Genomic DNA, 276539 nt, shown 5'->3' on the forward strand with positions numbered 1-276539 from the left:
TACCACATTTCTCAAGAACTATAGTCAGGTATTCAGATCCCAGAGCCACAGAATTGGTTGAAGACTCCATACCTTGCCATACAAATTCAGCTCAAGAATCCCAGTTTTTGGGGTGGGGGGTTGGGAGTCTAGCCCTGATGGTTGTGTTACAATAACCTTCCAATCACCCACTATGTAACTAATGCAGTTCTGTCTGCCTGAGTCTGCAGTCAGCCTGAAAGGCTGGCTCTGAGAGGGGTGAACGACCCATTCATCTCAAAGGGGTGTGAGGTTTGAAACTCAATGATGGCCGTTTCAGTGTCAACACTGTTAACTATTTAACTGCTGGTTATTGTAGCAGGCATATCTAGCTAATGTGCTAACCCCAAACTGCTTGCCACACTTCCCCATGTCAAATGCCAAAACCTCAGCTTGCCCCTTAACCAGCTGCCACTCCCTTCAGCTTCCCCCTGATAGCATCTACACTTATGTATTTTCAACACAATACTCTGAAGCACACTAGAAATTACACATTTGGGGGTAGTATCAAATTAATTAAATTTAATCTCAAACTAAATATCCCAAGGAGTATTGCACTGAGTGTATTATTTATTTTCATATCTCAATCAACATCAACCTCTAGTTCTTACTTTATCTGACCCTGCCACCAAATTGCCAGTCTGCTGAACAAGAGTGTGGCAGAATCCAGGGATTTTGCCACAGAGTTTAGCTCTGGCTTGCCACAGGGTATCTAGGGCCTTGGCTACAACTTTGTGTCCAAGAAAGACCCAGCATTAATGCAATGTTAAGGAAAATGGAGAAACCCGCCATTCAAAAATCTGAAAATACAATGTTGAGGGTGCAAGTTTAAAATGAATTCTGCTCTTTCATTTCATAGATTTTTAAGGGCAGATGGGATCATTAGCTCATCTAGTCTGACCTTCTGCATAACACAGGCCATTAAACTGCACCCCTATGTTAAGCTGAACAATTTTAGTTAGACCAAAGCAGTCCAGTCCTTAGGAAAATAAACTATGTGCCATAGGCAGAGAATAGGAGAGACCCAGGTGTCACTTGCAATGGCCAGTAATTAGTTAGGTGAGAGATGCCCGATGATACAAATTGGTGAACCATTCCCCATTCTGCAGAGGAAGGTGAAACCCCTCCCCTCCAAGATCTCTGCTTATCTGGCCTAGCAGAAAAATTCTTTCCCTGGCAGTAGAGTTGGAACAATGTGTGTAGTGGGGGCTCTGAAAGCCATTGAAGCAAACTGTAAACCCCATATGTGATGGAAACCACTTTAAGCCAGGGGTGCGGCAGCATCTCTAGTTCCACCACCCCTGTTCCTCACCCCACATCTGGAGACTGTGGACGTATGAACAAGGCACATCAGCCAGGCAAATAAAAAGAATTTTTTGTACCACCTCTTGTTCTTATGTGTTAAATTATTGTGAGAGGTAGCAGGGCTGGGGGAATAACCTGGGATTCTGGATGCCTAGGTTCTCATCTCGGCTCTGCCACTGGACTGCTGTGTGAACTTGGGCAAGTCATTTCACCTTGAGGTGCCCTAGATTCTCCTCAAAGCCATCCTCAGTCTTGTTTGTTTAGCTTTTAAGATCTTCAGGGTTAGGGTAACCTGTCTGTTACTGGTACAGCTGGTCAGAAAATGGATTTTCTCTCCTATGACAAATTTGGAGATTTTGAAAAAAAAAGTTGTCCCAAATTGAAGCAAAAAGCCAAAAATTCAAAAAGCACGGCAAAACCAAATAAAAAAATTATTTGGGGTAAATCAAAATATGTTGTTTCTAGAAATGTAAAACATTTCATTGCTAGGGGGATTTGTTTTTATTTGTATTATATAGATATATTTCTAAAATACAATGCAAGATGAAAAGGTTCTTTGCAATGAACCATCAAAACTTTGTAGTTCAAAAATGTCAAAATGGGATGTTCAACATTTTGAAAAGTATCAGAGGGGTAGCCGTGTTAGTCTGGATCTGTAAAAGCAGCAAAGAGTCTTGTGGCACCTTATAGACTAACAGATGTTTTGGAGCATGAGCTTTCGTGGGTGAATACCCACTTCGTCGGATGCATGTATTCACCCACGAAAGCTCATGCTCCAAAATGTCTGTTAGTCTATAAGGTGCCACATAACGTTTTGAAAATTGTTTTTCCATGTTTAAAAACACAATTCTCACCCAAATTGACACAATTTCATGAAACATCTCAACTAAGTTAAAATTTCATTTTCCAGGGGAAAACTGTTTCGAGGAACATTTGCTAATCCACTCTACTCTCGGTCTCGGACAATGGGACCCTGACATCTTTTGGAACGTCTAGGCACTACTGTAACACAACTAGTGGAAATATGCCTTGTCGTTGTACTATTATAAATGGTTGATAATCAAAATGTGATATAATTAAATGCAAATAATGCACATTTAAGATGGCTCTGAGAAGTACTCAAAAGCCAGGAAATGCTGGGGTTAAAGTTGCCTGTACAAATTTAAATGCCATCTTAAGTGTATGTAAACAACAGTCTTTAACTAAATGATCACAGATGACATCTCAAATGATATCTAATGTAACATATTATTAAGGAATGTAATGTAGATGTCATGGATAGACATGTTTAATATCTCGTAATATATTTGTATCTTAATTTTTTCTGAGTTCATTGTTACAGGATATCTGGACTGACTTGGGTTTTTGTTTGTTTGTTTGTTTTTCAAAGTATGACATTAAATAATGGTGTGAACCCTGTGCATCCAAAATCCAGTGATTTCCCTCTTTGGATGAAGATACATTTATGCATGATCAAATAATAACCTTCTCAGTCCTTCTAATAGCAGAATATATTATAATTTATTAAAATGTATCTTTAATATGAAGAGTTGGTCCAATATTTATTTCTCGAGCAGCCTAGACCCAAGTTCTTTAGCGAAATCCAAAATGTTTTGAGTACTTTGCAATACAAAATGAAATGATCATATTGCAAAACGGTTTCTTTAATGTCCTATAGCAGCTGAAAACATTTACACTGATAACTTTCGAGGCAGGGTGTATTTCCAATCAAGACGGTATTTCTAACCTGGCAAGGCACAAGCTGATTTTATTGTTTCATTGTCTGACATAAAATTATGTTTTCCCAAGAACTAATTATTTCCTTGTATTAAATAATTACAGTATATTTTCAAGACACTAAACCTTGCATGTTTTGGATACAGCTGCCCTTAAAATGAATGGGAGATGTACTTAGCTCCAGATCAGGCAAAACCTGAATTTAGACGTTAAAATTTGGCTCCGCTTTGCTTTCCTGCGAATGAAATATGTTGCCTAAGTACTTTCTCCTGGGTGCTTTCCCTATCGATGGTTATCAGGCACTGTTTGTACAGCTGAAGTAGGAATACAAAATGCTACACACGTCTAGTTAAGGGCTTTTTTTTAAATGTAAGATATACAATATTAGTTGAAGAATAGCAAGACCCCCAAATTAAAGGGTGAAATTCCGGCCCCACTGAAGTTAATGGGAGTTTGCCACTGATTTCAAGGGAGCTCGGGTTTCCGCCAAAGATTGTATCCTTGTGCATGCACTGGGATGCTAAGATTGCACATTCGACCTTAACTTGAGCATTTCCCGGCTGTGAGTGGTTAGGTGTACCACCCTAATATTGCATGGGTGTAGGGTCCCCCCCACTATTAAATATGCATGCGGCGTGGGTGCTTTACACGCCTTTACTGCACCCTGTGTCCTCGCTCTTCATTACAGAGCTGTGTTTGCAGAGACAGAGCGCAGCGCAGGCTGGCATGGAGAGAGAGAGGGTGCGGTGAGGCAGGAGAGTTGCAGATGGGGAGGAAACTTAGAGATGAGACTGGGAGGTACCAGAGTCAGGAACTGAGGCCAGCGCCCGCAGCAGGGAGAGAGCCAAGCCCCGAGCTCGCTTTCCCCCGGGTTAGCGCAGCGTAGGGCCCGAGGAGAACTGCTAGGGGAAGCCGCCTACCCGAGAGAGAAGCGGACATATGCCAGCAACTCCGGGCAACCGCCTCCCGCTCACCTGCAGTTCCCCACCCCGAGGAGCAAACGCAGCTGGCCCGGCCGCGTCCGCTTTGCAAAAGCGCAACCCCCGGGGAGAGCGTCCCGAGTCGGTCTCGGGGCAAGAGGGCTCTGCCGGCCCCTGGGAGCGAGGAGGAGGGCAAAGCGCTGCAGAAGAGCAGCCGGGGGGCTGCAGAGGGGGCTGCCGGCCCAGGGGAGGAACCGGCCTTTCCTCCAGGGCTCCCCAGACCCGTCTGCCCGCAGGAACCAGGGATTCCCCCTTTGCGGCTACTCTGCAGCTGTCCCCGCGCCGGCCAGGTAAGCGAGCTCTGCGGGGGGCTGGGCGCAAAGCGAGGGGCTTTGGGGGGCTCCCCAGCGGCTTTCCGATTGCCCAGGGTCCCTCTCGGAGCGGTGGTAGATGGATCCGCGCCTCGCCTGCAAAGGGGGGATGGAGCTGAAGCGGGGTCCGCTGTGAGGGGGCCAGTTGGGAAGATGCAGCCCCGGATCCCCGGAGGTGGAGGCCAGGGGAGTTCTTGCAACGAGCCAACCGGCCCAGGACAAAATCTGATCGAGTAGCCACCCCCACCACCCCGCCTTGTCCAGTTCGGCCCCAGCCCGGCTCCGGGGTGAGTCTAAACGCCGCGTGTGCATTGCTGTTTTGCAGCCGGGCTGACTCCCCTCTCGGTCCCTCACCATGTTAGACGGGTTGAAAATGGAAGAGAATTTGCAGAACGCGCTGGAGACCTCGGCCCCGTTCTCCTCCTTGCTGGGTAAGTTGCAAGAAACTTCCCGTGCTGATCTCGCCCCAGGGTTGAGGGGGCCGGGGGAGGGGGACCCCGCATCCCACCCATTGAACAGAGAAAAGAAAAGGCTGCTGCGTCTTGTGAGGGCGTGAGGCGCTGCGCAGCCCCTCTCTCCTTGCTACCCCGGTGAGAGACGAGGGGTTCGGCTCGGTTTCGGGCGCTCTCTGGGGCAATGGTTGATTTCAAGCCCCTGGTGAAATCTGACGCCCCTCTAGCGCCGCTGATCGAGCTTCCCCCTGAAATCAGGGTCCAGCCTAAAGCTGCGGTTAAATTGGGCCTTTTCTTCCCTGCCCTTCCCACACTCCACTACCGAATGCATGTGTGAACGTGCCGCTCACGTTCTCAGAGCGAGAAGGCAAGAAATCGGATTTAGCCAGAGCCTCAGCAAAAGTTTGCAGGATTTCACTCCGGTGAGCACGCGCCCTGGCTCCAGTGACCGAGAATAAACAGCCTAGTTAGGTGCATACATTACCCCCCTCCCCACCCCAGCTTAGAACTCATTTCCCACCTGTACGAAAGTTACAAATAAAATCAAGTGTAGAAGAACCAGGGATCGAAATCCGCAGCCTTTGTGCGTGGAATAGGCGGGGGATTCTGCTTTTTTCTTCACCCGGGATTGTCTTTTTGTTTTTGTTAAATAGGCCTTGAAAAATCAAAATAAAAACTATTTGAAAATTGCCTTCCAGAATATTGGGCTAGGATTCAGGAAAACGGGCGATTTTTCATTGAATCGTTTGTTTTTTAATTGTCTTCCCCGCTCTTAAAAGAAATGAAAAATATCCACCTAATTTACGGTTTTAGGGTTATAAAATGAATGGATTTTTAAAAAAAAGAACGAACCGCTTAGATGTCTCTCTCTTTGTTGCTTTGATTACTAATAATAAGAAACATAATAATTACTGTGTTGGAAATCACAGATTGGTGCAGATAGCATTGTGGAATTTATACCGATGGAATGTTTACAAATTTACCATCTCAGATACCATTCCTGTTATTCTATAGCGCGTTTCTCTATATTAGCTGCACTCATGTTTGTTTCTAACTATAGATCTATAACACATATAATGTGTGTATATATATAAAACATACATAAATACTCAGATATATACTGTGCACATATAAGATATATACATTACATATTTGTGGAATCTAAATCTATCTAGATTTGTTTAAGAGGAAAATACCCATATTTTGAAGAATGTTTAGCCCTTGTAAGAAATACCTTAATCCAGAATAGATGACTCAAAACTAAATTCGTCTTCAAGTACCACAGTTCAACTGCTGATAAAAATCTTAAAATTCAAATGAGTGAAATTTCTTCTTTTTATTAGCTGAAGTGTTTTCTTTTTCATCTTCATTTCACTTCTCTATTAGCATGAGGCACAAAATTTCCCCTTTGATCATATCTGCTCCTGGTTTTTGTTGATTTATAAATTCTCTCCTTATCTCGCGAGTCAAATGGGTTCCTTAAGGATTATTTCGACCCCAAACATTTCATTCCTTTAATGCCACTTTTTAAAAAATGTGTCATGGGTGGGGGCGCTTTCGTGAGCATAAACACGAACTTAAATAAGGAAGGTGAATTCTTTGAAAAACTAACCGCTTCCTATCGAGATGTTTATTTCCATAGTGGATTTCCTGCCGATCATCTTTTGCCATCTTTGGGAGGTCAAATATTTTTGTTATTTTCCTACAAATTCGTTTAGGAAAAAAACCCGACAAAATATTCTTTGAGACTCGAGTCTGACTCGCACCCGCTCAGTTGCGGAGGGGACACACCAGACAGCGGGCAGTGTATTTTCTCGCGTGTGTGTCCCTGCGCAATGTATATTTCTAAGGCGCGTGTGTGCAAATCCCACGGGTTTGTGTCAGGGCGGCCTGGGAATTCTTGCTCCGGTGAAATAAGTTCACTCGATCATTTCTCTGCCCAGAAAACATCCCCTGCCTTTGGGACGATCGTTTTGATTTGCTCCGGCCCCCAGCTCTTCCGAGAAGAGGCACAACAAGCCCAAGGAGCCTCTGGAAGTGGCTTGTGGCTCATTGGAGACCTGGGGTCCTGGGGAAGGGAGGCCTGAGGAAGGGTCCTCTGTGCTGCCCATGGTGCCACCCCTCCCCGTGTTTCTTTGGTCGCAGGCAGAGGCGTGAGCCCCAAGTCGGTGTGCGAGGGCTGCCAGAGGGTGATCTCGGACCGGTTTCTGCTGCGGCTCAATGACAGCCTTTGGCACGAGCAGTGCGTGCAGTGCGCCTCTTGCAAGGAGCCTCTGGAGACCACCTGCTTCTACCGCGACAAGAAGCTCTACTGCAAGCTCGACTATGAGAAGTAAGTTGAGCGCGATCGCCTCCGCCCCGGGCGGCAGGACGGACGGACAGACAGACCGGCCAGCCAGCCCCCAACCCCGGTCCTCTCAGAGCGCGACCTCTGCCCGGAGAAAGGCCTGTGCTGGGGGCCGCAGGTCCGGTTCTGCTCCGCGGGGAGAAGCGATCTGAGAACGGGGCTGCGGGGCCGGGGGCGCGAGGGCCGGTGCGTGGCGACCAGGTGCATCGCTTTGCTTTGCAATGCCCGCGGCTGGAGCGCAGCCCGGCCAAACGCGCACTCCCGCAGGCACGCGGCTGCCGAGACGGGCTAAGGGCTGTGCCCAGCAGCTGGCCAGGGCTGCGCGGGGCTCTTTCCCTCCGTCGCGTCTCACTCGGAAGCGCCCCTCGTGTCTGGCTGCGGCTCTGGGCTCGGGACACTCCGGGGGCGCAGCCGGACCCCCAGCGGGGGTTGTGTGGCGCTCACCGCCTTGCTAAGGCTAGAGGCCGGGGGAACAACTACACGTGTTGCAAGGGCTGAAGTGTCCGAAGGGCCCAGTGCACCCGGGAGCCCGTGGAAAGCCAGCGGGATTGGGGTTCCTGAAAGGCCTGAAGTGGCCCCTAGAGCGCGTGGGTTCTTCCCGGGCAGCCGGGCTGGATTTGCCGCGCAGAACTCTGCACACCCGGTATGTCCGAGCGGGATATCTGCTGCGCTATTCCACACCACTTCCCCAAGCCTCTATGTAGCTTTAAAAACGGGGAGTCCTGGTTTCTTTCACATGAGCTCAAATGCACTCACACAAAGTATTTTATCTAAGGAGCCTACCAGCCCCCCATCACTGCAGTGTCTGAGCACCTCCCGGTCTTCCGTGTGTTCACCCTTAAACCCCATTGCACAGATGGGGGAACTGAGGCACCCAGAGATTAATGGCAAAATTCTGGTCCCATTGGGCTCAATGGCAAAACTCCCATTCACTTCTGTGGGGGTAGGATTTCATTTTAGGTGACTTAGCCAAGCTCCCAGGGGGAACTGAACCCATATCTGCAGAGTCCCAGCCTTGGGACTAGCCCTGCAGGGCTGGAAAGGTGGGGAGAGGGGGCACCTTCTTGTTAAGACAGTGAGTGGGGCCTTGCTCCTGAAGTCTTCACCCAGGCAAGACTTCTCTTGACTTCAGCAGGAGTTTGACTTGGGTGAGAACCACAGGGTGTGGCTGTGGGGATGTTTGGAGAGCAAGGAGCTTTCTCCCCCAGCATAAGGGACGGATGCAGGAGTGGCCCTGGGACTGCTGCTTTCCCGCAGACACAGCACCCCATGGGCCCACCCTCCCCTCCAGACTGCATTGCACCAGGGACCTCTTGATGCCAATTGGGCAGAGGGGATGGATGGAGGTTTACAGGGATTCCCTGAATCGAGTATATACATAATAATTCACCAAAGGGCGGCAAGTAAGTTCTCTGCTGAGAACCAGTAGCTCATTGGTACCGTAATCATTGTGTGATGTATCTACAGATAATAGTTAAAAAGTTTCGTATCTACTCTGGAAATTATTCTCTTAAAAGCATTGACATTGAAGGCAGGTCAGCAGAGGTGACATTTCCCTCTCTCTCTCATTCCCTGGGTTGGGCTCCCTGTGACTGCTAGGGAGGGCTTGTGATTCCCTGCACAGCTCCTCCAGGCCTGCGTGCTGCCTTTTACTATGGGTGCTACCTACATGGCAGAGCTGGACCCCCAGGACGGCCTGCTTCAAAGCCTGTTTAAAGCCAATGGAAAGAATCCTACTGCTTTAAAGGGGTTTTGGATCAGGCCCTTGGCAAACCAGGAAAATGGGGCCAGATCCTGCTGCTGCTGAAGTCAGTAGCAGTTTTGCAAGTTTCTCAGTGTTTAATGCTGGGGCTCATTTTCCCAGGTTCTGCGAGTTGTATAGTTTGTGTCTTTGCAGAGGTGTGCTGGTGGGAGGCTGGCCGTTCGTCCCATGTTAAGACAGACAGTCCTCTTTTTTCCTATGGTTTTGTCCCCTGTGCTGTATGGACAACACCAAAGAGCTCACCACTCCATTCCAGGAGGTGTGGCTGCCAGCAGCTCTTCAAAATCTCATCCTCTGGGTGGCAGGGCGGGGTCACATTGGTGAGGGTGGGCCCATGCCCTTCCCAGAAGTACCATAATGTCCAGTATGCTGGAGATGCATCAGTGGCCACCCATGTTTGTGGGCCAGTGGGCTTGTTTAACAGGGCATTTCCCAGGAGTCAAAAGTTCAGACTTTTATGCATGAGAATACTACACATATTGACAAGCTCCATGATATTCATTCAGGAACATTGGAAATGTATCTGATTTATTAGAAAACTGAGTATACTGGCAAAGTTCTTCTCTCACTATGTTAATAAGGAGAGTGTATTCTAGGGCAAATCTGATATTTTGCTAAAGCGGCTTCTGTAACTTCCCTTTAAGGCCTGTGTAGAAGACATGAGTTTAATTACTGCAGCTACAAGTAAAGTTTGAAGTAGAATTTGTGAGAGTGGAAGCTTGGCGTTGTTTTCAAACGCTCAGGAAACAAGGAAAGAACTCTCTGAAGCTGAAATGAAAGGAAGAGGTTCAGCTAAAAAAATTAAAAACGGTTGTGGGTTTTTTGGTCTCATGACTTGGTATGTGTGTGTCATGTTAATCCATTGGTAAAAATATAGCTGCAAATTTTAGTACTTTGTGGGATTAAAAGCAATGTAATGTGTCCGCTTTAAAAAAAAATCAAAACGAGCCTTCAGAACATACTTCCTTGCTATTATGGTAGTGAAGGGAAAATATGATTAAATGTCACAATATAAACACCTGCCTAAGTTGCCGTACGCTTGGCTTTTGAGGTTGTGCCTTATATATGTCTGTTTTCATGGCTTCTGAACGTTTAGCTAGATAAGGGGCCCAATCCTGCTGCCTTTACTCATATGGATCTACCTTATTGAAATAAGACGTCACAGTGTAGTCACTGAGCCAGATTTGCAACTGGGGCACATTGCAATAGTTCTGTTGAAATGCACCGAGCAATGCTGATTTCCACCAAGTGGAGGGGATCTGGCTGACTAGGACTCTTTGCATGAGTAAGAACTACTTGGGAAAATGGTTCCAACCCAGAGATAGATAGATAGATAGATAGATACTCAGAAATGTATACAAATGAAAAGCCAATTTCTTGTGAATATACCCACTTGATCTAATTATTAGATGGCTTCATTTTATTACTAGCCTTTTACTAGAAATAAAAAAACCCAACCCTATGACAGTATAATTATCAATTAAATTAGTTGTTACCTAAGTATTAAGGGCTCAGTCCTGCATCATTGAAGTCAGTGGGAGTTTTGCCATTGAATTCTGTGGGAACAGGATCAGACCTTTAAGGAGGTGAAAAATAGAGAAGTTAAGGGAATACAGCAGAATGGAGACAGTATGAGTTACAATGGGTATGCAGATTGTTTTCATACAAGATAACCAGATCACTTTAATTAGTGTGACAGCATAGAGAAGACGGGGGAAAACCCCCAAAGATCTCTATACTCTTTCAGTTTCTTTTAGCTGTATTGAGATTCCCATACTTGTATGTTTTTAATAACTATTTTCCAAACATACTTATCCTCCTCTCATTCTGCTTATAGTTTGGTTTCTTCATGTGCCAGATTTAGTGACAATGCCACATAGAAATGCACACAAACAGGCCCACAGTCTTGATATGTATTGTATTGGCATTATTAGCACTAAATTAACGTGGAGAGAGCAGTTAATATTGGAAACATCTAATTATTCTAAACTGATCTATGATTCTGTAATGGTTAGTTATTATTGTAGGTGATTTATAAGTTAGTTCTGTTGGCTCAATTTCCAAAGGTAAGCCCCTAAATATTACATCCAAAATCTCACCCAGGGGTACTTAAATAAGAGTTTATGAATGTAAAATAGTTGTTTATTGGCCTAGACCTTCTTCCATACAAATCAATGGCAAAGCTCTAGTTGACTTCAGTGCCAGCAGGATTGGGCCCCATGATTAAATCTTGGTCGGTTGAAGTCAATGGGAGGTTTGCCATTTAACTCAATGGGGGCAGGATTTCACCTATGTGTCTAGATGCTGATTTAAAACAAAATTATGCAGATGAGGGATTTGGACAAACTTTATGGTGGCATTAAAAACATTTTACCTAAGATAAATAGTTACAATTCCCCAGTATGTGGAGCATTTCTTTCTGTTTGCAATGGGATTAAGATTTCATTCATAAAGCATTTAGAAATGAGTATTAGATGTTCTAGTATGTATTTATAGAAGGGTATAAGCACATCAGTAGAAAGCATTATGGCTGGTTCTAATAAGAGCAGGTTGGGGATTTTTCAACAAAATATTTTTCACCGAAAAACGCCAATTTGTGAAGCAGCCTCGGGTTCAGTGAAGCGTCCAACTTGAAAATTGGTTTAAAATAAAGTTTCCATTGCTTTGAGTCGAGGTGACTTTTCCAGATTGTGACTTTTCGGCCCAATTGAAGATGGGGAAAATTTTTCAAAATGTCCAAAATTTGCACAGGGCAAGAAAACCTTTCCTTCCCAGCCTGAGTTATGAGCAACTGATTTATTGGCTGTATAATAATTGATTAACCATTTCTTAAAACATCTATTAATCATTTATTACCCCTTTATAAAGCTTTCATGAATGGCACCTTAACATAAAGAGTGAAGGGGAATCCATTAACAATTGCAAATACTGAAGTTTCGTAAATCCAAATACTCACACAAGTATTAATCATGCCATTCAGTACACAGCACTAAGCCCTGGGTATCTTGATAGCAGAATCAGGGGGAATAATGAATGATTGACATTTAATACAGTAGTGCCTACTGACCAACCAAGATAGGGACCCCATTGTGGTAGGGCTGTAAAAACAGTGTACTAGACAGTTCCTGCCCTGAAGGGGCAGACTGACACAGGCTAGGGGGAAAGAGAACAAACAGAGGGATGATGGGAAACATTATGTTAGTTCTACAATTTTTATTTGTGGTAGTGTTTAGTTAGGAAGAGTTGAGCTGGGAATGCCCATCTTCCCCAAACTCTCCATGGCAGGGAATTGTGAAGCCATTAGAAGGCTGTGACTACAGCCCTGAGGCAGTGTGGGGAGGAGAGGAGAGCCTCCCTGGCTCACTTCATAGCCTTCTGCATTAAGCAGGGCTGATGCAGATACCATTTCCTTGGTGCAGAGGGGCTCCTGTGAAGCCACTTTGCCTGTAATACCCACTGCACTGCCCCTAGGCAGGGCCCCAAGTATTGCTCGCCTCATGGTGCAACCAAACAAACCAGTATTTTTTAGATATTCTTACCCCCTCTTCATTTGGCATAGCATCCTCTTACAAATGCCCCGAATCTCGCAGGAATTTGCAGAATTAATTTTAGTACCAAAGGAAGATATTTGTGGTGGGTGGGTGTGTATGTGACCCGGGTCACCTCTTTTTCTGTCCATGAACAGACCCCGATTTCCTCCAGTTGACCAGGTCATTAGAAATTATTTGCCCACTGATTTCTCCGAATAATGCCAGGTCTGCAGATGATTTGCAAGCCGTTCATTGCAAGCATGTGACATTTGAAACTGGTGTCCTTTGGAGTGGACACAGAGGTCAGCTGGCATTGTTTCTGTTCCCTGAGTGGATGAGGGTGAATCTTGGAATCAGGTCTGCACAGTGCATACTTGTGATTTCGGGGTCAAAATTCACTTTCTGGGTAAAATTTGCCCATGTGCATAGAGCCAGCCCCAGCTAATTAAGGTTCCATTTCTAAACAGCAACTCTGAAGCCTTATTTTGTGAACTAACACGTCTTAAATGGTGCATGGCACTTGTGCTGGCCATCAGGACAGTCCTGATATTTGGGGCTTTTTCTTATATAGGCTCCTATTACCCCCCACCCCCTGTCCCGATTTCTCACACTTGCTGTCTGGTCAGCCTATGTGGAATGGGCCCTGACTTGGAATCCAGGGCCTGTGTCTGTTGAAGTCCAGGGTGTTTTTGCTTTAATGGGAGCAGAATCTGGCCTCAAGTTTTCATTGTTACTTTCATGTGTTTGTGAATCAAGCCTAGACATTTCCGGGTGCAGGTGAAATTGATCATTACAGAGAGAGTTGGGGTCAGACATTTTAGGAGCAGTGTGGAATATTGGTGTCGGTATAACCGACTGCTGAGCATGTACTACCTGTCTTCCTTGTACCCACCCCACAGAAGACAGGAGTCTGTTATAGCCTCCACCCCAGGGGGTTGGCTCTTTAGCTCAACTGTAGCAGCTCAGGTTTCTGGTCTGGATGTCCCTGCTTCAGTCCCCAGTGTGTTATTGGCCAAGATAGCAACCATGACACTATGATCACCAGCCGTTCACACCAAATCAAACTGTGTGCAGCTCAGTAAATCTCAAGAGATTTTGGAAAACCTTTCCTTGGAAGAAATGACCTTGTTTAGAAAAGGAAGTAGGTTGAGAAAGTGAAGTCTGAATTTCTATATAGCCAACGATTGGCAAAATTATTAAAGGCCTGATCCAAAGCCCATTGATATCAATGAAATATCTTTGGATGAGGCCCTAAATTGGGGAGGGATACAAGATGCAACTGGGATGCATAGATGCCATCTTTATGAGTTGCTGAGGGATGCTCGACCCCCTGCTCCACCCCAGGCCCCGCCCCCACTCCATCCCTTCCCACAAGCCTCCACTCCCGCTCTGCCCTGTTCTGCCCCCTCCCCCAAGCACACCCCACCCTTGCTTCTCCTCCCCTCCCCAGCGCCTCTTGGGTGCCGCTAAACAGCTGATCCGTGGTGGGTGGGAGGTGCTGGGAGGGAATGGGGGAGCTGATCTGTGGGGCTGCCAGTGGGTACTGAGCTCCCACTATTTTTTTTTCCATGGGTGCTCCAGCCCCGGAGCACCCATGGGGTCGGCGCCTATGCTGGGAAGTTTTTCTGTATTAAAAACGGAGATGATAAACCTTCTGGATTTCATCATTGCTGTGGAGTTTGTGTTGGTATTTTTATTTATTTTTGGGGTACAAACACATTACTCACAGATCAAAACTACATCTGTAGTTGCTCATATAAAACTGCACTTGTGAAGCCAGTCACAGCCGTTTGCTTTGGCTTTTAGTTTTTATTTTTTTTGGCACTGCTGCTGGTAAAATGAAACAGAGGGGAAAAATAACACTCAGAAAAATAAAAACCATACATTGACAAGCATGTTCGTTTCTTGTGGCTCAGGGGCTGAAAATCAGAGCCCTTGAAAGTTTAATATATATCTAGGCCCAGCCCAGAATTAAACAATAACTGAAAACATTTCTTTTTCAGAATCTGCCCTCTCCCCCCAAATTTAATGAGCTGGGACACTGTTTGAGACCCTCCCTTTTTAAATGTAAACAGACTTTACAAGGTAAAAACATGAACATGATTTTATGTGGCAACATTAAAACAGCACACAATGGTTTTTATAGTGTGAGAACATGACTGAGGAGAAAGGATAGGCAACCAAGCAAGTGGGGGGCAGATTTTCCATTGACTTTCAGTGGGATTTGTGCTCCTAAATCCCTTAGTGAAATATTTATATTCTCCTTAATGAAAGGAAATGTTTCTTCTATTCGACATTGGTGAGGCCTCATCTGCAGTACTGTGTCCAGTTTTGGGCCCCACACTACAAGAAGGATGTGGAAAAATTGGAAAGAGTCCAGCGGAGGGCAACAAAAATGATTAGGGGGCTGGAGCACATGACTTATGCAGAGAGGCTGAGAGAATTGGGATTGTTTAGTCTGCAGAAGAGAAGAATGAGGGGGGATTTGATAGCTGCTTTCAACTACCTGAAAGGGGGTTCCAAAGAGGATGGATCTAGACTGTTCTCAGTGGTACCTGATGACAGAACAAGGAGTAATGGTCTCAAGTTGCAGTGGGGGAGGTTTAGGTTAGATATTAGGAAAAACTTTTTCACTCGGAGAGTGGTGAAGCACTGGAATGGGTTACCTAGGGAGGTGGTGGAATCTCCTTCCTTAGGGGTTTTTAAGGTCAGGCTTGACAAAGCCCTGGCTGGGATGATTTAGTTGGGTTTGGTCCTGCTTTGAGCAGGTAGTTGGACTAGATGACCTCCTGAGGTCCCTTCCCTGAGATTCTATGATTCTATTATTCTTATTTAGTCTCCGGCTAGCTTAGGTGTTTGTTTTTTCCTCACCTGCAAGGAACGGAAGCTCTGGGGAGAAAAAAGCCACCAGCTCCTGATGTTTCTCCATGATATCACTCTGGTTTGCATTTTAATACTAGTGTAAAGCAGAGCTGGGAGTGCCAAGTTGCCTCCTCCAAAGGGACAGCATGAAGTGCATGCTGCTCCGACACACCACGGCTTGTGGGAGGGGACTGTCCTTCCCAAAGCACAATCCCTCCTGCAGCTCCCCATGGGCCACCGCAGGCTGTGGCTTAATTCAACAAACTGGGCCTTATCCTCTTTGGGCTTCCTTTTCTGCATCTGTGTAATTGGGTTAATAATCCTGCCCCTCTTTCTAGGGGTTCAGTTAAGAATAATGTGCCGGATCCTCTGGTTCAATAATTCACCCCAGCTGGGGAGCTGGCCTAAAGTTTATAAAGCTCTAAGCATTATTACTGTTGTCATTTTTTCTGGGTACTAAGTAAATGGAAGATACTTCTCCAAAGGAACTCTATTCACAACCTGTTGCAGGGTACATTGTTGGGTTGCCAACTCTCATAGTGTAATCTCAAGTATCCCAATATTACATGTTTTATTTGAAGCGGCAGCTCCTGGAGTCATGTGATTGTGCAAGCATCTCAGCTTTTAAAAAAAAAATTAAAGTAAGTTTATAGCCTCCTGGTTGCAGAGAAAAGCTCAAAACAGTGACATGAGTGGTCCTAAAGGCTCAGAAGCCGGAAGACAAATAAGAACCTCAATATATTTGGCTTAAAAAGCCTGGGATTTAAAAAAAAACAAACAACTCATGATGTCAGGGGATCTGACTTGTGATTTTTGAACACTTGGGGTTGGCAATACATAGTGAGAGATTTAAGAAGCTCAATCTATCTAGTTTATCCAAGAGAAGCTTAAGAGGTGACTTGATTGTGGTCTGAAGGTACCACAGATTTCTGGAAGTAGATGGTTCTTTAATTTAGCAGAAAAAGACATAACAAGATCCAGTGTCTGGAAGCTGAAGCTAAACAAATTCAGACTAAAAATAAGGTGTACATTTTTGACATTGAGGGTATTTGACCATGGAACAATCTACCTAAGGGTGTGGTGGATACTCCATCACTTCAACTCTTCAAATCAAGAAGGGCTATCCTTCTAAAATACATACTGTAGCTCAAACAGAAGTTATGGGCTTGATGCAGAAATAACTGGGGGAGGTTTTAGACCTGGGTTATACAGGAGGTCAGACTAGATGATCACAATGGTCCCTTCTGGCCTTAACGTCTACGATGCTCTGAATAAATTAAATGAGAATCTGAGGCTGCTATTGCAGTGGATGAGAGGGGAAGTGGTTTAAACCATTGTCACTACTTATCTCATTTGTTACATTACAGAGTAGCAGACTTGCTGTGTATAATCAACAAACCTAATTGCACAATTAGCTGCAAATCACATAACTGCTTCCTCAGCCTACAACCTTTAGGAAAGGGATTCCACTAATACCTTCCAAAAATGTAATTATCAAGTACAGTAACACCAGTATTAAACAATTAGTTCACAATGACATTTCTTGTCAGGAACTTTATCTCAGCATAAATGGAAAGGAGAATTCGGAGCCTCAGCATGAGCTAATGATGCACTTCAGGATTTTTAAGGATGAAATCCTGATGCCATTGAAATCAAGGGGGTGGGGGGGTTGCCATTGACATCAGTGGAACCAGGATTTCACCTTAGCATTTTGTCTGGTGGTTCTGTTGTTCACATTCTGATGTTTAGGGTGGGCATGTGCTGAAAGCCTGGAGTGAGTCTGGGATCCAAGTTCACAGTTTAGAGATTTCTTTATAATGGGCCCAGCTTGATCACTCTGAACCTATTTCAGTCACACAAGTTATGGCTTTGATGCAGAAATTACTCAGGTATGTTCTTTGGTTTGTATCTGGCAGGTCATGTGAGATGATCATAATGGTCACGGGAATCTATAAGCAGACTAAGACCTGGGTTTCTACCCTCCAAGATTAGGAGTGTTTTGCTCCAGGATTCTGATTCTGGTCATTATAGATATTCTCCATTGCCCTGCAGCTGTGCAGAATGACTGCACAATGGATTCAGGGATGCAATTGGTGTTTTCCTAAGGAAGGGGCCCAGAGATCTCCCTCCCCTGTCCTGCATCCAGCCCCAAGTTGTCCCTATGTGCTCCACACTGCCTCTGCACCCAGCCACATGCTTTCCTCCGTGCACCCCAGTCTACACCCCTCCTCTCCTTTTGCCCCACACCCAGCCTCACGCTGTCCTCCGTGCAACCCAATCTACACCCACTCTTCTCCTTCTGCCCCACACTGAGCTCTGAGCTCTTCCCCTGCACCCAGCCCTACGGTCTCCCTGCCCCACACCCAGCCCCAAGCTCATACTCAATGAGGCAGTCAGGCTAAAGAGCACCATCCCCACCAGGGGTCAGGCAGTTCTGGGAGCCCTAGACCCCCTCCTTCTGCGTCCCTGCTTCCCCAGACAGCACCAAAAGCCTGGATCCAGTTCTCCACCCTTCTGGGGCCTGGGGATTCAAGACACCCCCTGCTTCACTTTTCCCTGGGGGTGGGGAGCTGGTACCCATGGGCACTGGAAGGATTACAAAAGTGTGGGAGGAGGCAAGCCGATGTGTGGAGTCGCAATGCCACTCAATTTTCCATCTGTGGTCAGGGGCCAACGGGTGGGTGGTCTGGGCCCCTTTTCCCCTCCTCCAATGATGCCCTCCAACTAATGTATTTTGTCTAGTGCCCAAAGCCTCTTGCATGGGGCAAAGGGGAGCATTGAACCATCTGCTTGGTTGTTAAAAGAGGGGACGTTCTCTGAGAAAGCAGAGTTTCACCCCCATTTGTAGGGCAGGGTAAGGGTTTATCTGACTGGGTTTCAATTATCTTTCCTCCAGGAATAAAACCTTGCTGACTGTTTTCAGCAGAACCGGGGTCCCGCTACACCACCTCACAGTCATTTCTTTCAGTGTGAATATTTAACAGTGAAACAAACCAGCTAAATGTCTTTTAAATACCGGGCCATTAAAAATGGCAACGACCCACATGCGTTGCCATTATTCTTAAGGAGAGGTTATTAAATTAATGAGTGCTAATTGCGGGAGGGTTTCATGCTCTTTTAGTTTATGGGGAGCATACTCTGGCAACTGTATGTCCGTGGGGTCTTTTCTACATGAATTGGAGTGAATAAAATGGGAAGTTGGATGGTAAAATCAGAGGCCCAGATTCTCAAAGGTATTTAGGTGCTTCGGTTGTGGAAGTTAAGTGCCTAAATACCTTTGAGGGTCTGAGCCCAAGCTGCCTGAGGCGTTAGAAATCAGTGCAATGCAATTCTGAGTCCCAGCCCGGAGAAAGCAGGCGGAGCGGGGGGCAGGGGGAGATATGCTAATGTGGGGCAACACTAGGAGGAATGACTCTATCTTGGAGTCCCTTGGCATGTGCACCTGTGGCTGCACCACTTTATTGGGTTCATGTAGCCCCCCCCCCAAAGGTAGTGTGGCTCCTGGGGTGACCTTTGATGCCAGTTATTTCATTGGCTAGCTTGCATGCCTATAGATAACTTGCATGTGATCCTAGCCATTCCTTTGCAAAGCCTCATGTGGATGTAGCACTGGTGAGAGGCATGGGGCTGAGGTCAGATATCACTCATGAGGTCCCACCCAGTGGTGGGAGCTAGCGTGAGGGAGCCAGCCCTTGTCCCTTTCTCCCCTCAAAGAGGAGTGCCTAGTGGGGAGCCAAAGGAGGCTTGTGGGGGGTGGCCAGGGCCCACAGAGGGTGTGTGGCTTCTGGGCAGGAGGGAACTGGGGTGCTGCTATAGGTTGGCATGAGCCCCATAAACTCACCTTCCCTCTATCTGCCCCTGTTCCCATCCTGTTCACCCTTTTCCACCAGTAGCTCCTGTCACCCCTTCCCTGTGTCCCCCACTTTCTCCTCCAGTGATTTCTGTCCCCCATTTTCCACTCTCACCAATCGCTCCTCATTCCATCCCCTTTCCTCCTAACGGCTGGCCTCCCCCCTTATTTCCCCTATCTCTTTATTCCCCCCACCCCCGCCCCTGATCCCCCCTCTCCATTCAGTGTACTCCCACTGTGCCCCAGGCCTGCCCTGGCCAGCATCACAGTTCTGACTGTTCCTTATGCCCTTCTGGAGCATCGCATGTCTCTGGGGTGGGTGGGCCTGGAACGTTCCCTGCGTCTCCTGAGCTCAAAGACTGCAGTTCTGCCAGGTTCTTAGGCAGCGCGAGGTCCAGTGCACCCTTTCCCAGTGTACTGTCAGGCAGAATTTGGCCCTGAATAAGGAAGAATACAAAAGGGAGGCCAGGTAATTCTATACTCTGCTGGTCTGTCTCACCTGCCTTTCTTGTTTGCATTACGGGGCAAATTCAGCTCTCAGAGTGAATCCAGATTCAGATTGTCACCTGTGTAGCTAAGAGCTGAATCTGGCCCTGATCTTGCCAAGGGAGCATTGATGGATACGGCAGTTGTTGTACCAGTTGAGGTACTGGGAATGGTATCTTTAAGTGGTTTAGCTTTGCAGACAGGAATTCTGGGGGAGGGCCATGGCGGAAACCCACATTCTGTTACGCAGGGGCAGCTGGAATTCGGACATGCCAGATCAAGAGAGTCTCTCTCAAATGTGTTAGGCCTGGCATGATTGCTGGACCCCACACCAGCCAGCCATTGTGTTGGGACAGGCCAGGGTTTGATGTGGCTGCTGTCAGGGCTCCTCTTATTAGCCGACCATAATGTGACGACAACTAAAAATACAAGGAGTGCTGCTTGCCGTTCCTAGCCTGTAACTCGAACCACGTGAAATGGCTCCTCTCATCCAGTGTTCTACTTTAAGTAGCCTATTTTAGAAAGGGAGCAAATAATAGACTTGGATTGTTGCCCCTTCACCCCACGCTTAATTAGATTTGTGCCTGACAATTATAATTTCATATAAAGGGCAGGGAGTGATGGATACTTGGCAGCCTTAGCCCTGGGCATCCTTGCCTGCAAATAAGACAGATAAATACATCATCTGTCCTTCATTGCCTGGGACATACCTCATCTTGGATCCTTCTTCCTCCAGTCTTCAGAGACCTGCTTTCACCTCCTTTTTATCACTGTAGAATTATGGACATGCGATAGGCTGAATTGTGAAACTAAGCTGACAGGGATTGTTATCAGTGCTGGTAAAGTGAGTCCAACATTGATTTAAGCTTTTTGTGCTACTAGCTTTCAACTGCCTCTTATTCTGGGACTGTTTTTTAAATTGTTGTACCCCAACAATTCACCCCCTTGTCTACCGGTAGGTGGGTTTGGGACAGGTTAGAGTTGGTTCAAAAAAATCAAATGGTGACAATATTTTTTTCATTGAAATTTCAGTGAAGAAACTAAATGGAAACCAAAATTGTAGGGAAAGTTTTAATGAAAATTTCAATTTTCAACCAGCTGTAACGATAGCATTTACTTGTGATATTGACTATCTATCATCTGTCTTCTAGCTAATCTGCTCTTCACCTGCTTTCAGGTTCTACTGGGATATGTGAATTTTTTAAATAGTATTTTTAACATAACATCAAGCTTTCAGTTGTGATATGAAATGCTTAATCAGAATTATGAGCTTTGCAGCATGTTCTAAAAGTAGCCAGACTCCAGATTACTCTGATCTCCTCTGGTAGCTTCCTCTACAGCCAGACCCTTTCAACTGATCAACGCTTTATTTTTGGCTTTCCTATACTCTCTCTGGGCTTTGTAAGTGGCATTATCTCAGAGGAGCTCAGCTGTCATGTTAGGTCATAGATGGAGATGTAGTTGCTGATGCAGAGGTGTCCTGACCCCACTGGTGGCCATGGAAAGTGGGATCAAGTCCTTGAATTGGACCGAGAGACAGGGGAGTAATCAGAACACAAGGATGATGTACTTATGGCTGCTTATCCTGACCCAGAGGAAGCCTCTACCTTGCTTCCAAGTTCAGCTTCAGACACAGTGGATTACAGTAAACCAGTAAGGAGGTGATGAATGTGGTCAGAGTTTCATCCAGGAGGAAGGAGTGAAGTCTCCTATACAATGAAGACAGAAGATGGCATTTATTGATGCTGTTGCTACCTGGTCATTCCAGGGTGATGAATCCAGAAGGACCCCAAGCCTTCATAGAATCATAGTAATGTAGGGTTGGAAGGGTCATCTAATTCACCCCCTGTGCTGAGGCAGTGGCATAGCACTGTGGTGAAATGGGGCTGATGTCTTTGTTGGGAGTGAGGGTCAGTGTCCTGGCTAATGCTACAAAGCATCTTCCCCTTCTGGCCAGTATCACTTTTGAAGTCTGAAACAGTTTCACTGTTATGTTATGGGCATTGGGCCATCTGTGCCGTGTCAATGGCCATGTGGGCAGAAGATGTCACCCAATCGGAGCAAAGTCCACTGGTCTTGCAGCCTCTGCAGGCGATCTCATATAGATATTGAAGAGGAGGAGAGGAACAGGTTAGATCCCTCTGGGGCTCCACAGTTGAGGGCTTCTGAGGAAGGAAACAAAGCCAAATAGAAGAGGAACAGAAATTAACAGGAGAGATGCAACATCATTGCTGTGTCACGAGAAAAATGCTGGGTATTTTTCTCTTGAAAAACCTCCTTGAAATTTCCCACACTCCCTTATTCTGTGACAATGATATTGCTTCTGGATGTAGAGTTACACAGCTTTATCTAGGGAGGCTGTTGACATACCAGCTCTTTTTATTTACTACCGACCAGATTTTGCCACCATTACTCACATTGACTATCGCCTTATTCTCCAAGTAATTCCATGGCAACTAGTGCGGTTACTAGCAGAGTAAGGTATAATTCCATGTGAATCAGGATGGCAGAATCGGGCTCTGAATAAATAAGAATTAATTAGAACTAAAATTAGAAGATTTGAAAGTGGAGCTGGTTGGAAAATTTCCAGTGAAATGGTTTTCAATCTTTTTGAAACAGAACATTTTGATTTTCTGTTCTGAAAGGACTTGTGTTTACAATTTTTTAAATTTTATATGGTATACTATAAAAATAAAAAAGACACAATGAGAATGAAATGTTTCAATTTCATTCCACAACTTTTTTTAGTTACATTTTATGGGAAAATTCAGGTTTTTTTGTTTTGTTTTGTTTTGTTACTTCCTTTTTGGAACAGATTTTTTTTGGCATTTCCAACCAAATTCAAATTCCGGCTCTCGCCTAGCTCTCTTTGAAAGTGGAAACTATAGTTGTCCTTTTTTTTTTATGGCTGACACTACAAAACTGCAAGCAAATTGATAAATACCCTACGGACAAAACAAGCCAGCCTTCTCCCTAATACATGGCACCACAGTTCTATCCTCATAGGAGAGATCTAAAACCAGACTGAACAATTAACTACAAAAGGCAGGGGACAATCTGACTCCCAACAAATGGACCGGAGGCCCAGTCTTTCAAGGGCTCCTGAAGTCAATGGTGTTCCATTCCACGGGGTTACTAAGATCACCAAACCCTAATTGACCTACAAGGGCTTTTCCATCGCTGGCTTTCCTGATTCTCCAAAAGCACAGGTTAGTTACCAGCCAAATCCTGCAGTTCTGATTCAGGCTTGATGGATCCTCAAAGATATGTAGGCTCCAAAATGCCACTGACATAATTTAGGAGCCAAAATACCTTTGCAGATCTGGGCCGAAGTCAACAGGAGTTTGGAGAGTGTTAGGACTTCAGGATTTGTCCCAGTATCACTAATTATTGCTGCACTGTTTTTCACTATCAGTTGGTTCTTCCGTGGGCTCGCTGATCATCTGTCTTGTTCAGAATCGCTTGATTAGTTAAGGGCTAGATTTTTCAATGTGCTGAGACCTGTCAGCTCTCATTGAAGAGCTTGCAGAGTTGGAACCTACTTTCTTTAGCTAGTGTTTGACTAATACAGGGATCGGCACCTTTCAGAAGTGCTGTGCCGAATCTTCATTTATTCACTCTCATTTAAGGTTTCGCGTGCCAGTAATACATTTTAATGTTTTTAGAAGGTCTCTTTCTATAAGTGTATAATATATAACTAAACTATTGTTGTATATAAAATAAATAAGGCTTTTAAAATGTTTAAGAAGCTTCATTTAAAATTAAATTAAAATGCAGAGCCCCCCCGGACTGGTGGCCAGGACCTGGGCAGTGTGAGTGCCACTGAAAATCAGCTGGCCTGCCGCCTTCGGCACTTGTGCCATAGGTTGCCTACCTCTGGACTAATACAACAATACTTGTCTACGTAGATCAAAATAAAGGGGTTGGAGTCATGTTATGTCTAATACAAGTGATTCCTTGCCTGATTTTTTTGATCAAATTTAACAGGGGACCTTAGTAATCAGTGATGAATGAAAAGTATTCTCTGTCCTTGTGGATCAGAAAAAAATTCTAGGATTCAAGGGAACTGGTGGTTCAATTCCTGGCTCTGTTGTCACAGACTTTGAGTGACCTTGGGCAAGTTCTTTAGCCCCTTCTGTGACCCAGTTTCTCCAACAGTACCATGGAGTTAATATCCCCAAAGGGGTGTTTGAAAGGTTCATTCAGGAGGGACTATATTTTTTGTTCTGTGTTTGTACAGCACCTAGCACAATGGGATTCTGGTACAGTAATACCAGTAATAAATAATAATACTTCACTCTGGGTTGAAAGTGTGCCTTGAGCACCACAGATGGAAGGTGCTATATAAGTGCACCCCCCTTATTTCCGATTCCCTATTTTTGCAAAGTGACCTAGTTTTAATATGGACAGAAATATTCCACCCCCACCCAAAATTGCCAGTTAACTCTCACCTAACTCACCACTCTGCTCCTTGAATTTTTAGCCCACTCCCATTTTCATAGACTCCTCCTGGCTTTATCTAGAGCTGCTTTTCCCTGCGATCCTGGGTTCTCCTCTAAAACTGTTAGGGAAACTACACCCGCCCCAGATCGGAGGTTTATTCTCAATGTTGTTGCCATGAGATGGTTTGCAGCCAGAGAGGACTGGCTCTGTACAGCAGGGACAGCCACAATGCTAACTTGTTTAGTGCTTTGACCTCTCAAGATGCAATGAGCTGAGCGGCAAGGCATTTGTGAGAGTCAGTTTAGTGTCTCTGCTCCTCTCCAGGGCATAAATACCTAGAGGAGCGTAGCATGTTTGTTGGGTATTCCTCAGACAGTAATTGTACTCTCTGAGCCCATCAGGGCTGCATGTATTGATTCTTCACAGCTGTCTCCCTGTCGCTGCTGTCTATACATTGTCTCCTTCTCTCCTCCCCTCCTGGGCTTCATTTCCTAATGCCGCTCTTAGGGAGATCTTTCTGTCGTTGACAGCGGAACAAATCCCTTTTAACACAACCATCACTCCCTTCTCCATTGTCCTCCCCCCTTCTCCTTCACCCCCACTGACACCGTGCAAATCTCCCAGTGGCGAATCTATTCCTCTGGAATGATTATAGCTCTGAGTCACGACGGGATGATGCGCCAGGGGCAGAACTCAATGAAAGAAAGAAACTTTTCCCCCACCTGAAGAAAGCAAAGTGCGAACGAAACACAGTGATGAGCATCTTATCCAGGAGATCACGGCAAAAAGTTTCATTGAATACCGTTGTAATTGTAGTCTGTCTCGCTGGCGCATGTCCCTTTACCTCATTTTTGTGACGTGGGGCTATTTGAATGAATCTGGAATTCTGTTTCTCAAGGGAATCTTCCTCCTCCAGCTGAATTCAGAGATGCAAATTATGAGTTTATTTACACTCTGTGAAATCCCGTCAAAGCCAACTGGGTTGCACCGGGAGAATTAGGCCTCGAATCTCCTGTTTGCAACTACGGCTCATTTGAAATGTTTGTAATGAAAAGCTTTTTTGGTAGGAAAAATGGCCTTTTTTTCAAATATAGTTTTTCACAAATCAAAGCTGTCAAATTTTTTTCTCCAAAAAAAACGTGGTGACATTTTTTAATTGATGTTTCTATTCAATTTTTGCTTTGGAAATGTTAATGAAGTTTGTCTTTTACTGGAAAACAGGTCTTTGGTAAATGAAAAATTTCAATGACATTTTCAATAAAAGTGTTGATTAAATTTTGAGGGGGTAGGGAACAAAGGAAAAATGGGACAGTTTTTTTGAACCCTGTGTATTTGAACTGTAAATTTCAAAATTTCTTGTGAAATTTGATTTTTGTCTGTATTGATGCCTTTACAAATGTCTCCACAGCAACTAATTTTGATTTAGTAGATTCATAGGGGGTTTTTTAAGACTGAAAGGTGGCAATTATCATCTCTAGCCTGAACCTCCTGTATACACAGGCCAGAGAATTCTACCCCTAATTCCTGCATTAAGCCCATATCTTGTGGATGAGCTAGAGGGTGTTTTGAAGAAAGACATCCAATCTTTTTTTTTTTTCTTCCAGTTTCAGAGAGGATTCTGGTTTATAGTTGGGACTAAGCAGCAGAAATAGATTACACATATTCAGACACACCTTCATAAGAAGCAAAATGATCCTTATTAATCATTACAGATACGTACTCATCTTTAGGATTCTAAGCTGAACGGGGAGGGCAGAAAGATCTCAGTTCACCTTGGCCTTCTCACTTCTACATTGAAGGACACTCCCCAAGCTGAAGGCAGGGAGGTAGCTTCTAGCATGAAGACAGGGGGAGAGGGGACCCCAGGTAGCAGAGAGCCAGGACCAATTGTTGCAGGCATCAGAAACTGCAACTGACACACCACGTGTCTTCTCTCCCTTCCGAGATTTATTTTGTGGAACCAAGATATGCAAGCAGCCCCTGAAAAGTCAGTCACTAAAAGGCACTGGTGGCCAATCAAAAGCAACCATGCAACTGAGTTTCTGAAAAGTAGTTAGAGAATATGGAATATAGGACATATTATGGGCACCAAATGCTTCTGCTTCCATTAACCCCGGTGACGTGAAGCCCAGTTGTGCCTATCCATAACATATTGCGATCAGGGGCGGCTCTAGACATTTCACTGCCCCAAGCACGGCGGCATGCCGCGGGGGGCGCTCTGCCAGTTGCCGGTCCCACGGCTCCGGTGGACCTCCTGCAGGCGTGCCTGCGGAGGGTCTGCTGGTCCCGCGGCACCACCAAAGCCACGGGACCAGCGGACTCTCCAAAGGCACGCCTGCGGGAGGTCCACCAGAGCCCTGCCTGCTGCCCTCCCGGTGACTGGCAGAGCGCCCCCCGCGGCATGCCTCCCCAAGCACGCGCTTGGCATGCTGGGGCCTGGAGCCGCCCCTGATGGCGATTGAGCAGGAATGAGAGTCACATTGTGCCCTAACCACACCCTCTTCTCCCCCAGCATCTCAGGACGAAGATGCGGCTTAGAGGTGCCTGGGCTGGATTGAATTTCTACTTTTCTGAGGCATGGTCTGGGTAGCACCATGCATTGCTCACTTTCTCCCTGGAGCCCCTGGTCTTTGCCCATCACACACACTGAAATTAAACAACCACCCTGCTCTGGAATGTAACAGTACCACACGTTACATAACTATTGGGTTACTGGAAAGCTAACCTGTGTAAACATGGGCTCCTTCCCTTTGCAGTGCAGTGCTCCCCAGACCGGACAAAGGGGCTACAAGTGTGCTAGGAGCTTGAGAGAGACAGATGAAATATTTAATTATGTATATCTTTTGACTTCTCCGCTGACAGTTAAAGAGCTGGAGCCATATTAAATGTATCCTTTTAAATGGCAACATGGCTGTGGTGCATTGGTAGGAAAGCCATTAGCGGTTGAATCTACTTAATATCTGCTCAGGTAAATGCTGCTCCACTGTTTTGCATCTATAATTATGAAAGGCTTAAAGGGAAACCTCAATGGACCAGCTTAAAAGTTTAATGACACTTAAAGTTTTATGGGTTGGACTATTAAGACCAAGCTTGTTTCAGCTCTGGCCCTGAGAATGTTGGTTAACCAGAAAGAAAGAGAGACTTTTTACTGCACACATTTCCTCTAGGATGTTAAAACCCACACTTATAAAGTTGTATTAGGAGAATGTAATGGGAGAGGACCATTACACACCATAGATGAGGCATGGGCTCTGTGTAGGAAAGTGGACCCAAAGGATGTAGACTTCCCTTATGGAGCAGGGAAGGACTCTTCCCATTCTGTGGTCTATGTAATGCCGGAGATTAGACTAGCCTTAGAATCTATGGCTCCAGGAGGGTGGATTACCAGCTCACTGCAGTTTAACGGTCTCTGATGAGGTGATTACCCCACATTGGCAGTGACAGGGTTAAGGGGAGCTGGCAAGCCTAATTAGCTCATTCTGTGGCATTTGGAGGGGAGTCAGGTAATTAACAATTAGACCCAGCTGGGGAGAAGCAGACTGGGTGGTTCCTATAGAGGAAGGACTGCACAGCAGTAGGGAGAGGAGGCACAGGACAGAGATGATTGGAAGTTTCTTCTCTCTGGGGAAGGAACCACAGAGGGGCCTGTAGGAAGGAGCTTGTACCCTGGGACTCCCTGAAGCGAGAAACTGCTGGGGAAAAGGAGACTTCTAAAGTTGGCCCAGGAGAAGAGAGACCCAAGGGTCAGTGGTTTGAGAGGATCTGGGCCTCCAGGCAGAAAGCCCTGGGATGCAGCCCTCTTTAATAGAGTGAGGAAGATCTCTGCGATGTCTGGGAGACAGGCCAAGAGCCTGTGGAGGACTGAGCCTGGGAAACGTGGTGGAGTCGCTGTTCCTTTGAGTTTGGACATTGTTACCCTAGAAGGGGTGAGACTTTCAGTGTGACATGGCTGGAGGGCCCAGACCACCAAAGTCTGGAGGAGGAGGGTTAGGCAGTGGGGCTGCAGTGCTGGGTCTCACCACAAGGAGTTGCTCTCGGATGGTGAGTCTGTGGCAGGGTCATTTTCATCTTTGTCTCTGAATTGTCCAATAAAATGTGCACTCCTTTGGGTCAGTTTCTCTCTGCAGTGAAACTGTCCAAGCTGTAAGGGATGCAAATGAGTCCTGACCATTTGGTGGTCTACATGAAATGATTTGGTGGCCTCAGTCCAGTTCCTATGGAAACAACTGTCCATATCATGGAAAGCACCATCAGGGAAGTTCTCTCTGCATGAGGACTGCAGGACTGAATCCCTGATTTGCATGCTTGCTGGCAATCTCAGAAATGACGCCCAGGTCTGAATGGACAACAGAGACTGATCTCTCCTCTCACAGCCAAGAACTGATCCTTTCTTCCATGGCAAGGTGAAGGCACCTTCATAGGATGGGGGCGGGGAGGAGGTTGGTTGAGGAGAAGCTGTTTCCTGGTGGACTTGTTTAGAATTCTTAACTTGATTGAATTTTCTACTAGTGACTGGAACTGAATGACATTTGGATGATGGTGGATTGTGAGGTCATAATGGTTATGGTGATTAAATACTCCCTGGATCTTTTTACAAGGGTCTAGATAATAGACCCGGTATCATCGCTGAACTGCAGCTTAGCTTATGCAGTATCATTCTTTTCCATAAATTGCCCTTGGAGTTTGAAATGAAGACTTGGGCCCAAATTTTTGAATTAGGATGCTTGAAGTCCAACACCTAAATCCATCCTTAGGCACCTTGGTACAATAAAAATGGCCTGATTTTCTGAGATGCTCAGCATCCAATTCTTCTGCTGACTTCAATAGCTGCTGAGGATGCTCAGCACCTGTGAAAAAGAGCCATTTGTTTTTGAGCCTGCCCTAAGACACCTTTGCAGAAAGTGCTGAGCACCCACCTTCTGAAAATCAATCCCCTTTAAGGCATCTCAGAATGGGCACCAAAAAACAGAGGGACTCAAACTGACCCGTCGTTCTTGAAAATCCTGGCCTAAGTGCCTAAGTTCAGGTACCCAATTTTCAAAACCCTTTATTCTCCACTTCCCTTCCCGAACTGGTAGAGACTGGCTGCTGTGTTTCACCGCAGAGGCAGACTAGATGACCCTTGCAGTCATTTCTTACCCTATGGTTCTATGAATGATTCTCATACAGCATGTTTTATTGGTGATAGGTGTTGGGCTCCTGCTGGGTGATAGATGCTGTATATAGACATATGCATTTATTATTATTATTTTTCATCTAATTCAAAAATTGTAGAAAAAAATTGAGTGACTGCACCGATTATAGAATCTGCATTTTTCCATAAGGATTAGTGTTCAAGAGCTGAGTTTTCTAGCTGACAAGCCTTTGGCACAGAAATAATTATAAGCTCTTTTTGCTTTGTGTTTGTTAAGCAGTTCTGAATGATTTTATCCCACTGGGCATTTTTTTTTAAAGTCCACAAAGAAACGTGCATTTCCTTGGTGCCCCTGAAAATATGTAAGACTTTTATTGAAACCTTTCATGTTTTAACTATAGTTTGTTTTTAAAAAACAGGGCTCATGACCTGGCATTTCCTGGCTAATGAAACCTCAGAAATGGATCTTAGAAATTATAGATGAAGATACTATTGGGTCATATCTAGCCCATCCCTGGAGTCCATTGCATGATTATTCTCCACAGCATATTCTCTAGTGCTTTTGTTCAATCGAGTGATAGAGCTTTAGGTTGTTTGTTCAGATCCACCTACAGTTTTTCAATGTTCAGTTGCATGAACTCCTCATTATTCCTTGATATGACTTACTAACCAATTGCACTTCCTCCATGGTGTTTACAGCGTTCATATATTTGTAGATGGTTATCATCCTCAAACATGATCACCGTCTGGCCAAGTTACATAGTTGACATTGGCACCAAAGCCTATTGAGGTCAATGGAAAGACTCTCATTTAGAGCTGGGTGAATTTTTTCAGATGAAACTTTTTTTTTTTTTCTAAAAAATGCAGATTTTGGGTGGACTGCAAAATTTCATGAATTCACATCAATTCACCCAGTTGTTTTGGTTGAAAAACAAAAAAAATTAGAAAAAACAAATGTTTGAACATTTTCAGAATAAAACATTTTTAATTTTTTTTGGTTTCCAAATGATTTTTTTAAATTTGACTTTAATTTTATTTTTTAAAAAACCCCTCAAACTCAAAACGGAAACATTTCCTTTTGGGTCAAACTCAACAATATGTTCAACCTTAAGCAAAATTTTTCAACTTTTTTGGCTCCCTCTCCCCGTCCTCCCCCACCCCCAAAAGTTTTGGATCAATCTTCACGAACAGGAGCTATTTCCCCCCATTGCCATTGATTTGGATGGAGGCTACTGTCCTAATTCCCTTTTGTGCCTCTGAAAATCTCCTTCTGAATTTTCAAATTTGAGTGCACAGAGATAGACATCTGGGCCAAGATTTTTAAAATGGCAACATAAAGTTTAGCTCATAGCATGGGGGTTTTCAACAGCACCTAAGTGCTTAAGGAGCATAAATCCCATTAACTTTTAACGGGACTCATGCACTTAAGTAACTTAGGCACTTTCAAAAATCCTGCCCGTAAACCTAGACGTTTATTTCTAAATAGGTGTCATGGTTTTCAAAACAGCTGAACAACCAGCAGCTCTGCTTGAGCTTTGGAGATTATGGCACTTATTGGGATATCCAAAGATGGGACTAACTTTAGGCACCTTGTCTTGAAAATTAGACCTTGTTTGAAAATGTGTCCTCAACTCACTTGCACACTTTGAAACTCAGCTTGAAAGTTCCCTTTCCTTCATAGCAACTCCTTCGGTGGGAGGTGTTTTGGGACAGCATCTTTGTGAGATGCTACATAACTCAGAGTTGAGCTCCAACCAAGACCCAAAGCCCCCTGAACTTCTCACCTGAGATTTTCAAAGTCACCTACGAGATGTGGGCGGCTAACTCCCTTTAATTTTAATGGAAACTGGGTGTCCAGATGCCAAAGGTAGCTTTGAATCTCTGTCCGAATAGGTGGATAATAATTCTGTGCATCATACTGTGTTGTTGTTTCCCCTGTGACCCTATGTCTTGCCCGCAGGGGTATTTAGATATTGAAATCGGTGGGAATAAGGTGTCTAAGTACCTCAGAGGATCAGAGCTGTGGTTCTTATGGGTTGCCATGAGAATACTATTGTCCTGTTATTTTTGGCTGTCTTTCTGCATTGGCTGCTGTAGATCAGAAGAGACAGACCCAACAAGGATCTGGACCAGTTGACCTTGGTCACTGATACCAGTAGAGATTCTGGGGAGGTGAAATGAATGTGCTGGTGAGTTCCTCATGTGGGATTACACAGTTGGAGCCTGGCTAATATTCCTGATGCTTATAGATATCCCTGAGTTATCTGGGAGGGGGAAGGGAGGAGAGCTGCCTGCCTGGAGGGTATTGAAAAATATGGAGTCTTAGAGATGATCATATTGAAATCTGAGCTAGTGGGCTTGCTGCTGACAGCTCAGGCATGACCCAAATCCCCCTCTATCCCTCCCTTTTAATCATTCTGTGCATCCCACCCCCACTGGAAAGGTCTGGGTTTGAGTGAACAGTGTGTAATATAAAAGGGCAGAGCCGGGCCTGGAGGGACCAGGGGCTGCATACACAGGCTGTGTTATTGCTTCCTCTAGCAGGCCAGCGCTGAGGGTCTCCACTGGGATTACTCACACAATATTACTGCCGTCAGTGGGGTGGGGAGGGGAGGGTCCCAGCCATGCTCTGATAATAATAACGCTGCTTCCCTCTTTTATTAAGTTGGGAAAGTCTCTGTTCATCATGGTAAATGCCCCAGGCTTGTCTGGGTTCCTCATTCCCAGGCTCTTGCAGAGAGAAGGGCGAGGGGCTGGCATTTGAAGTAATTAGAGAGACTCCATTGCAATGAAGCGCACAGGCCAGAGCCGGGGATTAGCCAGGCGAAGGAGGCGGCTCGCTTGTTTCCCAGCCATTGCCTCATGGCCAGGGCTGCTGCGATGCTGAGGGCCATGTTGGCTGCTCGCATGGGAGCCCAAGGGCTGTTCAGACCTTTGTGTAGATTCTCTCATGGCGTCCGCTCACTTCCCCAGCATTTGAGCAGAGATGGCTTCTCGGGTGAGCTCACCAGCTATAGAGCACTGCCGTTCTGTGCTCACCCCACCTGCCCAAGACCCAACTCCTGCTGTTCCTCAACTTTGTATTTCTCCGCACACACCGTACAGGGTCCTCTCTTCCCTCTCTTTTATTCTCACTCAGGATCTCCTACCACTCTTTCCCTCTGCTTCTGCCCTCTGCCAGAATCTCTCTCCTTCACTTGGGTCCCTGACTCCTTCCATCTCTTCAGTCCCTCTCTCCCCGTTTCCTCAAGCTTTCCCTTGTTCCGTCTTGTGATGTCCCAGGAGAGAGGAAGACCGCATGGGAATGAGACAGAGGGTTGATCCCTCTGCATAGGAGAGGGGGAGGGTGGTGGGGCCACTTCTCTTGCTGTCTGGCCTCCACCTCATGAGGCTCCCTTTACGTTCTCCAACACCCTGGTGAGCCAAAGGGGTGCGGGTAGGCACCTGATGCTGTGGCTAGAAAACTCCAGGCCTCCAGCAAGCTACACCTTAGCCTCTTCTCTCAATCTGCGGTGAGACAGGGACAGGCAACCTGGAGGCGGTGGAGCCAGGAGAAGGAAAGGATACTGCCCAGAAGGTCCCTTGCTTTTACTGAGCTCAGGCCTTTGCGCCTTTGGGACACTTGTCAGCTGCATGTGTCTGTGATGGCACTACCAGGCCAAATGTACCATGGAATACAGGGGAGCTGGCAAACCTGCCCTGCTATTGACTCAGGTGTAAGAGGGGCATGGTCAGATCCCAGGTGTTCTCCAGCTTGCTGCAATTCCATATGGATTGCGCTCAGCTGAACGTCTAGACATTTTGAATCCAGCTAAAACTTTTGAGCAGAGCAGGGATTACGCGATCAAGTTTCAGCCTGTGTTTAGAACTGGTGTAAACTTTCTGGCCTGAGTTGAACTGACATTTCATGGGAGATCACAGGGTATTAAGTGTAGGTTCTTGGAGATAAAAATAGCAGGCTTCCCAAGTGCCTTTTCTGTCTTATCATCTCTCGGGTCACGGGTGTGCCCCAGCTCTGTCGCCTCCATACTGGCTCCCCAAATCCAATCTTTCCTTAGTGCCAGAAACTTAGTACATGCAGTTATATGAGTCACACCTCCCTTCATGAAGTTGTAGCCAACACTGGCATCAGAGATTTCATTCCTTTCCTCCTGTCCTAATTTGCCCTCCAAATCTCTTGGTCAGACACTTTTTGGCTCTGCCTCCTGGCTGGCTGCTACCTCCCAGCAGTCTTTGCACATCTACGATTGAGAGGTCTGACTGGAAAGGCTCCTGGGATGCATGCACTAGTCAGTTGGCTGGCATGCCGGTAGGCTTTGCACCCACCAGCTGTGGTCTGTTGGGTTTGCCAGCATGCCAGGAGCCAGGGAGACTGCCAGATGAAGAGAAGAGAGCAAGGTGCAGCCCATAGCAGAATGTATTGCATCCTGGGGTGGCCAGGAATGCTCCCTGGATTGCTCACATCAGTACAAACCCCACACTAGGCAACAAGAGGTTAAGGAATTACTTTGGGTCCAGCCAGCCCCGCCCCACCACACCTGCGGCAAATGTGCCATCTGGTGGAGGACTTAAAAGACAGGGAAACAGCTCATTTGGGGGCAGACCTGGAAGAGAGCAGACCTGCAACCGGCAACCCCAGCAGTGCAGAGCAGAGGGAAGGCTGAAATCTCTAAGGTAACTGCCCCAAAGGGCCCTCCCTGAGGGAAGGGAGGACCCACCCCAGAAACAGTCAGAGAGGGAAGCATTGCCTTCTCCCTTGTATATGGACCCTGGACATTGGTAATCCCTTTTAATTCTCTTGGTTTGGACTACCCCAGCAGGGGAGAGCCTTGGACTGAGCTAGCCCAAAGGGGGAAGATAGGAAGTGACCCAGGGAGGGCAGCCTAAAGCAGCCTCAGTTACCAGATCACTGATTGCCCCAAAGGGCCCGGGTTGGAGCTCAGTGGAGTGGGAGGATCCAGGCTCCTGTACCAACAACGCCCAGCCAGTCATGGGGCATAGCCCTGACCACTAGACCATGCTTCCCGACCAACCCCCGAGAGAGGATGCTCATTAAGAGACATCTCAAAGAGGCCCGATCTTCAGAAAGTGCTGGGCATCCACCCTCTGAAAATCAGGGCCTTTTCATGTGTCTCAAATTTGGCACTCAAAATCTCCAGTCCCATTTGAAACTCTTGTTCCTAATGTTGTAAAATACCATTTCTCCTCCCCTCCCCCCACCCATGGTCCCTTGCACACACAGGGATTGTACTGATATCACCCTTGGCTGCTTTTTTTGTTCCCTGATCGCCAGATTCATCAACATATACACCTGCCGGGTACCATATGTCTTATTTGTCTCTCTCGGAGGTGGGGTGCTGTATATGTGAAGTTGAATAGATTCTATTATATCTAGTCTATTACGCTATTGGGTGACTACTGACTGACTGCCAGGAATTCTTCCTGCGCGCTCCAGAATACTGACACCTGAAATTTGTCCTCAGACTTCACACGCAGACCAGCGCAAGCATGGGTTGGGACTGCCCATCCCAGTAGTGGAAGAGCAGTATAGCTAAGGAGTTTGTGTCATTGGGGTGCCAGCCTGACAATGAATCCCACCATTCAGTGGGATGTTCAAAGCTTAGCTCCCTGGGATGGTGTGCATTAACCCCACAGAAGCCAGCAAAGGGTTAATGGGAGTCTGAGCCCCATTAGCCCACCTGGGTTGCACCTGGAGGGCATCAGGCTCAGTTCAGTATCAGACCCCACAGGGGAGGAGCTGGGTGGCTGCTGTAAAAGAAGGAGTTCAGAGCAGCAGGGGGAGGAGGCCCCGGGGTCAGAAGGTCTTGTGCTCTCTCCTGAGGCGAATGCCATGGGGAGAGGTGGGGTGGGACTCCTCTGCTGGGTGGGGAGGCTGAAGAAGGACCCATGGGTGTAAGAGAGGAATATGTTCTAGAAGCCAGTATTAGCTTGTGTGTGGAGCCCTTAGGGAGGGGGCAGGACTCGAGGGACATGGTTTTGTAGGTTGGTGTCCTGTCAGTGGGGTAGAGGACAAAGAAGAATTGGAAGAGAGGCTAAAATCTCAGACTTGTCTGGGATGGGCGGGCGTTGGTGCTATTGTTTTGTTTGACGTCCCTTGGTGAAGAGACTGGAAGGAGAGCCCAGGTGGTGCCAAAGACTTTTTGGTTTGCTACGAGTTTGAAGGACACTACTTAGGATGTTAAGGACACTGATTCCCTGGAAGGGACAGGACTCCAGAGGGACCTGGCCAGGTACCCCACTAGGTTAGACCCATCACAACACCACAGGGAGATACCCTGGGATGGTAACAATGCCATGAAGGGGCGCTCTGGGTCGGTGAGGTCTGATATTCTCCCACTGAAATTAGCTTAGGTGCTCTTGGAAACTCCACTGTTAATCTCTCTGTGCCCCAGTTCTCCATTTATAAAATGGGACTAATAATAACACTGCCCTGCCTCACAGGGGTGCTGAGAGGCAAAGGACGCTATACACTGTGAGCTGCTCAAATGGCGTAGTAATGTGGGCCATATAAGTACATCAGAGAGGCGGTGAATTCACTATCTGTGGTTTTCCTTAAGAGCTGACTGCGCGTGAGAGAGATTCAAAGCTAAAAATAATTGCAAGAAAATCAGCATGAAGTTATTAAAAACATGGCTGTGGTCCACACCTCACCTGAGTTTTGCTTTGAGGCAAGGGTTTGAATGAACCCAAAAATTCAAAGTCAAGGAGGTGAAACACAGGGATCTCCCCTGTGATTTGCACTTTGTAACTGTGAATTTTGCAGTTTGGACGTGAAACCATAAATTCAGCCCAGGTTCATTCTAAAGGCCCATGAACCTTAGTGGTCCTTTAGGTGAACTTGCACGGAAGCTATGTCTACAGTGTGCCGTAATGTGGACGATGGGGGTGTTAATTGCAGTGCGCACCAAAGTGCGGCACTGTAACTCCACTGTGTGGATGCTGCTAACTCGAACTAAAAGGTACCTAGTTTGCGTTAACGTTGCCCTTTTGATACAGGACTATGTGAACGTGAGCTAGGTACCTTTCAGTTCGCACCTGCAGCGTTCACACAGGGGAGCTACATGCTTCAAGTCACTCCTCCTCCCCCCGTTGTCTGAATTGCAGGGCCGTGTAGACAAGCCCTGATGGAGTTTGAGTTTGTAACAAAACCTGAAACTAGCAGAGTTCTCCCACTGTGGTTCCATGGTGTTACACCACTCCAGTCAAAAAGGGTTATAACAGGATCCTTGCTATATTCCTGTTCCTGCACTGGGATATCTGCGCCCATGCAGATCTCACTGGTGAGTATTAGTCTTTCCTCTTCTACTCGGGAAGCCCCCCCCCCACATTCCACTAAGGATCCCATTGTTGTATTAACTGGACTAGCTTGTTTACTTACCAGTGACCTACCTAACTTTCTAACCACTAAACCTGGCACTTGGGCATACTCCAGTAGCTTTCTGAAACTCCCTTTAGAAGGCTTACAGACTCAGAGCTTGTCAGTATTATATGTGCTTTGGAACATCCAGGCTTCCAGCACCTGACACCTTGGGATGTCTTTCAAGCTTCCTTGTGATGTGACAAATGGCCGAACCTGCCCGTCAGTTTGGGACTGAGTCAGTGGTTGGATCAAAGCAGGTTAATGCTACGTTCCCGTGTTCATAAGGGAAGGTCAGTGCTGGTGGAAGGTGCTGCCTAGCCATCCTTGCAGACTTTACTCATCTATTCATAGGAATGGGTGACAGGGGCTGGATCACTTGATGATTACCTCTTCTGTACATTCCCGCTGAAGCACCTGGCATTGGCCACAGACAGGATAGTGGGCTGGATGGACCGTTGGTCTGACCCAGTATAGCCGTTCTTATGTTCATTCATATGTGCAGAAAGGTCAACAACGATGCATGCTTCCTTCTCCCCTCATAACCTAGCCAACCCTGTCCAGGGCCACCCAGAGGATTCAGGGGGCCTGGGGCAGAGCCGGGTCTTCGGTGGCAATTCAGCGGCGTGTCCCTTTCGGAGGGAAAGACCCTCTGCTGAATTGCTGTCGAAGAACGAAGCAGCGGTGGTAGAGCAGCCTAAGTGCTGCCAATCACGGCTTTTTTTTTTTTTCCGCCGCTTGTGGTGCTTGTACTCACCAGCTCTCTGAGGCTTCGGCAGCACTTCAGCGGCAGGTCCTTCACTCGCTCTAAGTCTTCCGCTGCACTGAAGGACCCGTCGCCGAAGACCCGGAGCGAGTGAAGGGCCCGCCGCGGAAGTGCCGCTGAAAACCCGGAGTGGCTCGCGGGGCCCCTGAGGGGCCCGAGGCAAATTGCCCCACTTGCCCCCCCCACCTGGGCAGCCCTGACCCTGTCCCTGACCTGGAGGGACCAACTCCAGGGGAGGCCAGGAAATTCTTCTGTCATCCTTTTAACCTTTGGCCTCTTCTGAAACAGCCAACCTGGGGGCCAATTGTGGTGGTGGTTTTATTCAGTTACTGGGAAGGGGCCTGAAATCAGCCCAACTTCCCAGCTGGTGCTGCGCCTTGGAGACTCATCACATTAAAGAGCATAGTTTCTCGTCATTGAAGGAAAAGAATATGCTGAGAAACGACAACACCTGGCTCTTATTCAACATGCTCCATCTGCAGAGCTCAAAGCATGGGGCAGAGGAGAGTATGACCAGCCCCATTTTACCGAGGTGGAAACAGGCACAGAGCAGTGAAGTGACTGGCCTGGTCACTCAGCAAGTCGATAGCAGAGCTGGGGAACAGAGTCTGCACCTAGGGAGCAGAGGAGTAGGAGGAATGGTGAGAAGTTCAGCCTTGGAGAGACTGATTTGGAGGGGACAACTGGGTACTCAGGAGGAGATGTCATGGAGGCAGCTAGAAATGCTGGTGGCTGGGGTAGAGAGGGGGACTTAGGGATCATTAGTGTAGACATGGTTGCTGACATCACCCTGAGGGGGCATTCAGGGGAAAGCTGGGTGGAATGGACCTCAAAGAATGAGAGGAATAGGGAGGGTAGAGTTTCTTTGAGAAGCAGAAAAGGAGGAGGAGAATGGAGTGCACTGGATGCCTCTAGGGTCTGCGGGATTAGTGCTGGATGGGCGGGAAAGGAGGCCTGGGAAAGAGCACGAGGAGGAGAAGATGGGAATGGAGGATGGGGAGACACCGTTAGAGCAGAGGAGAAAAGGAGACTTGTGAGAGTAAGGAGAAGTGGGGCGAGGGGAGGGGGGATGGAGAAGACAGGCGGAGAAGCAGTGAAAGAAGGAGATTGGCCCCCGGGAGTATCCCTGCTTAGAACTGATTGGCCAGCTAAAGCAGCTGTTCTATGCAGCTCTATCTTGCAGCCTTCTTCTCCCATTAGAACTTATGGCAGGCGGCTCTAGTTCTAACTACTAGGGCTCTGTGAAAGGACGGTAGTAGCCTCCATGTGAATCTCTGGCCATGGCTACACTTGCAAATTTGCAGCGCTGCAGCAGGGTGTGAAAACACACCCTCTCCAGCGCTGCAAATTGCGGCGCTGCAAAGCGCCAGTGTGGTCAAAGCCCCAGCGCTGGGAGCGCGGCTCCCAGCGCTGTACGTTATTCCCCACAGGGAGGTGGAGTACGGACAGCGCTGGGAGAGCTCTCTCCCAGCGCTGGCGCTTTGACTACACTTAGCGCTTCAAAGCGCTGCTGCAGTAGTGCTGCCGCGGCAGCACTTTGAAGTGCAAGTGTAGCCATAGCCTCTGAGACTTAGGCTGCTCTGGAAGCAGCAATGCTCTTTGGCCATGCTGCTGTGAGATCTGGATGACCTTGAAAAGGCAGCGGGGATGCCAGGGAGTCACTAGAAATCTTTGAGATGGGGGATGATGTGGTCATGCTTCTTGGTGTAAGTGTGTACGTGTGAGCAGCCCAAGGCTGCTAGAGAGCAGTGAGGGAGGATCAGCATGGGAGTTGCTTCTCCGTCTGGTCTCGCTGCTGAAGGGGAATATGGGGCCAGCTTGTGACTGGGATACAGTACAGGAGCTACAGCCCTGCTGGTCACCTGCTTTGGCTGAGTCCTGTGGTAAAGTGTCATGGATCTGTAATCCCGCTGGAGCCCCCATGATCAACTTATATATGGTGGAATAGAGTCTGCTTATTGCTGGTTTCCAACAAAGTGACTTCACTGTTTATTTCTTTCCTCTGACTGCAAACCTCTTAAAGAAAAATAGTACCATCCCCAAAACAACCGGGAGAGTCTTATCGCATTCTTAATCAATAAATAGGCGGTTTAGGTCTATTACTGTACATAACAATTCCAAGTACCTTTAGGATGTCTTATTAAATCGGAATTAGTGAGGTTTAAAATATTAATGGACAATTGGCTCTCGCCAGCTCTTCTGTTACATGAAAATTTCATTTGTAATTTGGACAAGACTTGGAATGAGCTAGGAGACACTTGTAGTACAGCTGTACAGGAGGGATACTGGGTAGTTCTCTCAAGCCAAAAAATAATCGAGGCCAGGGGCTATCTAGAGATCATGCATGAGGGATTGGGGATGGAATATGCATGGTCTCTGTGAAGCTGGTTCGAGTCTAGGCCGGGATGATAGTGAATGAATATCACTACTGTCTGATGGCTGTTTGGTGCCCTGTGTGAACTGAGCTGGTCAGGTGTTTGTGTCATGAAACCAGAGAACTCAACTGGTGCTAGTAGGCGCTCTTGTTAGTGGTTTCAGCAGAAGAGCTGATGTTTTTCAGTGGGACATGGGAACTGAACCACCATCTCGTAGATGGTCCTTTGCGGTCACAGTTGAGCCATGTGGGTACAGAGTAGAGTAGAAGAAGCTTGTATTGTTGCTATCCATGAGATATACCCGTTCTGTGGCCAATAAGAGGACTTTGGCCAATATTTTCAAACATGAGAGCCTAAGGTTGCCTAATCATTGGCACCCAAGTTCAATTACATTGACCTAGGGCTGTCAGCCTGGCACATCATCAGTCAAGACATCTACATCATTCTTTTAGAAAGATGCTGGGTTGCCAACTCTACTATTTTTATTGGGAGACTGGTGATATCTGGTGTATTTCATTTTAAAGCCCCGTCCTTAGACATGTGATTGGATGAGAATCTCAGCTTTCATTTTGAGAAAAAGGAATTTCTGTCTCTGAGAGCTGTGGAGGAAAGCTGGAAAACGTGACCCAAATGCATCCTCAAGACTCAAAAGACAGAAGATAAATGTATCATTGGCTTAAAAATCATATTGAAGATGCCAACTGTTCCTTGAAATGTTCGACCACCACTTTGTGACTCAAAACTCCCATGAAACCAGAACCAAACTCCTGGTGGTGGTAGTGGGGAAATACCATCAGGTGTAATCATTGTTAGGATTTTCCAAGTGAATTTTAGGTTGATCAAAAGTTTCTGCTTGACAGCCCTGGACAGCAGCCGCCTCTGATGATTAGGGCTACAATTTTCTCATGGTGGTCATGGAAACCATTAATTTGATTAAAGTGTGTGAAATGCCCCCGAGCCCACTGTCGTTGTGACTTGGCACATGGTGTCGCAGTGCCACACAGGTTTGGCCCATCTGCCCCTCTGGCTCAGTTGACAGAGGGGTGGAGGTGCCAAGCCTGTGTGGTACTATGACCACGTGTTAGGTTGCAATGCCTGGACCGGGGAGCTGCGCCCAGGTCCACGAGGCAGGAGCTGCCACTGTGGGGAGAAGTGCAGAGGAACAGTAGCCCATCCTAACACAATATGTCTCTCTGTCTCCCTCCAGTGACTAGAGCACATATAAAAACTTATGAATCTGCTGCTGCCCCATGCTAACAGAGCTGGGCCTCTAGTTTAAGCAACTGCGGCTCCTGCTTCTACATCCAGAGTTCCCTGGCTCAATCCCTGCAGGCTACTCCTCCATGCAACACATCTGAACTTTGATCAGGAGGAACCAGCTCTAGAAATGATACAGAATTTCCACTGTCTGCTCAGAAGAGCAGCCTTGGGTGGAGATTGTGAACCAGGATGAAATGGAGCTAGAAGGACAATGGGTCTATTCTAGTGTGGCAGCTCCTGTGTTCAATCATTGCAGAGTTGTTATGCTGCCTGAAAATGATTGGAAAGAGAGGCAGGGAGTGGCATTCCCCTGTGATCACTGAGCCACCAGGTCTACCCATCCTCACTTTTGTGACCACTAAATTTAGGGAGATATGAGTTACCACACTGGGTCAGACCAGTGGTCTATCTAGTCAGTATTCTGCCTCCCACGGTGTCCCGTGCCAGCTGGTTCCAAAGGAGTGTACAAGAAACAATGTGGTTGTAGAATAAATCTGCCCAGAGGGAAATTAATAGGGCTTAAACCCTGATGTCTACAGATTTATAACTCTTCCAAACTTCTTGTTTTATTTCTAATTATAAAAATTAAAAGTGAAAGAAGAAGATACTGTGTTAGTCTACCAAGCTACTCTAAGATCTCTCTGCTTCTTATTTGACATGCTTCTTCATTCCGGAAGACCACAGCGATATTCCTCTTCTGTAAAATAAAGCAGGGCTGCATGGCCCTCAATCAAGAGAAGCACGTTGCTTTTGTGGCAACTATTAATTGCTTCCTGAATTTGAAAAGCATAAACACAAGAGCTTGCCAGGGAACGAGTTAGCCAGTGGATAAATGCGTTGCCATTAATGCATTGTTGACCCTGAGGATGAAGCGAGATCCATGAGAGCTCTTAAGAAATTTACCAGAAACCATTTCAGCGGAGGTCGTGTGTTGTAAATCCTTAACTAATGGAATGAAGGGAATGAGACTAGATAATAGTTTGCACAAACTGGCTGGGCATGAATCTCCATTGAGGATCTTTAGAGCATTATAAATATGATATTGTGATGCTGGGCCTTTGTGCACTGTTATCCCAGAAACTAACAAGTGCTTTTATACATCCTGAAAAACGAGATGATCCTAGGCATGTCTAGGGTTTGTTATACACACTGCAGTAACAAAGCCCAATATATTGCCCTTCTATGGAGCATTGCATCCAAAGCGCTAAAAGCCCATCACAAATAGTATTGTCTTGGATTTCAAATGGTCAGGCACCTGACTTCATGGCACTATTTGCAGAGGTGATGAGAATCCACTAGCTTACGCTGACTTCCACAGAAGTTGTAGGTGCTTGGTCCCTTTGAGATTTAGATAATAGGCCAGGAGTGGCCTAATTTACTGATCCTCTGAGCTGCATATGATAATCTTCAGAAGTTCGAGAGCCGAGCACACCTGCTCAGGGCTTCTTCCCTGTGGCAGGGTGGTGGGGCTCGGGCTTCAGCCCCATGGGAGATGCCTGCCAGGACTCAGGGCTTCAGCAAGAACAGGGCTGAAGCCCCTAGATCCCCTCCGCACTGGGCAGAAGCCCCTAGCCCCACCACCCAACTGCAGGGCAGAAGCCCTGAGCTCCCCTCCCCAGTCTGGTAGGTGGAGAATGGGGAGCTCTGTGAGCCGCACTTCAATTGTAAAAGAGCCGCATATGGCTCGCGAGCCGCAGTTTGACCACGCTGTAATAGACCCTTGTGAAGCAGTAGCCAAAACTTCAACTCAGTGAGCCAGGGAGTTTCCTAGATTTTCCCACTGGTACAGTATCAAAGCACCTCACAACATCCCAATTAGGTGAGGCAGCGTCATTATCTGAATATTACCAATGGGGTGACTGAGGCACAGAGAGACTAACGGGTTTGCCCACGGGGGTACTAAAGGGGGTGTGACCAGAGCTCCTGAGTGATGGCATCCATTGATTCCCAGAACACCTGGGACTTGCTAATACTGAGAACTGCGGGAAAAGAGGACTGGGCGAGACCTGGTCTCTTTGCCCTTCCTGAGGGACAAAAAGCAGTTTAATTTGTGAAGGCCTGAAACTCAAGATGGCCTCCCTTTCCTCTTGCCATCTATCTGTCTCTCCTGTCAATTGACAGCTTCTAGCAGGTCTGAGCTGGGCCCCCCATTGCCATCTCTCACCCCTGCCTGGGGATGCTGAGTTATTTCACAAGAGGGTGTTGGCGTGTGGAGAAGTTTGCTGCCTTCACCCCAGAAAGCATCTTCTGTTTGCTTGCTACCTTTGTCGGTTTGCTGCTACCACCCTATGTTTTCATTTTCTTTGGAAGGAGAGGGGAATGAGCTAGAAACACTGAGCATGTGCAAAAGGGTTATGTCCAAATTAGGTATCCACCCAAACAGGAACGCATTGTGCAAGGGGAAGAAGAAAATACTAGCGAGATAGGATGGCTTCCTGGACTGGTCATGGGCATGGGGTAGAGGTGAACAGACATGGGTTACAGAGTGTTTCATGTCTAAGTTACAAATTGAAATCCAGACCAAGTTGGTGTTGGGTGGGGCCAGCTACAGCCAGGTTTTTAAGTATATAGCTCTAGTGCTTGTTGGGAAGTAATTTATTTCCCCCCTCCCTGCCCATGAAAAGTTTTGACAAAAATTTTAGATGGTCAAAAAATTTCAGTAGCCAAAAACACACACTTTTAAAAAATGGAAACCTGATACTTTTCAGCAAAGCTGGTGTGTTTTTACAGGAAAATTTCCATTTAATCCAAAGGCCATTTTTGATTAAAAAATGAGAAGTTTTGATGGAAAGTTTTCATCTAACCCTACTTAGCACCCACATTTAGAGCAGATTTCCCAATATGATCCCAAGGCATTGATCTCTTTGGAAAATCTAGCCATGACCATCCATTCAGTGGCCTTTGAGTACAGGAATCTCATCTGAGTTGACTGGATTGGTGCCCACATCATGAAAGTAACCTACCATGAAACCACCAATCACAACTGACCCATGAGCGGCAGTCTCACCAGAGAGGCCTAAGGCTGAAAGGGTCACAACAATCAAACTCCCTTGGTGTCTCTCCAACGTTAAGGCCTGTTGATGAACAGTATGGGGCAAGTTGGCAGTGCCACAACTTGTGCTTGTACCTGTTTTGTAAATAGAAGACATTGGTCCCCATGGCTGTTAATCCAACACCTTTTACTTGGGGTATATGGAAAACTGTATTAAAACTGTAGAGCTATCACTTTAAATGCTATGGGGTTTCCTGGTCCTGACTGCAGATTAGGGGGCTCTATAAGGAGCAGCAATCTGGAAAGAAGCAGCCTAGAATAACTTGGGGTAACTTGTGCCTCTCTAACTTTTGGAGCAGTCTGATTTGTCTCTCTTTGTTTTTGGTGACTGTGTGATATCGTTCCAGATTCTAGGAATAAAAGTAGGGTTTCTTTGTAACCTTTCAGTATGATAAAAAACAGAAAATACTCTAATTTTTCTGTGTGAAAGCTGTGAGCGTAACATCACTAGTACTAACATGCTCTTTAAAAATGCAAAAGAATGAAGACTGTATTGTATTAGTGAAATAGTCTGGGGTGGTAATAAACAATGGCGCCTACTCATGCAAATTAGGAACTTTACATTCAAGTGTAATTTGCACACTTTGATGATTGACTATTGTATTTTACTAACAGCATGCGTTGACTTTCTGGACATGTACCCTGCCCCAAAGAGCTTACAGTCTAAGCAGACGGTGTTAGACCAATTTGCATCTAAAATGGGGACATGAGAGAGAAATTCTCCACAGGGGCAAAAAGCTATCACCAAACCCCATTAGCCATGTAACAGGCAACTACAAAGTGGGAATTGTATCTTGACTTAATGGAGCATGAATAAATGACAGAGTTCTAATTACAGCTTCGCTGATGATGTGCTGTTTGTCACAAGTGTTCAGATCAAAACTGGCAACGGATCTTGGGTCCCTTTTGAAAAAACCTGAGGAACAGATCTGTGCCTGGCTTGCACATCTTGGAAATGGGAAGTACTAGGATAAAGGGTAAGGTCCTAGGATTACTCCTCATGGACTAACATTGCTCCACTGACTTCAATGGGACTTCCCTGTTGAACCCCCACTACACACAGATTTTATGCCAGTGTAGCTATTTCAGTTGGGGGGAGGGGCTGACTTTCTACCAAAATAGTTAAACTGGCACAACCCCTAGTACAGATGCACTTTTATCAGTACAAAGTGCCTTATTTGATATAGTTTATTCCCTGTTCTCTAGGGGAACAGCTATACAGATATAAGGTATCTTTATACTAGTATAACTGCATCCACACTAGAGGAAGGGTGTTGAATCATTTCAACTCCAGCAGTATTGTTAAAGTAGTACAATTGCTGTGTAGGGCTTGAGAATTGGGCCTTAACTGGGACTATTATGCTATGTCTACACTACCTCCAGATTGACACTCCGGCGATCGATGCACTGGGGGTCGATTTAGCGGGTCTAGTGAAGACCCACCAAATCGACCCCAGATCGCTCTCTGGTCAACCCTGGTACTCCACCGGGAATGAGAAGAGTAAGATAAACTGCCGAGAGAGTGTCTCCCATCAATCCAGCGCCGTGTAAACACCTCAGTAAGTCGACCTAAGGTACATTGACTCCAGCTACGTTATTCACATAGCTGGAGTAGCATAATTTATGTCGACTTACTGTGGTAGTGTAGACAAGGCCTTAGAATCCATTGGTCAATGTCTGCATGGGCTGAGGCTGTTGATGTTGAGTGCTATATAAGTGGTTACTGTTATAATCCAAACAAGTAGGAGGAGGTCATCGTATGGTGAGGGGGGAAGGGGGATTCTGCTAAACATATGGGCCCTGATCCACACTCGGTGTAAATCAGCATAACTCCATTGGAGCTGCACTGATTCACCCCAGCTGAGCACCTGGCTCTCCATTCAGCTCCCTGCTGCTCAGCCAGCAGGATTTGCCTTTAAAGGAAACCTTTCATGTGGAAAACCCCACGGGGCTTGTTATAAAGGAACCTAAACCTGAACAGAACTCCAGGCCAAACAAGATCAAACAAAGAAGGCGTCAGAAGAGCCTTAAACCCCTCCAAGTATTTTGGAGACTCCACCCTGTCCCATCCCCTAACCTGCAATGGCAAAGGAGACTCAAAGAATTCCAGTGAAGGTGGGTGTGACAAAAGCAGTGAGTGACTTAAACTGCCTCCAGGAACGGCTGAGGTTTCCAAGGGCTCAGATGGCAGCTTTGAAAGTCAGCTTCGTTTATTTATTTAAACCCGTTGCTCCTGAGATACATATCTCATTTTGGCAAGGGTGCCAGGTGGCAGCAGCCGTATGGTATTACTCCAGCAAGAACTGTAAAACAGAGGGCATTCAGGCTAAACCAATTTATAAAATGCCTAAAACCCTCCCATTTTACAGATGGGAAAACAGGCACAGAGAGCTTAGAATCAACTTGTCCCAGGCCCCATAGTGAATATCTGTCAGAACCAGGATTAGAATCCTAGAATCCTACTCCTCTAACAGCTAGACAAGACTCAAGCACTGAGCGCTCACCATTGCTTTTCACTTTCACACCCTCACTTTACTCTCTAGATCATTAACTCCACAGGGCAGAGATTGCCTCCTCCTGTGTGTCTCTCTCTCCTGCACCCAGCATGTTCTGAGGCCTCTGTATTATAACTAATAATAAACTTGACAGTGACAAGCCTTTGTAAGATGATGACTGGGAAATTTCTCCAAGCCAGATGTCCTGGGTGCCTGTTTCAATGGGCCAAGTAGCCTGTTTCACCTTTCTCAGGTGGCATCCTCAAAAGCCTGCCTCCCTTTGCCAGCCATAAGCTATTGCAGGGAAGGGAAGAACATGATATGGGTTTGGATCCTATATACAAATCCCAATCTGCTTTTGATCTGTATTAACAGGGATCATAGTAAAAGTTCTCAGACACCGGCTGTGCAATGAGTGAGGCCATTTTTGTGTGGGGTTGTCCCATCTACAGCTCCTTTCCGCTAGATCTGAACTTAGAGATTCCAAGGCCAGAAGGGACCACGGTGATCATCTAGTCTGACCTCTTGCCTAACAGGCCAGAGACCTTCCCCCAAAATAATTCCTAGCACAGATCTGTTAGAAAAAATTCCATCTTGATTTAAAAGTTGTCAGTGATGGAGAATCCACCACAATCATTGATCAATTGTTCCAGTGGTCAGTTACTCTCAGTTAAATAATTACACCTTATTTTTAGTCCAAATTTGTCACCATTCATCTGTCTGCCGTTTGATCATGTTAGACCTTTCTCTGCTGGATTGAAGAGCCCACTATTAAATATTTGTTCCCCAGGTTGATACTTATAGACTGTGATCAAGTCACCTCTTAACCTCCTTTTTGTTAAGCTAAATAGATGGACACAAGGAGCTCAGTCACTATAAGGCAGGTTTGCTAATCCTTTAGTCATTCTCATGGATCTTCTCGGAACCCTCTCCAATTTATCACCATCTTTCTTGAATTGTGGGCACCAAAACTGGACACAGTATTCTAGTACCAGTCGGACTCACACCAGTGCCAAATACAGAGGTAAAACAGCCTCTCTCTTCCTACTTGAGAGTCCCCTGTTTATACATCCCAGGTTTGCATTAGCTCTGTTGGCAACAGAGCCACACTGGAAGCTCATGTTCAGCTGTTTATCCACCATGACCCCAAATCTGCAAACTGTCCTGCCGCCACTTCCTAGTGCCAGAAGCCCTCTCCTGCTGGTCAGGCTGTATCCTGCCATAGCATCCTTAGAGCTAGCACTTCCTTTCGCCTTCTCTTGTACCAAGATCCTTATCTTGCATTCATAGGCATCACCCTTTTCTGCTGCCAGCATGTCTCTCCTGCCTACCCTACCTTTGTATGTGCCTATCACTGGGGTATATAAGCAATGAGGGTGAAATCCCGGCCCCATTGATAGCAGTGACACAACTCCCATTGAGTCCCATGGAGTCAGACTGAGAGCTGTTGTTTGGTACGCAACCATTCTTAAAAAATTGGAATCATCCAATCCCTAGTTTTAAGCTGTAGATCCACTAATATGTGCTATTGGACTGTGGGCTCGATCCACTACCACCCAGCTTCAGTTCTACACTAGTGTAACCCCAGTGAAGTCAGGGTAAAATGTGGTGATGAATCGGGCCCTACCCAACTATAACTGCAGACAAATCTGGGTGGGCATTTCAGTCTTGTGCCAGGTATACACTAGAAACTTTTGCTGGATTAGCAATGTTGGTTTGATGTGAGGGAGGGAATATGTCAGTTCTATGCTGGCCAAAACCCTAGTGTAGACACAGTAATACTGGCAAAAAAAGTTATTTTGCTGGTATAGCTTATTTCGCTTTGGGGAACCAGTATAAGCTATAATAGCGTGAGCACTCTTGTGCATCTGCTCTCAGAAGGATTGCTGGTATAGCTGCAAATGCTTTCTAACGCAGACCTGGCCTAACTCATTCCTGAACTCGGTGTGCTAGCTGTTTGCTCCACTCCAGACAAGGCGAGAGCAGGGAACGGTTCACCCCCTCTCTTGGGCGAGTGGAGTAGGCCAGGTTCCCAGCCGCAGTGAGGTGACAGATGAGGTGCAGGGGAGACTGGGGTAGGGCTGAGGCTGTTGATGTGAGGGTGGCTGGAGTAGAAACAGTTCTTTACAGGGAGAAGCTACTTCACAAGTAATTATGAGTTCCAAAGCCAGCATTTATCACTTCAGTCTGTTTGCAGCCTTTTGTCATGCCCCTTACCCTGGGCGGGAGGGGGAAATTAACCTTTCCCTGACTGCCTTAAGAGACCCATGCACTTACCTACTTGGGTACGTCTGCACTGCAAAGAAAAACCTGTGGTGCTGAGTCTCAGAGCCCAGCTCAGTTGGCTCGGGCTGAGGGACTATAAAATTGCAGGGTGGGAAAACTTTTTGGCCTGAGGACTGCATCAGGTTTCATAAATTGTATGGATGGCTGGTAGGGGAGGGGGTCGTGGCCTGGCCCCCTCCTCCTATCTGCCCCCTCCCGGGACCCCTGCCCCATTCACACACCCCCATATCCTGATGCCCCCCCAAGACCCCTGCCCCATTCACACACCCCTGTTCCCTGTCCCCTGACCGCCCCTGGACCCCTGCCACCCCATCCAACCCCTCCTCTCTTTCCTGACGGCCCCCCCAGGACCTCTGCCCCATCCAACCACCCCTTCTCCCAGTCCCCTGGCTGCCCCCAGAACCCCTGCCCCAACTGCCCCTGCCGCCCCATCCAACTCCCCTCCTTCCTGACTGCCCCCAGGACTCCTGCCCCCATTCAATTCCCTGTGCCCCCCAGACTGCCCCAACCTCTATCCACACCCCCACACCCTGACCACCACTCCAAACTCCCCTGCCCTCTTGTAGTGGGGAGGCAGGCTAAATTACTCCTATGTCAGTAGTCCTCCAATGCCTTCCCACAATTCCCCCTGTGTGCCCAGAAAGACAGAAGTTCTCCCACAGTTCACTGGGAAGGAATCACAGGAGTGACTCAGCTTACTGTAGTGCAAAGAACCATGGGAAGTGCCCCCAGAAATCCTAGTGACATGCATGAGGGAGCACAGCACCCGCGAGAACACAATAACTCAGGAAGGGCTTTGCACTGTGGCTGTTACACCTGGGCAAGGCTAACTGGGGTGTTCAGAGTAGGGTTGCCAACTTTCTATTTGCAGAAAACCGAATACCCTTGCCCCACCCCCTGCCACACCCCTTCTCTGAGGCCATGTCCCCTGGTCACTCTGTCCCCTTTCCCTCCATCACTTGCTCTCCCCCACCCTCGCTCACTCACTCATTTTCACTGGGCTGGGGCAGGGTCCGAAAGGGGGTGAGGGCTCCGGCTGCAGGCTCTGGTGTGGGATGGGGGATGAGGGGTTTGGGGTGCAGGAGCGGGCTTCTGGCTGTTGCAGGGGGTTGGGGTGCAAGGGGGGATGAGGGCTCTGGCTGGGGGTGTTGGCTCTGCGGTGGGGCCAGAAATGAGGGGCTCAGGAAGTGGGAGGGGGATCTGGGCTGGGGCAGGGTGTGTGTGGGCTCTGGAGTGGGGCTGGGGGTTGGGGTGCAGGAGGGGATTTGGGGTGCATGCTCCAGGTGGCACTTACCTCAGGCAGCTCTCAGGAAGCAGTGACATCTCTCTCCGGCTCCTAGGCGGAGGCGCGACGTGGCTCTGCGCGCTGCCTATACCTGCAGGTGCCACCCCTCAGCTCCCATTGGCTGTGGTTCCTGGCCAATGGGAGCTGCTGCGCTGGTGCTGGGGGTGGGGGCAGTACGCAGAGCCCCCGTGGCTGTCCCTCTGCCTGGAGTCAGAGGGAGATGTTGCTGCTTCCTGGGAGTCGTGCAGAGCTGGGTAGGGAGCCTGCCTGCACTGCCAACCAGACTTTTAACAGCCCAGTCAGTGGTGCTGACCAGAGCTGCCAGGGTCCCTTTTCGACAGGGTGGTCCAGTTTTGAGTGTTTAGAAATGTCTTGCTGAGATCAATTTGGGGCAGAATCCATCAAATTCCAGGATGAGTCCAATTTTTTGTCTTGGTTAATGGACACGGGAGCATGATGCACATTTTAAGTCCATTGTGTAAATGTCTAGTGACTAGACTGCATGATCCTTCCCAAACTCCAGGCTGCTGGGTTCGTTTCTGGAGCTTTGACTAGGGTTCCTGGCTTCATCTTTTAATCCATAAGAAGCTGCCTAGATGCAACGTGCACCCGCCCTCCCCCCCCCCCACTGCCTATTTTTTGTTGTTTTACAAGGAGCAATGGGGTTTAAGGCCATTGTCTAGAAGCTGGACGATCAGGACTCAGGTTACATGGCAAGTCAGTGTTTGGACCAGGATTAGAGCCAACAGTGCATGCTCAGCATCACTGTTTGAGGGTTGCTCCTGCCATACAAAGCAGAGAAATTGCCAGAGCCATCTAACCCTGTTCCCTGGCTCTGACAGTGACTCACCCCAGATTCTTCAGAGGATGGTGCAAGAAACTCCATAATAGAGAACTATGGAATAACCAGCCTATAGAAGAAATTTATTTCTAACTTCTGTCAGTGAGAGGCTAGTTATTCTTTTTCTTCTTCCTGCAGTGTAACAAGGGGATGTTCCCATTACCCTCTAATCCTGTGTTAAACTCCTAATAGGTTCTTGACCCCAATACTATCTTGTGGCAGTGAGTCCCACAGGCTAATAATGAATTGTTTTAAAAAGTGTTCCCTGTCCACATTTCCTTCCGCAAAGCTGACCAAGTGGCCAAAACTTTCAAACGTATCTCCTTAAAGTTAGGCACTTAAACTCTATCTTTAAGGACCTGAATAAGGGCTCGAGCACCAGCAACTCCCTACAAAAATCAGGCTGTCGTGTATAGAGTACTCTCCCTTTAAATTCTTGGTGAGTCCACTAGTGGTACTCACTGTGTTCTGTATTTCAGAAGCCCTCAGAACCCAGTCAGAGCAGCAGTGTGTGTAGGTAGGTCTTGCATGTTTGTGTATAGTTAATAAACAACTGTGCCTATACGGTTTCTTCATACTGTTTTTGTTGTGTAAAGTGCTGTTTTTGATTTAAGCCCCTAACTATGGATTTTTGATGGATCACTTTTAGGTCTCCACAGTGTGAAAAATTAATATCTCAGAGGCTGTCGCCTCATCTGTAAAGTGGAAATAATGCTTCTTTATAAAGCTGCTTGGAAAACAAGGGGGAAAATTCATGAAAAGAAATTAAACAAAAATAGTTCCCTGTTGTCTTGGTGGCAGTTGGTAATAGTGCTTGGAGGTTGTGGTTGTTTTTTGTTTTCACTTTGGAACGCTTCAACTGGTTTTACTTATTTAACTATTTCACAGAGGCTGTGTCTTCGTTAGCAGCAAATAGGTGCTCAAATGAGCCAGCTGAGTTAACTCACTCAAGGTAGAATCCTAGTGAAGAAATAGCAGGCTGGAGTTTCCACACACACTAGCAGGTCACAGTCAAGTCTGCGGGGGAGCCTAGTTGATGTGTGTGGAAACTACAGCCTGTGATTTCTTGATTAGGATTTTTAGCTCAAGCAAATTAGCTCAAGTTAGCTAACCGGAGTGAAGAACACATCTTGATTTCCTAGCAAAGAGAAGGCTATAGTGATCAACGGCTCCATGTCTAGTTGGCAGCCGGTATCAAGTGGAGTGCCCCAAGGGTCGGTCCTGGGGCTGGTTTTGTTCAATATCTTCATTAATGATCTGGAGGATGGTGTGGACTGCACCCTTAGCAAGTTTGCAGATGACACTAAACTGGCAGGAGTGGTAGATACGCTGGAGGGTAGGGATAGGATACAGAGGGACCTAGACAAATTAGAGGATTGGGCCAAAAGAAACCTGATGAGGTTCAACAAGGACAAGTGCAGAGTCCTGCACTTAGGACGGAAGAATCCCGTGCACTGCTACAGACTAGGGACCGAATGGCTAGGCAGCAGTTCTGCAGAAAAGGACCTAGGGGTTACAGTGGACAAGAAACTGGATATGAGTCAACAGTGTGCCCTTGTTGCCAAGAAGGCTAATAGCATTTTGGGCTGTATAAGTAGGGGCATTGCCAGCAGATCGAGGGATGTGATCATTCCCCTCTATTTGACATTGGTGAGGCCTCATCTGCAGTACTGTGTCCAGTTTTGGGCCCCACACTACAAGAAGGATGTGGAAAAATTGGAAAGAGTCCAGCGGAAGGCAACAAAAATGGTTAGGGGGCTGGAGCACATGACTTATGAGGAGAGGCTGAGGGAACTGGGATTGTTTAGTCTGCAGAAGAGAAGAATGAGGGGGGATTTGATAGCTGATTTCAACTACCTGAAAGGGGGTTCCAAAGAGGATGGATCTAGACTGTTCTCAGTGGTAGAAGATGACAGAACAAGGAGTAATGGTCTCAAGTTGCAGTGGGGGAGGTTTAGGTTGGATATTAGGAAAAACTTTTTCACTAGGAGGGTGGTGAAGCACTGGAATGGGTTACCTTGGGAGGTGGTAGAATCTCCTTCCTTAGAGGTTTTTAAGGTTAGGCTTGACGACGCCCTGGCTGGGATGATTTAGTTGGGAATTGGTCCAGCTTTGAGCAGGGGGTTGGACTAGATGACCTCCTGAGGTCCCTTCCAACCCTGATATTCTATGATTCTAGGGGCTTGGAGGATTCGTCAGTGCTTTGAAAGCTGTAGCAGACTGTAGAAAAAGCACTGTGCATAGGTCACCCACTTATGTCAAGTGTTCCCAGGAATAACCCTATGCCAGTAAGGTTGTACAACCATAACTCCCTGGAGTCAAGGGCTGGTCTACACTGGATTTTTACATTCATTTCCCAGGGGTGTGAAAAATCCACATCTCTGAGAGATGTAGCTCTACCGACCTCAGCCCGGTGTAGACAGCGCTAAGTTGACAGAAGAATTTGACCGTTGACCTGGCTACCGCCTCTCAGGGAGGTGGATTACCTATGGTGATGGGTATTGGTAGTGTCTACACTGAGGGCAGGCCTACACTAAGAGCGGGGGTCGAACTAGGGTACGCAAGTTCAGCTACGTGAATAGCGTAGCTGAATTCGAAGTACCCTAGTTCGAACTACTCACCCGTCCAGACGCCGCGGAATCGAAGTCCGCGGCTCCAAGGTCGACTCCGCCACCGCCTTTTGCAGTGGTGGAGTACCGGAGTCGACCCCGGCGCTTCCGGAGTTCGAACTATCGCTTCCAGATTAGACGCGATAGTTCGAACTCCGAGAAGTCGAACTCACCGCGTCGACCCGGCTGGTAAGTGTAGACTAGCCCTGAAGCACTACGGCAATGCAGCTGCACTGCTGTAATATCTTAAGTATCAACAAGCCCTAAGGGTAGGTCCATCCTGGAGCTGTAATTTCCAGCTTGAGTAGAAATACCCGTGTTAGCTCTGCTCAAACTAGCTGCTAAAAATACAAGTGTAGCCACCCTGAGTCTGAGCCCATCTGAAACCTGTGCTCGGGCAGCTAGCCCCCTCCCCCAAAGCTTGCAGTGCCATGGCTACATCGATATTTTTAGCACTCTAACGTGTTCAGAGCTAGCGTGGGTCTGTCTATCCAAGCTGGAAATTACATCTCCAGTGGCTGTGTAGACATACCCTTCGTCCAATGCTTTCTAAGAAGAACAAGGAAGCAGGAGGCCGCTCATAAGTTGAGAAGCAATCGGAAGGGTTGTCAAGAAGGAAACTTGGCAGATGTGTCTTCCTGCAAAGAGAGAACATGATAAATGGTACAAAGAAAATAAGAGAGAAGGTACATGGACTCTCAGAGATTTAGCATGTGTGTTAGCATTGCACCGAGGAGACCTAGTCACAGACCAGCAGCCCCTTGTGCTAGGCGCTGCATAAACACAGTACAAAAAGACTCAAAGAGTTTACAATCTAAGGAAAGGGCTCAGCTTTGAGTGTCAGCTAGATGCTTTGGCTGAGGACCAGTGTGCTGTGTGGCAAGCTAGGCCTGCGTTCTGCAGCAGAGCTCCTGGTTTCTAAGGGGCTCCAAGGTTGAATAGCCTCTGGCCGATCTCAGTACATTCGAAAACGGAGCATTCTGGTGAATTAAGAATGCGCCATGGAAATGAGCAATACCATCAGCACCATAGTCTCTGTGGTGTTTATTCTAATGGTCAAGGTTGCTACATGTACTTTTGCTGCCTTCCTATTTTCAAATGTTGCTGTACTATGGGAATGTGTACTGAAGATGTAGAATTTCGTTGTGGAAGTTGCAGGGGAGGAAGCTAGAGTTTTGGCAGCTCGGCGAGGGATGCATGACAAGTGGGAGGTGCTTTTGAGTTTTGGTAGGCAGGAGGTAGTTAAGGCTCTTTGCACTGTGGGGAGGGTACATTTCCTTTTCCCTCCCTGGTGAGCAGGGCTTGGAGGTGACTTTACATTTTAGGAAGGAAGGCTTGAACTCTTCATTCCCCACCTCAGCAACCATGGACAGAATCAGCAGTGAAATAGTTAGCAGCATTGATATTTGTCATCATTAGGCTTCAGTGTTAACCTGCCATTGCTATGAATGGGGGCATTTTACACCCCTCTTGGAGCTATTGTTTCAGGCTGTCTGCAGACTCAGGAACATAACTCTGTTTTGATTTCCATTCTGTTCACAAGTATAATGGCAGAAAAATTAGGTTTTTGCTGCACAGCTCCCTGGTACGGTGCAGATTCTGCAGCAAATTTTAGGATGGCTCATGGAATACACAGGCTTAGTGGTCATAGTGGAATATGTAGTCTTCCTGGAGCTGCAGGTTCAAATCAAGGAAGGGTTGGCTCAGCACTTCAACCTCATGGGAGACTCTCCACATCTTTGAAACCGATGGAAGGCGTCCACAGAGTAGGGATCTGCATGTGGGGAGAGGGCAAGTTAGGGGTCAGGCCTCAGAAATCGGGCTTGGGGAATTGGTGTGCTGTATGCATCTCGCTTGACAACCACAGAAAAGGTAACCTATCTCTAGGTTGCTATGGAGACCACACAGGCAATGTACAGGTTCCAAAGGCTGAATTGCCGGGCTGCGTCCTGTGGATTTTCTCACAGGAGGGGGTAATCTGGCCCCATTTTCCCAGCCACCAGGAATCTTAAAGACAAGAGTTTCTATGGGACGTTGCAACCTTCCCCGCCTCAAACACATGAGCTCATAGTTTCCACAGTGAAGCAGAACACTCCCTACCCTCCAGTTCTCTCAAGGTCAGCTGAGTGGAGAACGTTGCTGAGCTGGGCTGCTAAGAGCATGGGATGTAGGCAGAAGAGTGATCTGACAGCATCCTTGGCTGGCTTGCTTCTGCCGCCATGAACCTTGGCAGCTTGGGGTATCTTGCACTGACAGCTTTGGGTAATTGATCCATGTGTTGGAAACTAGAGGGAAAGCCTTGCAATAAGCATCCAAGCAAGATTCCCAGCCCTCAGCCGCAGCGCATGCCAAAGGCTGTGCCTTGAGCTTACTGCTTATTGTCCCCATTAAACTCTTCACATCAGTCACTTTGTCAAGCTATTTTGGTGCTAATCGTTTCCAAATGGAGGTTGCGGTCACCAGCAACATGAGGAATGTCTTCACTTGGGATCTTTCTTTGGAAAGTGATTTTTTTATTTTAAACAGCTTATTTTTCCAAATAGGATTGGGAATAGCATTCAGGATGTCGGTGAGTATCAGTTAATGTCACCTCAAACAATAACCGCGTCTAACAAACACAAAGATGGTGGTTAAAGGATTGCTGGGGTGTATTTTATCCAAGCCAAGTTTTAGTTTTGGTTACTAGAGATGGTCCCGACCCCAAGGCCCAAATTCAAACACCTTTAAAACTGGGGAGGGAGGGATGGAATTTGAACCCTGATCTCAATTTTGCAGCTGGCGCCATCTCTGTGACATGCTCCAGATCCAAACGCTCCTGTACTTGAGGGGAAGGAGCAATTAGTGTCTAGCTCTAAATGTTGCAACTTGATGCCTTCTCTGATCATCCATATAATAAGATTGCAGGATTGTCAGCAGTCTGTGCTTCACACTGAAGCCTAGAATGGCTCTGGACTCAGTATGTGATGGAAACAACCACAAGCATGGTTCAGAATAGCACCAGGATCAATCAGTGGATTTTGCGGTCTGTTACCATCCCATTTTTAAGTTCTCAGCCATTTGGACTTTACAAATTACAACTGGATGGGGTACAGCTACAGTAAGGCATGTATTCTATGCCAATGCAAGAGTCCTAGACCATTGGGCTATCGGGTAACTCAACCAATCACCACCCTTACTCTGCAGCTAATTTGCATGCAGCAATTTCATTGGTTGTATGAGGGAGGCGGCACAGATGGTGGTTTACTTGGCCCAGCTGCCACCAGCAGAAATCAACACAAATCTCCTAAAAAGAACGAGAAGTCCTTGTGGCACCTCAGAGACTAACAAATTTATTTGGGCATAAGCTTTCGTGGGCTAAAACCCACTTCATCGGATGCATGCAGTGGAAAATACAGTAGGAAGATATATATATACACAGAGAACATGGAAAAAATGGGTGTTGCCATAACAACTATAACAAGACTAATCAATTAAGGTGGGCTATTATCAGAAGGAGGAAAAAAAAACGTTTGTAGTGATAATCAGAATGGCCCATTTCAAACAGTTGACAAGAAGGTGTGAGTAACAGCAGGGGAAACATTAGCATGGGGAAATAGTTTTTACTTTGTGTAATGACCCATCCACTCTCAGTCTTTATTCAAGCCTAATTTAATGGTGTCCAGTTTGCAAATTAAGTCCAGGTCTGCAGTTTCTTGTTGGAGTCTGTTTTTGAAGGTTTCTTTGTTGAAGAATTCTGACTTTTAGGTCTGTAATTGAGTGACCAGGGAGGTTGAAGTGTTCTGTCACAAATCTCCCAGTACAACTCCCTAGACACAAATCAATACAACCCTCCCAATACATATACACACACACACAAACTCCAAACATATAGCTTCTCACAGCAGCACACACCAACCTGCATAAATCAACACAGATCTCCCACCACAAAGCAAACCCCACCAATACAACCAGCACATCCAACGACACAACCAGCACACGCAAGATCCCCAGACATCACTTTGAAACCCAGGTCTGTGGAGTCAGTGTGAAGTGAAGGGATTAGCTACGAGAGTGACTGAGAGCTCTTTTTGCTCACAATATCACCAGATTCGATCATCAGTGGGATTTTTGGTCAGTTACCATCCAGTTCTTAAGTTCATTTTTGGCTTTTTTTTTCTTTAATACATACAACTTTACAAATTGCACCCATGTGACAGCACGGGCTTTCGGCTACTAGTTAATTAATAACTGACAGGCCCTGGCCAGGTGTAGAGACCTATTGATTTATTAGCCCCACTAAACTTTTATTGCTTTCTACTTCTACTGGTAGACTAGATCAAATACCACTTGTGGTAGAAAGGATGGCCTAGTAGATAGGGCACTAGACAGCATGTGTTGGGTTCAGTTCTTAGCTCAGACACAGTCTCCCTGTGTGACCTTGGTTGAAGCACTTAATGTACCAGGTTTTTCATCCGTAATATGAGGGTAACACTTCCCTATCTCATATTGATGTTGCAGGGCCGCCCAGAGGGGGGGGGGGCAAGAGGGGCAATTTGCCCCAGGCCCCGAGCCCCACAGGGGCCCCCACGAGAGTTTTTCGGGGCCCCTGGAGCAGGGTCCCTCACTCGCTCTGGGGGGCCCTGGAAAACTCTTGCGGGGCCGGGCCCAGGAGCTTCTTCGCTCCCGGTCTTCACTGGTGGGGGGTCCTTCCGCTCCAGGGCGGAAGGACCCCCCCACTGGCGAATTACTGCCGAAGACGGACCCGCCGCCGAAGCGCAGCCCGGTCTTCGGCGGTAATTCGGCGGCGGGGGGCCCTTCCGTTCCGGGACCCGCCGCCGAAGTGCCACGAAGACCCGCGGCGGGGCCTCCCCCGCCGCAGAATTACCGCCGAAGACCGGGCTGCGCTTCGGCGGCGGGTCCCGCTTCGGCGGTAATTCAGCGTCGGGGGGGCCCCCGCCGCGGGTCTTCGGGGCACTTCGGCGGCGGGTCCCGGAACGGAAGGGCCCCCCGCCGCCGAAGACCCCGGGCCCCCGGAATCCTCTGGGCGGCCCTGTGATGTTGGGAGGGGAAATCCCTGATTGTGAGATGCTCAGCTGCAGGTGGCTGCAAGGGACATATTAGATAGAATTGGTCAAAATTATTGTGCTTGTGTAAGCGTAAGATTATCTGCTCCATCTAAGAGGAGGGTGGGAGAGGGAAACTTGTGCTGCAGCTGCCCTTGTTGTCTCGGAGCAGGAGCTTGGAGACCGAGGTTCTGATCCTGGTTCTGCCAGTTCCATGCTACGTAACCTTGCATGTCTCACTTAGGCTAGAATTTTTAAATTTGGGCACATTGAGCTTCCAAATCCACGTTTAAGCTCCTAATTGAAAGTGGCCTGATTCTTCAGATTTGCCTAGCATCTGCAACTACCATTAAAATGAATGCAGTGGCATCCCATTTACTCCACCCCTGGTATAAGCAAAGTTTCTTAAACTAGAGATGGAGAAGAATATTTAGCTAAACCAGTCCCATCCCCCTGCCAGTTTAAGATTGTTCCTTAAGGTACATTTTTTCCCCTAGTGTTTTGTCCAGGCTGGCTAAAAAGGTTCCAAAGGTTGGGGCTTCCACCACATTCTTTGGGAGATTATCACACAGCCAAATATGTATCCATGTAAAGAAATCATTCATCTCCTCATTTCACACATACTCCCTTTGGATATATGCAAAGAGAGATCATAACTATAACCTTTGCTTAGCTAAGAGATACGCGGTTAGCGCTTTAATCCACCTTTGTAAGTTGTTTCCCATGTGCTGATCATTTTTGTTGCTCTTCTCCTGAATTCCCTCCCGTTTATCATTATCTGTGTGTTGCCAAGAGCTGAGTACAATATTCCAGGTGTAGTGACATCAGAGCCATGGAGACAGAGAGCGCTTATTACCTCCCTTCTCCATGGCATAATGCCTTTGCATCTACAGCCCTGTATTGCGCTGGCCTTTTTGCAGACGCGTCACACTGCAACCTTATGTCTGTGTTACTGTCCACTATCACCTCTGTCTCCTGCAACCTTCCTGTTTCCCAAATTTCCCCTCCTAGTGAGAATCTGGGCTCCAGATTATTTTCCCACAGATGTAATAGCTGCATTTTCCCAAGCTAAATTTCATTTGTGTTCTGTCCATATTTCTAATCTCTCTGGGTCCTTTCAGATAATTTTGCACTCCTGACTTGTGTGATTATCTTCAAATGTAATTAGTGTGCTATTTACACCTTAATATAGCTGGCTGATGATGTCAGATAAGACTGGTCCTAACTTTGATCTCTGTGGGATCCACTTCCCTCAATTATACATATTGCCATTTATCACTATTCTACCCTTTTTCTGCAGGGCTTTAGCAATTTTCAGTTTACAAATGAATGTTCCTATTGTATTGATCAGTGCAGCCAATACAGTGCCACCTACTGGTGGAGGTATCTTAGGGTTAAATAGGTATTGTCTTTGTCTTTGTTTGGGGTGGTGGGGAAGTGAAGTCCTGCCTGAATTTGCTGGAGTTGTTAGTTGCAGTGTCATAGTGAATCCTGTGATTTCTATAAGTGAGTATGATGATAGCCATCCAATTAGAATTAATCTTTCAGTAAAGATTTAGTGAGACATCAACTGCTTTATTAAAATCCAAGGGACATATCATCAGCTGGTATAAATTGGCATAGCTCCACTCAGGGGCGGCTCTACCGTTTTGGCCGCCCCAAGCAGTCATGCGCGGGAGGCGCCCTGGAGCCGCGGGAGCAGCGGACCTCCTGCGGGCATGACTGCTGGTCCCGCGTGGCTCGGGTGGACCCCCCGCGGCTGCGGACGGTTCGCGGGTCCGGCGGCTCCGCTTGAGCTGCCGCAGTCATGCCTGCGGGAGGTCCAGCCGAGCCGCGGGACGAGCGCCCTCTCCGCAGTCATGCCTGCGGCAGGTCCGGTCGTCCCGGGGCTCCGCCCGCAGGCATGACTGCGGCAGGTCCGGGGCCCCAGCCTTTTGCCGCCCCCTAGATTTGGCCGCCCTAGGCACCAGCTTGTTTTGCTGGTGCCTAGAGCCGCCCCTGGCTCCACTGCAGAACTATTCTGACTTACACCTGCTGAGTTTCTGGCTCAAAAAAACAGATTACACTGCACTTCTTTTGGTCCTTCTGTAAGGACTTGGAGGTGCATTGCCAACGTTAATGAACGCTCTCTCACAACTGCCCTATTAGGTAGGTAGGTATTTCCATTTCACAGATTGGGAAACTGAGGCAGGGTAAGTTGACTTAGCCTAGGTCACACAGTGAGCCTGTGGCACAGCCAGCAATACGATGCATTCCTGTATTGTAAGTTTCCTAGTAATAGCCAGGAGATGATCATATGCACTGGCTAATACAGTAACGAAAGTATTTAAGCATACTGTAGGGACAGAGGAATTTTCAGACCTGTGGCCCATTTAGCCCAGTGTCCTGTTTCTGACACCGGCCAGTGCTATGTGCTTCAGAGGGAGGTGCAACAACTGGGTCAGTTATAGAATAACGTTCCTATTGGTGACATTTCTTCCTTATCATAGTCGCTTATTAACAACCTACTTGTACCCTTATACAAGAATGTTAATATCCCTTCCCAACAGTTTTAAAATGAATCCTACTCTTGCTAATCCCTAGCTCTTACGTAGTGCTTTTCATCCGTTGGTCTTGAAGTGCTTTACAAAGCAGGTCAGTATCATTATACCCATTTTACAGATGGGGAAACTGAGGAACAAGGCAGGGAGGTGACTTGCTCATAGTCATAGAAACTGTCAATGTCCTCATTATCCATGTAAATGTCCAGTTCTTTTTTTGAGTGGTGCTAAATGCTTGGTCTCAGTGGTAGTGGCACTGAATTCCACAGGCTAACTGTGTGTTGAGGGGAAAATGTATTTCCTCTTTTTCGTTTTAAATTTGATCCCTCTCAGTTTCATTGTATGGCCTATTTATTATGAGACCGGTGCTCCTGTTTACCCTACCTACCTTCTCGCTATCATATATCACTATATCTTGCATACCTCTATCTCCTCTCAAAACTAAACAGCCCGAATGTCTTGCATCTTTCTGCATACAGAAGTCTCTCCTTTTCTCTAATTTTTGTCACTTGTTCAAATCACCGTAACTTTTTTACGACAGCTCCTCATCATCCAGTCAGGTAACAGAACAGATATCATGTGACTTATCTAAACACACATCTCAAATAGCAATTTGCTGATACTGAATATTCAAATCAAACGTGGCTTCTGACCAATTGCAGTTAAACTGCAGACTGAAATTTGAGTGATTACAAATAGTGGGGGTTGGGAAAACAACTGATAAATACAAACTCTTTGCAGGCCACATGCAAAGAGAATATGGGCTTTAATCCACCAAATAAATTATGCATTGTGACCTGTTCACCCAGCTGTTGTGATGACTCAGGAGAGGCCCTGAACCCGCAATGAACTAATAACCATATGGTTTGAGTGTGCTTTAACACACTGACCTTGAAGTGAGTGCAAGGTTAAATAGATCAGTAATATGGATCGAAAGGCTGATAACTGCATCCCAGTGTCTGTTTGGAGAAGAAAGGGGCAGATAGTGCTTCCTGAAGGGGAAGTTTGCACCACCACTGCCTATGCCCTATGCCAGGGGTTTGCAACCTTTCAGAAGTGGTGTGCTGAGTCTTCATTTATTCACTCTAATTTAAGGTTTCACGTGCCAGTAATACATTTTAATGTTTTTAGAAGGTCTCTTTCTAGAAGTCTATAATATGTAACTAAACTATTGTTGTATGTAAAGTAAATAAAGTTTTAAAAACATTTAAGAAGCTTCATTTAAAATTAAATTAAAATGCAGAGCCCCCCGGACCGGTACCAGGGACCCGGGCAGTGTGAGTGCCACTGAAAATCAGCTCGCATGCCATCTTTGACACACGTGCCATAGGTTGCCTACCCCTGCTGTATGCCATTCATGGATAATAGTATTTCCAAACCCAAGTGTTCACAAATCATGAGTCAAGCCTAAAAAATATCGTGAGATTGACTTAAAAATCACGAGATTTAAATAAATATTTGAGTTCATTTTATGTGCCTTTAAGGAATCACATTTTTAAGCTTTTCTCTGCAACCACATAGGCTAGAAACCTATTTTAAAGAAATAGAAAGCTGAGATTTTCACCTAATCGCTTGCCTCCAGGAGTTGGGGCTTGCAGGACTCAAGATTAAATCCCCAGACTTGGCAACAATGAGGCTGTCATCTTTCACCAGCTCAAAGCAGACATTTAGAATGAAGTGAAAGCAAGGTAGCGACCACTCTGTCTGACTTAATAAGTCTGTGGGGTGAGTGTACCCTCTTTAAATTGGAGATATGGGCCTGAACCCCAAACGTTCCCAAAGTTTAGAGGGGTATCTGCATTTTGAAACTGTCCCCTTCTTCTATAATGGATAATGCCTCTATCTGAACAGCCCTGTACTTAGGGAAAGTTCAGATCCTGAGTCAAGTGTGGTGTCTTTGACCCCCTCTCTGCTTCCAGTGAACTGCAGCATCATTTTGAGTAACAAACCTGGAAACAGCCAGGTTTCCCCAGGATTACGCGTTCATAGCCAACTCTGAAGACAGCCCAAACTGGGGGCTGTACGTCTCTAGAAATCAGCAAGTGTGATGCCCACAGCACTGCTTCTAATACAGCCTGTATTATTCAAACTAACAAGTTAACTTCCAGGGATCAGAACTTGAAAACAAGAACTCCTGAGTCATCATAAGCTGCCTTCCCCCTTCTACATTTGAGGACTAATTTAGCTGTAGATTTCTTTTTCAGTGCATCTTTGGCTTGGGCTGTGAGTTTTGACACTGCTGGTGCATATTTAGCAGTGAGTTCTGATTTCTTTTTTTTTGATGGTAAGCTGTCAGGTTGCAGGCTCCATAAGTGTGTGATCACAAAACATGCTGTCACATTTCTCTGAGTGTAGCATGAAACTGTATCATTTCACTGCAAATAACTCAGCATATTGCATTGTTCGACTATCCCTGAAACAACCCTGCAGTCACTGTGCAATCATTTCATATTCCTCTGTCACATCAGTTTTCATTTGCTGGTGTAGCAGCACAGTGGCTTAATCGTGAATTCAGAATATAAACCCAAGTGTTAAACTGAGATGTTAGACAGTAGCAGAAGTGCATTCAATTCAGATAAGAAATACCCAAAGTGTGGATTCTGAGTATAAAAACTGAAAGCAAATTTTATTTCTTAGCCTGCTGAATGAATCTCTGTTGCATTTTCACAAGAGCCGGTTGAAAAATGGGGGGTGGGAAATTGTTTAAACTTTCAAAGTTGTTTTTGGTTTGCAGGTTCAAAACGGAATAACGTTTTTAACTTCCTCAATTTTGGGAAAGTTCCCACTTGGCAAAATTTGAATGCTCCGTTTTTCCTTTTGCCACTCTAACTTTCCTAAAATTGAGACAATTTTTAGAAGTTACAGACTGGAAAAATGAACAAATAAAAAGTTAAATAAAAACCCAGACATTGTTCAGTTCATGGCAAAAAAGGTGTGAGGGGGAAAATATGAAAATTTGAAATAAATAAAAAAGGTTTTCGGAAGCCCAAAAATTAAATTAAAAAATCCCCAGAAAACTTTAATTTAATTTTGTTCAGAAATATTACACTGAAAAATAAACAATTAATTTTTAAAAATTGACCTTTTCTTCCAAAAATGATGTTTTTGACAAAATCCTGTTTTCACCAGGAAAAATGAAACCAGTAACAAAAAGTAACCAGCTATGTGTTCAGAGGAGAATGTGACTCTGGATGAATATACCCGCTACTTCTTGTTGTATTGGGAGCCAGTCCCCAGTGACCTGTAATGAACGGCACAGGAAACTAGTAACCATCCCAAATGGGCAGGACTGGGGGTAAACTGAGGCACCCAACTCCCACTGAATATCAGTTGGGTGCCTAATTCCTCTAGGTGCCTTTGAAAATCCAGCTCTTAAATCTCATCCCCAAAACCTTCTATGTCTGTCAAATTATTCCCAAAGTGCTGTGAAATGTTCACAGTGTGATCTACAACCAGACAACTGCCTGGCTTGGGCTTTCATTACAGAGCTAATTTGGATGTTCAGATTTTTTTTCCAAATAAGCTGCCAGACTGACTCAGACCAATGATCCATTTTGCCCAATGTCCTGTCTCCAATAGTGGCTTATACCAGAGCCTCAGGGGAGTGTACAGAGTAAGGCAGTTATGGAGTGTTCCATGTCTTCCCCTCCTGGCTTCTAGTAGTCAGAGGGTTAGGGTTGCCTTAAGCATGGGCTTGTGTCCTTGATCATCTTGGCTAATAGCCATTGATGGATCTATCCCCCATGGACTTCTTTTTGGAGCTCAGTTATACTTTTGACTATCACAACATCCCCTGGCAATGAGTTCCGCAGGTAAGTTGCGCATTGGGTGGAAAAATGCTTTCTCTTGTTTGTATTAAACCTGCTGCCTATTAATTTCATCAGATGAACTCTGTTTTTTGTATCATGTGAAAGGGTAAATAACATGTCTCTATTCACTTTCTCTAAATTATTCATGATTTTATAGACCTCTATCATATCCCCCCTTAGTACTCCCTTTTCTAAGTTGAACAGCCCTAATCCTTTTAGTCTCTCCTCATATGGAAACCATCTCATACCTCTGATTATCCTGGTTCCCCTTTCTTGGAACTTGTTCCAGTTCCACTATATCCTTTTTGAGATGGGATGACCAGAACTGGACACAGTGTTCCAGGTGTGGGCGTACCATGGATTTTTATAGTGCCCTTATGATATTTTCTGTAGATATTTGTGCACCTGGGATTGTTGGGCTAAGGTCACAGGGGGTATTGCCTGGCAAAGTCAGGCTAGGAAGACAAGCATCCCTACATACAGCTCTGCCAATGCACCTCCAAACCTGATATTCAGCACACTCTGCTGTTCCAGTCCTGAGCCTGATAGATCTCTGACAATCCTGACCTGCAGCCCTCTTACTCTTTCACTGCTGTTCGTTTCCTTAGCAGCCAGCCAAATATTCCAGCAGAGTCTCTCGAGCTAGCAGAATTCATTTCCCCTCTCTTAAAGGCCAGCCTCTAACATTTCAGTACCGAAGTGACTGCCACGTACATGTGGAGCAAACACACCCGTTTCATCTTTCCAAATACTGCTTGTCCATCATGATGACTTGCTCAAAAAATAGCTGAGTCCAGAGCAACTGCGTGCTCTGACAAAGGGGACATCTATCCCCTCCCATGCCGTGCATGTTACAGTCACCTATGCAAGCACCAGCTCCCCAGAACAATGTAGATCTCATTTCATACGTCAGAGACCCAAGGACGTTACCTTGGAGAGGGACAGTGCCTGTTCCGCCTCTGGAGGATCCCCCAGCAAATGCTGCACGTAGCGTGGTCAGCTTGCAGGACCTGGTGTGCAATATCCAAGCACCCAGGTTTTCTGCAGCAAGCTGGGTTGTGTTTATACAGTGCCGACCTCAATGGGGTCCTGGTCCATGATGAGGACTCCTAGGCGCTATGGAAATACAAATTCAATAATATTGTAAACCTCCAGAATGGCAGACTTCAGGTATATTCTAAAATGGAAGCTTGCAGCGAATTAAACATGAAACAGAATAACACAGTCCCTACAGGATCTCTTAAATTACTTATTTTGAGGTTAGCATCAGCTTACTCAGCCCCTACAGTTCCAGCATGCTGTGGATCTTTGTACTAACTGGCCTGTAAGGGTTGGCAAAGGGAAAGCTGAAGGTTTTAGCAGCTGCCCTAAGAAGAAATGGGGTTTCTCTCATCCCCATCCAGGTGTCAGGCCTTTGGAGATTATGGGATAGACACATTAACTGGATATTTCTGCTAAAATCTTCAGTGGAGAAACAGCTAACAAAATTGTCATTGTTAGGTTCCAGAGTTAACACCCAATTACTATGCATCAACCAGTTCACACCTCTCTGACTGATTGTTTCAGGCTCAGAGAGACAACACAGAATCAGTTTACACTAAATTAACCTTCAGCAGTTTACCAGAAGGGTTAGAAATGTACTTTTTAAAAAACACTAAGGCCACGTCTACACTAGCGGGCTTACAGCGGACAGCTGTACCAATGCAGCTGCGCTATTGTAAGAGTGCTTGTGTAGCTGATCTATACCGATGGGAGAGAGCTCCCACATCGACATAATAAAACCACCCCCACTAGCGGCGGTAGCTAGGTCGGCGGGAGAAGCTCCCCCATCAACATAGCACTGTCCATACTGGTGCTTAAGTCGGTGTAATTTATGTTGCTCAGCGGGGTGGCTTTTTCACAACTCTGAGCAACATAAGTTATACAATGTACGTGGTAGTGTAGACATAGCCTTAGACTGAAGTACCATTTTGCTGCACCAGGTGGATCCTGTGGCAAATGCTGCAGGTGTTGACGGTGGAACCCATGGGGCCTTGGTATTTTGTCTATGTATGGTGCCATCATACCTGTTTCAGCAAAGGTTTCTAATGGAAGGATGTTTCTGGGCAGCCCATCAGTCAAGTGGCAAGACCTTCCTTATATAATTAGAGCTTAATTGTTGCCATTAGGCTATACAGCTTTGTAACTCCCAGAGGGTTGCAGGAGATAGTGAATGCAAAAAGGGCAAAGTGTCAGGTTTTGTAGCTAATTAGGGCAGCAATTGTATTCCGTCATAATAGCATTTGTTCTTTATGACCATACTGTGTCAAGGGGTTAGTTTTGTAAGCCATGAAATCACTTTCTTCAGAACCTCTGGTCATCAGGACCTCTCTAGAACGTGAAAGGGAATGGATTCCTGAAACCTTCTCTGGTGTGATTCTGTGGACTTCGGTGGAGGTATATCCTGGGATGAATCTGGCCACGTGTTCTTAGCAAATTATATTTCCATCCCTTAGGGCATATTGGTTTGTTTTTATTGGGTCACCTGAGAATACTGGGCTTAACATGCTAGTTTGTTGCTGTCGGGTCTGGGAGTAGGGCCAGATATAGATGTCTTCAAAAGACTGGATTTGGATCCCCTTACCAATTGCTTCCTTGTCCCTTCTTCCGGTCTTCCCATCCACTCCCCTCCTTGCACCATTTCCTTCCTTCCTGAGCTATCTTTAATGTGCCCCCTTAGTCCACAGTCATGCCCCAGAATCCTTTGCCCTAGTTGCGGTAGGGCTTCAAAAGAAGTAAAACTCTGGTCACTGCAAGGGATTCTGGGAGGTGTCAGAACTGAAGGTGCCCCCACCCCCAACACCCAGTGAAGGTGACACAGGCAGGGCAGAAATACTGTAGCCAGCAAAGAGCAGGTTGGCTATTGGCCTGTTGGAGCATGGCTCCAGCAGCCCCAGCGCTATGGAGCTATTCCAAAGTCCATTCATGTCAGTGGAAAGACTCCCATTGACTTCAGTAGGTTCTGGATTGGGCCCAATCCTGGCAGTGTTGCCCGAGGTGCCACGCCCAAGACATCTGGCTACTTCACTTGTGCCTAAGATAGCCGTGGGGAGCAAGGAAGTGCTGGCTAGCTCTCCGTTTGCATGCTGGAAATTCGCCCTGCCCCTTGCACAGAATGGGAGATGTTCAACAACCTTTGGTGGAGCTAGCGGTTAATTTGAACGATCAATATTTGTTTTGTAAATGCAATGGGAGGAAAAGAGGGATTTAGAGAGCCAGAAATTAAATTGACCTGTAAAAATAGATACTGAGTGAAGCGAACCCTTTTCCTGCCAAGCAAATATTTAGAAAAGAGAAGCAATAAAATGAATAAGCATCAATGTAATATCCTGCTGCCAAAGTCTGGCGGGAATAGCTACTACAATCGATGCACCGATAACCCCGGGGAAACTTGAAACTGGAAGTTTTGTTCTGGAAACAGATTCATTTTCCTCTCTCACATGCTGCCTCAGACTAACTCATGCTGCTGGGAATGCTCCTTAGTGGTTAAAGACCTGGGCATGAGATCTGGATTGAGCTGTTATTTGTAACTGTAACCTTGAACTAAATCTTGTTCTTGAGGCCTGATTTGCAAAAGAGGTCCAACACACAGCAGCTCCCACTGCTTTCCATGATCATGTGGGGGGGATTGTCCATTGCTCTGTGAGTTTTGGCGGTGTGGGGGATGTTTGTGTGGGGGGATTATCCATTCCTCACTGTGCGTGTATAGAGGAGGAGTGGGGCAGAGAAGCAGATGAAAAGTTTCGCTCTGCTCTGCTCACCAGCAATAGACTTTCTCCCAGGAAATTCCAATACTTCAACATTTGGTTTGGTCCTGAATTGGGATGGAAGGTTGAACTATCAATTTTAAGTATCAGAGGGGTAGCCGTGTTAGTCTGGATCTGTAAAAGCAGCAAAGAATCCTGTGGCACCTCATAGACTAACAGACGTTTTGCAGCATGAGCTTTCGTGGGTGAATACCCACTTCTTCGGATGTAAGTAGTGGAAATTTCCCTACTTGCATCCGAAGAAGTGGGTATTCACCCACGAAAGCTCATGCTGCAAAACGTCTGTTAGTCTATAAGGTGCCACAGGATTCTTTGCTGCTTTTATCAATTTTAAGTTCTGCAAAATTTCAATTAGGAAATGGTGAAATGTTTCATGGGAAATGTGGTCCACGCAAGAAGCTCAGCCCTTCTGGGGCCTGAGGCATCCAAACTACAACTTCCATAAGGCAATGTGGCACCCGAGGGAGATGCACTTGAATGTTGAAGTGACTCAAAAGGAAATATTTCGGTTCAGTTCGACCCAATAAACTAAAATGTTTAGATTCAGGTTGAACCAACCCCAAATGAAATATTTCATTTTGATTTTCCTGATGGGAAAAACTGTGAATTTTAACTTTGCAGAAACTATGTTTTCTGCCCCGTACCCTGCTGCAAAAATCTAGCGCTTCGCACTTTTCAGAATCTGGCTCCAATTGTGGGTGCTGAGCCCTTCTGCAAAAGCTACCCTTAGTCACACCAATATATGAGTCCTATCCAAAGTCCATTGACATCAGTGGAATCTTTCCTTTGGCATCAGGAGTCGTTGGATGAGACTCTAAATCCAGAGCTACTCCTCTGATATCGGGAATGACTGGATTTGTACTGTTGTAACCTTTAACTCTGAATTTCTTGGCTTTCAGCCTCTTCTGACTCATCCATTCGCTAGAACATTCTACTAAGGATTTTTCCCTTCAGCTATTGATAGGGAGGCAGTGTGGCCTGATGGGCAGAGCACTGGACTGGCACTCAGACCTGGGTTCTAGTTCCAGCTCTACCATGTCCTGCTGGGGGACCTTGTGCAAGTCACCTGATCGCCCCATGCCTTTGTTTCCCATCTGTATAATGGGGATAATGATGCTGAGCTACTTTGTAAAGTGCGCTGAGATTTATGGATGAAAAGTGATCTCTAAGTATTACTAGTTACAGCTTTTTTTGTAGGGGAAGTGTTCTTTTCTAGACGGGATGCCTGTTTTCAGGGCATAACCAGCCCTCAGTGGGTCACAACTGAGAATGCCAAATTCAGGATGAACTGCTGAAAAATAGGGCAGATACACCCCAAGACTGGTAGCTAATCCCCCATAGGATGTACCAAACCAGCAACAAAAGTAAATTCCTGTTTCACCACACTGGCTAACAAGAAGACATAAAGGCAGTTTGCTCAGGCATTCCAGTTCTTATATTACAACCGAAAATGTTGGATTCAGAGATGAGTGGTTCTTCACAACTAGTCTCATCAAATAAAAGGTTCTTCTGATCCTAAAGGACCAGCCCCACACACCCAGGTCAATATATAACTGAGATCTTACCCCAAAATCACGCTGATGCTAATCCTTCAGTATCTAAAATCTAAAGGTTTATTCAAAGAAAGGAAAAAAAGAAAGAAAGAAAAAGAAAGGTGAGAGTTAAAATTGTTTAACAGAATCAAATACATACAGTGATTGCAAAGTTCTTGGTTCAGGCTTGTAGCAGTGATGGAATAAACTGCTGGCTTAAGTCAAGTCTCTGGCTGCTTCCAAATCATTGGAAGGTCCTCAGTCCATTAGTCAGAATGCTCCCATTAGGCTGGAGCAGGATAGAGGCAAAATGGAGGGGTTTCCAGGGCCTTTTATGGTTTCTGCCATGTGGAGGGAAACCCATTGTTTCAAACAAAAACCTCAGCACAGCTCGTGGAGAATCACAGGTGACCAGATAGTGTTTGGGGTCACATGGGCAACGCACATGTTCATGCCCAATTTCACTCAGTCAGGAAGCCATTACCTATATTCCAGATAGCACGTTTACAGGACAGTCCACTCAGTGTAGATGGGAATCTCCCATGGTCCATTGTGAGTTAATTGTCCTTTTGATGGGCCACTCAGTTTGAATAGGCCCTTCAAGATGTGCTGGCTAACTACCTTGTGGGCGGTACACCAGGAGCAAACATTTGAAATCAAGGTATAGAGCAAATACTTAACTTCAAATACAAAAATGATACATACAGACAGACAGCATAATCACAACTAGCAAATCCTAATCTTTTCATAGACACCTCACTTGATAAACTTTGTACAAGATTTGTTGCAAATATATAACAGTGGTTACAACAATGATCTATATGCTCATATTTTAAGCAGATAACGTCACACAGGGTCACTTTGGTTATATTTACACTGCAAAGAAAAACCCGCGGCGACCTCAGAACCCAGTTCAATTGACTTGGGTTTGTGGGGCTCAGGCTGCAGGGCTACAAAGACCAGTGTAGATATTCTCACGTGGGCTAGAGCCTAGGCTCTGAAAGCCAGGGAGGAAGGGTCTCAGAGCCAGGCTCCAGCCTGAGCAAGAACGTCTGTGCTGCTATTTGTAGCCCCGCAAGCTCAAATCAATTGACCTGGGCTCAGATGACCTGTGCTTGCCGATTAGTGGGGGGACAGAATGAGGGCAGCCAGCTTCAGCAGTGTTACTGAGCATGCTCAGTCTATGTCATCCTGTTCAGTACAAGCTAAGCAGCAAATCTCGTGGGGTGGGGGAGAAGCACATGACTCTGTATGCCCCTCCCCATGCATCGCCTCTGTCTGGGCTCTGAGACTCAGCACTTCGGGTTTTTCTTTGCAATGTAGATGTACCCTTTGATGCTGGCCTGCCTTTGCTAGTTTGGTATTGTTGGACTTGATAGTCCATGGCAATTGGGTTTGTTGGGTGATGTGTGAAGAATGTGCCATACAACTCTGGACAGCTCACGCAGTCTCTCACTTGTGAAAGCTGTGCCCACTGACATATTGTTTTAGGGTTGCGTCTTGCTTTTGTGCTGCCGACATTGCAAAACATCACTGAAGATTTTTGTTTAAAACACACAACGAATTCCAGAAAGATCTTGCAAAATGATATTAAGGCAGGGAGAAAAGGTGACTTAAATTTATTTCCATTCATTCACAAGTATGTTCCTCTGGCACTTCTGTGCTTCTCTTTAGCTGAATTTGGGTAACATTGAAACAGGCTAGAGTGCTCTCTAGTGCACAGATGTATGAATGAAGGATGCCTCTTCTGAGATATCTAGAGCTGCAGTGCAGCTTTGTTTAAGAACCACTTCACTTGGCTTGTAAGTGATACCAGAACAGTTGTTTTTTCCATTTAAAAAAAACCCTGACTACACATTTCAATTATTTTAATGAAAGAATCAACATTAAGTTCCCCCCACCCCGCACACACACATGGCTGAGTTGATATTAATGAAAATGAAAGATTAGATAATGAAGAAATATTCTAACGGGAAATTGACAACTCCATTTTATAAGTCCCTTGCTTGTTTCTATAGCCCTTTCTGATGTTTTTACCTCTTTGTCATGTTTGCTCTAAACAGCTGGTTTGTACGTCAGGCTCAGTTTACTCTGTTTAGATTGTATACAACCGAGTGAGTTTTATAGCAGCCAGCTTATAAGGAAGCGACATGCCAACGTGACAGGATATTGCCTTTCATATAATTAGAATGCTCTGGATTAACACATCTATAGCCAGCCGGGCCAGTGCTGGCAATGATAATGCATCATAAATTTTAAATGCCTGAGAGAGGTTTGTTTGAGGAGCATTACTGACAGTGAGCATGTGTGATCCTGTATGCAGATGTTTAGATAGTCCCCCAGGAATATACATCTTCTGCTTTAATGCAGTCCTTGATTGTAACCTTGGAGACATGAGAGCAGTCTGGGATCTGGTTCTTTAACCATTTCTTCCTGCTGTCATTCCTCCAGCTCTCTGGTGTCACTGGCACCCAATCAGACTGGTAGGACAGACAGCTGGAGAGCCCCACTTGAAAAGGAAGGAGTTGTTGTCATTTCCAGGTTGGCTTGGCTTGGTGTTCCCTGTTTACAGCATCGCTGGCCTGATAGGCAGATGTGTGTGACAGGGGAATCAAAGGCAAACCCTTCTCAAGCACCATCAGGGAACTGGATCATCACTGTTAAAGTTTGCAGATGGTACACAAATTGGGGAGTGTTAAATAATTAAGGGGACAGGTCACTGATTCAGAGCGATCTAGACTGCTTGAGTCCAGTTTACCAAGCAAACAGTATGCATTTCAGCAGGGCTAAATGTGAATGGATACACCTAGGAGCAAAGTGCATAGACCATACTTACAGGATGGCGGAGTCTATCCTGGGGAACTGTGACTCTGGAAAAGATTTGGGGGTCATGGTGAATACTCAGCTGAACATGAGCTCCCAGTGTGATGCTATGGCTGAAAGATCTAATGCGATCCTGGGACGTATAAACAAGAATCTTGAGTAGGGCTAGGTCTACAGTAAAAAGTTAGGGTGACCAAGCTATGTAGCTCAGGGATGTGTCTACATTGAAGAGCTACAGCGGTGCAGCTGCTGCTGAGCTGCTGCAGCAGTTTTAGTGTAGATATAGCATTGGAGTAAAAAGGTTATTTTATCTCTGCATTTGGCACTGGTGCGACTGCTCCTGGAGTACTGTGTCCAGTTCTGGGGCCTGCCATTCAAGAAGGATTATCGTAAATTGGAGAGGGCTCAGAGAAGAGGCACGAGAATGATTAAAGGATTAGAAAACCTGCCTTATACTGCCAAGAAGCTCAGTCCATTTAGCTGAACAAAGAGAATCATAGAATCATAGAATCATAGAATTCAAGATCAGAAGGGACCATTATGATCATCTAGTCTGACCTCCTGCAAGATGCAGGCCACATAAGCCGATCCACCCACTCCTTAGCAAGCGACCCCTGCCCCATGCTTCGGAGGAAGGCGAAAAACCTCCAGGGCCATTGCCAGTCTTCCCTGGAGGAAAATTCCTTCCCGACCCCAAATATGGCGGTCAGCTGAACCCCGAGCATGCGGGCAAGACTCTCCAGCCATACCCTCTGGAAAATGGCTAACAATATCCTATCATTGACCCATTGTACTAATTACCAGTGTGGCACTTAATTGACCTATTGACTAAGCCCGTTATCCTATCATACCATCTCCTCCATAAACTTATCTAGCTTAATCTTAAAGTCATGGAGGTCCTTCGCCCCCACTGTTTCCCTCGGTAGGCTGTTCCAGTATTGCACTCCCCTGATGGTTAGAAACCTTCGTCTAATTTCAAGCCTGAATTTCCTGACTGACAATTTATATCCGTTTGTCCTCGTGTCCACATTAGCACTGAGCTGAAATAATTCCTCTCCTTCCCTGGTATTTATCCCTCTGATATATCCCCCTGAGAAGGTTAAGGAGTGACTTGATCTCAATCTATAAGTACCTACAGAGGGAACAAATATTTAATAATGGGCTCTTCAATCTAGCAGAGCGAGGTCTAACACGATCCAATGCCTGGAAGTTGAAGTGAGACAAATTCACCCTAGAACTCAGGTGTACATTTTTAATGGTGAGAGTATTTAACCATTGGAACAGTTTACCAAGGGTGTGGTGGATTCTCCATTACTGGCCATTTTAAAATTAAGATTGGAGGTCTTTCTAAAAGATCTGCTCCAAGAATTATTTTGGGGCAGTTCTCTGGCCTGTGTTATTCAGGAGGTCAGACCTGATGAAGATAGTGGTCCCTTCTGGCCTTAGAATTTATAAATCTATTAACCTCAAAGATCTCGGAACTTTTTACTAACAAAATTAAGCCTCCGTGCTAGGGCTAGGTTAATATTTTTCCATCAGCACTTTTTTTTTAATGGAAAATTGAGTTTTGATGAACCGAAAATGTTCCTGGAAAGTGTCTGCTTTTCCTCAAAATCTTGGGGTTTTCACCAGAAACCTGTTTGGCTGATAACTGAATTTTTCTGGCAGGTTTTGGCCAAAAATGTTCATGTTTTGAGTTTTCATTTATTTCAATAAGTCAAAATTTTCTGGGGGAGGGGGAACCTCACTTTCCAGCCAGTTCTACTCACAAGGGCCAAAGGAGGGAGGTGCTATTGTCTTATCCATTTTGCGAAGTGGGAAACAGAAGCACAGAAAGATGAAGCTATCTCTTCTCTGAGCCCTCTCCAATTTACCAAGGCCAAAGCATGAGTCAGTAATAGAGTTTAGGAGTAGAATCCAATTGTACTGCCTCCCAGTCCGTAGTTTTAACCCCCAAACAGCAGCTCGTATTTCACAGCATGGGACTGTGCTGAAGAAAACTGAGTACCTCGTTGCTAGAAGGTCTCTCTTTTAGATGAGACCATAAACTGAAGTTCCTTCGAATCATTTCCAGCCCAGTTAAAGTTTGCCGAGTGCTTTAAAGAGAGAGGGATAACCTAGCCACTGGCCCTGATTTTAGTGCTCATGGGAGTTGAGCTGTTTTGAAAACTTAGCCATGCCCTGGCGCACACATTTACCCAGCTGGTGTGGAAAACATTTTTTTCCTGATCAGAAACAGAATGAAAAATCTGCATTCAAAATGTTTTGATTTTCCCAGGGGAAGTTTCATACCAATTCAAAACAAAAATGTTCATTTAGAAAAACTGCAATAAAACAATTGAAGCTGAAGCAAACCGAAAATGTTCACTTCAAATGTTACTACAAAACAAATGTTTTCATTTTAGAAATTTCCAAGGGGGGAGGGAGGAGAAATTCAGTTTCAATAAAACCGTATTTTTCAGCAGGAAAACTTTTGGCATGGAAATTTTTGAATTTTCTACTCATAAGCTTTTCTGAAAAGTGGCTTAATTTGGATGTGGCAATGAATTTTGTAATCCAGGAGACCTTAATACTCCTGGTGGATCAGCTTTTGCCTCATATTCACTTCCATTAATCTCCATATAAACAAAAGCTCTGAAGAGGAAAGTTGAAAAGCTCCTGGGGGTACACTTAAATCAGTCCTTTCTAATAATGTCTGTCGGCCTCTCTGTGGTAGCTACCGCTCCCCCAGGAGAGGGCATGTGTATGCAGCTCTGTGGTGAAACACGGAAGGGTGTAATTAATTCTGACCTCTGGCTCCTGCTTGCTCTTTCCTAATATTAAATTTGACTAGTGATATTCTGGTTTTCAATTATCTTGGCTTTCTTGGGGGGTTTCCTGCTAGTAAATGGAGTTGGTTCAGGCTGTGCCTTCTGCCATGCAGAACCGCAATTAGGGAAGCGGCAGGCTGGGGCCAAATGCTTAGATGATGTAAATTAGCAGAGTTCCATAGACTTCAATGGATGATTGGCAATGGTGGATCTACAGTGATTTTATATCAGCTGAGGATCTGGTACTAGCACAGGCTTTATATTACTATAGACCAGCTTGTCCTAACTTCGTCGCAACCCTGATCCGAGTGCTAGGCTGTTCAAGGTGAGAGCTTCAGGTGAGATCCCGTTGGCTTTTTGTGGACATGAAAGATCTCATGATAGGTCCCTCAGAGTAGAGATTTGCACCAGGCTTTTGCCCTCAGCCAAGGATTTCTCTTTCCTCTTTTGCATTTGTGAATGTGGTCTGTCTGGCTATTGCTTTCCCATCCCAGAGGCAGTCACATGATTCCTGTGTGCACAATAGAGAGACCCCCAGATTCTGCCTCCAATGAGTTCAATGGGGGTTCTGATAATTTATTTATACAGGAGCAGGCCCATGGCTTGTGAACTGTTATGGGGCTCTCAGGGATTAAAGACCCTATAAAATATAAGTGATTATTATTCTTACCCATTATCCTTATCAGTAAACGTTAATATTAGAAAACCCTTTGCCACGCCCTGCCTTCAAGGTGATGTTTGCTTCTTTGTGTTATAAACAAGGCCTGAAAGTTGTCAGGTTTTTAAGTTTTTTGTCTTTTAACACTGAAATACAAGGAACATCAGCTGTTCCTTGGTTGTCTTGGGAGGATCATTGGAATGTCTTAGGTTGTTAGTTCTGACACCTTAACCAAAGAATAGGGACAGAGAGGTCCTTTCTCCAACATGTTAATTAGACCTTTAAGTTCAGGAGGATTCAGCAGAAAAAAATGAGAGTTGTAAATAGCCAGGCAACAAAAAATCCCTCTCTGTTGCTCATCTTTCAGTCCTTGGGTTTTGTGATCTCACCATTTCATGAGTTCTCTAGTCACCATCAACCTCGTCGAAAGCAACCGCTGCTGACAAAGGGGTGCCCTCTATGAAGCATTGTTGATGCAGGGGTAGACAAGGGCAAGTTGTTTCCTGGGTTTGGTTGCTAAACCCTTGCTGAGCACAGTTTGCAGTGAATCTTGCAACTGACCATGAATATTTTGGGTCATGTGGATAAGCCTTGAGAATCTCACACAAACTTCTGAAATTCGGAAACGTTTAGACACCGTGTTATTAGTTCTATGCCATGCTTACAGGGGCGGCTCTAGAAAATAGGCTGCCCCAGGCAGCGCGGTGTGCTGCGCCGCCCTTCCTCGGTCCCGCGGCGGGTCCCCTCTTCCCGCGGCTCCGGTTGAGCTCCCGCGGCAGGTCCACCGGAGCCCCGGGACGAGCGGACCTGCCGCAGGCATGACTGCGGACGGTTCGCGGGTCCGGCGGCTCCGCTTGAGCTGCCGCAGTCATGCCTGCGGGAGGTCCGGTCGTCCCGGGGCTCCGGTGGACCTCCCGCAGGCATGACTGCGGCAGGTCCACCGGCCCAGCCTGCCGCCCCCTAGATTTGGCCGCCCTAGGCACCAGCTTGGTTTGCTGGTGCCTAGAGCCACCCCTGCATGCTTATGCACTTTCGAGACCAACCGTCAGCTGGTGTGCATTGGCATAGGAGCTCCACTGGGTTCAACAGCACTATGCCCAGGGGCAGGTCTGGCTCCCGGGTTCTAGCTCAGGCTAGGACTGAAGACGTTGCTAGCTCTTGAGAGGCTGTGATTGTGGTATTTTCCTCAGGAAGGAGAAGAGCCAGAATTTGGCAGCGCTTGAGTATTGAAGGCATCACCTACCTTGTTCAGCAGTTTGGAGACACCCAAAAGCTTCCAGGTGAGCTGGAGTCTGGGTAACCGAGGTGGCAACTTTGCAGAGTTTGAAGGCTTGAGCTCAGGGTTTTCCTCATCCTCAGTGCTGAATTCAAATCCTGCAGCATGGACAGCCCCAGTTATAGAACTGAAGTGCCTTCCTCCTGCTGGCTTAGCCACCCAGTCCTGGGGGAGCTGGCCAGCAGTTTTTATGGACAAATTTGGATATAATGTGGTAAAGCAGCACTTGGTGGGGTGAGGGCTGTGCACTCTGGTGGATCAAAGCAAGTTTGATATAACGCGGTTTCACCTATAACACAGTAAGATTTTTTGGCTCCCGAGGACAGCGTTATATTGAGGTAGAGGTGTATATGAATCTCTACAGTGCAATGCCATGGGAGTCTGCCTTACTGAATTTGGCAGCCCAAGAGGTTTGGGCAGTGCAGATTCAGCTGAGGAAATTTGGGATGATTGCTCAGACCTCATCTGAACTTTGAATCTTTTATGGTTCACCTGAAGTGTAGCAAAGGGCTCGAAATTCAGATCAAATGCTCCAGAGTTTGGAGCTGAGATTTTGGTTCACACCCATCTCCACACCAGCAGCTTGTCTGCAACGTTTTAGTCCCACTTAGCACCATCCCTCGTTACCCTTTCCGAAAGGGAGACGCCGAATTGCCAGAGCTCTCATGCCATGGTTGTGACATGGGAGAGGCTAACGTTAATGCACTTGACAAAATAATATGATTTACCCTCGGTTGCTAAGTCCCCTCCAAGCATGAGAGGATGCATTCTGCTGGCAGGAATGAGGAGGAACTGAGACAAGGGAGCTGGGGGGGAGGGGGTGAAGGAGGGCAGCTAAAAACCACACTTGCTGCAAAGCAATAGAATTCCCCAATAAACCTGAATCTGCTGAGAATACATTTTACTAACATGCAGCTGAGTTGGCTGCTTTTGTTCTGGGGTTTGTTAAGCATTAGCTAAAGAATGCGATGGTCCAGCCTGCTCGGTGTGAAACCTAATTCTTCCCCTTTCTGGAGCCATGGCATGGAGCGCTCAATTTTTTTCTCTCCATAGGGCTGCAAGCCCTCCGGTACTCCAGCCAAAAACCACTCATATTTTAGCAAGCTTAGCTCCAGCCTGGTTGCCAGGCAGTCAAGCAAAACACTTGTCCGCCCCAGGGGGAGGGGACACAGACATGGGGTGGGGGGGAAGGGTCATGCTAACGACTCAGAAAAACATCCCTCCTTAAAGCCATTTGAGAGGTGTTTTTTTTTTCCAAACACCTTTGGATATTTTTTTCCCTATGGAGAGAAAATACAAATAGCAGCAATTGCTATGGGTTAGAAAGGGTTAACATTTTATACCTATTTGAGCTTGCACTGGGGTGGAATCCTCCAGTGAACCCCATTGACTTCACTGGAGCCAGGATTGCATCTTAAATTTCTGTTATCTATTTTCTAGAGATGGGCCACACCTGACCCTTTAACCCCATTTCCCTCACCCCCTTAACCAGGGGGTGGGATTGCTCTCCCTGTGCCTTGATTCTGCAAACAGCCAAACTGGCCAGAAGTTTTGCCAAACCCAACCCACCACCACCTCCTCAGTCCAGCTGAACCATAGAGGAAACCGGAAAAGCTGTGAAAGGTGTTGAGTTATCAGCCCTGAAGACTGATCCCTCCCCCTGCCTCTCGCCCCGTCACCACCACAGGTTCCCTCTAACCACCCTGCTGGGATGCTTTCACCCAGGGCGAGAGGCGCTGCACTCGGAGGGCAGCCCTTCAGAATTACCAATTCCCAAAACAGCTGCATGCCCCCCGATACAATTCTAATGGGAAAACATGCCCCTTTTCATGCCGTGGCTGTGTGTATGTACCTTATGCAGTGGTGTTGTCACTGTGTTGGTCCCAAGAGATTAGAGAGACAGGGTGGGTGAAGTAATATCTCTTGGACTTAGTTTTGTTGGTGAGAGAGACAAGCTTTTGAGCTACACATGAGTAGAACCATAGGTTAGAAGGGAGCACAAGGGTCAGCTAATCTAACGCCCTGCTAAGTTGCAGGATTTGTTCTATAGTAGCAATCTTCTGCACAGGACCTGAAGAAGAGTTCTACGTAGCTTGGAAGCTTGTCTCTCTCCAACAAAACTTGGTCCAATAATAGATATTACCTCACCCACCTTGTCTCTCTGTATGTATCCTACTCCTTTGGCCAGTGTTCTGGGAGATAAAATGGAGGGAGATGTTTCACTTGGGCCATTTTGATCTTTTAATTATTGTTTTTTCTTTTCTGACAGAACCAAATTTTTAAAGGTCCCAGGTTCTATGAAAGGCTCTCATACATGCCCTCAAAAGTGGGTAGAGGGTTTATGTGACACATGCATTCTCGTCCCCTAGCAGTCGGACAGAGGTCTGGGATAGCTTGGGAGATGGAGACATGGCATGATCAGCATGGAGGGAGTGTGGTGGCTGATAGAGGAGGTTGGCAGCTGGAATTGAGAGAGAGAATACCTGGCATCTCAGAGGAAAGGAGCCAGGGTCTCTGTGTCCTACCTTCTGTCACCACCTTCCCCTCCCCCCCAAACGAAGTAGAAGGACCCCCAGATTCTTGCTAGCCCAGTGGCTGCTGCACTGTCTCTGACACTCCCGCACTGCTACGGGAGCCGTCTCTGCTTGGCGCCCCTGCTGAGGTGGACTCAGCACAGTGCAACAGGTGAGGTTGCTCCTGCTGGGTCAGCACAACATAAGGACAGCTGCAAATCAGTGTGAGTGCAGCCAGTGTGAGTGCCTGGAAGGTAGCAATGCCAGTTTTGGTTGGACGTATTCCTGGAGTTTTCATCACATGATATAATCTTTAATTAAAGATTAATCTTTAATTCCTGGAGACTCTGGGGCAATCCTGGAGGGTTGGCATCCCTACTGGAAGGTGGTTTGAGGAGGGGGTCAGGCATCAGCAGCCTGACACAAATTGGAAACCTGATTCCTTTTATCTGCCAAGCCTTCCCTGAGAGCATCGTCACAGGTATATTGTCAACATAATGAAAGCTTTGCACCCGTCTCTCTCCCCCATTCATATGTACCCAAATGCATGTAGAAATAATGCAGAAAAGGAAACGCACCGTAACACCATCACCATCTCCTCCCAGCTCAGGCCAGCATGATCTGGAGGTTCCCTACCTGGAAAGCAGATTCTGGCTGTTTCTTTCAATAAAACCCTGTTGTGGGCCAGTTCCTCAGCTGCTGACATCTGGTGTTGCTCCATAAATTCATCAAGCTATGCTGATCTACACCAGCTCAGGACCTGGCCCCCGTCCCTGGTTTGGAGCTGTGACAGTGAATGAGAAGGCAACCTGATGCCAAGACAACTCAATCCAACATAATTACCTCCTGCAGAGCAGTTCCACTAGCTGCCTGCTGCAGTCTCCACTGGCATCTACTCCTGTCCTTTTTGCTCTGTACATCACTGCCACGCTCGTTCCCAGGGAGATCTCTGCTCTCACCAGCTGCCTTCCCACTTCTCCGTCTTGCATGTATTCAGATCTCTCTTCACAGCACCTAGGCAAACAATACCACATGCATGCTTGTGCACTGCTTTGAACACACATGCTATCACACCGTGGCACTTCCATACTTGCTTACGTACACACCCATTCACGCTAGTGCCTCCATTCACCCAAACACACATGAGTGTGAATGTCTTGTCATCTCTCACTCATCAGTGGGGAGTTATGCCAGGGCCAGTCCCTAGGCAAAAGCTGGCCAAAATCTGCTAGGGAGTGTAGCCCCTGCTTCTTGCCTGTGTGCCCCCACGAGTGCCAGGTGCACAAAAGGCGCAGGCGGCAGGCACAGCATTTCCCCCAACTGAATTGTCCAGGCACAGATTGGGAACACGCTGCACCTCCTCCAAGGGTGGAACAGCAGGTACGTGGATGTGTGCTATCTGGGATGCATTCCGGCTGAGTCAGATTAGGGACCCAGCATGCCCCACTCAGCTGCCAGCATGGAGAGCCCCATGGCTGCATCACTGCAAACAGCCACAAGTGGCCAGAGATGCTTATTGAGAACGACAGCCAGCAAATGGGTGTCCAACTATCTAGCCTTCAGCTTGCCACCTTAGGTGGGTGTGTCTTACATCAGTGCTGGAAGGAAGGGAGGGGGAATTACCTTGTGGGAGGTATCTGGAGTACGAATGAGCAAAGCAGGGGCTGCTCTCTAGTCTTTATCAGTGGGTATTGGCCTGGAGAGGACAAAGAGAGACTATTTAAATAACTTAGTGTGACTTAAATAACTGAGGGTCTATGTCTGGAAAGGAAAAACAGAAGCACATGCTTGGCCTTGTTATCCAGGGACATTGTGCCTGGAGGATCCATTCACACTATCGCAGCCTTCCTCCAGAACAGCTTCTCGTTCATGTCCGCACTGTATGCAAATACGACAGCTCATGAGCTGGCGTCCCTTTCTGCAGCCTCCCACGTACAGCCGTGATTATTCTCTCACACAGCATCAGCGGAGCTGTCTGCTGTGCAGAGCTGGCTAATGTTCAACTCTGGGGCTGCAGGGGGAGGGACATGAAGGAATCTGTAAGAATGAGCCAGTCAAAACCCCCTTGGTTTTTCGTTTCTTCCTTAGGAAGTGGCTGTGGAGAGCCTTTGGCTGGACTGCCTGCACAATAGATGTCTCTGCCCCAGAGATGGGTTAATCAGTGTTTGCTTGGCCTCTGGACTTGTCCTGTGAAGGAAGAAGGGTGGTGCTGAAAAGTCTGGCACCTGCAGGGGAGGGGAAAGCAGAGGGCGGCTAGGCAGGCCTGGGGGAAGGGAAGCAGTCCCTTCTGCTAAGTACTATTGTACTGTATACTGTCAGAACCAAAAGTCCAGCTTCATTGCTGAACAATTCCCCACAGCTCCTCATTCACGGCAGTTCAAGAGCTTGGGGTCTGCATCATAGCCCCTGTTTCCTGGGGGAAGAAAATGCTTGTGTATAACCCACATTTTTGGTTGTTAGGAACATCTCAACACCCTCCCACCCCCCGATTCAGCATGGTTTGGGACTGAGGGTGCGGTCAGGCATGTTATGAAGAGAGACTATTTGCAAAACTGGCTGTTCGCCTGGGTTTGGATTCTGAACAGCGCCAAGGGGGCCCAGGTTCATGATTCAGATCCATCTCTAACTTAGTGCTGATTGAAGGTACCAGGTTGTCAGCCCTGGAGGTTGACTTGCTGTTTTTTACCTTCAGAAGACATACAGTCGGGAAGTGTGATTGCAGCAAGTGGGGATCAAAGCTAGCTCCAGTAACACTCGCCATGAGGCCGCGGCTGCTCTAATATGTAACCAAGCTCTTTAGCAGATGAAACTAGTCCTTGCAGCTGCCCATCCTGCCGTGGCTTCATTGCTGTGTTACCCAAGCTAGCTTTGATATAGCTATGTCTACATGTGCTGCAGTCAGACCTCCTGCTTGCAGTGTAGACATACAGCAAGGGCAAGGATTCCAGCAGTCCCTCACGTGTAGTACTCCGCCCCACCAATGAATCCTGAACTCTGGCAAGTCCATCACTTTGTCCCTTTTGTCTTTCTGGTCCTTGGCCCCACTGGGCATGGGATTGAAATAACTGATTCATGTCCATGTTGCACCAAATACCCATTTCTGATGGGCTGATCTAAAATGACCCATCCTGACCTTTGCCCAAAGCCAAACTGAGAATTCTTGATTTACTGGGATGTTTGACATTATAATGGTTGCATGCCTCTCTGATCCACTGCCACTGCTTTCTGCAACCAAGTACTGGAAATCTGACAAGAGCAAACCAGGTTCAGATATGCTGTCTTTCTTGGTCCAAAGTAACTGCAGTGTACATGATCACAGCGATCCCTTCTGGCCTTAAAAGCAATGAATCTATAACAGGGATGAACTTGTCCCCTCTTTTTTTTTTTTTAAATAAATTGCTCCAGACAACTTCAGACAGACACTTTTGCTCTTCTATCCCAGTGGTTTTAAAGCTTCAGGTCATGACCCAGTACTGGCTCGCGGAATGCAAGGCACTGGGTTGCCTTGCTCAGCACTGAGGGACCTTGTCAGCTGGCCAGTAAAAACTACTAGTGCCTACCTCTTCTGACACCATGCTTTGGCCCGGAAGCAGCCAGCAGCAGGTCCGGCTCCTAGGTGTGTGTGTGGGGGGCTATGAGGCTCCACATACTGCCCACACCCCAAGTACCTGTTCCGCACTCCCATTGGCTGGTTCCCGGCTAGTGGGAGCTGGGAGAGTGATGCCTGTGGGTGAGAGCCACGCAGAGCTGCTTGCGCACCTCTGCTTAGAAACTAGACCGGCTGCTGGCCACTTCCAGGGTGCAGCGCAGTCCGCGGTACCCAGAAAGGTGGGAAGCCTGCCCCTGAACCCTGGCTGCGCTGCTGACCGGGAGCTGCTGGAGGTAACCCCGTGCCCCAACCCTGTGCCCCAATCCCCTGCCCCAGCCCTGAGCCCCCCCAAACCTGGAACCCCCTCCTGCACCCCAAATCCCTCATCCCTAGCCCCACCCCAGAGCCTGCACCCCCAACCAAGAGCTCTGACCCTCACCCCAACCCCCTGCCCCAGCCCAGGGCCCCCTTCCACACCCTGAACCCCTCATTCCCAGCCCCACCCACAGCCCTCTCTCCTGCACCCCAATCCTCTGCCCCAGCCCTGAGCCCCGTCCCATACACCAAACCCCTCATCCCCAGCTCTGTTGGGCTGTGAGCATCAACAATTTTCTTCAACTGGGTTGCCAGAAAAAAGTTTGAAAACCACTGTTCTAACCCATACCCACTCCTTCCTCTTAAGTAACATGGGCTTCTTTTCTCCTTTTCCCCATTGCTGGTGCAAGGCTCTTCCCCACTGCAACCAGTGCCATCAGTAACAACTTCCTCGTAGCTTTTCACCTCGCCTGCTCTCCATCTCCTCTATAGCGTTTGGATGGCTCAAAAGAGTGAAATCAGCTGATGGGATTTTCATCTCTGCATCACCTGCTTAGAATCCTTTGATACTTTGAGTTGTGACCAAAAGTTACTACAGACTCAGGTTGAGCTGGTCAAAAAATATCAATTTTTCTTGGCAAGAAAATTCAAAAAAGATTCATTGTTTTCATTGGTGATGAAATTTCCTGTGGAAAATATTTTGGCTTTGCAATGAAATCCCCAAAATTAAAACCAAAATCTTCTGGTTTCCAATAAAAAGCATTTTTTTGCCAAGAATTTATTGGGTTTTGATAAAAATGTTCAGAAACTGAAATCCAAACTGGACTATTCACTGAAAACAAAAAAAAATTGACTGAAAAACCTTTTGGTTTTCTTTCCTTTTTTTTCCCCAATGAAAAAACTGAAAAAATGGAATGTTTTTGGCAAAAACTCTCTTTTTTGACAAAACAATCATCTGTCATCGAAATTACCATCAGCAAAGAAACTTCAGCCAGCTCTAGTCTCCCGGCTTCTCATTGTGCTGTGCGGCCAGGTGCTTCTACCCCCAAAAAACCACAGCTGGGATTAACCAGCCTCTTTGTCAATGCAGGGACGGAGAACTGCATGGCACATGTAGCCCATTGAACTAGCTTGCTTATGTAAGTAAGTATGTAAGTGTAAGGGGGAAGTTTGTCCATAACGACACCAGCAAACCACAGAAACATGAGCGAACACCAGCTTTTGGAAAGAACATCTAACCACAAGAGTACCATGGCAACGAATTGATGTATATGATAATAAGTTGAGATCACTGATATACTAACCTATAGAAGGACACCTCAACATTAGTAGAGTGAGGAAATACAAATATCAGGTAATCACTTTGATTACCTGTTCTTTCATTCCCTCTGGGACATCTGGCATTGGCCGCTGTTGGAAGACAGGACACTGGGCTAGATGGACCTTTGGTCTGACTCAGTATAGCCATTCTTATGTTCTTAAGGAAGAGTGGAGAAACCCCTACTGAATATGCATAGGCATAGTGGCATCAGCGTAATATATTATGAAAAGTTACATCTCAGCCTGTGGGTAGGGGAAGAGAGAGATGTAGCCCTTGGGAGGTGCCAGGATGATGGCCACTGGTGGTGACGAGGAAGGTGATGGTGATGAGGAAGACAATGGCTAACTTTTCAGGTTGTTCTGCAGGGGATGGTATGAGTATATGGATGTGCAGATGTACATGCTGTAGTCTCTCTATCTACTTTACTGAGTTAAAGTGTTTGACTTTGCTAAATGTATTAATAATAGGGCTGTCAAGCAATTAAAAAATTAATCATGATTAATTGTGTAATTAAAAATCACGATTAATCATGCTGTTAAAAATAATAGAATACCATTTATTTAATATTTTTGTATGTTTTCTACATTTTCAAATATATTGATTTCAATACAACACAGAATACAAAGTGTACAGTGCTCACTTTATATTTATTTTTTATTACAAATATTTGCACTATTTGCAAAAGAAATAATATTTTTCAATTCACCTGATACAAGTACTCTAATGCAATCTCTTTGTCATGAAAGTTGAACTTACAAATGTAGAATTATGTACAAAAATAACTGCCTTCAAAAACAAAACAATGTAAAACTTTTGAGCCTACAAGTCCACTCAGTCCTACTTCTTGTTCAGCCAATCACTCAGACAAACAAGTTTGTTTACATTTATGGGAGATAATGCTGCCCGCTTCTTGTTTACAATGTCACCTGAAGGTGAGAACAGGCATTCGTATGGCACTGTTGTAGCTGGTGTCACAAGATATTTATGTGCCAGGTGCGCTAAATATTCATATGTCCCTTCATGCTTCAACCACCATTCCAGAGGACATGCATCCATGCTGATGATGGGTTCTGCTCGATAATGATCCAAAGTGATGTGGACCAATGCATGTTCATTTTCATCTGACTCAGATGCCACCAGAAGAAGTTTGGTTTTTTTTTTAAAAAAATTGGTGGTTCGGGTTCTGGTGGTTTGGTTTCCGCATTGGAGTGTTGCTCTTTTAAGACTTCTGAAAGCATGCTCCTCCACTTGTCCCTCTCAGATTTTGGAAGGCACTTGAGATTCTTAAACCTTGGGTCGAGTGCTGTAGCTATCTTTAGAAATCTCACATTGGTACCTTCTTTGTGTTTTGTCAAATCTGCTGTGAAAGCGTTCTTGAAACAAACATGTGCTGGGTCATCATCCGAGACTGTTATAACATGAAATATATGGCAGAATGCGAGTATCACAGAGCAGGAGACATACAATTCTCCCCCAAGGAGTTGAGTCACAAATTTCATTAACTCATGATTTTTTTTAATGAGCATCGGCAGCGTGGAAGCATGTCCTCTGGAATGGTGGTTGAAGCATGAAGGGGCATACGAATGTTTAGCATATCTGGCATGTAAATACCTTGCAATGCCTGCTACAGAAGTGCCATGCGAATGCCTGTTCTCACTTTCAGGTGACATAAATAAGAAGCAGGCAGCATTATCTCCTGTAAATGTAAACAAACTTGTTTATCTGAGCGATTGGCTGAACAAGAAGTAGGACTGAGTGGACTTGTAAGCTCTAAAGTTTTACATTGTTTTGTTTTTGAATGAATTGTTCAGTTATGGAACAAAAAAAATCTACTTTTGTAAGTTACACTTTCACAATAATGATCTCACACTTCAATACTTGTATGAGGTGAATTGAAAAATACTATTTATTTTATCACTTTTACAGTGCAAATATTTGTAATAAAAATTAGAATATAAAGTAAGCACTGTACACTTTGTATTCTGTGTTGTAATTGAAATCAATATATTTGAAAATATAGAAAAACATCCAAAATATTTAATACATTTCAATTGATATTCTATTGTTTAACAGTGCGATTAAAAGTGTGATTAATCACTATGTAAAAAATTAAGCACGATTAATTTTTTGAGTTAATCGCATGAGTTAACTGTGATTAATTGACAGCCCTAATTAATAAACAATATGTAAATACAGAAGAGTTCCTACAATATGAGTGTAGCAACTGTGCGCATCGGGCTTCCCCATTATATAGTAACTTTAATAATATTGGGCCTGATCTTGGGACAAGAACCTATCAACCCTCAAAGTGATAACCAGGAATTCTTAAGCAATCAATTTCATTAATACATAATCTATAGATCAGGCTACAGATATTGCACCCTAATAGGGCCAGACTTCCCCCTTACATGCTATTTCCAGTTTCTCAAAACTTAAGAGTGACCATTAGATAATTTATCTGTGCCAAAATCCATAGGCCTCATGCTAAATGGTGAATCCAATGTCTTACAGGATACAGGCCTGTAGGTTCCTTGCAATACTGCTTAATATAATAAAGACAAGGAAATGAATATAGTAAAGGCAAGCTAGTCCTATGGGATACAAGTATTCAGACCGAGCTTCCTTCTTATCCCAAGCAGTGGTCAGGATTGAAGCATGGTGCCAGAAGACAGGGTAAAGCTGGTGTATTGCTGTCTGTGCTAGATGTCTTTGATGCAGAATCCCCCAGACTGTCAGCTGCCACCCAAGAAGAGGAGAAATTCCCATCTCAGCTGAGTGCCTCTCTTTCCTCTTGTGCCTGTCTACCTTTTAATTTCTCTCCCTCCACTCCTATTAAATATTTAACTCTGAAAAGCTTCTGGGGTGCAGCTGATCTGCAAGACAGCTCTGCCAAATAAAGTTGTAATGCATTAGGCATTCAGAACTGAAGCGAGCCTATGAATCTTTTGAGATTTGTCCATCACTATTTAATAATGGAATCCCTGACCCACCACAACCCGTGCTAGAAGGCTACAGAGGCCATTATTCATATGCTACGCAGATAGCTAGTGTGCGGGCAAGACTGCAGCCTGGAAGCGCCTGTCAATCACCCCACCTCTTATTGTGTCACATTAAAGTGTTCTCGGAATCTCATTGCAAATGCCTCATCCCTTGTGAGAAACGTTAGCTCGCTCGCCAAACACCATCTTCTCCGCCAGCCCTGCTTTATACTTGGTAACTCCCCACACTATAATCCCTGCTGAGGACACCAGCAAGATTTCAGCAGAGGATTTTCCCCTACCCCGGTGGCTTGGACAACCCACCCAATCCATACCCGTGTGCATGGATCCCCTAGAAAGTTGATCCTGCTTTATTCCACCTCTTGGGTCTACTGGCATTCATCAGAGCCTCTGATTTCAGTTTATCAGATGGTGAGAATGGACCAATTGACTTCTCATCCCATCCCCATTGCTGTGCTCTATCAGTATTGATGGAGAATTCACACACGCTGGGCTTATGTGCATGGTGAGAGAGAGACCGTTCCTGTCGCCGATAACTCATCGGCTTGGCTGCATGAAGTGAACCAACAAGGTTGGCTGGTGTTCTAGCTGCTGCAGTAACCAGAGATTGATGGGCTCTTGAAAAATGGAGCTGTCTGTAGGAGCAGTAAATGTTTGCAATTAACTTAAATATGTGGTGGATTTTGTGTTTGTGTGTCTTTCGAGCAGGAGAAGAGCCAAATATCTGGCACAAAATGCAACCAGTGTATGTCATTCACTCGTTCTGGACAAACCACAGGGTTGTCAGAATTTGATGGAAGCTGGCCTCCTAAAACACCACTTAATCAACAGTTGAGATGGCTTCAAAGCCTCCCTATACCGTTCAGTAAATCAGCACCATCTCCATTTCAATGCTGTGTCCATTAGAGTATCTGAGGTGTCCCACAGCAGAAGCGGCAAGTGTTTGACCTCTCTCTCAATCTCTCTCTCTCTCTCTCTCTCTCTTTCTTTCCAGTCTTGGCAGTTGAGACTTCCTCTGGATGCTGGTAGCTTCTTCCTCAGCTTTGCCCTTTGTCTGGTGCTGCAGTGATTCAGAAATCATTTATTGTGACTGTTCTCCTGGTTGTATTAAATTTATCCACATAGGTGGAACCTGCTGAATATGCCAGATCTTCAGCACTTCACAAATAGTAGTACTAATATAGGTTGTGATGCACCTGAGCATACCAGGGAGGTTCAGGCAAAATCCACTTGCCATGCTGCTAAATGTTCTAGATCCACCAGGTCACACACACCCGCTGTGCTGCTGAATGTTCTAGTCCCACTGCAACAAACCATTGGTTTATATGGAATGTGAGTGGACAGTTGCAGCTCTTTGAGTGCGCGACGCTCCAGCAGTGGTCAGCTCAGGTAATATTTTTTTGGTGTAAGCGGTAAGTTGGAAGATTGCTGTGACTTATGAGACAAGTAAGGGATGAAGGTTACGAAAGATACTCAGCTGTTGGGCTGGCTGGAAAACAGTCATTCCCTTTTGTGAAAAAATGTAAGCTTTGGGCATTTGTGTTTGTTCTGGAGCAGAATAAAACTGAGACTGCTTGAAATTTTTCACAAAATAACCCGAGAGCCCTGCCTCAGAATAGTAAATAGCCTGGTGGTTAGGGCACTCAGCCAGGACAGGCAGGACTGTGGATCAAGTCTCAGCCATGAATCAGGAAGATCAGGGACTTGAACCTATTAGAATTGTTTGAGGGGGTCAGCCAGCATGTGGACAAGGGGGATCCAGTGGATATAGTGGACTTTCAGAAAGTCTTTTACTAGGTGCCTCATTAAAGGCTCTTAACAAAGTAAGCTGTCATGGGATAAGATGGTAGGTCCCCTCATGGATCAGTAACTGATTAACTGATCTGTAATTGATTAAAAGAAAACAAAGAGTAGGAACAAATGGTCAGTTTTCACAATTCAGAGGTAAACAGTGGGATCCCCAAGGATCTTTACTGGAACCTGTGCTATTCAATATATTCATAAATGATCTGGAAAAGGGGGTGAACAGTGGGATGGTAAAATCTGCAGGTGACACAAAATTTCTCAAGATGGATAAGAACATAAGAATGGTCATACTGGGTCAGACCAATGGTCCATCTAGCCCAGTATCCTGTATTCTGGCAGTGGCCAATGCCAGATACTTCAGAAGGAATGAACAGAACCAGGCAATTACCAATGGATCCATCCCATTGTTCACTCTGGCAATCAGAGACTTAAGGACTCCCAGAACATTGGGGTTGCATCCCTGACCATATTGGCTAATAGCCATCGATGGACTTATCCTCCATGAACTTACCTAATTCTTTTTTGAACCCAGTTATACTTTTGGCCTTCACAATACCCCCTGGCAAAGAGTTCCACAGGCTGAACTTCCTTTTGTTGGTTTTAAACCTGCTGCCTATTAATTTCACTGGATAACCCCTCATTCTTGCATTATGTGCAGGGGTAAATAACACTTCCTTATTCATTTTCTCCACACCAGACATGATTTTATAGACCTCTATTATATCCCCCTTAGTCGTCTCTTTTCCAGGCTGAACAGTCCCAGTCTTCTTAATCTTTCCTCATATGGAAGCTGTTCCATACCCTTCACCATTTTTGTTGCCCTTCTCTGTACCTTTTCCAATTCTAATATCCTTTTAGAGATGGGGTGACCAAAGCTGCACGTGTAATGCTGAGAGACCCAGGTCATCGTCAGCCGGGATCAAACCTGTGATCTCTGCAGCTTACTGTATGAGCCTCTACTGCATGAGCTAAAAGGCATGTGTCTTCTAGCCAAGGCTGTAGGAGGCTTATCAATCTCTAGCTGATCTAGCTGCCACTAGAGGGGAACAGAGTGCCACAAGAAGCAGGCATGGGTTACACACGCAGTTTTCAAGTTGTGGGCATACCATAGATTTATATGGTGATATTATGATGTTTTGTTTTATTTTCTATCCCTTTCCTAATGGTTCCTAACATTCCATTAGTGGTTTTGACTGCTGCTGCACGTTGAGTAGATATGGTTAACAGAGAACTATCCACAATGACGCAAAGATCTCTCTGGATTGGTAACAGCTAATTTAGATCCCATCATTTTGTATGCATTGTTGGGATTATGATTTCCAATATGTATGACTTTGCATTTATCAACATTGAATTTCATTGACCATTTTGTTGCCCAGTCACCCAGTTTTGTGAGATCCCTTTGTAACTCTTCCCAGTCTGCTTTGGACTTAACTATCTTGAGTAATTTTGTATTGTCTGCAAATTTTGCCACCTTACTGCTAAGTCTGACCTAGTATGGCTATTTTTATGCCTTCTACATCCTGGGCTACTGGCTCTTATAGGGTGGGTTGTATTCTCTCTTTGACCAGAAATTCCATTCTGGACCTGAGAAACCTAATTGGTACTTCCTGATCAAGAAGGCAGTGGGTGGTTACAAAAGCTGTATAAAAAATGCTGCTGTCGGTCCACTGAGAGGTGTAGCTATGGGTAATAATAGAACCTAGCTCTCACATAACTACTGTTCTATGGTTTACAGCCCAAATCATTCATGTTTAGAAGCTCATAGGTTCAAGCCTTTGATTCACAACAAATGGTACAGGCACACTCCTGGGGAGGTGTCAAGTTGTGAGAGGTGTCGGCCTTCAAAAAGGGCTGTTAAACTGCAGCAGAGGTGAAAGGCCACCTGGTTTCAGTAAAATAAATGAGGTCTCATTGCTTTTTCTGGATGGTTAATTTGCTCTTTAGTGAGTCTGCCCCAGACAGATGGGAAAGATTCCCACTGACTTCAATGGGTTTTGGATCAGGCCCTAGGTTTGCCCTTACTATGCACTCTGCCACTTTGTGTATAATCATTAGCGCTCCTCGGCCTTCGTCTTGGAGGAATAGAAAGCAGCAGTGCATGGAGAGACTAAGGGCAAGCCTACACTACAAAGCTGTTGTAGCACTTTGATGAAGACTTTCTAAGCCAATGGGAGAGAGCTCTCCCATCGGCTTAGTTACGCCACCTCCGCAAGAGGCAGTAGCTATGTCAACAAGAGATGCTCTCCCTTGTACACAAGGGGCTAAGGTCGGTATAACCATGTCACTTGGGGTGGATTTTTCACATCTCTGAGCGACGTAGTTATACCGGAGTAAGTGTGTAGTGCACCCTGGGCATTCTGCCTTCCACAGAACCCAGAACGTGTGGGGGAGTGGGGTGTCTCTGCATATACAGGAGGAAATGAAATGGAAGCAGTTGCGGGAAAGTTTGGCAGGAGCATTTTCTGTAGAGAGAGAAAGTAGTTGTTAGCACTTCCCAAATCCTATTAGATCCATTTCCAATGTTTCCTTTCAGATATGATAAGGAGCATTGTTATAAACCATGTGATCTTCTCAACAACCAATCAGCATCCAAAAGTCCCCAGCAGTCTGAAAAGTTCTGAGTTTGCTTTAGGTGGTGTCTTCACCAGCTCTAAAGACCCTGGTGAATAATATGAACTGTGCAAAATAAATTGATTTATAATAAATTATTTTCTGACAGCTAGAGTATGGAAGGGCTCTTTGATTCATGATATGGGTGCATCATTAGACAACAAAGGGGAATATTAAGCAATGAATAAGAGGTTGATGGTATAATATCATCTTCAATTGTCTGAAGCAGGTAAGCACCAAGGAGAGAGAGCTGGGAATGGAAGGGGTGTAGCTAGGAGAATATGCCTCAATGTCTGTCTGAAAAGTGTTCAGACAGTGAGATCTATTATACTTTGTAATAGTTGCCCAAGGAAAGTTGTGGGTCATTTAAAACTGGACTATAACGTTCTGAAGAACATGCTGGAGAGCAGTCCTCCATCGGCTCTATTCCAAACAGTCAGGTGAAGTGACTTGCTCGATGTCATGTTGTAGGTCAGTGGGTGAGCTGAGATTAGACCCTAAATCACCTGACTTCCTTGCCTAGTCCCTTTAATCCATAGGCTGCACTGCCTTTTTGGCAGCAAATAGCCTGAGGGGCCAATTACAGGAGATTCATGTAAACCATTTCCCTGTTGTTCACTTCAAAGGAAAAACTCCCCATCTGCATGTTAATACCTGAAATTAGATTAGGAGACAGAACCGCTTCAATAAACTGGATCAAAGTATCTGGACGTTCTCTTGTTAAGAAAGAAAAGCAGCACGGTGGTTCCTGGAGGTTCAACCAGTAGGTGGCGCTGTTAGTGAAAAACCTTATTGAAATGAACCTCAGCCACACCTAGCAGAGGTGATGAACATCTCTGGTGTGGATAAGCAACCTCTGCAACCAGTCCCTGTCTGGTAGAGGAACACGGTACAGAGTCAGGAGTAAACTAAAAACAGAAACAAAAGGAGCATAGCTACAGAGGTTGAAACATCTCCTCAACATGCGCCTCTTCATTGCCACAGAGGATGTCACCTTTGACAAACCTTCACAATGCACAGCCTAGAAGCTGTATTTTTGCAAGATTTCAAATTGCAAACTCCACAGAGAAACTGGAGATATACAGGTATCTTCTTGCTTCCCTGCAGCATAAATTAAAGCAGAGTTAATCTTTAAATCCTCTGACTTTACTGAAGATGGTCACAAAGATGATTATGAAAGGGTTCTGGCTATGTTTGATGCATACTGTATACCTCAGAGACATGTGGTTCATGAAAGAGCATGTTTTCACCGGAGAACTCAAGACTAAGGAGGGAAATGTTGAATGTCTTTATAAGAGCTCTGCCATGCATTGACTGAAAACTGATTTGGGGAAATACAGAACATGAAAATATCAGACAGGCTGGTTATTGGGTTAACAGACAGAAACCTTTCACAGCAGCTACAATTGAAGTGAGATTTGACCTTAGGCACAGCTGTACAAAAAGCAAAGCAGTGTGAGCTAGTGAAACAGCAATCCTAGAGCAACTTGAAAAGCCTGCAATGAGCTTAGAAACTGTAAACAGACACTTGAGTGTTAAATCATGATCATAAAACCCCTGAAACAAGGAGAAAGAACTCCCAGGCTATGAGGAACCAATTCTAGCCTATGTGCACAAAGTGCGGAAAAAGTTAGATCCTAAGAGGTGACGCATGCGCAGCACAATGTAATAAATGCATGAAATATGGACATTTTGCAGCTGTTTGCCACTCCAAAGGAGTCAGGAAACTGACTTGTCTTATGGACAATCAAGAGCCATTGTTTCTGGGATCTATCACATGTGATGACATAGAACCTGCCTGGAGAGTGAAACTGAATATTCATGGCAAGACAATTGACTTCAAAATTGATTCAGGAGCTGAGGTCAGTCATCTCAAAAGGGACTTACAATCACCTTCAACCCCTCCCAGAGCAGAAGTCACCTGACACAGCTCGGACTAGCCCTGGAGATTCTGAACTGCATGGGCCAGTTCACCACAGAAACCACTTACACTCTGAATGCAAAACTTTTGTCTTTGTGTGTGATCAAAGGACCACAAACCAACAGCCTTCTCAGCCACAGCATGGCAGCCATGATGGACCTAGTAGGAAGTGTGAAAGAACTCGATGAAATGTTTGGTGATATTCAGGGGTGCCATTTAGGGAAGGGGGAGTACCTGTCCCTGCTGAGTTTCATGTCACATTTGGGTGAAGTTTGCAGCAGGAGGGAAGATTATGCCTCTCCTCCTCCTGATTCCCTGCTCCAGGGCTGCCCGGGGGGGGGGAGCAATTGGGGCAATTTGCCCCAGGCTTCGGGCTCCGCAGGGGCCCCCAAGAGAACGGGTGAGGCTCCCACCCTGGCCACAGCCCGACCCCACCTCCGCCCCTCTCCCGGAGCCTCAGCGCATCCAGGAGCATCCCTGAACAGCTGTGCAGTATGCCTCCGGGGGGGCCCGAGCTCCGCCCCGCTCAGAGCCACGTGGTAAGGGGGCCGGGCGGCGAGCTCCGGCCCCGCTGGAGCTCGCAGCCCCCCCCCCCCCCTTACCATGCTGCTCTGAGCGGTTAGAAGCTCAGGCCTTGCCGGAGCCACGCTGCACAGCTGTTCAGGGACGCTCCTGGATATGACGCGCTGAGGGTCCGGGTGAGGGGGGAGCCAGAGGTAAGGGGCCAGGGGGGAGGGGGTTGGATAAGGGCAGGGAGTTCTGGGGACAGTCAGGGGACAGGGAGGGGGCAGAGGTTGGGGGCGTTCAGGGGACAGGGAACGGGGGTTGGATCGTGGGTGTTCTGGGGTCTGTCAGGACTCAGTGGCGGGTGGATAGGGGTTGGGGCAGGAAGGGGACAGGGAGCAGGGGTGGGGTCCTGGGGTGGTGGGGGTGGGGTCTCTGGGGGACGGTGAGGGGACAAGGAGCAGGATGGGTTGGGGATTCTGAGGGGGGCAGGCAGTTGGGGGGCAGGAAGTGGGGGGGTCAGATAGGGGGCAGGGCCAGGCTGTTTGGGAGGCACAGCCTTCCCTACCCTAAAGCTCATTCAGCAGTTTGAGGCTTGCAGAAGAGCCAATCTGTTAGCTTTTCCATTAGGGCTACCATCCCTTTCACTTCTCAAATGCCAAATTATACTTTATATTTAATTTCAGGGTCATAGGGAGATTCGTGTCAGGGGAGGGTAGCTTCATTTAAAATTAGCCACTGCGGGAGGGATCACATGAGAAGAGCAATATCCTTCCCAACCCTACCAAGGGAGACCCCCCTCCTGCATTCCCTGAGGCTTCAGAGAGGTTAATTCAGTGGTTCTTCAACTTTTGTCCTGGTGACCCCTTTCACATAGCAAACCTCTGAGTGCGACACACCCCCCTTATAAATTGAAAACACTTTTTTATATATTTAACGCTATTATAAATGATAGAAGCAAAGCGGGGTTTGAGGTGGAGGCTGACAACTCGTGACCCCCAGTGATAACCTTGTGACCTCCTGAGGGGTCCTGACCCCCAGTTTGAGACCCCCTGGGTTAATTTAATTTTAGCACCCTGTGTCCATTCACATGCATGTGCTATTTTGAGCATGTCAGTTTTCACAACATAGGCTCATCCCAGATTCTGGAACAAGCTCAAATGCTCAGTTCGTGGAGTATGTACATAAGCTATACTAAAGACAAACCCACGGTAACAGTCTCCAGTTTGTGAGGGACCCCATGGAGCCAGTCTCTAGGAAACAGATAAATGCATGGAGGTTAAGTCCATTAATGGCTATTAGCCAGGATGGGTAAGGAATGGTGTCCCTAGCCTCTGTTTGTCAGAGGCTGGAGATGGATGGCAGGAGAGAGAACACTTGATCATTACCTGTTAGGTTCATTCCCTCTGGGGCACTTGGCATTGGCCATTGTCAGCAGACAGGATACTGGGCTGGATGGACCTTTGGTCTGACCCAGTATGGCTGTTCTTATGTTCTTATGTTCTAACCTAAATGAACCCAAAGTTATGGAGACAGATATGAGTCAAGGAAGCCAGCAGAGTATCAGAAACCTGGAAAAATCTCTGACTGGATGGGCTCAGGCGTTTGGTCACACACTGAGGTGGTTCAAAACTTTTGGATTTTTTTTGAGCAGATTTTTTTATTGTTTCTTTAAACAATCAAACACAGCAAGCAGCAGATATTTGGCCACACACTTCTGAAACCCCAAACCATATTCAGGTTTTGGCAGACTAATTTCAGCTTTTCAATTAAAAAAAAACACAACAAATTTTGAAGGGAAGCAGACATTGTCCATGATTTTTTCTGCTTTTTAAAACCCCCTAGTTTTCGATCCAAAAAAAGTTTTGACGGAAAATATTTGTCCAACCCTTTTAATGAGCTTTAGTGCCTTTTAGCACTAGCTGATTCTGAGAACCAGTGATACCTTGTAAAGAAGTTTTCTCAAAACTGAGTTTGTATCAAGATGCAGAAGGTTTATTTTTCCCAGGGCCACCCAATGGGGGGGGGAGCATGTAGGGCAATTTGTCCCGGGCCCCACAGGGGCCCCCATGAGAATATAGTATTGCAATTTTTTTATGGAAGGGGCCCCCAAAATTGCTTTGCCCCAGGCCCCCTGAATCCTCTGGGCGGCCCTGCCCTGCTCCACTGCCATCTGCATCCGCAGCACTACAATGGGGCTGCCGCTGACCAAGTTGTTCAGGACCCAGAGCCTGCCTCCTGATCTGCTGCACATGTACCCTGTCTCTGCTGAGCTGGGGTGGGGGCACAGGGAACCTCTCTGTGCCACTCAGGTTTGGGAGCTGCGGTTGCTGCTGCAAGCATTCAGATTCTTGAGGGCTCTGCTTAAAGAGACACACTCCTCCCAACACACACACACACACACACACACACACACACTCTTCTTTTTCACACACACACACACACACTTGTGTTGTAGTTGTTGTTATAACTTGCTACTTCCTGTCAAAATTCGCAATGCATATATATTCTCTGTAATTTTATTCTTTCAAAGATCGTTAAGGATTACAGTGCTGTTATTTTAGTTTTTTGACTGGTCTGTGCATTTCATAATTTAATTTCTCTTATGCTTAAATTTAATTCTTTGAGTAGAGAGTTCTAAAATGCCTAATCTGTCCTGGCTGGAATAATTATCATTATTACTTTTATTACCATATTGTGCTTTGTCATTCATTATTTAAAGTGGTACAATCAACTAATTGTATCCTTGTAGAATGTAAATTTAATGTGCACTCACCTTAGCAGTGCCAGTTTAAAAAAAATAGCTACACACATAACTTTAGACACTGGGCAGATGAAGGGTTGCTTATTTTCAAATTCTATTTTTAGTTCTATCTGTAAAATAACTTAAAAATTGTATGAAAATAAATGCAGTTCCATGACTGATACTTATAGTAATAATGGAGTCAAATGTTAGTGAATCACATACATGATTGTGATTGGTAAACTTAAATGCCAAAATAATTAGAAAAATAAATTCCTTTTCTTAATAAAAGATTTAAAAACCTTAATTGTGTATGTTAAAATTAAATAAATATGCTTTTAATGGAGTGAAAAACAATTGACTAAAATAGAGGAGATAATGGCGGTAACACAGAGTGTGTCTGTTAGAGGAAGTAAGCAGATTTTATTTTTATTTATCTCTACCAAAGATAGTGTACAAAGGATCATACCTGTGCTTCTGAAATCTTCAGAATTGATACTTTAAGGTTTGGGATTGGGAATATCTTGCTGTATTATCTCCTGATTGTTCTAAATTTACATATAAGCTTAAAATGTGGCTTTAATTGGTGTTTGTATATATTTTTTCTTTCTTTATATAGGAATTAGACACAGTGCTCCTTTCAACTAATTTCTAAGTCATCTGCAAAAAAACCTAGAGTTCTCAGGTGCCTAAGTAGCCCCTGGAATCACAGTTAAAGTTGTTCCCCTCTCCTCCCCAAAGAGAATCTGAAATGGCACCCATGGTGATATTGGATTTTTTAAAGGAGAAGTGGTACAAATCACCTTAAGAGATGACGCTGAACCATATAGTGTACATGCACTTCACAGCCTTCTTCTCCCATTACTTCATTAAATAGAAAACTTGTTAAAGAGACTGGAGCTGATTGGCATAATTGAGAAAATCTCTGTGCCAACAGCATGGTGTACCCCAATGGTACCAGTACAAAGAAAAATGGAAACATATGAATGGGTGGATCATAAAAGACTTAAGTTGTGAGAGAAAAATGTATCTTCCCAACACTGGATGGCTGCCTCCCCAAAGTGAAAGGAGCTACAGCAGGGGTAGGCAACCTATGGCATGCATGCCAAAGGTGGCATGTGAGCTGATTTTCAGTGACACTCACACTGCCTGGGTCCTGGCCACTGTTCCAGGGGACTCTGCATTTTAATTTAATTTTAAATGAAGTTTCTTAAACATTTTAAAAACCTTATTTACTTTACATATAACAATAGTTTAGTTATATATTATAGACTTATAGAAAGAGATCTTCTAAAAATGTTAAAATGTATTACTGGCACGTGAAATCTTAAATTAGCATGAATAAATGAAGACTCAGCACACCATTTCTGAAAGGTTGCCGACCTCTGAGCTACAGTATTCTCCAGGATGGATGCTGTGAGTGGATTTTGGCAAATTCCTTTAGCCAAAGAAAGTATTAAACTGACTACATTTATCACACCTTTCGGGAGGATTACCTTTGGGATTACCAGTGCACCTGAAATTTTCCAAAGAAAGATGGCAGAATGGTTAATGAGCACAAATGGAGTTGTAGTTTTCCTGGATGACATTGCGATATATGGATCTTCAATGGAAGAACACAGCAAAACCCTCAACGAATTCCTAAGCCTAATAGATCATTCTGGACTGAAGCAACACAAGGGAAAATGATTTGAGAGTAGGCAGAAAATGCAAGTTTTTGGGACAGGCAACAAACAAAGATGGAATGAGTCCTAGCCCTGAGAAGTTAAAAGCAATTTGAGCATTGAATGCACCAATGAATGTACCAGAACTGAGATGTATACAGGGTATGGTAAAATAGTTTGGTCAATACCTATAAGACCATTCCCCAATGACAAAACCACAGGATGAACTATTAAAGTCCAACACATCTTGGCTATGGGGCCCAAATCAAGAAATTGCCTTCAAAAAGAAATGATCTCAGCTGCTCCAGTTCTGAAGTACTATGATGTGAACAAACCCACGATGGTCAGTGCGTATGCAAGCAGTTATGGCCTAGGAGGTGTACTGTTGCAACGACATGGCTCTGAGTGCAAGCTAGTTGCCTTCTGCTCTCGCACACTCACAGAATGAAAAGGAGTGCCTGGCAAGCATATGGGCGTGTGAACACTGTTACAGGTTTTTGCATGGACTGGACTCGTTTACACTGATAACAGACCATAAATCACTTGTAACTTTCATCAGTGGAAAAGAGCTAGTTCAAGCACCACTGAGATACCAGTGTCTATTGCTAAAGGTTAATGCAATTTAACCCAAGTGCTAAATATGTTTCTGGGAAAAATCTTGTTGTTGAACATAATTACTCATGTGCTCAAAGATGAGGTAAAAGCATACGTGGATGCGTACAGACCAGCTACAAAAAGCAACCTCAACAGAGACATAACTTCAGGATGTTCTAAGTTACTTTAGGGGCAGCTGGCCAAAGTATCATAAGGAAGTGACGAGACTGCTTTCTGGAGCATGGACTATTAAGCGAGTCAGATGGACTCATGATTAAAGGCACTTGCATTGTAATTCCAAGGGAAATGAGAGGAGAAACCTCATCCAGGAAGGAATCAAGGATTAACTAAATGCTGTGAATGGGCTAACCAGTCAACATGGTGGCTGGGTATCAGCAAGGACATAAAGAATAAATTGTCCGCATGTGACGATTGCAGAATTAACAGACCAACGCAAAGAACTTTTTTAATAACAACACCTTTACCAGACAGAACTTGGAAGAAGCTGCAAATTTATGCAGATTCAGAGGATATCATTACCTGGTTGTTGTGGACTATTTTTTCATAGAATCATAGAATCATAGAATCTCAGGGTTGGAAGGGACCTCAGGAGGTCATCTAGTCCAACCCCCTGCTCAAAGCAGGACCAAACCCAACTAAATCATCCCAGCCAGGGCTTTGTCAAGCCTAACCTTAAAAACCTCTTAGGAAGGAGATTCCACTACCTCCCTAGGTAACCCATTCCAGTTCTTCACCACCCTACTAGTGAAAAAGTTTTTCCTAATATCCAACCTAAACCTCCCCCTCTGCAACTTGAGACCATTACTCCTTGTTCTGTCATCTTCTACCACTGAGAACAGTCTAGATCCATCCTCTTTGGAACCCCCTTTCAGGTAGTTGAAAGCAGCTATCAAATCCCCCCTCATTTTTCTCTTCTGCAGACTAAACAATCCCAGTTCCCTCAGCCTCTCCTCATAAGTCATGTGCTCCAGCCCCCTAATCATTTTTGTTGCCCTCCGCTGGACTCTCTCCAATTTATCCACATCCTTCTTGTAGTGTGGGGCCCAAAACTGGACACAGTACTCCAAATGAGGCCTCACCACTGCTGAGTAGATGGGAATGATCACATCCCTCGATCTGCTGGAAATGCCCCTACTTATACAACCCAAAATGCCATTTGCCTTCTTGGCAACAAGGGCACACTGTTGACTCATATTCAGCTTTTCGTCCACCAGGTCCTTTTCTGCAGAACTGCTACCCAGCCATTCGGTCCCTAGTCTGTAGCAGTGCATGGGATTCTTCTGTCCTAAGTGCAGGACTCTGCACTTGTCCTTGTTGAACCTCATCATATTTCTTTTGGCCCAATCCTCTAATTTGTCTAGGTCCCTCTGTATCCTATCCCTACCCTCCAGCATATCAACCACTCCTCCCAGTTTAGTGTCATCTGCAAACTTGCTAAGGATGCAGTCCACACCATCCTCCAGATCGTTAATGAAGATATTGAACAAAACCGGCCCCAGCACCGACCCTTGGGACACTCCACTTGATACCGGCTGCCAACTAGACATGGAACCATTGATCACTACCCGTTGAACCCAACCATCTAGCCAGTTTTCTATCCACCTTACCGTCCATTCATCCAGCCCAGACTTCTTTAACTTGCTGGCAAGAATACTGTGGGAGACTGTATCAAAAGCTTTGCTAAAATCCAGAAATAGTACATCCACTGCTTTCCCCTCATCCACAGAGCCGGTTATCTCGTCATAGAAGGCAATTAGGTTAGTCAGGCATGACTTGCCCTTGGTGAATCCATGCTGACTGTTCCTGATCACTTTCCCCTCCTTTAAGTGGTTCAGGATTGATTCCTTGAGGACCTGTTCCATGATTTTTCCAGGGACTGAGGTGAGACTGACTGGCCTGTAGTTCCCTGGATCTTCCTTCTTCCCTTTTTTAAAGATGGGCACTACATTAGCTTTTTTCCAGTCATCCGGGACCTCCCCTGATCACCATGATTTTTCAAAGATAATGGCCAATGGCTCTGCAATCTCATCGGCCAACTCCTTTAGCACCCTCGGATGCAGCGCATCCGGCCCCATGGACTTGTGCTCGTCCAGCTTTCCTAAATAGCCCCGAACTACTTCTTTCTCCACAGAGAGCTGGTCACCTCCTCCCCATACCGTGCTGCAGAGTGCAGCTGTCTGGGAGCTGACCTTGTCTGTGAAGACAGAGGCAAAAAAAGCATTGAGTACACTAGCTTTCTCCACATCCTCTGTCACTAGGTTCCCTCCCTCATTCAGCAAGGGGCCCACACTTTCCTTGACTTTCTTCCTGTTGCTAACATACCTATAATTTTCAGGTATATAAAAATATAATGTTCTTGAAAGACATGTTACACTGTTATCGAGAAAATGAAGTGGACTTTTGCTCATTTTGGTATTCCAGAATTTGTGATGGACCATGGACCACAATTCACTGCTGCAGAATTCTGTCATTCTGAACAAAAAATGATTTTGATCCTATTACTAGCAGCCCCCATTACCCTCAGGCGAATGGAGAGGCTGAGAGAGCTGTTCAGACAGCCAAGAAAATGCTACAGCAGGAAGATCGATTCCTTGCTCTTCTGAGTGACAGATCAACACCAATAGCAGCTCTTGGATATAGTCCAGCACAAGTCCTCGTGGGAAGACAATTCAGACTCTTTTCCAAAGTTGGAATGGTAGTTCTGTCTCCAAAGTGAAGAGAGGAGCCAAATCAGATAAAAAGGCTAACAGAATTTATGAACACATTTACAATGGACATCACACAGAGAACTGCTAGATCTAGAACCTGGTGACTGTGTTCATCTCAAACTGGATGGAGAAAAAGGATGGACAACTCCAGCTGTCAAAAAGAAAAGGAATTCAGCACCCAGATCATACGTCATTTGAGAATGACAGTGGAGAGTTCAACAGAAACCATTGACATCTACAGTTTGTTCCACAGAGAGAACAATCAAAAGAGCAAACTCTACAGGTAGCAGATGCAGAAAAAGAAGATGACAACTCAAGGATTCTGGACCGACCATAGCCTGTTGTTGCAACTAATGGACAGCCAGATGACCAAGTAGTTACATGTTCGGGCTGCATAATTAAGAAAGCAGTACAATTCAGAGACCCTTAACAAACCAATACATATTGAACTTCAATGACAGAGTATAGTGTAAATATTGTAAATGGTAGGAAACTCAAAATTAAAGGGGAAGACAGAATGGAATGCTAAAACCTATTATACTGTTCAGCCACCGTGTGTTTGTGTGTGTACAAATACCTTATTTAAACAAACCCCAGCTATACCTGGCAGAACATTAAAGGATCGTAGGATGAACAAAGTTGGAGTGTATTCGCAAGCTCTGTGCCCAGTCCAGATCTGGTACAGGAAAATGACAGTTCCTGTTTGCAAAGTGTCAAGAGCCCAACATTTCCATGGGATGCTCTGACCGGGTGGTGTAGGCGACTCAGGTAGCTGGCAATGGGCAACAGATGGTTCTCATGTGGGAAGCACATGGAGGGACAGCTCTGTTTCTGAAATCTGAGGCCTTGTGTGTTTCAGCTGACTGCCACACAGTGACTGAGCGAAGGAAATGAGACAATGAGCATCTCTGGCCACTTGTTACCTGTTCTTCATTCCACTGTTGTGGAGGAGAGAGAGACCAGATACTGGACGGGCACCAAGGCTACAATTCTCCTTGTGCTAATGGATTTGAAGGAGTTAAATCTGGCTAATAAACTCCAGCCTCTGGGGCCTGATTCTCTTCTGGTTCAATGCTGCTTGAACTCACCCGATCTCAATGGAGCTACTCTGAGCTTTAAACCACTGAGATCAGAATCTGGCAGCGGGTGGGCTACACCCTCCTGTGTGCACAGTCTGACGCCTACGTCAGACATTTGGACAATTCCCTCAACCCCAAACCGCCTTCTACGGTGGAATGAAGGAACCTGACAACACGTGCTGCTATTTCCTGCGACACTTAGTTCAGCTGTGAAGGATCAGTGTCCAATATCCTCCCGCAGCTTGGATACAGCATGTTTACAGCCCCCAGAGGAGCCATAGCTTACTGTGGGGTGTCTGAGAATTGTTGGCGGTGGGAGCTGATTTATGCAGGCATTTGTCCCACACTTTCTCTGACAGAGTGCTATCAGCAGCATACTTGCAAGGTGACTATTGCTCACCAAGCATTTATCGAGTGAATTCCCTCTCTCTCCCGTCATAGTTTAGATAATCCTCATGTTCGGGGAGGCACTGAGCATGTTTGGAGTGCGTCTAGGGGTTGGGGTTTTTTGCAGTGTGTACTTTCAAGGGGTAAAGCAGGGCCTTGCTACCACACAGTAGGTGGGCCTGGGAAGGGGGACGGCATGTCTGTTGGCTCAAGAATGATGAGCATCTACTGGCTGAACCAAAGCGGTGACAGAAGCTACTACAGATTGGAGGAACCTGATAGGGCAGATCCCATCTATCTATTCCTCCATCCCAATCACTGCAGAACCCCACCCTTGGGTGCTCCCTGTTGAGGGGCTTGGTGTAGGGCCTGGCATGTGGCCCATCAAATGTGGGTTCCATTGTGTCTGAGGATAGTCTGTGTGCTGCGATGCATCGGCCAGACCCTAAAGCAGTGCCAGTTCCCCCGCCCCCGCCCCCCGGCCGGGGGTTAGCTCTCTGTGTTGTAACATGAAGAGCACAGATTCGTTCTCTGTGCTTGGATTCTCTTTTTACAGTCCACGTAGTCCCTGTCCCTGGTCTCTTTGTGTCTTGTGGCAGCAGAAGAAAGGAGGGGGTTGGGGATTCCATGCTCCGCTGCTGGTCCTCCTCGCTCTGGCCTGCAGGTGTCGGCGGGCCCATGAACGAAGCATGTCATTTTTCTCTCTCCCTCGGCTGGCCAGCATTGGAAGGTTTTTGTAGGCAGTTTCCCTCTTAGGGTATGTCTATATTGGAATTAGACACCCACGACTGGCCTGTGCCAGCTGGCTCGGGCTCAGGCTAAGGGGCTGTTTCATTGCAGTGTAGATGTTCTAGCTGGGCTGCAGCCCCAGCTCTGGGACCCTCCCACCTCACAGGGTCATAGAGCCCAGGCTCAGTATTGGACCTGAATGTCTACACTTCAATGAAACAGCCCCTTAGCCCGAAACCCAGGAGGCTGTCAGCTGGCCCGGGCCAGTTGCAGGTGTCTGACTGCAGCGTAGACACACCCTATGTCCCAGTTCCAGCCTCTCCAGGGTGGTCGGAGTGGAGATCTCAGTGCAAGCAACATGTTCAGCTCCCAGTTTCTCACCAGCAGGGATGGATGGGCTGCAGAGCAAGCACACTCAGCCTCTGCTCGCCACCTCTCTCTGTCCTGGGCTGGGCAGGTTGAGGAGACAGAAGGCCGGCTTCATCATTGTACCGCTCCAGTTTCCCATCAATAGATCAGATTGACACTAGGGTAGAGCTGGAGCAATACACTGGCCTGGAGTGAGATGGGAAGGGAGCATTTTGCACCACTCTGCAGTGCCCTCTGTGGCTGAGCAAGAAACTATATGGCTGGGGCTGTGACAGGGACCCAGCTCCTTAGCAAAGCAGAGATGGCAAGGGGGGTGCAGGTGCAGGAGGGAAGGAAGGATGTAGCATTTGTTCTGTGTAAGTAAGAGACGCAGGGGGCTCCCGACTTCAGACAATTTCTCCTTATCATCCAGCGGGATCACTAACTGGAAGGGAAGCGCAGGCTGAGTGTTAATTACATCAGGAGCTTTCTAAAGGGTTTCCCCCTCCTCCAGCCCACCTTGGCGGAAACAGCTGGCAGGTGGCGTGTTCAGCCACTGGGTCAGTTGTGGCTCCCAGTCAGCTGTGCGCACATCTGGCTCGCAGGTGTTTGGTTCTGTACTTTGTAGCTTGGCCGATACTGGGGGAGCTGGGGGTGGTGGTGTCCCCGGTGTTACCTACATATGGAGAGAGACTGAAGTTAATCATCTTCCCCTCCCTTCTCTGAAGACAGGTTCAGGGCTGATACTGTCGCTTACTCCCCTCCCCTTGTCTGAGTCAACATGATGCTTTGAGAGAAGAGGTTAATGAGATTGGCACAGATGGCACCAGCTGCTGCAGGCTCTGAAGTGCTTGTTGACTCCCCAGCAGTGTTTGTCCCAATCTCTTGACAGTTTATTCAGCTGACATGGGTGGGGTGGAGGCTGGGCAAAGGGAGGCAGAAGGGAACAATGAACCCTCAGTGTTGCTCATTTAGGGAGCGTTGCTGGCTTGGGCTGGCTGGCAGCAGTGAGCCCAGTGTCCGCACTCAGCGTGTGAGGACTAACTGTCAGCAGACTCAGGAGTGGAGAGGCAGGTGGATATGGTGCTTGCTTGAGAGTCCTGGGTTCAGTTCCCAGCTCCAGCCTAGGTTTACTGTGTGCCAAAGCAAGGCACTTAGGGCCAGATTTTCAAAGGCATTTAGGCAACTAAAGATGTAGGCTGTCGCCTAGTGGAAGAACTCCCCAAATGCCTGACTCCCGCTGATTTCAATCTGTTTTGGTGTTTTTGAAAAATACCACCAGGCACGTATCTAGCGCTCTAGGTGCCTAAATACCTGTCCATTAGTCTCTCTGTGGCCCAGATCCTCAAAGGTCCTGAAATCTGGGCCCGTTGGTTTGCCTGGGCCTCGGTTTTCCACCCATGAAGCACTACCCTCTGTCACAGGGGGGTTGTGAGGCAAAATGCGTGAGTGTGTGGTGCTCTAGTGATGGGGGTCTGAGTCTGAGCTAGGATTGATAGACGCTAGAGGTGAGGGCATGGGAATGTCTTCACAAGAGCTCTTCCCCCCCCCCCCCCCAGATGCTCTGTAGCTCCGTGAGGGGCAGCTGAGATGTCTCCCAGTGTTGGCCATTCCCCAAGCATATGTCTGCATCAATAGCTAGCGCATGGTGCACCAGTAGATGGCACACAACAATAGGCAGCCTAGCTCCTGGATTTTATTGGACTAATAAAACACATTGGGCAGTGCAAATGGCTGCCTTCGGGCAGCTCTTTACCTCAGCTCTTAACAGATAAGTCTGGCCTTCAGTCCAGCTGTTTTCTGTGGCCCTGTGGGACATGTATGGCTTGGGAGCTCTCTCAGCTGGATACAGCACATAGGTTATATCTGTCTGCATATACACCCCCCCCCACACCTCTTTCTGTAGGTGCTTTGTCTCTGTCTCCTGGGGATCCATAATCTCATCTCTAGGATCCCTATCGTATAACTGGGTCTGCACAGGTACTGTGTAGGTGCTGGGGTCCATCCACAGGGGTCCAGTTGCCAGGACCATGGCCTAGAAAGGTGCAAATTAGTACAATTTTTGTTGTGGTGGTTCCTTTTGTTTGGTGTGATTTCTTACAGACACCCTAAATTGTGCTTGATGCAGAGTGACTATTTAGAGATTTTTAAATGGGGGGGGGGGCAGAGGGAGGATTTCTGTGTATCTCTATGTGAGCCCGTCTTTGCAGTCTAAAACGGGTCCAGGTTGTGCTAATTTTCTCTCCAAAAGGGTCTCTGAAGCACTCAAAAAATGGACAGGACACAGCCTCAGCAGATGCACTGATTTCAGTTATCCTATGCTGACTTACACCAGCTTAGGATCTGGTCCGATGTAGCTGAGCAACTGTTTTGGCCTACAAGCTTTCATGTTGGTAATGAAATCTGAAAATCCCAGTGATCACAGTGGACCCTTCTGCCCTCGGAACCGATTAATCTATTTTCTGGTAGTTTCAGCATTTTGCTGTCAATATTCTGCACACATCTGCTCCTCTCCTTGTTGGAATGAGACTGATTCAAGACTGAGGCATTTCATTTCCTCTGTGTGTGGGGGGGGTTCAATAGATTTTTTTTAAAAAGTATCTACTCTGAGAACCTGATGAGGAATGTTATCATCTGGTAAAGTCTGCCAAGCTGTTCATGGGAAACCCAGGGAAATATGAAGTATTCAAGGGAAGTGGCCAATTCATCATTGCTTGAACTCTTTCAATACAGGTTGGAGGCTTTCTAAACACCATGCTGTAGTTCAAGCCCAAGTGATTGGACTTAATTAGTGTCATGTAGTAACGAAGAATTATTCTCTGCGTGTTTATGCAGAAGGTCAGACTAGAGGATCACAGTATCTATGAATGTCAGGATCCCAGCTATGAGGTGCAGATGGAGGCCAGAGGCAGCTCGGTAACTAGGTTCTGAGTTCAGTCCAGGGGGTCCAGGCCGGAAGCAGCAGTCTATACTAGTGTCACGCTGTAGGGCAAGGTCATGTTTGAGGTCAATGAGCCGCACTGGGTTGGAGCCAAGTAGGTCAGCTGAGGTATGTGAGTGGAACAGCAGCAGGGTGAGAAATCAGGAGTGGAGCAGGGGCCAAGAACCACGAATTGGGACCAGGAGCAAGACTAGGAGTGTGCAGCAGGGTCTGTCGCAGCAGCAAGAATGGGGTTTAACTAGTTTCACAGCCAGCCTGCAGATGTCTTCCCTAGGCCTTACATAGCATGCCTGGGCCACTCAGGGAATCTGGTAGGCACTGCCAGTCAGGGCCTCTGTGGTAGAACATCCACTGGTAGTTGAGGCCATAGGGCTAATAGGGAGCTGTTCCCCACTCAAACAGACCTTTTTGGGTGGCGGTGTGTCCAGGAGCCAGAGAGCCGGGTTCCAGAACCCTGGAGCCTCACAGGGAACTTGTAAAATACTGGTAGGGTGCCGTGAAGATGAACACATTAGCTTGCGGTGCCTGTGTTTCATGAACAAAACCAAGAGGTAAGTGCAGACCATAGACGCTGGTCTCATCCCACAGACACAAGTGGTACACCACAATTTGGGAAGCATCTGAATGATACTCCGAACCCTCCACCCAAGAACAACCCATCACCTTCTGTTTTCTACAGTTCTTTTAAACACTTCAGTGTGCGGGGAAGTGCTGGTTTGAAAGCCCAAGAGACTAAATGCCAAATGGGCATGTGCCTAAACTGTGCATTGCCAGAACAACCTACCAAGATGCAAACCTCGCTCTGTCTCCATGACCTCTCTGCTGAGATTAACATCAGTGGCTCCAGTTGTGATGTGATCTGTAACTGGACTCTGATCAGCATTTGTATAGGCCCATTGAAGGCCATCAAATGGTCTGAACTTGGCTGATTTTGAACCAGTGATCTACAGGTGAAAGGCGGCCTAGGAAGTGTGAGCACCAACCAACAGCCTAGTCCTGGAAGTATCCCCTACCATGGAACCACCCACGAAGGTTACCATGGTTCTTGGACAAATGGAGGAAGTTGAAATGCAAAGGCAGGAAGCTGGAGGACACCTCCTCAGAATCCAAACAATGGCAACATAAGGAATTTATACAAACTCAGGCAATGTCTCTGGCCAGTTACTCATGGGCCTCTGCTCTACCACAACACCCTCCAAATTCCAGCCTTGGAAGCTGTTCTGAATAGTCAGTCAACCCAAAGCCCAGATTGTGTCCACTCTACCCCAAGCTCAGCCACTACCTGCAATGAGCAGCTTTCCTTTCTCTTTTCTAAACAAATCGAGTGAACCAATCGCAGCCTCCTCGGCCGCGTGATCAATGAACCTGTGCAGAAGGAGACTCACAAACCAGACACTTCATCAGAATTGGGCACAGTGCTTCAGCTGCTGAAGCTCAGAGTGAATTCTGTGGCACCATCTGGCACCTGGACCCTACCCCTCAGGGGTGATCAAATCCAGCCTGCAATGCCTGGTTCCTCTGCTGATAGAAATAGTGAGCTCATCCCTCAGGGAGGACACCATCAGTCACCCTGAAACACTCAATAACCCACCCAATTCACAACATGCCACTGACTGAGTTTCAGTCCTCTCCTTCTGGGGCAAGATCCTCAGGAACCATTGGAACCATCTGCCAAGAGTTATGATGGATTCTCCATCATGGGCAATTTTAAAATCAAGATTGGATGTTTTTCTAGAAGATCTGCTGTACTTCAAGGAGGAGTTATTTCAGGGAAGTTCTCTGGCCTATGTTCTGCAGGAGGTCAGGCTACATGATCACAGTGGTCCTTTCTGGCCTTGGAATCAACCTGGATCCTTCAAAGTCTTCTTCAGGCCATTGTTGTTCGTACTGCTGAACTTCCTCCTCAAGGAGATGGGTCAAGCAGTATCAGCATCTTTGTCTGACTTCTGAAGTACTAACTCACTTACCAGATCCAGCAAAAAAAAAAAATCACCATAATTGCACTGAGACGGCTTTCTTCAGTCCTTCCCAACAGATTAGGTGAGCAGGCACCTCCTGCTCCCCAAAATCTCTGCCATCCAGAGTTGCACAAGGCTTGGTCTTGTTACCGCTCCTCTTACGTACTTTAGTACAAACCTCAGTGATAGAGTGAGACAACATAGGCTGTCAACAGTATGCTAAGTATCCTTTCCCTCCACTGTGTCCTCATATCATCCAGGGCTTCAGGGAGATTCAAGGCAAGATGGAGAACAGATGGCTTAATCAGAATTCTGGAAGGACTGAAGTAATGCTAATTTGGAGAGGTAAATAGTTGGAGGTGTTGGCCAAAGCTATCACCTCTTTGTCGACTGTGCATTCTGGCTGGTGGGTAAGGGAGTATGCAGCTTCAGGGTCACTCTGGATTCACCACTAACCCTGGTGCATCAATCAGCAGCAGGCACTAAAGCACCTTCTCTCACCTTTGGCCAACGAGAGATTTTCAAAAGTACTCAGCATTGACCTAATTCTGCTCCCACTGATGTCAGTGGACATGTTACCACCAATTTGGCTGGAGGAGCAATTGGGTCAACCCTGACGTCTCCACCCATTCCCCTCAAATGGAGACCCAGCCGCTGTAATTCATACATGACTAGACTCTTTCAGCTCTCACTCCTCTGCCTAGACGAGACATCCAGAAAGGAGCAGCACATGCTGATCAATGGAATGAGCCAAAGAGAACACTTCACATCCCAGCATGCCGCATCCAGCACAGGCTGTCTGTGAACCACAAGATCTAGCTGAAGTTCTGCTGATGATTTTGGAAACCCCAGAGGGTCTAGGCCATTGTGATTTAAAAGACCAGCCTTTGTGGCAGCCACAGTCGTTGGGCGTGTAGCAAGTAGAGATTCAAGAGAGCAAGAACCAGAGTCAACACCTTCTCAAAGGCAGCTGAGAAGAGTCCTACCCGTGATATTTTCAGGTCATTTCTGTAAGACATGTCTTCAGAATAGCATTCCTCAAAGAGCAAGAGAGGAAGAAGACCTGGCAGCACATGCAAAATAACAGCCTATGACTGAGCTGAAATCAGGATAAAGAAATAACATCATGTTCAAAATCATGGCCCTTGATTACACCTGGAGTATGTTGGACAAATGCACAGACTGCGTGCTGGGTGGTTCTCTGCATTTTAACCTTGCTCAGCACTTAGATTCTTTGTAGATTAGATTGAGAGACAGATTATATGGGAGACTCTGTATCCCACTCCCTCGTCCCCCTGCAGAGCTGGCCTCCTGCGGTAATGACAGCTATTCCAGTAGGATGGGCGTTGGTGCTAATTGGTGGCAGCTGCTGTTGCTGTTATGTTTACATGGTGCACTTGAAGAATTGATGCCAATAAACCAAAGCAGCCTTGTAATGTATGGCATTAATGGAAATAGCCTGGATCACAGCCCTTCTCTCCAGAGATGTGAATAAGCAAAGGGGGCAGACTAGAGACAAAGGGTGATTTCTGTGGTTCCTACACTGAATGATGGACAATAGTCCACATACCATGTTAATGAGGGGGAATAGGCACTTGTAATGTTAATGGCTTTATGAATGGGGGAATTGACTCCAGTAATATTAACCAGGGATACACATCCACCACAAAGGGAAGTACACACCGTTCATATTAATAGAGGTTTCACCCACCATACCCATGGGGAGCTCACCCCAATAATGTTAATAGGAGATGGAACCTATTTTTCTCAATGTGAGTCTCCAATAGGGAGAGTCAAGTGTCCCTGTTGAACAGGTGATATTCCCTACTAGTGCTAACAAGACTTATCCCCTCTCTTGAAAGGGGAAAAATTCCATTACAGTTAGTTAATAATCTCTTGCTCTTATGACTAACACCTATTACTTAATAACCCCTAGCACGTTTTCATCTGTAGATTTCAGAGCACTTTACTTAAGAGGCCAGTTTCATTAGCCCCTTTTTACAGACAGGAAAACTGAGGCACAGAGCAGGGGCACAACTTGTCCAAGGTCACCCAGCAGGTCAGTAGCAGGGTCAGGTCTTCTGAGTTCCAGTCCATTGTGCTATCCACTAGGCAAAAATAAATATGGAGTACATTTCATGCTACATTACAGGATCGTGATCATTAAAGATGGGTAAAACAACCTATTGTAGCCTCAAATGCATCATCCTACAAGGGCTAAACATAGGATACGCGGCTGGTGTAAATTTGTTAAAGATCCTTTGAAGTCAATTTACAGGCTGTGCTGCATTGAAACATCTATGTCCAAATCAGGAGGACAATACAGTCTGCAATATATTACACGTTCTGAATTCAAAGACAAAATTTTAGCCATAATTATTATTAGAGATAAATGAATTTTTTCAAAATAAAAAGTTTAGTCAAAAATGGTCTTTCTTATCAATTGAGTTTTTGTGACACATTTTCACTTTGATTCAATTTTTTTTTCTTTATTTGATGAAACTGGAATTGAAAATTGTAGGCCCTGATCCTGCAAACACTTCTGCAGGTGCTTAACTTTCCTAGCAGGTGAGGCCTCATTGGAATTAATGAACCTGCTCAGGGAGTAAAGTTGAGCACACAAGGAAATAGTTGAAGAATCGGGGCCCAGGTCTGTGGTTTTTCTTTTCTTTTTTCCTTTTGCTGCTCTGTAACTTTGGCAAAAGTGTTCATTTTTTTTGTAAGTGTCAGAACTGCAAAAGTAAAAATGACATGAAAAAAAGTGGGAAAAAGAGAAATATTGATGACATTTTAGTGCATTCAGTAGAAAAAAAATTAAAAAGGGAGAGATAAGATATTTAAAAACCTCAATTCTGAAACACAATTTTTTTGACAAAAAATTGAACATTTTCCAAAACTTGCCAAACGAAAATGGCTTTTAAACTGTTTGCAGTGTTGTAGCCATGTTAGTCCCATGATATGAAAGAGACAAGATGGGAGAGAGATCTTTTATTGGACCAACTTACATAGGTGGAATAGACAATCTTTTGGGCTATGCAGAGCTCTGCATTCCTTGTGGGTAGACATAGGATACCTTTTGGACCTAATATAAGGCATAGATGCTTATGATGTGGTCAGGAGTTGTGTTTACCTTTAACTCATGGGATAAAAAAGTATGTTTCCATTTAGCTTTTATCAGTTTAAATAAACAAAACCCTCGTGCCTTAAAATTTGGGAAATACGTAAAGGAAATTTCAGATAATTTCATTTCAGAATCTAGAAATATTTTTCAGCACTTCTAGCTTTTATTTTGTGTATGTTAGTACTTGTTTTACTTCTTAATGAACCACAGTCCACTACCGACCTTAACTCTGACTTTATTCTTGTTAATATCTTGAGTATAAATAAACCAAACACTTCTATTACTTCTGATAATTAGTAAGATGGACTTTGCTACACTCTATTACCCACAGAGATTAGAAATGTATTGCAGTTTAATTATGGTATGTACTTTTTTTCCCAAACACTTTAGGTAATTGAAAGTTGTGAATTACTTCATTTACATAATTCTTGACTCCACTATTTTCTTATTTGTCAGAAGTAAGCACCGTAAAATGGAGTGATAGGCCCGTGGATACTACAGGTTGCATCATGCAGTGCTCCACCTTGAACTGATGGTGTTATGTTCACAGCACACCCGCAGAAAAGTTAGATTAGAAACATCAAATAATCTTGCTGGAAGATTGCAGTGTAACATTACTTTATTTCTCAGTGGTCACAGCGATAACACACGAGAATCCAAAACCAGAGAGAGACAAAGCAGGCTGCTCCATAAAACAGGGACACAACTCACCCCGCCATGTTCTAGGCTGCTCCTTCCAGCCTGACTCTGCCTCTCTGAGCCCTGGACTTCATGCTTCACCAAAGAGTCATCTAGGCTGCAAGCAGGACCAGGAAACCCCCCCAACTCTTAAAGTGATAGCTTGCAATTCCAACACAGTCCTTAATAGACCACAGAGGGAAGGTGGAGCATTGGACACTGGGATTTGCAGTGCAGGCTCAACAAGCCACTGCTCCATATTAAAGATGAGGACAGGTCTGTTTAATGTAGATTTGGCGTGTCCCTCCCATCAGGGGCAAGGTGGCAACCAGCAGAAGGGGTCACGGTGCCCCCAAGTTGGCAGCCCCGCTGGAACATGTTCCTTCTCTCTCTCCTGCCAGGCTGTTCGCTGTGAAGTGCGGCGGCTGCTTTGAAGGCATCGCGCCCAGCGAGTTCATCATGCGGGCCCAGAAGAGCGTCTACCACCTGAGCTGCTTCTGCTGCTGCGTCTGTGAGAGGCGGCTGCAGAAGGGCGATGAGTTCGTGCTGAAGGAAGGCCAGCTGCTGTGTAAGAGCGACTATGAGAAGGAGCGGGAGCTGCTCAGCCTGGTGAGCCCGGCTTTGTCGGATTCCGGTAAGGGGGAACCCGGAGCAGAGAGGAGCTTGTGGCCTGTGCTGTGGGGAGTGAGTCCAGGCCCCCACAGAGACATGCCTGACTATTGTTATTGATTTGTATGATCTTAGCGCATAGGAGCCCCAGTTGTGGCCCAGAACAAAAAGACGGCCCCAGCCCCAGAGAGCTTATGAGAGATGGACCCCAGCTGGGACATATAAATCCAAACTGAGAACCACTCCAAGCTGTAGGGGTGGGTATGTAACCCACGATAACAATGTGGCTGCTTTTCCCACTCAAGTCATGTAATGAGACTCCTTCGTGGCTCCTGTGTGATGACTGAACCCATACCTCTGCCTCTAAAAGCTCCAGCTTCTATGTCTTGCATCCAATAACATTAGTTTGTAGGGAGGAGCAGGCTTTTAAATCTCTAGGTGTGGTCTAGCCACTAGAGGGAGACAGAGATAATCATGGGAGCCCCAGTCGTGGGCCAGGATCCCATTGCGCTAGGTGCTGTACAAACACCAAACCAAACAACAATCCCTGCCCCGAAGGGCTTTACAAACTAAGCACAAGCCAAGACACAACCAATGGAGACCGACAGAGGTGGGAGCACTAGGAAGTGAAATCACTCCCGTCTGAATGATTGGCCGTGGGCTCTGCACACCCACAGCCAAACCATTATTAAGATTTCTGTAGGCCTCATGGAAGAGAGGAGTTTTAATGAGGGATCCGAAGGAGAATAATGTGTTAGTTTTGTGGCTGTTCGCAGGGTGCTTCTCCAAGCACGAGGAAAAGCAGGGAAGAAAGTACCAAGGTGCGGGTTTGAAGATATAAGTGGGTGATGGAGGCTGGCATCATGAGCCAGTCGGAGGTGGGAGTCAACCTTTCACTACTGGATGAGACGGAGGGTGGAGAAAGCCCATGGAGGATCCTGAAAGTGCAGACAAGTAGTTTATGTTTTATACAATCGAGATCTGGGGCTGGACCCCCTATCTACCAACTCCTCCACCTTGCAGGTGGAGGAAGAGTTGCTCCATGGAGACCCCTGCAGGAATCCATGATGCAGCCTGACTCCTCTCTGCGCTGTCGTGAAAGCAGGTCACACTCCTTCCCTTGATAGACTGTTCATTGATAGGTTTTTAGACCATCCCGCCAGCTCTGACTGTATTTTACAAGGGTTATGCAGAATTATGGACATGCAGAAGGTTTGTGGGACTTGGAATGTTGAAATGATGGACAGATGCCTTCCCTATGCAGTGACAATAATACTTAGCAGCTTACCTTGGTAGATCTCTTTACAAAAGTGAGTTAAGTTATTATAATGAGTATGTATTATTGTGCGGACAAGGTGGGGGAGATAATAGCTTGTTACTGAACCAACTTCTGTTGGTGAAAGAGACAGTCTTTCAAGCTTAAGAACTTCAACTGATTCCGGGCCTTATTATGCTGAGTGTTGTACAAATACATAGTGCAAATGCCCATAGAGCTGTGCAACAAACTGATCTTTTGGTTCAGTGGCGGGTCTGAAAAATAAATTTAAAAAAATCTGTTTCGGATTGACCTGAAATGAAATTTTTTTGAACTTTTCAGTGAAAAGAAAGTTTTTAAAAACAATTCATTTCAGGTCTAACTAAATGTTTCAGTCAACACGAACCAAAATGTTTTGTTTCGTTTCTGAGGGTTTAACCTTTTTTATGAAATAAAATGGAAGTAAATTCAAAATGAAAAGTTGTTCGAACAGAAAAATCAAAACATTTTGTCTTGAAAAGGTTGAAACAAAACATTTTGACTCTTTTGGAGTTCTCTTCCTTGTTTGGCCAAAGCAATTTGTTTTCCATGAACGAAAGAACAGCATATTGGGTCAGACCAATGGTCTATCTAGCCCAGTATCCTGTCTTCCAACAGTGGCCAATGCCAGATGCTTCAGAGGGAATGAACAGAACAGGGGCGATTACCGAGAGATCCACCCCTGTCATCCAGTCCCAGTTTCTGCAAGTCAGAGGATTAGGACACCCAGAGCATGGGGTTGCATCCTTGATCATCTTGGCTAATAACCATTGATGGCTGTATCCTCCAGGAACTTACCTAATTTTCGTTTAACCTAGTTATAGATTTGGCCTTCACAGCATCCCGTGGCAATGAGTTCCACAGACTGACTGTGTGTTCTCATAAACTTTAGGTGAGAAGGGACCATCATGATCATCTAGTCTGACCTCTTGCCCATTGCAGGCCACAGAACCTCACTCACACCAATATTGTTGTGTTAAGAAGTTCTTTCTTATGTTTGTTTTAAACCTGCTGTCTATTAATTTTGTTGGGGGATCCCTGGTTCTTGTTACGTGAAGGGGTAAATAACACTTCCTTATTCACTTCTACACACCATTCATGATTTTATAGAACTCTATCATATCCCCCCTTAGTTGTCTCTTTTCCAAACGGAAAAGTCCCAGTCTTTTTAATCTCTCCTCATACGGAAGCTGTTCCATACCCTTAATCATTTTTGTTGCCCTTCTCTGCATCTTTTTCAGTTCTAATGGGTGACCAGAACTGCACACAGTATTCAAGGTGTGGATATACCATGGCTTTATATAGTGGCAGAATGATATTTTCTGTTTTATAATCTACCTCTTTCCTAATGGTTCTTAATATTCTGTTAATTTTTTGACTGCTGCTGCACATTGAGCGGATATTATTTTTAGAGAACTACTCACAGTGACTCCAAAATCTGTCTTGAGTGATAACAGTGAATTTAGATTCCATCGCTTTGTATGTATAGCTGGGATTATGTTTTACAAAGTGCATTACTTTGCATTTATCAACACTGATTTTCATCTGCCATTTTGTTGCCCAGTCATCCCATGTTGTGAGATCCCTTTGTAACTCTGCACAGTCAGTTTTGGATGTAACTATCTGGAATAATTTTGTATCATCTGCAAATTTTGCCACCTCACTGTTTCCCCCTTTTTCCAGATCATTTATTAATATGTTGAATAGTACTGGTCCCAGTACAGATTCCTGCGGGACACCACTATTTACCTCTCACCATTCTGAAAACTGACCATTTATTCCTACCCTTTTGTTTCCTCTCTATTAACCACTGATTCATGATTTCCTCTTATCCCATAACTGCTTACTTTGCATAAGTGTCTTTAGTGAGGGACCTTATGAAAGGTTTTCTGAAAGTCCAAGTTAACTATATGTACTGGATACCCCTTGTCTGCATATTTGTTTGACCACCTCAAAAAATTCTAACAGATTGGTGAGGCATGATTTCCCTTTACAAAAGCCACGTTGACTCTTTCCCAACGAATCCTGTTTACTTATGTCTTGTATTCTGTTCTTTATTATCCTTTCAACCAGTTTACCTGGTACTGAAGTTAGGCTGACTGGCCTGTATTTGCCAGGATAATTTCTGGGGCCTTTTTTAAAAATGGATGTCACATTAGCTATCTGCCAGTCATCTGGCACAGTATCTGATTTAAGTGATAGGTTACATACCACAGTTAGTAGTTCTGCATGAACTTGTGAAATATTTTGATCAAACTGACTATATATTTAGTTTGGGTGAGTGTGGAGTTTAGTTTGAAAAATTTTGCCCAGGTCCAAAGCCTGTCTGTGCCACAAAGAGCTTCCAATCTAAAAGTAAGTTTTAATATTAGGCAGCGTGACCTAGTGGATAGAGCACTGGATAGGGAGACCTGGGTTCTAGTCCCAGATCTGCCACTGGTGTGCTGGGTCACATTGGGTGAGTCACTTTCCCTTTCCCCTCAGTTTCCCCATCTGTAAAATGGGGTCTAAGGATAGTAACCTCCTTTGTAAAGTGCTTTGAGATCTGGGGATTAGAAAAGCTAGGTATTTTTATCATTATTTCCATTTTTACAGAGGGGAAACTGCGGCACAGAGATGTGATGTACCTTGTTCAAGGCCATTTGGTGACTCAGGGGCAGAACTGGGACTAGACTCCAAGTCTCCCAAATTCCCTGCCTATTCCCTAGCCTCTGAACCACAATAAATAGCCTGACTCCAAAACTGAGCCTGACATACCCCGGATTTGGTGACCTTGCAGGCATATGGCCAAAGGAGCTGTTTGATAGGATGTCTGGAAAGGGCTGAGGGTGTGATTCCCCAAATGACAAAGGGCTGGGATGGAGTTTCGATAGGTGCGTGGCTGGCTGAGTTCCCGTTGAAATGGTGACTTTAATGCTGCTGGAATTTGATTGTGCTATTAATGATGTGTTAGGGTGCCAGAGCCTTGGATCGGCCTCTTTCATTATTTTACATATAAATGTTTAACATTTCCTTTAAAAAAAACAACCTACAAACCCTAAATAAGAACAGTCCCGCAGCAAAGGCTAGAAAAAGAAAATGAACTTTAAGCAGAAATATTTCAGTTATACGGTATCCCTAAAGACAGGCTGCAGTCCCTAACGACACCATGTAAGAGCAGGGGCAGACAGACACATGCCATTTGCCTGTATCTTGCAATTGCATCTGATTTTCCAAAATACTGTTTGCTTCCTTTTTGAAACATGTTGTCAGATGATAAGGTGCTAAACACCTGGAGGCCGGAGCCCTGTGAAAGGAACAGCCGGCAGTCATTTGTAGCAAGTCTTTGTTGCTGTAATAACAGCTAGTTCTTCTGTAGCAGATCTCAGGTGCTTTGCAAAAGGGGTCAGCATCATTTCACAAGCGGGGAAACTGAGGCACAGAGCAGTGACGTGACTGGTCTGAGGTTACCCAGCAGGCCAGTCGCAGAGCTGGGAATAAAACACAGCTCTCCAAATCCTAGTCTAGTGCTCTGTTCAGTAGGTCGCACTGCCTCCCCTAAGCCATTTGGAAAACAAATAGTTCTCATTATCCTCTGACTGGGAATGTCCCTTTCCAGTACAGGTGTGATGAAGATGGACTGGGACCTTTCTCTGCACTTGTAATGGAGGTGGAAAATCATTGCAGCTGTTGTAGTGAGTGTTGGGTGCCTTGCTGATTTCGCTGTTATGAGGGTTGTATGTTTTAGATGCAGCGGTTATGGTGAGTGAGTATCCAGAGAATGAGTAAGATCCCTTATAGCCAGTGGATCTCCTGGAGAGAGAAGCTGATATTCTACAGATTTGGATGGCCCGTATTGGAGGGCTTCCATGCCATGTGATATTGAGTCAATTAGTGTCACAAATGATGAACGCCAACAGCTGAGGGTGCAGTTGCAAGTATTGTTGCTAGAAAGTCAAGTAGATGATTGTCCAATATTGGAATGTATGAATTGGGAACATGGTGCTGTGAGGGTGCTGAATCAGACCTTGGAAAGTCAACCGGCAAAAAATCCCTCTTTCCTCCACTTTTAACTTACTGGAGATAAATATCTATATTTATTGAGGAACAAGCGAGCCAATTCAGATAAAATAAGAACCAACAGGAAGCCTCACCCCAAAAGTGAACCAGATCTGATTTGTGAGGGGTGGGTTTTTTTTTTTTTTGGAGGTTTGAAAAAGTTTGGCTAACTTGTTCCCAGGTATTCCCAACAGTTTTGCTTACAGTACTTCTAGCCCAACCAAAAGGAGTGGCAGAAACTTCAGGGGGAAAAAAAGTCTCTTCCTATGAAAACTCCAGCCAGATTCTGGAGACCCAGGAGATCTGGAGGGTTGGGACAAACTTCAGAACAGGATCCAAATTTTTGAACCTATCCCCAAAGCAGACTCAATGCCTAAACCTTTACTGGTGGTCCACCATTGCTGCTTGTGATGTGACTGCTTTGTAGCTCAGTCCAGGATGTTTATCTCTTTGCTCCTCCCATCCAATGGGTTCAGTAGTGGGATCTCACTGAATGTGGTGGTGTGCATGTGACATGGTGACTTTCATTTGTGATGCCGTCTGGCAATCCAACATCTCAATGCGCCTTTTTCGAGGTGGAGTGGAAATGGAAGATACGCTGCCCTCTTCTGGAGAGGGATGGCTTTGCACTCACCATGGCTGAGCAGTTGTGTGAAGCAGTGGACTGCTGCCGTGCCCTGTGGAAAGGAGACCAAGCTGTAAGCCCCAAAGCAGAGCGGTGCTCCAGGAAGGTGGGGTAATACCATGTCATGTATTAAGAGGACCAGGCTGTGCTTCTGCAGGCAGAACCACAGTATAAGCAGAGCTCTAGTGCGGCCTTTCCTGAAGGAGTCACCTGTGCAGTCTGGCCAGCCACCTCCGTGCTCCTTTAACCCCTTCCCATGGCTTCTGAGTCCCCTAACTCTTCTCAGGCTGCTGGCCTGATTTCCAGAAGGGCTGAGCAGCCATAAATCCCAGTCAAGACAATGGGAGCTACAGCCATGAAACCAGAGAGTTCCCCCCTACGAGGTTGTGACTCTCCTTCACATGGTTTCCTGTCTCTCGAACTCACCTTGGGTGGAGTGAGACCCTGAGGCCTTGAACCTGTCCCCACAGCCAGCTTTCCCCCAGTGCCAGGTGAACCCCATCGAGATCTGCAGTGGAGCTTGATCTCTGACTTTCCCTGTGCTAGAAGAGCTGTGAAATTAAGAGCTGTGTATCCAGCCGGTGGCTGCCTTCCCAAAGGCCCTCCAGAAATGTAAGAGGCTGTGAGGGAGAGACACAAACCGAAGGCCATTTTGTGAGAAAATGCAGATGAAAAGCAAGGCTGTGGAAGCCATATGTTCTCTTTAATCTCCCAAACCCTTGCTTCAATTACAGCCTCCCCTGAGCTCCAGTGGCCAAGCCTAAGTAAACAAGCCCTTCTGAAAGAAGACCCTGGTTTCCAATTAAAAGTGTACTAACATTTCTCCTCTCCTTAATTCCCTCCAACCAAAGAATTTTTTCATCTCCGCGCACGAAATTGAGTAGCCCTGGATTGCTTCCCCACACCACCCGGCTCCCTTCCCCATTGAGCTGTGGGGTCACCCAGAGGTCACCACAGACAATATAAATGGCCCCCAGCCCTTTCCCATGTGACGTCAGGAGGAGCCTTAAAGATTAATTAATTCCTACCTCGTTCACGGAAGGCTTTAAAGGCAGAGTTAATTAAAAGTATTACCACACTAAATCCGACTCAACTTTTTTTCCCACTCAGATGGATTCTTGGAGCAGGTGTTTGGGGAGTTTGGTCCCCTTTTCATCACTTGCAGAGTAGAGCGCAGAGATCTGTTTGTTTTCAGTGGTTTTTTTTTTAATGTCTTGAAAGCTGTAGCGGCTCCAGTATCATCCACTGAGCTGCACTTGTCATACACTAACAGCAAAATGTCCTGCTGCACTCTAAAATCATGTGGTTAGAAATAGTAGCCAGATGCTAGCTGGGAAATAGCATCAGGGCAGTAGAACACCTACAGGCATCGCCATAAGATGCTCTCAAGCACTCAGCCTTCCTTTAGTGAGATCAAGAGAGAGAGAGAGTTTTATTGCCATCACCTCTGCGGTGGGATATAAATGAAGACAACACGGTCACTTGTCCGGAGCAGAAAAATCTCAGGTTCCTTATTCTTAAGTCTCCAGCAAAGGGCTGAAGCCACCAAGTTCAGATCTCGGGGTTTCTTTTAAGCCGTATATAATTATTGATAAATTACACATAGTGTTAGACAAACATGAATAGGTTCTGAATAGAAATGGGCCTGACCCCTTTAGCTTTGGGAAAGTTCAGATCCAAAAGCAGTTTCTTTTGCAGAAGCTGACATAACGCTTAGTGGAATATAGCTGTTATATAGGCATCGCTTTACCTGCTACTGAAATACAGCCATCTCTGGTGTGGAACACCCCTCACAGGTGTCTAACAGCATAGTATTGCTGCACAGTGGTTTAGGATGGGCATAAGAATGCCATGTGCAGTTGGAACTGCAAGTGGAAGAATGTAATTACCCACACTGGAATGTAAGCAGGACACTGGCATTAATGCAGCATTACACATACACAAAGTGGCAAGGAACCAAGAAGTGGCTAGCTCTGCAGTTACATATTGCATCTGAAACCCAGTGAGCAAACCCTCTTCCTTCGTTTCCCAGTAGCCTGCAAGGAGAGTGGGTTTCTTTCTTGGAGAAGGAGGGAGAGAAAACCCCTGCAGCAGCAGCCAGAGATTGGTGGGAATTAGTGTGACCGGTCTGCCCCCTGAACCTAAGCTGCCTGTGGGGTGGGAAAGGAAAGCAGCTGCATGCTGCTAATAAAGCATGTTGTTCCATGTCAGCGGTGCCTATTAGCCACACCAGGTGTGTGTGCTCAAGGAAGAGTGGGGCTGGAAGCATGCAAAACAGCAGGGGTGCCATAGGGAGCTAGTTAAGTACAGTGGTTAGGCAGCTGCGCTGTGGCGGCTGCTTACCACACCAATCATAGTCTAGTTACCTCGTGCTCCTCCCATCTGCCTGCCCTATCCCGCTGCTGGCTCTTGCACATAGGCACTGTCTTTTTGTCATGTGTAGAGCCCTGATCCTGGACTCAGGCCTCTAGGCACAGCTATAATAATAATAGCAATGATGATGATATGCCAGCCGCAAAATCTCTTGAGCAGTACTGTGCCACTCCTCTCCTGCTGACTAATGCGGTCCTTGGATGAATAAACAAGGTGATATCGAGTAGGAGACAGGAGGTTTGTTAACTCCGTGTGATACTGACCTTCTTTGTACTGCACCTGAAGACCACTGATGAAAAGTGCTGTGTAAGAGTGAGGGATTAGTTAGTTAGTTAGTTATTTGGCACTGGTTCATTTGCTGCTGGATACGGTGCTCACAATTCAAGAAGGATGCTGATAAATTGGAGAGGGCTCAGAGAAGAGCCACGAGAATGATGGCAGGATTAGAAAACCTGTTTTAGACTCAATCTATTTATTGTAACAAAGTGAAGGTTAAGGTGTGATTTGATCACCGTCTATCAGTATTTACACAAAGAACAGGGATTTGATAATAACGGGCTCTTCAGTCTAGCAGCATAAGATATAATAAGCTCCAACGGCTAGAAATTGAAGCCAGACAAATTGCAACTGGAAATAAGGAGAAATTTTTGACAGAGAGGGTCGTTAACTCTTGGAACAACTTACCAAGAGCCATGGTGGATTTGTCATTACTGGACATTTTAAAATCAGGATTGGCTGTTTTTTTCCTAAAATATCTGCTCTTGTTCAACCACAGCTATTGGACTGGAAGCAGGAATCATAGAATCATAGAATATCAGAGTTGGAAGGGACCTCAGGAGGTCATCTAGTCCAACCCCCTGCTCAAAGCAGGACCAATTCCCAACTAAATCATCCCAGCCAGGGCTTTGTCAAGCCTGACCTTAAAAACCTCTAAGGAAGGAGATTCCACCACCTCCCTAGGTAACCCATTCCAGTGCTTCACCACTCTCTGAGTGAAAAAGTTTTTCCTAATATCCAACCTAAACCTGCCCCACTGCAACTTGAGATCATTACTCCTTGTTCTGTCATCAGGTACCACTGAGAACAGTCTAGATCCATCCTCTTTGGAACCCCCTTTCAGGTAGTTGAAAGCAGCTATCAAATCCCCCCTCATTCTTCTCTTCTGCAGACTAAACAATCCCAGTTCCCTCAGCCTCTCCTCATAAGTCATGTGCTCCAGCCCCCTAATCATTTTTGTTGCCCTCCGCTGGACTCTCTCCAATTTATCCACATCCTTCTTGTAGTGTGGGGCCCAAAACTGGACACAGTACTCCAGATGAGGCCTCACCAATGTCGAATAGAGGGGAATGATCACGTCCCTCAATCTGCTGGCAATACCCCTACTTATACAGCCCAAAATGCCGTTAGCCTTCTTGGCAACAAGGGCACACTGTTGACTCATATCCAACTTCTCGTCCACTGTAACCCCAAGGTCCTTTTCTGCAGAACTGCTTCCTAGCCATTCGGCCCCTAGTCTGTAACAGTGAATGGGATTCTTCCGTCCTAAGTGCAGGACTCTGCACTTGTCCTTGTTGAACCTCATCAGGTTTCTTTTGGCCCAGTCCTCTAATTAATTCAGGCAAGTCCTATGGCCCATGTGATGATGCAGAAAGTCAGGCTACATGATCACAGTGGTCCCTGCTGATCTTAAAATCTATGCTGCATCTCGCTGAAGCCTTAATGATCATTATTAGTTGTGTTGTGGTAGCCCTTCGCAACCCCCGCCTCAGAGTGAAATGTGCTTTCAGCCCAACACCCATCAGTAGAATAGAGCTTCTCCTCATTTCAGTTTCCCAGGATCCATCCTTGGCTGTCCAGCGGCTGCTGCAGAATCAGGAGAGGAAAAGCTCAACACACAAACATTGTATTATTATTTATTTATTGTTATCCCAGTAGGACCTACTGGTCCCAATGGAGGTCAGGGCCTGCACTGTACAGACATATAGCAAGAGCCAGTCCCTACTCCCAAAGAGCTGGTAATCTAAATAGCCACAACAGAAATAGAGTGGGAAAATGAACCATTAACTCCACTTTGCAGATGAGGAACAGAAGGATCAAGTGAGTTACCCAAGGTGACATATGGTGTCTGTGGCAGGGCTGGGACGTCAACTCAAATCTGCTGAATTGCAGTCTAATGCTCTAAACACAGCGCCATCCTTCCTCCCTTTGCCAGGAACAACTTTTGCCTATTTTGCGAATACACTTTTTGTAAGTCTGTCTGATGTTGAAGTTACGTTTTTCTAGCGCAGTCGACAGAGAGGTCATGAATGGGTGTGAGATCCTCACTGACTTTCTAGAATTTGTGATTCAAGTTATTGTCCACTGATAGAGAAATTCCCTGGTCCCGCATGAATGTATCTTATGTGGACTGCTGCTGCCTGGAGTAATTCCCAGTTTCTTAGACTGCCTTAGTAAGGCATATGCAGTGTTGCTGTAGCTGTGTTGGTTCCAGGACATTAGAGAGACAAGGCGGGGGGGGGCGGTAATATCTTTTACTGGACCAACTTCTGTTGGTGAGAGAGAGACAAGCTTCTTAGGTCTTGGAATAGTGCAAATACCAGGTGGAACAGATTGTTTAGCATAAGTAGTTAACACACATTTCAAGAGACCATGCACGGTGAAGTAAGGTTTGACTGTTTCTTGTAATTAATTGAAAACAGAACAGAAATATGTCTGCAAATCTGGGCATTTCAATGTGGCCCATTCTATTTCAGAGCCCTGCTTAACCCCCCTGATTCTTACTGTGGAAATGGGCCAGAGAGATCACAGCCAACTGCCTGCTTTAAATTACAGCTTGCCAGGTGTGGAGCACAGCTGGGGTTTCCCCAGACCACACCCATGTCTGTCAAAGACCACGCTCACCTTTTCTGGCTTCAGTGCAGACCTCCTAGAACTGCTTTTCAGCTTGCATTGCACTGACACAGAGTCAGTCTCAGCTCCCCATGAGCACGGTCCCCACCTTGTGGGCACATGGAAACATAGAGGCTGGGAGACTCTTCCCAGGGCCTCCCCAGAACCTCTAAGGTTGCCCTTAATTACTGCCATTTTGCTTATCCCTACAATGAAGCCCCTTCCAAGCCTGCCCACACTGTATGTATCATGTTGTTAAAACAAGCCGCTTAGCTTCATTATAGGTGTAATTACCATAAACACTTCCCCAATGGATCCTAGAGGAGCTTTGCTGGAAAGGTTATGATTGATTTACAGCACATTAGAGGGGAGTTCGTACACAGTACAATGGTCATTTTACAAGTGCTTTCATGGTGCTCCTCTGAGGATTAATAACCGAGGTTACCAATACAGTATTTAAGTCATAAATAAGGTCTCTTAATTATGCAGCGCAATAAAGTGTTCATTGCATAGAATCTTCTGTGCAAGCTGTGTCCCAAAATGCCACACTGAGTTAAGCATCACAAAGCAGCGTGGGACACAAGCTAGAGAGAACAATTGTGGGGAGGCACTGAGGGGTGAAGAAATTAAAGCAGTTTGGGTTAATAACCGAGGAATTAAAAAATGATAAGGGAAGTTTTGTTATAGAAAATTACAGTGGAGGGTATTAAAAAATCACTAATTAACGGTTCAATTTTTTTAAAAAAACATGCCCACATCATGGATTACTATTATTTTAATCAAGATAACTTCAGCCTTGGAATAAAAACGGTTTGAAACAATTTCCTAGTGCTTAGTGATTTTCAAAAGCATGTCACATCCCTACCTCTGTGGCTTCTGGTTCAACCATGTGGAAGCAGAACGTTCTGCTGGTGGTTACCTTCCTGCTGCAGTCTCTGCTAGCTTGCTATGCAGACACCACTTAAACTGGTGGGCGAGCACCATGGATTTGTTCCCAAGTAAATGAGCAATAATAAAATCCAGGCGGTGTCAGTGCGTGGGTCACGGGAGACTACCATTCTGTACCTCGCTCTGCCACTGACCTACTTCGTGGCCCTGGGCGAGTCACCGCCCCTCTCTCTTTTCTTCCCCAACCTTTTTCTGCCTTGTCTCTCACCATGTGTCTGTACCACACCCAGCAAAAAGGAGCCCAGGTCTCGGTTGGGGCCTCTTGGTGCTGCCATAAAATAAATGATCCTAAAATGACTTTTGGGCCTGATCCTGCTATCTGATGAGCGCGCACTACAGGATACCAGGTGCTCTCAACTCCCACTGAAGTATTGCAAGTCCAAAGACTCACAGATTCCAAGGCAGAAGGGACTGTTGTGATTATCTAGTCTAACCCCCTATATAACACAGGCCAGAGAACTCAACCCAAAATAATTCTGGGAACTGATCTGTCAGAAAAACATCCAATCTTGACTTTAAAATGATCAGTGATGGAGACTCCACCACAACCTTTGGTAAGTTGTTCCAGTGGTTAATTACTCTCACTGTTAAAAACATTTACAGCATAGTTCCAGTCTGAATTTGGTCCACTTCAGTTTCCAGCTATTGGATCATGTTAGACCTTCCTCTGCTAGATTGATGAGCCCATTATTAAATATTTGTTACCCACGTAGGTACTTATAGACGGTGATGGAGTCACCCCTTAACCTTCACTTTGTTAAGCTAAATAGATTGAATTTCTTGAGCGTATGTCTACACTGCACTGTAAGCCCAGAGTTAGTGGGACTCAAGTCAGCTGACCCAGGTTAGAGCATCTACACTGATTGTTAACCCTAGGTTAAGAATTTTCAAACCTCGGGCTCTGGCATCCACACTGCAGCACGCAGACCCGAGTCAAACCAACCATACTGCAGACTCCCTACCACTCTCTCGAAATGGGCAGCTCTAGGCCTTTGACTGTGGTGCACCATGGGAAAGCTTTATTGTGCACCCAGCATGTTACAGGAAGTTTTAACAGCCTGCCAACCTTGCCAGCCGAGCAACACGGAGAAGGCTCCTTTTCAAGTTCTCTTGCTTGCACTTTCACTCCTGTGTCAGAAAATGGGCAGAGCTTCCATGAGGCATTGGTGGGCATTTAGGCTGTGTTTTCTGATCCACCAAAGGCATCTGACAGAGCTAAATATGGAGGAGGATGAGATGTATCCAGGTATGGCAGACTCGCACTCGCTAATGCTGCTCATGACACTCAATATAGCCGCTGATGTCCCCTACGTAGGCTGGTGGGATCCCATCATCATGAGGATCTGCGATGACCAGCAGTGGGCCAGAACTTTTGCATGAAGAAAGCTACATTTCTGGAGCTTTGTGGGCAGTTTGCACATGCATGAGGGCACCCTTCCCAGTCCAGAAGAGGGTTGCTACAACCATCTGGAAGCTGGTTACACTAGACTGCCACAGGTCCGTTGGCAACCCAGTTTGGTGTTGGAAAGTTAATTTGTGAATAAATCAGTGGTGGAAATCACAGGCAATCAGGTGTATGGGTTACCCCAAGGTGGTGGGCATTAAAGATATTCCTAAGGTAATTGCTGACTTTCAGAGAATGGGGTTTCCTATCTGCGCTGAAGCCATTGGTGGGACTCATGCCCATAATTTGCCCTCCACAATGGTACTACCCCACTGTTATGCCGGCCCTTGTGGATCACAGAGGGAGATTTAGTAATGCCAATGTAGGCTGCATTGGGAAAGTTCATGAGACCAGGGTTCTTCACTGATTAGGAGCCTACATTCATGGACAGGCTGGGACACTATTCCCACCACATGACATTGTCATCAGTGGAGCTACTGTCCTCACCATTGTTCCAGGGGACCCTGCATTCCCCCTTTTGCCTTGGCTTATGACACCATACCCTAATTGCAAAGGCCCTGGCAAAAGACGGTTTAACTATGCTCTCGGCAGGTGAAGAATGGTGGTTGAATGTGCTTTGGGCAGATTGAAAACCCATTGGAGGTGGCTTCAGATTCATTTGGAGGCCAGTGTCATCAATGCTGTCCCCCTCACCATGGCTTGCTGTGCTCCTCCCAATCTTTGTGAAGCCAGAGCCATTTCCCCCTGAAAGGACCTGTGTGGGCAAGGGGCCACTGAGCCGATACACACAGCCAGAAAGTGCAGCTACCATAGCTGGAGCTGGCCGTGCCCAGGCAACAGAAGTCAGGGATGCTTTGTGCTCCCGTCCATGTTACGGGTGTGTACGGCCCAATGGAAGAGGGAGACTAGCACCTTTATGGATGTGCTTTTGGGGGGGAGGGGATGGGATTAATTGACTTTGGGGGGGCTCAGTGCTGCAGGGGTGCTGGTTACCATGCAACGTGCTTGCAAATGACAAGACAATTTATGAAATGGGCGGGGGGCATGATTCACAATATGGATTCATATAAGGGAGTGATTGAAGTGTGGCTTGCTGAATGGAACCAGATAGAGGCTTAGGGTCTGCTTACTAATTCCTCATTGTCCCTCATCATGTGTTCACCTTTATTTCACATTGGATTGTATCATGAGATGCAGGGACAGCAATAAACTTTCTTGATGACATAAAAAGCTTTAGTTATAAACATGTATTAAAACCGTACAACATTCACCCATTGCCAGGCAGGCAACACCATAACACCAGTGACAACAGGATCTTTCTAAAAGAACAACAACAAATGAGCATGAAGTGCAAACTCTGAAATCATGTACAAGACAGAAACCCCCTATCATGCCATGTCCCCTGACCCCGCTGATCTCCTTTCCCTTCCTTCCCTCTTTTTGCACACTTAACACCAGGGAAAGGGGGTGGAAGCATCTCCAGGAGAAGGAGGTTCAAGACTAAGGCCTGCATGGGGTTAAGCTGTCCTGCCCGGCTGCTCATGGGACTGATTGCATGGGTCACCCAACCAGGGAGTTTTCTGAGCTGTTTCTGGAATGAGGATACGTTGCAGGGGACTCAGGCCGTGGTGAGGGAGAGGCAGCAGGAGCCAGTATAGATATGAGCCGCTCAAACGGTTCTCTCTGCTGAGCAACGTCCGCCTCCCTTAGCCACTGTTCCTGTTCCAAGAATTGGGAAGCAAGTGCCTGCTCCCGTGCTGAAACCCTGTCCTCACTCTGTGCAGCCAGCCGGAGTTTTTCCGCTTGCCTCTCGCCATGTCTTTTCCCTAGCCACAAGTCTTTGGAACTGGACCTGCTCGTTGGCCCTGCCCGGAATTTCAACTATGAGTTCATCATGGAAACACTTCCTCTTGGAACGGTCCATGGAGGTATGTTGGCCCAGGCTTCTGCTGCAGTGTGGGCAAGCTGTGAAGGTGCTGCAGCCAGTAGACGTCAAGGGGCTTGGAACAGGACAAGAACCAGTGGGTTAATGTCTCCAACAGCTCAGTGCAGGAGCACAGAAAAAATCCTTGTGGAATTTCAAGGACATAAAATGTTACTTTTCCAAACTGAACCTCAGTATATTGTGAAAGAGATACTTCAGTCTGGAGTATCTCCCTGGACACAGCCTGTGGGCCAATGAAATAAGTGCAGAGACCAGGGTAAGTTAGCAAAGAGTCCTGTGGCACCTTATAGACTAACAGACGTTTTGGAGCATGAGCTTTCGTGGGTGAATATCCACTTCGTCGGATGCATGTAGTGGAAATTTCCAGGGGCAGGTATATATATGCAAGCAAGAAGCAGGCTAGAGATAACGAGGCTAGTTCAATCAGGGAGGATGAGGCCCTTTTCTAGCAGTTGAGGTGTGAAAACCAAGGGAGGAGAAACTGCTTTTGTAGTTGGCAAGCCATTCACAGTCTTTGTTTAATCCTGAGCTGATGGTGTCAAATTTGCAGATGAACTGGAGCTCAGCAGTTTCTCTTTGAAGTCTGGTCCTGAAGCTTTTTTGCTGCAGGATGGCTACCTTAAAATCTGCTATTGTGTGTCCAGGGAAATTGAAGCGTTCTCCTACAGGTTTTTGTATATTGCCATTCCTAATATCTGACTATCAAGGTAAGTTAAACATTCTAAGCTTTCTTCTGGTCTTCAGGAACTTCCCATTTTCCAAGACTTACTGAAAATCGACATGAACAGTCCAGAGAGCTCTTCAGACAGCTCTTTTAAAACTCTTGGATGCGAATCTTTCAGACTTGCTGATTTAAAAATGTGGATTTGATAGTGGAGTAGACAAAGTCGGCATCTTGTAGGAAGCACGCAGGCCTGTATTTTATATAGTGTCTTTCTTTTAAGCTATATCCCAGAATTCTGTACTTGCTTAGAAAATTCCATTATGGAATTGAATAATGGGGGGGGAGGGAGGAGCAGATAATGAGTTTTTCAGTTCACTGGCAATGCCGGAAAAACAAAGGTTTGGGGTTGAACTGGAAATGAAATAGTTAGAAATTTTTCGCAAACCATAAAGTTAAAAAGAAACAAAAAATCTTCATTTCAGTTAGAACAAAATGATTGGTCTCAAGAAAATGGAATAATTTTTGCTTGTTTCTAATTAAAAAAAAGGAAATTTTGAAATGAAGAGTCATTTTGAACCAAAAAACAAAACATTTAATTTAGGAAAAGTCAAAATGAAATGTTTTGATTTAATTTTTTTTGTAGTATTTTCGACCCAAGCAATTCAGCAAAATGAGCCCAGTTTGATGAAACTTTTTGATGTGGCTGAATCTGAATTTTTTTACACACACACACACACAAAAAGGTTGAAAAATCTCAGCCAGCTCTACTGAATAATAAATGAATATTGATGTCTGTTGATGTGAAATTGGCATTTATTAACCCAAGAGGTAAATATTGACTAATATGACCTGCATGGGAAAGAAGGTCTTAGGCGGTCTTAGGCCATTTGTACCATTAGTTGGGTGGCAGGAGATAAGAGTGGATGGATCAGTGAACTGGTCTGGCATGCTAGGAGGTTGGCTGCTGTATAAAATGGAACAATAGTTTGCTGTGGTATAGAACGGGTTTCAAATTAGACAGACCAGTGATCTAGACTGTTGGAGCAAATCCTATGAGCTGTTAGTCATGTGGAACAGCTATTCCAATGGCTCTGTGCAGGGCGTCCCATGCCTGGCCCCGATTTTTAAAGTTGTCTTTCAGTCCTGTGCATTGCCATTGCGAAGTCCTGATTCGGTTGCTCAGCCAGGTTTCTATTTGTGAGATGCATGTCTTGGTGTGTGATGTTGTCACACCAGTCACTGCCATGCTGCAAGCAAGTGGAGCAAGGGACGTCTTGAGGGCTTCCCTACACTGGGGGAATGTGCCCAAATTCCTCTCAGAGCTTGAGCTCAAGGGCATCCTTCAGGCACCCGTGTTGGCTTCCAGGGCCAAGGAAGGGGCAGCTGAGCAATTGCTTAGCACCTCCCTGGACTGCTCCTCAGTCACCTGCTTCCTTGAGTAGTTGGACATGGAACTGCCTGTGCTGGAGCTTGGCTGGCTGGGTTTTTCCAGTGGCTTGGACTGCAGGCTCAGGTGAGTGGAGGCACATTTCCAGTCCAGCTTCAGGGAGACCATCTGCAGCTGCAAGGATGTGGTTCGCAGGCAGATCTGTTCTGACAGGGAGGGGGATCCCCTGCCCATGCTCTTCCCTGTAGCCAGGGCCATCAGCATCCCTGGGGAACTGAGGGGCCATTGCATTGATCCACCTGCTCCCCTTTTCTATGAGCTGCAAACTTGGATCAAGAAAACTGGAGTTGCCATAAAACCTGCCCCTGTCACCTCACTCCACAGTTTGGAGCTTGATCTTAACTGTATGGGTTAATTCTAACATTCTTTCTGTATTATTGTATTTCATTAGTATAAAAAATCACTAATTTGCTTTAATGTTTTGCTCTTCCAAAGCCCGTGACACTCATGGCTGAAGGTAAAGGCTATGGCCAAGAACCAGACTCTAAAGAGACAAGCACTTGAATTATTTTCATCTTAGCATCTTAAGTATGCGTTTAGTGCACAGAATTATTATTTAGTTTCATCATCTTAAGTTCCAGGCTATTTGTATGCTTGTACTTTGATTTAAAAACAAACCTAGTGTGTCCAATAAAAAAAAAATTGTCCCTCATTTTAAAGTGGGTTGTCCCTCATTGTCTCTCATTTTGAGTGTCACTGTCCCTCATTTCAGAGTCTGGGGGTTGAGAGGTAAGTTACAGCCTTTGAAAATACAGTGAATTCATCAGCTGAACTCCGATCTGTCTGTATTTCTCATGCTGCCAAAATTACTTCCCTTCCTGCTCCTCTGTTTGGACAATTCAGCTTTTAATCTGCCACCTGAGGCACTAAGCAGGGAGTTTATAAATTGTTAAGTATTTTAGACCGCCAGGGAAAAAAGTCCAACTTGTATGGCTTCAGGCTCCACCTCCTGTCCTTGTGTAGAAAGTTCAGTTTTCCTCGAAATGGATTTATAAATCGTCGTTCCTTTTTCTAGTGCTGACACTGTTGTCTCAAGCAAGGCTCCACAGGTGTCTAGCTCTCACAGGATATAACCTTCAGTGGAGATTGCTCACATCATAAATTGGTGGTATGAATAGAGGAAAAAAGGGAAAGAGAAAACCCTCCTCAAATTCCTTCCAATCTTTAGCAAACATATGAAACAAGTTTAAACTTCACATGGCATTAATTCTTGTTTTTCCCCAAGTGCCTGAGTTTGGGTGGTTTTATGTCAGAGAAGAGATGTATGCTCCTATTGCCGACAGTTCTGCAAACATTGAGCGCTAGTCCTTTCATCTTGCTTTCACATTGTCAGGTTAAATTATGAAAAACATCTAGACCAGGGGTCGGCAACCTTTCAGAAGTGGTGTGCAGAGTCTTCATTTATTCACTCTAATGTAAGGTTTCGTGTGTCAGTAATACATTTTAACATTTTTAGAAGATCTCTTTCTTTAAGTCTATAATATATAACTAAACTATTGTTGTATGTAAAATAAATAAGGTTTTAAAAATGTTTAAGAAGCTTCATTTAAAATTAAATTAAAATGCAGAGCCTCCCGGACCGGTGGCCAGGACCCGGGCAGTGTGAGTGCCACTGAAAATCAGCTTGTGTGCCGGCTTTGGCACACGTGCTACAGGTTGCCTACCCCTGATCTAGACCTTGGATTTGGGGGTCAGAGCCTGTCCCCTCTTTATCTCTCTCTAATATTCGACTGCTACAGCATTTTTAGTTCTTAAGAGAAAAATTCTCCCACATGAATTCTAGGGAGAAGCTTTACAGTTTCATGTTTCACCTTGGATGTATTCCTGACCCAAAATCATAATGTCCTGTTATATAAACTGCATACGTGCACATTTAAATCTGGCCTGATCTATGATCTGTAAGTGAATGCACAGCAATATCTTTTGATCAGTCAAAAATGGCATCGCCCTTCTTTTATATCAATATAAACTGTCCAGGCACAGTGTGTGATGATGAGACCCACAAGACAACAACAGAAGGGTAGTTTGAGGAGGTCATTGTACAATAGAGACACAATCCAGTGGATAGTCCTGGCTTCTAGGTCCAGCTTTACCCCGATCTGGTGTGTGACCTTGGTTAAGTCACTTCATATCTCTGAGGCTTAGTCTCACCATCTGTAAAATGGGAATAATGATACCTTTGTAAAGTGCTTAACACAAGAATCTGGAATTATGGGAAGTGTGGGTTGAGCCTCCATAGCTAAGGCTGCATCTAGACTTCCATTCTAAGCCCTATTATGGTGTAACCAATCCATGTGATTTTATTATGAATCTCACAATATTTGGTGGAGTTTGTTTCTCATGATCCTGGCATTCAAACTTGTGAATTTCCCCTTGTTCAAAATGGCCACCACTTTCCCTTGCTTTCAACAAGGCTGAAGCCAAACGTCCCCCAGTCAAGATGGCAGTAATTCCACAATAGTTTTGCATGCAAAAGTGAGGCTGCCTCTAGTGAAGGTGGCCGTCCCCTCTGCTTTCAGCGAAGCCAGGCTGCCCTCAGGGTTCAAAAGTGGCCAAGTGATTTAGATGCCTAAATCCCATTTTCACAAGTCACTTAGGAGCCTAAAACTCATTGAAAGTCAATAAGTCTCAGGCTCCTAAGGTGAAGTGGGAGTTGGGCACTTAAATCCCTTTGAGGATCTGGGTGCTAAAATGTACAGTTCAGCTAAACTAAGACACACCGCCCAGAAAGCTGGCATGCTCTGTCCATCACCTTCATGGGCCTGCTTAATTCTTTCAGGTAAAAGTGACGATGAAGAGAGTCTATGCAAAATGGGTCATGGTCCTGGGAAAGGCGCCGAGGACAGCAAGGATCACAAGCGTCCCAAGAGACCCAGGACAATCCTGACAACACAGCAGCGGAGGGCGTTCAAAGCATCATTCGAGGTCTCCTCCAAGCCATGCAGGAAGGTACAGTGAGAAGAGAACCGTCCGCATGTTGGAAATGTCGAGCCAGATCCTCAGCAGGTGTCACTCCATTGAAGCCACTGGGGCGGTGCTGATTTACACCGGCTGAGGATCTGGCCTGCTCTGTTTCTGTTGCATGTTTGTGTGTGTGTGTAACATGTACTTGTGCAGCCAGACGTGCCCAGGGAACCCACCTTTCCAAAACACCTCCAAATGTGAGCAAATTTCCCAGCTGTGCATGCAAGAAGAAATGAAGGTATGTGCTGTAAGTGTATACATGAACGCCTGTGTGCGCACAGCATGGTGGGTAGTTCTTTGACTCTGGGCCAACCCCCAAGCGGCAGTAAATCCTCCTAGTTCCACTGAAGTCATTGGACCAACACCGATTTACACCTGCTGAGTCCCAATCCCATGCCCTGTTCACTGGGGGAAGGCGGGTGGAGTTACTTAACCAAAAGAAGGATAAGAGGAGATATGATTGCACTCTTTAAATATATCAGAGGGATAAATACCAGGGAAGGAGAGGAATTATTTCAGCTCAGTGCTAATGTGGACACGTCGACAAACGGATATAAATTGTCAGTCAGGAAATTTAGGCTTGAAATTAGACAAAGGTTTCTAACCATCAGAGGAGTGCAATTCTGGAACAGCTACCAAAGGAAACAGTGGGGGTGAAGGACCTCCATGACTTTAAGATTAAGCTAGATAAGTTTATGGAGGAGATGGTATGATAGGATAACGGGCTTAGTCAATAGGTCAATTAAGTGCCACACTGGTAATTAGTACAATGGGTCAATGATAGGATATTGTTAGCCATTTTCCAGAGGGTATGGCTGGAGAGTCTTGCCCGCATGCTCGGGGTTCAGCTGACCGCCATATTTGGGGTCGGGAAGGAATTTTCCTCTAGGGTAGATTGACAGTGGCCCTGGAGGTTTTTCGCCTTCCTCCGAAGCATGGGGCAGGGGTCGCTTGCTTAAGGAGTGGTGGATCGGCTTATGTGGCCTGCATCTTGCAGGAGGTCAGACTAGATGATCATAATGGTCCCTTCTGATCTTGAATTCTATGATTCTATGATTCTATGATACTTCTGTCTGTGGTATGCAGGGCCGGCTCTAGGTTTTTTGCCACCCCAAGCAAAAAAAATTTGGCTGCCCCCCATACTCCCCTGCTGCCCCAGCCCTGGGCTCTCCCCCACACACACCCCCTGCTGCCCCAGCGCTGGGCTTCCCCCCGTCCCCCCCCACCAGTGCCCCCCCCACACCTCCTGCCGCCCCAGCCCTGGGCTCTCCTCCCCACCTACCTGCACCCTCCTCCCACTGCAGCCCTTGGTCACTGGTAACTCGCTCCCAGGGCGGGTCATTCAGCAGGAATTTTGGATGTGCACAGAACAGACAGGATTGGTTCCCATATGGTTACAGAACTGCAGTAAAGTGGAACAATTTTCAGCTTGTGTGATTGGAGGATATCTGGATGCATATTATAAGACTGTCCTACATCAATGAGGAAAAGTTGAGGTGCCTTTATTATTCTTTTGTTCCACTCTTTCTTTCTATGGGGAATTTGCCAATGCAATATCACTGTCTTCCTTTTAAACAAACAAAAAGGCAATGGCTGTTGAAAATAGCAATTCCAGTCCTAATAATCACTGGGAAGCATTTCTTGCTCAATTTTATCCTACTTTTTCTACAGCAAGTTACAGTGGATCAGTAAAAAGAACAGGAGTACTTGTGGCACCTTAGAGACTAACAAATTTATTTCAGCATGAGCTTTCGTGAGCTACAGCTCACTTCTTCGGATGCATAGAATGGAACACACAGACAGGAGATATTTATACATACAGAGAACATGAAAAGGTGGAAGTATGCATACCAACAGGAAGAGTCTAATCAATTGAGATGAGCTATCATCAGCAGGAGAAAAAAAACTTTTGAAGTGATAATTAAGATGACCCATAGAAGGTGTGAGGAGAACTTAACATAGGGAAATAGATTTAATTAGTGTAATGACCCAACCATTCCCAGTCTCTGTATATCAGTATATTTGATTTGGGAGAAATGAAGTAACAGCTGCCCAAACTGAGCTTGAGCACTCCTGAATTTTGAGGTGTTCAAATCTGGAAGGCAGGTGCTGGGTGTGTGTGTGGGGCGGGCTTTGGGCTCCGCGGGGGAGCACGGCAGCATGTATGCAGCAGTGTGTCTGGAGCTGCACGGAGCCAGACACGCTGGTCTGAGTGGCACAGTAAGGGGGCTGGGGGGCTGGAGAAGTGGTAGGGGTTCGGGGGCAGTCAAGGGACAAGGAGCAGGGGGTTAGATGGGTCAGAGGTTCGGGGGGGCAGTCAGGGGACAGGCAGCAGTTGGATAGGCATGGGAGTCCCAGGGGTTTGTCAGAGGACAGGTAGGGGGTGGGGTCCTGGGGAGAAGTTGGGGCGGGTCTCAGGAGGGGGCAGTTGGGGACAAGGAGAAGGGAGACTTAGATAGGGGGTGGGGTCCCAAGGGGGAGGGGTCCCAGGAGGGGGCAATCAGGGGACAAGGACCAGCAGCGCTTAGATAGGAGGTGGGGTCCTGGGGGGGTAGTTAGGGGCAGGGGTCCCGGGAAGGGGTGATCAGGGAACAGGGAGTTGGGGGCAGTGTTGGATGGGTTGGGGTTTCTGTGGGGGGCAGTCGGAGGGAGTGGATGGTGGCAGGGTGGAGCTTCCCTCCCCCTGGAGTGTCCTGTTTTTTGAATGTTAAAATATGGTCTCCCTACCATTCACAGCACTCACAGCACATTGCCGCATGAGGTCCCCCTCCTTCCTTTCCAATTGGTAGTGGCCAAGGGAATGCTGGGAAATGTAGTTCTTTCCCTGCTCCAGGGCTGGCTCTATAGGCAGGGAGCTAACCAAGGAACTACAGCTCCCAGAGCCCCCTGTTGGTTCTCAGCTCCCATGCCACCCCTGCAAATGGGCTGCCTCAAGCAAGTGCTTGCTTTGCTGGTGCCTAGAGCCGCCCCTGGTGGTATGCATGAAGTGCACCTACCAGTGCCCCAGAAATTCCAAAAATCTTGTGGAAGAGCCTGCTTATATCTCCCTGGGTGCTCAGTATCCTAGTGGGAGTCAGGTGGAATGGTATTGTCCACAAGGAAGGTTAACAAGTAATATCCTATCTTTGGAGCGGGTTTGCTTTGTACCACTGATACACTTAGCTGGGGGAAGAAGGGTCTTGTAGTTACGGCACCGGCACAAGGCTCAGCAGAACAGGTTTGGTTCCTCGCTCTGCCCCAGACTTCCTGTGTGAACTTTGGCAAGTCCCTTGTGCCTCAGTTCCCTGTGTGTAAAATGGAGATTTTAATTCCCCTTTGTCTTGTCTATTGAGATTGTAGTCTCTGTAAGGCAGCGCCTGTCCCAGACACTGTGTGCTAGGTGCCGTACAACACATAGTAGAGGATATGACCCCTGTTGCAAGGACTTTCTGGTGGAAAGGATCTCTTAGATCAAGGGTTCTCAACCTTTCTCTTTCTGAAGCCCCACCAACATGTTATAAAAACTCCATGGCCCAACTGTGCCACAACAAAAAAAAATTCTGCATATGAAAGCCAGGGAAGGCATTAGGGGGTAGCAAGCAGGGCAACTGCCCAGGGCCCCACACCACAGGGGGCCCTGCAAAGCTAAGTTGCTCAGGCTTCGGCTTCAGCCCCTGGTGATGGGTCTTGGGACCCCAGGCTTCAGTCCCACATGGTGGGGCTTTGGCTTTCTGATCTGGGCCCCACCAAGTCTAACATTGGCCCTGCTTGGTGGGCCCCTGGACTTCTGGTTCAGAACTGCTGACTTAGATCATCCAGGAAAGTTAGAGGTGGAAAGGATCTCTTAGATCATCCAGGCTATTTCCTGAAAAACACAGGATTGTTTCCTTCCTATTGTACATTTCTCAGTGTTTTCAGTCTAGTTTTTAAAAAGGTCCCACGCACCTGCAATTTCTGCTCAGATTAGGTGTTTGCTGGACCTTAATGTCCTAGAACTTCATGAAGTTGAACCCAAAGAAAGCAGGAGCTCTGATTATTGACTCCAATAACATCGATTCAGTTGCTGAGCAGTGCATCTGTCCTGGTGATTCCATTGGACAATAGATCCCTGACTCCATCCTCATCCAAGTCTGAGATTCATATTATCCTCCAATTGGCCGTCCTCCTGGGCCAGCTACTCGGCTGATGTAAATCAGCACAAGTCCATCAAAGACAATGGAGCCGCACCAACTGACACCCGCTGGAGATCTGGCCCCTTCTCGCCGTTTCATCATTAAAAGGGCCTTTTCCCACCAGTGCTCCGGCAGATAGATTTAGAGTTACGGCTAAATGGCTGTGTTTTTTCAAGGCTCGATTACAGTAATTGTTTCTTATACGGGGCTCCTTCTCATCACCTATCGAGGCTAACGGCTCATTCAGGCTGCTGCGGATTCCATTCTTACGGGCATGGAGCTGCCCGAGGACATTACTTCGCTGCAGAAATTGTTGTCCTCACTCCCTGTCAAGCTAGACATTGATTTTCTTTAAAGTTCTTCTATTGTGTTTAAGGTCCTGAGTGGCTGTGGGCCAGATTATAGATCCCATCTCTGTTCTGATGTTCCCAGCCAGTTCTTAAGATCGGAAGCTGCAGGTAGCTGGACTGGGCCTGGCTGTGATCTTACGCCCTGGAAGAGAGAGCATCTTACAGTCACATGCCCGGTCGCAACAGGAGATGCTCAGTCTGTCCCACAGCTGAAACCTGCCTGGGATTCCCCAGTACTACAGCCCTCCCACCAGCCCCATCTGCCTACCCTCCTGCACCTTGGAAGAGCCTCGGCCTTCCAGCATGACCTGAAGGTCAACAAACTCAGGCTCTGGTGAACTGATGGGGAAGCTGGTCCATAGCTGAGACCCCCCACTAAGAAGACCCTGCCTCCAGTCACACCCAGGCTCAACAGGAGGAGTTCCTGCTCAATGCTGCTGTATGATCACATGAGATAGTCTTTGAGATAACCAGGACCCAGTCCATATAGGGCCAGATTGTATCTTGCTGGCACTGCCCCACTGGTGGGGAGCTCCATGGGCTCCTTCCAGATCACACGGGGGTGTAGCTACTCCATGACTTAGCTGCAAGGGATGGTGAGGGAAAAGGAGGAGTGAATGGCTCCCATCTCCTCCCTGCCCCCTTGGTGCAGCTTGTGCCCCTGGAAGAGCTAGGAGGGAACAGTCCCTGTGCTCCCCCAAACACAAGCACTGCACTTGTGCCCTGTCCCCACGTGGGGGGTGTGAGGGAGAGGGCAGGCACCAGACATCCTTCTCTTCCCCCTGGGCCCCTGTTCTGGGCCGGGGCATGGAGTTGCCATTAAGGTGAAATCCTGGCCCCATTGGCATCAATGGCAAAACAGCCGTGGGGAGCAGGATTTCACCCCCAGGTTTCATAGGCTAAACTAAATCCCTTAAATTCCAGCCAGTGCAGACTGCGGACTCATTCCTAGGCATTTGATTGCTTGTGTGTACATGTGAGGCAGAGAGCAAGCCACATTGTGTGATTCCTTATTCGTTATTATTTTTACTACAGAATTACCCAGAGGGCCCAGTCAGGGATCGGAGTACCATAGCGCTAATTGTTGTACATGTAGGTCATTTAAAAAAAGAGTCCTTAGCACAAAGGGCTTATGGTCTAGACTGATCACCAGACTAAAGTGACCAGATGTCCTGATTTTATATGGACAATCCCAATTTTTGGGTCTTTTTCTTGTATAGGCTCCTATTACCCCCATCCCCTGTCCTGATTTTTCACACTTGCTGTCTGGTCACCCTACACTAGACCCAAGAGGGAGAGCAAACAAACTGAGGGGAGACTGTAGGAAGGCAGAGAAGATGGGGATAGTGAAACAAGCGCTTCGTATGGGAAGCAGCTCACAGCTCACCATCTGTGTGGCCAGCAGGGCCAGCTCCAGGCACCAGCGAAAGAAGCAGGTGCCTGGAGTGGCAATAGAAAGGGGCAGCAGTCTGTCCGTTTTTGGGGTGGCACGTCTAGGTCTTCGGTGGCAATTTGGCGGTGGGTCCTTCAGTCCCTCTCTTCCTCCTTGGAGGCAGCTCAATCGCTCCGCTTCAGTCTTCGGCAGCAGCTCAGTTGGCGGGGGGGTTGGGGTTTTTTTTCTTCACCGCTTGGGGCGGCAAAAAAGCTGGAGCTGGCCCTGGTCGCCAGCTGCAGGGTTCACAGGCCTCGAGGCAAAGCCTCTACCCAAAGGGATCTGGAGGGGATGGTGCAGTCCATAGTTCTGTCTCTGAGCTGGCTCCAGTGGTAGGAAAACTCCCTGCCAGCGGGCTGCTAGCTAAGCATGGCTGCCTGCCAGGCCTCCTGGGGACTGTGTGAACTGGAGACTCCCTGATGTTCTGGGTCACCGGGGTTTGCCTGATCGCTGTTCCTCCTCTGGAATGAAACTGCAAAGCCGCTGGTTAAAAGACTGAGGACGTCTGCTGTGTCGTTTATCCCAGGTCAGAGAGACGCTGGCAGCCGAGACGGGGCTGAGTGTGCGAGTCGTGCAGGTTTGGTTCCAGAATCAGAGAGCGAAGGTACGTAACCTTGGGGGACGATATGGGGCCTGGACTCAGTGACCCAGGAGGTCCCTCCGGCCCTGTATTCTCCTGAAAAACACTGTCCTAGAGCTTTGCTCTTGCCTCCTCCATAGATTGACTTGTTTCAACCCTCTACATTCCTTTCTTTCCTGAACAGATGAAGAAACTCGCAAGGAGGCAGCAGCAGCAGCAGCAAGATCAGCAAAACACCCAGCGGCTCAGTTCAGGTACTGCCCAAGGCCCCCCTAGCACCCTTGCTGCATGAGACCCTCACAGAGCTGCTGCACAATGCTACCGCCCCCTCCAATCTGCGGCACTGGTATTCCCAGTTTAATTGCAGAGCCCACTTTCTGCTGCCCGTGTCCCGTTTCCTGGCCAAGAACCCCAACTCTTCTAGCTGGGATCTCCCATTCTGCTGCAAAACCGGCCCCTACTGCACTCCAGAACTCTGCCCGGGATCCCCCAGCTCTGTGGTGTGTTACCCCTAGATCCACTAGCCCAGGGGTTCTCAAACTGGGGGTCGGGACCCCTCAGGGGGTCACAAGGTTATTACATGGGGGGTCACGAGCTGTCAGCCTCCACCCCAACCCCGCTTTGCCTCCAGCATTTATAATGGTGTTAAATATAGAAAAAAGAGTTTTTAATTTATAAGGGGGGTCACACTCAGAGGCTTCCTATGTGAAAGGGGTCACCCGTACAAAAGTTCGAGAATCACTGCACTAGCCCATTGTACAATGCCCTACATGTGTGGGAGAGTCTCCCCCTTAGCCAACAGAGCTGAAAATGTTACTATCTGTCATAAGATAAACAGCTCACTTAGAAGCCCAGCCACAGCATGAGACTTGATAATCTTTTTGCAGCAGTGAGTTCCACTGGTTGTTTACATGCTGGGTGAAGTAGCGTTTCTTTTTATTACATGGCTTACAGCATAAGGGTAAGGGGCCGGAAAGGGCAGCTACCGTGGGAAAGGGGGTCAGGGTTCTCGTTGCCACAAGAGGTGAGGCTAGTAAAAGGTGGTTTGGCTTTAATTAAAACAGAGGTGACTAATGGCTCGATGCTTCTCTGAGGACCTGCCTAGTGCATTGGGGGTGACAAAGCTGCTCCTGCCAGCAAGGGAGAGTTTCTCATTTCTGATAAGGCCCCTTGGTGCTACTCTGGGAGTGGAAAGGAGCCTGAAGGGGAATGGGAATGGCCCCCTGGCTGGTGCAGAGCTGGTGAAAGGGCTCTACAACAGTCCTGATCTACAACCCGGGGCAAGGGGTGTTTTTGCACTAGGGAGCAGGAGGGAGGGCTATGCTCGTGGCGGGGGGCGAGAGGGCAGATGGCCAAATCACACTGGTCTTCATCTGTTCTCTGCATCCCAAGGCCCATGGGGAGTCCTGGGAAGCCGAGAATCAATTAGAGCAGCCCTGAGGAGGTTCTAACTTACACTGCAGGGCATGGTGGCCCCAGAATGACCCCAGAATACATGGTGTGTGAAGGTGACTTCAAGCCACCTTTGTGTTACCCCTCCATCCGGGCCCCAAGCATAGGGCCAGAGTGACTGACAGAGCATTCTCCTGGGAGCATGCAGGGCTATGACTTGTCCAGAAGTCTGGAGTGGACGGAGCCTGACATCTCTGCCCATTTCTGCACAGCACAGAGAGACGCTGATTCTGGCCTCAGGGGGCCAGGAGCTTAGGTGACAGGGCAAGAAGGGGGGAGCTGAGACCTGGCGCTGGTGGGGTAGAGTAAGGGGTGCCACTGTGGGACTGCGGGCTCAGGGATGTGGTGTGAGAGAAGAGCCCAGAGGGGTGAGAAGGGACCCTGCACTGCTGCCTGGGGAGGGCACTGTGTAGCAGCCCAGGAAGGTTAGAAACAGGGAGGTCCTACAGCAGCATTTGGCTTTGACATCAGTTCTCCCTTGTCTTACAGCTCAGACAAACAATGGTGGGAATGCTGGCCTGGAGGGGATCATAAACCCATACACCACACTGGCCCCGCCACAACAGCTGCTGGCTATTGAGCAGGGTGTCTACAGCTCGGACCCCTTCCGGCAAGGGCTCACCCCACCCCAGATGCCAGGAGACCACATGCACCCCTATGGTAAGAGCCTCTGGGAAATTGCAGTGCTCATCTGTAGGCACCTCTGCAGCGGGTCTCTTTCCACCCGCCAAGACAGGGCCAGAATGGAGATTCCACCCTGACTTACACACACACGCCAGTTCTCACCTTCCCCGCGAGTCTCCATGGCTGGTGAGATTGGCACCTTCCTGAAGCACATGCTGCCTTCCAGATCTCCAGCTGGAGTGTCGTGGATCAGCAGCGCCCCCTAGTGTGGGCAGCTGCTGAACACCCACACTCCAGCCCTGTAGCTCTGCTGGGGGACAGCGCTATGTCACTGCGAAGCACTTTGCTAGGACTGTCCATAGCCAATGATACTTCAACATTGTTTATTTGCCTCATTTTAAGGTGCTGAGCCCCTTTTCCGTGACCTGGATAGTGACGATACCTCACTTAGCAACCTGGGCGACTGTTTCCTAGCAACTTCAGAAGCTGGACCGCTGCAGTCAAGAATGGGAAACCCCATCGACCATCTGTACTCCATGCAGAACTCCTATTTCACTTCTTGAGCCTTGTCTGTGTCACCTGGCCAGGCACAGGCGCCTATGACATTACAGGCTAAACCCACTTCAGATATGGCAGGCAAGGGGTTTGTGTTGCTGGAATGCTGTCAGACAATATTTTGTAGTGCAGTATTTCCAAAGACTGACTAAGTTATGGATCGCATAGTGTAATGTTTTTATTAGAATCCTAGTATTAGATACTAAGTGTTTGTTAGAGCTGGGCTGCTAGGTGTTTTCAACTTGAAATTTTAACAATGGGGGGAAAAACAGGTTAAACATTTCTATGAAATTTTGACATCCCCCATCTCCTGTTTACCCCCCTGTCCGGCTATAGAAAGGGTTGATTTAAAAAAAAAATCATGTATTTATTTATTTTTTATTTTGAAATTTAGACCGAATTTTGATGGGGAAAGAAAAAAAACAGGGAACACTTTGTGCAAAGTTTTCACAATTCCGTTACCCGCCCCCTCCTCCTGCGATTTATGGGATTTATTTCAGCTAAGTTCTCTGGCCTGCGATATACAAGTCAGACAAGATGATTGCATCGAGTGACCTTCTGGCCTTAGAGCCTCCGACCATATGATTTCAGTCCTCCTGTAGAAATGGTCCAAAACTTTTCAAATTTTGCAATTTTGGCAAAATTTGATGAAAAAACAGGGGAAATTTCAAAGAAATGTTCACCCTTTTTTTTCCTGTTTCTCTACCAGCTCTAGTGTTTATTGATAAAAACAGGGACTTTTAATATAGACATTCTCATGCAAGTTTAGATATCTAGAAACTCCTAATCTGTCTCTCACTAACTGGGAAACTCCTGGAAAGAGGTAGGTATGTTTGGGTGTGTGCCTATGTGCCTGCACATGGGGTGTGTGTGTAAATGTATGTACTGCACAGACACACCTGCATATAGTATCAACAAAGTTTATTCCTAATTCTATCAGAAATGTACTGTACAGCAAAAGTAACTTTATTTTCAGCGTGAACCATATTTAAGGAAATGCTTGATGCACTTAAGTTATAAGACAATAATTTACTTTTATAAAGGTTATGTTTAGTTTGCAAAAGCCCAGCGGCAGGGAAGGAACACTCGATTCCTTGCAGTTGAGAGGTCTTTGGTGCTTTCTATCTGCTTGGTTGCTTCTAAAGGTTGGTTATAATCCAAAGAGTGTCCGTGTCAGTCATTGGAGCCTGATCCTGGGCCCACTGAAGCAAAAGGCAAAATTCTCATGGACTTTAATGGGGCAGGATTGAGCCCTGTATGTGCTCTGCTCCCTCTGTGTCTCTGAGTCACAGCTGCTGGCTTCACTGACCATCTCAGGAGTTTTCCATTCCTAGCCCGGTAGGAGCCAATAAAGCTATGGAAAAGTGAGATGGAATATGTTCTGCCCCATGCATCATCAGCAAGTGGATTAGCCCTAGACAACTGCAGATCTGGTGACCAGCACAGGATCTCGATTCTCCCAGTAAGGACCTGATCCAAGGCCCATCAAAATCAGTGGAAAAACTCCCATTGGTATCACTGTGCTTTGAATTGGGCCCTGGAAGGAGAAGGGGAAGTAGTTTTTCATGATCTTGGGGAGAGTATGCAGATCCTTGGGTGAACATTTACAGGGGGCTGTATCTGACCTTGGGCCAACCCTGATCAGCTAAGATCAGATGGCAGAATCTAAGGGCTGGTCTACACTGGGAACTTACAGCTGCACAGCTACACATAAGTGCTGGAACTAGGGGTGCTGCCGCACTCCTTGGCTTGAAGTGGTTTCCATCGTATCCGGGGTTTACAGTTTGGTTCAATGGCTCTCAGCACCCGCACTGTACAAATTGCTCTAGCACCCCTGCAGCTATGTCGCTCAGGGGTGTGATAAATCCACACCCCTGAGCAACACAGTTAAACCGACCTAATCCTCTGTGTAGACAGTGCTAGGTGGATGGAAAAATTCTTCTCTTGACCTAGCTACTGCTTCTTGGGGAGGTGGATTACTTATGCGGATGAGAGAACCCATCCTGTTCAGCACAGGTAGTGTCTACACTGAAGCATTACAGCTGTGCCACTGTAGCGTTTCAAGTGTAGACAAGCCGAGCACAGATGGATTTCCAGTACTCAAGCGAGGAGTGTGAAGCCGGCACTTTGGGTTTGCTCATGCGAATGCTTAGTTTGCGGCCAGCTGGGGTGTGAATCTACACTGCACTAGCTGTCCATGTTCCCTAGTGCATTTTAATCTGCTCCAGTTGCAAAGCAAGCTAGATCAAAATGCACTTACAGGGCCTTTGATGCTCAGCAGTAGGGTCGAGACGGACACACAACTTGCAGCGAGCCCAGGTGTCAATCTACCCAGCATTAGCTTGCATAGATGAGCCCTGAGAAACACCCTCTGTTTGCACCTGATCCAAAGCCCATTGACATCAGAGGGTTTCCGATCAAGCCCTTCATTTGAAAACGGAGGCTCAGCTCTGGATCCACATGAGCTATTCTTCTGCCTCTGGAAGAGAGAATACGTATGGAGCCTCACACGGTCACTTTTCTTGAAACAATGGGTTACCCTGCTCTTTGCTTCCCCAGTGCAGCACAAAAGCATGAAGTGTCAATGTCCCAGTGGTCTTTGGGACAAATCAAGTGTGGGAGGGCTGCCTGCTTTCCACCCACATGCGCCGTTGAACCGCTGGGGAAGCCACGGGCACCTTGGCAGAGTTTTCCTTTGAATCAAGCCCTCTGCTGAGGCAGGTGCAGACGAGTCCTTATCCTATTATAGTTTATGTGTTGTGTAATTTTGTGCTGTTATGGATAAATTATGCAAACAACAAAATGTAAATGAATGAAAGTAACTGTGGTGCTGTAGTGTCCGGCTAGTGGCCATGTTAAAGACCTGACACTGAATGTAACGGGGGGCTGATGGATGAAAATGACACACCATTGGAAGTGATGTACGAAGATTAAATTAAAAATCTCCGCAAAGTGGCTGGTCTCTTTGTGTGTCAGATGTTCTGTTTACTCTGCAGTTATCAGAAGGGTGGGGATGTTAAGGAGGAAGAGGAGTTGGGAAGGGCATAGTGAGATAAACTGACCAAAGGATTTAGGCTGAATAGTAGGCAATATATAAAACAATGAGGGCTCTATTCGACAGGGGAATAGCCACTCACAGAGAAGCAATCAAAAATCCACAACTGGTCTGTACCTCTGCCTCCCACTCAGAGATAAACCAGTTGCTGCTTTCCAATTGGGAAGCCCCACTAACTGGCATTTCAAAGTCAAAGGGGTAACCTCAAATGGGACAAAACCCTGATGAATCCCTGCCAGGGCTGGGGAAACGTGGTAGACAAAACGAACTATAGCAATAGGGATTTTCCATCTCTAACTCCTGGGATGCTACAGCCCTACTCTGTTGCATTGCCTGGTGTTTGCTCACTTTATGAGGCCTGAACCAGAGCCTTTGAAGACTGTGGGAGTTTTTCCATTCACTTCTTTGGCCGTGGGATCAGGTCTCTCTGCTGCTGTCTTTTGGTAACCATTCATTGAAGCACTTTGCGCAACTCATTGTTTTCCTGCATTGGCTCAGTGGTCACCATAGGATCAGCCTCACCTTATATGGAAACCACCAGGATCCTCACTTGCATGTATTCGGACCATTGGTTAACTGTCTTTTAAAACAAGCAGTGGTTGTGCCTTCCTTTAACTCTGGCAAGTTTGGTTTCAAAACAGACAAGTACAACAGGGATTGTGTCTAGCTGAATCGGGTCAGTGCTTAGCACAATGGGGCCCTGATCCCCCCTGTTCTTGCCTGTTAGATGTGGGGCTGACACACCGGCTGTCTCCTGACAGTGGTGCTGCAGGTAATTCAACACGTATTCCACACCCTGCACCGACATGATCTCGATCACAGGTAAACGCTGTCAGAACTGCCAGCCGCACCAGGGAGGTTTTAATACTAACAAGGTCACAGAAGGTCTTTCTGGCTGTTCCTATGTCTTTCTTTGCTGCTTGTATGGCTGCCTGGGGGGAAGGCAATGAAGAGAAAAGCTCAGAGGTGGAGGAAGTTGGGGACAGGGATTTCAATTCACCCCTCTGCCGAAGATTTAAATAGTGCTTAGGCCTTGTAGTGGGTGAATTTCACCCCGGGTGGTGAAGTGAGAGACCAAACCCTACAGGGCTGGTGGTGAGGATCAGGGCTGGCTGAACTGACACAGATAAAACAAACCATCTGCACCTTCACCTCCTAACCAAAAACCTGAAGCCTTTGGAAGTTCAAACTGAAACATCTTAATTTCTTCCCTCCTCCCCATTTTCAGACTGGAAAATCAACAGGAGTTAGATGCCTAATACCTTTGAAAATCTAGGTCTTGCTCCTTAGAAACAGACCAAGGAGGCTGGGTTGCTTGGGATATTAGTCCAAGCAGCTGGGTACCTGCTGCAGCCTCTGGACTTCAAGGCGTTCAGTAATCGTGGCTGGAAGGAGTTATGGAACAATGTCCTAATAATAGGATTGCTTAAAGAGGCTGGAATGAAAGGAATCTGGCCTTAGGCAATGATGATCAAAACCTTTCAGATCTCCTCTGAAAAAGACAGGTAAAAGACACTATTCGCTACAGGCCAAATCATACCGACAGCTCTCACTCTGGTAAAACTCCCATTGAAGCCAGCTGGAGTTTCACCTCAGTAAAGGCTTGGGCTGGTGTTTTCAAAGCCAAGCATTGAAACACTATTAAAATTCAGTGGGCAATGGGCACCGCCCTCCTTCAGCCTCCTTTGAAAGAGCTTGCAGTAGGCTGGGCCACTTGGGTTCCCAGATCTGGCCATACAAATATAGAAACGTCTGAGGTGGGTTGGCTACTGGCCATATCAATGTATTTCAGAGCTTATTCCCCATTGATGATATTTCTTTGTAAGACAGCGATGCTCCCAATGGTGTGTAGGGCACAGCAAGCCCTGGATTGCAGTGAAAATATGGTTTCTTAAACCTATCCTCCACCAGAAATGATTTCTAGGCACGTGGCAGGTCTTTCCTGTGCCGCCTTCAGAAGTAGCTTTACAAAGCTGCTGGCTAGGCTGCTCCTGATACTGCCAACTGCCCCTGAAATGGCCCTGCTCAATGGGATGATATCTCTTCTGGCCTAATGAGCTCGTTCCTTTTGCCCTGATTGTGGGTCTTGGCAAGTCCATAGCCACAGCAGCCCAGATCTGCAAAGGTATTTAGGTGCCTATCTCCCACCAAATCAATGGCAGGATGGCACCTCAGTACCTTTGAGGAGCTGGGCCATTGTCACTTGTTATCAATCTGCACCCTCCATTTTGCATTGGGTGGTACCCATGAAGGTGCATAGGAATCTAAACAACCGGCCTTAGGTGCCTAAATCCCAGTTTTGGTTCCACTATGATCTGCAAAACTCCTCCTATAAGCATCTGGACTCACTGGCTGCCTATGTTTTTCAGAGTAAAAGTCCCCTATATTCCCTGGTGGTCACGTTCCAGTCTCTGGGCATGCTCACTCTTAGGGGCCCCTAAGCCCAGGGCGATTCACAAACCAGGGGAAGTTAGGAGTTCACCAGTCTAAGTTATGGGCGGGGCCCAATTTCATAGAATCATAGAATTCAAGATCAGAAGGGACCATTATGATCATCTAGTCTGACCTCCTGCAAGATGCAGGCCACATAAGCCAATCCACCCACTCCTGAACTAATTCTCTCCCTTGACTCGGCTGTTGAATGCTCCAAATCATGATTTAAAGACTTCAAGTAGCAGATAATCCACCAGCAAGCGACCCCTGCCCCATGCTTCGGAGGGAGGCGAAAAACCTCCAGGGCCACTGCCAATCTACCCTGGAGGAAAATTCCTTCCCGACCCCAAATATGGCGATCAGCTGAACCCCGAGCATGTGGGCAAGACTCTCCAGCCAGACCCTCTGGAAAAGGCTAACAATATCCCAACATTGACCCTTTGTACTAATTACCAGTGTGGCACGTTATTGACCTATTGACTAAGCCCGTTATCCTATCATACTATCCCCTCCATAAACTTATCCAGCTTAATCTTAAAGTCATGGAGGTCCTTTGCCCCCACCGTTTCCCTCGGTAGGCTGTTCCAGAATTGCACTCCGCTGATGGTAAGAAACCGTCTAATTTCAAGCCGAAATTTCCTGACTGACAATTTATATCCGTTTGTCCTCGTGTCCACATTAGCACTGAGCTGAAATAATTCCTCTCCTTCCCTGGTATTTATCCCTCTGATATATTTAAAGAGTGCAATCATATCTCCTCTTATCCTTCTTTTGGTTAAGGAAAACAAACCGAGCTCCTCAAGTCTCCTTTCATACGACAGGCTTTCCATTCCTCGGATCATTCTAGTGGCCCTTCTTTGTACCCGTTCCAGTTTGAATTCATCCTTCTTAAACATGGGAGACCAAAACTGCACACAGTACTCCAAATGAGGTCTCACCAACGCCTTATATAATGGGACTAGCACCTCCTTATCTCTACTAGAAATACCTCGCCTAATGCATCCCAAGACCGCATTAGCTTTTTTAACGGCCACATCACATTGCCTACTCATAGTCATCCTACGATCAACCAGGACTCCTAGGTCCTTCTCCTCCTCCGTTACTTCCAACTGGTGCGTCCCCAGCTTATAACTAAAATTCTTGTTAGTCATCCCTAAATGCATAACCTTACACTTCTCATTATTGAATTTCATCCTGTTACTAATACTCCAGTTTACAAGGTCATCCAAATCTCCCTGGAGGATATCCCAATCCTTTTCCGAATTGGTAATACCTCCCAATTTGGTGTCATCTGCAAACTTTATCAGCCCACTCCTACTTTTGGTTCCGAGGTCAGCGATAAATAGATTAAATAAAATCGGACCCAAAACCGAACCTTGAGGAACTCCACTGGTAATCCCCCTCCAACCCGACAGATCACCCTTCAATACGACCCTCTGCAGTCTCCCCTTTAACCAGCTCCTTATCCACCTCTGGATTTTCATTTCGAGCCCCATCTTTTCCAATTTAACCAGTAATTCCTCATGCGGTACCGTATCAAACGCCTTACTGAAATCAAGATATATTAGATCCACCGCATTTCCCTTGTCTAAAAAAGCTGTTACTTTCTCAAAGTAGGAGATCAGGTTGGTTTGGCACGATCTACCTTTCGTAAAACCATGCTGTAATTTGTCCCAGTTGCCATCGGCCTCAAGGTCCGTAACCACTCTCTCCTTTAAAAAATTTTTCATGACTTTGCATACTACAGATGTTAAACTAACAGGCCTGTAGTTACCTGGGTCACTTTTTTTCCCCTTCTTGAATATAGGAACTATATTAGCTAATCTCCAGTCAAACAGTACAACCCCCGAGTTTAGAGATTTTTTTAAAATCATCGCTAACGGGCTTGCAATTTCACTCGCCAATTCCCTTAATATTCTAGGATGAAGATTATCCGGGCCCCCTGATTTACTTCCGTTAAGCTGTTCAAGTTTGGCTTCTACCTCAGATACCGTAATGTCTACCCCCATATCTTCATTCCCATCAGTCCCTCTACCACTATTCCTTAGCCCTTCATTAGCCTCATTAAAGATTTGACAAGTGGCCCCTGAGCACTTGTACTGGATTGGGTCCCCTTCAAAATGCAAGGGGAAAAGAGCAGGAGGTATGTGTTATAATTCCTAGCCTAGTAGTTACAGCACTTCCCTGGGGCATAGGAATCCCAGTGCATTCCCCCTCTGCCTGCTGGGGGGGGCCCAGGATTTGAACAAGGGTCTCTCACCTCTCAGGAGAGAGCACTCTAACCCCTGAATTATGGGATGCTGTATGCAAGACTCCCTCAGCCTCTCCTGGTGAAGCTGTAGCATGCTGGATAACTAAGGAAAGTCTGATTGGAGCAGGGGGACTGGACCCAGAGTCTCCCACCTCCCAGGTAGGAGTCATTGTCTGGCCCACTGTGGATAAATACATAAATAGTCATTAGGCCCAAGGCCGGCTCTACTGTTTTTGCTGCCCCAAGTAGTACGCCTAATTGCCGCTGTGGACAAGCAGGGGCAGTCCGTGTGCTGTTAGGGCGGCACGTGCGTTTCCGCGGCAGCAGCAATTCAGCGACAGCTTCTGTCTTCAGACGGAAGACAGAAGCTGCACCGTCGCGGACAGCTGAACATAGAAGCTGCTGCCGAATTGCCGCCACCGCAGAAATGCGCGTGCCACCCTAACCCCCGCCATCAGGGCAGCACGTGTGTTTCTGCGGCAGCGGCAATTCGGTGGCAGATTCTATGTTCAGCTGTCTGCGGTGGCGCAGCTTCTGTCTTCCGGCTGAAAACAGAAGCTGCCCTGCATTGCCGCCGCCGTGGAAATGAGCGTGCTGCCCTAACGGCACACGGACTGCCCCCGCCGTCCACGGCAGCAATTCGGTGTGCTGCTTGGGGGAAAAAACACACAGACTGCCGACCCTTGCAAATTGCCCCCCCAAGCACCTGCTTGGAATGCTGGTGGCTGGACCTGGCCCTGATTAGGCCAGAGAAAGAGAGCACGACAGTGTGAAGACGCTGTAGCCTGGTGGTTTGGGCACCTACCTGGGAGGTGGCAGACCCTGGGTCCAGCCCCCCTGTTCCAATCACACTTTCCTGATTTATCCAGAGGGCAACAGGAGAGACTGAGGGACTCTTCTATCAGAATCTACTAAAGCTCACTGGTTAGAGCGGGCTGTGCAGGATAATAGACCCCTGTCCAAATCCTTTGCCACCCTCCCCCCCAGTCTGAGGGAGAATTAAACTTGGATCTCCCTCATCCCAGACAAGTGCTCTCATGACTGGGCTGAAGGTTCTAAGGTGGACACCTCCTCCTCTGGCCATTTTGTGAGGCACCAGGTAGGCACCCAATGCATTCCCTCAAAAAGTGCTTTGGGCACCTAAGCCCCCCGACTCCAGACAGTTTGTGAGTCTCAAAGTAGAGCTAGGTCCCCTCACTGAAGCCTGGTTTTAGGCGCTCAGCTCTGAGGGAGGGGAAGGGCTTAGCACACCCCTTTCTTGGTGGCACCTCTCAGGTTGCCCGCCTTGCATGCTGGCTTTTGTGGATTGCATTCTAAGGTGCCTCCCTCTCCCCATTCATTGTACAGGGAGCCTTGGTGCCTAACTCAAGCTTTGTAGGGTGCAGTGTTGTTCCTGTGAAGTTCTAGACACATAAAAGTTAGGCACTGTGATGCTCAGCATCTCAACGCCTAAGTCCCTTTGTGGAGCCCACCCCTACGGCTACACTAGAAATGCTGCAGCTGCATAGCTGTAGTGTAGACACTGAGGACTTGTCTACACAGACACACAGCTGCCCTGCTGCAGTGATTGAATGTAAGCATTACCTACAGTGACAGAAGGGATTCTCCTGTCAGCGTAGTTAATCCACCTCCCCAAGAGGTGGCAGCTTGATCTATGAAAGAATTCTTCTGTCAACCTAGTGTTGTCTACACCAGGGCTTAGGTTGGTTTAACTACGTTGCACAGGGTGTGAAATTTTCCACAACTCTGAGCGATGCAATTAAGCCAGACTAATTTGGTAGTGTCCCCTAGCCTTTGTGACTGTCCTTTTGATTGTGAAACTGTTCTGAGCCCTCACCTTGGCTCTGTCACCTCCTCTAGAGCTGAAAACATCAAGAAGTGTCAGAAGAAATCCTTCCACCTAGCAGAGGGCTAACAATGGAGAACAATCAAGAATAATTAAATTAGATGATCTTCTGTTCAAAGGGAAATCCCTGGAACAATGAGCTGGCTGCAGTGTAGAGAAACCAGTTTGATCAGGTGGGCCATAGCTAAGCAACAGATCACCTGACGAGGGACTTGAAGCTGCTCAGGATGGTCACCTGACAAAGACCTGGAACTCTATAAAAGGAAGGAGCTCTCACTACCCCATTCATTTTAGAAGCAGATTAGAAGCAGGTACGGCTATGTGGAAGGAAGGGTCCTGAAATCCTGAAAGGACATGAACCAGCTCCCACAGCACTTTCAGAGTGGTGAGAAAACGGAGGCAGGGTTCTACATGAAGGTTTTGTTGTGTTTCTATAGATCTGCATATCTCTAGTGCTGTCAAAGAGTAACATGTGTGTGTGTTTAGAAATTCCTTTGCAGAGTCTCTTTGTTACTTGCTTTTACTGTCATCTAGCCCCTGAACAAAGGAACAATAAACCAGATTCGGTGGAACTCTGGGAATGTGCAAAAGCTCCTAAGCAGGCTTGGGAGAGCTGGTGCTACTTTCAGGGCCTAGACAGTTAGACTGACCCCAGCTCTCAGAAAGGGAAGCTACACAGAGGATCTCCTCCCTGATTGTGGGTGGAGAGATCCAGGGTCACTGACAATGCTTAGACTCTGTCCAGCCCTAGCAAGAACTGAGCATGATGGATCCAGGGGCTTAGGTCCAAACAAGGAAATCTGCTGAGCATCCACCGGGGGAGCCCCTCCAAGGGTTTAAGAGGGGCCTATATTTTTGGGTGCCCAACCTGAGCAACATTAAAGGGGTCTGAGTGTCAGAGGGCACGTGCTCAACGCCTTCTGAAAATCAGACCCCGGGATGGTATCTCGAGTTGGGCAACCCAAATCGCTGGTTTCTTTGGAAAATCTTGGCCAGGATTCTTCTAGCTGTCTTTCCTATCCCCATGGCATAGCCCTCTCTCCTGACATTTCTGGGAGACTACAGCCCTCTGCTTTCAACAGAGCAGGTTTAGCTGTACCGGGCAATGCACATGTTAGGCAAATCCTGATCCTCTGGCCCAGAGGAGGACACAATCCCCTTCATTCTGTGTACATGGACTCTACCCCAAATGCTCAGGTGGGCCTTAACTAAGCAACAGATCACCTGATGAGGGGGCTTGAAGCAGCTTAGGGTGGTCATCTGATAGGGCTCTTTCACTGGCTACCTCTCCACTTCGACCCTTGTCCCCTTGTGGTGGGATGACGGGATTGCGGGAGCACCAATCCCCACGCCTCTGCTCTCTGATGTCTCCCTTGGGGTGGTTTTTGGCCTCGATGCAGGAGTGAGTGGGGCATCTTTCTTCAGACTCCAGTTCTCCTTGAAAACCATCAAGCCTGAACCTATTGTAGCATAGGAGTCATAGCTTAGCAGCTGGCCAGTCATGTTTTTAATGCCCTTTAGTGGTCATTTATTCATTTCGTAGTGCAGGAAATTCCCTCCTGGGCAGTTTCTTGGGGTATCATACACACCTGGGGTATCTTTTTAATCAATCAGTAACACAAGCTGTTTCCTCATGTCTTCCCATGAATGTGCCTTAATTATTCAGCACATGACCTGTGGCAGTTCGTAAGGGTATGTCTACACTGCAATAAAAGATCTGCAGCACAGCTTGCCTGGGTTGGCTGACTTGGGTTTATGAGGCTACACATTTCTGTGTAGATGTTTGGACTCGGGGACCCTCTCCCATTGTGGGGTTCCAGAGCTCAGGCTTGGGCTGGAGCCCAAATGTCTGCACAGCAATTTTTAGCCCGTTCCCCTGCCCTGCCCCAAAACCCCAAGTCAGCTGACCCGGGCCAGCTGCAGGTGTTTAAGTGCTGTGTAGACATATCCTAAGTGGCCAAGCAGCACCAGCTGCAGTGGTGACCGTTGTCTCCTAAGCAATGAACTGAAGCCCATCAACTCATCTGACCTAGGGGAGCCAGCAGTCAGCACATGACTGACAACTTTCAGCCCCTGTCACTATCAGCCTTTTTATCAGCTACGTGTCAGGATAAAACTTCGCTATGGCCCATTAATGATCTCCTGAGTTGTCCAGTTCACGGGGAAACCTCTCCATGTAAGGGGCCCTTTTGTGGTGCTAACCTAACACTTTCAATTCCAGTTCTGCTTAGCCTGCTCCCGGCCCAGTTAGTGCCTTGTTTCCTTCTCTGGGTCGGACAAACTACAGCCTGCCACCAGATTGAGAAGGAAAGAAACGGGGGCGGGGGGGTTCTCTGGGAGTCTCCTACAGAAACCAAGTCATTCTTGTTTTACCCAAAGCAAGGACACTGAAGGGGAAGGTCCGGGCTGCGACCTTGACGTCTCAGTGGGAACACTGAATTAACAAAGCCCCCAGTGTTTTCAGAGGCTGCTCCATGGCCAACCGGAGATCAAAGCAGAGATTACCTTTCAGGTGAGGCTACTGATTAGATGATATTGATAGGAAGGAACTAGCTAGCTCTGAATGACATTATGTTAATTAACTTGCTTCCAGTGACGAGTTTATACAGTAGCTTGGCCAGACATAGCATGGAATGAAGCTGAAATGGACTCAGCCAAAGTCAGCTGGAGCACGTGAGCTTCTAAGCAGCAAAGGTCCAAGGCTGCGCTGTCCAGAAGCACGTAACAATGGAGGCAGGAATTCTGTGTCTAGAACAAATACACTCCAAATTATGTTTCGGATCCTCAACTGGCTTAAATCAGCATCGCCCTGTTGAAATCAATAGAGCGATGCTGATTTAGACCAGCTGAGGATCTGGCCCTAAATAGACCCCAGCAGTGGGGAAAAGCAGTGGTTGCTAAGTGGCATGTTCGGGAACCCAGAGGTTAAACTGCAAAAAGGAGAGAGGAGGGGGTAGGTAGAAGCTTGCCAGTTCTGGTGGCTGCAGGTTGTCGGTGGGAGGACACTGTGTTGTCTTGTGTCTGTGTGGGGAAGGGAATCAGTGCACCTGAAGGAAGCTCATAGCCAGACATGGGAAGGTGAGTGTATTTGTGTGTGGAGCTGTGTGGGGGAATGCCTTGTGCTTCCAGGTGGTCTCTTGCCCTCTCCACCTCGAGGGGTGGGGGGATCTCAGCCCTTGGTCTTGTTCCACTGGGGAAGGTGGAGATAGGGTCTCCCTTTTCCCCAGGAGGGGAGGGAGAGCTGGAGGCAGAAGGCTCTGCCTCTTTCCCCCTTGGGAGAGGAGGGGAGGTAAGTGGGGGACTCCGATGGGGCAGCTCTTCTCCCTACTAGCAGGAAAGGTCTGGAGTCTCATGCGCTCTATAGCCAGGCAACAGCTCTGCCTACTGCTCCCTGTTCAGCTTCCCTCACCTGGTGAGGCCCAGTTTCAGCAGCCAGCAAGAAGGCAGAGCTCCATGAGAGGAGCTTTCCAAGCCCAAGAGTGACAGAAGCAGATGGTGCTGGAGCTGAAGAAAGGGCTTAGGGTTTTGGCTGTGGCAAAACCCTAAGTGAGTGTGTGGTTCTCACTTCCCACGTGGTAATGGGGAGTTCTCTGCTCTGATAGAGGATCAGGTAACTCACGATACGAACGTGGGCTCCGTCTGCAGAGGCGGTTGGGCAAACAGGTGCATTTCTTGTCTCCAGACCAGGATGCAGAAGAGATTCTTAAAGAATTTGATGACTGGGTTAGTGGACTGGGAAGCATTAAGCAAAATGTCATGAGTCAAGTAAAATCCGGTCTCGTGCAGGTGGTACAAGTAGAGATTCCTGAGAATCTATGGCTACCAAATCCTGCGTGTCTTGCACAGTGGTGCCATTGGTATCCAGTCCCTTGGGGTGGAGGATAAATCACCATTTCATCTCTTTTATGGTTTAATCATTTGCTGAGTGTCTTCATGTTTAAACCAAATCAGAGTTTTTAACTCCTGGGTGTATTTTCCAGCACAAAGCACCATCCAATGCTAGAAAACCCTCTACTCCCTTAAAATCCTTTGTACCAAGTGCAAGGGGTTGAATCAATAGCTTTGCACACTCTTCAGGTGCAAAAGTGATGCTGGGAGCCAGATCCTCCGGTAGCGAAAATGGCACAACTCCTTTGCTTTTGCTGAATTCCGTCCATTGAGGGTCTGGCTTTCTATGCACCGTTTCAGCAGGAGGGAAAGTTACTGCAAACTTTTATATAAACCTGTGGCAAGGGAAATGTGCAATGGAAATGCAGACAAAGGGCTAGATTCTCACCCTGGTGTAAATGGGCAGAGCGCTCGTCAATAGAGCTGCAGTGGCTGAGGCTAGCTGAGGAGCAGACCCACTGAGTGCTGCTCTTCTCTCGGCATTGGTCATCTAGAGGTGACCGCAGACCTCCTACAGTCGGTGGTTTCCAGGCTGATGTGTATAAGGTCACAGACGGAAGATGAGTGTATCCAACTGGTCAAACACTGATGGGCCTTTTAACAAAGAACCCGGATTCCAGATACCTCAGCCCCTTCTAGGCTGCTGCTCACGAAGAAGGGCTCATATTTCTCCTTTGGTGATCTGCCCGTGAAAACGAGATGGATTCCTTTCACAGGGGCACTTGATGAGGTGAATTCTGTCCTCGGAATGGTGTGTATCCAGACTGTGACTGGAGTTACTCTGAAGGCACGTGGGTAGAATGAAGAGCAGGGTTTGGCTACAGTAGTGATGGCCGGCAGTTGACTGGCAAAAATTACGTGCAGTCACAGATAGCAGCTTCTCAGGGAAAGAGCAATGGCCTGCTGTTCCTCCTCTGGTTTATACTGCTGTGACTCCATTAGCTTCAATAGCTCTGCTTCTGACTGACGCAAATGTGAGTGGGACAGACTGCAGCCTCCCTTGGGTGGCCCATGCAAAGGCCGGCTGGAAGGACAGGCTTGGGCGAATGCTGGCCTGCCACCAAGATGTTCCCTAGCAGGAGCAGTGCAGCAGAAAGCAGGCATGGAGGGTGGGGAAGAGCGGGGTATAGGAGAAGCCGTGGCCTTCCCCATCACAGTAGGCACTGGCCAGCAGGAGAGACCCCAAGTCCCTGTGAAATGGAAACCAGAAAGTGCATGTAAATAGCAGCTGCTGTGACCCGTGTCTGTAATGACCAACAATCACTCCCACCCTGAGATAGTGACGTGGCCGGGCACGGAGCAGTGTGAACAGCATTACCCTAACACCAGGTGCCCACCAATGCACCCTGGAGCCCAGGTACTTGTGACAGCCCAACACCCACAGCTCATGGGGAACAGATCACAGGTGGGAAAATCAAGAATAAGAGGCCTGTGCGTAGAGGCATGACAATCTTGGCTTTAATCTCCATGTGCCTCAGTTTCTCCCCCTCATCACAGAGGGTGTGTGAAGTGAAATTAACATTTGTGAAGCACTCAGATACTGTGGTGAGAGCACCAGAGAAACACCCAGAAGGAAATGAATAATTCTGTGTTCAGTGCAGGGGTTGGATGACATGCGGTAAATAAGGCACTGGGCTGTCACAGTTTCATGGCAACTGCACCTGTATCTCTCCCCTTCGTGGCCCGCTCCAGGAATGCCCAGTCAGGTCTCCAGGAATCCCATGTCTCTAGGTAGGGACCCTTGACCCGCTCCCTTCTGACTGGGTTTTTAAGGCTGCACAGCTCCCTGCATTACACTGTGCTATCCCCAGCAAATCAGACTGCCTAAGAGGAGCAACTGCACTTTGCTTTCTCTCCGAGTACTGTGAACAGCATATTGCCAGCAGTTACAAGTTCCCGCCCAGCTCTTTCTAAACAAGCACATTTATTCTTAAGGTAAAAGCATTACCAAAAAACCATATAAAAGTTCCTATAAACGTACTAAGAGCTTACCAGAGGTCACCCCTCAGTCTTATGGGGCCGTAGTCAGCCAAAGTTCTTCCAACCCTTCTGTTTGCTGGACCGGAAGGAAGGCCCCGAGTCAGTTTAAATGTAACCTTTGTATAGCAAAAGCCCTTTCTTTGTCTGTTTTTTCTGAAAAACCTAGTTTGAAGCAGTATATACAAGCTGCCCCAGGGGGGCGGTGCCTCTCTGGAGGTGTTTGCAACCTGAGTGATTCATCTCAATTGCCCCCTTGCTGTCTGTCCACTGGGGCTGCAATATCTGTCATGGTGGGGGGCCCACAGTGAATGTGGAAGATAAAAAGAAATATTGAATAACTAGCAGTTCCCTGAATGAGGCAGTGGGCCTGTGGAACAAATAGTAGGTGATCATACAATTAAAGACTCTCAGAATGCAGACATGCAAGGAGGCTGAATTAAGATTGCACTGGATGGCTTGGGGGAAAGTAAAGAGATCTGACTCCTTAAAGATCTAGGGTAAAATTATCAGAAGTGACATAAGAGCCCAAGTCCCGGTGAGCAGGGGGTTAGACTAGATGAGGGTGTTAGACTAGTTGATTCTTGCAGTCCCTTTTAACCCTATGATTCAATGACTTTCCGTGGTCTAAGTCACTAGATACTTTTGAAAGTTTTACACTTAATGAAAGAGGGAGTGATTGGCCGGGAATAGACGGACTAAAGGGAAATGATATGAATGAGGAAAGAAGGGTCAGCTGTGTTCCCATGTAAACTAAGACAATGCAAAATGTGTCAAATATGATGGAGAAAAAAGAATCTTATCCGTGAAATAATTCAGTATGACTTCAGTGGAGAGAACTTGGCCCAAGATATTAAAGGGGCTAAAATATAATTAAGACTTTTTTTGTAATAGATGATTTTATTGAAGTCGTACTTTCTACAGATCACTCATTGTGCACATTTTGACTATGCACTCATCGTGTGCAGCAACCTTGGGCTGAAACGCACCAAGCCATCTCAGGGTTGTGGATGCCTGATTTCCATTAAAATGTGAGGAATTCTGTGCTCAGATCCCTAAAGTGGCTTTCAAAATCTCAACCCTAATTTTTCTTAAAGAACATCCTTGCCCCCTATTTGTCAAATGGTGCTTATGATGTACAAACTCTCAGAACAGCAAACCATAAAGCACAGACACTAAGAAATGTTAAAAAATCAAATAACAAACTGTCTTCCCTATCATAACACCCAAGAGGGTATTGTACATTATGGAACAAATCCCCGACTGAAGAAGAATTCACCACTATGCTCTGCTGACTCTTGACACAAGTTCTTTACTCTTCCAAATATGGATTTAAAATTCATCCCATTCAGTTTAAATAGTGCATCTGTCCACTTCTCTTTCTCCTTTTTGGCAGTGAGGAGCTGCTGCTGTGTAACCTAGAAACATCTGCACAGCTTTTACCTTTTTCAAAATAGGAAAGAACAAGGCCAACAGTCTATTGGCTCTACATACCATGTACTGCATGACCAGCCTTGGCTCCTATTGGCTTCAGTGGACTTCTGAATTAGGACCCATAAGAGAGGCATGAGACTCAAACTCCCACACTCTTACTATAGCCTTTCCTGAATAGCAATCACCATTCAATGAGCTTTTTGGTTTTGCTGTAGGGATGATCTATTCCTAAAACAACCCATGGGAAGAACTTTCTCATCCCAGTGATACTTTTGGTAACACGCCTATATTTTAGGGCACTCTTTCATAATCTGCTGATGCCTGCCTTCCTCTTCAGTTCTTACAAACAGAAGGCCAGAGTGCCTTACACCATGACTAGTCCCATTGAAATCACGGGGCAAACTCCATTGACATCAATGACAAAATTCCCATTGACTTCATTGGGATCAGGACTTCACTCAGTCAGATCCTAGTCAGTATGAGAGAGGAGATCACAACCTGGCCCACAGAAGCTATACATGTGAAGATACTTGTCTGCCATGCATTTGTAAGTGTCCTTCCCCCCACCTCCATCCCTTTCAGTCCCCATGTAGGCCAAAGAACTGTTTGGCAGACTAGCCCTTGAGTGTCATTAGAACTTTTTGGCATCTTGGCCATCACATCCCTCGTCCATTAGACAAGAATGATGCAATTAGTAGGTCTGAGTTTCAGTAATTCTCTTAAATAATATCTTTTGGTGCATTGTGGTTTATTACATCTTTTTCCTCCTCAATCATAAAAGTCCCATCAAGCAGATGCTAGTTGCTTGCTCCCAAAAGCTTTTAAGTGCAAACAAGCTTAGTAAAGAAAATTGAATTATCCCTTAATTAATAATTCCTGCAGTTTAACATCTGTTTCTTTGATTTTTTTTCTCTCTCTCTCTCAGAATATCAGCTACTGCACTGCCCATCTCACCTCAGGCTCATAACACTCAAGGAGCTACCAAATGTTTACTGTGGTTTCTCATTTATCTGGAATGAAAGGCTAGACAGATAGATACATATGGTGACTATATAGAGAATTCCAAACTCAGCAAGTAAAACACTACCCAATTAAGTACTAATGAGTCTTTATAAATGTGTTTTGATCCCAACAGGCCTCACAAAGCCCACTGTGTATTTAGATTGGGGATGAAGAGTCCTGTTTCGCTCCATCAACCCAGGGCCACCCTAGCTTAGCCACTATCTGACCGCATGCTCTAGGCCGAGCCTGGCTTGATAACATCACTTGGAGTATAGTAGGCACATTGTGTACAGGAAGGGATCTGGTTACCTGGGAACTGCTCAATGGAGGCTGAGTGCAAGATGACAAGAACGAGGGAATGACTAAGTAAAAAAGGCATTAAAAAAGATTGGTTTTGAAATCCTATCGGATTGTCCTTTAAGGTGCTTCCCAATTCATCAGCCCGATCACTGTTGTTAAACTCTCTTCATGCAGAGGGAATTTGGGGAGTACCTGAGGTTGGTTTGAGAGCTCATTTTATAGGGGTTTACAGCAGGAGATTTGCCAGTATGCTCGCTGCTGCCGTGCTACAGTAATAATGGAGCATGCTGAGCATAGCATACACAGGGAAGAGGAAAGTGTATTTACTGTGCTATGGTATGGCTTCCTTTTCACAGAAGCAATCCCCTATTTGCTGCCAACCTGGTTCCACTCACTGGTACCTGCAGCAAGACTAGAGCCCCCCAATAATCATGTTTAACCTTTCTCCCCCGCAAATGTCAGGTAGCAGAAAACCATTTCTCGTTCACGTCCAAACACTAGCCCTGCTGGCTTCTGCTCTGGCCTCCACAAATGGGCCTGGCTCCTGACATGGAAAAGCAAAAGTGGGGGAGCTAAAACATCACTCAGTCCTTGGTCTCTTTGCTGAGGCACCCAGCACTGGGGAGGAGTAGGGCCAGTGCCAGCAGACAGGTGTCTAAAATGACCACGATAAGATCCTGAACTCATTTTGCATTCAGGAGGCCACAGAATAACCACCAGATGGTGACACTCTTCAGCCACTACCGCCCTAAGCTAGATTGGAAGTGGCCTGGTACCAATGGCAAATTTGCTGGTACCAAAGCTCCCCATGTGATCACGTGAGTAAAGCAGTACTGAAGGGGCTAATGCCATGTGCATCAGCATTCACAACATAAAACAAGGGCAATGCTTTGTAACTGTAGTCTCAGTAGCACAGCTGTGGTAGGACCAGATCCTTTGTTAATATGCTTTAACATAGCTTCATTGAGGATCCTGTGCTTAAGAGGCTAGCTTGGGATTCAGAAGACCTGGGTTCAGTTCCTTGCTGTGCTACAGATTTCCTGTGTGACCATGGCCAATCACCTACCTGTTCTTGCCTCAGTTTCCCCATCTGTAAAATGGGGCTAATGCCACTGTCCTACCTCAGTGGGATTTTTGTAAGGAGAAGTACACTAATGGGTAGTAGGTAGTAGAGTAATGCAGCCATTCATACTCATTTACACAGCTAAGGATTTGGCCCAATATTTGGAAAAGTCATCAATATTCTTCAATAATTAATACATGCAATGAGTGCTATGCCATTAACCTATTCAGTGCCTTTTGGGGTGGAAAATTTTTCCCTTTAGGATGAGTCCTACTGAATTTAGTAACACTGAAATGAAGAGGGTTCTTCAGAAATGACTCAACATCTCTGGAATTGAACAGAGAATGAGATCCTTCCTGTACAACTGGTTTGAACTTTCCTTTAGAATTTTACAGCAGAAAGAGAATTCTCCATTCAGTTCTATGGGATTGAGCACCAGCCTCTCTTAAATTACACAGGGTGTTTCCATCAAGGAGTCCTTTATAAGCAGGTGATGGGCTCTGGCAAGTCTGGAAAAAATAAGCTTGAAACGTGTAAGTTGCAAAGAAAGACGTGCCAAATGTTAACAAACATAAGCCAACTACTAAGATGCAGAGGAGTGAGCATCTGAGTTGAGGTTAGCATTCACAGTGCTTCGGTGTGTGTTTACAAATCACCAGGGAGAAGACCTCTCAGTGGCTGGTCTTTAAACAAAACCTTCAGTGTAACTTTACACTTCTCTTCATGGAGGAAAGCTAGGGTATAAAATGCCACCTAGTGAGTTACAGCCTCTTTATTCCAGGTTTTGCAGTTGTTGTTTAACACGTAATGGTGTGTAACTGGAGTGAATTGGCATAGTTCGCAGCCTGGAGAGTGTTGGACAAGGCCGAAAACTGAGTCTGGGAAACATGGAGGCAGGAGAAAATGGAGGAGGTGGCAGGGGAAAATGTGGGGGGGGGAGGCTGGCGGAGATGGAGGGGTTGCTGGAGGATGTGGGGCGAAGGAGATAGGGGGCAGGACAGGTGAGGAATGACTAGAGGAATTCTGAGTAAAGCTTGTCACAGCAAGTGTGTGGCAGGATGCTGGTGTGTGCAAGGTGAGTGCGTATGGGTACAATGCGAGGATGTGGAAGTGGCTGGGTGGATCTGTGGGCTGAGCACAAGTGTGTGCATGTGGGATACGCTATATGTGTGCACACAGGCAGGGTGAGGTAGGGCCAGCTTGGTTTGAATGTGTAGCTAAGGGGTAGGGAAGAAGTGCAGGTGGAGGGCATGTGCTGCATTTATAGACATGTGTCACGGAGTGAGGGTAAGAAGAAGGATCTGTTGCCAGAGTGACTCAGCTGTTACTATCTTCTCCCATCTTTGCAAGGATCAGATTTTGCAGGGCAGCTTCATGCAGGGTTGTGTTTTTTAATCTCTGCCCAGCAAGCCCATTGTGGGGCTATGAGTAGGCAGGGGCAGGGCTACCCATTGTAGAAACTAAGCTGCCTCCCTCGGACTGGCCACACTTATTCACGAGCAACAAAACACATCTCCACTTCTTTCCTAACACCCAAATCTCTTCTTAAGGCCAAACTGCTTCTTCTGGAAGTGACTGAGACTAAGAAAACGACACACCACAAATCAAGATTAAACCAGTGAGGGTGAAATTCATCAACATGCTGCATTGAGGGCAGCATGAGGCCTACCCCATCACTTAATTCCTCTGAATATGGGAGGCGGGGGTGGATTCATGGTCCCATCTCCCTCCACATCTGTGTGTGTGGAGGGAGCAGTCTCTGAGCTTAACTGAGGGATGTCAGTTGGGCAGGATGCTCAAGGGGGCAGGATCTTTGTGTGCACAGAAGTGAAAGGGCCTTTCCCAACCTTGTCCTTATTTAATACCCCTGTGACTTTTTTCAAAGGGAATCAGGCACCCAACTCCTCTTGGCTTTTGGTGGGAGTTGGAAGCCTAATGGGTTTAGCCCCCTTGAAAATCTCAGACTGTTTATAAGACACTTATTGATAGGCCTCTAGGCTCTGTGCAACTAATAAATATTATACTCCCAATAAATGTGCACTGCTTCCGAGGTGACCGTAATTGTCAGGATGGAGTAGTCAAGCCTACAAGCCCTTGGCCTCTTAATCTGCTAATGGGTGAAAGAAGCACAGCCCTGTTTGAGATGGCCTTGATCAAACCAGTGAGTATGCAACAGAACAATATATTCTCACCCTTTCCAGAAAAGAGCACTTCCACCAGGGTGTGATGTCTTTGCTCCTTGCTGATGTTCCCTGGAAATCAGACTTGAGGAGTGACTGGTGATTGCTTTTAACAGATGGCTTCAAGTGGCCATTAGCAAAGGTACTGATCTTTCCATGAGCTGCTGCTGTAGTTATTTATATGACAGTGCTAAGTAAGAAGAGGGCCCCATTGTGCTAGAGGTTGAACAAACACCTCGTGAGAGACCGTCCCTACACTGAAGAGTTTACAATCAAAATAGACAAAGACTGGGAGGAGAAACAGAGGTGGAGCAATGATAGAAATGTAGGGCTGGAAGCGATCTCAAGAGGTCATCTAGTTCATCCCCCCCAAACCAAGGCAGGCGTGCCTAGACAATAAACTTGCCTGAAGTCACACAGCTGGTCAGTGGCAGAATTGGAAGTAAACCCCACGTTTCCTGATTTCCAGTCCAGGGTCCTGCCTCGTTATGGTGCATTGCCATCAGCAAATGAAAGGAATCAGAGCTGGAGAAAGGCCTGTTGGGTTATTCAGTGTACCTACCTCCAACCAAAGCAAGATTGTTCCCCACAGCATGTGATCTGAAGTGCTCTGTCCAATCCAACTGTAAATGATTTATCCTACCCCAGGGCAAATTGTTCATTTTCTCTGGCTATGACCTGGTGTGTACTATGTTGCCTATATTTAAGGGATTGTGCTTCTCTCTAGCCACACGGTCCTGGGCCGTTATCTCATTGAGCTTAGAAAGTAAGGACCCAGTTGTGCAAGCGTTCCTTGGACACTTAGCCAAGTATCCCCAAATGTGCAGGGATCTGAGTGAGATGTGGAGAACTAGGCCTGATGTAGGTTGCAGTTTGGTCAGTATTTACATGGAGGACTATAAAGGAAAACCCAGTGGTGTTAGTGGTTGAGTAGCTCTGGCTCATCCCTCTGTCAGCACTGAACCCACTTCCCCAGCCTGATGTTTCTATGCTGCTGAAGAGGGAGTCCGAAGATTAGCCATCAAAATCCTTGATGTCTATATTTCTCTGTGTTGGCTGAGGAGTGCTGGACAAATTGCAGGTCAGGCATTTACATTCTCCATCCCCAAAATTCCTTCTGTTCTTGCTTCACCTGGGAACTTTTGTATAGTGTTGCAGATGATGAATGGATGTCACATGCTACCCCAAAGGTGGCTGCATTTCAGTGGTGAGCAGTATGATCCCTGTACCACAAGACAGAGAGACCATGAAGATGGGCAAGATATAAAAACATCTATACAGTTTGTGAAGTGCTTTGGCACCCAACATGGTTAAAGGCACTGTTGAAATATACTCTAGTTGTTCTGCCAAAAAGCAAATAATATCGTGCATTCTGCCTCATGCCCAACAATCAGTAGAAATGGGGCTATGCCACAAAGTTGGGTTCCCAATCTAGACTCCTCCAAATTTCAGCAGTGTGTGTGTATGGGGGTTTGGTTCAGGTCCATCTCTGGCACAACATGATCCAATGGCTGGAAACAGAAGTCAGCCAAGTCAAGCTTGAAATTTGTAACAGTGAGGGTAATTAACTGATGGAAAATGGTGGATTCTCCATGTGGAATCTTTAAATCAAGATTGGATGTCTTCCTAACAGAGATGCTGTAGTTCAACTGCACATAAGGGGACTTGATGAGATCCTTCAGTCTGTGTTATGCAGGAAGTCAGACTAGATTATCATAATGGTCCTGCTTGGCCTTAGAAGCAGGGGCGGCTCTAGACCCCAGCGCGCCAAGCAGGCGCGTGGGGCGGCCGTTTCCCGGGGGGGCGGCATTTGGCTCCGGTGGAGCTCCGCCCGCATGCCCCTGCGGCAGGTCCACGCCGGGGCGGGACCTGCCGCCGCAGGCACAGGTGCGGCTGTCCCCCTCTTCCCCCCGCTCCCTGAGCCGGAGCTGCCCGCGCGCGGGGCCGGCCCGCCCGTGACGTGCCGCAGCCGCAGGCATGCCGCAGAACCGGGCCCGGCAGGAGAAAGGGGGACCGGAGAGGACGCCCGCGGCGGCGGCGCAGCGGGCGCGCTGCGCGCAGCCGCCGCTGCTTGGCCTTAGAAGTCATGGCTTTTAAGGTCAAAAGGGAGGATTATGGTCTTCTAGTGAGACCACCTGCATAACACAAGCTAAATCTAGGAGTCTGAGATGATTAGTTGATAGAACTGCCCACACCAAAATGATTTACAGAGTATGAAAAAAATTCCCCATCAGGGCTAGGCCATCCAGCTTCTCTCATCGCTGATGGGTTTCCGACTACTTGAAAATATAAATTATTCACATTCTTGACTGGGCTCAGGTGAGCACAGGTGTGCTAGTCTGGTCCCCCCATGCATTCCACTCTACCTTCAGGCAGACAGACGCACTATTGTACTGAAGGGAGCAGGGTGTCCAATGCATATTCATCAGATGCATGCAGGGCAGGAGAGCAAATGCATATTGGGGTGGGTGGGGGGAGGTTGTGCCACAACTCACTAGAGTCCAGGGAAATAAGGACTGCAAAAGCCTGTGGACATTGAAACGTGTAATCTGGTTTTGCATAAGAAAAGCAATTTACAAGCCAAATCATTTTTTCCCCTGTGACTTTGCAGAGTATATAAGTTAAATGAAGAAGGAAAATATAATCCTTATTCCAAACTCCCCATTCCCTTTGGCTTTCACACTGATTAGACTCTAGAGCTATTTAACACATTAAACTTCTTATAAGGTTTCTGTCAAGAAGGATTAGCAGGGAGTTGACAGATTTCTATTAGGGCTCCTGTGAACTTTTAATACCCACCAGTCAAATCTGTGTGTGTGCGTCTCTCATAGTTCCTTATGGGTTCTATTACTTTACATTACCTCCATAGCTGCCGTTACCATATATTCTTGCAAAGTTGCACACTTGTATAAGCCCCACCATTTCCCTTTGTCTAAAATGCCAAAATCAAGAAAAGGAACCCCAGGCAGATATGATCCTGATGTTTACCTTCTCTCCAGGGACTTGAAAATGCTTCAAATACATTAATTAGGCTTCCCGCAATCCTGCTGAGGAGGGTATTGTTAGGACACAAACTGTGTTATGACAGATGGTTTGGACTAGAGGCGTCTCAGGTAGAAAAAGCCCAGGGGCTGGAAGAGGAGAGGAGAATAGAGTTTTCTAAAATGCTCCAGGATCAAAGGGGGACAGACCAGGTGATTGGAGACCAAGGAGTGAAAGGGGCTGTTCCTAGGTAGCAGGGCAGCGAGAACTGAACTGAGGTTTCTGCAGCAGGATTGCCTGTGTGCATTTTGGTGCACTGCTGCCTGACAGTATGTCCATACTGCAATCACAGGGTGTGCTTACAGCTTGAGGAGACACACCTGCATGAGTTTTCATCCTGGTAGCTCACAGTCCAGAGCAGTGAAGCCGTAGCAGTTCAAACCTGCCAGGAACCCTCTTTTTTTGTTGTTTTTTTAGTCTTCAGGGCTCAACTCAACTACTCTGGGATCAGAGCTAGCTCTGCGAAAACCAGCTCAGGCATGTCGACAGTCCCATCCCATGACTGTAGTGTAGACGTACCCTAAGATCAACAAGGCTGACGTGCATCGTGTACACAAACACAACGTGGTGCCTCCTATAAACAACTAAATTACCCGACATCAGCTGCACAGACCAGCCAACCCTTGGAGAAGAGCTGGGCTCAGCCTTGACCCTGCCTTAGCAGCTAGCCCTCAGCCATCCTGAGGAGCTGGCTAATTAGTGGCCTAGTTAGAAAGACTGACCCCAGCTGATGGTGCAGTAGGTGAGCGCTACTTAAACAGAGCTGGGAAGTCAGTAGAGGGGGAGCCCGTGGAGGGAGGAACAAGGGAAGTGCCCTCTGGAGGAGCCTGAAGAAGTCAGGGTGAGTCACCCTCTGGGAGCCCTGAGTTAGGGCCTGTGGCAGGAGAAAGAGACCCACTGGGAGCACAGAAGGCTTCTGTGGGGGGAGCCCTAAATTAGGGCCTGTGACAGGAGCTGGGAGATCCCCAGAATTAAACTCTGGAGTCCCTGGTGAAGGGAAGCAGCAGGGGAATCCTGCTGGGGAAGAAGCAAGACAAGAGATGCTCTGCCAGGGCTAAGAAGCAGAGGGCATCAGTGGTGCCTGAGAGGGACAGAAGCACTATTAGTTTGGGCATGTGATTTGGACTCTAAGTTGGACTTTTGTTACCCTGGGGTGGGGGGGGAGAGAACTGTTGCATGATTTGGCAGGAGGGCTGAGCCCAGAGAGGGAGATGGGAGAAGACATTGGCTGGGACTGGCCTTTGTGGCCAAGGAAGTGGCTGTGAGGGGGGCACAAAAGGCCAGGTCCCCTGCAACCCCACATTCAGACAGCATGGGTGGCCCTGGAGGTGAGGATGTGCCTTTATGGTTGGACATTGCATCACTGATTTCTCTAACCACACAGATGGATCCGCTGTAAGGCCCCCAACCTGACCACTGCTTGCACCAGGGGCAAGGGCATTGCTTGCATTCTGTTGTGGTGTTTTTTGTTTGTTTGTATGGTTTTGGGGACAAATTTGAATTTCAACCTCCAAAATGTCTCTTTCCCAATGAATAATGTCGTCCCCACGTCATTGCTGGGTTTTGATGAGCTCTAATTGCTCTCTTCATTGTGCAGAGGGGCGCAATGAATCACAGAAGCGATGGGCCAAGCAATGCTCCCTGGGAGGTGCAGTGACTCATACTAGTAGTCCCGTTGACAAAACTGCATCTACTCATGCATGTAGCTGCTCACCTGTGCCAATGAGGGGTCCAAAATATCGTCTATGATTTTAACTAGTGCACACAGCACATCAGCAGAGGATCTGGGAATAAAACCCAGGAGTCCTGACTACAGGCCCTTCCTCTAACCACTCCCAAGGGCTGTCTGGTTTAGTATGGCTGAGTTTACGCACCAGAGGTTGACTTGTCTAGGATAATGTGCCATTGCTATATGCTTATATGATGTGTTGGGGACAGGGATTCCCTTACAGGCCTGATAGGGGGCTGTTGGGTTTTATTTCGCAACACTACAGAGAAACATTCATGTGCTGTTAAAGAACTGTTGTCATTGGCCATTTTTCATGAGACCATTTAGATTAGATTCTGTAAGATGTTGAGCTTGTTGGTTTTAAGACACTTTGAAATGTTGGGCTAGTGCAACAGAGCAGTGTCTCTAACAATCTTGCTTTCATAACACTTTTCATGCTGTTAGGTCTGCCTTTCACTGAGGGAATGCAGTGTTGCTAACTCTCACAATTTTACTGTGAGTCTCACGATATTTGGTGTCTTTCTTAAAGCCCCAGCATCTGGACTCATGATTACATGTGAAATTCAATGTTTTAAAAAAAAAAGTTTCTAGCACAAATGGTTGCAAAGGAAATCTTGAAAACATGACCCCAAATACACCCCCAAGGCTGAGAAACCAGCAAACAGCCTCCCACCCACAAAATTACTTTTTAAAAAAAAATCTCATGGATAGTTAAGGGACTATTCTGAGTATGTTTTTGAGACCTGGCTCATTATTTTGGAATGATTACGGCTGCTGATAGTAAGTGTATCACCCCTGAAGTGCATCTGCATGTATTCATCGTTCTTCACAATTCTCAGTGTTTCATTTCCTGGGAAATAGAGATTCCCCAGTGGGTAATTCACCCCCTACAAAAATCTCAGAACTGTTGATTAAACAATGCCTGTTGGACCAGGTGTCTGCCTTGGGCCTAGAGACTTGTGAACCTGAAATTGGTCCTGGGTGCCTCTTTCTGTCTCGTGCAATGTACAATGCTTGGCAAAGTTCTTGTCACTTCTCCATTATCTTTGTCATTCAGCAAGAGGTTACAGCCGACTCGAGCATCTCAGCAGCTCTTTTGTTGGAATTAATGAAGTCTGCTGTTCTGGCCTCTTGCCTGTGTGCAGCATGTGGCACTGACTAGGCAATGTGGCTTGTGCAAATGCTGTAGCTCTCAGCCTCCAATCCACCAAAGCTTCAAAGATCTGTGACTGCAGCCTTTGCAGCTGGGCCGAGGCTACATGCATGTGATTCCTTGGACCAGGGGTCTGATCCAAAGTCCAGGTAAATCTAAAGGATTTTGGTGCCTAACTCCCCACTGATTTCAATGGGCTTTAAATACCTTTGAGGATCTGGGCCTAGGAGTTGTCTGACTTCAGTGGGCTTTGGATCATAACCCAGATCCAGGCTCTCACAGCGGCACAAAGTAACAGGGAAGCGGGAGGAGTCGTCCTACACAGAGGAACCCCTGCCTGGCATAGAACTACTGTGGCTCTGTTCTCTTCTGGTCTCCAGAATCAGGATTATTTCTTCATTTCCAAGAGCTGTGGGCTTGGCCTGCATACTCTGCACCCCGGTGAGACCCGAGTCTGCTCTACATTATATAGGGAACTAGCTGGGCCTGCTAGGAGATTGGCAATAAAGTATCTTACTGCTCCCCTGCCCCCATCCTGTGCTGTGCTGAATACAGCTCCAACAGGGCCCAAGATTGGGACGGATGGGGTTTGGGAGAGTGACTGGGGAAGAGCGAATTTAACCACACGTTTGTGGGAAAACTTTTTTATTTGCACTCTCTTCATTGAGCTTTCGCTGGCTGACCAGCAAGGCCCTGCGCTCAGCTCAATGGCACGTCCCTGTTGTTGGTGTTCAATGGGGTCGTTTTGAAAACTGTGTCCGATCTATTCCAAAATCTCAGGGACCGTTCTAGACACCAAGGGGCAGAAGCCTAGTGATCTGGTGAAAATGGGAAAACCAGAAAAGCCTTTTGTCGACTAAAATCAGTGCTGGATACAGGGCCATCTCAGATCTGTGGCAGAGGAGCAGAGTCTCTCTGGATACAAGGGTGAGGCAGTGATTTTAGGGTCCCTCACCCCACTCCAGCCAGCCCCCCCCCCCATCTGGGCCTCTAGCTCCCACTCTCACAGGCCCCTTCTACTCCTTGGTTAGAACCCTATTGATTTTAGCGAAAAGCAGCCTGATTTTAGGGGAAATCAGACTCTATTGATTTTGGTGATATTCCGAAAGCCAGAAAGTTTAGACTGGAGTGGGAGGGGAGGGCGAGGAGGCTAGCTGTAGTGGGGGTGAGAGCCTGGCTGGGTGTACATAGGGTTGCCAACTGTCTAATCACACAAACCCAAACACTTTTGCCCCCCCCTTCCAAAGGCCCCAACCCTACCCTGCCCCTTCTCTGAGGCTCCATCCCTCCTCCCTCCATTGTTCACTCTTCCCCACCCTCACTCATTTTCACCAGGCTTGGGGAGGGGGTTGGGGTGCAGGAGGGGATGAGAGGTGCAAGCACTGGGAGGGAGTTTGGGTGCAGGAGGGGGCTCAGGGCTAGGGCAGGGGGTTGGGGTGCAGGCTCTAGCCAGGCAGCGCATATCTCAGTCAGCGGGAAACAGCCAGCACATCTCAGTGGTCCTTTGAGGTGGGGCCAGGGGGCTCCATGTGCTGCCCCTGCCCTCAGGCACCATCCCCACAGCTCCCATTGGCCACAGTTCCTGGCAGCCACTTCCAGGAGCCGTGCAGAGCCAGGACAGGTAGGGAACCCCAGGTCCCCGCTGCTCCACCGGACTTTTAGCAGCCTAAAATTTCCTGGATTGGCTTCTCTAACCTCTGGGAGATAGAGCCCAATTCTGGGAGACTCCCGGCAAAACCAGGAGGGTTGGCAACCCTAGGTGTACAGCTTGGCCTACATAAGCAACAATGCATGCGACTCGCTAGCAATAAGTGATGGAAAACAGGAAACGAATAAATTCAGTTTTTGCGTTTCGTACCAGGGATAGGACACGCAGCTTTGTGCTTCCCAACCTTGCAACAAGACTGGGACAGTGGTCCTCCAATTCTGGCACAATTAAATTAGAGACAGGCAAGAATATGCAACTGCTTCCTCTGTGGTTAGGAGCAACATGGGAGGCTCTCTGGTGAATGGTGATGGCTGATGGACCATAGCGACTGGCGGGTTTGATCAATGTAGCAGGTAGGGGTGAAGTGCAACCTTGTTCTAAAATCCTCCGACAAGGAGCCTGCTATTGAGGATCAAATACCACCGTATATGATTGTGCTCGTCTCAAGGGGGCTGGACTCGATGACCCTTCAGGGTCCCTTCCAGTTCTAGGAGATAGGTATATCTCCATTAATAAATAAGACTGAGACAAGCATGGATGTGGCAATATCTTTTATTGGACCGACTTCTGTTGGTGGAAGGGGGACACGTTTGAGCTTCCCAAGCTCTTCCTTAGACAGATCGAGGTGGTGTAGTTTGATACCATGTTGTGCTGTGTATTATGGCAGTACTTAAACGTCTACATCTCTCTCTCCCACCTCCTGCCAGTGGTCAACTAGTTACATCGCAGCGTTGCCAGTTTACTCATTTTCCAATCCCCCTCCCACCCTGTAAATTCGAACATCCCCCTCTAATGTCAATTCCTGGGGAAAACGCTGCTGGGGCTGTACCTACTGCTAGTGCGAGATGGTCGCTGCTCCGATGGACTTGCAATGGAACTAGATAAAGACGTGCTCCTGCAAGCGTGCCTACCAGTGTATACCGCCACGTGCAAGCTCGCGTGCAGACATGCGCCACATGTGAGCAGAAGCACTCATGCTGAGCACCCCCTATTGACTGCACTGGACCTAGTGCAGGGCTGTAGAGAGGAAGGGCTGTGTGAAAGGAAGAAGACAGCCCAGCTGCCCTGTGTCAGCCCTGGCCTGGCTGCCTTGGCTCCTTTGTGGAGCTGTCCGGCTTGAACTGGGTGAACTCAGCCTGCTGCGGTTAAGAATAGTTGATTTTATTGCGCAGCAAAATGCTTTTGAAAAGCTTGGCTATTATTCCCCAAGTAGAAAAATCCAACCCCCCAAGGCGCCTTTGAAGTGAGCTACCCAAATGAAACCTGTGACATCAGAGAGATGGCCGATAGGCAGCCGAACAAGGCTGTCTTTGAGCACGCCTTGGGGCCATCCAGCACATGCTTTACACCCCACCTCTATAAACTGGAGATGAAAGATGCCCCAGGCAGCTGGCCTGACCCCATTGCCTCCACTATCTCAACTCGATTGCACAGTGTTTTGCTCAGAACAATCCTTCACTGTCTGACCACGCAGGTGAATCTCCCAGCTTGGCCCGCTGTTGGGAATGCCGCGCATAGCAGGAGCACTCGGCAGCGGTCTCTTGCCGGCTTGCAGGGAGCTCTTTATTATCCGATGTTCTGTGCCACGTGAGTGAGGAGCGCTCCATGCGTGCAAAGAGAAGAGTAAACTGATAACTGTATAGGTGGGGGTGCAGTGAGAAAGAAACACTGAAAGACACAGATGAGGAGGCAGAAAGAGACATGAGGAGGACACGTCAGGGTACTGGGGTCAGAGTAGGGGCAGAGCTCCTGTGTGTGGCATATTTTCTTCTGAACCCGGGAGATGTCACCTCCCCTCCTCCTCCATCGGAGGAGTCATAGGGCCGGGAGTGGCATGAGGAGCATGGGCATTGGATCAGCCATGCTGGAAGTGGGTTGTGGTGGGTAGCAGAGAGAGGCCTCTGATGCAAAGCTACAACCAAAGTTGCCCTCCTCTCCCATCTCTCTATGTGCACTTTGGTCTCCCAACACTGTAGCATCTGAACACAAGGCCATGTGCTTATCCTCACAACTGCCTGGTATGTGAGGGGGAAGGTAGGGAAGGATCACAGCTTTCATTTACAGGTGGGGAGATGAGGCCCAGACTCATTAAGAGACTTGCTCAAGGGAGTCCATGGCAGAGCCAGGATCTGAACCTAGATTCCCTAAGAGGCTGTGCAGTACCTTAGCCACAGAGTCCTAGGTTATATGGCCAGAAGGCCCACATTTGTGGGGCCGACTCTACAAGGGATGGAATAATGAAACAATTTCACCCATCGTAGCCCTGGCTCTGAGCTGCTCTGCTCTGGGAGGAGGATTGAAAAGAGTATGTTGATGCCTCTCTGACACTATTTGAAGCATTAAGAGCTCTTTGAACCTCTTCTGTCTGTGGAAGCCACCTGGAGACAGGTCTCCACTAATGGATGGTCTCCTGGAGATGGAAAAAGGCCAGGTGCTCATGCCCATTGTTATATGAAACCATCAATATTCACTTTTGTTGTTGTTATAATATGCCTTTATATTTAGACAGTAGCTCATGCATGTCAAAGGAGACATTGGAGAGGTTACTATCTCAATAAGACTAGATTTTAAAAAAGCAAGGTAAGACCACAGTTCAGAGAAGGAAGTTGGGGTATTACTGAGGAGAAGGAAGAAGGGTAGATGAACACTGGTGTTCATTACAGATCCTGTGGCACCTTCCACAGAAGTGGGAGCATTTTCTCCGGTGTCCTTACTGTTTCGGTGGAAGAGGATGAGAACTGATTCCTGGCCCTGACTCCACAGAACGAATAGGTTGGTTGCTCTTCAGGACTTTAAGTAATTGCTGCCACCCATGATTGGAAACAGGACAGTGGACTATATGGGTCTGATCCTGTATCACAATCCCTATGTTCCCATGATCTACCAGATTTCAAGAGAGTAGTTCCAAAAGGATACTTGAATTCTTGAAATCCCATAAGACAATCCCATGACTCCTTGGTAACTTTTAAGGGAAAGGTCAAAGATCCATTGTTTCTATGTTCTCCGCCACTCATGTTGAGCAAGTGCCCAAAATTCACAATTCTCACTCAGTGGGAACATGGAAATTAATCATCACTTGGTCACTCATCCCATTAAATTATATTAGATCATTAAAACTCAACTTCATTCCTCAACACCACAAACAAAATATGTTCTGTGATGCATAGTTCCTGGGTTGGGGCTAACTGTGTGTGTGTTTGAGAATTAGCTGAACCAGTACCCCAGATCAGAGAGCTAAGGGAGTGTTCTGATCCAGAGCTGAACTTTACTGCACAAGCCCAGCTCTGCCCTAGTTTGCTCACATGGATTCATTGAAGTAATAATAGAACTATTCATGGATGTAAAGTTAGGCATGGCCGTAAGTGTTTGCAGAATCGAGGTCTTACAAAACTCAGAATTCGGAATGGATGCCTCACTCGTTATTCAGTGCAGATAGGTGAGATGCTACTTCACAGCCGTTGGCTTTAGATGAACTCCTTAAATATTAATGTTAGAAAAGAGACAAAAAAACCCTGAAGAAACAAACAAAAAATCAGCAAAACAAAGGAAAATGTAGGAAGATTAATCTTGAAAAGACTAAAATAAAAGAAACAGAAGAACAAAGAAATAGCACTAAAGATGTGCCAATGACGTTGAGGTTTTATTAAGTGTGCTGATCCAGAATGGAATGCTCTACTGTAGGTGAGAGAGGGAAGAGTGATTTGGATTTTGTATATTAGTGTTGTGTAGAGGAAAGTTGATTTAATGGATAAAGTAGCTTCACTTAGGGCCAGATTTTCAAAGGTGAGAATTAGGTGCTTAGGCACTTCTGAAACTCCCACTAGGCACCTACCTGTATCTTTAGGCACCTAAATATCTTTAAAAATCTGGCCCTCAGTGTCTTGGGTCCTTTATGGTAAACACAGATGATGATTGTTTTGTCTGTCTATATAGCAACCAGTGGCTCCTCTTGCTATGTGAATGTACAGAGCCTAGCAGAATAGAGTCTTGGCTGGGGTGTATAGGCACTGCAGAAATACAAATGATAAACAAGCACCCATATTCTACCTAAGACATAACTAAGACCAGCTTTCACTGCTCTACAGCCAAAATGCTTCTGAAATAAATGTAGTCAAACTTTACTAATTCTGGGTCACTGAGAACGAAAATTATGCTTAAAATTGTTGATTGGCTCTAGTTTTCAAGATATGCTATTGGATCAGTATATACGACCCTTGACTTGGGAATAGTGGAGGATAAGTGAGTTATAAAGGGAAGGGATCTCAATTTAAACCAGAAATGACTAAAATACATCTTTGACTGGATCAATGAATAAATCTATGACTGGGTTTGGACAGTACTTGCTTTTTAGGCAAAACAATGAATGATGCAATCTGAAGCTGGTATTGCGTCATACATGATATGAATTGCATCATGTTATTCCTAGAAGTCATGGATGATGCAATCATAACGAAACTTACATCACTCCACTGAACAAATTGCCCTATATCAGCTCTAGAAATCATAGTGTCGTGCTCTCTTATTTGTCAGTGTTTGATTTTGCAAAGGGACACATTTCTGTTTAGCCAAAGTGAGCAGAGATACCTCGTACTTGTGTGAACAGTGCAGATAACTTCTGCTATGTTTGTGGTGAAGTGACTTTTGCATCACAAAAGCGCAGTATCACCACTATGGTTAAGAAAGCCTATCACCTTTATTTTGGCTGCAAAATTGGAGATCAGGACAAGAGGTGGGCCCCACACATATGCTGCAACACTTGTGCAACAAATCTTCGCCAGTGGTTGAACAGGAAAAGGAAATCTATGCCTTTTGCAGTGCCAATGATTTGGAGAGAGCCAACAGATCATACCAGCAATTGTTACTTCTGCATGGTGCCTCCAGTTGGGAAAGGTGTGTCAAAGAAGAAAAAGTGGACTGTGCATTATCCAAACATTCCATCAGCTATACGCCCAGTACCCCACAGAGAAGGACTGTTGGTTCCTGATGCACCAGAATCATTCTCACTTGAGTCAGACGAGGAAGAGGAAGAGGATGAAACTTCTGGTCCTGAACCATCAATGTCACAGGACCGACATTTTCTCCCATCCTCCTCCTCTGAACCACACCTCATAACACAAGCTGAACTGAATGACCTTGTCAGGGATTTGGAACTACCCAAGAGTAAGGCAGAGCTGTTGGGCTCCAGACTACAGCAGTGGAATCTCCTGGCAGGTGATGTTAGGGTTTCCATGTTCCGTGACCGTCAAAAGGATCTTGTCCCATTCTTCTTCATGGAAGGTGATCTTGTAGCCTGCAACAACATCAATGGTGTGATGGCAGCCCTCAACATCGTTCACGATCCAGATGAGTGGAGACTGTTCATTGATTCATCGAAGATGAGTCTTAAAGCTGTTTTACTGCATAATGGCAATGTTTTGCCATCAATTCCAGTTGGTCATGCAGTCCATATGAAGGAAACCTATGACAATATGAAACAACTTTTGAGGTGCATAAACTATGACCAACATCAGTGGCAGCTTTGTGGCGATTTGAAGGTTGTTGCTCTCTTGCTTGGTCTGCAGACTGGATACACAAAGTACTGCTGTTTTCTCTGCAAATGGGATAGTCGTGCAAGAGATTCCCAGTACATCAAGAAAGATTGGCCACTCCGACAGTCATTGGAGCCTGGGAGGAAAAGTGTTCAGCATCCACCACTTGTTGAATCAAGGAAGATTTTGTTACCACCCTTACACATCAAGCTGGGTCTGATGAAGAACTTTGTCAAGGCCATTGACAAAACACAAGCAGCTTTCAAGTACCTCTGTGGAAAATTTCCAAGGTTAAGTGAAGCTAAGATAAAGGAAGGTGTCTTTGTTGGTCCTCAGATTCAGGGCCGGCTTTAGGAAGTGCGGGGCCCAATTCAAACATTTTTGGTGGGGCCCTGGCAGGGATGACTTAAAAAAAAAAAGCCTTTCATTTCTTTCTTGTATTATTTACTTTCCATAACTATATAAATAATAAAATTATATATTATGTACATTGATTCATATATGCGGTTGATTGGTTATTAATGAACGCCGTTTCACATGTGTGGGTCACCGCCAATCCCTGGGGGTGTGCACATGTGTGGGTCCCAGCTGCTCCCTGCCCTCCCTCATTGAAGCAGGTGTGCAGGGTTACTGCCCTGGGAACTGCAGGGCAGCAGTGGACATGGGGCTGGTTGGAGGCAGGGCAGGGGCTGACTGGAGGTAGGGTCTGGCTGCAGGCAAGGCAAGGGGTGCGGGGCTGGCTGGAGATGGGGGTGTGTGGGCTGGCTGGCTTCAGGCAGGGCCGCAGAGGAGTGCAGCAGGGGTTGGCAGGGCTGGAGACAGAGGATTGTGGGACTGGCTGGCTTCAGGCAGGGGGGTGCAGCAGGGGTTGGCTGGAGACAGAGCAGGGGGTGCAGGGCTGGGTGCGGGCAGGGGTGTGTGTAGGGCTGGCTGGCTTTGGGCAGGGCCACAGGGGTGTGTGGCAGGGGTTGGCTGGAGACAGGGCAGGGGGTTTGACAGGGGCTGGCTGTGGGCACGGGGTGCAGAGCTGGCTGCAGGCATGGGGGGGCAGAGCTGGTGCAGGCAGGGCAAGGCAAGGGCTGCAGCAGAGGCAGCTGGAGCCCTGGCCCTTTAAATAGCCCCCAAGACCCCCCGCTATCCCAGGGCTCTGGAGGCTATTTAAAGGGCCCGGGGCTCCCCTGCTTCTACCCCGCCTCAGACCTTTTAAATAGCCGCGGGAGCCCTGATGAATGCATAGGGGCAACGGGGCTCCGGCGGCTATTTAAAGGACCGGGGTGGCAGAGGCAGCTGGAGCCCCGGCCTTTTAAATAGTCCCCGGAGCCCCCCGCTACCCCAGGGCGCCAACTGGGAGAGCGGGGCTGCAGGGTAGGGCTTGCCGCACTGTGGCCGAAGCTCCAGCCGGGGCCGTGGAGCTTGCCGCACTCTGGCCGGAGCTCCAGCTGGGGCCGCGGGGCTTGCCACGCTCCAGCCAGAGTTCCAGCTGGGAGAGCAGGGCCGCGGGGCTTGCTGCGCTCCGGCCGGAGCTGCAGCCGGGGCCGCGGGGCTTGCGGCACTCAGGCCGGGCTGCAGCCGGGGCAGCTGGGCTTGCCGCGCTCCGGCCGGAGCTGCAGCTGGGAGAGCGGGGCCGCGGGGCTTGCCGCGCTCTGGCTGGAGCTGCAGCTGGGGCTGCGGGGCTTGCCGCGCTCCGGCCGGAGCTCCAGCTGGGAGAGCGGGGCTGTGGGGCAGCCGCGCTCCCGCCTGCGCTTTGGTCAGGGGAGCGGGGCCACAGAAGACCCCGGAGCAGGGAGACGGCAGCCGGAGTAAGTAAAAAAAAAAAAAAATTTAAAAAGGCGCCAAAGGTGTGGGGCCCTCTTAGGCGCGGGGCCCGATTCCCAGGAATCGGGCGAATCGGCCTAAAGCCGGCCCTGCTCAGATTCGTTAACTTCTTCGAGATGATGCATTTGACCATGCACTGCGTGGCAAGGAAAAGACGGCATGGAAAGCCTTCCAGTTAGTGGCAATAAATTTTCTCAGAAACAACAAGGCAGACAACTACAATTGTTGGTGGAAAACCTCCTCAAGCCATACAAAAGCCTTGGTTGCAACATGTCACTAAAGATACATTTTTTGCACTCTCATCTAGATTTTTTTCCACCGAACTACAGAGCAGTGAGCAATGAGCACGGTGAGCGATTTCACCAGGACATTGCAACAATGGAGAAACACTATCAGGGCAAATGGAGCCCATCAATGCTTGCAGACTATTGCTGGACAGTGACAAGAGATGCTCCATTTAATGAATACAAGAGACAAGCCAAGAAGCGCCGAGTAGACACTGAATAGGACTAAACTATGTACATAATAGTTTTTTGCCTTTTGTTTCATAATAAATTTTATTTATATAACTCTTTTGCTGATTTTTAAAGTGTTACATAAACAGGACAGGTGAAATATTATCATGTAAAGCAACCATAAACACATGAAAAGACCTAGGTTTACAATTTATGATTAAAACTCTACTATCTACACAATATACATAGACATAAAATGTAAAAACTTAAATATCTTAGAAACAGTAGCCAATCAGTTGTTTTAATTGTCATATTTGAATTCAGCATATCAAAATACATAATAAATATCACATTTTATCTCTGAAGCAGACGACTTCTCAAAAATTGTAGACCAGTGAATTATCATAGGTGCTTTTTACATGGACAAATGGAATGCATCTATTTTCCCCCTGATACTGCAATTGCTAAATTTCTGTGTTATGTTATCATTCGTGTAGATGTGTAGAACGTTTCTGTATGAAATAAGATCTGGTCATCCCCTCTGTTCCAAAAGAGTCATCAGCTGGGCTGATTTTCCTCCCCCTTCCCTGATTCTTGTAGCACAGTCATGATTTTGATGAGACTACCTTACATTCTGCATTCGAAGACCATGAGAGTCTGGGGTACTTTTAATCTATCTTCAGATCTGACCCAGTGTGGTGTTGTCATGACTCTGCATGGCCTCACTGATGGCGCACAATCACGGTGTCACCACGTTGTGATGCAAATGGGTGAGGACGCCCTGTGAAAGGTGACCACTCTGCCAATCTGCTTGCCTAACTAGAGGTCACAGGAAGGCTGATGTGTCTGTGTCATGTACTTTGCCTCCTGGCAATTCTCAAAAGCCAGCTATTGTAACTGGGATACCAGCTGGAGAGTCGTTATTACTCTGTCAATCACCTGTCTCCTATCTTGCCAGCACACAGATACAACTTCATCATTATCATTCATTACTGCAACAATACAAGGCTCCTGAAAATAAAGCAGACAGGAACTCATTTCTGCAGCAAGGCCCAGGTCTGAGACCTTAGCAGAGAGATGGCAGAGCAGAGAATGCCACCTGCTGGAAAGAGGAGGCAAGCTCACCCCAACGTCACTTTCACCTGGGCACTCATCATATCTGAATCTGACCCAGGTGTGCCTGTCACTGTCAATGCACAGCAGCCTCTGCATCTTTGGGTTCCTCCTATCACATCTATCGGCCTGTCCAGACCCAAATGTTAGTGTGCACTTGAGACGGGTTCAAGCCACAAATCATTGGACCTGAATTTTGAACTCCTCCAAGTCTGAGGCTATTTGGAGGAAATCTTTTGGTTCGGAACCATCTTGAGTGGGCCAATGAGCCAAACCATGTGAAACTATCTATGATTAATAGAGGGAGCAGAAAACAACAAGGAATTTTCTTTGTTAGGAGGAAATCACAATCTATAATCACTGAATTGAGAAGCCATGGGCAGCCATCTGGAACTCACTTGGCACATCTGTCAAGCCACTTGGCTATGTAACTGAAATCTTTCAGTGCCTCAGTTTCCCATCTCTATAATGGAGATAATACTTCCTTTCTCCCCTTCTTTGCCTGTTCCAACTGTAAGCTCTCTGGGGCAGAGGATATCTTCTCTCACTGTATACCATGATGAGCACAATGGGACCGTGATCTTAGTTGGGGGGGCCCTGGTTACTTCTGGTATACAAATAATGAATAACACATTAGATGCAGGACTATATCTTAGCCTCAGGATAGCTAAGAAAGAGTTCTCATATAATCGATTATAAGGGGATCGGGGATGTTAATATCTAGCTATGTCATTTGACTTGTTTCCTCTAGGTGAAGACTGAGAGTTAGACTCTTAGCGTGAAACTGTGTTTTGTGTGATGCTTGTCATGTATAGTATTTAGGAGCAATAAGATTTGAGCTACACTAAAACCTCAGACTGATGAACACCTCGGGAATGGAGGTTGTTTGTAACTCTGAACAAAACATTATGGTTGTTCTTTCAAAAGTTTACAACTGAACATTGACTTAATACAGCTTTGAAAGCTTACTAAGCAGAAGAAAAATGCTGCTTTCCCTTAAATTTTTTTTAGTAGTTTAACACAGTACTGTACCTCTACTGTATTTGCTTTCCCTCTTCCCCCCGCTCCCTCGGTTGCTGCTGCCTGATTATGTACTTCCCATTCCAAATGAGGCATGTGAACATAACTAAGAGCAGCCATACAGGGTCAGACTAAAGGTCCATCTAGCTCAGTATCCTGTCTTCCAAGAGTGGTCCGTGCCTAATGCTTCAGAGGGAATGAACAGAACAGAGAATCATCAAGTGATCCGTCCCCTGTCGCCCATTCCCAGCTTTTGGCAAACAGAGGCTAGGGACATGTGATTGACTGGTCAGCTCATAACTGAGCTTCTACAGCACTTCTCTGATCGCTCTGTCTAGTGGCTGGGTGGATTTCCATCCTTTCTCCCCAGCCTACTTACCAAAAGAAGGCCTGTGTCCTACTATGTCTTATCTCTTCTGAGCCACACCCTCTATGCTTCATGCCGACTCCAGAGGATCTAACCCTCTCTCGCCAATTTTTGAGCCTTTACTGGCTAAAGAAAATAAGATTGTGATTATTAAGCCAATAGGAGAATTCTCCTTCCTTGTCCATGCTAGCCAAGAAGTTTGACCTGGCTTCAGTAAGCAGCCCTGAGAACTGTGCTTGGAGTGAGTAATGGTTACCTCCCACCAGAAGAAAGAGAAACCCCACCAGGAGGAACTAGGTCTTATCAAAAAACTAGGTAAACTCAATCAAATCCACAACCTCAGCCTTGCATACAGGTGTTGGAAGGATGATGTTGGTAACTAAGACAATGGAGTGAGACAGAGCCGTAGTTCCCCACCTGGAAAACGGAGGTAACAGCAGGGTTTTTTTTCCCCCACCCATTACCTATTTGATTGTAAACTCTCTGGCAAAGGGACTCTCCTACTATGGGTATAAACTGCACAAAGTATGACTTGACCCTCTAAGTGCTACCATCATCATAATACCCAGTGTCCTAGTTGGTTTAGAGCAGTGGCTGTCAACCTTTCCCGATGACTGTACTGCTTTCAGGAGTCTGATTTTTGCCTTGAGTACCCCCAAGTTTCACCCCACTTAAAAGCTACTTGCTTACAAAATCAGACCTAAAATACAGAGGTGTCACACACACTAGTACTGACAATTTGCTTCCTTCTCACTTTTACCATATAATTACCAAATAAATGGAATATAAATATTGTACTTTCATGTCAGTGTATATAGAGCAGTATAAACAAGTCATTGGATGAAATTTTAGTTGGACTGTCGCTAGTGCTTTTTATGTAGCCTGTTGTAAAACTAGGCAAATATCTAGATGAGTTGCTGTACCCCAGGGGTATGTGTACCCCGGTTGAGAATGACTGACTGATTTAGATCACCCATGATTACAAGGCAGCTCTTTGCTGCAACTCACCGGGCATGACAGCTTAAACCTTAATGGAGTTTCCATCTGAGCACATTTTGCAAATGTTCCTCACCGTTGTTTTGCAGCCAGATTTTTAATATAGCAGCCCATCCTCGTGGAGCCCTATTCGCATTTCACCTTTCAAACATCAGCTGGTTTTGGAGAGTGAAAAAATGAACTTTTTTTTAAAATAGAAAAAGTGTGGTAGATTTTTGTTTTGTTTTAAATCCTCTCCTAATTTAAAAAAGGCTCAAGGGATTTTTGCTCAAACCTTCTAAAAATGGAAAAAGGTGGTTGTTGTCAATGACCAAGCCTAGAAAACTTCAGCCCTGATGTTGACTCTCTCAGAAAGTTATGGGCATGTGAAAACAGAAGATTGTAATAGAAAACGTTTTAAATCTTAGCTATAGAACTCAGCCAGATACCAGACTCTCTATCGAGAATGGGTGTTAGGAATTCAAGACCCATTGAAACTCAGGGTGGTTTCTGCTCCTAACTCCCTTAGGCACTTTTGAAAATCCCTGCCCTAATTTTATAATATAAACACTGAAATCTTATCAGTGGATAAATGAACACGTTGCTGGCCCATCAATGGGATCTTTATGCTTCTCTAAATTGTATTTGATCAATGCCTTGACTAGATCTCTCTGGAGCTAAATTTTGAAGCCTAGATCTAATACTAATATATGATCAGATTTAGATACCAGGCAGGCTGGTGATGACAGCAGCCAAATGGGACACTGGAACTTCAGGTGTCATTAGTCCATAGGCAGATAGGCCCAGATAGGTTTTTAGACTCCTAACTTTTCTGGATCTGTGCAATAGAACTCTTGTGTATCTGAGAAGTGAGATCTTTAGATCTCAGAGTAAGAAGGGAGGGGTCAGTAAAACTGCTAGCTCGTAGAGCAGCATTGTGATTAGCTTGGACACCAGTGATTGACCTCCTTCCATGTAAACAGGAGAGTGTTGTTCTGAAAAGAAGCCCTGAACATGAAGAAGAGAGAGAATTAGTGGCTCACAGAATGAATGTGTGTTTTGGATGCCTTTCTCCAACAGTAGACCATGCCAGCTGCTTCAGTGAAAGATGCCTAGCCCCCAGCACAGAATTCTTCCTGACCCTAGCTGGTGATGACCTGATGGCTTGAAGAATGAGGATTGGTAACCTTTATCATTTTTATCCTCATTAACCTAGTGTGACAAAGTCCCTCTTCTACCTTGGTGGGTCCTGCACTTCTTGGCGGATTTGCTCACCTCAGTGATCTTCCCCTCTGGTGGAACCCACAGTCTGGATCAACTCCTCCTGTGTCTGATCAGGAGTTGGGAGGTTTGGGGGGAACCCAGGCCCACCCTCTACTCCGGGTTCCAGCCCAGGGCCCTGTGGAATGCAGCTGTCTATAGTGCCTCTTATAACAGCTGCATGACAGCTACAATTCCCTGGGCTACTTCCCCATGGCCTCCTCCAAACACCTTCTTTATCCTCACCACAGGTCCTTCCTCCTGGTGTCTGATAATGCTTGATTGTATGATAATTCCTCAATCCTCCAGCAGCACACCCTCTCAGTCTCAGCTCCTTGTGCCTCTTGCTCCCAGCTCCTCACACACTTCGCTCCTCTGGCTCCTCCTGCTTGACTGGAGTGAGCTCCCCTTTTTATACCAGGTGCCCTGATTAGCCTGCCCTGATTGGCTGCAGGTGCTCCAATCAATGTAGCTCTCTCCGGTGCCTTCTAGAAAGTTCTTAATTGGCCCCAGGTGCCTTAATTACCCTGGAGCAACTGCCATTTTGGTTCCCATGGTACTAGGGATTTGCTTAGCCTGGGGCTAACATACCTATTCCTGAGTACTTTCCTGTAGCCATCCGGCCTTGCTCCATCACACTAGTTATGGATGGAACTCTTATGATGGAGTCACAGGAGTCAATCCATAGTTCAAGTTGAAAAACTGAGCATGAGTTCAGCCTCCTTGAAAAGGCAGCAATTGGAGAAGCCTAAAGGAACTTCAGAAAGCCATTTGACCAGTCTCAAGAAAGCCAATGGAGCCTTCTGGAACCATCTGAGTGTAAAAGACCTTGGAAAAAATAGTGGATCTCCTGCCATAGCTGCATCTTTTGCACCTAGATACTTCTGTGAGGGGATGATTGTATGACAGTCACACCTGTTTAAAAATCAAAGGTGTTATTGGGTGTATCTTTGTTAGATCTGATCCAAAGATTAGCCTCTGGCTCTTGCGAAGCTCTTGAAAGTTATTTAGCCAGTCATACAACCTCTAGAAGGCATTTAGCCATCCAGACAGCCAGACTCTATGGGCTGTGAACTGGAGTGTGCAAACTATGCACTTGCAGAGGAGATGGATGGAAGCTCCTTGACCTAGGCTGGAAAAGGGAGCATAGAGTAAAATGAAGGCAACAGACTGAGAATTCTACATCCTGCTGAGGGAGGTGAAGTGAAAAAAGCCAGAGAAACAACTAGCAGTGTCATAAAACAACCAACCAATCCAAACCCCTAGATGAGTACTGGAGGGACAATGGGGTCAGTCTCATGATTTGAGAAGCCCCAACCTACTAGAATGGGAAAAAAATCAGGTCATGGGTTGGTTTTTATTTTTTTTTCCTGCAGTGCTATGGCCAGGGTAGGTCACTTGGCTACTTTCCATTCTGGCCCTGCTGTTCAGAGGTGCCCATGGGCTGTAGCAGTAGCGTTGGATACAGGACCCCAAGGCAGCAGAACCCAAGAAGCCACTTGCTTTGTGCTTAAGGCTGAGATCTAGCTAGGTGCAGTTGCTAGAGATCCACTAGCCTCCTTTCTATCCTATGTTTATTCTAGGTTCTTTTCCATTCACCTGGTCACACAGGCCAAGCCTGGGCAGCATCTGCCACCCAAGAGAAACCTTGGAACTGGTGAGAGCAGTTTAGTGCAGGCACATCCCCTTTCTTTTACTTCTTCATTAGGAGTCAATATTTTCCCAATAACAAGGTGGCTTCTGTTCTACAGAATCTGCCAATTAGCCATACTGGCTGGGTATATCCATGGCACATGAACAGATGACAGGCTGGCAGGCAGTCCAGACCCTCCTCGGGAATAAGCCAAGGATTCCTTTAACACAATGTGACAACTAATCTCTCTCTAGCATCTGACGGAGCAGTTTTAATTAGCAGCGCTCTCCACTCACCCTCACACAGGGTATAATGCAGGCATGGTGTGGGCATGTATTGAAATCACGCTGCAGTCCTGTTTCCTGAAGTGCATTGTCACCTACAAAAAAAGACCCAGCTCTGACTTATTTCTAAATTCAGCTCCTATAGTTTATGCCTCCTCCATCAAAATGAGGCAAGACTTCAACCTCTCTCGCCCTCTTGCAAGGCTGCGGACACAATTGCGCACTGGAGCGAAGGTGTTTTCACAGCCAGGATGGCACTCTGATAAAGGCCCATCTAAGTTAAGACAGTCCTGGGGCGAGGTGAATGAGGATTATTTGATGGAATTGGAGGAAAGCTGTCGGCAGAAGAAAGCTGCTGCACCACTTCCAAAATGCGCCCCGTCATTATCTGCAAATGAGAAAACATACAGAAAAGTCCATGGGCCTGTTCTCAAGTGATGTAAATAGGATTTCTATCCCTGATTGATTTCAATGGAGCTACACACTCATTGGCATCAGCTAATTATCTGGTCCCATGAGAGGGGAGAGCTCAAAAAATCTGGAAGACCAATAAGTGATTTCTTGCTTGGTACTCTCCAGTGGAATGTTTTGGGGGCTATTTGTGCCTTTAAATCTGTGTCCTTAATCGTGTTGCCAACTCATGATTCTTCTGGTGAGTCTGGGGATATTTGGTGGCCTTCTTGTAGCCCCAGCTCCTGCAGTCATATGATTACAGGAGAATCTCAACTTTCATTTAAAAAAGAAAAGTGAGTTTCTAGCCCTCTGGGTTGGGTTATGTTGTCAAGCTTTTCTCCACAAGTGCACCCTAAAGGCTCAAAAACCAGACAGCAAATGAAAAAGATCCAAATATGTATTGTCAGCTAAAAGCTCATGGATTTTTAAACCTCTCTCATGATTGCTGGGGCGGGCTAGATATATGGTTTCTGAATGTGTGGGGATTAGTGACAAGCAGAAGTCAATGGAGACAGGAGGTCCATGTGGATAATCATTTAAAAGTCTGGATGTTTATCCCAACCTCTTGGGTCTACCGACCTGAGCTAGGAATCAGAGCTGGCTGGAACAATTTTGACAAAATGGAATCTAATCAAAGCCAAAATGTTTCACAAAGAGGTGTTGGTTTTGACAAAGCATTTGAGGTGCTTGTAACTCTGTAGCCTGGCAATGAGGGCACTGGGCTGGGAGATAGAAGACTTGGGTTCAAGTTGTTGCTCTGGGACTTGAGTGATCTGCCTGCATGAGAGATGAAAATAGGGCCTTGAAGCTGGGTCTCCTACACTGCAGGCAAGGGCACTAACACCAGTATGGACTCCACCTAGCTCCATGTTTGGTCTGAAAACTGATATTTCAACACCACTCTCTTTTGCAAAAAACATTTGAGGGATTCCTTGTTTGTTCCAGTGGGAAATGAAAACACATTTTCAAAACCTCGGAAGCTGCTGTGAAATGGAGCTGTTGTCCTCCAGGCACTCTGCTAGGAAACTCATGAGGAAAGGCCAGATATGAGAGTGCTGGCTGGCACAGAGGCGACTCTTGGGTCACTGCTGTGTCCAGAAGGAGCAGTGGATCTTAGGCAGTGTAACAGGCTTCAGTACAAAACACAAGTAATTCCTTCTGGGAGGTGAATCAGGCTGCCTCTCCTGGAAGGAATATACAGGGCTCACAAGTGGGAAGAAGACAAGAAGCCATGTTTGGATGGGGGAGGGTGGAAAGAGACCATCCTGGAAGGCGTACTGGGCTCAAGTCTCTCTGAGGGTGGGAAGATCCAAACTTTTGGTGGGGATGGTAACCCCTTCATCCACCTCTCCTAGTACTTTGGTGCTTCTGATCCCAGACAGTATCGGTAAGCCCAGAAGGGCACAAAAGATGAAAAATAATGAAGTATGTCATCGTTAGCCATACATTTTGAACCTTCTGAAACTGCTTGGGGTTTCAAGTGTTCATGGTGGGGAAATGCAAGGATTCCAGCTGCTCACATTGGGTCACCCTGTCTCTGTCTCTCCAGAGCTAAACACAGTACCGAGTGACCATTAGCAAGTCTTTTGTTTTATCTCATTAGCGCTAAAGCAGCTGCTGTATCATAGAAATGTAGCCTGGAAGTAGGGTGACCAGACAGCAAATGTGAAAAATTAGGACGGGGTGGGGGGTAATAGGAGCTTATATAAGAAAAAGACCCCAAAATCGGGACATCTGGTCACCCTACCTGGCAGGGACCTCTAGAAGTCATCAAGTCTAGTCCCCTGTGCTAAGGCAGGACCAAATCTACCTAGACTATCCCTGACAGGTGTTTGTCAAATCCCCATAACTGGAGGGGTTTTTTTTAAATTTCCCATGGAAGCCTTATAGTAAGAGCATTTTTCCTAATATAATGCCAACAGACCCCACTTGTCAGTAAGTGGGATTGATCCTGGGACTTCTGGAGCTTAGTGCATGAGCCTCTACTGCATGAGCTAAAAGCCAACTGCCTATTAGCTAACGCTGTAGAGCAGACTCATTTAACTCTCTCTCTCTAAGTGGTTTCGGTGCCACTAGATGGGACAGAACACCACACCCAGAAGGTGTGTGGGTTACACTAACATCTAACCTAAATCTCCCGTGCTGCAGATTGAGCCCATTACTTCTTGTCCCACCTCCGCATGGAGAACAGTTCATCACTATCCTGTTTCTAACAGCCCTTAACATATTTGAAGATTGTTATCAGGATCCCCCTCAGTTGCCTTTTCTCAGGACTAACTTTGCCCACTTTTTTTAGCCTTTCCTTGTTGATAAGGTTTTTGTTGCTTTCGCCAATATGTCTACATCTTTCCATAGTGTGGCATCCAGAATTGGGCACAATACTCAAGCTGAGGTCTCACCAGTGCTGAGCAGAAAGGGCCAACTACCTCCCATGTCTTGCATGTAGCCCTCCCCGAAATGGTTTGACCCTGTAAAGTGTTTTGAATGTAACATTGCATTGCGCTGTTTTAATCCTTCCATGCACCAATTCCTATCTGTTTTCTGTACTGCTACACATGCCTCCCACATGACACATTTGCTAAAAGCAGGTGCCAAACATTGCATATAAATAGAATCTGCTGGCACCAAGAAAAGGCTATAGAGCTAGCAGGGATCCCAAGTCAAGAACAGAATGCTGGCATATGGATGGACAAACCCAAGCATGACAGCCAAACATCTATGAACTTTGAGAAAGTTCAGATATAGCCCAGGACCATCTCCAATCTACATGCATGCAGCAGGAGAGGCAAGATCAAACACATTGCTTGTTATCTCCCAGGGCCTGACTTCACCCATCTGTGTTCACTGCAAGATTTCTGGGCAATGGAGTGGCCTTCCATACACTCTACTCAATGGTAGAGCCCATCCACTCTAAGTCATAAGATACATCTGTCATCTTTGGCTTCAAGTTGCACAGTTTGGTCTGCGTCCACATGGCAACTTTCCTGCCATCGCTGTCTTGTTTCTGGGTCCATAACTAGCCCTCGACCTAACTGTGGTTTCAGGAGTACATCTAGGGACATTCTGTCCTACAGTGCCTGGCGATAGGCACATAAACCAAGTACTATGGGTATTTCTGCAGCTTACCCCCCTTCCGCAGAGGATTATGAGATTTCTTATGCAAACCCCATAATGCTTTGCTTCAGGGGTCAGTGGCCATTTCAAATCACGGAGACCTGCTTCTCTGTTGAAGGCTGCTATATCTGACAAGCTTCTGCTTTATTATTATTATTTATTTATTTATTATTTTATACAATGGATGCACCTAAATGCCACAACCAGATTTGACCTCATGTCAAAAGCACTTTATTAATTTGACTTTTTGAACTGATTCAAGAGCGGGCAACAATTGTGCCATGTATTAAAATGGAGGATTTATGCAACAGTGGTGGCCCAATGTGGTATTGAGAAAAATGTTACCCCAGAACAGGGTTTTTAATGGAGAAGTGTAAACCAGGCTAATAGCTGTGCAGGCCAGTCCAGAAAAATGCACTGAAGTGAAATTAATGCTGCTGCTTGCTGATGGATCATCCTGGGACAGGCAGTTTTTGCATGGTTCTTGCAGTATACAGGCCTGCTGTTCAGGGATAAATAAGGCATGTCAGTTGGAGAAGAGGAGAGGTGGGAATCATTACTATTTCACTTGTTGGCCCTGCTGTGGAAGATGGGGCTGGAGTGCACCAGGGGCCTATATCTTCTTCATCCTTTGCATCCTATAAGTCTGCATCTCAAATTGCTGTCTTCATCTCCTCTCCTGACCTTTCCTTTCCTCCTGCTTCTGCTGCTTCTTCTGCCTCCTCCCTACTTCCAGCTCCTCTCCACTTTCCTGTGATGGCCTCAAGCCACTCTACACCTGCTAGCACATGAATATGTTGTCACTCCATCAGTTCCCCCAGGGCGTCCAAAAAGACTTCCCCACCCTCCGCCTGGCAAGCTATTCCCCATAGCAAGCTGATACTACAGCAGGTGGCTTTGGTATGTGCTGCGCATAGCAGTGCCATCAAGCTGTGGAACAGGTTGGTTCCTGGCGGGAAGAATCCAATACCAAGTGGGAATAATTCACTGTGAGAGGGGCACTTGAGGATGGCTCTGCCAGTGCAGTAATGAAAGCATCTTGTGTTCTGGGTAAAGCTGTCAAGGGTCCACTGGTACAGATTTACACTCAGAATGGTCTAGATTCCTAGGGTGAAATTCTGCCTCCACTCAAGTCAAAGCCAAATTCCCCTTGACTTCAGCCAGCTCAGGATTTCCACAGAGCTGCAGGCCAGGAGGAACCATTATGACTATCTAGTCTGATCTCCTGCATGGCACAAGCCATAGAGACTTCAACCCATGCTGACCACACCCAAGCCCAAAGGTGACCCAGCAAGTGGCTGACAGAGCCAGGATTGGAACTCAGGAGTTCCTAGCTGCCAGAGCCCTGTGACCTCTCAATGGCAGGTTCTCTTCCCCCACCTCAAACCAGCATCACTCTCTCATGGCTCTCAGCAGAGAGGCAGCATGTGCAGTTGCTCAGCAGCTCACAATGTCCAGCTCTTCAGCCGGTGGTGTGAGTGCTATGTCCAGCAAAACAAACCACAGGCTCTTTAAACTTACCCTCTGCAATGCCTCATGCATGGGAGATTGAGTTCCCCAAGCTCAGGCGCATAGACTGGCATCCTCGACACACAGGAAAGTGCGCTGCAGGGTACTGTGCTGAATTACTGGAGGAGGGAAGACTAGCTTTACTGGTTACAGTGGCACAGCTAAGGGCGCCCATCCAAAGAGCAAAATAATTGTGGCTAACCAGTGACAGCTACTAGCGCTGGACTAGACAGCTAGTGGGAGGGCAAGTGGTATGAGTCACCTGTTTTTAACTGTGGCATGAAGCATGTTTCTAGCAAAGCATTCCCTTAACCAGTTAAAGGCCTTGAGGACCGGGCCTGAGGCTCCAAGCCAGGGTAATGCCAGGGCTGGTCCTGATTTAAAATGTAGCGTGACAGCCGTTCAGCAGAGAAGGGGCTGCCTCTCTCCGAAATAGCTGCGTGCTGGGGTGCATGGAGTGGCTAGTTGATGCTAAGCACCAGCAAAGCTGGTGCTGCTACGCAGAGTGTATAAACCCATTGCTGGGCTGAGGGCTGCTTTTGTTTGACTGTAGCTCCGCTCCTCTGGAGTCAAGGGGGCAGCCGGCAGGCGTTCGACAGACCTGCCTCATCTGCCCGTGTGGCAGCGCAGTGGGGAGCTAATGAGAAGCAAGGTGTGAACCAGGAGCCGCGCTAGCAATTACTGGCTTGGCAAACTGCTGACCGAGTGCGGTCGGCAGAAGGGCTGCTGCGCCAGCAGTCTTGGCATCTCCAGGCTAATAATGAGGTTATTACTGTCCCGCTGTTTGATGGCCTGCATCAGCCTCTGTCTGCTCTGTCTTCTCCGATCCCACTTGTGGAAAGGCTGGAAGTAGCTATCCCAGAAAGAAAATTTCGCCCTTCCTGAGCTTCTGCATGAGACTTCTTAGAGGGGAGATGTATTAAGCAAATCTTGGCTTGGCTTTGGGAAATCAGGAGATGGTGTTGAATTGGTTATTTGTCTGACCTGGGCATATTGTTTCGTAAGTCCCTGCAGGAAGAATGACCTACTGGGCCAAATTCTGCCTTAAGGCAAAAGCACTGGGATCATAGAATATCAGGGTTGGAAGGGACCTCAGGAAGTCATCTAGTCCACCCCCCTGCTCAAAAAAAAAAAACCAAACCAAGACGTTTTTTTTTTTTTCCCCTGGATCCTAAATGGGCCTCTCAAGGGCACACAATGCTGGCTTTAGGCTTAATGCTCCAATGCTCCAACCCCACCCCTCCCTCCAGGAGCCTACTGAGACTGCTGCATCTGCAATGGGCAGGCAGACTACGAGACTCCCCACCCCCCCCCCCCCAATCCTGTACCCTGCATGCATGGAAAGGAGGAAAAAATCTGTCTATCCATAGTACAACTAGCTAACCACACAGCTCTTCGGTTCACAGCTCAGGTCTGTAGATCTCCAAACCACAGTTCATTGTCACACACACCATCGAGACAGAAACGTCAATCTCTGTTTGCTAATCCAATAAAGTTAGTTAATGCACATTGACATCAAACTGCTATTAACATACACCTTGGCAAGTACGTTGAAAAATGAGCTTGTTTGCAAACTTTGATCTAAACCCACTGAAAATCTTACTTTTATAGGTGATCAATCAGACGTGGCTCCTGTGGAAAGTCTTATAAAATGGCAGATTGCACTACAATCCTTTGTAGCACGCCTGGCACAATGGGGGTCCTTCTCTGTAACTGGGCTCCTAGGCACTACTTGTCACACTGTGGGGTGCAATCCAGACCAGTGGGGGTTGTCACTGCCTGCCCCATAACCTTGGGTGCCTCACAATGCTTTGCTGTTGTCGCTCCCAATCTGGGCCATTCATAATCTGCCAGAGAGCATGTAAGTCACTCCCTGAGTGTCTGTGTTCTAGACAGCCCTGATTCAGCAGTCTGAACAACCCCACTTGTCTACAGCCCCACTCTGGCTTCCACCCACCTTGGTTGGGGCTTGCAGGGTCACCCCACGCTCCCAGTCCTGGATTCTGCAATGTCCAGCCCTTGCCCAGATCTTAAGGTTCGTTGCTCTTGTTTTTGTTACTTTTACCTGCAGTTACCAAACAGTTGAGTTTAAACACAGCTCTGGACTGGTTTAGATTAAAAATAAAACAAGTGTACTAACAAAAAGATCTTTATGAGAGAGAAAGTTAGAAGTGGTTACAAGCAAATCAAAGTGAAAATGCCTCTGAAAGTCAAATACTTAATCTGAAAGCTTTGGTTCAAGGCGGTTTTTCTCACTCCCAGTCTTCCAGCAAGATGGTGACTGACCCTTTCCTTGGTCATAATCTCTGCCTGAGGACTGAAGGTGCTGGGGCCTTTGTCCTCTTAGGTGAAAGAGAATTTGGGATCTTCTGTCCCTTTTTTTATAATCCAATTGAATGTCTGAAGTGGATTCCTCTGAAAGTTACCCCTCAAAAGCAAAGTTTACCCCAACAGTGAAGAAGGTGACATGGAGTCTGATGGTAAAGGAGGCGCCATGCTCTTTCTTCCCCTACCTGTGTTTTCTACAATGCAAATCGTTCTGTTTCCTGTCATCTCCTCCCCTTGCTATTTTGAGGATCAGGTTTACTACTTATCTGTAAATTGAGGTAAATCGACCAACAGTGGCCAATGCTAGGTGCCCCAGAGGGAATGGACCTAACAGGCAATGATCAAGTGATCTCTCTCTCCTGCCATCCAGCTCCATCCTTTGACAAACAGAGGCTAGGGACACCATTCCTTACCCATCCTGGCTAATAGCCATTAATGGACTTAACCACCATGAATGTATCCAGTTCTCTTTTAAACACTGCTATAGTCCCAGCCTTCACAACCTCCTCAGGTAAGGAGTTCCACAAGTTGACTGTGTGCTGCATGAAGAACTTCCTTGTATTTGTTTTAAACCTGCTGCCTATTAATTTCATTTGGTGATACAAGAACTAGGGGTTGCTACGTACATTTCACCAGGATATTATTGACCACCGAGTTATTAATTTTCAAATGATCCCTCACAAGGTCTATTTTGTACAACAGTTATTACAATGTATAGGGTGTGATTCCAGGGTGCTTTTGGTCCCACTACTGCAATAGAAATAATTAATAATGTCCACATAATGAATCCTGGGGAGCCCAATTCCACATCTGAATGCCCAGACTGGCAGACAAGCATCTAAAATGGACATTTGTGTGGCTAAATGCTGAGCACTTGAATGGAGGGCTGAGTGCCCTAATTTGGGCATCGGAGTGTTAATTGGCCCTGTAGTGTTGGTATGGCAATCCTGAAACTCAGAGCTTTCTTATCAGCCTTTCATTTGCTTGTTTTAACTTTCATCTTAGGCCTGGTCCACACTAAAAAGGGGGTTCGAATTAGGGTACGCAAATTCAGCTACGGGAATAGCGTAGCTGAATTCGAAGTACCCTAATTCGAACTACTCACCCGTCCAGACGCGGCGGGGTCGAACTCCGTGGCTCCCCCGTCGACTCCACCACCGCCGTTTGCAGTGGTGGAGTACCGGAGTCGACCGCGGCACTTCCGGAGTTCGAACTATCACGTCTAGATCAGACGCGATAGTTCGAACTCCGTGAAGTCGAACTCACCGCGTCGACCTGCACGGTGAGTATGGACCTGCCCTTAGAGTTGGTAGGATTCTAACAAGCTAGGCAGAGATGAAAGATGGCTTAGACTATGCCAGGATATATGCTGGCTAAGGCTTCAGTTTAGCAAAGCATTGAAATATCTATTCACTTGTATGGTTCAAGTTATGCATGTGCTTAAACACTTTGTTGAATCAGGGCCATCATGCACATTCAGCTTTCAGTTTCCTGTTGCAAAGACTGCTAAGAGGACCACAGGTCTGGATAGGCACAAACATCACCTGCAATATGACATAACCACTTTAGATTTTCTGGGGGCAGTTTTTCCTTTGGCCCAGAGTTTTTGTTCGTCATTAGACTTTGAGCCAGATTTTCCAAATTGTTCTAGGCCAAATTTTCAATTGTTCAGCACCCACAAATTGGGACAAATTTTCTAAGGAACTCAGCTCCTATTTAGACAGCTAAACAAGTGCTCAGAGTTTCAAAACAGCTCTGTCCCAGCCCTGCCAACTCTCATGATACTCAGTGTTTTTACTTAATGCATCACCTCCTGGAGTCATGTGATTACAGGCTAAGCTCAGCTGTCAGTTTTTTTAAGTATATTTCTAACCTTCATGGTTGTAGAGTAAAGATTGAAAATGTGACCCAAGTGCATCCTAAAGGATCAGAAACCAAAAGACAAAGAGCAGAATGTTTATTATTTTCAGATCTCATGATTTTTTGGGGGAGGCTGACTCATTATTTGTGATCATAGGGGGTTGGCACCACTGGGTGTATTGAGTATGTGCACTGTTGAAAATCTTAACACTTATGAGGTGGAATTTTCAAAAGAGCCATTGACTTGTGCTCCTAACTCACTTAGGCACACTTTGAAAATTCCATTCATGAGCCTAAATGGAACTTGAATTTTTTGGATAATCTCCTCTTAGTATTTACCGTAGTCATGTATAATTATAACTATATTATTCCGTATACAGGGACAAAGTGGCCCAAGGATAAAATTTTCAGAAGTGGCTCGATCCCATTTTTAGAAAGGGACTTAAGCATAAATCTCTTTTTCAATGAGACTCTGGCACCAAATCCCATTTTCAAAAACCTAGGAACCTAAGTCATATAGGTGCCTAAACACCTTTGAGAATCTGGGCCTAACTCTAATTCATGTCAATGGGAGTTAGGTGCCTAAATACTTCTGTGGATCCTGGGTCTTAGGCACCATTGAAAATTTCACCCCAGGTGTCTAGCAGCAGGGACATAGGTCTTTGGTTCCATCCTGGCTCTATATATCTCAGTGTCTCTATCTCCAATCTTCTCTCAGGCTAGTGCACACCACAGAGGAGTGGAAATCAAGAGCTCTGGGTTAGAATCTCAGCCGTGCTGCTAGCTTGCCCTGACTTTGAGCAAGTCATTATTCTCCTAGAGCTCAGGCCCGTGGGAACTGCGCTTTTGGAGCAGGAAGGCTTGCATTGCTGTGATGTGCGGCATAGCAATGCCTGTGAAGTTCCCAGATGGCTATGGAGTTGTGACAACATCACAGACTTTGCACCAGCTGTTGGGTATAGCAGCATCTCAATCTGACCAGATTAACCAAGATGCAAGGGAATCAGGAATGTCATGCCCAGGAACTTTAAAATGTCCCCATTGCTCTGACCTGGACTTGGAGGACTGCGGCCATTGCCTGGGCGTATTCCCACATTTGGAAGATGCCTGCGTTTTGCCTCTCCAAACAGCTGGCATGTATGTCACAGCCGATTAGATCTGGATCTGTGAGAGGGAAGGGATGACACTTTGCTTCTTGAGCCCTGCTGTCATGGGGCAGATGTGGAGTCCGACACATGTTCCCCAACACCGCAACGCTGCTAATTAATCACCTCAGCCACAAAGTCATGACAGCCTTTTACCCAACGTGAGACGCACGTGAAGGCAGGGTAGCAGACGGCAAAGGAGAGATTTGGACAGGAAAGCAGGATCGGGCTGGGTCTGTCTGTCGCAGCGTTGTCCCCCAGTCTGTCTGTGTCAGCTCTGATCTATGTCTCTTTGCCTTCCTTGACTTTGAGCTAGGTTTGTTTAGCTTGCCTTCTCTCTCGGCTTTGAGTTGGGTTTTCTGTCTCTCTGCACAAGCAACGTCTCTCGGTGTGATTGGCTGAACCTTGAGCTATATAGGTCTGTCTGTCTCAGCAATGACCTGCATTGCTGTCTGTTTTGGAAAGTTTCTACTAACACTGCTTTTGGGTCTGTGAAAAAGAATGTTCCCTTTATTTTTTTTTAAAAAGTGATTAAACAATTGCAAATGATGAACGGGCCCATCGCTGTCTTTAAATCATGATTTGAGGACTTCTGTAACTCAGCCAGAAGTCAGGTGTCTATTACAGGAGTGGATGGGTAAGGGTCTGTAGCCTGTGAAGTGCAGGAGGTCAGACTAGATGATTATGATGGGCCCTTCTGGCCTTAAAGTCTATGAGGTTGTTGTACATAATTTTCATCATTTTCAGCTATGTAACATTTTTATATCTGAACTGGATTTCTTCACCACACCATAATGCAGATAAAGCCATCAAAACTTGGACTTTCTGTTTTTGCAGGAAATGTTAACATTTTGTTTTGCTCTGAAACAAATAATTTCAAGATTTCCTGCAAAGAGGAGATTTTATAATTGTTCTGAAAAATTCATTTTGGGAAAATTTCACCTGTATTCCAAAATGTTCTCAAACAAACAAAAAGTTTAAGAAAACATTTGTTTTCATGGGAAATATTTCAAAATCAATCTGAGATTGTGGCAAAAATCAGTTTTTTGTTGAAACATCAATTTTTGGACAATTTTTTCAATTAAATTGCCAGGACACAGGCTAGGACTCAGGAGCCATAGATTCTAATTCCTGTCTCTGCCACTGTCATATGGAAGGTTGTATCACTTCTGTGTCCCTCTCTTTCTCTGTGTTGTTTAGATGATAAGCTCTTTGGGACAGAGACTGTCTCTCACTATGTGCACCCCGCACATTGAGGCTATTAACAATAGAAAAAACAAATACTGCACTCTAAGGCTGTGGCAAATCTGATGTTACAGAACACATCCAACTTTTAGTTCCTATTAGCCAAAAGCATCTTAACTGATTTTTCTGGTGGACAAGTAGATTTTTTTTTTTTTTACATTCACATAACTAAAAGTAGCTGATTAGAGAATAGAATTTCCGCTGCCAAAAGAAATTCTGATTTTCTTTCATCATTTTTGTCCTGAAATGCAACATAAAGTTGAAATATCAAAAACATTTCATGGAATGAAACATTCTGAAATTTCAGTTCAGAAATTTTAAAATGAAACCTTTTGAAATGTTTTTAGTTTCCAAGCAGCATTCTTAACACTGCATTGTGCGTCAATGTTTTGACTTAAAATTATGTTTTGAAGAGAACATCAATTCGGAACCAAAACTTTCTTTTCAGTCTTTCTGATGCAAAAATCAACCCTTTTGCCAAAATTGACACTTTCCCCATGGGAAGTTTTTGCTTTCAATAAAACCATATTTTCCAGCCAGAAGCTTTTGCAAGAAGCTCTTCCACCAGTTCTAATTAAAGGGCAGATTTTCGAAGGCACAAATAGCAGTCAGGTGCCTAACTCCCATAGACATTCAGTGTGTTTGGACGGGAGTGGGGATGGGCAATGAAGGGTGTCGAGTATTGTCTAACTGCCCATTGCTGATTACATTTCTGAATAGCAGCAATAGACTTTACCATACGGCGGAAAGTGATCGCTTGATGTTTTGGCCCAGACTCTGTGCTTTACACCAGCTTTGCACCTCCTGGCTGCTCCAGAGGCCAGCATAGCACGTGGCATGAGTAGCCCAGGGACTTCTCTGTCTACGGCAACCTTACTCGCAAAGGAGGTGGTGAGGCTACTCCAACAGTCCTTGTAAAGCGCTTTGAGCTTCACTGTCAAATCCAGCATAATCTAATGGGCTAATGGCCAGCTGCTTACTCTCTGTGTTCCCTTCCCTGTGGGGTCTTTTCCCACTCCACATCTAGCCACCCCGAATAGAAAGCATTGTGCTTTCCTAAACCTGCAGAGATTCCCAGGTCTACATGCAGAAGCCTCCATCTTCTGGTCAAGTTGTGAACAGCAGCTCCATTAGGATGGAGAGGAGGTCCTGGGACACTCACCTCTTCAGAGTGCCAAAGGGAATCCGCTACCTTTGTGCCTGTACAACCCACAGAGAATTTCTGACACTGCCTGTCCTGTAGTGACTCACTCACCCCCTTGAGAACCTTTCTCTGCTGTTTTCTTGAGTTTGTGCTATCACTCTCTCTCTCTCTCTCTCTCTCACACACACACACACACACACACACACACACACAAAGTTTTCCATCCCCTTTGTTGGGCATCTATCGGGCTGGGAAGAACAATGGGCTAGATCCTGCAACCTGGTTCAGACTGAGGCCCTTTAGTACCTTATAGATGGATCAGAGAGACTCTTTGCCTGTCTGGCAGTTGGGGTGATGATGGCACATGTTGGGGGGGGGCAGCGTTGGGGAAGATCATCAAGGATACAGAAGCACTGGGTGGGCAAGTGGTTATTTATAGAGCTGGGTGGGGAATGGTTTTCCCATTCCTGTGATGGGAAATTTTCAAGAATTCAGAATTAAATCCCATCCCAAAATGGGGTGAAATGTCAAAATCTCACAAAATGTTATGAACCAATCATCTGAAAAGTATTTCAGATCAGGTCAACTGACACATTTCATTTTGAAACATTTCTCTTCAGTTTTGATCTTTTAAAAATGTTAACTAAAATTTTGAAAGGAAAAGTCACTTTGAATCAGGAGATGAACCTTTTTGTTTGGAAACTGTCAAAATGGATGTTTAGACCATCTCAAACCTCCCCTGTCCCAACCCCAACACTTTTCAATTCAGGAGAGTTGTCGAAACTGACCCTTTCTCATGAACCGGTTCCGTTTCTGCACGTTGACATTTTCTGATTTGAAAAAAAAAAATTCTTGGAAAATTCCCAACTAGCTGTAGTCTATTTATTAACAGAGCTGGGTGAATAGAGGAAACAACTGAGTGCAAAGAGCATTTTGCAGTGAATTGGCTTTGAATGTATTCACAGCCCTTTTGAGTGTCAGAGGCATTTATGCACTTGGGATGTTACTGGCACAGATGCTTGCAGAAAGCACATTTAAGCTAGAGAAGGGCACCAGCCCTTGGACATGGCAGGGGCCGTCCAGATGAGGGTCACAGCTGTTGACAAACAGGGAGAGCTTCTGTCCAAGGGAGCCAGTTTTCCAACATGACATGGAAGTATCTGCCCAAGAAGCCAGATCTTAGTTGCAGGACAGGATGCCTATCAGCTCAGGGACATCAAAGCAAGTAGACAGGCAATTATGCTGGCTCCCAAATACGGGAAGGGCCATTTGGTTCCAGCTCTAGGATATAAGAAGTGCTGGTTGAGAGTGTATAGCAAGAGCAGGCCCAAGGCACATGCTGGGGCTGGTAGGAAGAACTATTTTAATGAACTTTCCTTCATGCTGGCAATATGACCCTATTAATTCCAGGTGTTCCCTTTCCCTGTGGCTGTGCACTCTGAGGCTGCTGCAGTGTTGAGCTGGCTGTTGCCCTTGATTTATTTACCATTTGCTTTGCTTCTGCAGTACATAGTCTATGTCAGAAGGTTACAAAGTCTTTTCAAAGCTGTATCCAGGGCTGGCTTCAGGCAACCACAAGACAGTCATATGAAATTAGGGAGCATCCACATCTCTCTGCCTGTTGACATCTTTCCCTGGGCTTTGCTGCTCTGAAGGCATCAGATCCCTGTCTGGCCAACGATGGGAGACAGGTCAATTTCTGCAGCAACCAAAGCAACCTTTCGCCATGCATGAGGCATCAGTTCACCTTTCATTCCGTCAGCCTCTTTGTGAGCAGCAGGGTCCAGGACTGACTTCCACACAAATCAGGGACTTTATTTAAAGTCAGGGTCTCGCTTGCTTTAGTTTGTATTCCTCTCGATGTCTTAAGTGAATTTTAAGGTGGGGGTGCGGGGGCGGGAAGTTGCCAGATCGGCAGCTCTAGCGAATGAAGCCTTTTAAATCCCCAGTCAGACACAGCACTGGCAATGGGAGTCCGAGCTTCTCCAGATTTGCCCTTCCGGTGGAACGTGACCCCAGTGCTGTCATAAAAGGGTGTATGCAGTGTGGGTAGCTGCCATGTTGGTCCCAGGATATTAGAGAGACAAGGTAGGTGGTGGAATATCTTTTATTGGAACAAGTTTTGTTGGAAAGAGAGACAAGCTTTCAGGCTTACGCAGAGTTCTTCATCAGGTCTGGGAAAGGAACTCAGTGTCACAGCTAAATACCAGGTGGAACAGATTGTTTAGCATAAGTAATTAACACTTTTCTTTCAGGGAACCATTCAAAATGAAGTGGCTAGTTAACACCTCTCCAGTCCTGAGGGGAGGAGTATTAAAGTGCCCCACAGAGGTAGTGTGGTGCAGTATGGTGTACTGAACTAGCAACTGGGAGACCAGGATTCTGTTTTCAGTGCCGATGCTGGGTGAGCCACCTTGTGCCTCAGTTTCCCCATCTGTAAACACAGCTAAAGATACTGATCTCTATGACGTGCGTGGAGGCCTTTGGATGAAAAGCACTAATCATTGCCTAGCCCTAGACACCTAAGCTGATGCGCTTTCTCTGTCCCCTTGTGCTTTTGGGCCAAATGGAACCTACCCCCCCACACACACACCCCACCCCAGCAAACTCTCCCCACACACACACTTCTGCACCCCAGCAAACTTCCCTCAAAAGCATCACATTTCACCAGGCCTTGTGCTGAAATCCTCCATGTGCTCAGGCTGGCTCGAAGTTTGTAGCCTTAGCAAACGTGAGGAACCTGGTCTGGGTCTGAGTCTGACGACACATCACATCACATCACATTGTGCCTACTGTAGGCTTTCACAGTGCATAGTTTGCACTGCTCCTTTTTTGTAAACACAATAACCTCAGAGTTACAAACACCCTGGGAATGGAAGTTGTTCGTAACTCTGAACAAATGTTATGGTTGTTCTTTCAAAAGTTAACAACTGAACTTTGACTTAATACAGCTTTGAAACTTTACTATGCAGAAGAAAAATGCTGCTTTTAACTATCTTAATTTAAATGAAACAAGCAAAGAAATAGTTTCTTTGCCTTGTCAAATCTTTCTGTTTAAACTTTCCCTTTATTTTTCTAATAGTTTCCATTTAACACAGTGCTGTATTGTATTTGCGGTTTTTTAAAAAAAAAAATATTTATTTTTGGTTCTGCTGCTGCCTGACTCTGTGTACTTCCAGTTCCAAATGAAGCATGTGGTTGACTGGTCAGTTTGTAACTCTGGTGTTCGTAACTCTGAGGTTCTACTGTAGTTCATCTATGGTTAACAAAGGCCCCAGCAGCTCCCATAGCACATCAGGTATCTTTGAACTCAACCCCTCTCAATAATCCAGTCTCCTCAGGAGCACTCCCTCTTTTCCTGCTTGCTCTTCTGTGGCCCCCATGGCAGTAAGGGTCTTGGGACTGCAGAGTCACCTTGCCCCAGCAGAGGGAGCTTTTGAGTGGCACTTAGAGTTGCCAGGTCTGCTCTTTTCGACTGAAATGCCCGGTCAAAAAGGGACCCTGCCAGCTCCCGTCGGCACCGCCGACTGGGCCATGAAAAGTCCAATTGGCAGCGTAGCGGGGGCCGGAGCTAAAGCAGGTGCCCTGGCTCCTGGAAGCGGCTGCCAGGTCCCTGCAGCTCCCCAAGCCCCCGCCCCACTTTGGTGAAAGGGAGGGAGGGAGGGAGGGGGGATGGAGCAAGCAGGGGGCAGGGCCTCAGAGAAGGGGCAGCGCAGGGGTGTTCGGTTTTGTGCAATTAGAAAGTTGGCAACCCTAGTGGCATGCCCAATGCACTTGGCCCAGGGTGGCTTTTGGATGGAGTGTCCATTCCCGGGCACAGCAGCGCTCTTTTGGGTGAAATGCCCTCTTCTCCACCAGGGGGCATTGCCACTAGGCTCCTTTGCAATGGAACACCTCATCCCCCTTGTGGGCTGGAGGATCATGTTTGTCAGCACGGTGCGTCCTGGGCATCCTCAGGCAGCCCCTGATGGAGCGGGCACCTTTGGGGAGTGCCACGCCCTTGACAATGTTCCTGGGCTTCCAGGTGAGTATCTCTTCTGGCTGCATAGCCACATCATTAACAGTGGCTCGGGCACTAGCTGAGGACTTAAGGGGTCAAATCCCTGCTCTGCAGCGGTCTCCCTGCTTGACCTTGTACAAGTTTCTCTGTTTCCCAACTGTAAAAATGGGGTTAATAACACTTCCCTACCTCCCAGGCATGGCTTGAGATTAATGATTGCAAGGTGCTCCCCTACTACATTAATAGGGTCGTAAGTCCCTTAGACAGACCTGGCTATTGTAAGGCGGGGAGCAGCCAGGTGTTTGCAGACCATAGAACTGAGCAGTGAGCAGCCTATAAAAAGCTGTCACCCTGGACTCCCTCACCACAGCTATTACTCCGTCTCCGCTTCCCATTAGCCCTGTTATCCAATTTTCCATTTGCCTGCCTATGAGACACCAGTGATCACTTTGTATCTTGCTCCTCTTACTGCCAGGAGTCTCTTTGGGAAGTGTATCCAGGAAGCTTATTCTTAATGACTGTGTTGATGCTGGATCCTGTGTCATAAAGAGGCAACTCATGAAGGTTTGGCCTTGAGAAGAATAGCCAGGAGACTGCCAGCTACTATCAAAGTGCTCACAAAGAGGTGAAGGGAACAAGGAATAACGTTGTTGGCTGGATAACCTCAAGGAAGAGACAGAGAAATCAAGGCAGCTGACGAAGTTATTAGCGATGCAGCGTTCTGACAGCAAGGTACTTTACACGCTGTACAAAGCCTTCCTGAGAAGGTAGGTTTCTCTGCACCACAACCAGGATCTCATTCACCAGGCCAGAGTGAAGAAGGTAGGTTTTGTTCTGTCAGTCTCTGGAAGGGACAAGGTGGGCTAAGCTGGCAAGGCCTTGTGAGTAGTGGATCCACAGTTGGATGATGTGCCAGGGACGCCTGTGTTCTAATCCTGACTCTGCCAACTTGAGCTAGTCACTTAACCTTGCTGTGCCTCAGTTTCCCCCATCCTCTTTACTGAGGATTAGTTCTTTAAGGTTTTAAAAAGAACTTGGAGGTTTTAAGCCGAGCAAAATTCAGACTTTCCATCCCCTGGGAAATGTTGACACTTTGACATATATTTGCTCCCAAATCATGACCAAAGGGTAAAATTTCAAAATTTTTGGCAGAATGGAAATTCCAAAAAAATTTCAATTGGGAAACATTGAAATGTTTGGGTTTGACATTTTTGATTGAAAGCAAATATTCTGACATTCCCCAAATCAAAATGTTTCAGTCTGGTTTATTGAACTCATCCAACATACTTCCTTTTGTAATGAACTGGCTAGTGTGTATGCATAACACTGCTTTCTACTGCAAGTATCTGAGTACTCAGCTGTGTCTCCTGGGCCCTATACTGCTAATAGCTACTGGAGTTTCCCCTTTAACTCAGGTGGTAGGACAGCAAAGCCTTTTCAGTCCACTCACCAGGGGCATCTGGGACTCTGCTTTGCTTCAAGACTTAGCCTAATTGGTTTTTTTGTTTTTATTATTCTAGTAACAGCACCCTGTGACGCTCTGGTAACCACACATGTCCCCTCTGTGCCCAGTGCGCAGAAGATATTGGCCTGCTACAGCTCTAGCTACTTCTGCAGTGGGGGGGGCCCACTTAAGTGACGACTGCCATCTTGGCAGACAACGGGAACCTCCAAAGCTAAAAGCCTGAGGCTCTAGAGCTTCAGATAAAGGGTGTCACAGACCCAGATCCTCTGTGGATTGGGCACTGACTAGCCATGGTCCCTGTCCATTCCACCTCCCACCATGTGCCTTCTTTCCATGACTCGTCTAGTTACTGACCCCTCTCATGTATCAGGGGGTAGCCACGTTAGTCTGTATCCACAAAAACAACAAGGAGTCTGGTGGCACCTTAAAGACTAACAGATTTATTTGGGCATAAGCTTTCGTGGGTAAAAAACCTCACGTCTCTCATGTGGGGTTGTTTTTAGGCTTGCTTTCAGGAGAGCCCATCCACAATGCTATCTTTTATACCAATGATTTGTTATATCTAGGATTGTTATAACACAGTGATGTCCCAAAGCACAGGCCCCCATAGTAGGAGCAGGATCTCAGCTGTATCCCTGCTGCCTTGATTAGTTTCAGAGCAGCCATAATGCAGACATAACAGAGTAACGTAGGAAATGCTGTATCAGATTGGACCAATCATCACCACATGAGAGGGGTCAGTAACTAGATGAGTCATGGAAAGAGAGCGCGTGGTAGGAGATGGAATGGACAGAGACCATGGCAATTGCAACTTGCTAGTCAGTGCCCAATCCACAGAGGATCTGGGTCTGTAATAGGCTCAGTAGCTAAGGGTATCTCTTTATCTCAAGCTATAGAGTCTCAGGAGAGCCTCAGAGAGTGGCCCTTACTAGATATGTTAGAGGAAGGTGCAAAATCCTCTGATTAAAAAATTAGGTGCACGATTTATGGCAGGGGTTGTTACCTTGTGTATATTTTTAAACTAAATAAGGTCAATGTGGGTGATATTTCACAGCTGATCTTTTTGCCTCAATAATATCATGCGGCAGTGAGTTCCAAGGGATAATTTTGTATCATGCAAAATTTGTTTCCTTTATTCAATTTTCAGTGTCCTTCATTTTCATTTCATTGGGCTCCCCTTTTTCATTTACTGTAAGACAGGGTACATAGGAACTCCCAGCAGACTTTCTCTGTACTATTCATCAGTAGAGCAGGAGCAGCGGCAACGGCTATAGTCAAAAGTGCACAAACTCTTTTCCCTTGTAACCCTGTTTTGAATTGCTCAGAACTTTTTGAAAATGTTCACCTTGTGGGCTGATACTTTTTAGGCTTCGGGGCTGCTTGAAGGTAAATATCTCTGGATTTTATAGTCAAAACCAAAACCAGCTATTTTTGAGCAGGACAATGGAAAAAATACACCTTCCCCTAAAATAAAAAAAAAAAGAATTGTATAACCAGTTTTTTAACAGAATGACAGTGGAAATGGATGGGGAAAGGAAGAATATTTGACCAAACTGTGAGACTGGGGAAATTGCACCTTCTGTGCATACATAGTACTGTTTGCACTGAGCTTTCTGGTAAGTGTGTAAAGGGCATAGTTCAGAAACAATGAGCTATTCATGAGCGAGTGGCTACCTTTCCTGTGTTTAGGAGAGACAAATGAGTGAGGGCGGACAACTGTGACTATGTAAGGTCCACAGCTGGGAGAAGAATTCTGATGCACCTTAGTAGTTTGACAGCCCATGGAGTTCAGAGGAGACATGGAAGATGGAGGTAGATGTACTGTGGACATGAGCAGGGCTCTGAGGTGCTACGGTAGAACAAATTAATAATACTAATAACAATGTGAAGGGTGCTCTGGCAGTGTCTACTGTCTAGCCTAATCATTCCAGATTATAGAGTTTCAATGCATTATTGCCAAATTTTGCAAGCTGGCTGGGCTTCAGATTCCTATACTGAGCAGATCTTTTGATGGTTTTCCCCTACCTGTGTTCTTAAAAACAAGATGAAACACACACAACCCCATAGAAATCCCTCTGCGAAAAAAGAAATCTAGAGTAAGAGAAGATTATGGTTGTAGGAAGTCATCAGATGAAGCAGGACTCCGGAGGGTGGGGGAAATAGTGATAATTAAAGACAGTCTCATAATGTATAGGCACAAAGGAGCAGGATTAAGGCTGCAAAGGCAACCTTAATTCTGGCATTTCCTAACTTCTGAGTGCCTGATTTTGCAGCCTTAATCGTGTTCTTTTAACGTACTGGTTTGTGTGGAATTCCCTATGTTTTCTTTAAAAACAAAACTGGAAAACTCCCAGAAATTCCATCACGTGGAACCTTGTGTACATTCCACGAGGGTTTGAACGTAAGTCCTTCAAAGCCACAGCGCCTCTGAACTAGGTTTACTATGCGAGCTGAAGGAGCTGCATCAAATTTAGTCGTCTTTCAGCAATGTCCAACTCCTCTGGTGCCAATGAGATTGCATGGGGCGAGAGAGTGGGACTGAGCTTCTAGACTAGGGTATATACAGGAAACACTCCGTGAGACCACCCTTATTGGGTCACTCTTAGAGTTGGATTGGTTGCTAATTTTCAGGGTTTAAAGTAATGTGGGGCAGCAGAGGGGGTATATTTCCCTCCTCTCCCCCTGGGCTCGGTGCTCCCCTCTTCACGGCCTGGTGAAATGAGGATGCAGCAGGTGCTTGAATCTGAAGCGGAAGTGGAGCCCACATGTCAGTGTATCTTATGCACACCTCCCTTTGTGCCTGATCCACAGAGGAGGCTGCCATGGCTAGGGTTGCTAACTTTAAATGCACAAAACCGAACACCCTAGCCCCGCCCCTTCCCCAAGGCCCCATGCCCTGCTCACTACATTCCCCCTCCCTCGGTGGTTCTCTCTCCCCTCACCCTCATTCACTTTCACTGGGCTGGGGCAGGGGGTTGGAGTGTGGGAGGGGTTGAGGGCTCTAACTGGGGGTGTGGACTCTGGGGTAGGATTGAGGATGAGAGGGTTGGGGTGCAGGAGGGGGCTCCAGGCTAGGGCTGGGGCTGAGGAATTCAGAGTGCAGGAAGGGGCTGCGGGAAGGGGTACAGCCTCTGGGCTAGGGGTGCAGGCTCTGGTGTGGGGCCAGGGATGAGGGGTTTGAGGTGCAGGAGGGGGCTAGGGTTTGGGGGGGTTCAGGGATGGGGCAAGCAGCTGGGACTCGAGGTTGGGGTGCAGACTTACCTCGAGTGGCTCCCGGTCAGCGGCACAGTGGGGCTAAGGCAGGCTCCCTGCCTGTCCTGGCATTGCACTGCGCACTGGAAGCGGCCAGAAGCAGGTCTGGCTCCTAAGCAGACACGTGCAGGCATCTCTGCACACTACTCTTGCCCGCAGGCACTGCCCGCTCCCCAGCTCCTATTGCCACAGTTCCTGGCCAATGGGAGTACAGAGCCACTGCTCAGGGAGGGTGCAGGGCGCAGAACCCCATGTCCCCCCCCACACACACCTAGGAGCCAGGCCTGCTGGTCGTTTCTCGGGCACGGGACAGGTCGGGACTAGCCTGCCTTAGACCCGCAGCACTGCTGACTGGACTTTTAACGGCCAGGTCGACGGTGCTGACAGGAGCCACCAGGGTCTCTTTTCCACTGGGCGTTCTGGTCGAAAACCAGACACCATGGCAACCCTAGCCATGGCCCCAGCTCCAACCTTGAGCTCAAGCTGTAGTGACTCACGCTTAGAGCTCTAGCGGTCCCTGCGTCAGTCCCTGTTGGCCAAGTTGGCAGCCATCACATGAGCAGCAGGAGAAACTGGTGCCTGGTTGAGGAGTGCATGGGGCGCCAGCCTTTCCAGCCTGTAGGCGGGGCAGGCTTCATGGGAGAGAACTGCCCTGGTAGAGGGGGAAAGAGACAGAGGCCATTGCTTCCAGCCATCCCTCCCTTCCAGGGGACAGAGACCCTGCCCCCAGCTTCCCCAGGGGAACAGGATGGCTGTAAGCTCCACATGGGCCCTCGACAACAGGGTGTGGATGGGAAGAGGGTGATTGGGAAACTATTTTGATCTGCTCCAAGCTTTAGTACTGAGCTGGTAACATCACAAAGGCCTGTGACTAACAAGCTAGAGGAGCGAAACCAGTGCTTGACCTCTAAGTCCTTAACATCATCCCAGCAAGCCAGCAGGGTAGGGCCAGTGAGGTCAGAGTGGCCTGCTTCTTCGCAGGCAACCAACCCTCCGAAGGTGATGAGTAACCTCTCAAAAGCCAGTGCATTGACATCCAACTGGCATGCTAGAACAGGTGACCCAGAACCTCCCAGAGGGCCTTGAAATCAGCCAGGTAAGCTGAGGGGCCCTGCCAATGACTGCAAAGAACCCAGGCCTTGACATCAGCCCAACTGCTGAATCTAGGGACCTTGCAGGAATAAACAGACAGGGCAAGTAAGTGAAGTCACAGCTGACTGTTCTTTAACTTCATCCCTGCAAGCTACAGGTACCAATGCTAACTTCCCCTAGACCCGGGCTGAAATTTTCCAAAAACTACTCATGATTTCATTTGCTCAACGAGAGGCCCCTGGAAAGGGTCTGATTTTCAGAAAGTGCTGAGCCCCCCACCCTCTGAAAATCAAGCCCTTCTATAGTCCCAGGTTCGACACTTATGAATGCTGCTTTTTTCTTTTTAATCTCTTGGCCCTGAGGTGTAATGGATAACCCAGGCTTTCTAATACCATAATTTAAATGATACATTTATCCAGTTCTCAGTTAAGGTTTATATAATCTGTGCTAATCAAGCTGGTGTGCATAGACCAGTTGTATAGGTACTGTGTACTTGACTGAATATTTCCAGGTTGTCAATCAGCATAAACGATTCCCTAATACAGCTAATTTGCTTACCCACCATACTTGGGAAATGTCTGGTTTGGACAGTTCTTGGCTGGCAAGGCAGCTTTGCACAGATCCAGGAAAGAGCTCAACAAAAATCGTGAGACAAATGGCAGCTACATGTTAGATGTGCAGCTCTTATCTTTACAATTATGCACCATGCCACAGATGAATAAGAACATAGTATCGTGAGGACTTGAAAATAAAAACTTTCCCATGTCCCACATGAGCTGCTGCACAAGCAGGGCTGGATTTGAAAGGAGTTGCATGAAGCATTGTCTCTACGTGGCAGCGTGAGTAGCACAAGAGGATTCATTGCAAAGGGAATTCTCCAAAACTCCCTTCCCTGTAGGGTATGGGTGTTTTACATCGGTGATCACACAAGCTACTACCATGCATTGAATGTAGGTGATTCCATGGAGAGGCTTCCCAATCGGCTTGTAGACAGGGGAAGAAGATACTTCTCCCCCCCAAACCTCTAATCACTGCCTAGCTAGCCCTGATACTGGACTCTGGATTTCCCCTGCTTCTCCCAGGTCCACTTTGCTACAGAAACTTGCGACCTGGAGAAGCAGAGGAAATAGAGACCAAACCAGGAGCGGTGAAGTGGAGAGGCCAATGTGTGAAATGATGCAGTATCTGGAGGTCAAAGTTACCGAATGTGGTTTCATCTGAGCATGGAGGAGAGGGGACTTTTTTCCCCATCAAAAATGAAATTGGATAATAAGTTTTCCCACACACAGACATTAATGTTTTCATGGAAAAATTTCATTTGCAACTAACACACACACACACACACACACACACAAAGCAAAAACCCCCAAAAGTTAGCACAATGTTTTCAGTAACACTTTTCAGTTTTTGAAAATTGAAATGTTAATTTTTTCAGTTTTATAATCAAGGAAACAAATAACAAATGTTCACAGGAAATTTAATTCTCCCCCCCTTCCCTCCCCAAAATTTGCAAAATCTCATGTGAAAAATAGTTGACGTTTTCTGACCAGCTCTAATTATGGGGTCTGTCTTCACTTTGTACAGTTTGGGATCAAAATCTTTATAAAAGTGTTGGAGATTCTCATCAATTCTGCAGAGCATTTCAATTCTTTCTGGAGCTACTTTGGTCTTTCATGGAAACAGAACTTGAGGCTCAGGCAATGGAATTTGATTTTCAGAGAGAATCTTCTTAATATCTCTTATTATTTGTATTGCTGTCATGGATCATTAAAACTAATATCTCTTTATTTAAAAAAGAATGCAGTCATGGCAAAATCTCTACCAAAGTAAGAAACTCGTGAGAGGAGTGATGGATGGCTTTGATGATGACTCTCAGTAAAGTCCAATTCCTCCCTCAGCCCCGTTTATGCTAAAACTTAGAGCTGGTTAATTTTTTTTCTTTGATTTTTTTCCAAAATTCTGACAATTTCAAATTTTGAAAACGGGGAAAAATTCAGATGTAACTTTCTGAAATATTTGTTCACCTGTTTTTCTACATGCCATGTAGAGGCTGAAATTGTTGAATGTCAAAATACAAAGTGGGGCTGGAGGGAGAATTCAACACTTTTATCTTTTTTTTATTTTTTATTTTAATGTTCCCCTTTTTTTCCAACCAGTTCTGCTGAAAATATTGCTAGCATGCAGTGCTTCCAGATGTCCAGTGCTTTGCAGAAGTATTCAAAAGTACTTCTGTGTCTTTATAAAACACTATCCTTGTTTATAAAGGGTGCTTCTATTCTAATCTATTCAGATTCCTATATTGCACCCATTAGCTTGATAGCTGTGCTACAGTGAGCAGAAAAGCCAGTGCGTTATAATGGAAGTTTCAACCCCTCTGCTGGAGTGTTGCCAACTCTTGGTGCTTCTGTTAAAGCTGCAGCTCAGCATTTGTGTTTAAAAAATAGTCATTTCTAGCTCTCAGGGTTGCAGAGAGATGCTTGAAACTGTGCATAGAGTCACAGATTTTTAAGGACAGGCAGCATCATTAGATCATCTAGTCTGACCTCCTGCATACCACAGACCAGAGATTTTCACCTAACTACCACTGTACTGAGCACAATCACGTGTGTTTGACTAAAGCATCTCTTCCACAAAGGCAGCCAGTCTTGAGCTGAAGACTGCAAGATATGGAAACTACACCACTTCCCTTGGTAGTTTGTCCCAGTGGAGAATCGCTCACTCTGTTAAAAAGTTGTGCCTTAAAACATGAATCCCAAATGCTCAAAAATCATAAGGCATTTTTTAAAAATTATTTTTAAAAATCTCGTGATTTTTTTAAGCTACTCTTGTGATTTCTTGGGGCTTGAGTCATGATTTTTGAATGCCTGGTTTGGCAGTGCTACTGTTGTAGCTCAACAACTCATTTAAATTCTCCTGAGGTCTTGGTACCTCTTGCTTGGACTAGAGGTGTGGCTTCTTCGCCTGGCATTGGCACTTCATAATTTACACCCAGATTCAGCAAGGCATTTAAATATCTGTTTTGCTTTAAGCTGGGATGTGTGTGCTTTGCCTCATAGGGATGGATTTGAACCCATTTTTAAACAAAGCGTGTATTTAAAGCTCAGAGTTGCACCTGAAGCATTGAATTCAATGGGAGTTTTTCCACTGACTTCAGTGGGCTTTCCATCAGCCCTTCAGTGCGTGATTAAGTCACACCAAAATGAATCAGGGCCTAATAATTTCCCTGGAATGCCTTAGAAACAGGTTGAGAGTTACTAAAACATGGAGTTCCTATTTAATTTTAAAAAGGAAGAGCAGCCACTACTTTCCACTGATAATCAGGTGATTCTGACCTTCTAGCTGGACCCAAAATGTCTTTAACTATCACTGCCCAGTGCAGAATGGGAAAACATGCGGGACTCTGCCTTAAAACTTAGGGGCTGGAACAGCCTGACCCATTGGTTCAATTCTGAACCACTTAAAGGAGGGGAAAGTGATCAGGAACAGTCAGCATGGATTCACCAAGGGCAAGTCATGCCTGACTAACCTAATTGCCTTCTATGATGAGATAACTGGCTCTGTGGATGAGGGGAAAGCAATGGATGTGCTATTTCTGGACTTTAGCAAAGCTTTTGATAAAGTCTCCCACAGTATTCTTGCCAGCAAGTTAAAGAAGTATGGGCTGGATGAATGGACGGTAAGGTGGATAGAAAACTGGCTAGATGGTCGGGCTCAACAGGTAGTGATCAATGGTTCCATGTCTAGTTGGCAGCCGGTATCAAGTGGAGTGCCCCAAGGGTCGGTGCTGGGGCCGGTTTTGTTCAATATCTTCATTAACGATCTGGAGGATGGTGTGGACTGCTGTAGCAGGGGGACCCTGCTCCGGCCCTGAGGGCTTGGAAAAGCAGCCTGGCAGGGCTTGAGAGCTGCAGCTGGAGGCTGGGCTGATGGGGACAGTGGCTGCTGGGGGGGGCCCCCAAACTGAGGAACAGGGCTATAAGAGGCAGGGAAGCCAGAGAGCCCAGGAGACTCTGCCTGCTGCCTGGAGAGAGCCTGCCTGGCTGCTGGAGGCTAGATACCTGAGGGAGGAAGAAGCTGGGGGCTGAGGGCTGAGGAAGGGAGCCTCAGGCCAGCCCCCAGACAGGCAGGCCCCGCGCCGCAGGCCATAGGTAGGTGGTTGCCAGGCAGCAGGGGAGGGGGAGACGGCAGCAGGTCCCCAACCCCCCCTGCCCTGTGATGGGATGGCTGAGCATGCAGCCCCCCCAGGGTGGGCTGGGACATGACTACTCTGTCTGCCACACTGAGGGCAGGCGGGGGGATAGGGGGGGGGTGGGGAGAGGAGGGGAGGAGAGATTATAGATAGCGGGCACGGGGGGGGGGGGGGGGCCGGGGCCAGAGGGAACCCAGCCTGCCAGCCTGGCTGGCTGCTCCTGACATTCGGACCGACCGGGAGGATGGTGTGGACTGCACCCTTAGCAAGTTTGCAGATGACACTAAACTGGGAGGAGTGGTTGATACGCTGGAGGGTAGGGATAGGATACAGAGGGACCTAGACAAATTAGAGGATTGGGCCAAAATAAATCTGATGAGGTTCAACAAGGACAAGTGCAGAGTCCTGCACTTAGGACGGAAGAATCCCATGCACTGTTACAGACTAGGGACCGAATGGCTGGAAAAACTTTTTCACTAGTAGGGTGGTGAAGAACTGGAATGGGTTACCTAGGGAGGTGGTGGAATCTCCTTCCTTAGATGTTTTTAAGGTCAGGCTTGACGACGCCCTGGCTGAGATGATTTAGTTGGGTTTGGTCCTGCTTTGAGCAGGGGATTGGACTAGATGACCTCCTGAGGTCACTTCCAACCCTGAGATTCTATGATTCTATGATTCTATTGCAATATACAAGGCAACAGTATGGTGCCAGTTCTGCACACTGTCCACTAGAGGTAGCCAGAGCTGCACAGAAGCAGGTTTTGATACTTGGAGATTCTAGGTCCCCAACCGTAAATCAGCATCAATATACATGATTATCCTGCCATTAAAGGCACCCATCCAAACACAGAAGGTTATTCATTCACAACTCTCTCTCAGTCTTATAGCTGTATTTCCACACCAGGATAGCTAAGACAGTGAAGGCTGTGTCAGCATTTTCCCCTTGTAAACCAGTCATTTTGGGGGGTTTATAAGTAGACTCAAAAAATTCACTCTGTTGCTGAAATTCATCATATGTGTTTTCCAGCCTTGGGGACAAATGTGTACAAAATCAGAAGAGGGCCGGGAGGAAGAAAAATAACTGTGTTCCAAGAAGGAATAACAAATAACTTACATAGTGCTAGTGGTTTAAGGGGCTTGTGCCCCCCCTTCTTTTCCCCAAATAAAGATTTAATTTATAGAAATGACATTTTGCCAGTTTAATCCATAAATACTATTTATGCATGCATAGTGGTGTACAGTAGATGGAGAATGCTAAACCAAACACAGCAATCAGCCCAGAGAGCCTCCAGCTTGAAGGCACAAATGGAATGTTAGCATGACAAGAAGCACACGGAGTGGTTTTCCTAGCATATTGCTGCATGGTCATTCTGTCTGAAATGCTCCATGTGATGAATGTTTCTTTTAGGAGTGTTTGGAACGAGAAGAAGCAGGGATCTTGGTATGGGTCAATTTCATCTGGGAGTCTTTGGATAATGTTGGAAAAGTCTGAATCCAATCAAGCTGAGTGATCTCATTTCATGAGCTGCTTACAAGAAGAGGTGGAAATATTTTCCCCCAAAGGAATTTTAGCCCTCACTTGAAAAACAGAAGGAAAACCGATTAGTGCTCACCCACTGCAAAGGGCTTCATGGGCCAAAACCCTTCAGGGAAGGGTTACAAAGCCTTTGAAGTCTTGTTTGTTCATTGCTGACAAGGTAGGCTTCACTATGACTGAAAATTACAATCTGAACACTGTTTAGCAATATATCAGAAATGAGTTTAGAGGTCTCAGTCCAGTTGCTAATGGTTAGTTGTTCATATCATAACAATCACCATCCCTAGCAGGAACTCAACTGGGAGATCGAGGGTTGAATACACCATGAAGACCTAATTTCTTCCTCACTCCAGAAGGCCATCCCTCTAGTTCAGGGCTAAGGCCTTCTGTGTAGGGGATGTTTCACCCACACTATATTTGCTTTGTGGGGGGCTGATCAAAAGCTCAGTAGAGCCAATGGGAATCTTCAGAGGGCTTTGGATCAGGCCCAAGATAAAGAACTTCAGACTTCTGAAATGTCACTCTTGCAACTTTTCTCCAGAATTAAAGCCAGTAAAGAACAGGGTGATTCAAAAAAAGTCTAGGGACAAGAAAGACACCAACTGGGAAGGAATGATTACTTTCTACCAATGTAATAGGTGAATCTAGATTGTCTTTGAGTAAAATATTACCACAGGAACTTCCCTAAGTAATCACTAGGGTGAATTGGGTACTTCAAACAACCCCTAACTAACCAGTTACTTGAGGGCATCTTCTGGATCATTGGTGTCAAAGATCGTATGTACTTTGCTGGGAGACTGTGTCCCGACACGGCTGGAGATCTAGGAGGGGGAGAAGCGCTTTTGCCTCTCTGACTTGTGTGATGTTCGTGGAGGCACCTGTAGGTCTGTTTGGCTACAGACTCCGTTAGTTAAGATTTTTAGGCATATTTGCAACAATGTGCATTTTACATTGGCTCAAAACACACATCAACACAAAAGGCCATAGGGCTCTATTGGCTAATGATTAACTTGTAACAGTTGGGGGGAGTGAAGAAATACCCTACTAAAAATATTCTGCTAAGAAAATACAAATGGGAGACATTCATATTGCGTGGCATATTAGCCGTGTGTCCTTGTAGTGGGGCAGCTGCCCCACTCCCTGAGAGTGTGGGCTGCAGCGGTGTGTCTGCGCAGATGGACAGTCAATTAAAAAAGGGCTTGCTGGGAGTCAATCAAGGCCAAGACTTTGGGGGTGTAGTTGCCCACATTGGCCAGGGTGCAGAGAGACGGCTGATTGACCCTCACCCCCAGAAGGGGGTGAGGTTCGACTAAGGGGCACTGCCGGAGGGCAGTGGCTCGAAGAGGACGCCGCAAGTCAGGAGCAACGTGGGTACACACGCCAAATGAGGGCAAGATGATGGACGGGACACCGCCGGGAGGGGGCGCTCCACTGTACTGAGATAATTCCCGGAGTAACCAGCGGGAGGCGCTGTGGTGGTGAGTCCCAACATTTAGCCTCAGACTCAGTGTTTGGATCTGCCTAAACGAACTGCTCAGAGCTGGAAGCATGGGCCTGATTCTCCATTGCTCTGCTTCTTGGGTAGTTCTTTCATCAGCCCAAAATGAGTGCAATTGCCACCATTCTGAACTGTAAGTATTCCACACCCGCTTTTCCCTGATTTAAATGAGCGCACAAGATGCAGCATAATGATGATCATGTCTCATGTGTTTATTCTGACCATAAATGTGTCAATTAATATCATCACATTGAAATGGTTGAAATTTTCCATTTGAAGCATCTTTTCAACAACAGAAAACGGCTTCTTCATCAAGCCAATTTTGACTAAATTTGCGGGGTTTTCACTGAAAACCAGAATACTTTTTAAAGACAAATGTTGATGAAAATGGAATTAACAGGGTTCCAAGCTATTAGAATAGGACACATATGCTATAGACCAGGGCGGGCAAATTTTTTGGCCTTAGGGCTGCATCGGATTTTGGAAATTGTATGAAGGGCCGGTTATGGGAGGCTGTGCTTCCCAAAACTGCCAGGCATAGCCCGGTCCCCACCCCCTATTTGCCCCCTCCTGCTTCTTGCCCCTGATGCCCCCTCCCGGGACCCCTACCCTATCAACCTCCACCACTCCCTGTCCCCTGACCACCCCAGAATCCCCACCCCGGAATGCCCCCGCTGCCCCATCCAACCCCCCCTCTCCTTCCTGACTGCCACCCTGGGACTCCTGCCCCATCCAACCACCCCTTCTCTCTGTTCCCTGACTGCCCTGGGAACCCCTGCCCCTGACTGCTCCCCACCACCCCATCCAACCCACCCTCTCCTTCCCGAATGCCCTCCTGGGACTCCTGCCCCCATTCAACCCCCCTGTTCCCTACCCTCTGACCGCCCCGACCCCTATCCACATCCCCACCCCCTGACCACCACCTTGAATTCCCCTGTCCTCTATCCAACCCCCCAGTTCCCTGGCCCCTGACCACACTGCCTGGAGCATCAGTGGCTGGCAGCTGCCCGGCTGGAGACAGCCATGCACTACGCAGCACAGAGCACTGGATTAGGCCCCAGTTCTGCAGCTGCGCTGCCCCAGGAGCTCGCAGCCCTGCCGCCCAGAGCATTGCGTCAGTGGTGGGGCAAGCTGAGGCTGTGCGGGATGGGGAACAGCAGGGAAGGGGCTGGGGGCTAGCCTCCCGGGCCAGGAGCTCAGGGGCTGGGCAGGAGGGTCCTGCAGGCTGGATGTGGTCCCCGGGGCTGTAGTTTGCCCACCGCTGCTATAGACTGTTCGGGCAAAGAACTCATGTACAAACACAGGTACACCACGCTTAGCACAGTGATCATGGAGTTTGAGAGTTCCTGACACTGACCAGCTGACTACGTCTGACCAAGCATCAGCAGGAAGGTCCTTTGATAAAGACGCTCATGCAATAAGAGGCAGTGAGCTGTCCCACATTTAAATCGGGAACGAGCTGCAGAAAGAAAGCCCAACATATTCTGAAATAGTGCCCTTTTCCACTCCAGCCATCCACATCAGCTGTCATCACCACACTGCATGATGAAGAATTCTTCTTTGCCACTCTCCAGTAACTTCACTCATTTGAGGGACGGCTGATGATTTAACAAGGGAGGCTCTTAACCAAACTGGCTTATCACCCATAGTTTTCTTGGGTTTGGAAGCATGGGCCTCAAGCATAGATGTTTGATTAATCTGGCCCATACCACCACCATCATCATCAGGAATGGTGTCCCTAGCCTCTGTTCGCCAGAAGCTGGGATTGGGTGACGGGGCATGGATCACTTGATGATAACCTGTCTGTTCATTCCCTTTGGGGCACCTGCCTTTGGTCACTGTCAGAGGACAGGATACTGGGCTTGATGGAGCTTTGGTCTGACCCAGTATGGCCATTCTTTTGTTCTTTGCTGAAAGCATCAGCATAATGCTAAAGGCCAAAAGGATACCAGCTTGCCCGGAGTCGTCATAGCAAGCCAGCTCTTTCAAATGGGAGGGGTTTGAGTCTGGCTTTCTCAAAGATAGCTCGTCCCTGCTTGGGTACAGATCTCCATATGTGTCAGACCACTGCAATGCCAGCCTCTTCAAGAAAATGCTTGAGGCTGTTTTTAAGATGAAGATGTTGCCTTCCACTCTGGCTTGAGCCTCCACCTGGTTCACTGCCGAAGACTTTAGGTTGGAGATGTTTAGCAGACAATTGAACATTCTGGCCAGCCCAGCAGAATTAAGGATAGTGGTAGCACCTGTGAGCTTTGACTGATGAGGAATGTGAACACAGTTATGCTAGCTGATGATGAGATTTCTTCTCATGCAATGCATATGGAAGGCATCGATATGAAGATGAGTTATTAAATGGATCTAAAAGGTAAACTGCAAGACATTCTACATGAGCAGGGGGTTGGACTAGATGACCTCCTGAGGTCTCTTCCAACCCTAATCTTCTATGATTCTATGTCCACATCTGGGATGAAGGATTCTGCATTTGGACATAGAAAGATAGGAGTTGGAAAGGACCTTCGGAGGTCATCTAACCCGTTCCCTCCCTGCCACGCCCTCCTCCCACCCCACTGAAGCAGGATCAAGTCAATCAAGACCATCTCTGACATGTTTGTCTTACCTCCAAGAATCCATAACCACACTGGCTAACCTGTTCCACTGCTGAGCTCCCCTTGGATCATAGAATCATAGAATCATAGATATTAGGAAATGCTTTCTAACCCTAAGGTAAACCTCTCTTGCTGCTACCTAAGCCCCTTGCTTCTTGTCCTACCCTCGGTGGATTTGGAGAACAATTGATCATCAACTGGTTTATAACCACTTCGTGAAATAATGGGGGGCGGATATTGCTAGCCCCTAAAGCAGAGAAGGGAGCTGCCTTCCTTGCGTTGCTTTAATTGACTTTGATGTCCTTGGCTGCTGAATGGGAAAGATAGACCTAAACTGCAGTATTACAAAGCCCAAGCATTCAAAAATCATGAGTCAGCCTCCCCAAAATCATGAGAGTCTTTAAAATATTGTCTCTTCAAAGTTCTTTTCAACTTTCCCTTACGGTACTTGTTGACTATCGATCTCGTGCCGGTATTTAGCCTTAGATGGAGTTTACCACCCGCTTTGGGCTGCATTCCCAAGCAACCCGACTCCAAGAAGACCCGGTCCCAGCGCGCCGGGGGCCGCTACCGGCCTCACACTGTCCACGGGCTGTGCCTCGATCAGAAGGACTTGGGCCCCCGAGAGCGGCACCGCGAGGTGGGTTTAAAATATTGTGATTTTTATGACATGTTTATTTTATTTTGCCTAATTTTTAAAAAACTTGCCTTATAGGGTTTGAGCTTTTAAGATTCACATTTTCAAATGTTTCTCAGCAACCAGCTGGGCTAGAAATTTCTTATTAAATGAAAGCTGAGATTCTCACCTGACTCCAGAAGCTGGGGCTTTAAGAGTAACACCAATACATGCAGCTTAGGTTAAAACTTGGAGACTCAGAAATGCTGATTGTGGTTCTTAGCAGCTTAGTAAAGGAGGAATAAACCTGTTAATAGACCTAGTAAAAAAAACAGAGTAAAAAAATTATAAAATTAGTTTTTGAAATTTTTGCATTTTTTCAATCAAAATTTCCTAGACACTTCCCAAGTTGAAAAATTTCAACCAGTTCAAGTTTTTTAACTATGTTGAGCTGTAATATAGAAAAACCTGCACATATATTCAATTATGGGTTTTGTATCTTAATCCAGTCTTTTAAAGTGAACAAATAGGTGTTTTGTTTGTTTGTTAATAAAACAGTAGAGTTTCTTGCAATGAGAAGCTCTCCGGGGCGGCATGAAATAGTATGCACATAACTCTTGATAGTAATAGCTTCAAGCCACATTTCCTGAATTTCCAGGCTGAAAACACACCCCTATATTATTGTTTTATTCTCCTCTGAATAAAAATTCCATGGCTAATAAAGAAAAAAGCATCTATCTGTGAGTCACACCAAGCAGATGGTCTGATTTCCTTTAGTGGGAGTCACATGGGACTCATTTGGTGTAAACAGTAGAGCTGAGCAAAATTTTTGTTTTGTTTTGACAAACTTTTTTGCTTTTCAGTGAAAAGTGTTGTGTCAGCCACACCAAAACATTTCATGAATTTGTGTCAATATTTGCTGACTTTTCGGTCACGGGGGGAGGGGGGGAAATAACCTCTTAAAAATCAGAATCTTTTGTGAAGTTTTCTGAATGAGGTTTTTTTTTATTTGAAACTTTTGTTTTGAAATGTCCTTAAATTTTTTTAAAGAAAAAATTGCTCAAAATCAGCGCAAAACATTTAATTTGCCACAGTGAATTTCCCCCCACATGCTTTTTGATTCACCAAAAAAATTCATTTTCAATTCAACTCACCTAGATTTCCCCCTCCCCCACAATTTTTTGTAACTGCCAGTGTCAAGATTCCCTCCCCACTCTGAACTTTAGGGTACAGATGTGGGGACCTGCATGAAGACTCCCTAAGCTTATTTACCAGCTTAGGTTAACAGTAAGTTGCCACCACCAAGCGTGTTTCAAATCTTAGGGAAGAGCCACTTGGAACTCTGCCTTTCCCCAAATATTTCCCAAGTCCCTAACCCACCTCCACCCCCCGGTTTCCTGGGCAGATTTGAGACTAATTCTTTCCCCCCTCCCAAGTCCTTACACCCCTTTATCTAGGTAGGCTCAATTAGTCCTGGTGAACACAGATCCAAAATCCTTGGATCTTAAAACAATGAAAAACCAATCGAGTTCTTAAAAGGAGATTTTTAATGAAAGAAAAAGGTAAGCATAATCTCTGTAAAATCAGGATGGAAAATAACTTTTACAGGGTAATAAGATTCAAAGAGCCCAGAGGAACCCCCTCTAGCCTTAGGTTCAAAGTTACAGAAAAACAGGGATAAACCTCCCTCTAGCAAAGGAACATTTACAAATTGAGAAAACAAAGATAAACCTAACACACCATGCCTGGCTTTTACTTACAAGTTTGAAATATGAGAGAGTTATGCAGAAAGATTTGGAGAGCATGGATTGATGTCTGGTCCCTCTTAGTCCCAAGAGCCAACAACACCAAAACAAAGAGCACAAACAAAAGCCTTTCCCCCCCCCCCCCAGATTTGAAAGTATCTTGTCCCCTTATTGGTCCTTTAGGTCAGGTGTCAGCCAGGTTACCTGAGCTTCTTAACCCTTTACAGGTAAAAGGATTTTGGTGCCTCTGGCCAGGAGGGATTTTATAGAATTGTATACAGGAGGGTTGTTACCCTTCCCTTTATAGTTATGACAGCCAGTGAATCAAAAAATCTGAATTGTGCACACCTCTACTAACTGCAGATGATGCAGCTCAGTGGGCATCAATCCCTGTTGTATCAGTCTCCCTTATTAGTGAACAGAGGTTTGGAAGAGGCAGTCGGTAGTGAGGACAGTGCTATCAACTAGGGCTGTCAATTAATCACAGTTAACTCGCATGATTAACTCAAAAAAATTAATCACGATTAAAAACATTAATTGCAGTTTTAATCGCACTGTTAATAGAATACCAATTGAAATTTATTAAATATTTTGGATGTTTTTCTACATTTTCATATATCTTGCATTCTGTGTTGTAATTGAAATCAAAGTGTATATTATAAATATTTGCACTGTAAAAATTATAAACAAAAGAAATAGTATTTTTTAGTTCACCTCATATAAGTACTGTAGTGCAATCTCTTTTTCATGAAAGTGCAACTTACAAATGTAGAATTTTTTTGTCACATAACTGCACTCAAAAACAAAACAATGTAAAATTTTACAGCCTGCAAGTCCACTCAGTCTTATTTCTTGTTCAGCCAATCATTCAAACAAATTTGTTTACATTTACAGGAGATAATGCCACCCTTTTCTTATTTACAATGTCACCAGAAAGTGAGAACAGGCATTTGCATGGCACTTTTGTAGCTGGCATTGCAAAGTATTTATGTGCCAGATATGTTAAACATTCGTATGCCCCTTCATGCTTCAGCCACCATTCCAGGCCGATGATGCGCATTAAAAAAAACGCGATAATTAAATTTGTGATTGAACTCCTTGGGGGAGAATTGTATGTCCCCTGCATCGTTTTACTCACATTCTGCCATATATTTCATGTTATAGCAGTCTCGGATGATGACTCAGCACATGTTGTTTGTTTTTAAGAACACTTTCACTGCAGGTTTGCTAAACCACAAAGAAGGTACCGATGCGAGATTTCTAAAGATAGCTACAGCACTCAACCCAAGGTTTAAGAATCTGAAGTGCCTTCCATAATCTGAGAGGCATGAGTTGTGGAGCATGCTCTCAGAAGTCTTAAAAGAGCAACACTCTGATGTGGAAACTACAGAACCCAAACCGCCAAAAAAGAAAGCTGTTTTGGATTGTTATTGAGCAGAACTCATCATCAGCATGGATGCATGTGTCCTGGAATGGTGGTTGAAGAATGAAGGGACATATGAATCTTAGCGCATCTGACATATAAATATTTTGCGACGCTGGCTACAATAGTGCCATGAGAATACCTGTTCTCACTTTCAGGTAACATTGTAAACAAGAAGTGGGCAGCATTATCTCCTGCAAATGTAAACAAACTTGTTTGAGCGATTGGTTGAACAAGAAATAGGACTGAGTGGACTTGCAGGCTGTAAAATTTTACATTGTTTTATTTTTGAATGCAGTTTTTTGTACATAATTCTACATTTGTAAGTTCAACTTTCATGATAAAGAGATTGCACTACAGTAGTTGTATTAGGTGAATTGAAAAATACTATTTCTTTTGTTTTTTAAAGTGCAAATATTTGTCATCAAAAATAAGTATAAAGTGAGCACTGTACACTTTGAATTCTGTGTTGTAATTGAAATCAATATATTTGAAAATGTAGAAAACATTCAAAAATATTTAAATAAATGGTATTCTACTATTGTTAAACAGTGCAATTAATCACACAATTTATTTTTTTAATCACTTGACAGCCCTACTATCAACCTGAGTCTGCATTTGTCCTGCAGCACAGGTAGCAGATTTAGTTACTTAGAATCTGAAGATTCCCAGTTCGGTTGCCAAGGTGGAGGTTCCTACAGGCAGTTGGGCTGGTTGGCTGTTTTCAGATCCCTGCCCATGACTGATCTCAGCTACTTATTGTTTTGACAGTGCTGCATATAGGCCTTGATTCAGGAAAGCACTTATGCACATGTTTAAGGTCATCCTGACCAAGCAAAGTACTTGAACGCATGCTTGGCTTTAAGGATACTATGACACAGAGACCCCTTGTGAAAGGGTCCCCTGATCTTTACAAATAGCGCTCACCTAAGACTTGCCAAACTCACTGCACTGTGTCCTTACAGAATATTTCTCTGTTGCCTACGTTTGTGTAGCAGGGTGGTCACCCGCTCCAGCTTGGAAAGGGTTAAAGCCAGCCCTGGGAGAGGGCTGGGGCTGTGAGCTAAAGGCTCACTGATCCGGGAAGCAGCCACAGCTGGGCCACACCCCAATTGGGCCACAGCTGGCTGTGGGCCAGGAGCTCAGAGAGAGTCTCTCTCTGGCCATAGAGAGAGAAGGACCTGGCTGCCTGGGAGCTGAGCAGGGTACCGAGAGCGGAGCAGGGCTGGGGGAAGGCGAGAGGAGCTGGGGAGCTTCAGCCTGGCAAACCCCCAGGCTGCAGGCCTTTGATGAAAAGCTGGAAAGGTACTGGGGTTGCAGGCAGGGCCGGCTCTACAGTTTTCGCTACCCCAAGCAGCGCACCGAATTGCCGCCGTGGGCAGCGGGGGTAGTCCATGTGCCCTTAGGGCGGCACGCGTGTTTCCACGGCGGCGGCGATTCGGCGGCAGCTTCTATGTTTAGCTGAAGCCTCCCCGGACAGCTAAACATAGAAGCTGCTGCTGAACTGCTGCCACCACGGAAACACACGAGCTGCCCTAAGGGCACACGGACTCCCCCTGCTGTCCGGGGCGGCAATTTGGCGCGCTGCTGGGGGCAAAACAACAGGGACTGCTGCCCCTTGAAGATTGCCGCGACAAGCACCAGCTTGGAATGCTGGTGCCTGGAGCCGGCCCTGGTTGCAGGGGTGTAGCCCAGGGTAGGCTGAGGCAGCAGGTCCAAACCCTCCTTCCCAATGATGAGTGGCAATTATACTGCAGTCCGCCCCAGTGAGCGGGGGCTAGATGGTGACTGCAGTAGCCCAAGACTGAGGCGAGGGAAGACCCAGCGAGACTGTGGGGTGCTGCAGGGGGCAGAACCCCGAGAGAAGGGATACCGGGGTCCCGGAGGGACATGGGGGGCCAGCGGCAAGGTGAGACACGGGCCTGCAGAGGGTGCTCCGGATGCTGGCGAGCTAATTTCCAGGACGATCAGCAGGAGGCGCCACAGGATGAGTCATCGCCTCGCTACACTATGCCACACCCCCAGAACAGTCAATGGAAAACCATCAAAGACAATTGCAAATAGTCAAAGCAACTCTGAGGTGAACAGGACCCTTCCAGCGGGCAGGAGGTGACCCTGGCTGTGAATAAAGACAGAAGACTGTTTCAGTAGAACAGAGTGAAGGCAAAGGCACTGTGTATCTGTTCAGCCATTCATGGAGAAAACCTTTTAAGGAGTGTGGGGGAGAGGGAGGGAAGTTCATGAATGCTTGGATCCTGGTTCTCATGAAACCAGACAGCTCTGCACAGACTGAACTTTGTGTTGTAACTGGTTATTTCCATCACTTTCTCTCACTTCTAGTTCAAGCTTTCTTTTTTTTATTTATTTTTTTATCTGCAGTGCTCAGTAGCTCTGTCTGCTTTGCAGGAGTGGTGGTTTAAGATCCGCAGATTTATCTGGGGTACAATACACCTTTGTGTGCAGAGGGCCTGGAATTTCGGTGAGTGTTGGGCTGGATATCACAGGGGAGCGATTCCCAGGGACTCGGGGATAGGATGAACCAATTGTTAACCTGCAAGGTGAGGCTAGGCCAGCATTGTCCTGAGGAGAGCACCGGAGCGGCTGAAGGGCTGTCGGTGTGAGGGAGCTGACCCCCAGCTACCACCGGAAAGACTCCTTCGTGCTGGAGGCAAGTGGTAATGAGGTGACCCTCAGTCCTGGGTACCCCAAGAACCATCATAGGTATGCCTAGTTTTAAGGAACATGCCTGTGAGAACATCCGTATACATACTCACACACCTACGCAGGAACAAGACATCTGCATTATTCCATTAACAATGGCCCCTATTCAGCAAAATGCCTCCACACAGTCTGTCGTTAACTTTTCTGGAGCGACTCACATGCTCACAGTTTAAGCGTGTGCTCAGATACTTTGCTGAACCTGGGCTACTATCATGCGTAGGGCCTTTATTTTTCTTGTATATGTGTTTGTGGTGGGGTGAAACCCTTTATGACTAACAATTCTGCACACACAATGGTGTGAATAAGGGTCCTCATTCACACCCAAACAGGAGAAAAATCTTCTTCTTCTCGCAGAGTGGGTGAAGCCCCTAACACATGGTACAATACATTGGCACATGTGACATTTCTCTCTTCTTTCTAATTCTCAATGGAATATTGGTGCAGTCAGGGAACAATAGGTGAGATATCTCCTCTCCTCATTTCCTAAACACTTGAGCCAACCTTGCCCAAAGTCAGGCTCCTAAATCTACAGCTAGGTGCCCAGATAGAAGTGACCTGATTTTCAAAAGTGCTGAGCATCAGCAACTCCTACTGACTTAAATATCATGTGAAGCAACTAATGCTAGGTTGGAAAGCTTTGACTATTGAAATAGAGGTAGACTTCCTCTCTCCTTACACAAGCAGGCCCCCCTGATTCTGAGAGGGCTACAAGTGTGGTACCCTGGAGGTTGGGAGGAAGCATGGCGCCATGAGAGTTGGGGAAGTGCCAACCAAGTGCTCAGTATGGAAGTGGTACCACAGGGAGTGGGTGGGTGAGGTTCTGTGGCCTGTGATGTGCAGGAGGTCAGACGATGACCATGATGGTTCCTTCTGACCTTAACGGCTCTGAGTGCTGGGCTGGAGTAGTAGAAAGGTGGGGTGCCAGCAGGGTGAGGGGCTTGGCTGGGAACGAGGCAGCCAGGGAGATACTGCAGGGTTTATGTTGGATGGGTTGCTCGTAGTGATGCCGCATGTGACAGCGTGAGGAAATGCCTCCAGCAGAGCAGGAGTTTGCTAACGTTGGGGGCTGGGGGACAGCCTGCTCCTGTGTATATGTTGGAAATACCGAGGATGTGTTTGCCACATTTCGATGTGTATCTTGGCCAGGGGCGGCTCCAGGCCTCAGCACGCCAAGTGCGTGCTTGGGGCGGCATGCCATCCTGCGGATGCTCCACCGGAGCCGCGGGACCAGCAGACCCTCCGCAGGCACTTCTGCAGGAGGTCCACCGGAGCCGCGGGACCGGCGACTGGCAGAGCGCCCCCTGCGGCGTGCTGCCGTGCTTGGGGTGGCGAAATTTCTAGAGCCGCCCCTGATCTTGGCAATGCTGGTGGCAGGTTTGCTGCATGCTGGGGCGAGTTTTCCGCAAGCTGCTTTATAGTTCTGAGCAATGCCACAGGCTGGGGAAGTGAATGAAGCTCTGCCTGTGTTGGCGGGCCTGGGGCTGCTGTACGGTGCACTTGTGCTGCTGATGAGCCTGGATCATCCACAATATTGATTGTGCCGATTCCAGGCTCCCAGCGTCTCAGCACCAGGATGAGAATTCTTTAAGGCGGTGACTAGTGCGTAACGTGAGCCAGTGGGAGGATGGTTGGGGGTGGGACTCTTTGATAGCCCTATAGAGCATGGATCTAAAACTGGGGCTCATCCGCACTGGGTCCCAGGAAAGGCAAAACATAACTGATGGTTCCCCGAGACCGAAACACGGCCACCTGAGCCCATTACTGGACATTTGTTTCAACGGGATGTGCCCCTATTATGCCAGGGCTGAATTTGAATCCTCTGCACCAAAACCACCCTCTCAAATCCCTTCCTACCCTGGCACGTGCCCCCTCCAAACACGACTAGATGGTTATCGCATCCCTCTTTCTCCTGGCCGGCATGTAGCCAAGCTGTTTGTATTTAGTCCTTTTAATTTCTCCTTACGTTAATCCCTCCAGCCTCACATCAGTAGCAGAGACCAGAGAAAAGCATTTCCAGCTAGGAGGGACGGAGTGACAGCTCCAGCCCTTGTGGTCGGCAGGCTCTGTGAAGCCCTCTCGGGGTTTCTCACGCAACATGGGAGAGTTAAGAGGCATGAGCGGAAGGGATGGGTGGCTGGAAGGGGCACTGTTTGCCATTGGAGTCGAGCACTTTCACAGAGTGGGACCATCTGTACCAGCTCCGTGCAGCCTCGATTCATTTTTAGCTGGACCCGGGGTGGTTGTGTTGGCTTATCCACCTCTCACGCTGGAGAATCACGCACAGAGGTGGCTCGGCCAGCTCCTCAACTGCAGACAAACAAGCAGCCACAGATGCTTCTGATCTGACCCCATTTTCAGCCTGGAGGCCGCCAACTGGCCCCTTGTCCTGCAATCTTAAGGAGCGCATCCAGTGGGTTTTTCTTTCACCTCCAGCCCCCTCCCTTTCCTTCCCCCCACCTCCCTCCTTGCGCAGCTGAGGAAAAAGGTTTATTTATAATCATTTAGTTGCTTCCCTTTACATAATTGAAATCATTAACCTTCTCATTTAATGAAAAACATGACTCTGGGGCTTTGGCACTGAAAAGGGCCCAGGAGCCCTGGAGGAGAGAGGCTGGTTGACAAAGCCTGCTCCCGGCTGAAGCTGTAGACTGTAAATTTCTACAAGTCAGAACAAACCGCCTGGGCCAGATGAAATGTTATTTGAATTTGGCCACCGGGAGATCGGGCTAAAAACCTAACAACTATGTCTTAGTTTCATGCTCCTCTTTGGGGTGAGGGGTATGGGTTTCTCTGCCCCGCGGGGAGCAACAGGGCGAGCGATGGCATTTCATTTCGACTGAGAAGTCATCCACTCTGACCATTCAGAGGAGTATGCCCGCCAGTCTTGTTTCTCTGACTATATTTAGTCCATTATGAATATGTAATAGCATTGAAAATGATTCGCCCAGACATCCCTCTGTCCAGCCTAATAACGTCAAAGTCATTAACGGGAGAGGGAAAGTTCGCTCTGACAGTGGGCCTGGCAGCCAGGGCCTGTCCCTTCTCCTGCCTGTCCTAACGGATCGCCAGTGCACAAGCAAAACCTCACAAGAGCCCCTGCACGCCGGCGGACACCTTGCTGTCTGCCACAGCTGTGCTGGCGGAAATGCCCAGCCGGGCAAGGATTCGCCGGAATGAAAATAAGAGAACGATCATGTAAAGAAAGCGCTTGTGGATTTAGGACAGGTCGGGTAAGTCCTCTGCAGACATTCAATTTTCTGTTGGGAAGCCCCGCTCGGCTGTGCAGATTCTACAGCCACCTTCCGAATAATGATACCTAGCACTTCAGCTGCTCAGCTGGTGAAGATCAGCATGTCTCCATCCCAATGAGTAGTGCCATGGTAATATCTGCCAGCTAGGGTCTAGCCCATCCAGCGCTTTTCAGCTGTGTAGCTCAAAGCACTGTAAGTACACTGTATGCATCAATGGGGAAACGAAGTCAGAGACGTGAAGTGACCTGCTCTAGTTCACACAGCAAGTCTGTGCTACAGCATGTCATAACCCCCAAATCTACCTTCTCCCAGCCCCCTTGGCCAGTCCATGTGTGGTTTAATTTCTCTTCTTTTTAATGCCCTTTATTCTCCTTGGCAGCCCCTGGCCAGAATCATTATTATTCTATGTATTCCTTATGCCACACCATGGGTGTGAAGGCCACTTCACCTGCCCGAAGCAGGTTGTAATCTGACTTGGAGGGGAGCAACACAAAGAAACCAAGGGTGAGGCCTGAGAGCTGCAGGAGATCAGTGACCAGAGGGAAAGTGCAAGGAGTGGGTTTTAAAGACTGGTTTGAAGGCAGAGCAGGGGCATCAGTGGATTGTTGCAAAGGAAAAACAAAGCTCACAGAGGAATGTAAAACTAATAGCCATGCAGTGGTCATTCTTCCACTTCACACGCACAGCTCAGACCATGTAATAAGGCCTCAACTACACTGTCACATCCATCATTTCATTCTCAGCTAGTAATAGTGTGAAAGTAACATTTACATTACCCTTGAAATTGACATGCTGATTGTGTATATGCAGTATGGAAACTAATTCCAAATTTTGGCTTATACTCACCTACCCAGCAATTTGCCAGTTAATCAGAAATGGACTCACACAATGTTTCAACTTGAAGCCAGCTCTGAACTTCTCAAAGTTTAGGGATATTTGGACCAGGGAGTTTTAGCTTGAGTCCATCTCTATAATTAATAAATTAGACCCAAATCCTATGAAAAATTACTGTGAATTGATAGTTCTCATGTACATTGTCTCCTTCATTTTCATGCACTGGATAGACCAGGCTGGATGGTGTTTCATTACCAAAGAGGCAGTATGTTACTGGGAAGGCAGCATGCTGCAAGAGGGCCTGCATGGCACTTTCCCCTCCATATTTCATACACATTTTCTGCTGTGTCCCTTATGCTTCAGAGCAGGTGTTTCTTCTTGGGCTCCCACAGGCCTTCATTCATGTACACCTAGAGCAGAGATTGCAATTTCCATGGACCATCAATGAGAGAGGCTGGAAAACTTGGATGAAATAAAGTTCTATTTGCAGGACACTGTGTCCTTCCTTTATTGAATAAATAACCTCTCTGTGTGCTCCAGAGCACACTCTTAACTGAAAGCACACGGCTAAGTCCTAGCCACTTCATTTCAGCACATGTGCTTTGCCAAATCAGGCTCAAAGTGTTGAACTGTTTGCCAAGCTGAGTACATATTAACAGTAGCTCTTGCTCCATTTAGGCAAGATGTTAATTCTCCTGGCTCAGATGTGGCAAAAGGCAGTCCCCGCTAGCAGAGGAGGGTGGGGAAGCCAATGATCATGCATTGTTCCATGAGGACCAGAACTACGAGCAGCTTCAAGGAAGAACAGATCAAACTACATGTCACACATGTGCTTGTGGCACAGATGCCCAAAGTATGCCTTTAAGGCACAGCCTCACATGAAAGATGTTGCAGATCTGCACAACTCCCCACAGCGGCAGCCCCAGGAGGGATTCGCCCCTTCCCTCCACTCCCAACCATCTTGTAGAAAGTTGCCACCTCCGCTCTCGCTTCTGTGGCTGGTCAGCTCGATGAGTTCACACAAAGGAAGGGACAAGGGCCATTGCCCTACCTCCTCCTTGCCTCTTTTCCCGCTGGGGTAAATTTATACTCACGAGGGCACATAGATTAAGCCCAACCTATCTGGCAAAGTTCTAGAGAATGTAATAGAGTGATGACAATCAGGGTGGCTTGCAGCTGTTCCTATGAAAAAACACATTTGGTTGGAAAATTCCCAACCACCAGCTTGTGGTTTCCTGGTTTTGTGGGCACAAGTCAGACCATGAGCATCTTGAGGTGTCGTTCTATGGTGCTGAGGGACAGTTCAGTTAGGAACAGCCGTGTTTTTCAAACCGGGGGGTGGTAGGGTGGGTAAAGGAATGTTCAGGAGGCTACACTTGCGTAGATAGGTGGCTGGAACCTGTGCAGGCCAAATGACAATCTGGTCAGGAGGCTGTGACAGTCCCAGATTGTTCCACCGCAGTGCAATGTGCCACTTGCAATTTCACCCCAAGTGAATTCCTCCCACCATAGAGTGAAATCATTGTGTGTTTTTTAAAAATTGGTACTGTTGGAAGGACTGGATGGCTGGAGGAATTGGCGATGGGTCTGAGTCTTTCACCTCCAAGTTGCTAGCACGACTACAGCCCAGAGAGTGAACTGAACGCTGTTCCTGGCTGATGGCTGGTTGGTGACATGTGAAATGAGTTGGGGAACTTCTCTGGCCATTTTTATTCGACCAGTGTCCCCATCCTGGAAACCACCATCACAGCTGGCCCCTTTGTCAGCCATAGCAATAAGGCTGAGCGCTGAAGAAGACTGGAGTCTGGGCAAAGAAGCATTTTCCATCTAGGTCATGGGGAAACACATTGGCAGGAGACTCTGGCAGTGGAAATCTTACACACTTCTGTCTGTGCTTGGCCTGGTCTGTTGAGCAAGACAGGACTTCCATCCCCGGGGCTGCTGGTCAAGCACTGCTCACCAACACTGAATTCACATGAGACTTTTCCTTTAAAAACAAATGGACGGTGCTACAACGGGTGTGATGGACAGAGAGCAAGATCTGACCCCAGGCACACGGGTCCATCGGCAGTCTGCAAAGGGTTAAGAACGCCTACATTTTGCTTAGCTCTCAGAGGCGGCTGTGGAGTAAATGTGAGAGAGCACCGAGGTACTGTACCACAGCAGGGCCATCACAACCACTTAGTGTTTCCCTCACTCGCGCGGTCTCTGCCTGTCTTTTCGGCAGGAGAGGGGTGATGAGGATTGTCACATTTCAGACGAGGCTCTGGCAGGAGCTGGCACGTCAGTGGCACTTCGCAGGTTAGTGCGTCGACTTGCCGTGATGTGCAGGTGCTTCCCAGAGCAGCACGTCCATTTGGTGAGCACAGAGCTGGCCCGGGCTGCATGGAACAAGCCAGCCGTGATGGCTCTAGGGCTCCAAGCCTCTCCACTATCTGAGCACAGATTTCTTGGACCCCTGATTACACCCAGAGCTGATCTTCTCTCCAAGTGTTTTCTAGCCCTCATCACATTGCAGCAGAGCACCTCACAGCCACTGAAGGTTGTTATTCTCACAACATCCTTGAGAGATTACCCCCATTTTACAGATGGGAAACTGAGGCACTGGGCAGCCTAAGTGACTTTTCCAAGGTCATGCAGGCAGTCTGTGTTTAAACCAGGAACAGAACCCAGGTGTCCTAAGACATCCTATCCCTAGCCACTAGGTCATCCATCCTAGCCCAAATGGCATTTGATCTGTTCTACCAGTAGGGCTGGAAATAGAATCCAGGTCTCCTGGCTCCTAGTCCAGTGTCCTAATCACTAGCCCATCTTTCCTACACTTATCTCCTAGTCCAAGAGCCTGCATAGTCCCTCTAGATTTTGTTCCATTTATTTTACTCTCCAAAGTGAATGGTAAGCTCATCTGTCCTAAAATCAGGGCCTGGGGTGACTCAGTGGGGTCAGTATACCATCCCTGCTACCAAATCCCCACCCATAACCATCCGTACAGCTTGGCTTTGTTTGTCCAAAGAGAACTTTTGTGCCAGAGATTAGAGTAGCTTTTGGGCATTGTGGAAGAGAGGGAAAACAGCTTTATTCAAGCCGTTAATGAAATGTCATTTGCAATTCACTTCCAAGCACATCACGTGCTGTTTGGGGGCTGTAAGCTGTGTGTGGGGGGTTATTTATTTAATTTGACTGTGTATGAGATCTGGAGGGGGGTTTATTGGAACTGCATCAACTCGTGCTTTGCGGCTAATTATTTAGGTGCCTTTTTGGAAAATACATGAAAGCCTTTTTTAAAAAATCCAAAGACATGAGATCTCTGGGAAGCTTCTCCTTATGGGCCATGCTTCCCGCAGGTGGTGTCAATGTTTCCTCGGTAATTCAGCCAAGTGCGTGACTCTGCAGGGCAGTAAGGTGTTTCACAGCTTATTGAACAAATTGGCAGGGTTATCCCCCCATTATGTCTCCCTCTCTTCTCCCCTCTCCCCCTCCACATCTCTGCTCATCTCCCTGTCCTTCAGCCCCTCCCCATCTAGCCTGCTCCACATCTCAATAATGCAGGCGATTTTTGTTGTGTGAGTAACAGGCTCAGCTTATGCTGGGTTTAACCCTTCCCTGCCTTCCACCACATACTCTGTGCCTTTCCAATGCCCTTTCTCCTCTCTCCTAGTCATTTCCTGCTCCCTTTTCCCCAGTTTCGGAATCGTCCGCAGCTACTGAACAAATCTTTCTGTCGGAGGTTCTTTACAGAAATTGAAAACTAATTAATGATTATCTCAGCAGTTAATCGCATAAAATCCACTGTGCTCGCATCTCTGGTTTTAAAATAATGACTGCACGTGAGCCTGAACAGGGCAGATCCTGATGAAGGCTGACAGTGTGCAAGCTGCCCTTAGACAGAACAAGTAGGCCTCAGCCTCCACTGATGATGAGACCTGCAGGAGCTATGGAAAGCAGGGGTCTCTCATCAAAAGGGCATCACATCACAGGTCCAGGCAGCTAATTCATTTTCTGCCACCCATCTGTCCACTCAGTAATGCTCCTTCCCCTGCCATCAATGTCCCCACCAGAGTCAGAGAGGAGAGGTTTGTTCAGATACAGCCCGGGAAAATAGGATTTCTCAAGCAACGATCTCTCCCGCTTTTTGTGCAGCTTTGCTGTTGTCCTTCTCACCAGTGTGCCCCAGAACACAGGCCATTTCAAGTGCTCTAGCTGTGCTCACATCATTGGAGTTACACACCGCATGAGCAGCTCCTTCCGCAACACAGGGCAGGGGGCTGCTCTTCGACGTATCTCTTGTTGCAAAGCAGGGCCATGCTGGAATGATGAAGATCTGTGTCGCATAATGGAATGAATGACTTGCAAGCAGACAGCATTGCGGGCCCCATGCTGCGGCATGCAGAATCTGAATTCCCCTACATGTATTTCAAACTGTGATCTTAGACCAGCCCTGAAGAACATTAGTGCAAAGACTCCACGGGCCTCCCCCCATTCCCTGGGATTGTTATACAGTACATCAGGGGCCCAATGGCCTTTGGAGCTGCATGTATGTGACGCCTGTTGACGGCATTAGGTAATAATTGGAGATATACCAATCTCCTAGAACTGGAAGGGACCTTGAAAGGTCATGGAGTCCAGCCCCCTGCCTTCACTAGCAGGACCAATTTTTGCCCCAGATCCCTAAGTGGCCCCCTCAAGGATTGAACTCACAACCCTGGGTTTAGTAGGCCAATGCTCAAACCACTGAGCTATCCCTTCCCCATTAGGTACACATGTTTCCTGGGGTACTTTGGCACCAGAAGTGGGCACAGCCAGCAGCCATTACAATGGATGTGAATGAGAGACAAAAAGAGCCCAAATCCTGACCCACGAGAAAAAGAAACAAAGGCCTCAGCAAGTCAAGATCCCCCAGGTCAGAGATTAAGTACCAGATAATGGGATACTGAGCCAGCCACTGGAGATGTCTGGTTTGAATCAGGCCCATGTGGTGGTGATAAAAAGCTGTTCCCATCTGATATCTGACTTGAGGTCTATATGAAAGATGATCCCAATTTCAGTCGCGATCCCCCAGCCAGCAGTGAACATCCTGTAAGCCACCACCCTCACCTCCTGGTTACAGTCTCAGCCGAACAACCAAGGAATGAAAGAGCCATAGAGGTGTGACGTTCTCTCCCAGGCTCAAGGTGCATTGACAGGGCAGTGTGTGGACAGCTTTGTTCTAAAGGGCAAGGGCTGTGGCCCTCAAAGCTGTCAGTCTGACACTCCGCTGGATTTACAGATGAAGGAGAGGTGGGAAAGGAAAGTCTAGGGACAAGGTGATGTTCAGATTTTTGGCACTGGGAGACAAGTTAAGGTGAGCTATAAGGATTACAGTCAGAGGCATGGGACACAGAGGACGGTTTAAGTGCAAGGAGTATTACAGTTCTGGAAGCACTCAGAAGTATAAGCTACAATACATCCAGAAGCTGATAGCGATTGTGAGTAGAGAATGCACCAAGGGAGATGTAGTATTATAGAGTCATCCGCAAAGAAACAATGGCCAAGGTTGGAACAACTAACAAACTATCCCATAGGGAGACTGTAAATGGAGAAGAGAAGAGGGCAACAGACAGAACCTTGGAGTGCTTCATCTCAGGGGGGATGAGAGCTCAGATATCATTGCCCTACAGCATCATGTGCCCTGATAGCAAAGGCTCATCCTCTTAACACAAAGGAAGGAACATGCATGTATTTTTGTTTCATTTACAGGAAAGTCTGCCTTGCCATATTACATACATTGTATCCTGTGTTTGTTGTGTATTGCCTGCCCCTTTGCTCCTAGATGATAGCCGAGTTTATACCAGTGTCATCGATCTTCAGGGCACAGACTGCACGAGAACAATACATACTGCTCCTTGCTTTCGTTAGGAAACTTAGTTGGAACCTCAACACACCCAAGGCTTTCTAAGGGCTTCCCAATGGAAGTCATAGTAGACATACTCCTGTCTGCAGCCTTAAGACATATTAGAAAATTGATTTCCTTCCCTCATTAAACCACAATCTGAACTGGGGTTAAAGCTCTTTATTGTAATGCTATTATTTGCATTATATTGTTCAGTCACTAGATGTCTCTGTGGGCAGTATAGCGTTCTAGACAGGGAATAGTCCCTGGTAAACATAAACATAAGAATGGCCATACTGGGTCAGACCAATGGTCCAGCTAGCCCAGAATCCTGTCTTCCAACAGTGGCCAATGCCAGGTGCTTCAGAGGGAATGAACCAAACAGGTAATCATCGAGTGAGCTGTACCCCTGTCAGCCACACCCCACTTCTGGCAGTCAGAGGCTCGGGGCACCCAGAGCATGGGGTTGTGTCCCTGCCCATCCTGGCTAATAGCCATTGATGGACCTATCCTCCAGGAACTTCTGTAATTTCATTGGGTGACCCCTGGTTCTTGTGTTATGTGAAGGGGTAAATAACACTTTCTGATTCACTTTCTCCACACCAGTCATGATTTTATAGATCTTTATCATATCCTCCCTTAGTTGTCTCTTTACCAAGAAGAAAAGTCCCAGTCTTTTTAATCACTTCTCATATGGAAGTTGTTCCATACCCCTAATGATTTTTGTGGCCCTTCTCTGTGCCTTTTCCAATTCAAATAGATCTTTTCTGAGATGGAGCAACCAGAACTGCACACACTATTCAAGGTAATGAAAGCTAGGTAATCAAGCATACCATGGATTTATACAGTGGCATTATGATATTTACTGTCTTATTATCAAGCCCTTTCCTAATGGTTCCTAACGTTCTCTTAGCTTTATTTGACTGCAGCTGCACATTGAGCAGATGTTTTCATAGAATTATCCACAATGACTCCAAGATCTCTTCTTGAGTGGTAACGGCTAATTTAGACCCCATCATTTTATATGTATAGTTGGGATTATGTTTTCCAATATGCATTACTTTGCATTTATCAGCACTGAATTTCATCTGCTTCTTTGTTGCCCAGTCACCCAGAGATCCCTTTGTAAATCATTGCATTCTGCTTTGGACTTAACTATCTTGAGTAATTTTGTATCATCTGAAAATTTTGCCACCTCATTGTTTACCCCTTTTTCCAGATCACTGACAAATATGTTGAATAGCACTGGTCCCCATACAGATCCCTGGGGGACACCACTCTTTACCTCTCTCCATTCTGAAAACTGAACATTTATTCCTATCTTTTTGTGTCTTGTCTTTTAACCAGTTATTGATCCATAAGAGTACCTTCCTTCTTATGACTGTCTATTTTGCTTAAGAGCCTTTGATGAAGGACCTTGTCAAAGACTTTCTGAAAGTCCAAGTACCCTATATCCACTGGGTCACACGTGTCCACATACTTGCTGACTCCCTCAAAGAATTCTAATAGATTGTTGAGGCAGGATTTCCCTTTACAAAAGACAAGTTGACGCTTCCCCAACAAATTAAGTGAGGCAAAGCTGGAACTCAAGCTGTGTGGAAACCTGTGGGTTTGTCTGCAGTGGTAACTGTTCCCTTTAATATCCACCTTCTGTTTAAGAAACCCTGTAATTCTATGTATCATGACTGTGGTGAATGTCTATTTCCAATCTTTGCCACTATCACTATACCCTCCCTGCCTGTGGAGCTACAACACCAGGGTGCTCAGCTGAAGGTGAGAGGAATGGAATAGCTCAGTTCCATGCCAGCTCCCACCCTTCTATTTCTGGGGGGCACATCCAGCTGATAGTACTTGTTATTTATCCAACATTTAAAGACCCATGAAGGTGAGATTCAGGGTAGATTCAGAAGCAAAATCATAATATTTGCTAATAAACATAAAATATCAGATAATAAACATAACATTTAATTATGCTAATTTCTTAATATTTCATTATTAAACATTGTTGAGCAGCACAAAAACCTGAATTATTTGCTAAAGCCACTAAAACACATACATGCCTGCACTTATTAGCCTCCAGGCATATTTTTTTTTTAATTTTCCCTGTTGGTACATTTTTATTATTAACAATGCAAATTTGTTCATTTGCTTTTGGAAAATCCTAGCTGGGCACGTATTTAATCTCACTGTTTCCTAAGGAATATACATAGAAAGGTGCAATGCCGGAACCACCAGAGATGAACCTGTGCAGCAGAGTTTGGATCTAGATTTATGCCAAAGTTCAGGTGCTTGCAGATCCAGGCTTTTAGGTCAGAGGCATCTCTAGTATTCACAGCTTTAGTGACAGACTGACCCCACTGCATGATATAATGGTAGAAGAATAATTATGCAAAGAATGAGCCAGGAACCTTCTCCCCATCCCATTGGAGTTAGGCCTACTTTCTGACACATCAATTTTGGTTCATTAATTTCCAGTTCCGTGTCTTCTGTTTTCACAAAGCATGATTCCAACATAGGCCTTGTCTACACTGGCATTTTACAGCGCTGCAACTTTCTCACTCAGGGGAGTGAAAAAACACTCGTGGAGGTGGGGTTTTTTATAGCACTGGTGCCACAACTACACAACCATGGAAGCGCTTGAACGTTGTTAGTGAAGACATGACTATAGTCCTTGAATCTATCAATGTGGTCTTTTCCTTTTAGGCTAATTCAATCTTTCTCCCATTCGTTCTTTTCCCATCAACATGTGTTGTTACAAGTTATTGTGACATTTTATGAACTTTAACATACTTTTTGCTGCTGAGCTGCCAATTAGGGTAAATTTGTAGGCCCAGTTATCACAACAGGACTTAAGGCTTCAGCCCTGATGAGCCATACAAACTGTGATTATTTGGGCTGAACCAAAACCTGGGATCCAAAAGCCTCATGCTTTGTGGGTGGGGAGGGTTGGAACTCAGCTCCTAATCCAAATCCACTGGTTGCAACTGGCCTCTGTGATGCATCTGAGACTCTACCTCTGTGATTTTCAACCTGGGATATATGTACCTGTCGGGGTATTGTAGCGAGTCGGTGTGGCTCCCCTCCTGCCCAGCAGAAGGAGCTCCCTTCCAAACACCCCAGTGGGCGGAGCCACCGCCCCCTGTCCCCGCCCCCCGGAAGTCAAGGGGCGGGACAGGAAGTAGAAAAGCCGGCAGCAAGAGCTCAGTAGGAGCCCAGCCACCGCCGCGAGCAGATGTGCCGACAGGAGCTCCAGACTGGGAACTCTCTAGGACCTGAGGCGGCTATCCTGACTGGCCAGACCTTCCTCGCGCCCGGTACGACGAGGAACCAGCGGAGCTTCCCCGGGATCGGTACCCAGAGGAGCCGCTGGAACTCCCTCGCACCAACTACGAAGAGGAGCCACCGGCCCCGCTTCGGCCCTGCTGTTACCCGGAGGAGCCGCCTGAGCACGCCTGGCCGGACTTCCAACAGGAGTTACCGGACCTGCCCCCAAGCCCTGGTCCCGAGGAGCCCATGCAGCTCGACTGGCCTGGGTCCAGTGCCACGGAGGAGGTAGGCCCGGAGGGGGAGATAGGAAGTAGCCTGGGGGTAGCCGACCCCTGTCAGGCTGTCGAGGCAGAAGTCCCCATGTCAGTGTGTTGCGGTCAGGACCCCACTGACCAGCGGCAGTGCTAGCCGCTGTTAGGGCCCCGGGCTGGGACGCAGTGGAGTGGGTGGGCCTGTGTCCCCCCCTGCCACCCCATTCACGGGTGGCAGTCTCCCCCTCAACTCCAACGCTCAGGCTTAGAAACCTGAACTTAACTGTTTGTCTGCTCAACCCTGCCTGAGGGTCTGAGCCCTGTGTCTATTGCTGCCCCGCCCTGAGCTAGGGCTTGGGCTTTGTAGAGACTGATTGCTGCTCAGCCCCCTGCTCCAGAGGGCCTGAGTTCCTTATTGAACTGTGTGCTGCTCAGCCCCTGCTTCCTAGGGCCTGAAGCCTAAAGACTGATTGCTGCTCAGCCCCTGCTTCCTAGGGCCTGAAGCCTAGAGACTGATTGCTGCTCAGCCCCTGCCCCAGAGGGCCTGAGTTCCTTATTGAACTGTGTGCTGCTCAGCCCCTGCTTCCTAGGGCCTGAAGCCTAGAGACTGATTGCTGCTCAGCCCGGCTTCACAGGGCCTGAGCTAGTGTTGCCAAAGGGCGGCTCACCCCTTGCCCAAGGGCCGGGGTGATCTAACACTGTTTCCCTGACACTCGGCCAGTTCGAGGAGACGAGGAGCGAGTCGGTGTGGCTCCCCTCCCGCCGACAGGAGGGTTGAGCCCCGACCCAACCGTTCACAGGTATGTAGAGGTCTTCCAGGGTACATCAACTCATCTAGATATTTGCCCCATTTTACAACAGGCTACATAAAAAGCACTAGCCAAGTCAGTACAAATTTCATAATGACTTGTTTATACTGCTCTATAAACGATATACTGAAAGGTAAGTACAATATTTACTCCAGTTGATTTATTTTATAATTATATGGTAAAAAATCAGAAAGTCAGCAATTTCTCAGTACTAGTGTGCTGTGACACCTTTTTTTTGTATTTTTATGTCTTATTTTGTAAGCAAGTAGGTTTTAAGTGAGATGAAACTTGGGGTACGCAAGACAAATCAGACTCCTGAAAGGGGTACAGTTGACTGGGAAGGTTGAAAGCCACTGCTCTACCTCAGGTTCTACAGAGCACACAGACCCTAACTCAGTGTCCAAAACTCACCCACTTCTTGGCACATGGTTTTACAACATGATCTAGGGGGAAGGGCTCTGGGAGTCAAGAGAGCTGGGTTCTGTTCCTGGCTCTGCCACTTATCTGCTAAGTCACCTTGGGCAAGTCACGTCCCCTCTCTGTGCATCTGATTCCCTTCTCACTCTTTGTCTTGTGCTAACAGTAAGCTGTTCGGGGCAGGGACTGATTCTCGTTATGTGTATGTGCAGCACCTAGCACAAGCGTCCCTGATCTTGGCTGAGTCTCTAGGTGCTGTTATACAAAAGGATGAGCACCACTTCTGTTTGAAATAATTACAGCTCGGGATGAGGGAGATGGGGTCTAGTGTTTGCATTCATATTTGTTTATCACTGGGTTTTTTGTCATGCTGCAGGGAGCCATCTACGAGGCTGAAACTGAAATAGGACAAGCTCTGGTTTTCTATGGTGGTGTAGTTCTAGAGGGCGTGAACAGCAAGACAAGATTAAACCTCATGTTTCAGTCCCATAAAGGGCTCCCTGATATGGAAGAGACCTGAAAAGAATATAAATATTGGGTGCGTTCAAGTTCCTAGAGCACCCAGGTGTCCAGCCACAATGACAGCATAACCTCCAAGAGGAAGAGAGCTCAAGGAAGAGTTATTACCGCAGTCATTGACTGGTTATTTACTCCTAATAAGAGGTATTACAAGCACATCCAATAGCAAAAAGCCAGTGGGAGCAGAAATCCTTGCCCTTCAGATGACACAAAGCAAGACGGACCAAAGGTCTTGGCATATCATATGAGACAAGTACGCCTGCAAGTTCTCATCTACCTATTCTGACTCAAAGGTGAATTTCCAGAGAAACTCCTCTTGAGTCTTCAGGATGAATCAGTTTCAAATCCTGCTATTTACCAGCAATCAACTCCAGGTATGTTTGTTTCCCAATTACACTGAGCTCTAAAGTTTGTGAAAGGAGAAAAAAAATAAGCTGCTGGTAGCCTTGTGGTGGCTTTTGGGTGTATGCAATCAGCTGAGCTGTGCAGAGGACAATGCCCTGGTGTTCTATTACAGATTGTCCCATACAATCTAGTTACTTTATGCCACTCAGGCAGTTGAAATTAGATGAATTCTTGCTGCAAATGGGCAGTGGAGAACTCCCTGGCAGAGGGGAACTCTCCATGGTGGGAAGCCAGAGAAGCTAGTTCCTGTGCCAGCCAACCTACCCCCACTATGGTGGAGGAGGAGGAGGAGGAGGCATGACTGAGTTATACTGATCTTCCATGGGCATAGGATCATGTAGGCCAATGGCATGAATTAGGGCAACCCCTAGGCTGATCAAGCTGGGGCCCAGGATCAGGGAGCTGTCACCAAACCCCTGCTATGCTCCTGGAATGGGGAAGACCCACATTAAAATCCCAACTCTGCCAGATTAGCAGAAGAGACTTTAACCTGGGTCTCCTACAGCCCAGGAGAGAGCGTCTCTCTTGCTCTCAAGTTTTCTGTGAAAAATTCCAAAAGGTCTCCATTTTGTTCCAATGCAGAACAGATACAAATTTCCAAACGCCCAGATTTCTTCTTAAACAGAATTCCTGTTTTCTGGCCAGCCCTGGTATGTAATAATAACTCAGCTCAGAGGGGATTAACTTGAGTGAACTAAGCACTTTACAGCCAACACTCCTTTTAAAAAGGTCTAGATATTAAATGCTCCATAAGCTCGCCTAGGTATTAACTGTCTGAAACTATGTAAGGTGAGCCCTTCTAAAGAAGGTCAGCTGGGGGTGTTACAGGACTCATTGTAATACACTCCCTCACACGACAGCAATGGGAACTGATGTTTAGGGCAGGTAACAGGTGCCAGGATCCCTAGGTTCTAGATCAACCTGGGAGGGAAGGCAGACAAGGATTTGGCTCTAAAATGCAGGAGTGTAAGCCCATATGCCACTACCGCTATCCTAGCTGAGGATGCAGCTCTATGTTGGTAACTAATATTCACTGATCATACAACCCAGAGCTGACCCTTTCCTTTCTCTAAAAGCAACAGACTGATGTTTCCATCCCTTTGTCTTGCAGCCGGCTGCAGCATCTGATCCAGCCTTAGAGGTTTTTAAAGCCCTGGCTGGGATGATTTAGTTGGGGTTGGTCCTGCTTTGAGCAGGGGATTGGACTAAATGACCTCCTGAGGTCTCTTCCAACCCTAATCTTCTATGATTCAATGCCCATTGAAATGAATGAGACGCCTCTCACAAATCACAATGGCTTTGGATCAGGCTTTTAATGGCGGCTGTATTAATTTCAGACTCGCTCATTGAATTGCCATTTTTTGTCTGTTTCTGGAAACATTTTCACGGGTTGGCTGCACTTTGGGGTCTGAAACGAGGCCTGTGTCCTAGTGATGGGAGAAAAGACAGTTGAGTGGCAGCCTCTGTTATTATTGTTTATTATTTGAATTCTCATAGCATAGCCATTGAAAAGGCTCATGTACTTTGTTTGGTACTTGGTTGGCTCTAAAGATGTCAAATCCAGGTCATTTGCCGGGCACCTCATTTGTTGCTACTACTTACTGAGGAGTCTGTTAAAATCCTTCACCACCAAAGGCTGAGCAGATGGCTCAGGGCAGTAGTTTTCAACCTGGGGTCTGTGGACCCCTGGGGGTATACAGACTATGTCTAAGATTTCTGCAGGGGTCCGTGCCTCCATTCAAAATGTTTTAGGGGTCCGCAGCTGGGAAAAGGAGTTGGGAGTGGGCAAGGGAGCCTTTCACCTCAAGGCCACTGATATGAATTGAGGTCTGTAGTGACGGAAAGTCATTACCATCTGGTGGCCTGTGTGAAATTAGTTGGTGGCCTCAATACAACTCCTGGAGGCTCAGGCTTCAAATGGCACTAATTCGTCCTTTGACTGGCAGTCTCGGAGTGAGGCCAGTGACTGAATGGACCCTAGACACTAAACTTCTCTGTCTCCACTTGTAGCGACGATCCCTCCAGCTCAGGGCTGAGGTGTCGGGAGGCTTGCTGGGAAAGCTTGCTGTGGATAAATGGACGTCTTCAGCCTTCCAGGGTTATGATTCTGGTACCTATCACCAGCACAAATTCACTTAAGGAAGAAAAAAAACCCACTGACCGCAGTAGCCTTAACGTACGACTGCGCTATAGCAAGCTGGAGATGAACAATGGCTGGAGCTAAATTAATGGTGGGATGTCAAAAAAATGTTCAGATTCAAAGCCAATTAAGTTTGTATAATGTGAGTGCAAAAGTGCTGGTTAAAGACACGATAACAACTGAACTGTAAATCAATTTATTTAAATGCATTTTTCTTTGATAGCAGAGTATATGCATATCATTAGCGTATAAATGGGTCTAATAAGCCTGTCTTCACTAATCTGCCACAAAGAGTCTAATTAACTTTCTTAAGACAGTGAGGCTCCATGATCGCATTTTCCTCACTGTATCTTTCAACTTCAGCAAAGCAGCCCCTGTACCATCAATAAAAATGCTAGTTTATAATTAGGGCAGCTCGGCTTCTCTTGATGTCTCAGTCCACGACTGAGGAGACTGCCTTCGCTCTTTCTAGTCCAGAGCTCATTGGTATTACAGACTTTAAAGGCAAGAAAGCACAAACAGCTGTGACATGCGGCTTCCTTCCTGCGGAGCAAGGTCGGTGGGAGGAGAGGCAGAGTACTTGCACTTACAAGCTACATTTCTAGTCTCTGTTTGCATGTGGGGAAAGCTCCAAGCTCCCAGTGCTCTAAGCATTTACACACGTTTCATTTTACTCTGCATTTTACTCTTGTGCAGTCCCCCAAGAATAATGTCACCCATGCTTAAGTGGGTCGAGGCCTAAAAGCCTGATCCTCCCTGACTCCTGTCCTGCCACTGACATCAGTCATAGTTGAGGGCTCTCAGCACTTCCCAGGAATGCTCAGCAGGGTGGAGGAGAGAGCTCTGAGGGCCTCACCCAAAGCTCTTGGATTTCATGGGATTTAGGGGCACTCAGGCCCAGATCCCACTGAGAGCTAGACACCTGGAGAGCTTGGAGGATCTGGGGGCTCAGCATTTTGCAAGATCAAGGTTTATAGCCTCCAGTTCAGCAAGGTACGTAAGCACTTGGGCAAATCCCCTAAAAGCTCTGTGCCTCAGTTTCCCTTCCTGCAAAATGGGAGGTACTAACACTACCGCCCCTCCATTGACTGATACGAGATTTTGGTGCCATGCAGGCTGGAGGAGACATAGGTGACGTGGAGTCTGGGTATTTTCTCAGGGTAACTGTATAACCAGTCCTTGAACAGTGGTGGTCAAAGGGCTCACGTTCAGTCCCTTCTTTTTAGAAATCTCCGCCCACACCCCAAACCCTGCTTCAGGCAGAAAGCAAACTCCCTTACTGTTTGCAGCAGCTCACACTGGCGCACTAAGGAAAAGAACTGGAAAAACTGTGTTACAGCGCCACCTAGTAACTCCAGTTAGTACTTACTCACTTTTGAATGCCCTTTGAATGCCTCAAAGGCAGCCTGATCTATACATTTGAGTTTAATTAGTATTAATAATTAAGCTGAAAAGACACAGCAAGTTCCACTATCAACTATCTGTTATAGAACATAAGAGCTACCATACTAGCTCATGCCATAGTCCATCTTGCTCAGTATCCTGTCTTTGACAGTGGCCTATTCCAGAGGAGTGTACAGAACAGGGCCATTATAGAGAGATGCACCCACATCTTCTGGTAGTCATAGGCTTAAGGTGGCCCTGAGCATGGAGCTGCCTCCCTGACCATCTTGGCTAAAAGCCATTGATGGAGCTATCCTCAGTGAACTTATCCAGCTCTTTTTTTGAACTCATACTTTTAGCCATTACAACATCCCATGGCAATGAGTTCCACAGGTTAGTTGTGTATTGATGAAAAAGCACTTCCTCTTTTTTTTGTATTCAACCTGCTGCCTATTAATTTAATTGGGTGATCCCTGTTTTCTGTATTGTGTGAAAGGGTAAATGACACTTCTCTATTCACTTTCCCAACACCATTAATGACCGGATGGACCTCTATCATATCCCCCTTGTCATCTCTTTTCTAAACTGAACAGCCCTAATCTTTTTAGTCTCTCCTCATAAGGAAACCATTCCATACCCTTGATCACCTTTGTTGCCTTTCTCTGAACCTTTTCCAGTTCCTCTAGATCCTTTTTGAGATGCACACAGTATTTAAGGTGGGGGTACATCATAGATTTATATAATAGCATTATGATATTTTCAGTTTGATTTCCATCCCTTGCCTAATAGTTCCTAGTGTTCAGTTAGCCCCTTTGACAGCTGCTGCACAATGAGCAGATGTTTTCAAAGAACTATCCAGGGTCACCTTAAGATCTTTTTTTTTAATGGTAACAGTTTATTTAGACCCCATCATAGTGTATGTATAGCTGGGATTATTTTTTTCCAGTGTGCATTACTCTGCACTTATCAATGGTGAATTTCAGCTGCCATTTTGTTGCCTATTCACCCAGTTTTGTGAGATTCATTTGTAACTCATTGCATTCCTCTTTGGACTTAACTGTCTCGAATAATTTTGTACTGTCTGCAAACTTTGCCATTTCACTGCTCACCCCCATGTCCAGTTACATTGAACAGCGCAGGTCTCAGTACAGATCCTTGGGGGACCCCACTCTTCACTTCTCTCCATTGTGAAAACTGACCATTTATTCCTACCCTTTGTTTTCTATCTTTCAGCTAGCTACTGATCCATGATTGGACCTTCCCTCTTATCCCATGGCTATTTAGTTTCCTTAAGGGTCTTTGGTGAGGGACCTTGTCAGAGGCTTTCTGAATGCCCAAGTACTCTGTATCAGCTGGATCATCCCTAGCCACCTGTTGGTTAAGGCAGAGATTTTTCAAAAGCACCAAAAAGGTGTGGGAACATAAGTCCCATTCCTAACTGCTGGCTGAGTATAATAAACATTCTGAATGAGATTCAGCAGCTGGTTAATAAATATAGAAAGGGAGTTTTTATTTCATCGCTGTCACACTTCAATAAATGCAAGTCAATAGGAGCATGCACTAATAGTCTTTCTACAACCGCATTCAGGATGTGCAGCTGGAAGGATCAGAGAACTAGTCTGTGTGGTTTGGATGGTGGCATATCATGTTTGCTTTTAACCGATTTGTTGAATGATTGATGTATTTTTAAGAGCATGGGACGTTTGTTCGCAGCTCAGAATAGGAATTTCAGCACCTTTAAACTCCCCTTGCTATATGTGTAACTGGGGACATCATTAGTTTTGCCAATGATACCGCGAGCATCCATCTGGTGGCTTCTCCCTCAAGTGATTCCAACATTTCTTCCCAGGACACCCCAATGCACGGGACAAATTCCCCATCAAAAGGTACCATTAAATCCCTCCTGAAAACCCACCTCTGGGGTGAGGTCTATAAAACACTCCTGCATGCTATTGGTTAGGCAACTGACAAGCCGTGACTTCTGTATTCCTGCTAAACTCTCTTTTGTTCCTCCCTCTGCCTCCCCATCCCCAACCCCGTTTGTCTATTTTGTCCACCTGTTGCATCCTGTCTGACACCCAGACTGGAAGTTCATTGGGGATGGGACTTCTTTGTTACTTGTCTGTAAAGCACCTGGCACAGTGAGGACCTGTTCCTTGCCTGGGGATCCTAAATGCAATGGTAATACAAATAACCATACATAATAAATGCATGCATCATAGGTAGGAATGTACCTATAGCAGCTGTAGCCTGGATACTGTGCATTGACAGTAGCAACTACTACTACGTAGCTAGCCGTAAGCTCTGGAGGTTTAGTTCAGCAGAATGTTTGTATCAGATCATATTCCTTCTCACCTGGACAATGGAGAAAGCTGTTTACATAGGGTGTCACAGGAACTTCCCTGGCACCCCAGTATTCACCATTGTCAAGTAATTTAGGGTATGTTTTGTACAAAGTGTGTCTTGTGAGGTATCATCATTCTAAAAGTCTTGATCTGCTAGACAGCAATATCTCGTTGGATTGTATTGCTATCGTCGTATGTGAAGGTATGAAGTTTGGTTATGTATGTTACTGAAACATATTGTGAGGTTGAAAACACCCACAAGCAGCCTTTCAGGTACAACAGTAAAAAGGTCAAACAATGTTAATGGCTCATTGAGAAAATGCACACAAGCACAAGGATTACCCCAGGAACTGTACAATAGAAACCTCTCAGAGATAGCACTACACAATGGGAACTGCTTGACCCAGGTCACAGCAAAGGAGCTTTCCAGCAAGTGGGAAGAAGATATAAAATGGAAAATGACATCATGATGGTACCTCACTCCCCCTACAACAACACACCTGGAAACACTTGAGGAACAAAGACTGAACTGTGGAACATGATGGTCCCAGGATTTTTAGCCTGTGTATGAAAACCTGGGAAAGCCAAGGCACCTTGTGCCTTAAGAATCTGCCAGCCTGTTAATCAAGGGTGAGAATTTGCTAATTCATATCCTACCTATCTAGTGTGATAAGCTCAGTTTGTGGTTTTGTTTATTTACTAGGTAGTCTGCTTTGATCTGTTTTCTATCACTTATAATCACTTAAATCTATCTTTTGTAGTTGTTAAACTTGTTTTTGTCTTGTCTAAAATCAGTGTGTGAAGGCACTCATAAATTGTGGTAGAAAGCTGTGTATATTCCTCTCCACACTGAGGGAGGGGGCAAATTTCATGAGCTTACGTTGTACAGTTCTCTGTACAGCGCAAGATGGTGCAATTTTGGGTTTACACTCCAGAAAGGGGTATGCACTTGAGTACTGGGAAGTTCCTCAGCTGAACCTTCCCATGCAGAACTGATCTCAGCTTGCGTGTGTCCCTGCCTGTATGTGTGCTAGTAAAGTGCAGTCTGAAGCCTGAGGGAGGGCTTGGCTGGCTTGCCTCATCAATACAGTGTAAAGGGAGCCCAGGCTGGTGGGTCAGGTGGGCTCAGTGGGACTCCAGTTCCAAATGGCACCCTGGGGGGATCCATCACAGTTCCCATCCAGGCCAGCAGGCCTAGCCTCTTCTTTTCCCCATTTGCACAGGAACCCACTGTTGCTAGCTGTGCAAAATAGTGCTGATGCAGCCTTTCTGATGTTGAGCAGGGCCAGCCCTAAACCAATGGTGCCTCAGGCGAGGAGCATCTTCAGCGCCGCTCTCCCTCCCATAATGACACCATAAAACAAGGTTCAGAGTATTGGAGCCGGGCTCTCACTTCACTTTGTTCTTACATCTTACTGACGGACTGGCGACACTCCACCCCTTATATACCTGCAAGGACATGGCTGACAACATTCTAGGACGGGGTGGCCAACCTGAGCCTGAGAAGGAGCCAGAATTTACCAATGTACATTGCCAAAGAGCCACAGTAATACATCAGCAGCCCCTCATCAGCTCCCCCACCCCCGCTCCCAGTGCCTCCTGCCCACCAGCAGCCCCGCAAATCAGCTCCACCCCCTTCCTCCCCACACCTCCCAATCAGCTGTTTCATGGCATGCAGGAGGCTCTGGAAGGGAGTGGGAGGAGTGAGGGCACGGCAGGCTCAGGGAAGGGGTGGAATGGGGGCAGGGCCTGTGGCAGAGCCAGGGGTTGAGCAGTGAGCACCCCGGCATATTGAAAAGTTGATGCCTGTAGCTCCAGCCGTGGAGTTGCTGCCTATACAAGAAACCACATATTAACTCTGAAGAACCGCATGTGGCTCCGGAGCCACAGGTTGGCCGCTCCTGTTCTAGGAGGTTCAATAAAAATGTAGCTCTCAGAAAGTCTGGAAAGTTCCACAAGATTCTACAAAGGTCCAGAACATTCTAGGAGATTAGTGAAAAATTAATTGGCATACAGAATACCTGAAACATTTTATTTCAAACATTCTCTTTTTCCTTTTGTCACTAACAACAAAAACAGCACTCCAAACCCCCCACACCTGACACCCCAGGCACCTTATTCCCCGTTGAAAGTCATACCTTCTGTGTATGACATTTTTGGTTTCATGTGGGAATGACTGATGTCACAAGCTGAGGACTCGAAAATGAGATCTCAGTTTGTTTAATCTGTCTCATGATGATACAGTTGTGTTACAAGAACCAAGATCACATCATGTTTCGACACTAGTCAAAAATGGGACTGATCCAAAGCCCACAGAAGTCAATGGGAGTCTTTTTCTCATTGACGTCACTAGTGTTTGGATAACAGCATCTTGTTGTTAGACCGGGTCAGAGAGATTTTGATGGAACCATATTTCATAGGACTCTGCAGCTCCACCATAACCAAAATGCTTCGCAAAATCAGGTTGTTGTCCCCACAATTTTATTTCAGAACGTCTGTCCTCTGCACAGCTCTAGTTATTCCGACCTAGCTATCCCTGTGGAAGGGAGAGATGGATATTTTAGAGAGGCTACTAGCAGGCATTCCTGATGAAAAAGGGATCTAAGAACTACCATTTCCAGAATGCACCTGAAGAAGCTCTTCTTCCAAGGGGAAAGGTGGTTATGTGTGGGTGGCAACGGGTGTGTGAGTTATACGTTAAGGGACGTCAAGAAACAGTGATGTTGGAAAAAGTCCTTGAGAGTGTCTCCAATTTATTAGGGTTTGGTATTCTACCCTAGCATTATTATATGAAAAAGAGCAGGCCCAATGGCTAAGGGACCAAGGCTAGTGAAGACGGGAGAGAGAGAGGCAGGGTAGCGTGCTGGAAACATCTGAATCCTCACCAGTTTCCAATCTGAATCCTCACCAGATGCTAACACAGTCAAAACCAGCTAGGAGAGGTGGCTAACGAATTGTATTCACGCTGGCAGATGCGGGTCTTTATGACAAGAGCTCTCAAGAGAAGACAGAAATGTCCCAGTAGCACAGGTATGGACAAACTACGGCCACATCCGGCCCAGGGGACCATCCTGCCCGGCTCCCGAGCTCCTGGCTTGGGAGGCTACACCCCGGCCTCTCCCCTGCTGTCCCCCCTCCCCTGCAGCCTCAGCTCGCCTGCTCTGCCACCAGTGCAGTGCTCTGAGCAAGGGGGCTGTGAGCTCCTGGGGCAGCGCAACTGCAGAGCCGGCCTGACCCGGTCTCTGTGCTGTGTTGTGGCAGCAGTGTGGCCTGGCTCCAGCCGGGCACCACAGCTGTAGCACCGCCAGCCACTGATGAGCCAGGCAGCGCAGTAAGGGGGCAGGGAGCAGGGGTGGGGGGTGAATAGAGGGCAGGGGAGTTTGGGGTGGTGGTCAGGGTGTGGTGGTGTGAATAATGGTCAGGGGGAAACAGAGAGTTGAATGGGGGCAGGGGTCCCGGGTGGCAGTCAGGAAGAAGGGGGGTTGGATGGAGCAGCAGGGGGCAGTCAGGGGCAGGGGTTCTGGGGAAAGTCGGGACAGGGAGAAGGGGTGGTTGGATGGGGCAGGGGTCCCAGGGAGGCCATCAGGAATGAGAGGAGGGGTTGGATGGGGCAGCGGGGGTCCAGGGCAGTCAGGAGACAGGGACCGGGGGGGAGTGGATGGGGCAGGGGTCCCAGAGGGGCCGTCAGGGACCGGGGGGTTGGATGGGGCAGGAGTCGGGGGGAGGTAGATTGGGGGCTGGGCCATGACTCCTTCCCCTAACTGGCCCTCCATACAATTCATGAAACCCAATGCAGCCCTCGGGCCAAAAAGTTGGCCCACCCCTGCAGTAACGTATGCAAAGATCAACATGTGGCCCAGACAAGCGCCGCCCAGTTCCCACGGACCAACACAGAGGGAGGAGACCCATCCTTAGCACCCCTGTCTAAGCTACTGCCTCCAGATGAGGCTCAGTGTGAGCCTGTAGTGAATTGCAAGGGGTGGATGGCGAGCGAGTGATTTTTGTCCTCTCTACTGTCTGGCTGCGAGCCGTGTCATTGACACCAAGTATCAGCAATGATTTAATGATGGCAGCCACATGATCAGTAGTGCTGTTGGTAAAGAGAAGATGAGTCAATGGGTCTCCCCCCACCCAACACCCGCACAAGGGCAGCCGGAAATGTCTCGTAGCTATAGCTATGAGAAGCATATAAAGTTAGAACAGCCCAGTCTCAAGGGCCTGAGAGAAGAACAGCCTAGGAGCTGGATGGATGGGGAGAGGGGAAACTGTCATTGGTCATGATTTCCAGTCGCTCATATGCATTTCATGGCTAGGGCAGGGTATTCCACAGCTGTAGGAACAGCGGCGGACATGTCCTCCAAGGAGCCCAGGGGTAGGACGCTGACCCATCACTCAGGATACAAGGATCGGTGGCACAGCAGTTGACAATATGTTTGTAACAGGTCAGTGGGCAATTTTCCAGTCTGATACTTCCACTCTCTCTGCGTCCTCCAAAGCACACAGTACTGGGAAGCTGGTAGCACAGAAGGCTTTGAAACAGATGCCCACTGCAGGTCATGCGGTGTTGGATGTGCTCCAGCAAACAAGCTGTTGTTTGGTTTATTTGCAAATCTCTGAGTCCCATGTTAATTAATTGTGTCGAATAACCTAGAAGCCCACAGCCTAGGATGGCAGGTTCACCTTCACTGGACAGCTTTCACCCATACCACTTATTGCTTCCTTAGGACTTTCTGATGGTACGTGGGCCATGTACACAAAATGCATGGTGGGTGAAAACCTGTCCCAGTTCTCATCCCAGAATAGGATTCTGTGCCTTGGCCAATGCGGTTCAACCCACTGGCTTTGTTCCCATCTCTGTGAAATGGCTATGAGACCTTCTGGGTTATGGCACACAAGCGAGCCCTGCAAGGAACCCACTTTTCTTTCTAGAATACTCATCTGGCAATGGCATATTAAATGGTGGCAGCTAATGAATATTGGGGCGGGTCCACATGGTTAATGCTCTAGGTAAGGTCTGGATATGGAAATTGTAAAAACAGAAGTTTGGGGGCTCAGCTATTTCCATGCAGCTCTGCCGGGACATCTTAATGCTGACCTGCCTGGCCCTCTTCTATTCCAGTCCTGGACCTCCTACACAGCTCTTTCAAAGCACCTCCTGACACGTAGGAACCTGTGCGATTTCAGCTCTCAGTGCCCACCTAGCTCTGTCAATGCACCTCGCTTCTAACTTGAGCACAAACTGCTAGGCTTGTTGAGTGTTGACCAAGTCTGCAAATCCTTTAAGAGCTGTTAAACATGAACCCAAGTTTCCAGAGGTAAAAGGCTTTTCATAGATTCCAAGGCCAAAAGGGACCATTGTGATGATCTTGTCTCACCTCCTGTATCACACAGGCTAGAGAAGGTCCTCAAAATAATTCCAAGAGCAAATCTGTTAGAAAAACATCCAATCCGGATTTTAAAATGGAGTAATGGAGAATCCACCACACCCCTCGATAAATTGTTTCAGTGGTTAATTATCCTCACTGTTAAAAATGTACAGTTTATTTCTAGCCTGAATTTCTCTAGCTTCAACTGCCAGCCATTGGATCTTGTCATTCTTTTGTCTGCTAGATTGAAGAGCTCATTATTAAACATTTGTTCCCCATGTAGCTCCTTATAGCCTTAAGCCACCATACCCCCTTTACTATAAAAGGTTGGACCCCCTGTAGCGAAAAAAGCTTACAATATATCCAATGAAATAAGACATGAACCACATTCAGATTCTACAAAAAGTTGGAGATGATAAGCAAATTAGGAAAGCTCTCTCTCTCTGCCTTAGGTTTCCATATGGCACCAATGACCCGTTGCAAATTCTGCAACCCTGATTCTGTAGCTGTAGTACAACAAGCTTGCAAGCTCCTCAAGTTTCATGGCTTTGTACTGGGGAGAGGTGGCCGACATTTAAAAATTAAAAAATATTATTGAAAAAAGGTCTTTTTAAAAAATTGGACATTTTCATAAAAATCGTGGGGGTTTTTTAATTTTCCATTGAAATAAAAAAATAAAAATATTAGTCATGTTTATAATTTATAGTTTCTTTCCTTCATTTTCCCCTTTTTCAATGGCAAAATTGTAAAAGGGGGGAAAAAAGAGGGAGGAAGAGAGAAAAAAGGGGTGGGAAAGGAAAATTAAAAAAAATGAACATGTTCTATTTTCATAAAAAAGAACAATTTTTTTAATAAAAAAAAGTTTCATTTTCGTAACATGAAGACTAAAAATAACTTCAAAATGTTCTAAATCTTATGCAAAAAAAATTCCCAATTTTTATCCAGGTCTAATAGTGGGGATTTAGCCCATTGACTTCAACAAAGCTAGGCTGATGTACACCAGCTGAGGACCAGCTGAATTTTTAAAAAGATGAAAGTTGACATTCTGGAGAAACTTGAAATATATTCACAGACAAACATATCTGACAATGTAAATTGCAAGGGTGAAAGAAACAGTAATAAAGAATCATGGTTAATTACTTTGCATAACTTCCACATCATTTTTCCAAAAGTAGACCATGCCCAGGGTTTTCAATGGAAGTTTCTATATAAAGTTTGAAGGGTTAGAAAGAAGCCCTTTGTTAGCTAGAGGCACCTGAGAAAATTTGAGATTCAAACCTAACATTTTGATAAAGGGATAATTTAAACTCCGATATTTTACTTTTAACTCATATTCATAAACATATTTACACAAAGGATATGAATCTCTCACAATACCTAGGAAGGGTGGGGTATTTAGCTCAAGGTGTAGCCGGTCTAGAGATTACTGGTTCAATCCTTTGTCTTCATGGGCTGGTGCATCTGTGCATGCTAAAGTTTAAGGAAAGGTCTGACTATGCCATCACGTTCACCCAAAACAACAATGCTGAATTTTCTTAAGTGAAAAACTGAACCCAGCCTTAACAATGGAATTGCTATTAGTTCCTCCAGAATCTGTTTTACAGCATCTGTGGGTATTCCCTAATTTGTTATGTCCGTGTGCGGAATGAATTGTGTTGTGTGCACCAATATGGAGGTGAGGTGTGACACCTCACCTGTATATTGGTGCATGTTACAAAATTCATTCTGCACATGGACGGTGTGTGGCAACGCTGCTGCCGGCTCCAGGCCCCAGCACAGGATGATGGTGGCACAGCCGAGGACAGCGGCAGCACTACCAGCCCTGCTCTGCGGACTCCTGGCATCACTCAGGGGTGGGGCACGGGCAGAAGGAGGCAGGACATTGGGGGAAGGGGGGTGGGATAGGACCTGGGCCGCACCCCCCTAGGGATGGCCTTGGTGGCAATATCAGGCCCACCCCTGTGGCAGGGCCAGGCTGGAACGAGGTAAGGCCGGAGATGGGGGGAAAAACTGCACTGGCAGGAGCCCCTCCCTGGCCACTGCCTGTGTGGTGCTAAAGATGGAGCTATGCAGCTTACAGAAATCTTTTTTTGTTGGGGGGGGGGACTGGGGGTGGCAAAGGGGGATTTGAACCCTGGTCAAATACTTTAAATGCTGTAAGAGAGCCAGCAGCACCGTGATCTCTTCCTGCTCTGGTGGATTGTTTTGTACCGAATGGCCTAAGCACCTAACTTCAGGTGAGGGGCTCCCAAGCAGACCAAGGTCCCTCTCTCCAAGCCAGACCTGGGTGCCTAAGCTCCAGAGAGGGGTGGGGCTCAGGACACACCCCTCATCAGCATTTCCCATTGGGGTGGAGATGCCCAGCATGCTGGGTTTTGTGGGTCCTACTTTCAGGCTCCTCCTTCTTCCCATTGATTGTACAGGAGCCTGGGTGCCTAACTCAGGCTTTCTGGATTCTAGTGACGTTTAGCTGCCTAAAAGTTTGGTGCTGTGAGGTTCCTTTGTGGATCCAGTTCTTAGTTCTTTTACTCCGTAGCTGGGGTGCGTGAGTTTCACCCCAGCTGCCAGGAGCTGCATATCTGCCTAGGACAGGGGTCGGCAACCTTTCAGCAGTGGTGTGCTGAGTCTTCATGTATACACTCTAATTTAAGGCTTCGCGTGCCGGTAATACATTTTAACGTTTTAGAAGGTCTCTATGTAAGTCTGTAATATAGAACCAAACTACTGTTATATGTAAAGTAAACAAAGTTTTCAAAATGTTTCAGAAGCTTTATTTAAAATTAAATTAAAATGCAGATCTTATTAGTTTAGTGTGACCCTTGCCCTTGCTTTTCCTTGCTGAGTTTTCCAATGTCTGGCACGGATTTGGATACTTTAAGCTGCGCACAGGCTTCTGAGTGATGTTAACCAGCTCTGAGGGGGACAGAGGACAGATTTCATGTGTGAAAATACCTGTTCACACAGGTACGTGGATCCAAATGCTGAAAGCATTGCAAACGCAATTTTCTTCAAACAGTTAAATTTCACAGGCAGTGACGTCCAGCAGGTCGGAACAGAGGCCCCATGATCTCTCTCGGTAGCTTCAAGTGCACTCCCCAGATCCACAAACTTTGATGTCCACAATTCTGAGCTTTTTAACTGAATGAGCTGCATTTTGAAATCTTCAACATCCATCCACTGAAATACAGACAAATCCAAGTCGCTTTTGTTGAACTTTTCAGATTTAATTAGAAAAGAAAGCATTGGGCCAAATCGCTGGAAATCTTGAAATCGGTCAGAAAATTCTGATTCCAATTCTTGCATGTACTTTCCAATCTCATTGACACTGACAGTGCAACGTGTCAATAGTTCTTTTATGAGTTGGAAGTAGCGGAAAGTAGAAGTTTGAATATTCCTGGAAAAAACTGCTAGTTTCACAACAAATGCTTTCCAGGCTTCATAAAGATCCAGAATTGTTTGCCCTGCACCTTGGAGACAGAGGTTGGCTTCGTTTAGGTGAGCAGTGATATCAGTTAGAAACATGAGCTTACACAGCCATTTGTCATCCAGTTCGGGGTAGTTTTGTTCTTTTTCTGACAAAAAGGCCTTGATTGCATCAAAACAGTTTACACAGCCCACCAAAACCTTGCCACGACTTAGCCACCGAATGTTGCTGGGACGTGGGAATTCGTTATAAGCACTGTCCATCTCTTCTAGCAGTGCTTGAAATTGTCTGTGAGTCAAAGCAGATTGAGCAACAAGAAATTCACAATTCGCACCACTGTATTCATCACATTATTAAGTTCTGAATTAGAAATTTTAGCACACAGGTTTTCTTGATGGATGATACAGTGAAATTTGACTGTCCGACGGCCAATTTGATCTTCAAGTAAGTTTACAAATCCCTTCTGTTTTCCGACCATGGCAGGAGCACCATCTGTTGTCACACAAAATATTTTTCTGATGTCAACTCCTCGGTCTTTCAAAACTTTCCAGTATATTGTCCCCCTTTGTTGTGCCACACAGGGGTTTTAGGCAACAAAGTTCCTTTTGGATTTCATCGGAAGCACAACTGCCAAATGTGGAACGTCGTTTATATCCACGCTCTCATCAACTGCCACACTAAACACTGCTGTGTCTTTCAATGCAGTCGTCTGCTTTTCCTTAATGTTTTCTGCCATTTCACTTCTGCGTCTCTCAACCGTTCTGGCAGAGATGGGGTCAGCTCGCCCCCGCTCTGGGGTTTCAGCCGCCGGCTCCTGCCAGCTGGGGTCTCAGCCCCCTGCCAGCCTGAGGTTCCTTCCCCCAGGCCAGCAGCGGGTGCTGAGTGGGGCTGCGGCAGGGGCCAGAAGCGGGAACCCCAGAGTGGCGGCAAGGGGCCATCAAAAATTGGCTTGCGTGCTGTAGGTTGCTGACCCCTGGCCTAGAGTCTCGCTCCAGTTCAACAAGTGCTGGGGCCAGGCTGGAAAGTGACTCTGCAGCAATGGCTCCTGCTTGCCCCATCTCTGCCCCTGAGTGTCTGCGCGGCGCAGAGCTGCTGCCCCAGCGCCCCCAGGCTCACCCCCGTTAGCAGGGGCTGTAGCTACTGGGGAGGAAACGCTCGCGGGAATGCAGGACAGTCACCAGCTCTTCATGCAGGAGGGAGAGGGGAGAGCCTGGAAGGGGCAGCTGGAGCAATCAGTGGGGAGGGAGGTGCCGGGCACCCAGCCTTGCCCTGCAGCCCCCCCGGGGCAGACTGACTTGCCTGGGAGAGGGGAGGGGCAGGGAGAGGAAAAGCCAGGTCTTGCCTCTGCCTGGTGCCCAAACTGCTGGGGAAATGTGCTGCTGGGGGGGACAGTGTCGGGGGATCCCCCAAAGTGGCTCCTTTGATTCTGCTCTTTTCTGGCGTTTGGCTCAGAAACTCTGTTCCTGGGAGAGTATAACAGCGTCTGGTGGGTTTAGTCCAGGTGGGAGAGGTTGAGTCTGTGCTGTAATAGCGTCACTGAGGCTTCTCCCAACATGGCAGAGTCTAGAGTGTCTGTCTGCAGGGACAGAGCCTGGGGGGTCGGGGTGTGAAAGGGACTAACACTAATTCGGAAACCTCCCGAATTTCCCTTCTCACCCTGACAGGCTGCAGAATAATGACCCCATTTTGCTCCAGAGCGTCCCATCTTCCCAGGAGCCGGGCCAGGGAAATGGCTGTGGCGGATCCAGCTCAGGTAGGGGATTTGAGGGAGCTGCTGGGGAGGGTTGTTGTTGAGGGGGAGAGTCAGGAAACACTCAGGGGGACAGAGACTGATAAACCTGCTGGGGCATGCTCAGCCTAGGGCCTGGTTTATGAACAGACCCATTGGGAGTGTGTGAACATTCCCCCATTTCTGAAGCTGGAAACACCCCCTGGGCAGGGCTGGGAAACCAGAGCAGAGCACTGGAGCCTGAACCCCCCAGGCAGAGACTGCGATGAAATACAAAGGGGAGGTGCTGGGATTCCTGTCCCTGTTCCTTGCACTGAGCTTTGCCTCCCACCTCAGCCTGTGCCTAGTAGGTGGGTGGGAAATGGGAAGATCCTGCCCTCCTCCGCCTGCTAGGAGGGACAAGGAGCTCTCCCCTTCTCTCTGTTCCCTGCAGCCTCCTGGCCACTCTGGGCAGGGTGGGGTGGGATTCTGCTCCTGTGGCCCTCCCAGACCCATCCTATTGTGCTTCTTCCCCCATGAATGGTGGGGCTGTGGCGGGAGCAGCAGGCACTGAGTGGGGGTGTGACGGAGCGGTTCTGGCGGGACCCAACTGAGAGTGCCAAATCAGGACCAATTGCTTAAACAGGGCAGTTACAGCCCTAGGCTGGGGTTTTTCCACCTCTAAGGCAAACCAAACCAGCCAGACCAAAAGGACTTTGGTCTCACCCCACTGGCTAACCACAAGTCACACAAGCAATTTCCTTAGACACTCCAGTCTCCCAGTATCACCACCAGTGCACTCGTCCTGGGGATAAATGGTTATGAAAACCAACACCCCAATAAAAGAAAAAGGTTCTCTCAATTCCAAAGGACCAAGCCCCAGACCCAGGTCAATATACACATCAGATCTTACCCACAAATCACGCTGTTGCCAATCCTTTAGAATCTAAAATCTAAAGGTTTATTTACAAAGGGAAAAAGGTAGAGAAGAGTGGTAGAATTGGTTAAATGGAATCAATTACATACAGTAATGGCACAGTTCTTAGTTCAGGCTTGCAGCAGTGATGGAGTAAACTGCAGGTTCAAACTGAGTCTCTGGAATACATCCCCCGCTGGGATGGGTCCTCAGTCCCCTGTGTAAAGCTTCAATTTGTAGCAAAGTCCCTCCAGAGGTCAGAAGCAGGATTGAAGATCAGATGGAGATGAGGCATTAGCCTTATATAGACTTTTCCAGGTGTAAGAATCCCTTTGTCTTCACTGTGGAAATTTACAGCAAAATGGAGCCTGGAGTCACATGGGCCAGTCCCTGCATACTTTGCTGAGTCACAAGGCGTGTCTGCCTTCTCTCCATGGGTCCATTGTGTAGCCGATGGGCCATCAAGCCAGCTATGCAGGGCTGACATCAGCTTGTCTGGGACACTTCCCAGAGGCAGAGCATAAAACAAAATATAGACATTACAGATCCAATACTTATAACTTCAACTACAAAATGATACACAGACATACAGACAGCATAATCATAACCAGCAACCCAGAACCTGGTCTTAGACACCTTATATGACCCCCTTTACTTAGGATTTGGTGCCACTACAGGACCTTGGTTGCAACCCATGTTCTATATGGTCCCCATTTATATCAATAACGTCACAGGGGGGCACCTGTATTTCAGGAACCGGTGAGCTTCGAGGAGGTGGCTGTGTATTTCCCCACGGGGCAGGGGGCTCTGCTGGACCCCGCTCAGAGAGCCCTCTACAGGGACGTCCGGCAGAAGAACTATGGGACTGTACTTGGCATTGTATGATGGAGGGGCTCGCTCTCAACTAAGTAGCACTCGATAGGCAAGGGACATGGGTTCCAACCCCCCTTCCCCCACCAATGAATTGAGAGAGGCTGAGGATAGGTATTTTTGTCTGGTATCATGGGCCCCTTCTCAGAGCTCTAAACACCACTTTTACCCCTCTTCTCTCCAGCGTGCCATGGTAGAGTTAATTTTGACTACTGAGCTGAAGTCACTGATACTTGGTTTAAGCCTTAGACCTACTTTGCGCTAGCGGTGAACTAGTGCTGAGGCTCCCTCGCTAATAGCTAAACTCACTGAGAGCTGAAGTCACTAAAGAGCTGAGATCACTGAGAACTGTGTTAAGTGAGGGGATGATGGAAGACAAGTTGGTGAGTGGCTTGCACAGAGGGTTGGAGAGCAGAGAGGCATGGCGAACAGAGTAGATAGCAGGGTGGCTGGCGGAGAGGAGCGGATAGCAGGGTGGCTGACGGAGAGGAGCGGATAGCAGGGTGGCTGGCAGAGAGGAGCCGATAGCAGAATGGGTGATGGAGAGGAGCGGATAGCAGGGTGGCTGGCGGAGAGGAGCGGATAGCAGGGTGGCTGGCGGAGAGGAGCGGATAGAAGGGTGGCTGGCGGAAAGGAGCGGATAGAAGGGTGGCTGGCGGAGAGGAGCGGATAGCAGGGTGGCTGACGGAGAGGAGCGGATAGCAGGGTGGCTGGCGGAGAGGAGCGGATAGCAGGGTTGCTGACGCAGAGGAGCAGATAGCAGGGTGGCTGGTGGAGAGGAGCGGATAGCAGAGTGGGTGACACACAGGAGCGGATAGCAGGGTGGCTGGAGGAGAGGAGCGGATAGCAGGGTGGGTGACACACAGGAGCGGATAGCAGGGTGGCTGGCGGAGAGGAGCGGGTAGCAGGGTGGCTGGCGGAGAGGAGCGGGTAGCAGGGTGGCTGACGGAGAGGAGAGGGTAGCAGGGTGGCTGGCGGAGAGGAGCGGATAGCAGGGTGGCTGGCGCAGAGGAGCGGATAGCAGGGTGGCTGGCGCAGAGGAGCGGATAGCAGGGGGGCTGACTGAGAGGAGGCGATAGCAGGGGGGCTGACTGAGAGGAGGCGATAGCAGGGGGGAGACGAGCGGAGACGAGCGGATAGCAGGGTGGCTGGCGGAGACGAGCGGATAGCAGGGTGGCTGGCGGAGATGAGCGGATAGTAGGGTGGGGGGCATAGAGGAGCGGATAGCAGGGAGGCTGACGGAGAGGAGCGGCTAGCAGGGTGGCTGGCGGAGAGGAGCGGCTAGCAGGGTGGCTGGCGGAGAGGAGCGGATAGCAGAGTGGGTGACACACAGGAGCGGATAGCAGGGTGGCTGGCGGAGAGGAGCGGATAGCAGGGTGGGAGACAGAGAGGAGCGGATAGCAGGGTGACTGGCGGAGAAGAGCGGATAGCAGGGTGGCTGGCGGAGAGGAGCGGATAGCAGGGTGGCTGACGGAGAGGAGCGGATAACAGAGTGGCTGACCCAGAGTAGCGGATAGCAGGGTGTCTGACACAGAGGATCGGATAGCAGTGTGGCTGAAGGAGAGGAGCAACTAGCAGGGTGGCTGGCGGAGAGGAGCGGATAGCAGAATGGGAGACGCAGAGGAGCGGATAGCAGGGTGGCTGGCGGAGAGGAGCGGATAGCAGGGTGGCTGGCGGAAAGGAGCGGATAGAAGGGTGGCTGGCGGAGAGGAGCGGATAGAAGGGTGGCTGGCGGAGAGGAGCGGATAGCAGGGTGGCTGGCGGAGAGGAGCGGATAGCAGAGTGGGTGACACAGAGGAGCGGATAGCAGGGTGGCTGGCGGAGAGGAGCGGATAGCAGGGTGGGTGACACAGAGGAGCGGATAGCAGGGTGGCTGGCGGAGAGGAGCGGATAGCAGGGTGGCTGGCGGAGAGGAGCGGATAACAGAGTGGCTGACTCAGAGTAGCGGATAGCAGGGTGTCTGACACAGAGGAGCGGATAGCAGTGTGGCTGAAGGAGAGGAGCAACTAGCAGGGTGGCTGGCGGAGAGGAGCCGATAGCAGAATGGGTGATGGAGAGGAGTGGATAGCAGGGTGGCTGGCGGAGAGGAGCGGATAGCAGGGTGGCTGGCGGAGAGGAGCGGATAGAAGGGTGGCTGGCGGAGAGGAGCGGATAGAAGGGTGGCTGGCGGAGAGGAGCGGATAGCAGGGTGGCTGACGCAAAGGAGCGGATAGCAGGGTGGCTGGTGGAGAGGAGCGGATAGCAGGGTTGCTGACGCAGAGGAGCAGATAGCAGGGTGGCTGGTGGAGAGGAGCGGATAGCAGAGTGGGTGACACAGAGGAGCGGATAGCAGGGTGGCTGGCGGAGAGGAGCGGATAGCAGGGTGGGTGACACAGAGGAGCGGATAGAAGGGTGGCTGGCGGAGAGGAGCGGATAGCAGGGTGGCTGACGCAAAGGAGCGGATACCAGGGTGGCTGGTGGAGAGGAGCGGATAGCAGGGTTGCTGACGCAGAGGAGCAGATAGCAGGGTGGCTGACCCAGAGTAGCGGATAGCAGGGTGTCTGACACAGAGGATCGGATAGCAGTGTGGCTGAAGGAGAGGAGCAACTAGCAGGGTGGCTGGCGCAGAGGAGCGGATAGCAGGGTGGCTGGCGCAGAGGAGCGGATAGCAGGGTGGCTGGCGGAGAGGAGCGGATAGCAGGGTGGCTGGCGGAGACGAGCGGATAGCAGGGTGGCTGGCGGAGACGAGCGGATAGTAGGGTGGGGGGCACAGAGGAGCGGATAGCAGGGAGGCTGACGGAGAGGAGCGGCTAGCAGGGTGGCTGGCGGAGAGGAGCGGATAGCAGAGTGGGTGACACACAGGAGCGGATAGCAGGGTGGCTGGCGGAGAGGAGCGGATAGCGGGGTGGGAGACAGAGAGGAGCGGATAGCAGGGTGGCTGGCGGAGAGGAGCGGATAGCAGGGTGGCTGGCGGAGAGGAGCGGATAGCAGGGTGGCTGGCGGAGAGGAGCGGATAGCAGGGTGGCTGGCGGAGAGGAGCGGTTAGTAGTGGCTGGCGGAGCGGATAGCATGGTGGCTGACGGAGAGGAGCGGATAACAGAGTGGCTGACCCAGAGTAGCGGATAGCAGGGTGTCTGACACAGAGGAGCGGATAGCAGTGTGGCTGAAGGAGAGGAGCAACTAGCAGGGTGGCTGGCGGAGAGGAGCAGCTAGCAGGGTGGCTGGCGGAGAGGAGCGGATAGCAGGGTGGCTGGCGGAGAGGAGCGGATAGCAGGGTGGCTGATGCAGAGGAGCGGATAGCAGGGTGGCTGGCGGAGAGGAGCGGATAGCAGCATGGCTGGCAGAGAGGAGCGGATAGCTGAGTGGCTGGAGGAGAGGAGCGAATAGCATGGTGGCTGGCGGAGAGGAGCGGATAGCAGGTTGGATGGCAGAGAGGAGCGGATAACAGAGTGGCTGACCCAGAGTAGCGGATATCAGGGTGGCTGACGGAGAGGAGCGGATAGCAGGGTGGCTGAAACCGAGTAGAGGATAGTAGGGTGGCTGGCGGAGAGGAGCGGATAGCAGGGAGGCTGACGGAGAGGAGCGGATAGCAGGGTGGCTGACACAGAGTAGAAGATAGTAGGGTGGCTGGCGGAGAGGAACGGATAGCAGAGTGGCTGACACAGAGGAGCGGATAGCGGGGTGGCTGGAGGAGAGTATCAAATAGCAGAGTGGCTGGCGGAGAGCAGCGGATAACAGTGTGGTTGGCGGAGAGGAGCGGATAGCAGAGTGGCTGGCGGAGAGGAGAGGATAGCAGGTTGGCTGGGGGATAGCAGAGTGGCTGGCGGAGAGGAGCGGATAGCAGAGTGGCTGGCGGAGAGGAGCGGATAGCAGAGTGGCTGACTGAGAGGAGCGGATAGCAGGCTGGCTGGAGTAGAGGAGGAAATAGCAGAGTGGCCGGCGGAGAGGAGCGCATAGCAGAGTGGCTGGCGGAGAGGAGCGCATAGCAGGGTGGGTGGCATAGAGGAGCGCATAGCAGGGTGGCTGACGGAGCAGAGCGGATAGCAGGGTGGCTGACGGAGAGGAGCGGATAGTAGGTTGGCTGACGGAGAGGAGCGGATAGCAGGTTGGCTGGCGGAGAGGAGCGGATAGCAGAGTGGCTGGCGGAGAGGAGCGGATAGCAGGGTGGCTGGCGGAGACCAGTGGATAGCAGAGTGGCTGACCCAGAGTAGCGGATAGCATGGTGGCTGACTGAGAGGAGCGGATAGCAGGGTGGCTGACGGAGAGGAACGGATACAGAGTTGCTGGAGGAGAGGAGCAAATAGCAGAGTGGCTGGCGGAGAGCAGCGCATAACAGTGTGGCTGGCGGAGAGGAGCGGATAGCAGAGTGGCTGGCGGAGAAGAGAGGATAGCAGGATGGCTGGCGGATAGCAGAGTGGGTGGCGGAGAGGAGCGGATAGCAGGGTGGCTGAGGAGAGGAGCGGATAGCAGGGTGGCTGGCAGAGAGGAGCGGATAGCAGGGTGGCTGGCGGAGACCAGTGGATAGCAGAGTGGCTGACCCAGAGTAGCGGATAGCAGGGTGGTTGACTGAGAGGAGCGGATAGCAGGGTGGCTGGCGGAGAGGAGCGGATAGCAGGGTAGCTGGCGGAGAGGAGCAGATAGCAGGGTGGCTAACTGAGAGGAGCGGATAGCAGGGTGGCTGACACAGAGTAGCGGATAGCAGGGTGGCTGGAGGAGAGGAACGGATAGCAGGATGGCTGACGGAGAGGAACGGATACAGAGTGGCTGGAGGAGAGGAGCAAATAGCAGAGTGGCTGGCGGAGAGCAGCAGATAACAGTGTGGCTGGCGGAGAGGAGCGGATAGCAGAGTGGCTGGCGGAGAGGAGCGGATAGCAGAGTGGCTGGCGGAGAGGAGCGGATAGAGGGTTGGCTGGCGGAGAGGAGCGGATAGCAGAGTGGCTGACACAGAGGAGCGGATAGTAGTGGCTGGCGGATCGGAGCGGATAGCGGGGTGGCTGGTGGAGAGGAGCGGATAGCAGAGTGTCTGACACAGATGAGCGGATAGTAGTGGCTGGCGGAGAGGAGCGGATAGCAGCATGGCTGGCAGAGAGGAGCGGATAGCTGAGTGGCTGGAGGAGAGGAGCGAATAGCATGGTGGCTGGCGGAGAGGAGCGGATAGCAGATTGGATGGCAGAGAGGAGCGGATAACAGAGTGGCTGACCCAGAGTAGCGGATAGCGGGGTGGCTGGTGGAGAGGAGCGGATAGCAGAGTGTCTGACACAGATGAGCGGATAGTAGTGGCTGGCGGAGTGGATAGCATGGTGGCTGACGGAGAGGAGCGGATAACAGAGTGGCTGACCCAGAGTAGTGGATAGCATGGTGTCTGACACAGAGGAGCGGATAGTAGGGTGGCTGGCGGAGAGGAGTGGAAAGCAGCATGGCTGGCAGAGAGGAGCGGATAGCAGAGTGGCTGGCGGGGAGGAGCGGATAGCAGGGTGGCTGGCGGATAGCAGGGTGACTGGAGGAGACGAGCGGATGGCAGATTGCAGTGGAGATGGGCGGATAGCAGAGTGGCTGGCGGGGAGGAGCGGATAGCAGAGTGGGTGACACACAGGAGCGGATAGCAGGGTGGCTGGCGGAGAGGAGCGGATAGCAGGGTGGCTGGCGGAGAGGAGCGGATAGCAGGGTGGCTGACACAGAGTAGCAGATAGCAGGGTGGCAGGAGGAGAGGAGTGAATAGTATGGTGGGTGGCGTAGAGGAGCGGATAGCTGGGTGGATGGCGGAGAGGAGCGGATAGCAGGGTGGCTGACACAGAGGAGCAGATAGCAGACTGGCTGGCGGAGAGGAGCGGATAGCAGAGTGGCTGACAAAGGGGAGCGGATAGTAGTGGCTGGCGGATCGGAGCGGATAGCAGGGTGGATGGCCGAGAGGAGCGGATAGCAGAGAGGATGACACATAGGAGCGGATAGTAGTGGCTGGCGGAGAGGTGCGGATAGCAGAATGGCTGACACAGAGTAGCGGATAGCACGGTGGCTGACGGAGAGGAGCGGATAGCAGAGTGGCTGGCGGAGAGAAGCGGATAGCAGGGTGGCTGGTGGAGAGGAGCGGATAGCAGATTGGCTGAAGGAGAGGAGAGGATAGCACATTGGCTGGTGGAGAGGAGCGGATAGCAGCTTGGCTGGCGGAGAGGAGCGGCTAGCAGGGTGGCTGGCAGAGAGGAGCGGATAGCAGGGTGGCTGACGGAGAGGAGCGGATAGCAGGGTGGATGACACAGAGTAGCGGATAGAAGGGTGGCTCGGGGAGAGGAGCGATTAGCAGGGTGGCTGACGGAGAAGAACGGATACCAGAGTGGCTGACACAGAGGAGCGGATAGCAGGGTGGCTGGAGGAGAGGATCAAATAGCAGAGTGGCTGGCGGAGAGCAGCGGATAGCAGTGTGGCTCACGGAGAGGAGCGGGTAGCAGAGAGGCTGGCGGAGAAGAGTTGTGACGTTATTGATATAAATGGGGACCATATAGAACATGGGTTGCAACCAAGGTCCTGTAGTGGCACCAAATCCTAAGTAAAGGGGTCATATAAGGTGTCTAAGACCAGGTTCCGGGTTGCTGGTTATAATTATGCTGTCTGTATGTCTGTATCATTTTTAGTTGAAGTTATGAATGTTGGCTCTATGCTGTCAATATTTCAAGTTTGTGCTGTGCTTCTGGGGGAAGCCTCCCAGACAAGCTGGTGTTAGCTCTGCCTAGCCTGTTTGATGGCCCATTAAGGACCATTAAGGACACAATGGACCCATGGAGAGAAGGCAGACACGCCTTGTGACTCAGCAAAGTATGCAGGGACTGGCCCATGTGACTCCAGGCTACATCTTGCTGTAAATTTCCACAGTGAAGACAAAGAGATTCTTACACCTGGAAAAGTCTATATAAGGCTGATGCTTCGTCTCCATCTGGTCTTCAATCCTGCTTCTGACCTCTGGAGGGACTTTGCCACAAACTGAAGCTTTACACAAGGGACTGAAGGACCCATCCCAGTGGGGGATGCTCTCCAGAGACTTAATCTAAACCTGCAGTCTACTCCATCACTGCTGCAAGCCTGAACTAAGAACTTTGCCATTACTGTATGTAATTGATTGCATTTAACCAATTCTACCTCTCATCTCTACCTTTTTCCCTTTGTAAATAAACCTTTAGATTTTAGATTCTAAAGGATCGGCAACAGCGTGATTTGTGGGTAAGATCTGATGTGTATATTGACCTGGGTCCGGGGCTTGGTCCTTTGGGATCGAGGGAACCTTTTTTTTTTATTGGGGTGTTGGTTTTCATAACCATTTATCCCCAGGACGAGTGCACTGGTGGTGATACTGGGAGACTGGAGTGTCTAAGGAAATTGCTTGTGTGACTTGTGGTTAGCCAGTGGGGTGAGACCAAAGTCCTTTTTGTCTGGCTGGTTTGGTTTGCCTTAGAGGTGGAAAAACCCCAGCCTAGGGCTGTAACTGCCCTGTTTAAGCAATTGGTCCTGATTTGGCACTCTCAGTTGGGTCCCGCCAGAATCGCTCCGTCACAGTGGCGTAGTCGTGCTAGGATCCACAGAACCAGGTCAATTAAGCTTTGGGTCAGAACCCCACGCTATCCAAATTTTAACTTTGGGATTGAGAGTTTGGTTGGTTAAAGATCAGTGACCATGAGACAAAAAGCAAGGAAACTGCAAGCCTTGAGAGACAGCCTGCAGTTTGATTATGAGCAAGAACTGGCAAAAATTCGAATGGAAGAGAAGCAAGTCTTGGCCCAGCTGGAGAAAGAGGCGGCTGAGAGAAAGAGAGAGGCGGCTGAGAGAAAGAGAGAGGCTGCTAAGAGAGAAGAAAAAGCTCGTAAGGGACGGCTGGAGGTGCTGGCTGCTGAGGAGGAGACTCGCAAGGTGCGGCAGGAGACTCACAAAATACAACAAGAAACTGCTAGACTCCAGCTCCAAGTCAAAAAAGCAAGGGAAGAACGGCAGAAACTGTATCCTCTTGGAAATCCAGTTTATAACTGTGTTGATATATGGGGTTACTCTGGGCAGTTTTCTATGTTTAACCAGTTTTGCTATGGCTGGGGAGATGGGAGTTCTAACCTGGGGAGAAATATCTGTTTGTCTGTGCAAGAAAGCAGTTTGTCTGGGAATGAAGTTTCTGAATGTCTGTCTAATGTCTCAGAAGTGAATCTGGAGTTAGATCAAGAGCAAAAAGATCTCATTGGGGAGGAAAATGTTTCTCAGGTTAAATCCCTAACTGAGGAAGGAGAGGGTAAATTTGTAATGGGTAATGGATTGTTGGCTAGTGCAGCTTGTAGAAGTAAACCGGAAATGGGTAACTGTGATTTGCTAAAAGTAGCTCAGTGTAGTGAAAAGAGCAGCAGCTTATCTGTTGGGAGAGGCAATGTGCCTGGTAGGGAAAGTTTGCAGGAGCCTAGGCAGCCTTGTGAGCTGATGGCTTTGTCTAATCAGCAGTTTGGGAAGGGAGGGATAGTGGAAGATGAGTGTCCCTGTCCCTTACCTGTTTCCTGTGTGGAGAAATGTGACAGTGAAGGGAATGTGCCTGTGTCGGTCAGGGGTATTGACTTGCCTATGAAGGAAGCTACCCCGGTCTCCAAGCAGGTGTCTGTGAACAGCCCTGTGTGCTGGGACAAGGGAAATGAGGTCCCAAGCTGTGTGCCTGGTGAAGGAGAATGTGTCTCCGGCTCTTCTGTGTCTGTGGAGCAGACAGAAGGGGCCTGTCAGCCTGTAATGGTTGAGGGTGATTCAGTTGTCTCGAAGTTGGTTGTAAATACAGCTAAAGCCCAGGAAGGGAATGGTCCTGAGTTTGTGTCTGCTGGGGGGAATGGCACTGTGACTAGGTTGCATCCAGTTAGTGTCATAGCAAAATCCCAGAGACCAGACAATTCTGGTGCTTGTAGTTTGCCAGTTGCTAATGTGTGGTTGGAAAAGGGTGCAGCAACTCTGTCTGATCAGGGTGATACCCCAGCCAGGGCACAAGGAGAGCATAAAGGTGATTTAATTGTGTTACCGACTGACAGTTTGACAACTTGTAGCAAGAAGGAAAAGATTCCTGAACTTGTTCATGGCCAAGGGAAGGAGACTACTTCTGACCTGTTATCTAAAAAGTCTGTAGGTGTGCCTAAAAGGGGATTGTGTAGAAATCCGCCTGTGGGGCCTGAAGTGAGTCTAAGTGTAAGTGAGACCCAGAAAGTGGCTGTGGTTGCTCAGGGAAGTGTTCCTGTAGAGCAAGCCCTAGGTGGAGAGGGGAAGGGCAGAATTTCTGAGAGCGGTGAATTGCTGCTTAGAGAAGCTCCTAGGGAAAGGAATCCTCATGGTAGCCTGTGCAAGCAGTTTACTGCAACTGAAGGGTGTAAAAGTGATTTAATCAAGAAAGTTTCAGTTCCTAACAGCCAGAAATTTTCTGTTGTGAATGGATCCACTGACTTTCCTTTTGAGAGATCCAGTGTGGGCAGCTTTGAAAAGGTCTCAGGTGGAGTAGAAGCTGTTGAGGAAGTTGAGCAGCCCTATAACCACCTGGCTGTGTGTGGCCAGCTTGTTGGGGAGACAATGCTGTTGGGACAGGAATGTCTCCATGCTGAATCGGTAAGTGAGCAGTCTGTGCTTCAGGGTCTGAGGACAGATTCAGTTACTGGTTTTTCAAAGCAGAACAGTTTTATGGCTGAATGCTTGAGGAGGCAGGGGAGAGCAAGCCAGCTCTCACCCTCAGACTCTTTGGATTTGTGTGGTATCTCTGTAAGACAAAGTCCAGCCGTGGAATCCATAGCAGCTAAGAAGTTAAAAGCTAGTGTCTGTGTTGATGCGAATTACTTGGCTGGCAGGGAGAAGAAAGATTTGCTAATAGCTGTTAGCACAGAGGGCCCACCCCATCAGCCGGTGATCTCTGTTAAGCAAGAGAAATCAGGGTTTAATCCTGCAGGACAAGAAGGAAAGAGAAGACTGAATTTTGCAAAGGAAGCCACAGGTTAACCCTAAAATGCCCAATCTCCAATGGTATTGAGCCAAGGGTATGGCATGACAAATATGATTGTAAATGGACACTTGCAATGAATTTGTTGTTATTGCTGATGCTAATTTTTGTAACTAATGTGTTGCTATTGCCAAGGACTGTAACAATGTACAATGTGCCTAATCTTTTGGAAAATCCCTTAAACATGTTGAAAGGAATACATGAAAACATACTTTATGTTAAAGGGCCTTGCTATACGGATGTTTCACAGTTGATGCATGTAAACAGTGTTGGAACTTTTCACAGGGCAAAATACATTCCAGACCTGATGTGCTGTATGAAAGGGGAAACTGAGGCACACTACCATATTGCTTTCATGGCTAAATGCCAAGAGTCCTGTACTATGAACAACATCAATATCTACATTGGTTTAATGTTAATTGGGTTCAAAACATTGGCCAAGGCTGGTATGGATAAAGTAGCTGTTTTCTTTAGCTCTTGGCAAGATCACATGAAACATACAGGAACCATGCTGCAAAAGCTAACCAAGTTATACCTTAAGTTTGTAAAGAGATCCATTCATGTTATTGAACATGACTTTGATAAACCATTTAGGTTATACACTGAAGCGGCCTCTAGCCCAACACTAGCTGTAGTGAGACAGACCCAAGGAAAGGGGGCTCTTGGGATGCAGTCAGCGATGTTTTGTCATCCCTTCCTGCATCAATTTTGCGTTGGGGGTGTGACGTTATTGATATAAATGGGGACCATATAGAACATGGGTTGCAACCAAGGTCCTGTAGTGGCACCAAATCCTAAGTAAAGGGGGTCATATAAGGTGTCTAAGACCAGGTTCCGGGTTGCTGGTTATAATTATGCTGTCTGTATGTCTGTATCATTTTTAGTTGAAGTTATGAATGTTGGCTCTATGCTGTCAATATTTCAAGTTTGTGCTGTGCTTCTGGGGGAAGCCTCCCAGACAAGCTGGTGTTAGCTCTGCCTAGCCTGTTTGATGGCCCATTAAGGACCATTAAGGACACAATGGACCCATGGAGAGAAGGCAGACACGCCTTGTGACTCAGCAAAGTATGCAGGGACTGGCCCATGTGACTCCAGGCTACATCTTGCTGTAAATTTCCACAGTGAAGACAAAGAGATTCTTACACCTGGAAAAGTCTATATAAGGCTGATGCTTCGTCTCCATCTGGTCTTCAATCCTGCTTCTGACCTCTGGAGGGACTTTGCCACAAACTGAAGCTTTACACAAGGGACTGAAGGACCCATCCCAGTGGGGGATGCTCTCCAGAGACTTAATCTAAACCTGCAGTCTACTCCATCACTGCTGCAAGCCTGAACTAAGAACTTTGCCATTACTGTATGTAATTGATTGCATTTAACCAATTCTACCTCTCATCTCTACCTTTTTCCCTTTGTAAATAAACCTTTAGATTTTAGATTCTAAAGGATCGGCAACAGCGTGATTTGTGGGTAAGATCTGATGTGTATATTGACCTGGGTCCGGGGCTTGGTCCTTTGGGATCGAGGGAACCTTTTTCTTTTATTGGGGTGTTGGTTTTCATAACCATTTATCCCCAGGACGAGTGCACTGGTGGTGATACTGGGAGACTGGAGTGTCTAAGGAAATTGCTTGTGTGACTTGTGGTTAGCCAGTGGGGTGAGACCAAAGTCCTTTTTGTCTGGCTGGTTTGGTTTGCCTTAGAGGTGGAAAAACCCCAGCCTAGGGCTGTAACTGCCCTGTTTAAGCAATTGGTCCTGATTTGGCACTCTCAGTTGGGTCCCGCCAGAATCGCTCCGTCACAAGAGTATAGCAGGGATTGCTGGCGGATAGCAGGGTGGCTGGAGGAGACGAGCGGATAGCAGGGTGGCTGGCAGAGAGGAGCGGATAGCAGGGTGGCTGGTGGAGAGGAGCGGATAGCATGGTGGATGACGGAGAGGAGCGGATAGCAGGGTGGCTTACACAGAGTAGTGGATAGCAGGGTGGCTGGCGGAGAGGAGCGGATAGCAGGGTGGCTCACACAGAGGAGTGGATAGCAGATTGGCTGGAGGAGAGGAGCGAATATCATGGTGGCTGGAGGAGAGGAGCGAATAGCATGGTGGATGGCAGAGAGGAGCGGATACCAGGGTTGATGGCGGAGAGGAATGGATAGCAGAGTGTCTGACCCAGAGTAGCGGATAGCAGCGTGACTGGCGGAGAGGAGCGGATAGCGTAGTGGCTGACACAGAGGAATGGATAGTAGTGGCTGGCGGAGAGGAGCGGATAGCAGGGTGGCTGGCGGAGAGGACCGGATAGCAGAGGGGCTGACAAAGAGGAGCAGATAGTAGTGGCTGGCGGAGAGGAGCAGACAGCAGGGTGGCTGGCAGAGAGGAGCGGATAGCAGGGTGGCTGGCGGAGAGGAGCAGATAGGAGGGTGGCTGGCGGAGAGGAGCGGATAGCAGAGTGGCTGACACAGAGGATAAAATAGCAGAGTGGCTGGCGGAGAGGAGCGGATAGCAGAGTGGCTGATGCAGAGGAGCGGATAGCAGGGTGGCTGGCGGAGAGAAGCAGATAGCAGGGTGGCTGACACAGAGGAGCGGATAGTAGTGGCTGGCGGAGAGGAGCGGATAGCAGGGTGGCTGAAGGAGAGGAGCGAATAGCTTAGTGGCTGGCGGAGAGGAGCGGATAGCAGGTTGGCTGGCGGAGAGGAGCGGCTAGCAGGGTGGCTGGCGGAGAGGAGCGGATAGCAGGGTGGCTGGCGGAGAGCAGCGGATAGCAGGGTGGCTGGCGGAGAGGAGCGGATAGCAGGGTGGCTGGCGGAGAGGAGCGGATAGCAGGGTGGCTGGCGGAGAGGAGCGGATAGCAGGGTGGCTGGCGGAGAGGAGCGGATAGCAGATTGGCTGAAGGAGAGGAGCGAATAGCTTAGTGGCTGGCGGAGAGGAGCGGCTAGCAGGGTGGCTGGCGGACAGGAGCGGATAGCAGGGTGGCTGGCGGAGAGGAGCGGATAGCAGGGTGGCTGGCGGAGAGGAGCGGATAGCAGAGTGGCTGGCGGAGAGGAGCGAATAGCTTAGTGGCTGGCGGAGAGGAGCGGATAGCAGGTTGGCTGGCGGAGAGGAGCGGATAGCAGGGTGGCTGGCGGAGAGGAGCGGATAGCAGGGTGGCTGACGGAGAGGAGCGGATAGCAGAGTGGCTGGCGGAGAGGAGCGGATAGCAGAGTGGCTGGCGGAGAGGAGCGGATAGCAGGGTGGCTGGCGGAGAGGAGCGGATAGCAGATTGGCTGAAGGAGAGGAGCGGATAGCAGATTGGCTGAAGGAGAGGAGCGAATAGCTTAGTGGCTGGCGGAGAGGAGCGGCTAGCACGGTGGCTGGCGGACAGGAGCGGATAGCAGAGTGGCTGGCGGAGAGGATAGCAGGTTGGCTGGCGGACAGGAGCGGCTAGCAGGGTGGCTGGCGTAGAGGAGCGGATAGCAGGGTGGCTGGCGGAGAGGAGCGGCTAGCAGGGTGGCTGGCGGTGAGGAGCGGCTAGCAGGGTAGCTGGCGGAGAGGAGCGGATAGCAGGGTGGCTGGCGGAGAGGAGCGTATAGCAGGGTGGCTGGCAGAGAGGAGCGGAAAGCAGAGCGGCTGGCGGAGAGGAGAGGATAGCAGGGAGGCTGGCGGAGAGGAGCGGATAGCAGATTGGCTGGCGGAGAGGAGCGGATAGCAGGGTGGCTGGCGGAGAGAAGCGAATAGCTTAGTGGCTGGCGGAGAGGAGCGGATAGCAGGTTGGCTGGCGGAGAGGAGCGGATAGCAGGGTGGCTGACACAGAGGATAAAATAGCAGAGTGGCTGGCGGAGAGGAGCGGATAGCAGAGTGGCTGATGCAGAGGAGCGGATAGCAGGGTGGCTGGCGGAGAGAAGCAGATAGCAGGGTGGCTGGCGGAGAGGAGCGGATAGCAGAGTGGCTGATGCAGAGGAGCGGATAGCAGAGTGGCTGGCGGAGAGAAGCGGATAGCAGGGTGGCTGACACAGAGGAGCGGATAGTAGTGGCTGGCGGAGAGGAGCGGATAGCAGGGTGGCTGAAGGAGAGGAGAGGATAGCACATTGGCTGGTGGAGAGGAGCGGATAGCAGCTTGGCTGGCGGAGAGGAGCGGCTAGCAGGGTGGCTGGCGGAGAGGAGCGGCTTGCAGGGTGGCTGGCGGAGAGGAGCGGATAGCAGGGTGGCTGGCGGAGAGCAGCGGATAGCAGGGTGGCTGGCGGAGAGGAGCGGATAGCATGGTGGCTGGCGGAGAGGAGCGGATAGCAGGGTGGCTGGCGGAGAGGAGCGGATAGCAGGGTGGCTGGGGGAGAGGAGCGGATAGCAGATTGGCTTGCGGAGAGGAGCGAATACCTTAGTGGCTGGCGGAGAGGAGCGGATAGCAGGTTGGCTGGCGGACAGGAGCGGCTAGCAGGGTGGCTGGCGGAGAGGAGCGGATAGCAGGGTGGCTGACGGAGAGGAGCGGATAGCAGGGTGGCTGGCTGAGAGGAGCGGATAGCAGTGTGGGTAGCGAGAGAGTGCTGAGATAGCAGGTGGCTATGAAGTGAGCGGAGGAAGGCTAGCGTGTGACATTAAGTGTAACATTATTGATATAAATTGGGACCATATAGAACATGGGTTGCAACCAAGGTCCTGTAGTGGCACCAAATCCTACGTAAAGGGGGTCATATAAGGTGTCTAAGACCAGGTTATGGGTTGCTGGTTATAATTATGCTGTCTGTATGTCTGTATCATTTTTAGTTGAAGTTATGAATGTTGGTTCTATGCTGTCAGTATTTCAAGTTTGTGCTGTGCTTCTGGGGGAAGCCTCCCAGACAAGCTGATGTTAGCCCGGCATAGCTGGCTTGATGGCCCATTAAGGACCATCAGCTACACAATTGACCCATGGAGAGAAGGCAGACACGCCTTGTGACTCAGCAAAGTATGCAGGACTGGCCCATGTGACTCTAGGCTCCATTTTGCTGTAAAATTCCACAGTGAAGACAAAGGGATTCTTACACCTGGAAAAGTCTATATAAGGCCAATGCCTCATCTCCATCTTGTCTTCAATCCTGCTACTGACCTCTGGAGGGACTTTGCTACAAACTGAAGCTCGGCACAAAGGACTGAAGGACCCATCCCAGTGGGGGATGTTTTCCAGAGACTCAATTTGAACCTGCAGTTTATGCCATCACTGCTGCAAGCCTGAACTAAGAACTTTGCCATTACTGTATGTAATTGATTGCATTTAACCAATTCTACCTCTCATCTCTACCTTTTCCCTTTGTAAATAAACCGGATAGCAGGGTGGCTGGCGGAAGAGCGCGGATAGCAGGGTGGCTGAAGTGGAGAGCGGATAGCAGGTAGTGGCTGACAGAGAGAGGCGGATAGCAGAAATTGGCTGGCGGAGAGGAGCGGATAGCAGGGTGGCTGGCGGAGAGGCCCGGATAGCAGGGTGGCTGCGCGGAGGCAGAGTGGATGACACAGAGTAGCGGATAGCAGAGTAGCTGGCGGAAGGGATAGCAGGTGGCTAGCGGAGAAGAGCGGATAATTACCAGAGTGGCTGACACAGAGGAGCGGATAGCAGGTGGCTGGCGGAAGGCGGATAGCAGGGTGGCTGGCGGAGAGCGGATAGC

General features: G+C 47.2%; 1 protein-coding gene across 1 annotated transcript; it reads left to right on the forward strand.

Moving 5' to 3' along the window:
• Positions 1-4235: 4235 nt before the first annotated feature.
• Positions 4236-144832, forward strand: LMX1A (LIM homeobox transcription factor 1 alpha). The gene is made up of 9 exons (XM_039485242.1): positions 4236-4330; positions 4677-4782; positions 6949-7135; positions 114814-115046; positions 135429-135598; positions 142073-142150; positions 142311-142380; positions 144068-144238; positions 144605-144832. The coding sequence occupies exons 2-9, from the start codon at positions 4707-4709 to the stop codon at positions 144763-144765; spliced, it is 1146 nt and encodes a 381-aa protein (XP_039341176.1). The 5' UTR covers positions 4236-4330; positions 4677-4706; the 3' UTR covers positions 144766-144832.
• Positions 144833-276539: the final 131707 nt, after the last annotated feature.

This window comes from Mauremys reevesii, linkage group 8 (genome assembly GCF_016161935.1).
Source record: "Mauremys reevesii isolate NIE-2019 linkage group 8, ASM1616193v1, whole genome shotgun sequence".
Classification (NCBI taxonomy): Eukaryota; Metazoa; Chordata; order Testudines; family Geoemydidae; genus Mauremys; species Mauremys reevesii.

Coding starts and splice junctions, on each gene's coding strand:
- LMX1A (XM_039485242.1), top strand. CDS start 4,707: ATGTTAGACGGGTTGAAAATGGAAGAGAATTTGCAGAACGCGCTGGAG. Junction 142,151..142,310: donor TCCAGAATCAGAGAGCGAAG/GTACGTAACCTT, acceptor TTTCCTGAACAG/ATGAAGAAACTCGCAAGGAG. Junction 144,239..144,604: donor AGACCACATGCACCCCTATG/GTAAGAGCCTCT, acceptor CCTCATTTTAAG/GTGCTGAGCCCCTTTTCCGT.